This window comes from Epithele typhae (assembly GCF_022376455.1).
Source record: "Epithele typhae strain CBS 203.58 chromosome Unknown BXZ73scaffold_34, whole genome shotgun sequence".
NCBI classification, from domain to species: Eukaryota; Fungi; Basidiomycota; class Agaricomycetes; order Polyporales; family Epitheliaceae; genus Epithele; species Epithele typhae.
In genome coordinates, this window is record NW_025954225.1 from 1 (window position 1) to 208,050 (window position 208,050).

The 208,050-nt window shown below is 60.5% G+C and overlaps 79 protein-coding genes across 79 annotated transcripts; 43 read left to right on the forward strand and 36 right to left on the reverse strand.

Annotated features, from left to right (window-relative positions):
* On the forward strand, nucleotides 1-2,490 carry BXZ73DRAFT_49175 (uncharacterized protein; the record flags this gene model as incomplete). The annotated part of the gene is made up of 2 exons (XM_048020199.1): nucleotides 1-101; nucleotides 154-2,490. Coding segments are annotated over 2 exons (2,438 nt in total), but the record flags the coding sequence as incomplete, so codon positions are not given.
* Nucleotides 2,491-2,690: 200 nt separating this feature from the next.
* BXZ73DRAFT_49049 (cyclophilin-like protein) lies at nucleotides 2,691-4,251 on the forward strand (the record flags this gene model as incomplete). Its single annotated transcript, XM_048020175.1, has 5 exons — nucleotides 2,691-2,823; nucleotides 2,876-3,265; nucleotides 3,325-3,713; nucleotides 3,779-3,834; nucleotides 3,891-4,251. The coding sequence occupies 5 exons, from the start codon at nucleotides 2,691-2,693 to the stop codon at nucleotides 4,249-4,251; spliced, it is 1,329 nt and encodes a 442-aa protein (XP_047876433.1).
* A 188-nt stretch (nucleotides 4,252-4,439) lies between these two features.
* BXZ73DRAFT_90779 (uncharacterized protein) lies at nucleotides 4,440-5,279 on the forward strand (the record flags this gene model as incomplete). The annotated part of the gene is made up of 1 exon (XM_048025750.1): nucleotides 4,440-5,279. One exon carries the CDS (start codon nucleotides 4,440-4,442, stop codon nucleotides 5,277-5,279), a length of 840 nt encoding a protein of 279 aa, XP_047876434.1.
* Nucleotides 5,280-5,531: 252 nt separating this feature from the next.
* Nucleotides 5,532-7,745, forward strand: BXZ73DRAFT_90780 (delta-1-pyrroline-5-carboxylate dehydrogenase; the record flags this gene model as incomplete). The annotated part of the gene is made up of 11 exons (XM_048025751.1): nucleotides 5,532-5,594; nucleotides 5,656-5,763; nucleotides 5,834-6,112; nucleotides 6,172-6,257; nucleotides 6,316-6,401; nucleotides 6,452-6,733; nucleotides 6,788-6,874; nucleotides 6,929-7,153; nucleotides 7,207-7,307; nucleotides 7,360-7,427; nucleotides 7,496-7,745. 11 exons carry the CDS (start codon nucleotides 5,532-5,534, stop codon nucleotides 7,743-7,745), a joined length of 1,635 nt encoding a protein of 544 aa, XP_047876435.1.
* Nucleotides 7,746-8,015: 270 nt separating this feature from the next.
* BXZ73DRAFT_90781 (NAD-P-binding protein) lies at nucleotides 8,016-9,780 on the forward strand (the record flags this gene model as incomplete). Its single annotated transcript, XM_048025752.1, has 7 exons — nucleotides 8,016-8,041; nucleotides 8,092-8,230; nucleotides 8,257-8,274; nucleotides 8,301-8,458; nucleotides 8,529-8,725; nucleotides 9,569-9,687; nucleotides 9,739-9,780. 7 exons carry the CDS (start codon nucleotides 8,016-8,018, stop codon nucleotides 9,778-9,780), a joined length of 699 nt encoding a protein of 232 aa, XP_047876436.1.
* Nucleotides 9,781-11,017: 1,237 nt separating this feature from the next.
* BXZ73DRAFT_90782 (tripeptidyl peptidase A) lies at nucleotides 11,018-13,405 on the forward strand (the record flags this gene model as incomplete). Its single annotated transcript, XM_048025753.1, has 10 exons — nucleotides 11,018-11,232; nucleotides 11,311-11,515; nucleotides 11,566-12,058; nucleotides 12,117-12,238; nucleotides 12,294-12,369; nucleotides 12,423-12,470; nucleotides 12,545-12,689; nucleotides 12,749-12,824; nucleotides 12,884-12,979; nucleotides 13,061-13,405. 10 exons carry the CDS (start codon nucleotides 11,018-11,020, stop codon nucleotides 13,403-13,405), a joined length of 1,821 nt encoding a protein of 606 aa, XP_047876437.1.
* A 767-nt stretch (nucleotides 13,406-14,172) lies between these two features.
* On the reverse strand, nucleotides 14,173-15,431 carry BXZ73DRAFT_49065 (alpha/beta-hydrolase; the record flags this gene model as incomplete). Its single annotated transcript, XM_048020180.1, has 6 exons — nucleotides 14,173-14,331; nucleotides 14,387-14,668; nucleotides 14,717-14,934; nucleotides 14,985-15,078; nucleotides 15,129-15,167; nucleotides 15,222-15,431. 6 exons carry the CDS (start codon nucleotides 15,429-15,431, stop codon nucleotides 14,173-14,175), a joined length of 1,002 nt encoding a protein of 333 aa, XP_047876438.1.
* Nucleotides 15,432-16,251: 820 nt separating this feature from the next.
* Nucleotides 16,252-18,887, forward strand: BXZ73DRAFT_78561 (uncharacterized protein; the record flags this gene model as incomplete). The annotated part of the gene is made up of 3 exons (XM_048022898.1): nucleotides 16,252-16,323; nucleotides 16,382-16,438; nucleotides 16,512-18,887. 3 exons carry the CDS (start codon nucleotides 16,252-16,254, stop codon nucleotides 18,885-18,887), a joined length of 2,505 nt encoding a protein of 834 aa, XP_047876439.1.
* A 478-nt stretch (nucleotides 18,888-19,365) lies between these two features.
* On the reverse strand, nucleotides 19,366-21,288 carry BXZ73DRAFT_102672 (uncharacterized protein; the record flags this gene model as incomplete). Its single annotated transcript, XM_048015316.1, has 5 exons — nucleotides 19,366-19,879; nucleotides 19,924-20,174; nucleotides 20,225-20,580; nucleotides 20,802-21,054; nucleotides 21,115-21,288. The coding sequence occupies 5 exons, from the start codon at nucleotides 21,286-21,288 to the stop codon at nucleotides 19,366-19,368; spliced, it is 1,548 nt and encodes a 515-aa protein (XP_047876440.1).
* Nucleotides 21,289-22,079: 791 nt separating this feature from the next.
* Nucleotides 22,080-23,241, forward strand: BXZ73DRAFT_90784 (ribosomal RNA-processing protein 7-domain-containing protein; the record flags this gene model as incomplete). Its single annotated transcript, XM_048025754.1, has 2 exons — nucleotides 22,080-23,088; nucleotides 23,156-23,241. The coding sequence occupies 2 exons, from the start codon at nucleotides 22,080-22,082 to the stop codon at nucleotides 23,239-23,241; spliced, it is 1,095 nt and encodes a 364-aa protein (XP_047876441.1).
* A 946-nt stretch (nucleotides 23,242-24,187) lies between these two features.
* Nucleotides 24,188-25,785, forward strand: BXZ73DRAFT_102674 (uncharacterized protein; the record flags this gene model as incomplete). Its single annotated transcript, XM_048015317.1, has 10 exons — nucleotides 24,188-24,199; nucleotides 24,260-24,395; nucleotides 24,443-24,517; nucleotides 24,580-24,711; nucleotides 24,770-24,835; nucleotides 24,894-24,901; nucleotides 24,956-24,975; nucleotides 25,035-25,150; nucleotides 25,204-25,274; nucleotides 25,363-25,785. The coding sequence occupies 10 exons, from the start codon at nucleotides 24,188-24,190 to the stop codon at nucleotides 25,783-25,785; spliced, it is 1,059 nt and encodes a 352-aa protein (XP_047876442.1).
* A 716-nt stretch (nucleotides 25,786-26,501) lies between these two features.
* Nucleotides 26,502-27,581, reverse strand: BXZ73DRAFT_102675 (uncharacterized protein; the record flags this gene model as incomplete). The annotated part of the gene is made up of 3 exons (XM_048015318.1): nucleotides 26,502-26,599; nucleotides 26,977-27,277; nucleotides 27,420-27,581. The coding sequence occupies 3 exons, from the start codon at nucleotides 27,579-27,581 to the stop codon at nucleotides 26,502-26,504; spliced, it is 561 nt and encodes a 186-aa protein (XP_047876443.1).
* A 910-nt stretch (nucleotides 27,582-28,491) lies between these two features.
* Nucleotides 28,492-30,830, reverse strand: BXZ73DRAFT_90785 (kinase-like protein; the record flags this gene model as incomplete). Its single annotated transcript, XM_048025755.1, has 6 exons — nucleotides 28,492-29,087; nucleotides 29,143-29,292; nucleotides 29,343-29,425; nucleotides 29,473-29,657; nucleotides 29,721-29,894; nucleotides 29,964-30,830. The coding sequence occupies 6 exons, from the start codon at nucleotides 30,828-30,830 to the stop codon at nucleotides 28,492-28,494; spliced, it is 2,055 nt and encodes a 684-aa protein (XP_047876444.1).
* Nucleotides 30,831-32,050: 1,220 nt separating this feature from the next.
* On the forward strand, nucleotides 32,051-34,163 carry BXZ73DRAFT_49077 (cysteine proteinase; the record flags this gene model as incomplete). The annotated part of the gene is made up of 5 exons (XM_048020183.1): nucleotides 32,051-32,159; nucleotides 32,210-32,577; nucleotides 32,637-32,945; nucleotides 32,994-33,866; nucleotides 33,960-34,163. 5 exons carry the CDS (start codon nucleotides 32,051-32,053, stop codon nucleotides 34,161-34,163), a joined length of 1,863 nt encoding a protein of 620 aa, XP_047876445.1.
* A 568-nt stretch (nucleotides 34,164-34,731) lies between these two features.
* BXZ73DRAFT_102678 (uncharacterized protein) lies at nucleotides 34,732-35,285 on the reverse strand (the record flags this gene model as incomplete). Its single annotated transcript, XM_048015319.1, has 3 exons — nucleotides 34,732-34,950; nucleotides 35,059-35,136; nucleotides 35,256-35,285. The coding sequence occupies 3 exons, from the start codon at nucleotides 35,283-35,285 to the stop codon at nucleotides 34,732-34,734; spliced, it is 327 nt and encodes a 108-aa protein (XP_047876446.1).
* Nucleotides 35,286-36,154: 869 nt separating this feature from the next.
* BXZ73DRAFT_49078 (uncharacterized protein) lies at nucleotides 36,155-37,457 on the reverse strand (the record flags this gene model as incomplete). Its single annotated transcript, XM_048020184.1, has 3 exons — nucleotides 36,155-36,624; nucleotides 36,681-36,843; nucleotides 36,894-37,457. The coding sequence occupies 3 exons, from the start codon at nucleotides 37,455-37,457 to the stop codon at nucleotides 36,155-36,157; spliced, it is 1,197 nt and encodes a 398-aa protein (XP_047876447.1).
* Nucleotides 37,458-39,137: 1,680 nt separating this feature from the next.
* On the forward strand, nucleotides 39,138-40,501 carry BXZ73DRAFT_49048 (uncharacterized protein; the record flags this gene model as incomplete). The annotated part of the gene is made up of 2 exons (XM_048020174.1): nucleotides 39,138-39,560; nucleotides 39,617-40,501. Coding segments are annotated over 2 exons (1,308 nt in total), but the record flags the coding sequence as incomplete, so codon positions are not given.
* A 1,396-nt stretch (nucleotides 40,502-41,897) lies between these two features.
* BXZ73DRAFT_90787 (uncharacterized protein) lies at nucleotides 41,898-43,037 on the forward strand (the record flags this gene model as incomplete). Its single annotated transcript, XM_048025756.1, has 1 exon — nucleotides 41,898-43,037. One exon carries the CDS (start codon nucleotides 41,898-41,900, stop codon nucleotides 43,035-43,037), a length of 1,140 nt encoding a protein of 379 aa, XP_047876449.1.
* A 641-nt stretch (nucleotides 43,038-43,678) lies between these two features.
* On the forward strand, nucleotides 43,679-45,223 carry BXZ73DRAFT_49135 (NAD(P)-binding protein; the record flags this gene model as incomplete). Its single annotated transcript, XM_048020193.1, has 7 exons — nucleotides 43,679-43,984; nucleotides 44,040-44,069; nucleotides 44,126-44,143; nucleotides 44,196-44,260; nucleotides 44,318-44,542; nucleotides 44,781-45,090; nucleotides 45,161-45,223. 7 exons carry the CDS (start codon nucleotides 43,679-43,681, stop codon nucleotides 45,221-45,223), a joined length of 1,017 nt encoding a protein of 338 aa, XP_047876450.1.
* Nucleotides 45,224-45,603: 380 nt separating this feature from the next.
* Nucleotides 45,604-46,596, reverse strand: BXZ73DRAFT_90789 (Orm1 type endoplasmic reticulum protein; the record flags this gene model as incomplete). The annotated part of the gene is made up of 5 exons (XM_048025757.1): nucleotides 45,604-45,762; nucleotides 45,827-45,923; nucleotides 45,988-46,142; nucleotides 46,242-46,354; nucleotides 46,419-46,596. 5 exons carry the CDS (start codon nucleotides 46,594-46,596, stop codon nucleotides 45,604-45,606), a joined length of 702 nt encoding a protein of 233 aa, XP_047876451.1.
* A 355-nt stretch (nucleotides 46,597-46,951) lies between these two features.
* Nucleotides 46,952-50,702, forward strand: BXZ73DRAFT_49012 (uncharacterized protein; the record flags this gene model as incomplete). Its single annotated transcript, XM_048020165.1, has 6 exons — nucleotides 46,952-47,097; nucleotides 47,151-47,313; nucleotides 47,371-47,808; nucleotides 47,873-47,959; nucleotides 48,011-48,595; nucleotides 48,651-50,702. The coding sequence occupies 6 exons, from the start codon at nucleotides 46,952-46,954 to the stop codon at nucleotides 50,700-50,702; spliced, it is 3,471 nt and encodes a 1,156-aa protein (XP_047876452.1).
* Nucleotides 50,703-51,475: 773 nt separating this feature from the next.
* BXZ73DRAFT_102684 (uncharacterized protein) lies at nucleotides 51,476-53,751 on the reverse strand (the record flags this gene model as incomplete). Its single annotated transcript, XM_048015320.1, has 3 exons — nucleotides 51,476-53,392; nucleotides 53,443-53,556; nucleotides 53,605-53,751. The coding sequence occupies 3 exons, from the start codon at nucleotides 53,749-53,751 to the stop codon at nucleotides 51,476-51,478; spliced, it is 2,178 nt and encodes a 725-aa protein (XP_047876453.1).
* Nucleotides 53,752-54,240: 489 nt separating this feature from the next.
* Nucleotides 54,241-55,894, forward strand: BXZ73DRAFT_49119 (PCI-domain-containing protein; the record flags this gene model as incomplete). The annotated part of the gene is made up of 7 exons (XM_048020189.1): nucleotides 54,241-54,294; nucleotides 54,358-54,550; nucleotides 54,603-54,744; nucleotides 54,801-55,019; nucleotides 55,069-55,331; nucleotides 55,392-55,541; nucleotides 55,608-55,894. 7 exons carry the CDS (start codon nucleotides 54,241-54,243, stop codon nucleotides 55,892-55,894), a joined length of 1,308 nt encoding a protein of 435 aa, XP_047876454.1.
* Nucleotides 55,895-56,199: 305 nt separating this feature from the next.
* On the reverse strand, nucleotides 56,200-58,530 carry BXZ73DRAFT_49004 (uncharacterized protein; the record flags this gene model as incomplete). Its single annotated transcript, XM_048020163.1, has 8 exons — nucleotides 56,200-56,228; nucleotides 56,294-56,383; nucleotides 56,444-56,644; nucleotides 56,706-56,933; nucleotides 56,989-57,478; nucleotides 57,548-58,033; nucleotides 58,085-58,266; nucleotides 58,329-58,530. 8 exons carry the CDS (start codon nucleotides 58,528-58,530, stop codon nucleotides 56,200-56,202), a joined length of 1,908 nt encoding a protein of 635 aa, XP_047876455.1.
* A 330-nt stretch (nucleotides 58,531-58,860) lies between these two features.
* BXZ73DRAFT_78576 (uncharacterized protein) lies at nucleotides 58,861-61,076 on the forward strand (the record flags this gene model as incomplete). Its single annotated transcript, XM_048022899.1, is given in 7 exon segments — nucleotides 58,861-58,863; nucleotides 59,024-59,230; nucleotides 59,288-59,471; nucleotides 59,580-59,648; nucleotides 60,137-60,320; nucleotides 60,358-60,474; nucleotides 60,494-61,076. 7 exon segments carry the CDS (start codon nucleotides 58,861-58,863, stop codon nucleotides 61,074-61,076), a joined length of 1,347 nt encoding a protein of 448 aa, XP_047876456.1.
* Nucleotides 61,077-61,625: 549 nt separating this feature from the next.
* BXZ73DRAFT_78577 (uncharacterized protein) lies at nucleotides 61,626-64,167 on the forward strand (the record flags this gene model as incomplete). Its single annotated transcript, XM_048022900.1, has 6 exons — nucleotides 61,626-61,676; nucleotides 61,851-62,643; nucleotides 62,697-63,022; nucleotides 63,730-63,903; nucleotides 63,939-64,001; nucleotides 64,033-64,167. 6 exons carry the CDS (start codon nucleotides 61,626-61,628, stop codon nucleotides 64,165-64,167), a joined length of 1,542 nt encoding a protein of 513 aa, XP_047876457.1.
* A 570-nt stretch (nucleotides 64,168-64,737) lies between these two features.
* On the forward strand, nucleotides 64,738-65,695 carry BXZ73DRAFT_78578 (uncharacterized protein; the record flags this gene model as incomplete). Its single annotated transcript, XM_048022901.1, has 5 exons — nucleotides 64,738-64,856; nucleotides 64,913-65,251; nucleotides 65,307-65,319; nucleotides 65,390-65,479; nucleotides 65,534-65,695. The coding sequence occupies 5 exons, from the start codon at nucleotides 64,738-64,740 to the stop codon at nucleotides 65,693-65,695; spliced, it is 723 nt and encodes a 240-aa protein (XP_047876458.1).
* Nucleotides 65,696-67,186: 1,491 nt separating this feature from the next.
* BXZ73DRAFT_90794 (WD40 repeat-like protein) lies at nucleotides 67,187-68,594 on the forward strand (the record flags this gene model as incomplete). Its single annotated transcript, XM_048025758.1, has 6 exons — nucleotides 67,187-67,378; nucleotides 67,431-67,503; nucleotides 67,579-67,982; nucleotides 68,036-68,356; nucleotides 68,414-68,471; nucleotides 68,530-68,594. The coding sequence occupies 6 exons, from the start codon at nucleotides 67,187-67,189 to the stop codon at nucleotides 68,592-68,594; spliced, it is 1,113 nt and encodes a 370-aa protein (XP_047876459.1).
* A 179-nt stretch (nucleotides 68,595-68,773) lies between these two features.
* BXZ73DRAFT_49125 (uncharacterized protein) lies at nucleotides 68,774-70,837 on the reverse strand (the record flags this gene model as incomplete). The annotated part of the gene is made up of 4 exons (XM_048020191.1): nucleotides 68,774-70,043; nucleotides 70,097-70,491; nucleotides 70,546-70,645; nucleotides 70,713-70,837. The coding sequence occupies 4 exons, from the start codon at nucleotides 70,835-70,837 to the stop codon at nucleotides 68,774-68,776; spliced, it is 1,890 nt and encodes a 629-aa protein (XP_047876460.1).
* Nucleotides 70,838-71,822: 985 nt separating this feature from the next.
* On the reverse strand, nucleotides 71,823-73,408 carry BXZ73DRAFT_49103 (uncharacterized protein; the record flags this gene model as incomplete). The annotated part of the gene is made up of 2 exons (XM_048020187.1): nucleotides 71,823-72,635; nucleotides 72,707-73,408. 2 exons carry the CDS (start codon nucleotides 73,406-73,408, stop codon nucleotides 71,823-71,825), a joined length of 1,515 nt encoding a protein of 504 aa, XP_047876461.1.
* A 364-nt stretch (nucleotides 73,409-73,772) lies between these two features.
* Nucleotides 73,773-75,910, reverse strand: BXZ73DRAFT_90797 (origin recognition complex subunit 4 C-terminus-domain-containing protein; the record flags this gene model as incomplete). The annotated part of the gene is made up of 6 exons (XM_048025759.1): nucleotides 73,773-73,943; nucleotides 74,028-74,188; nucleotides 74,236-74,344; nucleotides 74,395-75,198; nucleotides 75,252-75,783; nucleotides 75,852-75,910. The coding sequence occupies 6 exons, from the start codon at nucleotides 75,908-75,910 to the stop codon at nucleotides 73,773-73,775; spliced, it is 1,836 nt and encodes a 611-aa protein (XP_047876462.1).
* Nucleotides 75,911-77,630: 1,720 nt separating this feature from the next.
* On the reverse strand, nucleotides 77,631-79,232 carry BXZ73DRAFT_49029 (FAD/NAD(P)-binding domain-containing protein; the record flags this gene model as incomplete). Its single annotated transcript, XM_048020170.1, has 5 exons — nucleotides 77,631-78,242; nucleotides 78,302-78,748; nucleotides 78,806-78,961; nucleotides 79,021-79,111; nucleotides 79,168-79,232. 5 exons carry the CDS (start codon nucleotides 79,230-79,232, stop codon nucleotides 77,631-77,633), a joined length of 1,371 nt encoding a protein of 456 aa, XP_047876463.1.
* An 893-nt stretch (nucleotides 79,233-80,125) lies between these two features.
* Nucleotides 80,126-81,820, forward strand: BXZ73DRAFT_48983 (uncharacterized protein; the record flags this gene model as incomplete). The annotated part of the gene is made up of 2 exons (XM_048020158.1): nucleotides 80,126-80,935; nucleotides 80,990-81,820. The coding sequence occupies 2 exons, from the start codon at nucleotides 80,126-80,128 to the stop codon at nucleotides 81,818-81,820; spliced, it is 1,641 nt and encodes a 546-aa protein (XP_047876464.1).
* Nucleotides 81,821-82,395: 575 nt separating this feature from the next.
* BXZ73DRAFT_102692 (uncharacterized protein) lies at nucleotides 82,396-83,269 on the forward strand (the record flags this gene model as incomplete). The annotated part of the gene is made up of 2 exons (XM_048015321.1): nucleotides 82,396-82,749; nucleotides 82,814-83,269. 2 exons carry the CDS (start codon nucleotides 82,396-82,398, stop codon nucleotides 83,267-83,269), a joined length of 810 nt encoding a protein of 269 aa, XP_047876465.1.
* A 1,367-nt stretch (nucleotides 83,270-84,636) lies between these two features.
* On the forward strand, nucleotides 84,637-86,379 carry BXZ73DRAFT_102693 (uncharacterized protein; the record flags this gene model as incomplete). The annotated part of the gene is made up of 1 exon (XM_048015322.1): nucleotides 84,637-86,379. One exon carries the CDS (start codon nucleotides 84,637-84,639, stop codon nucleotides 86,377-86,379), a length of 1,743 nt encoding a protein of 580 aa, XP_047876466.1.
* A 737-nt stretch (nucleotides 86,380-87,116) lies between these two features.
* Nucleotides 87,117-87,993, reverse strand: BXZ73DRAFT_102694 (uncharacterized protein; the record flags this gene model as incomplete). The annotated part of the gene is made up of 2 exons (XM_048015323.1): nucleotides 87,117-87,572; nucleotides 87,637-87,993. The coding sequence occupies 2 exons, from the start codon at nucleotides 87,991-87,993 to the stop codon at nucleotides 87,117-87,119; spliced, it is 813 nt and encodes a 270-aa protein (XP_047876467.1).
* A 1,112-nt stretch (nucleotides 87,994-89,105) lies between these two features.
* BXZ73DRAFT_102695 (uncharacterized protein) lies at nucleotides 89,106-91,628 on the forward strand (the record flags this gene model as incomplete). The annotated part of the gene is made up of 9 exons (XM_048015324.1): nucleotides 89,106-89,129; nucleotides 89,195-89,389; nucleotides 89,814-89,897; nucleotides 89,947-90,035; nucleotides 90,092-90,213; nucleotides 90,443-91,011; nucleotides 91,063-91,226; nucleotides 91,298-91,544; nucleotides 91,572-91,628. The coding sequence occupies 9 exons, from the start codon at nucleotides 89,106-89,108 to the stop codon at nucleotides 91,626-91,628; spliced, it is 1,551 nt and encodes a 516-aa protein (XP_047876468.1).
* A 220-nt stretch (nucleotides 91,629-91,848) lies between these two features.
* BXZ73DRAFT_90800 (cytochrome P450) lies at nucleotides 91,849-93,666 on the reverse strand (the record flags this gene model as incomplete). The annotated part of the gene is made up of 6 exons (XM_048025760.1): nucleotides 91,849-92,297; nucleotides 92,353-92,542; nucleotides 92,602-92,721; nucleotides 92,778-92,893; nucleotides 92,950-93,423; nucleotides 93,486-93,666. 6 exons carry the CDS (start codon nucleotides 93,664-93,666, stop codon nucleotides 91,849-91,851), a joined length of 1,530 nt encoding a protein of 509 aa, XP_047876469.1.
* Nucleotides 93,667-96,660: 2,994 nt separating this feature from the next.
* Nucleotides 96,661-98,601, reverse strand: BXZ73DRAFT_90801 (cytochrome P450; the record flags this gene model as incomplete). Its single annotated transcript, XM_048025761.1, has 7 exons — nucleotides 96,661-97,115; nucleotides 97,174-97,363; nucleotides 97,431-97,550; nucleotides 97,618-97,733; nucleotides 97,796-97,944; nucleotides 98,012-98,336; nucleotides 98,409-98,601. The coding sequence occupies 7 exons, from the start codon at nucleotides 98,599-98,601 to the stop codon at nucleotides 96,661-96,663; spliced, it is 1,548 nt and encodes a 515-aa protein (XP_047876470.1).
* A 953-nt stretch (nucleotides 98,602-99,554) lies between these two features.
* On the forward strand, nucleotides 99,555-101,246 carry BXZ73DRAFT_102698 (short-chain dehydrogenase; the record flags this gene model as incomplete). Its single annotated transcript, XM_048015325.1, has 10 exons — nucleotides 99,555-99,578; nucleotides 99,635-99,660; nucleotides 99,731-99,950; nucleotides 100,078-100,090; nucleotides 100,156-100,380; nucleotides 100,560-100,573; nucleotides 100,642-100,735; nucleotides 100,864-100,974; nucleotides 101,060-101,088; nucleotides 101,154-101,246. 10 exons carry the CDS (start codon nucleotides 99,555-99,557, stop codon nucleotides 101,244-101,246), a joined length of 849 nt encoding a protein of 282 aa, XP_047876471.1.
* A 305-nt stretch (nucleotides 101,247-101,551) lies between these two features.
* On the reverse strand, nucleotides 101,552-102,430 carry BXZ73DRAFT_78587 (DUF962-domain-containing protein; the record flags this gene model as incomplete). The annotated part of the gene is made up of 5 exons (XM_048022902.1): nucleotides 101,552-101,682; nucleotides 101,823-101,997; nucleotides 102,060-102,216; nucleotides 102,275-102,351; nucleotides 102,401-102,430. The coding sequence occupies 5 exons, from the start codon at nucleotides 102,428-102,430 to the stop codon at nucleotides 101,552-101,554; spliced, it is 570 nt and encodes a 189-aa protein (XP_047876472.1).
* Nucleotides 102,431-102,779: 349 nt separating this feature from the next.
* On the forward strand, nucleotides 102,780-103,653 carry BXZ73DRAFT_102700 (protein transport protein Sec22; the record flags this gene model as incomplete). Its single annotated transcript, XM_048015326.1, has 5 exons — nucleotides 102,780-102,851; nucleotides 102,901-103,010; nucleotides 103,069-103,229; nucleotides 103,282-103,443; nucleotides 103,499-103,653. 5 exons carry the CDS (start codon nucleotides 102,780-102,782, stop codon nucleotides 103,651-103,653), a joined length of 660 nt encoding a protein of 219 aa, XP_047876473.1.
* Nucleotides 103,654-104,032: 379 nt separating this feature from the next.
* BXZ73DRAFT_102701 (uncharacterized protein) lies at nucleotides 104,033-106,368 on the forward strand (the record flags this gene model as incomplete). The annotated part of the gene is made up of 6 exons (XM_048015327.1): nucleotides 104,033-104,187; nucleotides 104,256-104,270; nucleotides 104,325-104,418; nucleotides 104,480-104,517; nucleotides 104,579-105,821; nucleotides 105,904-106,368. 6 exons carry the CDS (start codon nucleotides 104,033-104,035, stop codon nucleotides 106,366-106,368), a joined length of 2,010 nt encoding a protein of 669 aa, XP_047876474.1.
* Nucleotides 106,369-106,842: 474 nt separating this feature from the next.
* Nucleotides 106,843-111,554, reverse strand: BXZ73DRAFT_48964 (exoribonuclease 2; the record flags this gene model as incomplete). The annotated part of the gene is made up of 15 exons (XM_048020156.1): nucleotides 106,843-107,041; nucleotides 107,318-107,754; nucleotides 107,810-108,113; nucleotides 108,164-108,309; nucleotides 108,366-108,423; nucleotides 108,478-108,558; nucleotides 108,626-108,921; nucleotides 109,108-109,436; nucleotides 109,489-110,002; nucleotides 110,054-110,179; nucleotides 110,233-110,384; nucleotides 110,434-110,547; nucleotides 110,597-110,729; nucleotides 111,313-111,449; nucleotides 111,503-111,554. Coding segments are annotated over 15 exons (3,078 nt in total), but the record flags the coding sequence as incomplete, so codon positions are not given.
* Nucleotides 111,555-112,137: 583 nt separating this feature from the next.
* On the reverse strand, nucleotides 112,138-113,872 carry BXZ73DRAFT_49031 (ACBP-domain-containing protein; the record flags this gene model as incomplete). The annotated part of the gene is made up of 6 exons (XM_048020171.1): nucleotides 112,138-113,210; nucleotides 113,259-113,352; nucleotides 113,402-113,474; nucleotides 113,555-113,618; nucleotides 113,684-113,697; nucleotides 113,751-113,872. The coding sequence occupies 6 exons, from the start codon at nucleotides 113,870-113,872 to the stop codon at nucleotides 112,138-112,140; spliced, it is 1,440 nt and encodes a 479-aa protein (XP_047876476.1).
* Nucleotides 113,873-114,355: 483 nt separating this feature from the next.
* On the reverse strand, nucleotides 114,356-114,788 carry BXZ73DRAFT_49000 (uncharacterized protein; the record flags this gene model as incomplete). Its single annotated transcript, XM_048020162.1, has 2 exons — nucleotides 114,356-114,471; nucleotides 114,530-114,788. Coding segments are annotated over 2 exons (375 nt in total), but the record flags the coding sequence as incomplete, so codon positions are not given.
* Nucleotides 114,789-114,941: 153 nt separating this feature from the next.
* Nucleotides 114,942-115,433, forward strand: BXZ73DRAFT_90806 (uncharacterized protein; the record flags this gene model as incomplete). Its single annotated transcript, XM_048025762.1, has 1 exon — nucleotides 114,942-115,433. One exon carries the CDS (start codon nucleotides 114,942-114,944, stop codon nucleotides 115,431-115,433), a length of 492 nt encoding a protein of 163 aa, XP_047876478.1.
* Nucleotides 115,434-117,015: 1,582 nt separating this feature from the next.
* BXZ73DRAFT_49022 (metalloprotease) lies at nucleotides 117,016-118,072 on the forward strand (the record flags this gene model as incomplete). The annotated part of the gene is made up of 4 exons (XM_048020167.1): nucleotides 117,016-117,272; nucleotides 117,336-117,678; nucleotides 117,739-117,932; nucleotides 117,994-118,072. 4 exons carry the CDS (start codon nucleotides 117,016-117,018, stop codon nucleotides 118,070-118,072), a joined length of 873 nt encoding a protein of 290 aa, XP_047876479.1.
* A 694-nt stretch (nucleotides 118,073-118,766) lies between these two features.
* BXZ73DRAFT_48958 (valosin-containing protein) lies at nucleotides 118,767-121,615 on the reverse strand (the record flags this gene model as incomplete). The annotated part of the gene is made up of 8 exons (XM_048020155.1): nucleotides 118,767-118,986; nucleotides 119,043-120,064; nucleotides 120,120-120,760; nucleotides 120,816-120,944; nucleotides 121,007-121,251; nucleotides 121,307-121,373; nucleotides 121,435-121,481; nucleotides 121,542-121,615. The coding sequence occupies 8 exons, from the start codon at nucleotides 121,613-121,615 to the stop codon at nucleotides 118,767-118,769; spliced, it is 2,445 nt and encodes an 814-aa protein (XP_047876480.1).
* A 378-nt stretch (nucleotides 121,616-121,993) lies between these two features.
* On the reverse strand, nucleotides 121,994-123,703 carry BXZ73DRAFT_102706 (class III ADH enzyme; the record flags this gene model as incomplete). Its single annotated transcript, XM_048015328.1, has 11 exons — nucleotides 121,994-122,032; nucleotides 122,086-122,174; nucleotides 122,225-122,310; nucleotides 122,365-122,713; nucleotides 122,769-122,916; nucleotides 122,977-123,110; nucleotides 123,166-123,196; nucleotides 123,250-123,288; nucleotides 123,348-123,389; nucleotides 123,448-123,494; nucleotides 123,568-123,703. 11 exons carry the CDS (start codon nucleotides 123,701-123,703, stop codon nucleotides 121,994-121,996), a joined length of 1,140 nt encoding a protein of 379 aa, XP_047876481.1.
* A 418-nt stretch (nucleotides 123,704-124,121) lies between these two features.
* Nucleotides 124,122-124,738, forward strand: BXZ73DRAFT_90810 (VPS4-associated protein 1; the record flags this gene model as incomplete). Its single annotated transcript, XM_048025763.1, has 2 exons — nucleotides 124,122-124,157; nucleotides 124,220-124,738. The coding sequence occupies 2 exons, from the start codon at nucleotides 124,122-124,124 to the stop codon at nucleotides 124,736-124,738; spliced, it is 555 nt and encodes a 184-aa protein (XP_047876482.1).
* A 427-nt stretch (nucleotides 124,739-125,165) lies between these two features.
* Nucleotides 125,166-125,910, reverse strand: BXZ73DRAFT_78593 (uncharacterized protein; the record flags this gene model as incomplete). The annotated part of the gene is made up of 3 exons (XM_048022903.1): nucleotides 125,166-125,336; nucleotides 125,407-125,643; nucleotides 125,701-125,910. The coding sequence occupies 3 exons, from the start codon at nucleotides 125,908-125,910 to the stop codon at nucleotides 125,166-125,168; spliced, it is 618 nt and encodes a 205-aa protein (XP_047876483.1).
* A 429-nt stretch (nucleotides 125,911-126,339) lies between these two features.
* On the reverse strand, nucleotides 126,340-128,009 carry BXZ73DRAFT_49186 (nucleoside transporter-domain-containing protein; the record flags this gene model as incomplete). The annotated part of the gene is made up of 4 exons (XM_048020200.1): nucleotides 126,340-126,846; nucleotides 126,906-127,526; nucleotides 127,583-127,722; nucleotides 127,796-128,009. 4 exons carry the CDS (start codon nucleotides 128,007-128,009, stop codon nucleotides 126,340-126,342), a joined length of 1,482 nt encoding a protein of 493 aa, XP_047876484.1.
* A 452-nt stretch (nucleotides 128,010-128,461) lies between these two features.
* BXZ73DRAFT_49123 (EF Tu GTP binding domain-containing protein) lies at nucleotides 128,462-130,197 on the reverse strand (the record flags this gene model as incomplete). Its single annotated transcript, XM_048020190.1, has 6 exons — nucleotides 128,462-128,633; nucleotides 128,693-128,793; nucleotides 128,846-129,219; nucleotides 129,279-129,739; nucleotides 129,799-129,964; nucleotides 130,020-130,197. Coding segments are annotated over 6 exons (1,452 nt in total), but the record flags the coding sequence as incomplete, so codon positions are not given.
* A 260-nt stretch (nucleotides 130,198-130,457) lies between these two features.
* Nucleotides 130,458-133,570, reverse strand: BXZ73DRAFT_90813 (HBS1 N-terminus-domain-containing protein; the record flags this gene model as incomplete). Its single annotated transcript, XM_048025764.1, has 7 exons — nucleotides 130,458-131,357; nucleotides 131,835-132,571; nucleotides 132,630-132,947; nucleotides 133,165-133,203; nucleotides 133,256-133,393; nucleotides 133,443-133,505; nucleotides 133,558-133,570. The coding sequence occupies 7 exons, from the start codon at nucleotides 133,568-133,570 to the stop codon at nucleotides 130,458-130,460; spliced, it is 2,208 nt and encodes a 735-aa protein (XP_047876486.1).
* A 229-nt stretch (nucleotides 133,571-133,799) lies between these two features.
* BXZ73DRAFT_102711 (uncharacterized protein) lies at nucleotides 133,800-134,461 on the forward strand (the record flags this gene model as incomplete). Its single annotated transcript, XM_048015329.1, has 5 exons — nucleotides 133,800-133,847; nucleotides 133,901-134,013; nucleotides 134,066-134,103; nucleotides 134,157-134,342; nucleotides 134,400-134,461. The coding sequence occupies 5 exons, from the start codon at nucleotides 133,800-133,802 to the stop codon at nucleotides 134,459-134,461; spliced, it is 447 nt and encodes a 148-aa protein (XP_047876487.1).
* A 61-nt stretch (nucleotides 134,462-134,522) lies between these two features.
* Nucleotides 134,523-135,715, reverse strand: BXZ73DRAFT_90814 (uncharacterized protein; the record flags this gene model as incomplete). Its single annotated transcript, XM_048025765.1, has 6 exons — nucleotides 134,523-134,603; nucleotides 134,685-134,897; nucleotides 134,958-135,023; nucleotides 135,085-135,104; nucleotides 135,219-135,342; nucleotides 135,419-135,715. The coding sequence occupies 6 exons, from the start codon at nucleotides 135,713-135,715 to the stop codon at nucleotides 134,523-134,525; spliced, it is 801 nt and encodes a 266-aa protein (XP_047876488.1).
* A 597-nt stretch (nucleotides 135,716-136,312) lies between these two features.
* On the forward strand, nucleotides 136,313-138,354 carry BXZ73DRAFT_102713 (MBOAT-domain-containing protein; the record flags this gene model as incomplete). Its single annotated transcript, XM_048015330.1, has 9 exons — nucleotides 136,313-136,372; nucleotides 136,430-136,656; nucleotides 136,714-136,740; nucleotides 136,794-136,920; nucleotides 136,971-137,041; nucleotides 137,092-137,376; nucleotides 137,429-137,498; nucleotides 137,546-137,794; nucleotides 137,845-138,354. The coding sequence occupies 9 exons, from the start codon at nucleotides 136,313-136,315 to the stop codon at nucleotides 138,352-138,354; spliced, it is 1,626 nt and encodes a 541-aa protein (XP_047876489.1).
* Nucleotides 138,355-138,717: 363 nt separating this feature from the next.
* BXZ73DRAFT_102714 (TFIID-31kDa-domain-containing protein) lies at nucleotides 138,718-139,699 on the forward strand (the record flags this gene model as incomplete). Its single annotated transcript, XM_048015331.1, has 2 exons — nucleotides 138,718-138,990; nucleotides 139,181-139,699. The coding sequence occupies 2 exons, from the start codon at nucleotides 138,718-138,720 to the stop codon at nucleotides 139,697-139,699; spliced, it is 792 nt and encodes a 263-aa protein (XP_047876490.1).
* A 282-nt stretch (nucleotides 139,700-139,981) lies between these two features.
* BXZ73DRAFT_49052 (WD40 repeat-like protein) lies at nucleotides 139,982-141,633 on the reverse strand (the record flags this gene model as incomplete). Its single annotated transcript, XM_048020177.1, has 10 exons — nucleotides 139,982-140,067; nucleotides 140,122-140,260; nucleotides 140,316-140,388; nucleotides 140,440-140,613; nucleotides 140,673-140,833; nucleotides 140,883-140,978; nucleotides 141,034-141,090; nucleotides 141,141-141,201; nucleotides 141,252-141,448; nucleotides 141,505-141,633. The coding sequence occupies 10 exons, from the start codon at nucleotides 141,631-141,633 to the stop codon at nucleotides 139,982-139,984; spliced, it is 1,173 nt and encodes a 390-aa protein (XP_047876491.1).
* A 360-nt stretch (nucleotides 141,634-141,993) lies between these two features.
* On the forward strand, nucleotides 141,994-144,233 carry BXZ73DRAFT_49006 (DUF803-domain-containing protein; the record flags this gene model as incomplete). Its single annotated transcript, XM_048020164.1, has 8 exons — nucleotides 141,994-142,547; nucleotides 142,600-142,693; nucleotides 142,749-142,808; nucleotides 142,863-143,097; nucleotides 143,146-143,243; nucleotides 143,291-143,359; nucleotides 143,416-143,841; nucleotides 143,910-144,233. 8 exons carry the CDS (start codon nucleotides 141,994-141,996, stop codon nucleotides 144,231-144,233), a joined length of 1,860 nt encoding a protein of 619 aa, XP_047876492.1.
* A 194-nt stretch (nucleotides 144,234-144,427) lies between these two features.
* On the reverse strand, nucleotides 144,428-145,446 carry BXZ73DRAFT_102717 (uncharacterized protein; the record flags this gene model as incomplete). The annotated part of the gene is made up of 3 exons (XM_048015332.1): nucleotides 144,428-144,748; nucleotides 144,814-145,304; nucleotides 145,410-145,446. The coding sequence occupies 3 exons, from the start codon at nucleotides 145,444-145,446 to the stop codon at nucleotides 144,428-144,430; spliced, it is 849 nt and encodes a 282-aa protein (XP_047876493.1).
* A 1,376-nt stretch (nucleotides 145,447-146,822) lies between these two features.
* BXZ73DRAFT_78601 (uncharacterized protein) lies at nucleotides 146,823-147,627 on the reverse strand (the record flags this gene model as incomplete). The annotated part of the gene is made up of 2 exons (XM_048022904.1): nucleotides 146,823-147,430; nucleotides 147,489-147,627. 2 exons carry the CDS (start codon nucleotides 147,625-147,627, stop codon nucleotides 146,823-146,825), a joined length of 747 nt encoding a protein of 248 aa, XP_047876494.1.
* Nucleotides 147,628-148,024: 397 nt separating this feature from the next.
* Nucleotides 148,025-150,513, forward strand: BXZ73DRAFT_102719 (WD40 repeat-like protein; the record flags this gene model as incomplete). Its single annotated transcript, XM_048015333.1, has 6 exons — nucleotides 148,025-148,352; nucleotides 148,484-148,601; nucleotides 149,102-149,420; nucleotides 149,791-149,951; nucleotides 150,028-150,139; nucleotides 150,202-150,513. 6 exons carry the CDS (start codon nucleotides 148,025-148,027, stop codon nucleotides 150,511-150,513), a joined length of 1,350 nt encoding a protein of 449 aa, XP_047876495.1.
* A 162-nt stretch (nucleotides 150,514-150,675) lies between these two features.
* BXZ73DRAFT_49188 (carboxyl transferase) lies at nucleotides 150,676-152,840 on the reverse strand (the record flags this gene model as incomplete). Its single annotated transcript, XM_048020201.1, has 9 exons — nucleotides 150,676-150,972; nucleotides 151,031-151,357; nucleotides 151,412-151,576; nucleotides 151,628-151,881; nucleotides 151,939-152,044; nucleotides 152,099-152,136; nucleotides 152,187-152,250; nucleotides 152,302-152,491; nucleotides 152,581-152,840. 9 exons carry the CDS (start codon nucleotides 152,838-152,840, stop codon nucleotides 150,676-150,678), a joined length of 1,701 nt encoding a protein of 566 aa, XP_047876496.1.
* Nucleotides 152,841-153,257: 417 nt separating this feature from the next.
* BXZ73DRAFT_48989 (enhancer of polycomb-like-domain-containing protein) lies at nucleotides 153,258-156,502 on the reverse strand (the record flags this gene model as incomplete). Its single annotated transcript, XM_048020159.1, has 7 exons — nucleotides 153,258-154,392; nucleotides 154,446-154,783; nucleotides 154,843-155,016; nucleotides 155,073-155,396; nucleotides 155,450-155,659; nucleotides 155,711-156,187; nucleotides 156,326-156,502. 7 exons carry the CDS (start codon nucleotides 156,500-156,502, stop codon nucleotides 153,258-153,260), a joined length of 2,835 nt encoding a protein of 944 aa, XP_047876497.1.
* A 1,479-nt stretch (nucleotides 156,503-157,981) lies between these two features.
* On the forward strand, nucleotides 157,982-160,070 carry BXZ73DRAFT_90820 (Nop domain-containing protein; the record flags this gene model as incomplete). The annotated part of the gene is made up of 9 exons (XM_048025766.1): nucleotides 157,982-158,314; nucleotides 158,366-158,506; nucleotides 158,557-158,823; nucleotides 158,879-159,019; nucleotides 159,070-159,259; nucleotides 159,313-159,445; nucleotides 159,504-159,673; nucleotides 159,787-159,900; nucleotides 159,961-160,070. The coding sequence occupies 9 exons, from the start codon at nucleotides 157,982-157,984 to the stop codon at nucleotides 160,068-160,070; spliced, it is 1,599 nt and encodes a 532-aa protein (XP_047876498.1).
* Nucleotides 160,071-160,495: 425 nt separating this feature from the next.
* On the reverse strand, nucleotides 160,496-161,251 carry BXZ73DRAFT_102722 (FeS cluster assembly scaffold IscU; the record flags this gene model as incomplete). Its single annotated transcript, XM_048015334.1, has 4 exons — nucleotides 160,496-160,647; nucleotides 160,700-160,914; nucleotides 160,985-161,043; nucleotides 161,123-161,251. The coding sequence occupies 4 exons, from the start codon at nucleotides 161,249-161,251 to the stop codon at nucleotides 160,496-160,498; spliced, it is 555 nt and encodes a 184-aa protein (XP_047876499.1).
* A 388-nt stretch (nucleotides 161,252-161,639) lies between these two features.
* On the forward strand, nucleotides 161,640-163,384 carry BXZ73DRAFT_48967 (uncharacterized protein; the record flags this gene model as incomplete). Its single annotated transcript, XM_048020157.1, has 8 exons — nucleotides 161,640-161,739; nucleotides 161,789-161,985; nucleotides 162,046-162,179; nucleotides 162,239-162,544; nucleotides 162,599-162,693; nucleotides 162,743-162,925; nucleotides 162,978-163,116; nucleotides 163,168-163,384. The coding sequence occupies 8 exons, from the start codon at nucleotides 161,640-161,642 to the stop codon at nucleotides 163,382-163,384; spliced, it is 1,371 nt and encodes a 456-aa protein (XP_047876500.1).
* Nucleotides 163,385-163,813: 429 nt separating this feature from the next.
* BXZ73DRAFT_49150 (uncharacterized protein) lies at nucleotides 163,814-167,567 on the reverse strand (the record flags this gene model as incomplete). The annotated part of the gene is made up of 9 exons (XM_048020195.1): nucleotides 163,814-163,994; nucleotides 164,061-164,238; nucleotides 164,286-164,396; nucleotides 164,470-164,850; nucleotides 164,913-165,318; nucleotides 166,705-166,818; nucleotides 166,895-167,214; nucleotides 167,283-167,361; nucleotides 167,421-167,567. The coding sequence occupies 9 exons, from the start codon at nucleotides 167,565-167,567 to the stop codon at nucleotides 163,814-163,816; spliced, it is 1,917 nt and encodes a 638-aa protein (XP_047876501.1).
* A 6,054-nt stretch (nucleotides 167,568-173,621) lies between these two features.
* On the reverse strand, nucleotides 173,622-176,760 carry BXZ73DRAFT_90824 (Mechanosensitive ion channel-domain-containing protein; the record flags this gene model as incomplete). Its single annotated transcript, XM_048025767.1, has 8 exons — nucleotides 173,622-173,973; nucleotides 174,033-174,257; nucleotides 174,311-174,416; nucleotides 174,470-174,504; nucleotides 174,569-175,610; nucleotides 175,662-175,737; nucleotides 175,793-176,219; nucleotides 176,465-176,760. 8 exons carry the CDS (start codon nucleotides 176,758-176,760, stop codon nucleotides 173,622-173,624), a joined length of 2,559 nt encoding a protein of 852 aa, XP_047876502.1.
* A 657-nt stretch (nucleotides 176,761-177,417) lies between these two features.
* On the forward strand, nucleotides 177,418-178,169 carry BXZ73DRAFT_78609 (uncharacterized protein; the record flags this gene model as incomplete). Its single annotated transcript, XM_048022905.1, has 4 exons — nucleotides 177,418-177,573; nucleotides 177,664-177,798; nucleotides 177,910-178,002; nucleotides 178,062-178,169. 4 exons carry the CDS (start codon nucleotides 177,418-177,420, stop codon nucleotides 178,167-178,169), a joined length of 492 nt encoding a protein of 163 aa, XP_047876503.1.
* Nucleotides 178,170-181,072: 2,903 nt separating this feature from the next.
* Nucleotides 181,073-181,678, forward strand: BXZ73DRAFT_102729 (uncharacterized protein; the record flags this gene model as incomplete). Its single annotated transcript, XM_048015335.1, has 3 exons — nucleotides 181,073-181,183; nucleotides 181,244-181,486; nucleotides 181,553-181,678. The coding sequence occupies 3 exons, from the start codon at nucleotides 181,073-181,075 to the stop codon at nucleotides 181,676-181,678; spliced, it is 480 nt and encodes a 159-aa protein (XP_047876504.1).
* Nucleotides 181,679-182,232: 554 nt separating this feature from the next.
* On the reverse strand, nucleotides 182,233-184,605 carry BXZ73DRAFT_102730 (uncharacterized protein; the record flags this gene model as incomplete). The annotated part of the gene is made up of 4 exons (XM_048015336.1): nucleotides 182,233-182,742; nucleotides 182,811-184,320; nucleotides 184,381-184,436; nucleotides 184,492-184,605. The coding sequence occupies 4 exons, from the start codon at nucleotides 184,603-184,605 to the stop codon at nucleotides 182,233-182,235; spliced, it is 2,190 nt and encodes a 729-aa protein (XP_047876505.1).
* A 2,098-nt stretch (nucleotides 184,606-186,703) lies between these two features.
* On the forward strand, nucleotides 186,704-187,014 carry BXZ73DRAFT_102731 (uncharacterized protein; the record flags this gene model as incomplete). Its single annotated transcript, XM_048015337.1, has 2 exons — nucleotides 186,704-186,838; nucleotides 186,889-187,014. 2 exons carry the CDS (start codon nucleotides 186,704-186,706, stop codon nucleotides 187,012-187,014), a joined length of 261 nt encoding a protein of 86 aa, XP_047876506.1.
* Nucleotides 187,015-187,792: 778 nt separating this feature from the next.
* BXZ73DRAFT_90825 (uncharacterized protein) lies at nucleotides 187,793-188,657 on the forward strand (the record flags this gene model as incomplete). Its single annotated transcript, XM_048025768.1, has 3 exons — nucleotides 187,793-187,994; nucleotides 188,054-188,275; nucleotides 188,332-188,657. The coding sequence occupies 3 exons, from the start codon at nucleotides 187,793-187,795 to the stop codon at nucleotides 188,655-188,657; spliced, it is 750 nt and encodes a 249-aa protein (XP_047876507.1).
* Nucleotides 188,658-189,097: 440 nt separating this feature from the next.
* On the forward strand, nucleotides 189,098-192,241 carry BXZ73DRAFT_90826 (uncharacterized protein; the record flags this gene model as incomplete). The annotated part of the gene is made up of 10 exons (XM_048025769.1): nucleotides 189,098-189,341; nucleotides 189,401-189,481; nucleotides 189,532-189,806; nucleotides 189,858-190,325; nucleotides 190,375-190,515; nucleotides 190,567-190,926; nucleotides 190,981-191,260; nucleotides 191,321-191,417; nucleotides 191,466-191,616; nucleotides 191,672-192,241. The coding sequence occupies 10 exons, from the start codon at nucleotides 189,098-189,100 to the stop codon at nucleotides 192,239-192,241; spliced, it is 2,667 nt and encodes an 888-aa protein (XP_047876508.1).
* Nucleotides 192,242-192,962: 721 nt separating this feature from the next.
* Nucleotides 192,963-196,906, forward strand: BXZ73DRAFT_49083 (uncharacterized protein; the record flags this gene model as incomplete). Its single annotated transcript, XM_048020185.1, has 4 exons — nucleotides 192,963-193,901; nucleotides 193,960-195,985; nucleotides 196,044-196,168; nucleotides 196,220-196,906. 4 exons carry the CDS (start codon nucleotides 192,963-192,965, stop codon nucleotides 196,904-196,906), a joined length of 3,777 nt encoding a protein of 1,258 aa, XP_047876509.1.
* A 4,361-nt stretch (nucleotides 196,907-201,267) lies between these two features.
* On the forward strand, nucleotides 201,268-205,054 carry BXZ73DRAFT_90828 (Clavaminate synthase-like protein; the record flags this gene model as incomplete). Its single annotated transcript, XM_048025770.1, has 15 exons — nucleotides 201,268-201,333; nucleotides 201,378-201,513; nucleotides 201,573-201,830; nucleotides 201,894-201,926; nucleotides 201,982-202,110; nucleotides 202,177-202,386; nucleotides 202,475-202,537; nucleotides 202,578-202,670; nucleotides 202,759-203,087; nucleotides 203,167-203,257; nucleotides 203,318-203,642; nucleotides 203,713-204,133; nucleotides 204,213-204,363; nucleotides 204,434-204,792; nucleotides 204,851-205,054. The coding sequence occupies 15 exons, from the start codon at nucleotides 201,268-201,270 to the stop codon at nucleotides 205,052-205,054; spliced, it is 2,868 nt and encodes a 955-aa protein (XP_047876510.1).
* Between the last annotated feature and the right edge of the window lie 2,996 nt (nucleotides 205,055-208,050).

Sequence of the window (208,050 nt, forward strand, 5' to 3'; positions counted from 1 at the left end):
GGTTGCGCGAGGATCTAGACTTGCAGAGGAGTCACCGACAAGAGTTCTCTGAAGAGATTCTGAACGATGCTAAGCAGCGTCTGGAGCAGCTCCAGTACCACGTACGTACACAGTTCTACCCATATCTTGCTATATGTTTATAGGCTACTCCAGCAACTCGGGCACACGACGGACATACAAGACTCCGAAGTCACCAAGGTGCTCGAATCTCTTGTTGCCGACAATGAGGTCCTCAAGCGTGACAACGCCGAGCTTCAAAACCTCCTTGCACAGGAACGTGAAGAGATTCACACACTGCAGGAAGAACTTGAGGAACGGCGTGCTGGCGATACTCTTTCTGCTCGTGGTCACCGATTCACCCAGAGCGGTGCCTCGTACACATTCCACGATACTTCTGGTCCATTATCACCGACTTTCCACCTCGGCACTGCTCCCTCGGGTTCGATTCTTCGCTCCAGGCTTCAGCGCGAAATGGGCGCGAACAACCGTCGCTCTATCAGCAACGAACGTGTCGAGAAGGGCTCGCGAGAGGGCTATAAACCGCTTACGCCGGAGACGGAGCGGAGACCCTTGTCACCAGCGGAGTCGCACATTGCCTCAGGCTCAAAGTGGACGTCGTTCACGCGCCCTATGACTCCCAGGTCCGCTCTACACACTCCATCCCACTCCACCTTCAGCCGCGACGTGGACGAGGATGGTAGCATGCTATCCCCAGAACGGCCGAGAGCTACGAAGCCTCTCCTTCTCCTCACTCGGGAGCGCGGCGTTCAAACCGATGGTCCTTGGAGTGGCGGCAATAGCTCGATGTCACCGTCGCCAATACCTAGAAACTACGGAGACCAAGTATCATCGCACGAAGGCCACTCTGAAGCGTCGTCTCTCACCGACAATATTCAGACCACTGCTATCGGGACGCTGGTCGACCGTACGAACCAACTACTCAACCGACTCACCCAGTCGGACGCCCTCACGCTCACCAACCGGCTTAAGCGACAACATCTTCTGGGCGCCGATGTCAGCCACCTTTCCCGCACAACTGTCAACTCGATCGTCAACGACGTCACTGCTCTCCGAAGTCACTTCCGCGTATACCTCGAGGACGAAAAGACAACGACGACGTGCACCCGTCGAGATCTCCGTAGCCTTCTCAAGCTCCTCAAGGACGTTTTCACAGAGCTCGGCCAGATGCGCGTCACGCTCAACGACGTCATCCTCGACCCTACGGTCGCGGGTCGAGTCAGCGAGATGGCCATGAATCCCTCCAAAGTGCAAAGTGCCGAGGCTGCGGCAGGAAGTTCAGGTGGTAGTGGCGGCGCCTCAGGTTGGATCGCTCCCATATCGAAGCTCCTCGGCCTGCCTGGTGGAAGCAGCAATCAAGACTCGGCGACGTCTGGCGCGTTCTCGTCAGCGAGGAACCTCGGCCGCGGACGTCCACCACCGCGCGTTGTCCCGAAGCTGCAACCTGCGCTCTCTGCGTCTGCGATGACCGTGAACGTCGAGTTTACCGGCGCCGGTGTCGGGCGCTCCGTCACCAGCACGCACTCTGCGCATCCTAGTCGGATGACGTTCGGCTTGCCTGGCATCGGCGGCGCTCCCCCAACAACGGATAGCGCAGGCAGAGTGCCACCGAACAGCGCCCCCATTGCTCAACCAGCTCCAAGGCAGGATGTCTCGCGGCTGATGGGTATCTTCGCCGGGGCCCCCAAGCCTGCAGAACGTGACCCATGGATCGTCATCCCGCGTCCCCCCAGCAATACCGGGGGGGCGAAGATCAGCCGGTCTGCGAGTGTCGCAGGCTTACGGAGCTCAGTAGGTACGGTGGGACGGGCAACGTTGCGCCCTCCCGGGGTGGTGGGCCGGCGGCTGTCGCGAATCGTCGACGCGATCATCGACGTGCAGTCCCCCCAGCTCGACCACAACGACGACGGGGAGGGCGGGGACACAGTGGGTGAAGGCGCTGGGCCTCCCCCAGCACTGGAGCGCGCGCTGCGGCGGGGCCTGTCGGACTCGTCGATCAGGACAACGTTCACCCAGCATGGCGGCACGGAGGACCAGGAGCAGCCGTCCGAAGCGGGTCCGTCGCAGCCCGCGGATCGCGAAGGTGTTCTCCAGGCGCTGTCGCGGAGGATGCAGGCATTCCGATTCGCGACGGGCACGCCGTCCCCCGCCGAGGTCGAGGGGCTGCCCGTCGAGGGGGGCAGGCCGCGGACCCCAGTTGCAAAGTCCAACGCGAGCACGGGTTCCGGTAACGCGGCGTCGAAGCCATCCCCGCCTCGGGCGATCCCCCAGACACGGAAGAGGGGCGAGAGTGCGAGCGGGAATGCGGGCGCGAGTGCGAGCACCAGTCTGTTTGGGCTCGCGTCGTGGGCCGCGCCGTACGACGAGATGGAGGAGGCGGAGCGGCCGCGGGTGTCGGGGCCGTACTTTGCGGGAAGCCCGAGGGAGGACGCGTTCGCGCAGCGCAACTGGACGCGAGACCGAGATTTCTAGCGGGCGGACGCGGTTGTGTATGTTGTGTATTTCATGCTGTAAATTATGCCGCCACTTGGATACCCGTACATTTGTCTATGTTATGCTTTATCTCGCTGCGTTCGCCGTGAAGCCTCGCGTGAGCTGGACGTTCTGAGCGCGTTTAGCTGACGCTCGCGAGCACCGACTCTGGGCGCTTCTCCCCTTGCCCGCCGACCACGATGTCGGTGCTCTTCGAAACCTCCCTCGGCGACCTTGTTATCGACCTCGAAGTCGATGCTTGTCCAAAGACGTGCGAGAACTTCCTCAAGCTCTGTAAAGTGTACTACTACAACCTCAACGCTTTCTTCAATGGTGCGCCGCGCCGCCCTCCCCGCAACCTCCACTCACCCCATCCCCCGCGCAGTCTCCAAGGACTTTCTCGCACAGGTCGGTGACCCCACAGCTACAGGCACCGGCGGCGAGTCCATCTGGTCTTTGATAGCCTCGCAGGAGCCCAGCAACGCGCGCGCCCCGCGGTATTTCACGCCCGAGTTCGTCCCTCGTATGAAGCATCGCGCGCGGGGCACAGTTTCGATGGCCGTCGCGCCCGCGGCGGGCGCGGACGCGCAGGGAGGGTGCGGGAGCCAGTTCTTCGTCACCCTCGGAGAAAACATCGAGTATCTGGACGGGAAGCACGCCGTGTTCGGGCACGTCGTCGAGGGGCTCGAGACGCTCGACAAGCTGAACGACGTGTTCGTCGACTCGGACGGGCGGCCGCTGAAGGATGTGCGGATACGGCACGTGGAGATCCTTGGTGAGTAACGGTGTGTTCTGGGTGTATATATGCGGCCGTTGACGCGTCGCGGGGGACAGAGGACCCGTTTGAAGACCCCCCGGGGCTGATGGTGCCGAACGAGCCGCCGACGAAGCCGCCGGACAACTCCATGCGGATTGCGGAGGACGAGGACCCCCTGGCGACGCTGCCAGAGGAGGAGGCGGAGGCTCTCCGGCGCAAGAAGGCGGCCCAGGCGTCGGCGCTAACGCTCGAGATGGTCGGGGACCTCCCGTTCGCGAACGTGCGGCCGCCGGAGAACGTGCTGTTCGTGTGCAAGCTGAACCCGGTCACGCGAGACGAGGACCTGGAGCTCATCTTCTCGCGCTTCGGGCAGATCATGAGCTGCCAGGTCATCCGGGACAAGAAGACGGGCGACTCGCTGCAGTACGCGTTCATCGAGTTTGACAAGCGTGAGGATGCGGAGCAGGTGAGCGGTCGTGTGCGCTTTGCGCGCTGCACCACAGGGAATTGACACCCTACGTGGTTGCTCAGGCGTACTTCAAGATGCAGAACGTGCTGGTCGACGACCGCCGGATATGGGTTGACTTGTGAGTGGTTTTAAGTTCGTTTCAGCGAGTGTTTCAAACATTTACACCGGTCAAAGCTCTCAATCCGTTGCGCGCATGAACACGAGTTGGTCTAACGACATCAAAACGGGCCCATCGGCGAGAGGTGGTCGCGGTCGCGGTCGCGGAGGCTTTGGCGGGCGCGACGACCTCGAGGCGACCCGGCGATACAGAGACCAGCGCCACAACTCGGGCGGCGACTATGGGATGGTGTTTGACGTGCCCGACGGAAAGCGGGGGCATCGGAGTCGTAGCCGCAGCCCGCGTCACAAGCCTCGGGAAAGGTCCGCAGATCGCTCTGAACGATACAGGGACGATGGCAGGGACAGGGAGCGGACTAGGCGGAGGAGTCGTAGTCGGGAGTATAGCTCTCGGGACCACCACGGTCGCAGGGCCTGAGAACACCCTTCTGTGCGTAGTGTCCAGTTGACAGCTCTCCTGCCGGGATGTCTGAATCCGTACGCATGGGCAGGTACTGCCGGGGTTTTAGTGTTTGCTTCCGGATGTCCATTCCTGGTGTCCTTGCTGCGGGCCGGGTATTCTATATAATGACAGGAGGATGGAGCGGTATTATCCCTCCTGCACTCATGTCTTTCCCCCTCTTTGACTACTCAGACTCAGACATCACGCTTCGTGCTACTCCTGGTGGACAGCCAGCCCAGAAACTCTCCGAAGCCATCGATTTTCGCGTCCATCGCTGGATACTATCCCTCTCCTCGACCTTTTTCGAAGGACTACTCTCCATTCCACAACCGCCTTCCCCTATCGACCACGGCACTCCAGTCATCCCATTCACCGAGAGTCCAACTACCCTTTCCGCTCTCCTATCGTACATATATCCGGTCCGTGAACCCACGTTCGCGAGCCTCGACGAGCTCGTTCCCGTGCTCGAGGCGGTGCACAAGTACGACGTAACCGTCGCCATCATCAGACTTCGAGCCGCCCTCGTTTCCCCCGATTTCCTCGCTCAAAGCCCTCTTCGCGTCTACGGCATCGCGAGTCACTACGAGCTCCACGAAGAGGCCAAGGTCGCGTCAACAGCAACACTCGCCATGGGGCTGAACACCCAGCCCCTTCACGAGGACCTGAAGACGACGACAGCGTACGCGTACCACGCGCTCCTCCTGCTTCACCAGCGGCGCGCGGCAGCGGCGATAGCCTTGCTCGTGCTGCCAGACGAGATCCGGTGCATGCACTGCAGCCAGCGCAACCATGACGTGCCGCCGCGATGGTGGGCGCCGTTCCGAGCGGCCGCGGTGGAAGAGCTGCGGGCCCGTCCGGTGTCGGCCGTGGTGGTCTCGATGTCGTTCTTGCAGCGCGCTGCTCAGAAGGCGGGCTGCGAGCGCTGTGCGGCGTCCATCCTGGCGTCCGCGTGGTGGTTCGAGCAGCTGGCGCAGCGGATCGACGCGCTCCCGGCGACGGTGTGAGCGCAGTGGGGACCGGAGGGACGTGTTCCGGTGTCGTTTTCTGTTTCTGTGCTTCGCAAGCGTAGATTACAATGTTTCATGTTCATACAATTTCCCATTCTTATCCGGAAATCGTGGGGGTCCGGACTCCGGCGGCCCGACGGAACCGGGATCTAATCTAACCTCGAGCGGTTGCGCCCCTTGGGCCTGGGGCGATGGACTATCGAGCGAGGAGAGCGCAGAGATCTCTCTGACTCGCCCACCTCCTCCACCATGGCTGCATACACACCCCAACTTGCGTCGTTCAAGGCTCCAGCCATCGACAATGAGCCAATGGTGCGTACTCTCCTCCCCTCGCATGTTCCGTCGAGCTCACGATCTGCGACGCGGTTTGCAGCGGAGCTATGCTCCTGGCTCCACAGAGCGCACGGGCCTGATGGAGGCCTTCGCGCAGATGGAGAAGGAGCTCCCGTTCGAGGTCCCCTGCATTGTGAACGGCAAGGAGGTGCGCCCAACCCGCCATCGCGAGCGCCGATGTCCCGGCGATTGATCCGCGCCGCCCCCCGCTTGTGCAGGTCAAGACGGGCAAGCTCGCGAAGCAGGCGATGCCGCACGACCACGCGCGGCACCTGTGCACGTACCACGAAGCGGACCAGGCGACGGTCGCCGCCGCGATCGAGGGCGCGCTCGCCGCGAAAAAGGAGTGGGAGGCGATGCCGTGGAACGACCGCGCGGCGATCTTCCTCAAGGCGGCGGAGCTCGTGAGCGGCAAGTACCGCTACCAGCTCATGGCGGCGACGATGCTCGGGCAGGGCAAGAACGCGTGGCAGGCGGAGATCGACGCTGCGGCTGAGGTGCGTGCAATAGCGTTGGTCCGCGGAGGTTTGATGCTAAAGGCTGGGCGCGGGCCCAGATGTCGGACTTCTTCCGTTTCGGCGTCAAGTATGTCGAAGAGCTCTACGCCCAGCAACCGTCGAAGAACGCCCCTGGAGCATGGAAGTGGGTGCTTCTATCCCCGCCGTCTGTCATCGTGTCGCTCAATGATGGTCTGGGCTAGCCGCGTCGAGTACCGCGCCCTTGAAGGCTTCGTTCTCGCCATCTCGCCTTTCAACTTCACTGCGATCGGTGGTAACCTTTGCGGAGGTATGCATCCTTGAATTTTCGTCCGGGTCACTTTCTGATCCATCTTTTAGCACCCGCACTTCTTGGGAACGTTGCCGTCTGGAAACCGTCGCCTGGCGCCGTGTATGCCAACTACATCACGCACAAGATCTTCACCGAGGCTGGCGTCCCGCCCGGTGTGATTCAGTTTGTGCCCGGTCCGGCGGAGGAAGTTGTTGGCCAGGCTATCTCCAGCCCCCACTTCGCGGCCCTTCACTTCACCGGTAGCACGTTCGTCTTCAAGAGCCTCTGGAAGAGCATCGCGAACAACCTCGATGTCTACAAGAGCTACCCGCGCATTGTTGGCGAGACTGGTACGTTGGGATCTTTCTCAGTGTGTGATGCATGTGAATTCACATTGAATGCAGGTGGAAAGAACTGGCATTTGGTTCACTCATCGGCCGAGATCAAGAACGCCGTCAACCAGACCGTTCGTGGCTCGCTCGAGTACCAGGGTAGGACCATCAACCTTCAGTCCAGTCATTGCACAGCTCACCCATACTACTTAGGCCAGAAGTGCTCTGCACTCTCTCGCGTGTATGTTTCGGAGACTGCTTGGTCTGGTGGCTTCAAGGAGCAGTTGCTCGCGGAGGTCGCTAAGCTCAAGGTCGGGCCCGCATCGGACTGGACCAACTTCATCGGCCCGGTCATCCACCGCGCTTCGTACGACAAGATCATGGGCTACATCAAGAAGGCCAAGGATGCTGGTGGAGAGGTTCTGATCGGTGGCAGCGGTATGTGTGCAGACCAGTAGAACTCGTCACAGCACACTCACCCGCACTCGTAGGCGATGATTCGAAGGGTTACTTCGTGCAGCCTACTGTCATCTTGACGGCCGACCCCGAGTCGCCCACGATGGTAGATGAGGTCTTCGGTCCTGTCCTCACCGTAAGTGACCCTTGAGTGAGTATATACGCGTGTCCGGCTGACGGTTGTGCAGATCTACGTCTACAAGGATGCGGACTTCGAGAAGACGCTCGACCTGATCGACAACACTAGCATATATGCGTTGACTGGCGCCATGCAAGTCCCATCCCAACCACTTATTGCATTTGCTCATCACTGTGTTCTTGTAGCTTCGCGTCGGACCGTAAGGTGCTCCTGCACGCGACGAACCGGTTGCGGAACGCCGCCGGCAACGTCTACTACAACGAGAAATGCACGGGCGCGGTCGTCGGCCAGCAACCGTTCGGTGGTGCACGCGCGAGCGGCACGAACGACAAAGCGGGCAGTATCTCCATCTTCTACCGCTTCGTGTCGGCGCGCAGCATCAAGGAAAACTTTGTCGGGCTCGAGGACTACCTCTACCCGTCGAACTTGGTGTAAGCCATGCATGTGATGGGTGGTGGTGAAGGAAATACAAAAGGAGGATGTATTGATACTCGGCGTCGCATTATACACAATTTATTGTTTTTGAAGATTCTTGAACTCCCGGGCCGGCCCCCGGACCTTAGTGAACATGACGACAGACGCGATTCAACTTGCTTTCGTCCTCACGATCGCTCCGGTCTCTGCTGCTATATACTCCATAACTACCTCAACTGCGCGTAAAACGGCTCTTAACCATCCGCTACATTCCGACACCTCTCGACAACAATGTCTCACCCTGACAACGTGCGTCCGTTCGCCTCTTCGACGTCGACGGCTGCGTCTGCGTCGCAACCGGCGGCAGCACCGGTATCAGCCTTACGATAGCACAGACGTTCTCCAACAACGGTGCAAAGGTGTATACCGCGGGCCCTCACGCGGATGTGCTCGAAGAGACCACACGAGTGTGGGGGAGGGCGCTCCTTCACCCCCACGGCCAGCTCGTGCGTCGGCGGACTGCACTGACAAGGCATCGATCGAGAATCTGGTGGGCGAATATCGAGGGCAGGGGAGCGAGTGAACACCCTGGTCAACAATGCGAGGGGAAGCCTCGGGACGAGCGAGGTCGAGAAGCGCGACTCGGGCGGCGGCGGCGCGACGGAGCTGCGAGAGGAGTTGTGGCGAGAGGACCTCGCGGACTGGGAGTCCGTCTACCGCACGAACGTCATCGGGTGAGTCGTCCTGTCGTCGTGCGATTTGAGGCGAGTAGAGCTCGCGCGCACCGGGGTAGGTGTCGTGCAGGTACTTCTTCACGGCGGCGGCTTTTTTACCGCTGCTCTCCGCTGCGGCTCGCGGGGGGCACACCGGCACCGTGATCAATATTTCGTCCATGCTGGGCATCACGCGCACGACGCAGCATCACTTCAAGGACAACGTCTCCAAGGCGGCTACGATTGACCTCACTACGCTGCTCGCGCAGGAGTTCTGTCGGCCTACGGGTGCGCGTGAACACCATCGCGCCTGACATATTCCTACCGCATGAAACCGCGGATTTCCCAAGGTGGGGAATGTGCGCGGAATGAGCAAATTCCCGGCAAGTTCCTTGTGGATGTTCTAGCAGATTCCCTGTACTGTAACATATGTGTGAAATGAGCGGATTCCTCACGTGTTCCTTGCACATTCCTGAGTACCAGGCTGGTCCCTGAGAGGATAATCGAGCTATTATGGCCGACAAGTCTTTGAGTGGTCCCACTTCATTCCCTCCCACATCGACATTACCTCCCTACTGGCTGCCTATCAACATGCCGCGCAATTCTACACCTAGATATACCCACTGCTTCTGCACAGACTGCAAGAAGCAACCTCTAGGCTACGAAATTGTAACTGAGCGCGTAGCAGCAATGCACGCACGACGTGACGCCAAACGGACGTGCCGGCAGCAAAACCACTCCTCTGTACCACTGGGCCGCGACGACAGCACTACCTCTGGTTCTTCTCTCAGTGCTTCTGTCGACGATCTCTTCCCTTCCCAACCCCGCCCTCTCGCTTCAGGTCTGGATGGCCATTCCGCAGATCCTGCCGTTGGTGCTGAGCCTCTTTCACCTGGGGTCGCTGGCCAGAGGCTGTTCTCGAGGTCACCACCCCCTGATCCAGCATACTCCGCTCCGCTTCGCCCTGCAGATCTTCTGGACAACATCGCACCGTTCTCTCCTACGCCTCCCAGTGGTCACAACGACTCCGAGCGAGATCACGGGTGCGTTGCGTCCTTATCAAGGCCAGGAGGTCACTATATGCTGACCTTTCATTGCAGCGGGAGTCTCTGCAAACAACAAGTCTACAAGCGACACGCCTCCTGAGTAGGGCGAGAAGAAGGGCATCCCGGCGGGGGCAACCGGGGAAGGAGGAAGACATGGCGCAAACTGTGTTGTTCTCAGCCTGCTATGAATATGCGTATGGACAGGTACCGTGATGTCATTGCTTCTCAGAGCACAGCTCACGCAAACGTTTATAGATTGTGGCAGCGGAAGGAGGCTATCTCCTCGAGCACCCATAAAGAAGCAATTGTCAAGCTAGTCGTGCCTCGCCGCGGATATGAAGGAAGTTTATATGGCCCCCGCTCTTCACCCTTGGTGAGGGTAAGGCGTTGAGCACATGTTGGCCCAGTCGTGTCCCCAGGTTCACAAACATCAAGTCTTCCGAAGAGCGGCGAGGTCGGTCATATCGGTCTCGTGGTTTGCCTCTTCGTAACGTTCTTATTGAGCCGTGCGGTGACTCTTGCGTTTAATCCTGGTAGCCTTTCCATCACACGAAAGCCATCCTTGCAAAGCGAAGGCCCCATTATGAGAATAGAGTCTGCGAAGTCAGAGCTGATTGGGATGTGTGTCCGGGATGCAGGATCAAGTTGCATGCGCCTTTGGTGTCGTATTCCCGTCGAATGCTGCAGCACAGTCCGAGCGCAAATGGCAACGCACGAAAAGATGACCAGGGTGAAGGGTTGTTCGAGACTGTCTGATGCAGCGGAGGTTCAGTAGGTAGTGTCGGTGGCTGTACCGGCGCCCACGCCCAGGGCGAGGATCCCTTCTGGCGCCGAATACTCTTTCTCTCTTCCATTCATCTTCCGCAATGTACATCCACCGAGGCGTCATGGAAAATCACCGGTGGACGGGCGCGATTGGGATATGTAAGGGTGCGTTCATCTCCCTCAAGAATGGTGGGGCTACCGCGGCGATCACTGACGGGTCTATAGAACGGCGAGCGCATCACGATTTCTTAGCCGAGCCTGACTTTTCTGTTCGAGCACAAGGCCCACCTGCGGCCCAGGGGGCATCTAGAAGCTCCGTCTCATCCCGCGCCTCCAACACGTTCGAAATAACACCAGGGGCCGCGCGGATCGCCTCTCAGGACGGTGCCAAATTGAACGGGCAGTGGGAGCTCCAGAAAGGCGCATACGGGCAGATTACGGCCCTGGGCATGCCAGAAGCCAGCTCGCGCTCGGCGGTTCGCAAGTACTTTCCCATGCCCATGGGAACGCAAAAGACTGTCGGCTACATCACGCACCGGCCGAGAACCCAACTCCGCGTCGACCCCTCCATCATTGGGAATGCACTCGAAAGCTCCCTCCGCCGCCCCCTCCGCCCGGTCCTCGGGTACCGCCCACGCACGAGAGCCGATGGCGCATTTGCGCCATCCCCGCCGCGCGGCATAAATATCGGCGCACGCGGTTCATCGCGCCCCGAGCCTTTGCCTCTGCAAACGCGCCTCGTCGACCCGCCCCCGCCCGTCGACCTGCGATGCTGCCCCTCACCATCTGGGTCACACTCGCTTTCGCCGCTGCCGCCGCCGCGGTTCCGTCGCGCGACGGCGCGCACAAGCTCAGAGAGCGCGTCGTGCCCCCGCGCGGATGGACGAAGCGTGCTCCCGCACCTGCGGACCACACCATCGAGCTCCGCATCGCGCTCCCACAGAACGACTTCCCGTCGCTCGAGCGCCATTTGTACGAAGTGAGGTGGGTGCTCCAAGCCTTTTCCGTGCGCGTGCGCGTGGGTTGTCGCATTCCCGACTGCTGACAGCACCGACCCGACAGCGATCCGTACCACGAGCGGTACGGGCAGCACCTATCCAAAGAGGAGGTCGAGGCGCTCGTCGCGCCGCACGGCGAGAGCGTGCACCGTGTCAATGAGTGGCTCGCGTCGCACGGGCTCGTCGAAGACGCGCTCGACCGCTCGCCCGCGAAGGACTGGGTCATGGTCAAAGTGCCGGTGAGCCTGGCAGAGGAGATGCTGAAGACGGTGCGTGTCTCGGTCGCGCTGTTTCTCTGCCCTCTGCTGACCCGCCGCAGGAGTACCACGTCTGGACGCACGACGCGTCCGGGGACGCCGTCATCCGCACGACCTCCTACAGCCTCCCGGAGTGGCTCGACGGCCACGTCGAGCTGGTGCAGCCCACGACCGCGTTCTCGCGCATGCACGCCCTTCGCACGACCTTCCGCTTTGACTCCACCTCTTCGGCTGCCCCCAAGCTCGCCTCCGATGCGCCGCCGATCAGCGTGCCGTCCGCGTCGGGCGGGCACGTCGACGCGAGCTGCAACAAGACGATCACGATCACGTGCATCCAGCAGCTTTATAACGCCGTCGGCTTCGCCCCGAGCGCGAAGAACGGGAACCAGATCGGGATCACGGGCTACCTCGAGCAGTTCGCGAACGAGGCGGACCTGCAGACGTTCTTCGCCGAGCAGCGCCCGGACGCCGTGGGCTCCTCGTTCAAGACGGTGCTCGTCAACGGCGGGGTGAACAACCAGACCCTGGACGAGGCTGGAGCGGAGGCGAACCTGGGTGCGTCATGGCGGCGCGCATACATGTGGGGCGTGGTGCTGATTGCGCGGGCGTGCAGACACGCAGTTCGCGTACGGGCTCACTTTCCCCACCCCGGCGACGTTCTGGTCCACGGGTGGCAGCCCGCCGTTCAAGCCGGATGTACTCACGCCCGACAACAGCAATGAGCCGTACCTGGATGTCAGTGCCTCGTCTCGTTGTGGAGATCTGCTTGCTCATCCCTCCCGTTTCCCAGTGGCTGGCGTTCGTGCACAAACAAAAGCACATCCCCCAGACGATATCCACCAGCTACGCCGATGATGAGCAGACCGGTGCGCCCTCTGACCGTTTCAGGTCGCCCTTCCGTCTGACGAACATGCCCCAGTGCCCCCAAGCTTCGCCAAGCGCGTGTGCAACGAGTTCGCGCAGCTCGGTACGGCACCCTTCTCTCCAGCTCACACGTTCATTACGTTCCTAACGAGGCCCCAACAACTCTCTACGACACAGGCGCGCGTGGGGTGTCGCTCATGTTCAGCTCCGGGGATGGCGGTGTTGGGGACGGTGAGGAGGACCCTGCGCTGCAGGAGTGCTTCACGAACGACGGCCGGAACGCGACGCGCTTTGTGCCTCTCTTCCCACCCTCGTGCCCCTTGTGCGTGCTCCTCCTGTCTCGTCGCGTGCATTTCCGTACGCTGACACCGCCGCGCGCAGCGTGACGGGCGTCGGCGGCACGATTCACGTCCCCGAGACGGCGGTATTCTTCTCTGGGGGCGGCTTCAGCGACCTCGTGCGTACTTGCTCCGCGCGTCCGCGCCGCTTCTGATGTCCATCCGACCCCTTCTCTAGTTCCCGCGCCCGGCCTATCAGGAAGCCGCGGTGACCAAGTTCCTCGACACCCTCGCGCCCGGCACCTACGCCGGCCTCTTCAACCCCCACGGCCGCGTACGTCCCTCTTCCTCCTCCCTATCTTCCCCATCCTAACCCCACACCCCACACCCCCCTCCCCCCGTCATCCCCACACAGGCGATCCCGGACGTCGCCGCACAAGCCGACCTCTTCCGCATCTTCCTCTCGGGCCGGGCTGTCTCTATCGGCGGCACCTCCGCCGCCGCGCCGACGTTCGCCGGGATCGTCTCCCTGCTCAACTCCGCGCGGCTCTCCGCGGGCCGCCCGCCGCTCGGGTTCCTGAACCCGCTCGTGTACGCGCTCCGCGGCACGCCCGCGTTCAACGACATCGCGACGGGGAACAACCCCGGGTGCGGCACCCCGGGCTTCAACGCCACGAAGGGCTGGGACCCGGTCACGGGCGTGGGCACCCCTAACTTTGGGAAGCTCAAGGAGGTCGTGTTGGGCGATCTGGTGCTGTGAGTGCGTGACGGAGCCGAGGGCAGGGTGTGTGTGAGGGCGCATGTGCAACGCGACGAGGCAATTCGTACGTCCGTACGCACGCACTATGCAGGGGGTCCTTGCAATCGATGACCGTCTTATCGTTTCGCTTGTTCGACGGGCCACTTCACACGCCTCGGAGGACTTAGCGGTGTGTTATGCGAGACCGTCGAGACTTCCGCCGCTTGGTCCGAGCTCTCCGCACAGCATTCTAAATCCACTAGGAACATCTCCCCGCGCCCGGGGAGTCTGTGTAATATATTGTGTAGCCTGACGGCGAGGCAACGAGCGAGTGTCTGTATAGTCTACGGCGGGAAATTAGGCGATATCTACTTTTAAAACATGCGATCGGCGGGCGCGCGGATGCACACAGGCACCCACACGGAGTACCGATGTGAGGTATACGTAAAGAGAGTGACGAAGGGCGGGCGTGGCTGCTCACGCAGCGGGTGGAGGTGGAAGACGTGCGGTTCGGGACAGGTAAATAAAGGGTTGGCAGACAGTAGTAACAGTATGTAGCGTGAGTATGCGAGCATGTGCGAGGTGACGGATACAGCGTGATGGGATAATGCAGACAACAATAAACAAGCATGCAGGGTGTGTGCACAGGGCACGACGACGTGTTGACGCCGCTCGACCACAGCGAGCGACAAGGTGATGGACAGAGGCGTTCCAGAGATTCCAAAGAGGAAAAGTGGCACAGCAGAGGAGGACATAGATACTCGATCAGCGTGCCTGGTTGGTCCCGATCACCGACCGAGGAATTCGATCATCGCGGCAGCGACCTCGTCTGGGTGCGAGATCGTGATGTCGTGCGGCCCGCCCTGGATCGTGACCAGCTCCGAGTGCGGGATGAGAGTCTGCACGCGCGACGCGTAGCGGTACGGGACCACTTTATCGTTTGTGCCCTGAGTGGACACACAGCGTGAGACGAGGACGTTCGAAAGGGAACGGGAGACGCACCCAGATAACGAGGGCCTGCCCTCCTGTCTTCCGCGAGTGTCGCCCCAACGCAGCAAACTGCGGGGCTAGACTGCGCAGGGGACCGTCCCGTATCGAAGACGCCAGTGCGAGATTGTATCCCGGGAGATAAGCAGACTGTATGCGGACAAGCTCGCCGATGGAGTCGTTCGACGGTGTCTGGTTGGCAAGGTACTGGAGGTAGAAACGGAACGGCACACTTGAGGTAACCGCTTGCATGAGAGGCGAGGACAGGAATTTGGTGGTGCGTGACAAGTCCGACGACTAGAAGGGATTGGCGAACGACACGAGCTAGTGCACGAGTGAACGCACCTCCATCAACCCTGCACTTGAGATGAGAACAATCTTGTTTGTGACAAGATGGGGAAATTGGGCACTGAAAGTGGCTGCAATCCCGCCACCCATAGAGAGCCCGGCTATGCTTGCTCTTTCCCAGCGTATGTGCTGTAGAAGAAGGGCGAGTTGGGTGCTGTATAGGTTAGCGTCGTACGTTGTGTGTGGCGCATCGGAGTAGCCACGGCCATAAAGGTCTATCGACGCGTGTGAGGTGAGAGGCACAAGCGAGGTAGGCGACGCGTACCGTAGAGCAAGACGCGATGGCCTTTCGCGGCAAGCTTAGGCGCAACGTCTTTCCAGATGATAGAGGGCACAGAAAGGCCGTGGATGAGGACAACCTGCAGCGGGGTGAACGATGAACACAGGTAAGAGACGGAGGAGATCGCACCCTCTGGCCGTCCTCAGGGCCGATGAGCCAATATCGGACCTGGAGGGCAATTATCGGACATGAAGGGGAGATGAGGGCATAGACTCGACGTACGGATCCATATGGCAGCCTCACATAAGCCCCGCCTTCGTAGAAGTTGTCGGGGTACAATGTCCAGCTTGGATGGGACTTGTCGAGCAGGGCGAGGGAGGAGTGTATGTGGACGGACTGCGGGGTGTGGGGGAAGACGGTGACGAAGTAGGAGAGGATGATGACAGCAGGGCAGACGAGGAGAAACCACTGGAAGGCGGAGGAGGGGGGCATGGCGGGGAGGGAGAGCGGGCCAGGCACAGTGCTCATGGAGAATCTGGAGTCGAGTGCGAAGTGGCCCACGGTCGAGATTCGAGTCGCACGGGGGGGGAAGCGCCGGCTGCCAGCGCGCGCCGCGGGAGGCCAGCCGGCGGCGGTCCGGTGCCCTCGGAACACGGTACCCCACGTGGGCGAGTGACCGAGAGTTCTCGTCACGTGGAGCTTCACGCGACGGCGTTGTTGTGCGTTGTTTGGCGATTGTCCATGTTCCCGTCGATGCGCAGAGCCTCGCAAAGCCGTTCCCTGCCTGCCGCGGATGCAGTCCATGCTGCTCATGGCACACTCAGATGGCCCTGCCCTTGCGCTCGACGACATCCTCCGCACCATGACCCCCTCCCCTCCACCACCCGAGGCGACCCTGCAACCCCTCAACACTCCGCTTTCCGATCCGTTCGCACGGGTCCCGAACGGCGACCGTCTCCCCACGCCGATCAGCCACAACGCCCCGCCACACCCTCGCACATCCTCTCCTGAACCCTTGGATCCGTCAGAGATTGCCTCGCTGCATACACGCATACAGCAGCTCCCCCCAGCCACCACTGAAAGAGAGTCTGAGCTTATGGCCCTGGTACGTCCTCCCGCATCCTCCTCTGGCACACCACACCCACTATATGCGCTACGCCAGGTTCTGCGGTTGACGTCCCATCTTCTTCTCCATCCCTCGCCAGCTCAGCTCGTCTCGCAAGCGGAGACTATCCATAACCTCACATTCCAAAGAGACCTGCTTCTCCTAGAGCGATCCGATGATTGTGCCCGATGGCAAGCTGAGCGCGAGATGTGGGAGAGGTGTGCGGATGCACTGCTATACAAGACTCGGGTCGCGCACGAGCCACTGTTTCGGGAACAGGTGCGTACTTGCCAGGTTGTTTGCTTTCGTACTCGGTCTGAACCCTGTTTGCCACCAGGAACTACAAAACACCGTATCGCGCCTGGAAGATGACTTAAAGGCGTATCGTAAAAGAGTGAGTGCATATGCGTCGGTCTCGTTTCCCTCTTTCTTATGCCTGTCTATCTACCCTTTGCTTCGATCCCCAGCTCGCAGACAGCCAATCCAAGCTCACCATCCTAGAGAGCGAGCTCGCGCGCATGCGACCCCTGCTCATGATGCAGGCCACCCTCCTTCGTGGATCTGAGTACTGGCGATCTGAAGCAGCATCTCCTTCTGCCACAGACCTGGCTGCCCGTCTTAGCAGGAAAGCCAAAGGAAAAGAAAGGGCTGTAGACACTGAGGGACGCTCCGCTGACACGTCGAACCCCAACGGAGCCGCCGAACAGAAACATGAGGTAGCGTCTGACAAGCCAACGCCCGACGCTACAGCTTCAACCACAAAACCAGAAGCGCCTACCCATTCTTCCCGCTCGGGCAAGGACAAACAACATTCACATCGACGAGAACGCGACAAAGGTCGTGACAAGGACAAGTCTAGGAGACACCGTCGCCGCCCGGATCTCCCTTTATTGGCTGACGCACGCGCAGAGTGTATCCTCGTTGCCGCACGCAAGCTGGGTCGTGCGCGCGCTGGGATCCTCTCCGGCCTAATCAAGGAGCGCCGGCGAACAGACCACGATACAGGGGCCTCTGCACAGGGGCCTAACGAAGCCACCCAAAGAGACAACGCTCCGGCTGCTGTGGATATCCAGAGCTCCGACATACCATCGAGCCCGTCCATACCACTTGCTGAGGCTGTCGAGACACAGCAAACTCCTCGCATTTCAACGCACAAGCCTGCTCCGAACCCGCCACCTTCCCCGTTTCCCGCGCATCCCACGCATCTACCCACACACTTCCACCCCTCATCCCTCCACACGTTCTCCGCGGTTGGGCATACTCAGGGGCGCGCCCCTCAGGGCTTCGTCTACTTTTCCCCCACTCCCGCTCCCGCTCCCCCCTCGACAATGCCTCTCATCGTTCCAGTATCGTGGGTTCCACCGCCCGTCACACCTCCCACTCGCCACGCTCAAGTCAGCACCCCTGCGCGCGGCGTCGCCCCCGCATCGACAAGCACTCCAATGGACTCACTGGTGAGCGCTGCGCGGACGCTTATCGAGGATGAAGACTACGACCAGCCCGCGGACGCGGACGAGACGAAAACGGAGGGGAGCGCACCCGACAAAGAGCCTCCTCCGAAACGTCCGGACAGACGACGACGCGCCGCTGTCGCGCCCCCGGAGAGCCCTGCTCCCAAGCGGCGCCGGGTGGGTGCATCATCCGCGTCTCTATCCAGCTCGAGTGCGTCGAAACGCAGCTCCAAGGCCACTGCCTCGGAACCGGTCCCTTCTCAGAATGTCTCTACCCCGGCGGCCGTGTCGAAGGGTCGTCCTGCGAAGGATCGTACACAAGCTGGTCCACCCCCAGCAGACCCCGAAGCCGACACGGATGGTGACACGGACTTCGAGCCACCAGCACGTGCCGCCCCTCTTCCCCAGTCGGTCGCGCGCGTCCGGAGCGCGCTCGACGTGCTTGCAGATCAGGCGGCACAGGAGCACCAACGACGCCCTTCTGTTACTTTGGGGAACGAGAGCGGTGATCCGTCGCGCTTAGAGGGCGTGGCTGAGGTTGGGCGAAGGAAGGCGACGGGAACAAGAGGCAGGGGTCGAGGACGAGGGAGAGGACGGGGGAGAGGACGAGGGCGCGGGAAGTCGATCGAGAGTGCACGGGAGCTGCAACCGGCACCCGAGGTGACAGCAGAAGAGACGGACGGGACGATGCCCGTGGTGTGTGGTTCGTCGCCCTCTCTTGCTCTGGGACCTACGGAGAAGCCGCCCTCGCCCTCACCCCCACTTCATCCACCCACGGCCACTCTCGAATCTGCGGCCCTGAACACAGTCGTCGAGAACGCGGCCGAGGATACGAAGGAACCAGACGCTGCCACCGAGCCAGCTTGTTCTCCACCTGCCGATGGGTCGTGTGAGGATCCATCTCACCCTCCGACTTCACCCCCTCCGCCTCCCCCCGACCATACGGCCACACTTCTACCACCGTCGCCTGTGGATCAGGACACCGCTGCCCACGCCCCATCCTCAACCCCAACCCTGCCCGCCGCAACATCTGCAACGCCCTCACAAGAGTTGGCACCCATGTCGCCACGTGGCGCGCTCCCCGATGCCAAGTCGTTAGCGTCGGCGACCGAGCCTCGCGCCTCGAAGATGCCGATCGCCGCGCCACATTCCGTCGCCTTCCACTCTATTCCAGCGCCTCAACACCCTCCTAGTGGTGATACTAGCGGCCTTGTCGTCCACGACGCGCTCCCGGACACAACATCAACCCCGCCGCCGGAGACATTAGAGGCAGGAAGGTCGACGGATCTGTCACCCTCGATGGTCCTTGGGGCGGCGACGCCCACGGCGATGGATCAAGGACTCGAGAGCGGGGATGAGGACGCGGAGGGGTCGATCGTCGACGAGGATTAGACGCGTGTTGGTTCGACGCCGTGTTGTGATTTACTGGTGCTCTTGTAGTATTACTGCCGGGACCAAGGATTATGCATTGACGTGGAACGAGGGTTGCTTGTCTTGTTGAGATGCCATGGGCCTCGTCTTTGTACCGCCTCCCGCTGCTAGGGCTGTAAGATAGATGCTCATGCGCATCACGATGAAGACAGGCGGCGAAGGCAGACCTGGTCGAAGAGACTCATGAACGAAGGAAAGAAGGAGCCGGGTTGGACGGCAATGATCGATGATCAGTACTCAGTACTCAGTACTCAGTGGGGCCCAAACTTGGTGCCACAAACGGCGCGTCTCCTCCACCCGTGCCCTCCAAAGTCCACTTGCGGGGTAACCAGTCCGATGTGCAGACACGCAAAGTTCAAATGGACTATCATCCTCCTCGGGAGCTTCTCTCAAATAGAACGCATACACATGCACCGAACCCAGCATCTACTAACAAAAATCAAGGTCCGTGAGCGCTGCAAAATGAAGCTAGCATCCCTGTGTCATGAGCCGGGTCGATGAACCCATACTCCTTCACACCGTCCACCGCAAACACCTGCTTCGGAAGACGGCACGGATACCGTGCCTCACCAACACGTCCTGCCCAGTCGAAGCCGATAATCCTCACTTTATCCTTCGCATTTTCTTCCCACCCCGGGAGCAACAACACGTTATGCCCGTGCACATACCCGAGCACCATCTCACCAGCGTGCAACAGCCCGATCGCCCGCGTCACCTCGGGGAGAGCGGCGTTCTGCTGATGCGAGCAAAACGCTACAACGCCCTCAACGTATTCCATGACCACCATCTTGTGGCCGTGGTACCGAGGCTCCTCCACCCATACGTCGCCGCAATACAGCAGTTGCGGGGCCAGCTTCGCGGAGGCGAGAAGGCGGTGTGCGTCCGCGCCGTAGTGGCTGACGAACTTGACGACCACGTCGCGGTGTCCCGGCTCGTCCGCATCGATGCGGGCACTGAAGACGGTGGCGCTTGAGGGAAGAGACGGGCCGTTTCGGACTCGGGCGTCGGGAGGCGTCCGAGGGTGGCGTAGAACGCGCGCAAAGACTCCAGCCCACGCGCGAGGGCGTAAAGAACGCGCGCGTTCTCCAGTAAGACCGCATCGTCCAGGGGGTGATCCCGTGCGAGCCACAGGTCTCGCGTCAAGCGTTGCACAATGGGCTGCCTTGCAATGGTCGCGCCAAAAATGGACATCCGTGGACCAGCGATGCCGATCAAAAATGAGGGCACTGAGCAGCTGTGGCTGATGATCTGCGCATGATGTAGGTCAGTGTGAGCAAGCGATGGTTGGGTGCACGTACTTTAGGCGGACTCCGGTAGTAGTCGATGTACGTGCTTTGTGCGATGCGTCCGCCGTACCCGTCTTCGATGCCGAGCCCAATTACAGTCAACACGGCGGTATCCGAGCGCGGTGGAGGAGCAGTGGCGGTGGGGGTGTTGCAACAGAATCCTGGCTCAACAGGAAAGCCCAAGATGCTGGAGAGAACTGGAAAAACTTCGTCATGGAGTGTGACGTGATCGAGAGGGAGAGCAGAGCAAAGATGCATCAACTCTCCAGTGCGCCTGACAATTTCTTCTGGAACAGGAAGATCGAGGGAACTAGACAAGGCGACGAAGGTGGAAAACGAGGGGATGATGACCTCGAGCGGGGGAGAGACTGGTAGATAGACAGCGTCAGTGGTGGGGCGCTTTCCGTCGAGGACTACACTCGCACCGCGTTGAACCGAGTCGCCATGCTGTCATTCTTGAGATGGTGGGCCACCACCAACACCAAAGGCAGATCATACGAATGTCAACATGATGTCAACGGGTGCGCGCATACCACGTAGCCCGGTATACTATGGCTACCCTCGCCTTCTTCTTCAAAAGGACGTTCACTGACCGGAGCGTATCGTTCGATCTCATCCCTCGTGAGCAGTTCCATTGGATAGACCTCAGCGATTAGAGCGCATGTGCCGCTTGGAGGTTGTGATTCGGTGGTATCAGTGAGGATGGACCCGATGTTGATTCCACCGCCTGGTCTCGACATCAACTTAGTAAGCTTGACACAAAATTCCTGGAAGCGAGAGCCGTGCTCGCTTGGGAGGCATTGTAATTGCTCTTCGTCCTGGGCGTACAAGGGCTCCTTTGGCTATGGGCACAACATGACCGTCATCGCCGGTCGACTAGACTCCAGAGACGAAAGACATACCTTCCAAATCTCCACACCGAATGTTCTGAATTTTACGTTCGCTGCATCTGCCGCGGCCGAGAGGACATAGATATAGACGGCTTTGGGCACGATGCAAATGGAGGCGAGCCGAGGTTGAAGCCTGAATCTGTCAACAATGAAGAGGGGAATATGGAGAGTGGAAGAGGACGCCATCGGGTGGTCTCGTAGAAAAAGCGTGTGCCGAACTTGATGGTTTATGTGCGCGGTGGTGAAAGGGGAAGCGGATGATGAAGAATGCTCAAGAACGCCGACGTACTATGTAGATTGCTCCGCCCATTCGCGGGCACGTATCCCCGTGCTCTCAACCCTCAAGATCTTATCTGACATACACCCACGTCATTCGTCGGTAGGCTCGATCATCCAGCCTCTTGGTCTGGATGCTGCTCGCCTTTCATATGAAGATTTAGGTCCTTGTTCGCAAGATCGCGGCACACGACGGACCAGATTTGGAGCCGTACGCGTACTGAGTCCCCGTGCCCACGCACCGCGACGTTAATGTACGCTTCTGTAGCCTCCATCTCGACATGTTCAATAATACTTTACCTTGGCGGGGCGGATCGGCACGAAGGTGCGAGTGAAGTGATATCGGATCGTTCCCAGTTTCCAGCGTCGTGATGTTTCTCGTGCTCCTCGAGTCCTCATTGCAAAAGTCTCGTCGGTTTTTCTCGTCTCTACAGGTTCTGGTTTTGGCCTCCGTCTCGGTTTCGGGTCTACTATCTCAGACTCAGCGCAGCTTTCAGCTTGCCTGGAAGAACGTGTGAACGCACCGTCGTCGAAGACAACAGAAGAGGCCTGTCGTGCTGAATTTTGCGCGGGCGCACGGGGACGGCCCGGGGACCAGTAGCGGGCGCTATGCCGGCCGAAAAACCGACTCTCGGCGTTAGCTTGATTCGTGCTCTCTTGCTGCTTCCCCTCCCTACCTTTACTTCCTTGTTCTCGCCTCTATGGGCTCTGCAAAACCAAAACCTCCGCAAAAGCCAAAGGCAGTCAAGCACGCCGCGGCTTCAGCGTCCACCTCGGCCGCTTCTAGCCCCGCCTCGCCTCCCACCACTGTCGCAGGCTTCACGGTCCTCCCGGTCCTGTATGCCCCCGCCGTCATCCACTACCTATACGCGCATGCGCACTCTGCGCCAAAGCACAAGAGCTCGAAGGGAAAGGAGAGAGAGGAGCTGCCGGAGGGCCGGACGCTCTTTCTCGTGAACGTCCCGCCAGACGCCACAGAGCGCGAGTTGACGGTGCTGTTCAAGTCGGCAGGGACGGTGGAGAAGGTGGTGTTCAGTACTGGGCCCGAAGCGCCAGTACCAGAGGATGAGGACGAGGACGATGATGAGAAGATGAGCGACGAAGAAGACGGCGAGGGCGAATCTGCGGACTCGGACGAAGGGATGGACTCGGACGACGCCCCTCGGCCCTCCAAGAAGCGGAAGGCGGACGGGACAGAGGCCCCGAAAGTCACCCCCCTGCCCGCCCCCGCGCTGCGGCACGTCCGCCGCACGGGCCACACCGCCTTCGTCGTCTTCCTCGACGCCTCCTCCCTCGCGCGCGCGCTCACGCCGCCGCCGAAGCCCCCAGCGTGGCCGACCGACGCCGCGGCGCCGCGCGGGCTCGAGCACTTCACGGCGCTGTACCGCGCGGCGCGGCCGCCGCTTGACGTCGTGCGCGCGCACGCGGACTCGTGGGTGGCCGCCTTCGAGCACGCGCAGGCGGCGGCGCGGCAGGGGGGCAAGTACCGCATGGGAGAGGCGGTCGTCGACGAGGACGGCTTCACGCTCGTCACCCGCGGTGGCGCGTACGGCAAGACGCTTGGTGGGGGCGTCGGCGTGGCGAGCAAGCGGTTCGTTGCCGGGGTCGCGTCGGACGGAGACGGGGACGGGAAGCGGGGGCGGAGGAAGAAGGAAAAGAAAGAGAAGGAGGCGTTCTACGCGTTCCAGATCCACGAGAAGAAGCGCAAAGGTGCGTGTCTGGCGGGCGTGCTCCGTGACCGGGGTAAGCACTGACCTCGGATGTTGTTGGGCGGCAGACATCATCGACTTGAAGCGCAAATTCGAGGAAGACAAGGAGAAGATAGAGAAGCTGAAGCAGTCGCGGAAATTCAAACCATACTAGGGTGCTGGTGCGTGGTGCCTTGGTGCGAAGCAAAGCCGCATTATGCCATCCCGGGATCGCGACGCTCACGCTTTTCGTTCAGGCTCATGTTATCTGGCGCCCGTGCCGCAGAGTACTTGTGAGATTGGCGTGTGAAGCGGTCGTTGTCGCTGTCTGTATCACGACGGCGATAACGTCATTCCGTGCGAAGAGGTGAACGCGAGCCCGACCAACTGTGAGCTGCGGAGTGGCGATAATTAGACGTGGTTCTCTCCCAGCATGGTGCTCATGTGGCTGCTCGAGTTATGTTTGCAACTCGCAGGCCACACGGTGGCCACGGGATCAAGTGCATTGAGGTCGGCGTGCGCACGACGTTGAGAGTCGACCGAGGCTCGCTGTCTCACAGATGTCCGTGGCAGGCCCAGGGCTGCCCAGGGGCGAGCGGCACGCGCCCGAGCACATCGATATCGCCGGAAGAGGCTAGATTTCCGGGGTCCTTCTTGCCGCCCGAATTAATGTCCCCGTGCGCTGATGGCTTATTTTCTTAATTAATCCATGCCCCGCCTTCTGTCCACCGCTCTCCCCAAGCACCCCGTCGTGTGCATGCCACCGTAACCGTTGCCCCCGCACAGACTCCCGGCCAGGACTGTCCAAGTCTCCGCCCGCCCTCTGCGGCGACGCGCGCCGAGGCCCATGCAGTGAGTACTCACCCGCCTTTCGATTGCTCCGTGAATTCGTCCCGGCACACCCCTCTCCTCCACCTCCGGCCCGCGCTCAACGATCGTCCGTCTCAGACACACAGCACGCGATGTCTTCACGCTAGATGCACAGTACTTCACCGACCTCCACACCGTTCGGTGAGTTTATCGCATGCCTTGATATATGCACCCATCCCTTACGAACGAACCCTCCCAGATATGTCAGTCTCATTGGGTTCGTCATTTTTGTGTGGGAGCACTTTGCTACTATGGCCGACGACGTACGTACCCTTCCCTAGGCTCGCCCATTCTCCGCACATTCTTGTTCAACTCAAACCTAGGTCCGATATATCTGGCCGACCCGAATGTCGTCCGCGAAGCTCATCTACCTGTACAACCGCTATGCCAACCTCGGGGTCGTGGCCCTCACCGTCGCGCAAGCTCTGGGCGTCTTCCGCGCGGACGATCCGAACGTCGGTATATCCGCGCTTTGCCCGCTGCCGGACCGCACGCTCATCGACCAGGCACTCGCCAGTTTTGCTTTCGCTCACAGCTTATCCTCACTGCATTCCAGTTCCTGTCCTACGCGTGCGTTCATGGTGCATACTCCCCTTGTCACTCTTCACTCCATGTTGTGCTGATGGCGCCTACGGTGGGTCAGTACTCGTTCTGCTGCGCGCGTGGGCGACGTGGGGTCGGCACCCACAATTGCTGTGGGCGCTCGGGATGCTCTTCGGCCTATACTCCATGATCTGCCTGGGGATTCTGGCCTGGGGATTTGTCGTCACTAGCGGTAAGCTCACGTGTTCAGCCTGCCCAATGGCGAAGTGATCGAGTTGTGTGCTTAACAGAACGAGGCTCAGTTGATGCATACCCTTTCGCCGGGATCGTAGGGACTTGCATCGGCTCCATTCCTCGTGAGTCCCTTCGCCCCTTCTGCACCCGGCCCCCTCGCTTACCTGCGCCCACACACAGCCCTCGCAGTAAGCATATAGTTTTTGGCGCCTCGTTCACCCACTGAATGGCACTTTTCCCAGTGGCTGTTATGGGTGCCCGGGTATGTCCTTTCCCTATGAGGTGGTCCAACGCCTGTCACCGCGCTAACCTTCACTCCAGCCTGGTCTTGGAATGCACGGTCTTCGTACTAACTCTAGTCTCCCTACGGCACTTTGACCGAAACCTCGTCTTCGCGTCCGACGGAGGCCGAATAGTATGGATCATTGCCCGCGACGGTGAGTCCCCTGCGCGCCCCCGATCGACCACAGACTTAACCCCACTCCCGCAGGAGCACTGTACTTCACGACAACGATCTTCAGCAGCATCTTCAACATCATCCTCTGGACCATGTACGCCGACGTACGCCGCCCGCTTGTCTCTAGTCCCCAGGATGTCTTCTAATCTGTTTGTCCCTTCCTCCCCCCGTGCTGCGCCTTCCCCGCCACAGCGCCTGCTCAACCAGCTCGTCGCCACCTTCACGCTCACGCTCATGATCGTCGCCGGCCAGCGGCTCGTGCTCGACCTCCGGCACGTCAACCGCGGCCGCTCGTTCACGACCACGCGTCTCGGCCGCGAGGTGGACCGCGCGCTCGAGGCCGCCGCGCGGGACCCGCGCACGTCCTCGATCCGGTTCGCGGTCCCGGACAGCGAACGCGCCTCGCCCGTCACCCCGCCCTCGGGCGCCGGCGCGTTGATGACGCCCCCCGACACGAGCCGGAGCCACGGCGGCTCGTGCGGGGCGCACGGCGGGGAGGCGGATGAGGATGAGGACGTGGACGGGGAGTGGGAACCGGTGCGGACGGAGGTCGAGCTCAACACGCTCGGCCCTGGAGGGCGGCGCGCGGGCAGTGCCGAGCCCGCTGCCGTATGATGATGGCCTGGAGACCGCATCGAGGTAAACTTCGGTCCACAGGGTTTTGGAGAGACCCCGAGGGACGTAGTGCACCAGTGCGACGTTGTACCATCTCGCCCTTCTCGACACGGCCGCGCGCGAAACCCCCCTTATTCCCCGCTATTCCCTGGCATGACCTTGTCACATACAGACTCGTCTGCATACATACACATACACATACACTACTTAGTGCTACGACCCCCCGCGGCTGGCTTACACTTTAGTGAACTTTATGCCCATTGCCATCTAGTATATATGTAGCCCTTCGTTTGTCGTCTCCCACCGCCCTGTACAGCTGTATCACCCACCGTCGCTTTGCTTTCCAGATCCACACCGCAATCTCACGTCGCGCCAGTTATCCGTGGCCGCGGCCCGGCCGAGCCCAGGCCGGGTTTTTCACCAGAGAAAGGTCAGCTTCAAGCGATTGAAAGGAAACCCAGCTTGCGCATGAAAGTCTTTGCGCCTATTCCCGCAGTGGCAGGTCCTCTATCTACTCACGCACGGCTCCCGACCACAGCCCGGCGCGGAGGCGAATAAATACGGCGTAGAGTACATACACAGACTCGTTACACGCGTGTTGCACGACCACGTTCCTTTGGATCCCGCTCTTGCCTCTCCTTCCATCGCCCATCTAGATCTGCGCGCGCGGACAGCGGATTCCTCGTCCGTCTCCTTCCACCATTTGGCTTCAGGCCTTACGGCTCGTACCCAGGCGGCGCGTCCGACGGGACGTCCGACGTCGACGGCCCACTTCCGCTCCCACTCCCGCTCGGGCCCGCCGCGGCGTAGAGGGCTGTGAAGAAAGGGAATTCAGTACGGTATTATGCAAAGAAGGAAGAGTTTTAGGAGCATAGAAACCACCCAAGGAGCCCAGGGGCCTGGCACACGCGGATGTCGTTAACCTCCCCGTCCTCCTGTATCCCGATCCATCGGCAATATGCCTGCACCGGCCCGGTGGGCGCACGATCGCACCGCGGCTCACGGAAACACACACGCAAGCCGAAACAGGGAAACGGATAACAGGGCGCACGAAAAGAGCCACGCCCGGCGGAGGGCCTCCCCGGACAGCGGCGGGCGGGGGCAGGACGTGCCCGCGCTCGCGGCGCACCATGGGGCGGATGCGCATTCGAATTGGGGGGAAAACGTGGACGACTCCGGGGCGGCACTCACGCAGGTCGAACTCGTCCTCGCCCGTGCCCTTCGCCTTCGCCTGCGCGGCCACGCGCTCGTACGTCTTATCGAGCGCGGCGGCGAAGCCCGGGAGCTCGGCCTTGGACCCGCGCAGCTCCGCGCGCACGCACCAGCCGTACCTGCCCTCGACGCGCGCCGGCGGCGGCGCGACGTCGAGCGTCACGCGCGGCGAGGACGAGAGCAGCTTCGGGGGGTCCGCGCGGACGCCCGCGAGCGAGGTGAGCGGGACGGCGAGCGTCTCGAAGCCGTCGGCGCCCACGGCGTCGGCGACGATGACGACCTGCGCGTGCGGGGCCGGGCGCGCGAGCGGGCGGGCGGGGGCGGTGTCGGTTCGGATGGGCGGGCGATGGCGGGCGGAAGGGCGTGAGCGGGGCACGGGGCTGGGGTGGAGAGCGGCGGCGGCGGCGAGCCGCGAGACGCACCCTGCTGTCGCTGAGGTAGACGTGGCCACGGCCGTCGAGCTTTTTTCCCGGCTCGGAGAGGGAGAGGATGTATTCGATGTTGCTCAGATCGCGGATGCTCATCTCGTCGGGCGTCGGGAGCGGCCGGCGTTCTGGACTGAGGGTGATCGTGTTGATGGACATCGCACGGGCAGAGGAGGAGGAGTAGGCTGTGAGAGGGCAGGAGGGCAGGAGCGAGCGTGAGGAGGAGGGGAAGACGAGCAGACGAGAGAGAAGGCGACGGTGGCGGGGGGAGGGAGAGGTGAGACTTGCACGGCCGCGACGTGCCGCAGAGATCGCGATCATGCATCAGCTCGTGCCCGCCAGCGCTAGCTGCCCGCTCGCGGCCCGGCCATGACATCATTCCATCGCATCCATCTATCCATGCTCTCGTTCTGAGTCGTCGCTCGGTTCACAGGACCGCGACCTGCGCTTACCAGTATGGTCTACCATCCGGATCCGGAGACCCTACAGAAACAGTCACGTGGAAACCTTGCATCTCTCGGACCGAGGCCCAAACGAAGCCTGGGTGCCGATCGGAACTTGTTGCTTGATACCAACCCTGTTGTGTCCGTGAAGTAAATCGTCACCACTCCTCACGAAATGTGTAAAGGGACCTGCGATACCATCAGCTGCCAAGCCACATTCGAGTACATACTGCAAGCCAGAGACTGAAGGGAACCTGATATACAACAACAAGCATCAACGAGATGTTTTGGTTGGCTTGTCTTACCATCTGAGCCCACCTAACGCATTCTCGGGACGGATAGGATAATACGGACCTCTGGAATTGCTACACGGAAGTAGGGTAAATCGTACTCGTCCTTCTAGCGCTATCGATAGGAACAGTGACTGCCATGCGTCGTCTTTCAAAGCCTGGGCGCTCGGTGTTGACCCGCACATACTCTGCGATTGTTCCAAACAATGCTCGAGATCGACTGACGTCATACGATCACGGGCAAGAAAGTCTAAAAGCTTGTCGCCATGATGGTGCGCGTATAGTCGCTGAGAATGTCACAACATTGCAGGTGGTATAAACACGATGAGTATATCGTTACTCTCCCTCGCCCTCACTCTGGTCGGATTGCTTCGCTGCCGGGTCGCGATGAAACTCGCACGGTTCCTTCCCGATCGCGATGCCCTCCCCGGCCGGCACCCGCCGAACGACCCAGTCCTCCCTGCCCTCGAGCTTCACGCGCACGCACAGCTCGTCGGTCTCCTCGTCGACGAAGTGGTGCTCGCTGCACGCCCCAAAGCCGAACGGGTGCGGCACCACCTCGTCGTCCTCGGGCTCCGCAGGGTCGCGCAGGAATGGGTGGTAGAGCGCCTTGCGTGGCGTCAGCCGTTTCGTCGACTCAGGCTCCATGATCTGCGAGAGGAAATCGAGCGCGAAGTTGATCTCGGCGGAGTAGGCTTCCAGGTCGGCGGGAGATGGAGAAGAGTAGCGCTCGGGCCCAGCGGAAGAGGAGCGGGAGTAAGCGGATGAGGAGGATGGCGGATGGCTGTTGGCGCGGGACGGTGGGGGCGGAGGGAAGAAGTACGGGTCATGAACGGCTGGCACGCGGATATTCGGGTTGAGATTCTCCACGAGCTGCCTCCACGTGGTGCCCTCTTGCGACAGAGAGGGAACGTTGGACTGGAAAACGCGACCTGCGTTTCCGTCTTCATGAGGCGGCAACAACCATGATTTCTCAGAGAAACTCACTGTGCAGGGTCGCCGTCTTCTCCATGCGCTTCTTGCCAATAACGACGGCAATCTCCATCAGAGCCTCGGTGTCGTCATTTGACTGGAAGAGGGGGAACTTCTTCGTCAAGAAGAACAGCAGGATCATCCCCGCCGACCAAACATCGATAGCTAGAGCAAATCATGAGCACGGAGAACCCATGGCACGTGTCCTCACGAACCTCCGGTTTGGTCGCCACACTTCAAGAGGACTTCAGGTGCACGGAAGCCCCTCGTACCAGCACGGTTGGCCTTGGATCGAGGTCTACGAAGACGTCAGAACGCGCATATAGTTTACTGAGCACAACTTGCCGAGCGTCTTTGGCAGGGTAGCCTATCTTGTCGGACGGACTTGCGCTTTTCAAACGCGCGTCCCTCTGCATTTTCTTGATGCGATCTACGTTCAGGTCCACCCTTGGCTTCAGACGACCGTGGGGAAAGTCCCGAGTCGGCGGCGTGTGAAGACAAGCTCCGTGGCTCTGCCCTCTTTCAATGCGCTATGGTGGCCGAGATGTGGGTCAAACCACTTGGATATGTCACGGCTATAAAAAGAAACCCACACAGGCTAAACCGAAGTCGCAGAGCGTTCCGATCCCTGTGCGGGGGTCGTACAGGAAGTTTGCTGGTTTCACATCTCGGTGGATGATACCGCGAGAATGGATATCGCGCAACGCCCGAAACATGCAGCGGAAGTAACACTTTACGCTCGCGAGAGGCATGTACTTGTAGTAGTCCTTTGAGACGCATCGTGAACGCGCATATAAGCGAGGCACGACGCGTACACAATGACGTAGGCGGCTTACCCTGAAGTCGGCGTTCCTCTGGTAGGGCATAATGACGACCACCTGGTCTTGATGTCGGAATGCGGTTATGATCTGAGACACGTGCCGGGACCCTCTACAGTCCTCCATAATGGAGATTTCGTTCCGTATCCGTTCGGGGCCGCTGGTGACATATATACGCTTGACGGCGACGTACACTTTCTGGTCTCGAGGATGCGAAGCACTCTGGTAGTGCGCAGAAGAGTTTGGGGGATGTCGTCCATGCCACTCTCTGTTGTGCCATCTTGTGTGATAGCCTAGATCGAGGGCCTTGTAGACGGCGGAGAAGGTGCCCGTACCCAGTCGGTCGAGGAGCTTGTAGTCTTCGGCGAGGTCGGGCACGGCATTCTCGAGGTCGACGATCTCCTCGAGAATCTCGGCCTGTTCAGAACGAGGCTTGAGGAGGATGGAGGACTCCTCGTCGGTGGTGTCGCCTTCATCTTCCTCTTCCTCGTCGTCATCGTCGTCGAGATCGACCTCGAGCTCGTCACCCGGATCGACCATCTCCTCATCTTCCTCGTCGTCGTCGCTCAGCATCTCATCGTCCACACTCTCCTCCACGCTCAGGTTGGTCGGCATCTTCTCCAGCGTGTTCTTGCTTGAGGACGCGCCGTAGTTGTACGTGGGGATGTTGGCGTCGGGGAAGAGCTGGGCAAGGTGGGAATGGTACTGCTCGAGCTGCGGAAGGGTGGTCTCGCTTGGTCCATCGTCGGAGAACTGTTGGGCGAGGTCGATATCCATGTGTCTGTGGAAGAGAGGTGGACAGCCGTGGGCGCCGGCGGAGGGGCTCTCGAGCGTGTTCTCGAAGGGGTTGGACGAGTGACACGAGAAGAGGGCGGTGGCGGCCATCTATCCAAAGCGGCGACGCTTCCGCGAGAAGCCGTGCCGCCAACGGTGACAGAGGCTCAACCAAGAAGCAAGGACGCGGGCTCCGACGCGCGGTCGCGTGCCGTGAAGAGAGGGCGCGGGGCGTGGGCGGGGCGGGGGAAGGGGCAGGACAAGAGACGCGTCGAGCAAATCAAACAAAAGTCGAACCTGGCAGCCACCGACGCGTTTCCCTGGTGGCGTGGACGTCCGTGAGCGCTTCGTATCATCTCCGGCAACTCAACCACAAGATAGTCATCCAGCTCTGTAGAGCCACATGAGATATACAGAAACAGAAGGTCGGTGTTTCCGAGTACACTGTGTACCGATACACATATGGATACGTGCGCGTACACGAACCCAAAACACACCGTCTAATCCGGCAGTCCTGCTTAGTCATGGCCACATGGCCTTCGCGTCACCGTCCACGGTCCGGGCCTAGGACTTGGCCCGCTGAATCACTACTTGCACTTGACTTCCATGTTGCCGGGGTCAGGACTTTCACACTAGATGCCCTCCCTCGACAACCTCGACTACTACCTTTACGTCGTGCTCTCCAATCCTCTCTTCCAGCAGATCGCACCTCTTGTCGTCCTCATCCTTGTCCCCACTCTCGTCCTCCTCCTCAGCACACACCTCTACTCGTTCGCCACCGCACTCGCCGCCACATTCAATTCCATGCTCAACGCCGTTGCCAGTGTTCTTCCTTGGAACTGGAGTGAGGGCCAGTCCAGCAGTAGCGTATCTTCGAGGAAGTTGCGCCGGCGAGCGCACATCCGATCTCAGTCTCGGGACGAGTATGTCGCACGGACGGAAAGCCAAGGTGCGCCGCGCCACCGTTTATATGTCTATGCTGTATGAACCCTGTCGTAGAATACTCATCGAACAGTCAAGGGGATGGATGGTATCCTGGTCTCGTCAATATCTCGGGCACATATTGTTTTATGAATTCAACAGTTCAAGTGAGTGGTCTTCATTCTTTTCACGGCGCGGCCCAATGTGCGGAAAGTACTTTGTTGCTGCCGACAACAGAGTAATTTCCCTTCGCGCATATAGCGGGCTTCAACCTCCCCCGTTCTCGGGCTCGCCTTGGTTCAAGGCACGCACTTGCCCTCTGAGCCGACTATTTGCGCCCAAGGGGTCGTTCGTTTGTCGCCAGCCGTGATGCCATCTGCATGCTAATATGCTGACCGACTCGTCAGGCCATGGCCTCTCTTGCATATCTCACTCCACAATTAGACCGAGTACTTTCCAGTGCAGATACCTACGACATGGATGTTCCTGTCGTCTCTGCCCTTTGTGATCTCTTAGGCGGTGTGTTCCATACTCTCTTTACTGTGGGGCCAGCTCAACTCCGCTTCCAGCTCTCAATACTCCATTGCCCCATGCTCGCGCCTTTCGTCCTTACGACATCATTGCGGCTCTAGGAAAACAAAACCAGGGAAGACACAACTCTCTATTTTCGTCAAGAGAGCACCAAGACGCCCAGGAGCTATTCCAGCTTCTTTCTGAATCCGTCGCGAACGAAAGCTCTGCTGTCGCCAAAGAAATCCGGCGGGACCGTGGGCTGGGACGTCTGACCCCACAGGACCATCAGGAAAGTCGAGATTTGAACAGGTCGGTGTTCGATGGGTTGACCGCGAACAGACGAAGCTGTATGAGGTGCGGGTATACCGAGGCTGTTATGCACTTCCCGTTCAACAATATGCAGCTTGCGGTCCCGACGATGAAGGTGTGTCCGTCTGCACTTATGCCCCTCTCATTGTGAGCTCTCGTTAACGACGGTAGCAGAACGTGTGCATGCTGGAGGACTGTCTGGAGGAGTACACGCGAATAGAGCTTCTGCAAGACTGCGTATGTCGCCGATGTTCGCTGGAGGCAACTTCCTTGAGGCTAGAACAGGACGCGGAACAGTTAAAAAAAGCGGCGCAAGCCACACCTGATCCATCATCGTCCAGAAAGAAGCGCGCGCGAGAGGCCCGGAAGCTGGCAGCGAAGGTCAAGGAGCTGCTGCAGACGGGAAGAGTGGAGGAAGACATCAAGGGCGTGACATTAGACAGGATAATCAGCCCCGCGACGAAGCAGTCCATGATTGCCCGCGTGAGTAGCCCCATCCCTCACTTGTGCTCTTGTACTGATCGACCCCAGCCCCCGCCCGTGCTTGCCCTCCACTTAAATCGCTCCGTGCACACCGCGTACGGCGCGACGAAAAACAACTGCCACGTTTCCTTCTCAGAAATACTCGACCTCACCCCATTCACGACCTCAGGTCAGCTATCCACCGCACCATCCCTCCCCATCTCCTCCCCCCCTCCCGTCGCTGCGCGCACCCTCACTCCAACTCCCGGCACGTACATCCCGCGCACCCTCTACCGCCTCGCCGCAGTCGTATGCCATTACGGCGTGCACCAAGGCGGGCACTACGTCTGCTTCCGACGGAAACCCCGCGGTCACGGCAAGCTCTCCTTGCCGCAGCTCGCGTGCCTGTACGGGTGCGAGTGCGCGCGATGCACCATGTTCGGCGGGCCTGTGCGCGACGACGACGCGCCGCCTCCTGGCCCGGGCCGAGGCTGGCTCCACATATCGGATGACAAGGTGGAGGAGGTCGGGTTCTCGCAGGTGCGGCAACAGGGTGTCGGGGCGTTCATGCTCTTCTACGAGCGCGTGTACGTTCCCCGCACGCTGCTCGGTCCTCCTCTTCCTCCTCCAGCAGCAACGAGCGACGTCGACTCGCGTGCGTCGCAGGAAACAGTGATGCCGCAGGAGAGGGAACGGGAGAGGGAAGATGGGCACCACGAGCGGGTGGGGAGTCGGAGTAGGGACGAGCGGGAGCGCTCCGTCGACCCCCGCGTCGTTCGCCGCACGTCCGCGTCCGGTTCGCACTCGACAGGCTCTACAGTAACCGCACGGCCCAGCGCACCGCCGATGGAACGGTCAACGAGCGCTCAGTCGCAAGCCTCGACGACGACCACGGCGTCCGCCGCGACCGCGAAGACCACGCTCTCGACCGCGACCGCGCCCGTCCACGGACACGCATACGCGCAAGCCAGCGGAGACGCGAAGGCGAGCGGCGGACACGGGCGGTCGCGGTCGCACTCTCACTCGCAGGTCCAGGCGGCGCCAGCTCAGCCGCACTCGCCTTCGCACCACCATCGACCGTCACACATCAACCTGCCGCCGCGAGACCGGAACCTGGAGGACGCGCAGCGGTCGCCTCGATCTCCGCAGCCGCCGCCGTCGCCCTCGAAGCAGGCGCGGTTGCGGAAGACGAAGCGGCCGATGGACGTGGGGCGCGAGCCAGCGTCGCTGAGGGCGTAGGCGTAGACGGACGACCGCACGGTCGTTGTACTTGTTTTTTTTACCTATTGTATGCACACACCAAGTCTGTGATATTAAGTAATCTGGAGCCTTGCTTTAATTAAGCTTCACCCCAGCTGGGCGACTGTGACTTGGCTCCGAGGGCCTCGAGTCTGAGCACGGCGAGACATACAGGCATGTACCGATGAGCGCACGGTTTCCGCATTTTCACCCACGTAAAGATATAGCATACAAGCTCCACGACATCCAGGACGGGGAAGGGGGTTCCAGGAGAGACAACCGAGGCGTTCTAACGAGATACATACGAGAACACCAGGCCGGAGAAGCACAGACGTAGCTGTCACGTAACGAGCACGAGAGGGAGGGAGGGAGGTGTCCTAGGGGAAGCGGCGCCCAGGCCGCGGCGCGCGGGACCGTCCAGCTTGGCCGACACCGTCATGAACGTACATACATCAATGAAGCGTGTGGGCGTGGCATGATCGTCAGCGTTGAGCAAGAGCGGGTTGTGTTCGTGGCCGGGACGTCGCGGGAACCGCACGTCGCAGAGCGGCGGCGGAGAGTTCGGTGTTCACCAGTAGATCTGGCGCTCGACGGTGCGCTTGCGGTGGGCTGCGGCAGGGAGGTACTGCACTGTGCGGCGGACGCGGGTGACGGTGGGGTACCTGTGCGACGCGCGGGGGGTCGTCAGCGTCGGCGCAGCGAAGGGAAGCGCAAGGGCGGGCGCGGGGACGTACCAGGCGTGGTAGATCTCTCCGGGCTCCATCTGGACCTCGACGATTTGGCGGCCCTGCGGACGCGTCGGAGGGATGCGGGACACAGCGCAGAGCGAGGAAGGGTGGGCACTGTGTCAGCGGCAGGAACGGACGGTGGAGCGGAAGCAGGGCAAGGCACGCACAGCGTAGTCGATGTGGGAGCCGACGACGAGGCCCTCCTTCCTGCCGCCGCTGTGGGAGACCGCAACGATGTCGCCGGGCTGGTGTGCGACGCGTGCGGATGAAGGGGCATACGAGGACGCGGCGGGGGGAAAAGCGAGGGCGAAGGCGACGCAGAGATGAGCACGCGCACGACGTCGCGAAGAGAGGGCGTACGCACCACGATGTCGTCAGACGCGTAGGAGGACATGGCTTGTGAGTTGAAGTGAGCGAGGGCGGTGACGAGGGCGGGGGCGGGGGCGGAGCGTCGAGGAAGAGCGCAAGGATGCGGAAAAGCGGGAGGAAAATGGGGGCGGGATTTTATACGCACGAGGGTGATTAGATGCAAGCGAGCCCCCGCGCGGCGCGAGGCAGCCATGAGGCCGCCCTAGCCTCCCCGTCCCCGTGCGCCCGCGTCCCCCCGCCGCGACGGGCTGCCCCCGCCGGCCGCTATTGTCCTCGACCCTGCCTTCCCACCGACCCGCGCGGGGCTTCATTCACGCTCGCGAAGAGACCCGGGGTGCGTTGTGCGGCGAACGCGGTGGGAGCGGGCGAGCTTTGTACGTCGGAAGCCGTTGTTTGTACACCAGGACAAGGCAAATATTTGGCGCGAGTCCGGAGGCGGGAAGGCGCGGGCTATGGCGCCACTGCCCGCCAAGGGTCCGGGGTGTTGATCGCGGAGTCTGCGCAACGAATGCTCCCGGCGGGCCGTTCTGCACGCTCTTGGAACGTGGGGGCTCGATGCGAGGTCGATGATCAAGGTGCGTCGGCGGCGGAGGGCATCGTGGTGGTTCGATGGCAAGCTGCGACGTCCACCGGCGCCGACGCTCGTGCAGGCCACGAGCGACCCACGAGGGCAGACTCGATAAGATGGGTATCCACACAGGCTGAGGCCAACAACGTGGTTTTGTGGTGGCAAGTGAGCGTGGTCAGTGATACATATCTAGGCCTCTAAACCTCCCGTCTGTGTACAGCACCACCGCGGGCAGTGCGAAGAAGACATCGTCGATAGAAGCACACACAAACGTGGTCCCCACGCCGGTGCAACGCGACATTGGCCCACCTACCCAGAAGTCTGCGCTATCGCCCGCGGATCGCAGCGACAAGGTCTCTGAACATGTCCCGCAAGCCGAAGCTTCTGCCTGCTCCATCACCTGCCCCACCCCCGCCTTCATCCTCATCGCCGAAGCCAGGCCTTCTCGGGAGCGCACCACCCTGCTTGGCTCGTTCGGTGAAACCCTCCAAGATGTCTTCTCCAGCCTCCTTGTACACACGCTCGAGCTCCACGCTGCGCATGTAGTAGGCTCGTCTGACGGCATACGGTGCCAACCCGTTATACTTGCGCACAAGGCTGTTCAGCTCTTCGAGCGCCGTTTCGTGATACGAGCGTTCTTTGGCTTCCCATTCTGGGTCGCGCATCGCGGTAACGTCGTCGAGGGTGAGGCGGGGAAGGAGGGACGCAGGGTGCAGGGCCGTGAGGGTGCGGAGCGCGCGCCTTGTCCAGGACTGCTTGACGATTTCGCGGAAGGCATGCACGGCCGTCTCGAGCTCTGCGAATGCACTACTAAGAGAACAAGGACAATGCACACAACGACTGATCACGCACCTCCCTGAATCTCTACCCACGGCGGAGCTGCACCTTGCCGCTGTACAATGCGGTTCATGAGGAACTCTTCTCTCCCAATGAAGGGGTTCTTGTCCTCCGTTGCGCGGACCATCGGCTGGCCTCTCCCCCTGATGTTCTTGAAGTGCCCCGCCTGTCGTGCTTTCTGCGACGTCTCAGAGGACTGCCTGCGGAGATGCAATGGCACATACTCACCTCTATTCGATCCTCGACCAGACTCGCCCACCCCTTGAGCGTCACTGGGTTTGGCCGCCGCACCTGGTCCGCTGCGCCGCCCTTGTACTGGCCGAGGCGGTAGTCGAGCGTTGAGTCGCGCGCGCGCGAGAGCCGCACACCTTGCTGCATCCGCCGCCGCGTCTCGAGCTCCGCTCGGCGCGCCTTGTCGTCGAGCGGAAGACCACCTGCGAAAGGGCCCTCGCGCGCGGGCGCGCGGGGCGGCTGAGGTATGTTGCCGTATCGTATGCTCGAGCTCGCATGCGAGGGCACGGTGAAGGTGGTGTGCCACGGTTGATGTCCGGGAATACCGGGGAGGATGGGCTCATCCGGGCGGATGTGGCGCATGGGGACATGCTCCTGCAGCGGGTTCGAGCCAGTGCTCGCGCTCGGACTCGGGCCCGCGACCTCCCCTGCAACGAGTCCGACGCTGGATGCGCTCGCGAAGCCGTCCGCGGAGCGCACCTTCGGGAGCGCCTGCTTGAGCTTCTCCTCGGCGGAACGCATGGACCCGCCGCGCATGGGCTTGTACTTGTCGACGAGCATGCGGAGCACGGCGTGCTCCATCGGCTCGTCCCCAGTCCAGTTCTCGCTTCGCTGCTCGAGCCGCTGGACGAGGGCAGCCTTGACGGGGTCCACGTCTTCGGCTTCTTCCTTCGCCGCGTCTGCAAAAAGCTTGGAGCTTGCGCTGTGGTCTGCTTGGGTAGGTGCGTCTTCGCCACTGCTAGTCCGACTGGAATATGGAGCCCGGGGGTGTGGTCTGCATGACCGCAGACGAGGCTGGCATTGATCGAGACGAGAAGGAAAACGGGGGTGGATGGTGAGTACGCGAGTGACCGAGGTCATGCAAAATGGCGAAAGAGGTTAGAAAAAGGTCAAGGGTCGGTGCATTGTTGCACTTGCAGACTGTGCCTCGAAGCGCTCGATGAATAAGGACGCAGCGCTCAGCACGCGGCATCCACCTCTTGCGTTTGTCTTCGATAACGGTGCGTTCACACGTTGTGTATGTAGGGGAGATATCTCTGGGTAAGCTGCACGCTATGCTGAATCTGAGACAGTAGACCCGAAACCGAGACGGAGGCCAAGACTGGCAGAACCTGTGGAGACGAGAAAAACCGACGAGATATTTGCAATGAGGAGCATGAGAAGGACCACGACGCTAGACACCGGGAACAATCCGAGATCACTACAGTCGCACCTTCATGCCGATCCGCCCCGCCAAGGTAGAGTATTGACCATGTCGAGATGGAGGCTACAGAAGCGTACATGAACTTTCCGGGGCGGCTGTCCGTCCAGGTGTGGAGGGCACGGGGAAACACGCGTGCTCTCTCGAGCAGCATCCGGACTAGACGACGAAAGAGACTAGATGATTGAGCCTACCAACTGACGTGGGTGTATGTCATATGACACCTTGAGGGGTGAGAGCACGGGGATACGTGCCCGCGAATGGGCGGAGCAATCTACATAGTACGTCGGCGCTCTTAAGCATTCTTCATCATCCGCTTCCCCTTTCACCACCGCGTACATAAACCATCAAGTTCACGGCACGCTTTTTTCTACAAGACCGCCCGATGGCGTCCTCTTCCACTCTCCATATTCCCCTCTTCGTTGTTGACAGAAGATTCCCCATTCAACCTCGGCTCGCCTCGGTTTGCATCGTGTCTAAAGCCGTCTATCTCTATGTCCTCTCGGCCGCAGCGCGTACAACGAACGTAGATTTCAGATCATCTGGTCTGGAGATTTGGAAGGTATGTCTTCCATCCCTCGAGTCTAGTCGACCAGCGATGAGAGTCATGTTGTGCCCATAGCCAAAGGAGCCCTTGTACGCCCAGGACGAAGAGCAATTACAATGTCTCCTAAGCGAGCACGGCTCTCGCTTCGAGGAATTTTGTGTCAAGCTTACTAGGTTGATGTCGAGACCAGGCGGTGGATGCAACATCGGGTCCATCCTTAATACCACCGAATCACAGCCTCCAAGCGGCACATGCGCTCTGATCGCTGAGGTCCTTCCAATGGAACGGCTCACAAGGGATGAGATCAGACGATCCGCTGCGGTCAGTGGACATCCTCTTGAAGAAGAACACGAGGGTAGCCATAGCATGCCGGGCCAGACGATGCAGAGTGCGTGGTATGCGCGTAACCGTTGGCATCATGCTGACATTCGTATAATCTGCCTTTGGTGTTGGTGGTGGCACACCATCTCAAGACTCACAGCATAGCGACTCGGTTCAACGCGGTGCGAGTGTAGTCCTCGACGGAAAGCACCCCAACACTGACGCTGTCTGTCTGCCAGTTTCTCCGCCGCTCGAGGTCATCATCCCCTCGTTTTCCACCTTCGTCGCCTTGTCTAGTTCCCTCGATCTTCCTGTTCCAGAAGAAATTGTCAGGCGCACTGGAGAGTTGATGCACCTTTGCTCTGCTCTCCCTCTCGATCACGTCACACTCCATGACGAAGTTTTTCCAGTTCTCTCCAGCATCTTGGGCTTGCCTGTTGAGCTAGGATTCTGTTGCAACACTATCACCGTCACTGCTCCTCCGCCGTGCTCGGATACCGCCGTGTTGACTGTAATTGAGCTCGACATCGAAGACGGGTACGGCGGACGCATCGCACAAAGCACGTACATCGACTACTATCGGAGCCCGCCCAAAGTACGTGCATCCAGCCTCACCCATCGCGTGCTCACACCGACGCGCATCATGCGCAGATCATCAGCCACAGCTGCTCAGTGCCCTCATTTCTGATTGGCATCGCTGGTCCACGGATGTCCATTTTTGGCGCGACCATTGCAAGGCAGCCCATTGTGCAACGCTTGACGCGAGACCTATGGCTCGCACGGGATCACCCCCTAGACGATGCCGTGTTACTGGAGAACGCGCGTGTTCTTTACGCCCTCGCGCGTGGGCTGGAGTCTTTGCGCGCCTTCTACGCCACCCTCGGACCCCTCCCGACGCCCGAGTCCGAAACGGCCCGTTTCTTCCCTCTCGCGACCCGCTTCCGCGACGCTGGCGGTCGCGTCGTCGCATTCACATACGTCGGCATGCTCAACAGCACCGACGGAAGCGCGACCGTCTTCCGTGCCCGCATCGATGCGGACGAGCCGGGGCACCGCGACGTGGTCGTCAAGTTCGTCAGCCACTACGGCGCGGACGCACACCGCCTTCTCGCGGACGCGAAGCTGGCACCGCAACTGCTGTATTGCGGCGACGTATGGGTGGAAGAGCCTCGGTACCACGGTCACAAGATGGTGGTCATGGAATACGTTGAGGGCGTTGTGGCGTTTTGCTCGCATCAGCAGAACGCCGCTCTCCCCGAGGTGACACGGGCGATCGGGCTGTTGCACGCTGGTAAGATGGTGCTTGGGTATGTGCACGGGCACAACGTGTTGTTGCTCCCGGGGTGGGAAGAAAATGCGAAGGATAAAGTGAGGATTATCGGCTTCGACTGGGCAGGACGTGTTGGTGAGGCACGGTATCCGTGCCGTCTTCCGAAGCAGGTGTTTGCGGTGGACGGTGTGAAGGAGTATGGGTTCATCGACCCGGCTCATGACACAGGGATGCTAGCTTCATTTTGCAGCGCTCACGGACCTTGATTTTTGTTAGTAGATACTGGCGTTTACTCATGCTCGATGTATTGGCGTGGAACAAGTCAAGTCAAGCTACATACCATGCTCGCCTAATCTGTATCACGCGAGTCGATGGATGATTCGTCTATACATACAACAGGTGTGTGTGCTCGCCGCGCCCACCCTCTGAGGCGATCAACGGGGTGACCGCATTCTTATCAATCTACAAATTGAACCGACTCGCAATACAATTGCATGGGAAAGCGGAATCGCTGATGGGTGCTCATGCACACATTGCGCAGATGTGACATGGCGAGTCGACTGCGGTGCGAGACTTTTCAAACGAGGGAGCTTGTGAAAATGAGCACAATATGGGCACCAGCATGCCGCCGAGGGTGGTAGTACTAGACCAGACGAGCATAGCCGAAGCGGGAAAGGGGAAAGTAGCAGTGGAGACCACCGTCTAGGTTAGGTGTAGAAGCAAATGTAGATTTGGGCTTCGGAGTAGACGAGAGGCGAACCGGGCCGGATATTGATGCGGGCCCAAGGAGACTGGCATTGATATTGAATATTGAATATTGAGCTCTGGGTCGACTAATATTGTAACCGGCGGGGCTGGCCAGTTTATGTCGTGATGCATGTATTTGCCACCATAATGAGGACAAGGGAGGCTGACCTTACTATGACGACGAGATCAAGATGCTATAAAAGCAAGGGAAGTGGTGGTCGAAAGCAGTCTTCGCCGTACAGATAGTAACAGCGGCAGTGACTGCGGGCCATGTTGCAACAATCTGGCAGACAGATCAAGTCAACCTTCATTCAACGTTGCACTTGTCCGAAGTAAAGTTCGCATATGGCCGTGCAAAACTATGTATTCCATTTGATACCGCGTACACGGTGTTTGAGAGAAGGTGACGGTAGCCCATACGGTGTGACTCGGAACTTTGGGCGCCTGCGTGTCGGACTGGTTACCCGTAGTCGAGGCACGTGGAGGGTACCGGGCAGAGACGCGTTTGTGGCACAAAGGTGCCGCAGCCCAGGACCTGTCCGCCTCCTCGTTCCTCTGTGCCTCGACGGCCACCTTGCTTTGCTCCACTTTCACCCCTCCATATACGCAGCCCGTGTTCCCCGTCGTCTCCGGCTTCCCTTGGCCGCACCCACTATCGGTCAAAGTTCTCCGCCTAGGACCTGACTGGCGTCCAAGGCGTGCAAGGGCCGCGTGGGTCCTCCTCCCCCACGACCACCACTCTTCTTTCTTCCCGCCCCCGTATTTATGGTGAGTTCGGCCAGAGCCATCTCGCATTCCAGTCCGCATCTCCGCTTGCCATGTACTTCCATCGCCAGCCGCTTTCCAAGTGGGTCCCAACCACCCTCACATCCACCGCAGTCTCCTCATCCATCGAATTTTCTCAGATCGTGTGCGATGCATCCCACCACACGCCATCTCGAGCGCCTTCCTCCTGAAATATGGCATGATATCCTCTCCTACGCATGCACCGACGGTGGGGCTACCGGCCGCGCTCTCGCCCTCACCAGCAGGTTTTTCCATGAACAGTCCCACGAATGCAGGCTCCACTCGGTTCAGTTCAGGACTATAACCCGGTCAGCCATCTTCCTCCGCTCCCACAGAGACCCGAGGGAGTGCAAGATTCGGAACTTCTTCTACAAACCACATCTGTCCGATATTGAGCGCCACATCGCCCTGGAGGACCTCACAATCGCTCGCCAGGGTCTCTTCCAAAGCCTCCTACACAACCAGGATATTCGCGACGGGCGAGGTACTGCCGCGGTCCTCGCGCTGGCCGCGCGTCATCTCCGGACCTTGAGCATAGCTTATCACAAGCTTTCCACGCCTATTCCTCTATTCCAACACTTCCCCAAGTTGCAAGAGCTCAGTGTCTGGAACCATCCCTTAGCGGAACATCCCGTGCTCGATAGCCTCTTGCTCGGCGGGGAGTCCATCGAGGCCAACGTCCACCGACCTCTGTGTCCCTCCTTGAAGCGGCTGCATGTCATCCTGACGGACTCGGACATGTCCTTCCAGACCATCCTCCGCCGCCTCCCTGACCTCGCCTCGACGTCGCTCACCCACCTCCGTCTCTCCGGGGTCACGTACACCGAAGACGCCCTTTCGGACGTGCTCGCCGCGATGCTCGGCGTCCCCGCCCCGCTTCCCCTCCGCGAACGCATCAGGGCGCCAGGAGACGCGGCCTCGCGGGCGGGGCCGGTCGTTCCAGACGGCGCGACGTTCCCCAACCTCCGCTTCCTCGTGATCTCCGCCGTCCAGCCGCGCTTCGACGAGGAGGCGGGACCCGAGGTCGCGCGCAAGTGGACGGGCATGCTCGGCCTGCTGCGCGAGCTCGAGCGGACGTGCAAGCGCGTGCGGGGCATGCGCATGGTCGTCCTCGAGCGGAGCTGGATGCGCAAGCCGGTTTGGGGCGTCCGGATGCAGAGGGATTGGGAGGACCGGATGTTGGGTGGACCGGGATGCTGGGTTGTATCCGAGGCGGAAGAGTCGAAGATCGAGGGCCCAGTGGACAGCCCGAAAGGCGTGGAATGGTGAAGACAGCGGACATTGGAACTTGCTATGTTGTGCTCTGACATGTGGACACGGCTCCGCGCGGTCGTTATACCCTACAAGGATCTAGACTTGTTGTATATTGCATCTTGGGACGTACAAACGTCATGCATACCATGTACTTTGTGATATCACATTCAGCATTCTGCGCTGCGTCTTGCATATATAATCTGTCAGCACCTAACCAAAAAGAAGATATCCACAATGAACTCGAGGTTCAAGGAGACTGAAAAATTCGTATATGACATCAAGTTGAGGGTGGCACACGGAATCCCCTAGTAAAAGGCGAGGGGATTGTTGCTTGTACCACCCTCTGTCACATCGGTATGGGTAGGCGATGGGTTCCTTGTATTAGATTGCTGCATTTTGTTCAGTCCACAGGTGAGGAAGACGCGACTCGCCTAGCGTGCGATATGTTTTACGACAAACGCGCCTGCAGACCGATGTCATGTGATCGCGATTTTTGCTTTCCTCCGCCACCTTTCGAGTCATGCCGACGGCGAGAGGTCTGCCAGATGAGACCGACTTGCAAAATCTCATTGGTTCTTCTTGCTCTGACTGCGCTGACTATCGTGTTTCTGCCCCGACACGTTCTCCGTGACTCTTTCTCCCGTCTCTCCTCAAGCATGGCCACGACCGAGGGCAAGGGCGTCCTCCTCAAGTCGGACGCGATCGCGGACGGATTCCGTGCCGAGATCAAAGCTACGCTCGCTGCAGCGCCCCGCCCACCCAAGCTGGTGGGCATCCTGTCGACCGCGGCGGAGCCGAGCAAGTTCTATGCGGAGTTCACGAGGAAGCAGTGCGAGGCACTGGGGGTTGCGTTCGAGCTGAGGCGAGTCGGGCAGGCAGCAGACGCATCGCTTCAAGCTGGCGAGGGGGCGGAGGAGGCGATCATTGAGGCGAACGAGGACGATACTGTGGACGGGATCATGGTGCGTTTGTCTTCAAGTGTCTGTGTTCAGGACCGTTGAGGATCTCTATGCCCAGGTATATTACCCCGTCTTCGGGGCGCAGCAGGTACGCCTCTGCATAATTTTCTCCGTGTCCCATGTCTGAAAATGCTGCTGTGATAGGATCACTACCTCCAGCAGGTCAAGCTAGGTCAGATAGGCTTTGGAGCGATGGTCTGACCCATATATACAGGTCGTCTCCCCTCTGAAGGATGTCGAGGGCCTTCACGCGAAATGGCATTACAATCTCTATCATAAGTTCGTCCCCCCTGACCCTAGAACAAGTAACATTGCTGACATTTCTGAACCGACCAGCATTCGCTTCCTGAAGCCAGAGACTCTGGCATCCTCGTTGCTCAACGCGTCCGCATCCGGTCATCTCAATGTAGCGGACGATCAACCTCCGCCAGGCTACGTGAAGTCTATCCTTCCCTGCACCCCCCTTGCAATCGTCAAGGTCCTCGAGTACACCGGGGTGTACAACAAGTTGCTCCCGTACGGTGACCGCGCTTACGGCAAGACCATCACTGTGATCAACAGGTCTGTCCTCGCTTTCCAAATCGATTCTGGCCAACCTCCCTTTCCTCGCACACGTTCACGTTCACTCCACGCCCACATAATGCATATTGCCAGTCATCTCCCCGGCGCATGCATTGTGAAATTACATGCACGTTGACGAATGGGAACTAAGAACCTACATCTCATGATTTTTGCATCTGCTCGCCGCACTGCCATTGGATACCCGCCGAAGCTGACCTCTGCCCGCCCGCGCCCCCAGGTCCGAAGTTGTCGGCCGCCCGCTCGCCGCACTGCTCGCGAACGACGGCGCGCGTGTCTTCTCCGTGGACATCGACTCGATCCAGGAGTACACGAAGCGGCCGCAGACCGCCGCGGCGCGCGAGTTCCACACCCGGCACGTCGCGGGCCCCGCGACGCTGGGCCTCGACGAGGTCCTCAAGCACTCCGACGTCGTCGTCTCCGCCGTGCCGAGCCGCGACTACAAGGTACGGACCGCGGCGCTCAAGGACGGATGCGTCGCGGTGAACGTCGCTGCGGACAAGAACTTCGAGGCGGACGTGCGGGACCGGGTACGTCGCGCCGCGATGGGCTTTGCGCGAGCGCTGACCACCTGGGCTTGTCGGGGCTTGGGCTTCGCAGGCGTCCATTTATCTCCCCACGATTGGGAAGGTGACGATTATGATGCTTCTCCGGAACCTGTGAGTGGTTCGCTATTTCACAGCGCAGTGATCTTGGCTGACGAGAGGGTGCAGGTTACGGCTGCAGCAGTATGGGCAGATGATCCGAGAGACTGCGCAGTCATCATAAACTTTGTCACCCGAAAAAAAAATTAGCAAGTCGTCGATGCTGCGCAGCCCGACCGGAATCAGGACCCGACTATGTAGAAATAGAAGTGCTTTGTCTTTAGACGTAAACGAGAGCCTATTAGAATGGCCCTGAGGCCTTGTAACATCTGAGTATGAGTACGGACGTAGATGACGAGAGACGATGCAGGCAAGCCGTGTGGAGCAATATATATGACATGTGATAGCGAGGACATTGGGTGTCTACGAGACCAAATCTAGCAAGAGTGATGAGTAGTGTCATAGCCTCGATTCAACCTCCGTAATGTTGATTGGTGGGGCGTGCATGTTCGTACGCATGGGCGTGGAAGCTCCGGAGGGCGGGAAGGAAGAAGTGAGCGGCGTGCCAAGGCCGGATGCGTCTTCCGGGACCATGAAGCGCACACGGTACCGATGGAACTAAGCAGCACTGAGTCAGAGACGCATTCCGAGGATGACACGCAAGGTGATGTGAGGTACTCACCGCGGGTAGCTTGGGAATGAGGACGAATACCAGGGCGGAAAGATTAACGGCGAACAGCCAGGGGTCGTAGTGCGTGTAATGAGTGGAGGCAAGGAAGCTACAGACGCATATATGGTAAGTCAGCCATGATCAAACGCATGCGGTACAAGAAGAGAGCTCACACAGTAATGGGTACAATGAAGAGCCATTTCTTCGCGGGGGTGTATTGCGCGCCGTTGTCAATTTGCTCCCAAAGGGTCATGTTGTCGTAAACGCCTCCGTGGAGGTCAGAATGGAATGGGATTCCAGTTACGTAGTGGAACATGAGGTAGGAGAACTAGAAGGGTGAGCATGTATTAGCATAGGCGCTTGCCCAGATGCGAAGCACCGAAGCATTGACGAGGGAGGGCAGTTCATTCACGGAGAAGACACTCACTCCGAGATAGATAAGATTGACCAACGTCCAGCTAACCTCTTGGGGCATGCCAGGGATGGTGTCAATGACGATCTTACCGACAGCGATGAGCACGAAGTGGATGAGCCACGCTCCTGTACACGCGCGAACCTCGATGAATGAGAGGCAGTGGCGGCAGCCCGAAGAGAAACAACGCACCTTTACGGTTGACCCATTCGGCATTCAGGTTGTCGTACATGCCCTGGTCAAGCACATCCGCCTGAGACTCCTCGCCGAGCTTCTCGACCTTGACGATGCTGCCTTTCCTTTCGCGGCCCACACGGACAGAGAGTCCGGGGCTGACCTTCCTCGTCGACGTCTTGGACGGAGAGGACATGACGTTGAACAGAAACACACAAAGAAGCGGCAGAAGCAGTAGGAGGAGACGAGGGCGACGAGAAGAAAGTGGCGTGATGAGAGGGTGGCGGAGGAAGAGTCGTCGTGGCCTTGTGCTGAGGTACACCGAGGTACGCGGCTACTGGCATCCGGACCAGGCGCCCAGAGCTGTGAGCGAGCTCCGGCTACGACTCCAGATTCGAGCGCACGATCCTTGGCCGCGCCCTCCGAGCTGCCCACTCCGTCCCACCCTCTCATCCTTCCTCCGCCCGCTCCCTCGCTGCACGCACCGGGACTAATTCCTTTACCCGCTCTCTCTTCTGTCCCTCCGGTTTCCCTTGGATGTCTCTGTAGCAATGGGTTTGCTACACTACTGCACGCTCGAACCCTCCGCCGAGGGCGGACTCGCGGCCATTCGGTTCTCGGCTGCTGTACGCGTCCACACCATAAGGATATTTCCTACGGACTGCAAGCCATTTGTGAAGTGCCCAGATGTTGTCAGGTCCGTACAGCTGTGCTTTTGATTTATACTCTGCAGCTCACAGGTGTATGCAGTCGCACAGAGCCGCAGGAGTTCTTCCTTCAGGTGTACTTCAACGCACATCCAGTAGCAAATCCTAACGCGACGGAGAAGCCAAAACCTTCCAATGTGCTTGTCCCGACATCTCTTGCGTACACCGGCGGTCAGAGAGACTTCGTGGTTAACATGGGTCCTGAGGTGCGCAGTCCCCACCAACTCGTCACAATCTCTCAACTCAAGGACGCGTCATCCCAGTCCGCTACGCGTCTTATGATCATCAAAGGTGCTTTCGAGTCAATCTCTATGGCTATCTACGGAGAGGTGGCCTCGGAACTGCCTGCTGCTCCCAAGACGTACGAGCCTCGTCCACTCCCCTCTCTCAGCTCCTCTCCGCTGCCGCCCGCTCTTGATCCCGCCAACTCCCGCGACCCAACACAACTAGCGCGAAAACTTCTGAAGCTCATACCGGACGCCCCTGATCTTGAACTAGCCATCCGTCTGCTCTTTTGCCTCAAGCCTCACAACGACGAGTGGGACCTTCCCGAATTCCCTCACATACATTCTGATCTAGACGAGGACGTACCGGAGTTCGACTTGGAGAAAGCACTTGATATGACAAAACGCCCAGTGTCTGATGACATATCCTCTGAAGTCGTGTCCCGCTTCGCCGAGAAGGTTGCGGGCTGCATCAACGTCAGCGTATGTGCCGAACACTACTGTTACAATACACTGATTGATGACGCTATGGTCACTTTAGGACCAGGACACTAGCCAAGCCTTCCTTGTTGCGGGGTTGATATGCAATTCCGCATCTCAACATCCTGCGCTGGCTACTAGCTTGTTGGTGAGTCTGAGTAGGCTGCTCAAAGCGCGTGATCCCTAACTGGGGGTGTAGGATGCAATCGATCTGCGTGCAATATTCGGCCGCAGTGCCTTGGAAGATGAAATGACTCTGAAGAAGTTACTATATGCGGCGGCCAACCCCGACATCTCAAGACGGCTCAACGCAGACTGGTTTCATGAACTGCTTAGGGTTGTCTCTGTCGACCCGAACAACGAACGCAAATTGCGCAAAGATGCCAAGAAGCTTTCTACGAGGATCTGTGGATGGACAACCCTTGAAGACACCTTCTCCAACACACAAGGCGACTTCATAGCTGCTGCTGGCCTCATGAAGGACATTGGGACTGAGGAACAGTCTTTTGGTATCTGGCTGGAGTCAATGGTCTCTCATCAGGATTTGGTCGCCGGGCTTGCGGAAAATCCTGTGGTCCCCGTCACACTACCTCGGCTGTTCTCCTCTCGAGCACCGGGCAACCCCCCTTCCCAAGACGAGTTCATTGCGTTCACCAGGGCCTTTATCGGAGTCGCTTCTGTGCTCGCTGTTTATTCTTGGTCAGACAGCCTACCGGACCCTCCCTGCCGTTCACGCATATTCGGCATCTTAAGGTTTTGGCAGAACGCGGAAGGTTACCGAGAGGTATGTGCGAATGCTTGTTACGCAGTCTCCACTTCTGATGCGTGTTTACATTTAGATTCTCAACCATTTACTCATGCTGCGGCAGATGGCGTTCCGATTGGAATGCATGATCAACTGTGATCCTCCAGACCAGGCAGCGATTGACACCGAACACATTCTTGTCGACCTCGCACGGGAACCGAGCAATTTCCTCATCTCAAACTTTACCAATTGCATCATGAAAGTCAAGAAGCCTACAACCTTCATCACGGAAGAGGAAAGGAAAGCATTGTATCACGCCGCCGACCTCGCTCAGGACGAGTTCTACGCCGTCGCTGCGAAACTCTCAGAGCCAATACAGCGGCCTCCCACCTATGAATCCCTTCGACTCCTACGAGTTTCGCTGGCCTACATGTCATGGGAACTTGATGAAGACGACGAATCAGAGGTCCTGGATCAGTTCTGGGATGAGGCAGGCTGCAGCTTCGTGACTATCCTATGCGACTTACTGGGTCCTATCGCTGAAGAAATTCGTACGAGGTTCTCTATCCGCCATCCACCTCCCCCGAGGCAGCAAGAAGTGCTCGCACAACTCTTCGCCACAGCAGACGACCTCCAGCGACTCCTCCTACGCCTCGTCCCCAACCATCCTCTCCCTTCGCGTCTTCTGCGTACCTTGACAACCGACGCGGCGGACGTGTTCGCATGCACAGATGCCGCAGAGATGCAGTACTCTCAATCGCCTCTTGTCGTGTTGGCATCACAAGAGGCGCGTCGCACCTGCATCGACCTCGTTCGTGGGCTCGCCGAACAGCACGCGGGGTCCTCGGACGCCAAACCGAGCGCACAAACCGTGCTACGCGTCCTGCTGCATCATGGGTTACATAGCGACCTCGATCCGACGCACCGTCTCATCCAAGTCTTCTGGCTCCTCAACTACGTACTTCCACCCCAGGAATGCACAGATCCCCAGCGGACGTTCTGGGTCCAGCGCGTCATCCCCAGCCTTCTTCACGAATTGTCCTCGTTCTGTCGAACGCTCGACACGGAGAACAAGGTGTACTTCTTCAAGCGCCTAGCAGACCTGGACCAGGGCGTCATCGGGATTGGAGAATGGTTGCTGATGGAGGAAATTAAAGACATCTCGACCGCCGTTCAAGCCCTCGCAGACGACAGCTTGTCGGAGCCGAGAAGTCTGGTCATACAAGCTCAAGTGTCGCTATTCTTCCGGTTCCTCCGAGACCTCATGCAAGCCTCATCAACAGCTTGGGTCCTCGACGGACTGACATCCTCAGAAGACGCCCATCACCTTCTCGCAACATCTCTCATTGCCATTCTGGAGCTTGCCCTCACGCCTCCTCACGTCGGCGAGATTGCAGAAGAGCTTTCTAGCGGCTACGAAGGTTTCGACAACCCAATGCGCCTGGCTATTGTTCTCTGCCTCTGGCGCTCGCTCCAAACGTCCACAGCGGATCCCTCAGCCCTCGAGCGGTGCCTCGGCACGTCCATAACCATAATCAAGACCATCACTCCATCGTACATGAACCCCTTCATTGTCACGGGCGAGATCGGACGACTACTCCTCCACCTCGCGGAGAATCCCGTCTCGGTGGACGATGTCACCGCGGACTCGCTCGTCTCCCTCCTCGAGTGGATGGCCGGAACCTCCAACACCATCCCTCGAATGGCCGAGCTCCGCACCGTCCCATCCGACACCTTCATCTCCTTCCGCGAGACCCTCAACGCCGCGTTGCCCCCCGAGTTCACCGAACGACTCGACACCGTCTCCCGCCGACTTGTCTTCGCCTCGGGGGACGTCAAGCCGGCCCTACCCTCCACGGTGCTCCCGGACGCTGTCGCACTCTCCATGCACGCCCTCGACGGGCTGCTCCGACAAGCGACGCCCGCGCCGACGACGCCACCGTCGGCGCGCCGCGCGCTCAACCAGGACGTCTTCGCGCTCGTGACGGTCTCGCCCCCGACGCTCCTGCGCAGCCCGGCGGCGACGGGGCTGACGAAGACGTACCTGAACAACGACTTCCGGCAGCTCCGCCAGGCCTCGGCGCGCGCGAACACAAGCAGGCTCCCGAGCATGCATGTGGACGTAGGTGTCGCGCTGGCCGCGTGACCCGCTTTTTTCGCTGATTGCACTTTTTTTTCGCGACTTGCTTTTACCATGCCGCTTCTCACGACGCGGACGTTTGCTCTGTACCGATATACCACTCGCGTCGAGATAGGACTTCGAGAGCGCGAGCCAACCCTCGCCTACGTTAGATCCCCTGGCTGTCCCTACCCCCGTCCCCGCCGGAGTGGCGATGAATATGCCTGTCGGAATGCAGTTTTCCCCGGACGCAAGCTTCCCGCTCGGGCCGGCGTTCAGCCCCGTCTGATCCGTCGTCGCCCCACCTTCCACGGACGAGGAGTCGAGGACAACCGTCGGCCGCACGGCGAGAGGCAGACGCACCCTCGGTGCCTGCCGCGTGAGATCTGGAACACGACTCGGAGACGCGATCTTAGACGCCCGTCGACCACACCCACGCCCGCGTACGCGTCGCGGCGCGCGCGACTCGGTCTTACGAGAGACTGGAGTGAACGTGGTCTACATTTGCAAATTACGGCGGCGGCGCGGACTACAGTACAAGAACTATCAAGTGAGGTCCTATAGAATGGGATGGCGCGCGGCCAGGAACAGGAACGCATGACGTCGGATGAGGGGAAGAGGTTGGAAGAGTGGGGGTGGAGGCTCCGTGAAGTAGGCGGGTACGTAACCGGTAACGGCGAGGAGGTAAGCGTAGAGAAGATCGGATCTGACCCGCGTTGCTACCCGACCGAGACCGAGGCCGAACCCCGAGGGAGAGGATGACGAGCCGATAGCATAGGCACGACACTGACAAATGAAGATCACGGGGGATGGGGCACTCGTCTGCGGACGTGCGAGGGGTGCAGGTTCGGATAGCGGGGGATGAGGTCGTCGCGCGCGCGGAAGTAGCGGTCCATCTCCGACGCGTCGAAGTTCGATGCCACGCTCCCGTCATCGTCGTCCACGTCGTGCAGATGTCGATGGGGACGACGGTCGTGGTCGTGATGGTGGTCGTGTTGTCGATGAAGATCATCTTCGTCTTCGTCGTCGAGCGGGGACGGGGTCGCAGGCGGCTTGGCCTTCGCACCTCCCAGCCGGTGCAACCGCTTCCGGCGTGCGCGAACGGGCTTGTGCTCGACGCTAGGGGTGAGGCCAGCGGCCGCCTCGCGGGGAGGGACAGAGCGGACGGTGAAGTGCTCGACGGTGCGGGTGTAGGGGGAGAGGGTGTGATTTGAGTGCGAGAGCGTCGAGAGCTTGTGTATGCTCCCGTTGAGCGTCGGCCGGAGGACGATCTTCGGGTCCGTATGGGGACCGAGCGAGCTTGCGGCAGAGAAGGCATCCAGGTTCGACGAGGTCGCAGAGAGACGTCGCGGACGCGTCATTCGCACGCTCACGCTCGGGGCGTCGTCGACGTCGGGTGGCGGAGGAGTTGGGACAGAATTGGTCATGTCGGAGGAGCGGGAGGGTTGTGTCTGGAGGCTAGAGGGACTGCTGGGGCGGTGATATGGAGAATGGTCTAAGGGAGGGACGGGCGGAATCGAGGTCGACCGCCGCATAGGCGTCGCTGAGGAGTCGGCGTAGTAAGGTTGAGAATGGGGATATGCCTCGGGCACAGATTCGTATAGGGGCGTCATGCCGGCAAAATACGGGTTATAAAGTGATCCAGGTCGTGAGGGTGTTCTTGCGAGCGACTGGAGAGACGAGGTGCGGGTGATGATGGGCGCTCGCGACGTTGAGGGGGCGTTGGACATGCCGTCTACCGATGGGGCGTGTATCTGGGACTGGCTGTGGTAGACCCGCGGACGAGTGATCGTCCCGCCCCCGACCGCAGGGACGGTCTCGTATGCCGTGACGTCACCTGCTTCGGAGACAGACGGGCCGATGTTCCCGCCGTCGGACATGAAATCCTCCCATGTGCCAGGGTCGAAGGAGCGGTTGTCGTCCACGGAATCGGTCTCACTAGCCTCCTCTGCCAGGTCGGCAAGACCTTTGTTATGGCTGAAGAGACTGCGGAGGTTGTTGAATGTCCCCTTTGAAGGGACCCCGTCAGGCCGCAGACCGTAAGTCGGGTCGTAGTGCTCGATTTCCGGGAACGAGGTTGGCCCGTCTGCCTGTGGATTCAAAGGACTCGGCCGCTGCGAAGGCGCGCGGGTGATGGGAGAAGTGATGACGGAGCTAGCGGGCCGCTTTCCTGCGCTAGACACTGAACGGGCGGAAGGAGATCGAGGTCGAATGAAGGGTATCGCAGATGCAGGACGGATCGGAATGCTGTGGGCAAAGCCAGGCGGAGGCATGCGGGGAATGCGATAGAAGGACGGATCTGGGTTGGACGCCGTTTCGAACTTGCGTGAGCGCACCGCGGTGGTGGGGAGATCAGTGCTCAAGTAGGGAGCCTCGACCTTGGCCTTGACCCACTGCTGGCTGAGACGGTGGATGATACCTGGAAGATCTTCACGGAACATTTGACGGAGTTGGCCCTCTATCTCGCGCTGGATGAACTTCTGGATGACGGCAATGGAGTCAAATGTGCTGTTGATGTCGACGTTCTCCAACGGGTCCGTCTTGAAGACCAGGGTGATGCCCTTCTGGCGCGAGACGACGAGGACGACGTAAGAGTTGAGACGAAACTGGGAGAGTCGAAGGAGCATGGGCACCACGAGTGGATGCTTGGCCGCAAGCATGCCTCGCGAACCGCCAAGGAGGTGAATGTCCGGTTGTTTGTGGTTCAAGGGGTTTGCCTGCATGCAATGAGAGCAATGTTGAAGTCAAAGTAGCGGAATAGACGCACCTGGACCTTCGTCCTGAGGACGATATGCGCATCCCCGGCATACGTCAATCGGAAGATTCCGCGGAATTGGTCCATAGTCAACTCTCCGATGTCTCGAATCTCGAGCTCAGGCGGCTGAGAGCACTATGAGCATCCAATAAGAGCAATATACCGAACACGCACCTGTGTGCCCATCTCAAGCTCGACTACCTCAATCCTATCGGCAATGACGGGAGGCTTGTTGCCCTTGTTGAGGGCAGATTCGAGCATTTGTATGGCATTTGTGTGAAACTGGTCGGAGAAGCGGGGCCATTTGAAGGTGAAGGACATGAGGGCAGAGTGCGCATGAGGACGCTGGGAGATGACGGTGGAGGGGGAAGCGAGCCCGCTCGGCTGGAGGTTCGTCTCGTCTAGTCTAGTTGAGAGTGCGATGGGAAGTGGCAGCAGGCGGTGGAAAGGGCGCGCCTCAACGGAGCGGCCGGGGGAGCGCGGAGGGCATGGGCGGAGGAGGAGAGACGATCGAGGCCAGCCGAGTGCAGCGAGCTTGCGACTCTCGGCGGCACGAAAATGCACACGTCCGTTTGCTTCCGCCGCGGCCCAGCGGATCGTCGGCCTCTAAACACGCATCCATCCTGCGTGCACCGCGTCGATGGGCAGAGAACGCACGTTCCAGCCGCGAACCGTAGCCCGTGCCCAGCAGGGAGTCGAGCTCGGTCAAGCGCGCGCATCCCGCGCGAGCGTCGAGGCCGAGTTTTTGCCTTTGGCGCTCGCCCGATCTCCCTTCGTCCCCTTCGCCTCCGTAGGCATCCCGATTGCACAATGGCCATCACAGACTCAGTACCCATATTCGCAGAGGGCACATATGAGGAGCAGGTCTGTCTTTTTTCACTACCAATCTGCTCCGTCTCCACAGCTAAACCCACCAATCTCGCGTAGATCCTCGAGCTTGTAAATTATCTCGCCCGCGCGCTGCCCGAGGACGGCCGCGCAGCATACATCCAGCCATTCCAAGATGCCGTCGCCACACCAGAAGACCAAAAACCCGTTGACGAGGAGCCGGAGAGGAAGCGGGAAGTGCTCGGGTCAGTGCTGCAAGAAGTGAAGGGCCTGGGGGAGGGCTCGGAGAAGGGTGCGTACTTGACCCATTTGTCCCCGCTGAAGATCTCATCCGTCCCCCGTAGAGATCGAGGGCTTCTTCAACCTACTTTTCTCTCACCTCCTCACACTTTACCCTCTCGACGCCCCCGAAATCCGCACACGACTTGATGCTCTCCTCAAAGCGATCTCCTCTTCACCCGGCCACTCATCTACGAAATATCGCATGTGCGTGATCTTGGACCCTGCTCGGATTTCTTCTTTTTGACGACATTCGGCACTAGCTTGACAAACCTCTTCAACGCCATTCCTCGAAGATCGAGTCTTCGCTTGCTCGTGTATACTGCTCTGCTCGAGCAAGCAAGCGCGAACGACGAGCTTGACATCCTCGGGCTCTCGCAGTCCGAGGTTGACAAGTGGCTATCGGAGTGGGAGATCTCTTCCGAGGAGAAGAGCGCATTCCTGAAGCTCATTGTGGACACATCTACCAAAGCAGACCAGGCGTGAGTGCACCTACACTATCTCTACCCCACAATCTCACCAAAAATCTAGCGCGACTTCGTACGAGTTCCAGCTCTCATACGTCCGCTCCCTCCCTCCCTCTTCGCCAGCCGCCCACTCCGCCGCCATGGACGCTGTCGCCGCCGCCCTCCGCCTTCCCTCCTTTTTCGACTTCGACCCTCTGTTCCGCCTCGACGCCGTCGTCGCCGCGAAGAACCACGAGCTCTTCTCCCTCCTCCACATCTTCCTCAACGACGGTCTCGCCGAGTACAAGACGTGGGCGTCCAGTAATGCCGCGGCCCTCACGAAATACCGTACGCCCCCTCCCATCTTATCGTAGAGGCGAACCCACTGAGCCTCACGCCGTTCAAAAGAGCTCGACGGCGCGCAGCTGGAGCGCAAGATCCGCCTCCTCACGCTCGCCACGCTCGGCTTCCAGAACATGGGCCGCGACGTCCCCTACGCCACCATCGCGTCCGCGCTCCAGGTCGATCCCGCCCAGGTCGAGTCCTGGGTCATCGACGGTGCGTCCCTCCTCCCCCGTTCCTCTACGAACACCAGACTCAGACTCACCTCCCTCCGCGCACTAGTGATCCGGGCGGGTCTCCTCAGCGGCAAGCTCTCGCAGACCGCGCAGACGCTCCGCGTCACCCGCGCGTCGTCCCGCGCGTTCGAGCGGCCCCAGTGGGAGCTCCTCGAGAAGCGCCTCCAGGTGTGGAAGGCCTGCTTCGCCGCCGTGCTCGAGACCGTCTCCGCGACGCGCAGGAAGGGCGGGCAGGCAGCGACGCCCGGGGGCGACGCGGCTGCGGCAGCAGGGGCCGTCGCCGCGTCGGGGATCGAGACGCCGCAGGCGGCGGCGCAGGTTGCTGTCGCCTGAGGTGTGTGAGCTCGGGATGGGTGTATGCTATGTAGCTATCCCTGGGGATGTGAAAAAATGGTTCTGGCACGAGCAGTTGGCGGGCGGCGCGGGCGGGTCCGTACGGGCCCGGTCTCTCCTCGTGAGGGAAAACGTATCTATGTGCGCGTGCCAGGTTGTAATACACATGTTGTATCCTGTGACAGAGCTACAGAGCATTGCGAGAGCGAACGTGCAGTCTACGGCGTGGGGTGCGTCTATCTGCGGGCATTTTAGGGTGGTGTAGTCGTGGTATCCAAACATCTATCGGTCTCACGGGCCGCGGATCACCAGTCGCCGTCGAATCCGACGAAACCTGTAAAATCGCATCGGGGACTGTCAGCGGGGAGTTGTAAGACGAACAAGAGCTCCCGCGCGTACCAGTGAGGAGGAAAACAGGGAAGAAGCGTTTCTTCTCGAGGGTCGAGCACCAATTCCACGCACTCGTCAGTCGCCCGTCGATGCAGGAGCCTGAATCATGCGACTCGCGTGTCAGCCAAGTCGTCCCGAGGGGGAGAGCAAGTCACGCACCGGCGTCGAAATAGTTGCCCGCCCCGGAGCCATCGAACCCGTGGCGGAAGAAGTCGGCGAGAATCTCGCGGCTGAGGCCTTCTGTCGAGCCCCACTCGTCGTCGATGTATGAGCGGAGCGCCGGGTTCTCGGCGAGCTGCGAGATCTGGGAGAGCGTATTGCAGATGGGGAGGAGAATGCGGTATATTTGAGAGTATTTGTCTAGGATGGGTGAAGGCGAAGAGTTCAGACGAGGATCTGGTATCAAGGAGATGGTATGTACCGATAAACATGAGTGCGTTGGGCACGTTGTGGTCCCCCATGTGAATGACAGACGAGCCCACCCAGGAGCCAATCGAGCGTTGCGCACGGTTGAGGATCGCGTGCATCATGCGAGAGGTCTTCGGCGCGGCTTGGACGCGGTTGAGACCCTGGCCGGTGTCGCGAAGGCGGTAAGGGATGTTCTCGTTCAACAGATCCGACTCGGCGAGGGTCCACAGGTGGAACATGTCTAGAGACGAAGCTGATGAGCACTGATTCGCAAACCATGGCAACAAATGAATCACCGTGCAGGATTTCTCGCCATAACGTCAAGCTCTGGAGGACGTATGCATACTGCTTCTGATGGTCATGGGTGAGGCGTGCGCCACCCTTGCCCATTTTGATGGCCAGCGAGCTCTTGTTGTCCTTGGCCTGGGTCGGATAGAAGTACTGCTTCAAGTACTCAATCATGCGATCGCAGGGATCGCGGTTCGTGCGGAGGAACGCGTGGTTGTCGCCGATGCTGTAAATGCACTGCCGTACGCGCTCCTGGTTGAGACCGGGACGGGCGTATTTGGAGGCGAGGGTTTCTAAGGCGCGCTCTTTGCTCTTGATGTCCTTCTGGATCTCCCGGCGTGGGCGGCCCTCGGAATAGATCTCCTTCGTGGCAATTGCGATGAGGTCATCCCGCAGCATCTCGACCACGTCATGTTCCTCGAGCACGGTGTAGACGCTCTTGATAGGTTTCACGCAGGAAAAGCTGAGAAGGTCCTTCACGTCTGGCGATTGGCTATCCTGGAGAAGATGACGCGGCCCGGGAGATATGTGAGGGCAGTCCAAGGCGATGCGTGAAAGTAAACCTACCTGTAGGATGTAGATGAGCTTGCCGTATGTCGAGCGCATTTTGTCCGGATTCATGATCTTGTGTCGTCGCCCGAGTTCAAAGATGCTTTGATAGAAGTCTTCATTTGACTGGAAATCGCGGTCCTGGAAGAGCTCTTGGCCCTGCTTGTAGTCGGCAGACAGAACGAGCCCCGAGAGGATGGCACATAGCTCTCGGATCTGTTGGACGATGCGTTTGGCTTTCGAGAGCCCAAAGCCAATGGTATCAATCTTGTCGGTATATTCGGAGACGTTGAGGGCGGCCTCGAGCAGCCGGAGGAACTTGCGCTCTTCTAGCGTCAAGCGGACAGGTATGTACTTGGCCCGTTCCACGAACCACTCGCCAACCATGGATCCCGGTGTGGGCTGGGCGGAGAGAGAGATCTCCAATTTCGACGACGCGGCCTCTGTCGCTGCCCGTTCAAGCTCTTCATCCGAATCTTCAGCGTCAGAGTCATCGGTATGCATCTTCGTCTCTTCGTTAGACACGAAAACTGGGTGAGGGGAACATGTGCACACCTCATCCCCGTTGGATAACCCCCCACCCGCAGCATTTCCCTCGATTTTCGCCTTCTTCTCCTGCGGCCTGGACAAAAGCTTGCTCGCGTGCCGTTTTCGGGACCCTTTTCTATGCTGGGCGGCGAAGCACACTTCGCAGAAGTTGTCGGAGCAAGTCTCACAGAAAAGCTGGGCGGGCTGGTCTGAAGACAACGTATGCGGCCGTGAGACACCAAACCCACTCGATGTATGCAGCGGTGCGCACCTTCACACTCTATACAGAACCCTTGGACCACATTCTCCGCCCTTGCTTCCTCGTCCCACCCCGCGGCAGTGATATGGGTGTCGGCGGTAGCTGTGGGTGCCTCAACGTCCTCGTGGTCTTGACCCAAGATATTTTCGAGAGAGAATGCGTGCTTCTGGGTCCCCGAGGACTCGGCATCGCTGGCGGTGTTGCCTGGAGGCATGTTGGAAGAGAGAGGAGCAGGAAAGTGGCTGAAAACAGGCAGCCCGTCCAAACCGGAGAACACCTGGCACTGCATAGCCGCCAGCACTTCAGACAGAAACTTGTAGTATGCTGGTTAGGAGGCGGCAGAAAAGCGACATATAATCACCCGTCTCCGCCTCCGCCTCCCCTCTTCCTCCCCATCTCCTCTTTCCGTCGCCTGTCAGCTCTCTCCCCCATCTCGTCGCTGAAAATCGAATCACGCAACATTTCCTCGGTGCCCTTCCTGGTCCTCTGTCCCTTGCCCATTTGAACTGCACACAGCGGCATATCCCCCGGTTGCACTTTCCCAATGGTGAGTTCTTGTGCGTCTTTACTCTCGATGACTCGGTTCGCAAGAAGACACTCCCTCACCTTTCCTTCAAGTTAATTACTGCGTTTTCAACCCATCGCTGCCCATTGCCATCCATTCTTTCATTGGCTAGGGGCGGTTTTCTCACTGCACCTCCTTGCAGCCTTTCCTGTACCCCTCATACGTTCAAGATGCCAAAGACCCGTCAAAGCTGGAACTTTTCGCTATGCTATACTACGACGCAAGTGCCGACCTTGCGAAGGTCTCCGACATCTCTGCCGATGCTCTCGCAGGCCTGCACTCTTTCGAGGAGACGACAGACGGTCTCCGTTCGTTCACGGACCCCGGAACACACCTAAGTGTATACGAGGTTCGAGTGATTTGCATGCGTCGATGAACATGACAGCTCATTCTTGCCTTTCCATAGCTCCAAGAACCCATTGAGGGTCTGAAGTGTGAAGGTACCCCCATGAAAGTCGGAACCCTTCACTACGCATGGAAAAAACAACATCGCTTCTTCACACGAGAGCTGTTGTCGCTTCAAGCAAAAATATGCATTCCTCAAGCTCCCCTTGGTCTATACAATGTAGAAAACCTTTTTGTGGTTTGCCGTAAGTTCTTGAACAAATTCCACATGTGATGTTCTTTGACGCGTCGACAAACAGGGTGGGCTCATGTACCCTCTCCTGCACCTTTTTCTTCGCCTGCCGTAAATGCAGGTCACAAATATCAGTGTCGAGATGTTATACCGCCCGGGATGCAACGTCCACAGCAGCAGCTGATGGCTGGTGCGTAGTTTGAATTTCTCATATGATCACATTTATAAAAGTTTTGGCTTTTACTTCAGAGTTTCACTTGAACCTCAGAGCTGGGATCTTCATGCACAGAGATCACGATACAACACTTTCCGTCTACCCACATGTCGATTCCTTCCACGACGTCTTCGCCAGATTTCTGATGATGTCCAGAAACTCCGATCTAGCCATTCCTCTCGACTTCATGACTCTGGTTCACACTCTCGTGGCCTCTCGCGAATGCGAATACCCCCGATTGCAAGCACAGCTCTTCGATATTCTCGGCTGTGGCATCCCACCATTCAGTAGCAATGGGAATCACATCGTCTCTCCTGAGGGAGCAGCGGTATTGATCTTCATTGAAGGGCATAGCAGCGATGACCAACAGGTTCAGCCTTCTCAGTCTTATCCGAACTGGTGGCTTCACCCCCGTCGCAAGGTAGGTATTCCTGAGTTCCATGTGATGATACATACGCTCACAGAGCTTCAGGACCTGCTGCTGAAGTCATCATCCCCTACATTCTTTATCAAAGTATGGCGGTCACAAATCGCGATCTGTGCTGGCATGTTCCCCTCACATATCGTGATCCAAGAGCTGGCCGAGTACCTCCCGTTCCCCTGCCCCTCTGACTCCGAGGCGACCCTGCTTCGCTTCGCCCGTAACCTGTACGCGCTCAAATGCACGCTCCCTAGCCTCTTGCAGTTCTATCATCTATGCCTCGATCTCAACCCGTACGGCATCGCAGGAGCAAATGCGGCTCCGCCTGTACCCCACCAAGACCGACTACTTGCGCGCGGACGGCACGCGCGCGAGCTTCGAGTACATTTGCCCGCTCAAGCACCCTGGGGCCTGAGGAAGGCCCGTGCACCACGTTTCTCGCCCGCGAGCACCCTTGCGGCCACTTCATTGTCGTTAAGGTCCTCCGACGTGCGTACGGCGGAGTGGCGCACCGACTACTTGCCGACCACAAGCTAGCCCCAGCGCTGACCTACAACGGCCCTCTATGGGAGTGGGGCAACGAGCCAGAGTCTGCCGAGTACACATCACCAAGGATGGTCATCATGGAATACGTCAAAGGCCCCACTGTCCATGACCTCGACCTCACAAATTCGGCTGTGCGCGACGCGGTGCGCGAGCGTGTGCGCAATGCTCTTTCCCTCTTACACGGTCACCAACCACCGCTCGTCCATGGTGACATACGCCCGCCGAATATCGTCGTTGCCGAACCCTCCGGAGTGGCATCAATTACGGAGGGTGTACGGATCATCGACTTCGACTGGGCGGGCGAGGAGGGTGTGGTGTGCTACCCTGATGAACTCAACATGGACCAAATTGCATGGGCAGCGGGCGTGAGCCCCAGTACAAAAATTCTCGGCAAGCATGATTTGGATATGCTTACGGTGATGCTGCCATCTAGGTAGCCTATTCAGTGCTGGGACCACGACTCGATGTGGTTCAGTGGTTACCCCAGGGCAGAGTCAGGTGCACAATTTCGGTGCTGTGAGTTGCTGAGGACACTATGTGTACGAACGGAGCGCCGGGTTCCCCGCCAGCTGTGAGATGTGGGAAAGCGTGGTGCGGATGAGGAGGAGAATGCGGTATATTTGGGAATACGTCTAGAAAGAGACGGGGAGCCCAGGTTGGGACTTGGATGAATGAGATGGCACGTACCAGTGAACATGAGTGCGTTGGGCACGTTGTAGTCCCCCATGTGAATAAATATCGGGAGAGAGAGGTTCAGAAGGACCTACATGGCCGCCGGCACTCCCCTTCTCTCTTTCCCCACCACCTAACAGAAAGCTTGTTTGAAGCGCGGGGCTGAAAACTCGAAAATAATCGAAACCCCATCGGAATCGCCCCGGCGGTGGCGACGACAGTAGACTCGGCCATCTTGCGGCCATGCTCGGGTTGGCGAACGACTGTGCGTCGTAGCTCTGCCCTCCTCCCCCACCATCGGTCTTGCTTACACCATGCCCGAGTTCTCACTACTCATCCTCCCACATGTTCTTTCCCTCCTCGTGGTACCTTGAATCGTTTGATAGCAGAGCCCTCGGCGAGGATGGGCATGCGCTCGGCCTCGAGGTCATGCACCGAGCTTGACGAGGTGTTCATAAGACGTGTTTGTAGTATGTATGCTTTCCCGCCAGTCATATCCGCATACTCAACTGACCCTTGCTTACACATCCGTTCTGCAGGTTCTCGACCGCACCCAATCCGCCTCTCATCCCAACCCTTCCATGACCATCCCAGAACGACCCGCGTCAATACACGACCTCGCTGTGGAGGTCCTCGACCTCATCTTCACTCTCGCTTGTACGGATGGTGGTCACACAGGACGTTCCCTCTCTCTCGTATCCCGCTCCTTCCGCAACGTCGCGCGAGCACCTCGCTTCACCTCGGTATCCCTCACCCGGATCAGGCACGTCTGTCAGTTCTTGTACTGCCTAGAAACCGAGCGCAAGGTTAGGAGGATCCGAGTCCGCCACCTCTTCCTTTCGACATGGATGGACGGTGAGCAAGTAGGGCAGATACGAAACGGTTCAAGGGTTCTTGAGCCCGACATTCTTCCATGTTCCCCCATCCTCGCGTCCGCTACTGGCCCTTCGTGGCGTTTATGGCCCATCCTGCAAGTAGAGCTAGATAAAAGGTTCCTCGAGCAACTGCCCCGCCTCTTCAAAGCCGTTGCAGATGACCTCTACACGCTCTCCATTGTGCATTCCTGGGAGTTCGGCGCCATCCACTTTCCGACAGCCTTCCCACTGCTTGAAGAGCTCACCATATGCGGCCCGCAGCCTACCTTCTCCCTCGGCATAACCGACACTTCTTCCTGTTTCCCTGGTCTCGACAGACTGCACATCGTGTGTCGCAACGTATCCATCGCACCCTGGATATGCCACGCGCCGGCTGTATCCCTCCTTCGCCTCTCGGACGTCGGGCCCTCAGCATATCAACTAGCATGTCAGCTCAGGGTCTTCTTGGGCCTTTCAGGTGCGCGTCTCAGTGAATATTCCGCTTCAACCCTAACGCAGAAGTGTGCATAGCTGCGCCTGCCGTTCGTCCTCTTCTCAAACACGTCAGGATCCAGCCGCGCACGGCAGAGAGACCCTCCCCTACCTATGACATCGAGCAAAACATGTTCCTCTGGCGACTGCAGCACGTACGGACATACGACGACGTGTTCCTTGAAGTCATGCAACAACGGTATTGTGCTGAAGGTCACTGGAGTAGACGGATCCGGCGCAAGTGGAGAGAAGGGTCGAAGAGGATATCCTGCTGGTGGCGAACATGCGAGCATGAGGAGGGGAGGGAGATGGAGTGTGATGAAGGGGTGGATGACGTCGAGATCGTTTATCCTGAAGATGTACAGGTGAGTATCATCTTCCCTCTATTTTGCATGTCTAAGTGAATGGCACTCACAGGAGTCAGACCATGAGCCGTGCTGTCTTTCATCGGGAACCCGCCATATGTACTTCTCAGGGTCGTCGAGGTTGAGTTATAAGTGATTATTTGCTGCGATCTCATTGCTTGCGCTCGCATCCCTCACCAGTGGAAGTATCAAAGATGCTGTCAGACATGCGATAGGATCCAACAAGCACGACTCTATACACACAAGGTTCTACACCAGGAACAATGTTGGCTCCTTCCCACAGAGACACCGCTTGTGCACGCCCCGCACATCACTTCTGACCACATTCCCAGCATCGCCTCCCTCCCCCTCATCTTCTACGTCGGACCCAACGATCGCGATAGCCGCCACTGTCAACAGAATGCCCCCCAGTCCTCAATCCTACGCTCACTCTCCCCACTCGAGCTCGAATCTTCCTATTACCGCAATTCTCGGCTGGGCAGCGGGAGGTTTTGCGATCATCCTCCTCGCAAGTATGATCGTCCGCGCCTTCGTCCACCGCCGAGCTCGTCGCAGGCGTCTCCTCTTCGTCCAGCCTTTCACTTCGCCTGGACCCCCCAGCATAAACAAGTCTCCCTTCACACCCTCTCCCCGCCATCCATACTTCCCCGCAGTCACCGCTCCGCCTCACACCCCTTCATCGCCTCCATCTATTCCTTTGGCGCCAGCGGTTGCACCTGCTTCTCCACTACGGCATCGCCCATCGCCTATGGTCATCGCAGACCGCCCACTGCAGCGAGCGTCGGACCCTGTTCTCTCACGCGGGCCGCAAGCGTCACCGTCTCCCCACACCTCCTCACCTCGTGTCCACGGGACAAACGAGCGCCGTCACCGGCGGCGCCGTGAGTCGGCACCCATGCTTTCCACTCCGGTGCAGCGTCCGCGGCCTACGGCGCACCCGCACGCGCGGAACAGCGTCCGTCGGCACGATTCCGCGCCGGTGGGCTCTCTACATTTCGGCGTTGACATAGACGGGAACGGGAAAGGGAGGCCAGCAGGGGCCCGTGGCGCTGCGGAACTCTCGAGCTCGAGACGTCATGGCCGCCGCAGGCGGACCCTGGCGGCGGGAGAAGACGTACTCGGACGGCGGTCTCGAGCGCGGATGAGCGCGGAGCTCAACGCGATTCGGCAGGAGATCGCGGCGATTGCGCGGGAGCAGAGGGAGCTGAACCAGCCGGTGCAGTATCCGCCGCCTTATGAGGGCGCGTCGAGAAGGGCGAGACGGCTTGAAGGGGGAGAGAGGCGGAGAGAGGCGGGAGATGCGAGGGGCGAGGCAACGCGTCCAGCGAGGCGACTCAGATTGGCTGGCTGGGCCGCGGACGTGGCCTTGAACAATGAAACCGCGACATCGAAGAGAGGTTAACGGATGAGCTTTGTGAGACTCCCTTTGAATTTATACTTCGGACTGCGTAGAGACAAGCCGGCATGTAGCCTTCGTAGGACCATCTACAGTAGCGTCGTATTTAATAACGCGCGCACTTCGGATTCGTCGAAGCAATTCCAGCTAGCAGTTGAACGCCAGACGTAGGCTTACCTCAGGACGAGCCGGCACGAGCGCCTAAGAGCTTGCAAGTTGAACTTCAACCACCATCACCCACGGCACCCCACTTTATACTATGAATGAAAGATCCTCTGTGGGAACTCTCGCAGCCCTTCGAGACGTCTACCCTGAGAATATGTCAGAAGAAGACTTCACAAGACTTTACAAGGGCAAACTAGCCAACGTCCTTGATTTCATCGCTCAGAGCGTTCAAGGAAGGGCTCGCGTGGCCGCGGCCAGAGGCGAGGTTCAAAGGTGCTCACCCTCCGTAAATTTGACATAAACGCTCTGCTTATGACCTTCACTTTTAGAGAACGCGAAGGCATCGTCAGGAACCATCAAACAAATGATCCTTTGCACGCTGCAGCTCGCCGGGCTGACTCTCGTCTGAAGAACGCTCGCATCTCCCTGGAAGAGATGCAGAAGTCTCATAGTGAACAGAAAAAGAACATTGAGATGCTCGGTGAGATCTCAAACCATGTACCTATACTCGAAACTCATCTCAAAGCTGTAGAGCACGAGGAATTGCGACTGCGAGCCAGTCTTGAGCAGAAGATTCGCACGTCATTGCTGTTGGACATCTTGGAGCGCAAGGAAAATATTCGATCCCAGAGATTTTCGGAAATATCACAGCTTCTCACTGATCTTCGGTGAGTATCATTGGTCTCCGCCATTGAACGCCAGGTCCCGATTTCATCGCTGCAGCGAGAAAGAGATGGTATCGGCACTCGCTCAGGTGCTGTTTTCCTTTCTGACTCACAATGAAAATACGCTGATGAGGTCCGCAGGCTGAAGAAACGGCCAGTGTCGCGAGTAGTAGTATTTCGTTTGGACTCACAAAGGTTCCGAGGACCGAGAACACTTCGGATGTGCTATCCGTGCGTCGTAGCTTTTGCATTGCAGTGCCGGCATGCTAACGGAACATATTATAGACACTTCAGTCGCATGCGGTCCGTATCTCCCAGCTAGAAAAAGCATCTCGCCTCTCAAAGGGTCCAACATCGATGATAGAAGCAGAGACACAAATGCTGGATGCAGTCGCACATTCTCTCGATTTGCCACCGGATGATCCAAGGGTTGAGGATGCGTTGTGAGTGGAATGAATATCTGGGGGCTTCTAAGGTGACACTGAAACCGGATGTAGTCAGCGGCTTCGTCATTCCGCTCAGCAGCAGGCTCGCCGAAGCGTAGCATACGAATCGCCTTGCTCCATGAATACAGATCAAACGCCACAACTTGAAGATATCGCTCACCGAGTTGTATGTACTGTCTATCCTGTTTGAATGTACACTGGAGCTGACGTTGGTGCATCTCTTAGGCGGAGAAAGAGAAGGAATTGCAAAGAATCTTGGACTACTCCGCCGCGTTGACGCTTACATGCATTCAATCTCTCCAACTGGTATTTCTTTCTTCATACGTCTTGATTTCGCAGCGTTGACGGACCGTAACAGAATACGGACTTTGCCCAGGAAACGTACCCAGCTCTTCGTGATGGGCTTCAATCTGAGTACCACTCAACTCAAGGATATGTTGATGCTCTTCGTCTATCTGTGACGGATGCAAACCGCAGTCCTGAACCGCTGCCTAGCGATCTCGCAGGGGGATACGTAAGTGATTCAGTTGGACATGAGATTTGAGCGATGGAATCATCTCATGTATGCAGACTTTCTCCGAAGCGTTGAGTAAAATCGAACGTTCAACTTCGAAATGTGCGTATAATATCATTTTCCGAAGTCCATCACCTTTGACTGAATAAGGACCTTCGGTAGACGACAAGTCACAGCCGTTCTTGAATGCTGCCGATTCGTTGGCGATCCCCGATGCTGTGAATGCTCAGAGAGCTTCTGCTTTAATAGGTATGCGCTTTTAGGCATCTTCCATGTTTTCTGAGTCCTGACAACCTCTCCAGACGCATATGCTGCTGACGATCAGGCACTCGAGAGCCGCATCAAGAAGCTACTCGAACGTAAGAGGGACAAATCGGACGTGGGGACAAAGCTTGTGTCCCACATTGAGAGAACGGTGTCGGAGGTGGCAGTTGTTGCGAATGGTCAACTCGATCGCGCTATCTAGAAGGGGCTCGCGAGCACTTTTTATGGCCCTCCATCTCATGCTTCATCGGGGGAATTCGTGTGTATTTGTATTTCCATACCTTGTTCTCGCCTCTCAGCGACTGACTTCACCGCAGTGAGCAACAGATCTGTGGCGTGAACTTTGTCGCAGCACACTATCTGCTTCAACAGTACTTCAACGAACACCCCAGAGTATTTACTTCCATGTTTTTGTACCGCCTAGACCTCGTAACCCCACTCCTTGGCTCGACGGGTCTGCACGGATGTGCTTTTCGGCAGTTGGGGTTGGACTCGCTGTTCTACTAGTGGATCGTTGCGTTGCAAAGGATTAAAGGAACTGACGATTTTCGGAGATTGAACATTTTACAAGGCATTTACTTTCGGAGATCTAAACGGGACTTACTGAGCTGGCGCTTGTCATGGGCGCACAGATGCGTCCAACGCGGCCTCGCGTGCGCTCGTCGCGCCCACATTCGCGACTTCGCTTTGTCCGCCACCGCCCACACCTCCAAAATGTCGAAACGCGGCGCATCTCCCCCGCCTGGTGGCGTACTCATCAAACGTGCGCGCTCAGGGAGCCCCGCTCCGAATACGCAAATCGCCATCTCCTCGTCCAACGACGAAAGGCAGCAAGCCCTCATCCGCACCGTCAAGCGAACAAGTAGTCTCGAGGCTCCTATCATCAGTCTGTCGGGCGCACATGGCGTAAGTACCATGAGCTTGTCTTTGCGCGCAGCGCCCTAAAATCGACCTCCAGGGCGAGATTCTCAGTTGCAGATTCGACCCCAGTGGTCAAAATATTGCCGCATGCTCCTCGGACCGCGGTGTCTGTGAGTCTCCCTTTCCTCGTCTCGCATCTCCTCCCCCTGCCGCCCATCTTTCGCTTACACGTGTCCCCCATCCAGCCCTATGGCGCACATACTCCCCCAACACCAACTACGGCCTGCTCTCGAGTATCCACAAAGCCCCCATCCTCGACCTCCAGTGGTCGCTCGCCTCGCAGCTCATGTACACCGTCTCCGCCGACCACACGATGAACGTGATGGACCTCACAACCGGCCAGCGTGTGCGTAAACTCCAGGCTCACCGCGGCATCATTAATTCCTTGGACAGAACTCTCGCAGGCGGCGCTGGAGTCGAGCTCGTCGTCACCGGCTCTGACGACGGCACGGTCCGCGTCTGGGAGGGCGGCGACGAGGGCCCGAAGCAGCCTGTGAGCGTGTTCGAGCTGGGGTGCCCCGTCACCTCCGTCTGCTGGAGCGCGGACGGTGCGAGCATCTACGCGGGGGCGTTGGACAACGAGATCCACGTGAGTCCGCGCCGTCCTCTTCATGCACTCGCGCGCTGAGCGCACGCCCGCAGGTCATCGACTTCCGCAAAAACGAGGAGGTCTATAGCCTCATGGGCCACACGGACACCCCGACGTCGCTGTCGCTCTCCCCCAACGGGCACTACCTCCTCTCCCCCTCGCTCTCCTCGCAGACCCTCATCCACGACATCCGGCCGTTCTCCCCCTCCCCGAACCGCATACACCGAGTCCTGATGGGCGCCCCCGCCGGTTTCGAACACACGCTCCTCCGCGGCGCGTGGAGCAGGGACGATGATGGGCGGCGTGTTGGCGTTGGAGGTGCTGACAGGACGGTATGCATCTGGGAAGTCGAGAGCGGCAAGGTGCTCTACAAGGCGTGTGCTCCTTTATGCAGCTGTATACTTTGCGAATGAGCCTGATGCTTTCTATAGCTCCCAGGGCATAAAGGCACTGTCACTGCCGTCGACTTCCACCCCAAGGAACCTATCAGTATGTGCCCTCCCCGGTATTGGCTCCTCATATGTTCACTAACGTACGTGTCGCGCAGTTCTCACTGGTAGCAAAGATGCCACCTTGCTCCTGGGTGAGATCGAGCCTGCTATCGCTGTGTAACTGCCGTGTTGTACTCTATCTGTTCGCTTGTTTGACGAGACCGGCTATACAACTCCACAAAGCTGGCGTGCAAGCAGTGTGCGAACATCGATCGATTATAGGCAGACCATCTCGTCAACAAGAATACAACTATAATACAAACATCATATTTGCCAGCCTATGACACTCAGGCTCATTAATCATTCGTCGCCATCACCCAGGACCTCTTCCGTCGTCGGCAGCGGGATCATCTCGGTGTGGAAGCTCGTCAAGACGCACCGGACCGCCTCTGCATACCAGATCCCCGTTGGCTGAACCGGCGTCCCCGGCGCACCTGTCTTGCCCGGGATCCCCGTCGTCCCAAGCTTGTCGAATTCAGCCTGCGTGAGCCGCACGGGCACGGCAGGGTCGACTCGCGCAAGCTGGATCCAGGACGCGGTGATGCCCATGCCCACGCGCAGGTCCTGCGCGACTGACGGCTCGACGTACACGGTGATGTCGTCCGCGAACGGGTTGTGCGCGCCTTCAGCGGGGGTGGCGGACTGGTTGGCGACGACTGCGCCACGGGAGTTGCGCTCGACGCGTGGCATGCGGGCTTCTGCGAGCGGCGTGGCGTCCCACTCACGCCACGGCGCGAGCGTGAGCCGCGCGAACGTGCGGGCAAGCGAGTCTTCGACCGCCGCCGCCGCCGCCTTCCCGTCGCCAGCTGCGTCGGCCGGGGCTGGAGCAGTGAGGTCGGGCATCGTGACTCGCTTGATGCTTCGTGTCGACACCTCGATGACGCCGGAGGTGTGCGTGAGGGGGAGGGGCGTCATGCCCAAGTAGCGCGTGAGCGGGTTGTCTTGCACCGGGGCCTCCCACTCGCTCGCCGTGTTGGGCTCCGCCGCGCCGTTCACCCCCCACTCGAAACCCGGGACCGCATCCGTCGGCTCTCCCCACGAGTGGTTCGTCGCATCCGGCGCGTCCCACGGCGAAAGCGAGTCGGTCTCGGCAGTCTTGTTCGCGTCGACGTCTGGAGTGGCCGCAGCGGCCTCGGCCGCGGCGAAAGCCTCCACCTCCATCTGCACCGCTTCCTCCTGGCCCACGATCTCGATCCGCTCGTCGACTCCCGCGGCGACCTGCAGGATCGCGGCCTCGACCTTTTGACGCTTCGTGTCCGGGGTCGCGCACTCGTCCTCGGACGGCGCGGATGGGGACTCGTCGCCGCCGTCGCCCGCATATGTGTACGCGTAGTCCCACGAGTTCGCCTCGGAGAGCACGCCGAAGGTGCGCTGGCAGCCGCGGCTGAACGCGTCCGCCTCGAACTGCTGGCTGACGACGAACGTCCGGGGCAGCTCCTCGCGCGCCAGCTCCGACGCGGCGAGGGCGCGCTTGAAGTCCTTCTCCGCCTCGGGGAAGACGCGGTTGCGGAGGAGGAAGTTGAGGAAGAAGGAGATCAGGATCGGACCGTTTCGGCAGTCCCTCTGCGACCTGCGGGCGTCGGTGAGCGTTGGGCGATCGACGGTAGGCGGGCGCGGACTCACCCGTACATGCCGCGGTCGCGGTAGAAGCCAGAGAAGAAGATCCTGACCGTATGCTCCGGCTCGTTCAAGAAGCGTTCCAGGCGCGTGTCGCGCACCTCCCTGCGGTACGTCTGCATTTTCGTTCTCTCCTCTTGCGTCATCGGCACCCCAGGGGGAGGGAGGGGCCGCTTTTTCTCGGGCTCCTTGGGTTGCTCTTTTTCCTTCTCCTTTTCCTTCTCCTTCTCCTTCTCCTTAGGCTGCGCACCGAGCTCGTCCGGCATTTCGTCCGGATCGCTGTCGTCGTCGGCGACACCAAATGCCGCTTCCTGCGCCTGCTGAAGTTTACGCATCGCCCGTGACTTCTTCATTTCCTCAAGCGACTGTGCGGTGGCTGTCAAACCGACGAAATGGGTGAACTGCACGCGCAAATGAGCGCAAGCCTCGCAAGAGGAACAAACGGGCGGACGTACGAAGTTCCACAGCCGTTCGATGTCTTTGTTCTGCGTGAGCGGCCGGCCGTCTCTAAAGTCGTGGGAGGCCTGGAAGAGCCTGTCCAAGCGCGAGGTTTTCCTGTCGCAGTTTCCCCGGGTTGAGCATGCGCATACACCGAACCCGAAGGCACGACCGCGGCACTTACGGGTCTAGGGACCTCGTGCGCTTCGTGTGCTCGACCGCCGCCCACTCCTCGAACCAGGGTACGCGGACGCGCATGCCGCTCGCGTTGAGGCGGGTCTTCGCCACCCGCCGCTTGCGCTTCTCCATCTCCGTCAGGTCGTGGTGCACGCCGAGCGTGACGGCGGGGATGCCGAGCGCGTCCGGAGGTGAAGGTGCGGGTGCGGGCGCGGACGAAACGTCGTCCGGGTCTTGCGGGGCTGTGCGAGGCTCCGCCTCACTATATCCGAGGGGTACGAACTTGGCGAAGGGGATGAGCGAGGGGGGCGCGGTGGGGAACGGCGGGAATTTAAGGAAGGGACGTTCGGCGGGAGGAGGCGCATCGGCGGAGCGCGCTGCTGTGGGAGGCTCAGGGTCGGCAGTAGGAACAAGAGCTGGCTCCATTGCTGGGTCAGACATGCGCTTGAAGTCGCTGTATGCGCGTGAAGTTGTGCGTGGTGGAGGTGGCGTGGTTCACGTCAAGGTGAGCTGAGAGAGGGGTAGCGTACGTTTTATGTACTTGAGCTTGAGAGAGGGGTCGGTGCGGCCCCGCCAATGACAATTGTGTGGCGGCTGCGGTAGTCGCTCTGGCTGCAGCACAAGCGATCGATGGGGTGAACGCGTGCATCGTGGGACACAGAACGAGTCTAGTGCACGTACCTGGCCGGCAACCGTAGCAGAGAAGGCTCGAGCGTCTTCCAGTCGCGGATCAACTGCAGGCCGGGGCGCGTGAGGATGGAGGGCAGAGGAGGAAGGGCATTCCAACTCTGCAACTTTCGAGCGGACCTCCAACGCCTTGCGGCGGAAATGTGTGGGATAGTGGCAGACTACTACAACTAGTTACATGGTGGAACAGCTCAACGAACGGTCAACGGTAAGCTGGGTACGGTAGATGACGTGGTTCAGAATAAATTACTACGCCTGCGTGACCCGTCCTCGCAGGCCGAGATACAAGACATTGTTCGTAGTGTATAACAGAATGCGACCTTGGTATGAGGCGGCAATGGGGAAATCAATGCAAACGAGGGTGAATAACACTGCACCTGTGTTCACGGAACGGCCATATTTCAGCACAACGAGAAACGGGCCATCTCCTTCAAGCCTCTGTGTCTTGCTTTGCAACCTTCCTCCTCTTCTTGGGCTTCTCCGCTGCGCCCTCCACCTCTGCACCCTCTGCATCCTTCGCCTTGGCCTCGCGCACTTTCTTCACGCGCGACTTCGGCTTCACGGTGCACCCTTCACCAGCTTCTTCTGGCCTCGTCCTGCTGGGCGAGCGCGGCTTCGGTTTCGTCGTGGTCTTCTCCTTCTTCTGCCCGTCCTCCACATCCATCGTGACTTCTGCGTTCTCCGCCGCTGGCACAGCCGCCGCCTTGCTCTTCGGCGGGCGCCCTCGCTTCTTCGCAGGCCCCGCGGGCGTGGACTTGACCGATTGCCCGTCGTCGTCCTCCCCATCTGTGCCCGGCACCATCTTGGACTCCTCGATGCGCACGCGCCGCTTCGCCGCGCTCGGCGGCGACGCCGCGCCGGGCTGCGCCTTGGTCTTCGGGGGTCGCCCGCGCCCGCGCACGCTGCCCCCCGCGACGCTCGCGCCGTCGTCGTCCACGTCCATGCGCTCGCCTCCGTCCGACTTGGCCGACTTGGCCTTCTTCGGCGGCCGGCCCCGCGGCCGCTTCGCTGGGGTCTTGCCCGTAATCTCGTCCATGCCGCTGTCGGAGCCGCCTTCGCTCAGGCCCTCGTCCTCGTCCGTAGTCGCCTCCTTCATGTTTATGCTCCGCGGCCGCTTGCGCATCAAACGAGCGCCGCGCGGGAGCTGTGCGCGGATGCCATGGCAGTTGAGTCGGAGGCACGAGACCAGCTTGTCGTCGTTGGGCGTCGAGTCCGCGCGGAAGCGTGCGCGCTTAATGTCCGTCTACAGGCGAGGACAATGAGTACATGGAGAATGGAAGAGCGAAAATCCGTGAGGGAAGAACAAAGACGCACCGTGTGTTTGCCTTCGTAGCACCACCCGTCCGGAGGGCCCTGGTCCCCGTCGCCCTCGACGAGCTTCCCGCAACAGCCCCAGAGGGTCTCGAAGGTCGCACCGACGGCACCTGGCACGCGCTTGGCGCCGCCGACGCGCTCGACCTCGGCGCTCTCGTCGTCGTGCGGGACGAGGCACGCGCGGTCATCGTTCTCGACGTCGACGAAGTCCTTATGGCACCGCACGCAGTGCATGCGCTGTGGCGGCGCGAGCTCGGCGAAGAACGCGGCGAGCGCGGGGAGGTGATCTTCGGCGGTGCTCGGCACGCGCGCGAGCACGTAGGCGTGCAGTGTCTTGGGCGGGATGAGGGTGAGGTGGGCGACGAGCGAGGAGACTGTCGGTTCTGGGGGCGAGAACGGTTGAGGAGGAACAACGGCGGTCAGCGTCGCGCCGCCAAAGGAGCCGCGACGGGTCGGGGAGGCGTTGCGCTCGTCGAGTGAGAGTCGTGCGATCTTTGTCGAGGGCGACGCCGATCGCACCGTCGCATTCACGGCTGAGCCAGACTCCACGGACGGGGACGGGGTTCGTAGCTGGGCATTCTTTGTAGTTGAAGGTTTGGAGGTGGGCGACTGATGTGAAGTCGATGCGGAGGGGGAAGACGGTGGTGGTACCGTTTCTGGTGGCTGTAGTGGCTTCCGCGCGAATAAACCAAAAACGTTCATCGTGGCGTCGCTGTATGCGTGGTTGGAAGGAGAGGTGAAGGAGTGGGAGGAGATGGCAGAGAGGAAGGAGTGGTAGGCTGGCTATCGCAGCGAGCCTATTGAAGCAAGCGTGGGAGCGCGACGGCGTCACGGGCAACACGCGCAGGTCACGCCAATGACGCGTGTTTGCACCCCCTAACGCGTGTCAAGCCCGTGCCACAAACCCGTCCACTGGCAGGTCGTGGCCAATCGTGATCGAGTCGGCCGTCCGCGGACGATCGACAACGTCCAAAAGCTCAAAAGCATATTCGATAACAAAACATTTCGACAGAGCAATGTACACCGTATGCGACCAAGTCCAGAGTGAGTATCTACCATAGACTCATCATGCCTTCGTAAACCACTTCTTCAAATTCATTTGTCCGATCTTCCTGAGGGCCTCTTTCACGGAGAACCGATCCACAGCACTGCGGTGGAGTGCAAACTCTTTTGAGATGCTCGCCGCGGGAGCAGCGGCAGCGAGGAACATGCGCAGATCAACCAGGCGCTCGAAGGCCTATGCGTCCGATAAGCCTCATGTCGAGGAGAAGCGCGGATAACAAAAACGCACCGCGAACAACACCTCACGGCTGCAACGCACCATCCCCAGGCCCCCGCCGGCGACCTGGACGGGCGCGGACTGCGACGTGCGAACTTGACTCTTGAACGCGTCGTGGAGCATCTCGAACGTGAACGTGTCGTGGCCCGCCGTCTGCGCGTGCACCGACGCGATCAGCAGGCAGACCGCTGGATATGGGAGGGCTGACTGGTGGTCAAATACGGGCGCTAGCATCCATGAAATGACTCACTGTGCAATGGAGGGTACCGCGCGGGACACCGCTGGCGTTCGACAGCAGACGAGAGCTTCGAGAATGTCGGGTATGGCGATTGAGGGGTCAATTCGAGGATAAAGCACGTCTGGGAGGTTTTCAGCCCAAGTCGGAGAGAACATGGACGAGCTGGCTTACCATGATACGCCCAAACATGTGGAAGTCCCTCGTCAACGAGTATGTCTCCCTCAGGATGTCCACAACCTCTCGATCCTTGACGAACGTCTCCACAGAGCTCTGCCACATCTCTGTCCACTCCTGTCCGTCTTCGGATGTGGTTTCTGTTGCCGCGGGCGGTGGCGTAGACAAGACCGCCTTCGTGAGGTCTATCCAATGCTGGAAGCGCGCCGGACTTGCCGTCCTGATCATCCGCCCAGAGAATCGGCTCTTCACGCGCTTCTCCAGTAGGTTGAGCGTGTCGACGCGTGAGGTGACGCCAATGATCGCCATCCCACTGCCCGAACCCGTTCCCGCACGACATGCTTGAGCAGTATCGAGCAAGCAGTAGAGCAGCGACTGGCGTGCATGTTCGGCAAAGAGGTCGAAGCCCTCGACAACGATGACGGTTGGTCGAGGCAATGTCGGGATCATAGATATGAGCGCAAGTAAGTGCGCAGGGGGCGGTAGGGCGATGATTGGCATTGAGTTGTCGAAGGGTGGGGCCAACTTGGTGAGGAATGGATTCTCGTCTTCATCGTGTTCCTCGTCGACGTCCTCGTCGTAAGTCTCGGGCTCAACAACGTCGTCTTCAGGCTTCGCTGGGACCTGCGCAACACCATCGTCCGCGTCATCCTCATCGGAGGGTAGGAACGATTGTCCGGTCTGTTGTGCCAGCTGCCAGGCTATTTCACGTATCGCAACCCTGTCATTTTGCTGGGAATGGCCAGAAAGTCGAATGACGATGGGTTCCCTTGGAAGAGCTTCGATCGCCCTTTGAACCATCTGAATGGAGCTTATGAGCGTGTGCCGAGGGGGCGAGACAAGAGAATACCCACCTGAGTTTTCCCGCTTCCGCTAGGCCCGATAAGCATGCAGCTATTCCCTTCACCCCTCACAACGGAGCCTATTAGGAGGTCGCCGAGTTGCTCGTACGCGGCCGTATTCGTTGGTGGATAGTCCTCGCCATAAAGCTCAATTTCATCGAGCTCTGGGAATTGTTGAAGGGACTTCATGATGGCACGCTTCTGCTGAGCCAACCAAGGCTGCAGATGTTCGGGGAGTGTCTGAGGACGTTTTGTGGGTGAGTTTGGTCGCTTGCTGGAAGGAGTGACCGGGCGTTTGGACGGAGAAGCGGGAGTCTTGCGTGGGGTGCGAGTCGGTGATTGGTACACCACATAGTCGTGATTCCCAGACAGCAAAGGCTTCGGGGACGGAGTCCTTGCTGGAGGTGCGTCAACTCGCTGCTTTGGACTGGGTGATACGATGGGAAAGGCAGCAGGCAGGCGTGGTGTGCCTTTTGGAGGAAGGTGAACTGACGTTCGTGTTGGGGAAGAACCAGCGTCGCGTCGCAGGGTATTTAACAAACGCCTCGGTGTCACCTCAACGGCCTCGAGGAAAAGTCGGGGTGTATTTGTACGGCTTGGTGCTTTGCGAACCGGCGTAGAGAGACGAGGTTTCGCAGACGTAAGGAGCAACTCATCGTCGGAGCTTTCATCTTCGGTGTTCAAGCGAGGGATATCTTCATTCTTTGCGGGAAGCGGGGTCTTAGAGGCAGTCGCCCTCCCCCTCGGTTTCTTTACCGGAGCAGGACTAGGTGGACGAGATGGTCCCGGTTCAGGTTGAAACTCTTCTGTCTGTTCGCTCGGACCAGCCTTCGGCTCTGGCGACTTGGCTCGTCTCTGTCTTCGGGGTCGCGTGGTTTCTGCGACCTCTGCAGGGTGGGCCTATGTGGCGAGCGTGTCAGCAGAAAACACAGCATAGAAGGTGCATGCAACGCACTGCTCTCGCTCTACCGCGTTTCTTGGGGACCTCCTTGACCTCCTCAACAGGTTCTGTGACTACTGGGGCAACCGCTTGAGTAGAGGTATTGTTCGCCTGTGATCAATGCATCTTCTAGTCTCAATATGCATACGTGCCATAAAATATAGAATGCATACCTTCTTCGTTCGTGCTCCTCGTTTCGGAGCACTCGAGCTTGCTACAGTTGTACTCTTAACCTCCTTGGGCACTACCGGACGGGTCGCTTTACGGGCTGGCCGAGTTGGAGCCTCCCCTGTCGTGGCCTGACGATCACCTTTCGTGTTTGCATCTTCGGGCTCAGCTGGCACGTCATCAGATTTCGTACGGTTGCGTGTTCTCTTCGCAGGGGGAGGTGGGATGAGATCGTCAAGGTGGTCATGGACCACAGTAGTTGCCCGGGTCCATCGACGGGTCTTGGGCTGATCTTCAGCGACTTCCATCGCTGCCGCTTTTCGTTTTGGGGGCATGACGAGTCCAAGAAAGAAGTAAAAGAGAGAGTAGGATGGAGGCCGAGGAAGTGGTGGTCGACTCGGCCGGGTGAGCGCCCGGCCAGCCACAATCGCGACTGGTCACGCGTGACGTACGCGTCTGAGTGACCGTTTCGCGCCGGCCCGTACGATTCCGCTGCCGCTCGCTGCGCACGAGTCCGGAGAAACGGCCCGTCTCTTCCCTCTCGCGTCACATACATCAGCGTGCTCAATAGCCCCGGCCGAATTGCCACTGTCTTCCTTCCGCGCATCGATTCGGATGAGTCGGGACACCGTGATGTAGTCGTCGTCATTGGGTGGTCTGGTAGAGAAAGCGGACCGAGAACTTAAGGATTATGCATTATGTACGTGGTGAGAGGGGAAGCGGGAAGACCGCCGATGTAGTCACTCCCTCTCCGAACCCCCATCCACCCACTCGTCATTCGTCGGCCATGCGTCCGTTCCTCCGCGCGAATGGGTGCGTCGTCGCCCCTGCGGCGTGGCTGCCTCTGATCTCTAGACTCGACAAAGTTATGGACGATCGAGGGACATAGCCACCTCATCAAGCTAAGGGGAGATCTTCAGAGGAAGACAGAAGGAGAGGAGAGAAACCTAGAGAAACTCGGAGAGGGAAAGGCTGTGAGCCTGAAGAACAGACGCCCCTTCCCGCCCCCTTCATGCATGTTGAGGGAGCCTGGCCGACACTGACCAAGCGCACCTGCCGCCGCAGAAGCAAACACCGTTCTTACTCTTTCTAGTACACGCAGCCTGGTTATCGTAAGTATCAAGTTGTGGCGAACACCCAGCCGATAACGAGCGTTCCGTCTCCGATCCGAGCCCCCACTCAGTGTACAACACTGTAGCTACTGATACTACGCCAATATGAGTTTTCGCGTGGGTCAGAAGGGGATACAAACGACGCACCATGCTCTTCTACCCTCTCAACCATTAGTGGCCCATGTGGCGGGACGAACCACTCAAGGCCGCTGCCGCATCGACTTCGGGAGCGTTGGGTACAGGGCCATCCCGGATGATTGGCTTGCCGTCGGGCTTGCGATCGATGCTGAACTGGCTGACGTCGTACTGGGTCTGTCCGTCGAGCAGCATCTCGCGCAACACCCGCCCAAGGAGCGGGACGAACTTCATCGCCCAGCCGGCCGTGAAGACGACGATGCTCTTGTCGCGTTCCGTGCCAACATAGCGCTCAGGCACGAAGTCAAGGACGAACATGTTGTCCGAGACGTTCGTCTGCAGGCATGTCCCAGAGAGGACGGGGAGGGGTGTGGGCCCCACACCGAGAACGTGGTTGATCATCCAAGAGCGCGTGTTATCGAGGTCGGCCGGAGAGATGACGCCGTACGCGCGGTGGTCGGGATCGGTGACCACGTTCGTGGCGGTGTCGACGGCGATGCGGCAGAGGTTGGGTGGGCCCCAGGGGACGGAGGGGAAACCGTAGAATAGGTTGGAAACGGGGAGGCCATCGCGGGTGGAGTCTTCCTGAAACTGGAACCACATCTTCGGGAACGAGATATCGTAGTCGATTGCCCAGTAGGAGTAGACCTGTAGAACACGGTGAATACAAGAGCTAGTATGGTCCAGTAGTCAGCGATGCTACTTACCATTTCCCAGATGTTCACATCAACGGAGAAGCCAAAAGAAGGATACAGTACGTGATTGACATACGCCCCCGGAGTGATGGCGATCTTATCCGAGCGGAAGGAGAACTGCATGCCTTGAGCGCTGGCACCGCTGGCATTCAGCATGGTACCTTCGATGACCCACTTTGCAGGAGGGTATACTTTCGAAAGATCCGGTGCGATGCGTGTGACCGTAGAATAATCGAAGAGATCGACCGCACGCTCCTGGCACAAGCGGTAGAGTGTCCGCACAAGGAGGGTGACGTCGATGCAGCCGTTGTCAGGCATGTCGATGCCGATCCATTCGTCGGGGAGGTTCTGAAACGGGTACTGCTGTTGAATCTCATCGCGATCGAGCTGGGTGTACTTCATGTTGTACTTCTCCAGGTTAGGGATGGGTCCCAAGAGCGTGCCTTCGGGGCCACCCTCCTTGATGCGTGTGCGTAGTAAGGACGGGTTCAGCCGTCGCAAAAGATCGAGACTTACTCCGTAATGAGGGTCACCAAAGTTGAGAAGTCCAGACATCAAGCGCATAGGCTCTCCAGCCTCCTCCTCGAGCTCGTTCCAGAGCGTCATGGACTGAACAGCTAGGGTGGCCATGAAGTCTTCTGTGTATGCGGTCCGGAACATGCGGACAAGATCCTGCATACGACGAATCATAGTTAGCACGGTCAACGGCATACTAAACGAGTCATTCTCACACCCGAGCTTCCTGAGTAGTTGAAAAAGACAGACTGCTCAAGCACCAGAACCTTCTGTCCCGCCTTTGCGCATTCTAAAGCGGTCGAGAGTCTGCAAGCGCACGAATCGTGAGCTGACGGCGAGAGGGGGAAGCAAATAGAACGTACCCCACGGGACCACCGCCGATGACAACCACGTCATACTTTGCATAGAGATCTTGTTGTGTGTTCATAGCCGAATGCGAGCGAGCGAGCGGAGTACGAGGGAAGTTCGACCAGCCAGTCTGCGATCCACCTCAGGGCGAATCGTACTCTTAAAGCTGGCAGCAGCTTTCGCATGCTCCGGTGAGCACGGCGTTGAGTCATCCCACCGAGTCGTGGCCGTAGCATGTGCCCATTCCCGTGTACTGGGAGGGAAGACAGTGGATGGCGGAGGTGAGGACGGCGGTGCCATTGGCGCCGGTGGGACCGAACAAGCAGCGCGCTTTAGCGCGTTGACTACACTTGAACCAGGAACGACCCCCAAACTGCCCTGGGCCGTCGACCCTTCCATTCCTACGCGACTCACAAGGGCCTGCAAACGTTCATCGATGGCTACCTCGAGGCCATCACAAGGCCTCGCTCCTGCGTCGACGGCGACAGAGGCTTCCATGCAGTCTGCGTCGAGGCGCGGACCAAGGGTCAGCAGTTGCTGAGCTCTCAGACGAGACCCGAGAGCGATCCTGGCGAGCGACAGAAAGCGGACGGAAATGCTACATATACCACGCCGTTCGACGGCGGAAGTGGCCCCAGCCTCTGCCCGCCATACTCTGTGCAGACATCTCCTAGGTGCGGATTCCTCACACTCGCTCTTCCGTGCTGGCTGCTTACATTCTTGCTGTACTTACCCAGCGCCGCTACCGCCATGTCCTTTGTCAAATTCCATCTCGGTGACTCCAAGGAGAGTTCTGTTCGCGGAAGCGCCTCCAAACACGTCGTCCAAGAGGTCATCGACAAGTTACCCGTCTTCGGCACCCCACTCCCTGCGCCTTCCGACGGCCAAAAAGTCCCGGTCAGGCTACCAACGCCCGCCTCCGACCGTCCTATTTGCATCGTCGGCGCCGGATGCGCGGGACTCTACGCCGCCATGATCCTCGACACCCTTGATCTCCCCTATGAGATCCTCGAGGCGAGCGACCGCATCGGTGGGCGCATCTTCACCTATCGCTTCAACGGCGAGGCTGGACACGACGCCCCCATCAACACCCCCGCACGCTACGACTACATCGACATTGGTGCGATGCGGTACCCCAATATCCCCTTCATGAAGCGCGTCTTCGACCTCTTCGAGCGCCGCCTCGGGATGTCCGAAGATGACCTCCTCATCGAGTACAAGTACTCCGCGGACAACACCTTTGAACGCTACAACGACATCCTCTACAACACCTCCGACCCTGCGATCGAGGACATCTTTCAGGTCTCCAAGATCCATGGCGGCGCTGTTCCTTGGGACTGGGTCGTCCAAGGAGTCGACAATGTCGCAAACAACGTATTCAGGGAGTACGCTGAGAAGTTTCAAACCGAAGACTTCACGACGGCCTGGGCGTACCTCTCTCAACAAGACCCCTATTCGACGCGCGGCTACCTTCTGTCTAGGCAGTATCCGGAGTCGGTGGTGGAGTGGCTCGAGACGTTCGAAACTGCTACCGGCCTATACAACAACGCGTTTGTCGAGAGCGCGATGGACTCGATGGACTTCGGTTCGTCGTCCGCATCTCAGAACGGGAGACCGAGGGGCGAGCAGCTGTCCTACGAGTGGTACTGCATCGACGGTGGCTCCGATCGTTTCATCGACCGGATGGTAGAACGCATCAAGTCCAAGCCTCAGGCCGGAAGGCGGGTGACCAAGATTGCCCGCACGGAGTCGGGCGAGATGGATGTCACTTGCGGTGCGTTCGTCGAGCATTCGTCGAGTTCATCTACTGAACTGCACCCTCCAGCTGGTGACGAGGCGCCGACGACGTATTCGCAGGTCATTTGCACCATACCACTAGGCTGCTTGGACGCGATCGACATCCCGCGCGACGACCTCTCTTACATGCAGCGCATGGCCATCCGCTCGCTCAACTACGACACCTCCACCAAGGTCGCGCTCAAGTTCGCCACGCGGTGGTGGGAGGACCCCGTTGTGATGGGCGCGAACCGCACGATTGAGGGCGGGATCTCGTCCACCGATCTCCCCATCCGTACCTGCGTCTACCCTTCCTACGGCCGCTCCGTGCCCGACACCTCTACGCTCCCCGGCGTCCTCCTCGCGTCGTACACCTGGGCGCAGGACGCGCAGCGCCTCGGCGGGCTCGCGCAGACCAAGGGCAGCGAGGCGGACGCGCGCCTCGTCGATATCACGCTCCAGAACCTCTCCGCGCTCCACAACGTCCCCGTCGAGAGCATGGGCCCCCTCGTCGACCACTTCGCGTTCAACTGGCACAACGACCCGAACGCGCGCGGCGCGTTCGCGCTCTTCGGTCCTGGCCAGTTCGGCGTCAGCAGCGGCGGCACGGACGGCACGGCGCAGGGGCAGAGCATGTTCGCGAGCCTCAAGGCGCCCGCGGCGAAGGGCCGGCTGCACGTCGCTGGCGAGGCGACGTCTGTGCACCACGCGTGGGTGTTGGGCGCGCTGAACTCGGCCTGGCGGGCGGTGTACAACGCGCTGGGCCAGCTGGAGGAGTCCCAGGTGGAGGTGAAGCGGCAACAGCTCATCGCCGAGTGGGGTATCCCCGACGAGGAGGACGTGACGGCGCTCGTGAAATTGGCTCTTCTGTCGTACTCGGGGGCTCTGTAGAGAAACGATCCGAAATGAGTGAAGGAGTACTAGCATTTGTACTACTGTAACGCTGTCTGAGAAATCATCTGTGCTGAAGAACGTTCACTATTGTCAGCGTGGTATGTTCCACCATGTGCTAGATGGTACTATATTCAGGCAGCAGTTCTGAGCTCGTGCAAAAGTCGCAAAAGTCGCTCAATGCCGAGATTCGAACGGCGCCTCATATTCGACGCGCGCCAACCAGCAGCTTGATTACCCACCACCACCACCACCGCCAACTTACTTCAGGCTTTTGAACATTAGTGTATAATGTGGAAGTAGGGTCCATTCACACGCCTCAGCATTATCCGAAGTTGATTTCCTGCTGATTGCTGCACCTAGATGCATGTCATACAGCTTGAGCCTTGCATACGTAATCCGCCCCTGGTCGAGAGTCACATCCTCCGACATAACCGTTGGAATTCGGGCCACTGCCCTTCCTCGCCCCCCTGTCAGCACGACTCAAGGACGATAAAAATGGGCCGCGTCTGCGCCCACCTCTCCCCTTCATTCCACTACCGAGTCTTCCCCAACACCAGTCAACCCACTGCTTCATGGCTTTCATCGCTGCTGCTATCAAGACCGCCCGGCGCGTGTTCTCCAAGCTGCGACCTGTACGTGCTTCCAAACTGTCCCGCACCGAGGCTGCCCCACTCGCTGGTCAAGCGGCGGCCTCGGACCGACTCACTGCCCTTCTCACCACAGCGATAAAGGATAACCTCGACCTTCTCGAGCGCCTCGACGCCGCCAAACAGGAGAACACCAAGCTGGCTGTCCAGCTCCGCGTCACTGAAGGCCGTCTCCGCCAGTGGGAAGACGAGCACACGTGGACGAGAACGATCCCGGAGGAGGTTATCGCTGCCAAGGACCGCGAGTTCGTGGGCCGAGGCGCGTCGGCCACGGAGCGGGTATGTTTGCCCGATCGCTCTCCCGTCTGCACACCGCTCACCGCTCACCGGGTATCGTTTTCAGGCCTCTGCACCGACGCAGGGATTAGTGAAGCCGCATCTCGTTTTCTCGACGTCATGCACCGAGGTTGGCTACCTGAGCCTCGGCTGCGTCGACGGCGCCGTGCCCGCGATCATTTTCACCCTCCCCACCTTCCCCACTCTTCCAGCCCTCGACGACGCCCTCGAGTCCATCGACCCCGCCCTGCTCTCCGTCCCCCGTCGCCCCCGCCGTTGCCTTTCCTCCACCTCTACCCCCACCACTCCTTGTCGTCGTCGTCGTCGCCTTCCCCGGCCCCACGCCCACCCCGGGCCCGTCGTCACCCCCGCGCGGTGCTCCTTGCCGTCGACACCCAAAGAGGCCCTTCGCCCATCCGTCCGCCTCGCTGCTCTCAAGCGCCGCTCTCTACCGCCTCCGCCGGCGTTCAAGCCTCTCAAGTCTGGCTCGCCGCGGGACCCAATGTTCCGGTGGAGCCGGTGATTGGGCCAGAGCGCGGTACGCTTTCTCCCTCACGTGGTGTCCGGATGCTGCTCGCATTTCGCATTCATTTAGGTCGTCGTTCGCAAGATCGCGGCGCGCGACGGAAGGCGTCGTAGTGGTTGCGGATGCATGTCAGCGATGGTGTTTCTGCCATTTGTGACGTCCCGGTTCTGTGCTTGCTAGTTGGACGGTGTTTGGTTCGAATGGATGTATCATATGATACGCATATACCTTCCTTCTACGTCCGAGACTGCCTTTGATGGACGCAATGTGTGTCAGAAAAGACACTGGACAAGTATGCTTCGAGCGACGACTTTGACCGACATCGGTTTTCGGGCGCTTTTCCCTCTGGATGACCACGAGGGCCGCCGGACGTAGGCGCCTGAAGTCACTTGCTCCTTCGAATACGCACTCATCCCACCTCTGCTTCCCTTGTACTTGCTGAGCTCTTACGCATGGCGAATAATCATAACCAATCTTTGTGTTTATGCCTTGCAGCACAGCTGACATGACGAAGACCAGTTACGCACGTATGTACTTTCGGCTCTACTCATCAACTCAATACTACTCATTCCTACGACATATCTTATCATGGCCTGTGGAACTGCACACGCAGAACTTTTTCGTATGAATTTTCTGCCGCTGTTGAGATTGACGATCACCGAAAGGGGTGCCTCTGGCTCCAGTCTTCATCCGCGGTATGCATTACAAGCCTCGACGATCAACTCCTCAAATTGCTGCGGGACCGTAAAGCGGTGCGTGAAGCACTTGCGGCTTGCGGGATGACCACACGAAAATCTGGCGACGACTCCCATCCCACCGTCTTGGCAATGTGCGTGAGCTGCTGCTCGGACGCACTTCATCCGACCCTCGGCCCTCAAGGCGCGATATACTGTTATGGTGCGTCAAAGTTGCTGGAAATGGAAAACTGCTGTGGATATGCATTTCTTTCTCAGCATATCATCGCTAACAATCTGCTTTCTACTTTCCCGACGCACCGTATCACACCTCACGAGCCAGGGGTTCCAGCCGGACTCGCAGCTCACACATTCCTCCTCCCCGCCTCGTCAATTATGACCATTTCGATCTTCGCTGTCGTCTGCATTCCCTTCGGGCCGTCCTAATGATCTCATTCTTCCTCGGCCACAATCCTCATGTGCATACTTAGTGCATGAGCTGTCTCTTTTGGGCGGGGCGCATCGAGCGACCGTTCTCCCAGCCCGCCTCTGGTCATCTCTTCGACCCGCCTTCCTTCGCTCCCTGGAGGACTTCCTGCCGCTACAGTAGGTGCTCTCACCTCGAACTAAAGCAGGCGTGCCAACCGCCATGTCCTTCACAGGGAACACCTCACACCGCCGCCCTCCACGATGCCCCCCATCGATGTTTCGCGCGCCCCCCACAGCGTGGTCGCCTTCCGGGACCGGATCACTGCCCCGCTCAAGGCGCAGATCGAGTCTTCTCGGGAGGAAATCGCCGAGCTCAACGCTAAAATCCAGACGAACACGATGTACAAGAACCTCTTCGAGGCAGAGCTGGACGAAAACGCGAAGCTGCGCACCCGCCTCACGGCGCGATCGAACGCACAAGCCGAGACGCAGGGGCCTGCGACCTCGGACCCAGGACATCATTCTGCACCAGTCCCGGTCTCGGAGCCTCGCCCCGCTCCCTCCTCAGCACTTCCTCAGACCGGCTCTAAGTCAGATATGACTGCGCTGCTAGCGCGCCTCAAGGACTCCACCGAGAAGCACGCACACGTCTCCGCGGAGCTCGCGGACGCAAAGGAGCAGAAGCAGGCGATGGCGGAGCGGCTGCGCGCGGCGGAGGAGCACTCGACGGCGCTCGCGAAGCGGCTGCGGCGGTCGGACAAGCAGCTGGCGCAGACGTCGGCGCAGCTCGAGGAGGCGACCGCCGCGCTCGGCACGATCACGGCGAAGCACGCGGACGGCGGGCGCGCGCTGCTCGCGGCGACGCGCGACGCGACGGAGAAGCAGCGTGCGCTCGTCACGCACGCGAAGGAGGCCGCCGTGCTCGGCTACCGCGCGCAGGCGGCCGAGCGGGCGCGCACGGCGGCGGAGGAGGAGCGCGCGAGGCTCGCGAAGCAGGTCGCCGCGGTCGCGGGGACGGCGGTCGAGCTGCGCGCCGCGCTCCGGGACGTGCTCGTCGTGCATAGGAAGCTGCGCACGGACCGGGATGGGCTCGTGTGGGAGCTCGGGGTACGCAAGGAGGAGGCAGAGAAGTTGCAGGAGCGTTTGGACCTTTTCGACCCAGGTTTCCGCCCGCTCGCGTGGGCCATCCGGGGCCCGCTCCCGGAGATCGTGGTCACGCCATCGGCCGACGAAAAAAGCAACCCCTTCGAAGACGATGAGGAAGAGGACGTATGCATCATCAACACGGGGATGCTTCACCCCCCGCTGGACATGTCCACCGGTGTCTGGTGCGTCGTCGAGGAGGATCCCAAGGTATCTCCGCGACAGCCGCGACAGTCACAGCAGCTCAGCGATCTCAAAGATCCGTTCGTGGATCCGCATGGTGGCCTCAACGAGTTGAACCACACAGCGCCCCAGCAACCCGCCTTCGTCGCCGAAAAGCAGCGCGCGCTCAGCAAGCACCCGCTCTCGCTCTCGTTCAACCCGATCGAGGAGGTCGACGAAGAGGCCGAAGCCGAGGCAGAGGGGTACGCTGACGTCGACGCCGCGCTCTCCGAAGCCGAGGAGTCACCCGCATCGCCGCCCTTGTCGCCCTCGACGTCCTCGCTCCGCTCGCGCTCCTCGACGTCTTCGAGCTCCTCCACGCGCTCCTCTGAGTCTTCTTCGCCCGTCACCCCCATCTCCACGACGGCACCGCTGCGGTTTCGGCCGCACCGCCCCACGGCCTCACCCGTGATCTGGGCCGCGGCGTCCCAGGGAAACCTCGACGAACCGGCGTCGGCAGCGCCCGTGTACGTCCTCCCTCCGCACCTGACGAGCAAGGTGTCGGGGTTCGATGCGGCCGCAAAGGAGAAGCGCAAGATGCCGTGGCCGCTCTCGCCGCCGCTGCAGACGAGCGTTGTGCGGCCCAGGCCGCTCCGTGGGGCGCCGCTGCAGCTGCAGCGTCCGGGATCGTATTTCTGAGGTCAAAGTAGCTGTTATAGGTGCGTGACACTCTTGCGTCCATGGGACGAGTCGAGCGTGCGCTAATCGATTGATTCCCTACCCACAGAAAGCCAGAAAGTGTCCATTCTCCAGTGAGCGGGGCGGGTGTGTAGTTAAGTGTTTCTGAAGATGAGTCAGGTTTGCGAAGTACGAATATCAGTATGTACGAGAGTATGACGTAGAAGCCGTTATATATCCAAAGACCTGTTGTGTTCTCCTGACTGTCGATCGTCACCTTCCTTCGGCAGATTTTGGGACATTCCCGAGCGAGTGGTGATGTGAACGTACTAGAACGCATATAGTGCGCCACAGCTCGTACGAACAACCTTCGAATACCAGCCATTTGCGGTAAGTCACCAGCTGCTACACAAAGAACGTGTCTCAGCGTGCTGAGCTTTCTTGCTCCTGTTGGGCTCCAACATCCAGACCACTTGTTGTAGGGCAGCTGCGGTTTCGTCGAAGGCAGTCTCAGACATAGAAGGGAGGTTTATGCACATCATATGATACATCCATTCGAACCAAACACCGTCCAACTAGCAAGCACAGAACCGGGACGTCACAAATGGCAGAGACACCATCGCTGACATGCATCCGCAACCACTCCGACGCCTTCCGTCGCGCGCCGCGATCTTGCGAACGACGACCTAAATGAATGCGAAATGCGAGCAGCATCCGGACACCACGTGAGGGAGAAAGCGTACCGCGCTCTGGCCCAATCACCGGCTCCACCGGAACATTGGGTCCCGCGGCGAGCCAGACTTGAGAGGCTTGAACGCCGGCGGAGGCGGTAGAGAGCGGCGCTTGAGAGCGGCGAGGCGGACGGATGGGCGAAGGGCTTCTCTTGGTGTCGACGGCAAGGAGCACTGCGCGGGGGTGACGACGGGCCCGGGGTGGGCGTGGGGCCGGGGAAGGCGACGACGACGACGACAAGGAGTGGTGGGGGTAGAGGTGGAGGAAAGGCGGCGACGGGGGCGACGGGGGACGGAGAGCAGGGCGGGGTCGATGGACTCGAGGGCGTCGTCGAGGGCTGGAAGAGTGGGGAGGGTGGGGAGGGTGAAGATGATCGCGGGCACGGCGCCGTCGACGCAGCCGAGGCTCAGGTAGCCAACCTCGGTGCATGACGTCGAGAAAACGAGATGCGGCTTCACTAATCCCTGCGTCGGTGCAGAGGCCTGAAAACGATACCCGGTGAGCGGTGAGCGGTGTGCAGACGGGAGAGCGATCGGGCAAACATACCCGCTCCGTGGCCGACGCGCCTAGGCCCACGAACTCGCGGTCCTTGGCAGCGATAACCTCCTCCGGGATCGTTCTCGTCCACGTGTGCTCGTCTTCCCACTGGCGGAGACGGCCTTCAGTGACGCAGAGCTGAACAGCCAGCCTGATGTTCTCCTGTTTGGCGGTGTCGAGGCGCTCGAGGAGGTCGAGGTTGTCCTTGGTCGCTGCGGTAGTAAGAAGGGCAGTGAGTCGGTCCGGGGCTGTCGCTCGACCAGCGAGTGGAGCAGCCTCGGTGCGGGACAGTTTGGAAGCACGTACGGGTCGCAGCTTGTAGAACACGCGCCGGGCGGTTTTGATAGCAGCGGCGATGAAAGCCATGAAGCAGTGAGTTGACTGGTTTCGGGGAAGGTCGATCGTGGAGTGAAGGGGAGAGGTAAGCGCAAACGCGGCCCATTTTTACCGTCCCTGAGCCTTGCTGACAGGGGACGAGGAAGGGCAGATGGCCCAAACTCCAATGGTTGTGTATGCCAGCCTCAGCAAATGTTTCAACCAGGACAGCTTCCTCTTGAATGTGTTTCCTCGATGCATTTCTGATCGCATATTGAACACAGGTACCAGTTTGGTGGTGGTGGTGGTGGTGGGCAATGCCGGTGGGCGCCCGTTGGCAAAGCGCCTGCCAGCGGCACTGGCGGCGTGGAGGCGGCGACAACGGTGCTGCGCTTCGCCGCATGCGCCGCGATGTGCCAGACGGTGGACATACCTCGTGAGATCTTCCGTGAGCCGCGACCATAACAGAAGCCACCTAACCTTCTTTCCCCTGCGTCGCTAGCGTTTGCTAGATATCATTAAGCGTCCACGATGCGTTCAAGCCCGTCGATGATACCACTGCGGTAGTGCCGTAGGCATCTGCACACCGGCCCTACGACTTCCACGGGATCCCTGCGGTGGATTGGAGAACGTGTGTCAAGAGCGGCCGCGCAGACCATGATCATCAGTCTCCCATGTGGGCAGTGCAGTCATGAGTGCCAGTGTGTCCACAGCCGCGGTACACGGGAAGCAAGATTCGGTCCACGGGCGAACACCTGGGAAGCGATGGGTCTTGTCCGCGATCCGAATACAGCACGCCCCTGTTGGCGTCTCGCTCCCTTTCCCTGCGCCGCATACCCGTCCAGACCTCATTTGGCAGATCACTCACCTTTGCAAACTCTCTCAGATGACATGAGCGCCGTCCCCAGAGCACATATATACACTGCCGCACGACTTCCTCATGCCCAGTCAAAGCGCCGCCTCTTTCCTCCTTCCTCCTTTTCAAACCCCAATCTTCTTCCGCGATGCTCCCGCTCCAGACATATTCCCAGGATGCGACCCACCATCTGCCCCCGTCTTCTTCAACTGCTGTCCCTCCTTCTCGCCCTCAACCCATGATCTCCGGACCCGTTCCGTCTCGTCGTGTTCGCGGAAAGCGAGGCGGCCTCAGAGACATGCTGAACATGCCCTTGGACATCGTTCTCGAGGTACGTCGCATGTTGGGCACTCCATACTGCGGCTGCAAACTCATGCTCGCATTCGAAACACCCAGGTCTTCTCCCATATGCATCCCCGTGATCTTCTCACCCTCGCCCGTACCACCAGATCCTTCCGAGACTTCCTCATGAGTCGCAAGTCCAGGTCGTATTGGAAGGCGTCCCGAGGTCTAGTGCCCCATCTGCCGGACATCCCCTCGTTCCTCAGCGAGCCCGCGTATGCACATCTCGTCTTCAACACCGCCTGCCACGTGCGTTGGAAACCTGGTCTTTCTCCGCCTCATGCGCTTACCCGGGTTATCATTGCAGCACTGTGGAATAAAACAGGTCAAGTTCCCCATTTGGGAGATCTCCGTTCGACTGTGTCGGGAGTGTGAGCAAAGAGCGTACGTTATTTCTGGATGTGCGTTCAGAAACCAGCTTTCCGGGTTTCTGTAATGCGCTTGCTTTGTTGGTCGATTTCTGACGTACTGGTCGCAGAACACTGTCAGCGTATGAGACAAACATAGTCAACCTTTACATAGAAGTATCTCAGACCACGCAAGTGACTGATCAATTTATTCCGTTGTAGGCTTGATCTCACATTATGCTCGTTCTCTACTCACTAAGTGCATTCACAGCTATTTCAGGGGGGGCAGGAAATTTTACTTATCCCACAACTACGAAAAATTCCAGGCCATGTATGTCTGCTTGGAGACCATTTCTGAGAAGACCGCTTTCGTGAAGCATTGTGCGGAACTTGTCAAAGAGAGACTTGAGGTAAGAGAACCATCTCGCTCTTACACAACTCCTCTTATCGAGTTGATAGCACCAAGCCGCTATGCTCAAATACCAGATGGCAGCTGACTGTGCAAGAGAAGCTGAAATCGAGTCTCTCAGAAAAGCTCGATTCGAGGAGTGAGTCCTCGTGTACCCCCAGACTATGGAGAGAGCTCAAAACTCATTCCCTGCAGTATCAAGCGACGTCTGAGCGACGAAGGATGGGCCACGGACATAGCAGAGATGAACATGTTTGACCACTACAAATTGTCAAAGCTCCCCGGCGTGAACAAGAAGCAGCCCTTAACAGATCGTGGTCCGTCTCCCAGGCTCCCTCTCCCCAGCCCAGGCGCAGCTCACCGGCTTTCTCGACCACAGCATGGCAGAAGCTTCGGCTCGAACTCGGCTCGTATCTCGAGCAGCTCCGCCACCGGCGCACGCTCGCCCTCGTCCCACACCGGCTCACCCTTCTGCGCACCGCGCTCGTCGCGGCCCCCGCGCCCGACCTCGCCTTGCCGCCCTTCCACGAACTCGCACTCGCCCAGCCCTTTCGCGCCCTGCTGCTCTCGCCCCCGACGACGACCTCCCGCCCGCCGCCTTCGACGCCGCGCTCGCGACGCACCTGCCCGCGCTCGCAAGCGCGTGGCGCACGCGCTGCACCTTCGCCTTCGCGCAGCTCGCTCTATGCTCACCCCCCTCCTCCACCACCGCCCCGCCCCGCCTCGCGGCCGCCGCGTTCTTGTGCACCGCCTGCGGCGCGCAGGGCCTGCGCTTCCCGCACGTCCTCGCCCACCGCTGCCTCTCCACCTACGGCGGCGGCCCCGCCGTCGTGTGGCCCCCACCGCAAGACCGGTACAAACGCGCGGTGCTGGAGTGGTGCGCGGCGCGCGGCGACCCGCCGCCCGCGCCGCCCACGGCCCACTTCTTGGTGGACGTGACGCACGCGGCGCGACGCGACGCGGCGGTGGCGTGTGGGGGTGACGCGGACGCGGATGCGGGCGCGGAGTCCGTCGCGGCGCTCGAGGCGCTCGAGACGCGCGTCGCGTGCGCGGTGTGCCGCGGGCTCGCGCTCGTCGGCGCGCCGTACTGCGAGGCGTTCGCGTGGAAGAACGCGGTGCGTGTCCTTGACCATAACGCCGTTCCTTGCGCTGACGTCGACCCACAGACGATGCACACCGGGGGGCACGCGCCCGTGTGGACACCGCTGGACACGGAGACGGCGGGCGCAGTGCGCGCGTGCGAGGCCGCGATGCCGCGCCGCGGGTTCGGGTGCGGGGAGTGCGGCGCGACGTGCGCGCACGAGCAGGCGGTCGTGGACCACTACGTCAAGTGCGTGCGCGCCTTCCTCCCTTCGTTCCTCTCTCGCGCGACGTACGTGCGCTGACCCTGCGGCGCGACAGCGACCACGTCGAACTCGCGCTCGGCTGGCTCTGCACGGGCGCGCCCAGGGCCGGGGTGGACTACTACGCGCTCCACGACCCGGTGCGGGTGTACTGCGCGGAGCGCGCGAGCGCGCTCGGCGGCGGGGAGCTCGTGCGGATGATCTACGACGTGCAGGAGAACCGAGGCGTGACGTCGTCCACGCTCTTTCCGGAGTTTGAGTCCGACTTTGAGCACCCTTGCAAGCAAGAAGATACGGACGAAGGGGTGCCGGAGCTTATGTTCTGAGAACAGGCGGACATGGGAAGCGGGAATCGGATTCCGAAGTTCTACAGCGTTTTGTACTACTAGTGCCCATATCGACCACACGTACGCCTGGGCAGTTGACCTTTATGGATGTCCCGAGGTGCGCATGGGCCACCGGCCGCGTTCCTGCGCGCCGAACCAAAGAGAAGATAGGCGAGGGAGCGAAAACGGGGGCCCGAGGCGAGAGGGCGAGAGAGAGGGTGATGCGCGGGCGGAGACGCGTTGTGCACATGCATATGCAGAGGGGAGGGAGGGAGGGACGCGCTCAAAACGCGACCTCGCCCGCGTGCTCCCACGAGTCGAGCAGCGCCTGCGCCTTCGGCGAGCGCACGGACACGCGGAGCGGGAACGGCGCGGGGTGGCTGATCAGCGTGCCCGACGGCTCGACGGCGGGCTCGATCGTCTTCCCGCGCGCGTCGACCGCCTTCGCGATGTCGTACACCGCGAGCGTGAGCGCGACGGCGGTGAAGATGGACGCCTCGGCGAAGAAGATGCCGGGGCACTTGCGGCGGCCGTAGCCGAACGCGAAGTCGCGCGGGTCGCGCTCGGCGGGGTGCGAGGGCGTGTCCAGGAAGCGGTCCGGGTTGAAGGTGTTCGGGTCCGTGTAGCGCACGGGGTCGTGGAGGAGGTTCCAGGAGTTGACCATGACCATGGTGCCCTTGGGGATGAAGTAGTCCTTGTGGAAGTCGTCCTCGGTGGACAGATGGGGGAAGCCTGAGGAAGCAACGGTAAATATGTATTCGAAAGTCAAGGTGCGACTGCGTCCTACCCATCGGCGCAACCGGGATCCAGCGGAGAACCTCAAGCAGGATAGCGTTGAGATAAGGCAGGCGTTCGCGGTCGGCGAGAGTGGGGAGTTGCCCGTGACCGATAACAGAGTCGAGCTCAGCCTGTGCCTTCTTCTGAACCTCTGGGTAAAGGGTCATGGCGAGGAAGAACGTCATGGAGGACGAGACGGTCTAATCACCACACCCCCACATGAGCGACCTGGAATTGATTAGACGCCGGTGGAACGCACCGTGTCTGCCCCGCCCGCGTACATGGATGCCGCGACGAGCTTGATCAGCTCCTCCCGTGCATCGTCGTGAGGCTCGTCGAGGAGCGCGGTCACGAAGCTGGACTTGTGCGTACCAGCAGCCTGAATACCAGATTGAACTCCCGCGGGTGCGCACATGAAGAGATCGACCGGCGTACCATCTGCTTCTTAACCCAGACGTACGGGAGTTGAACCATGTCCTCGAGCAGCTTCTTGGATTGCGCTGCCTTCTGCATCCACGCAGTGCCGGGGAACCACGATGGGATGGAGGTGACTGCCCGCGCGTCATCAGCGATTGGCACTAACTCGCGCGCGCGCGAAGCCACTCACGGATCGGGAAGACGTCCGCGACGAACGCGCCGGGCTGGGTGACGAGCGCGAAGTCGGCCATGGCCTTGTCGACCGCGGTGATGATCTCGTCGTGGTCGCTCTTCGCCTTGTAGCCGTACGTGATCGTGACGACGATCGAGCCCGCGAGCTTCTGCAGCTCGTGGAAGAGAGTGTCGGTCCGCTGGGGGAGCGCGGTGAGGAACTGCTTGGTGTCGGCCTCGATGAGGTCACCGAAGCGCTGGACGCGGGTGTGGCTGGCCATGACAGTCCCGACGAGCTTGCGGTACTCGCGCATGCGCGCGGGCTCGTTTTGCATGATCATCGTTTGCGACCAGCCGATCATGTCGCCGCCAACTGGGATGGACGAGCGCGAGGAGTAGATCGCGGACTTCTTCTCGAGCAGCTCGAGCGCGTCGTCCGCGTTGTTCACGAGCAGGAAGCGCTGGCCGAGGAGCGTAAAGGTGGTGAGGTCACCTGTGGGAAACAGGGCGCAGTAGATGAGGGTCGGAGCAATGAGAACGGTAGAGAGGGCTTACCCCAGCGCTCGCTCCACTGCGCGAAAGTCAACCAGGAGTACTTGAGGGGCATTTCAAGCAGGCTTCCAATGATGGGGTATCCCTTCGGGCCCGGGGGGAGGGGACCTGCGGGGCGCTTCGCGAAGATGCGCGAAACTAACCAGGCAGCCAGGCCAAGGAGGACGAAGTCAAACAAGTGCATGCTGGCTTTCTAATCTGGCACTGTACAACGCGACCGAGCGTGGCAGATCCGGGGGAGGAGGGGGAGGTGGTAGAGGGGGAGGAGGAGAAGGAGAAAGAGAAGGAAGAGGAGATGGCGGCAAGGAGAGGAAAGAAAAGAGTGGAGGCCTTGAGCAGGCAGTTTGGAGTGCAGGCCATGCCGGGGATGAGCATATATGCGTTGGCGAGGGATCAGGAGTACGTGAGTTTAGCGCGGACCGCGTCTCGTCGTAGATCTACCCCCGATCCACCAGCCACCAGCCGACCAATATCAGGGGACGTAGCGTGGCGAGGCGGGTTTCTACGACGGTACAGCCCTGAGCCGAGGCTGGTCGCAAGCCGCCAAGACTGATCGTTTCTTTCGCCATGCGCTCCGAGACTGCTTGTGAGCATACGTCGCTCATCGAGTCTGTATCGCGCTTGTGGGTCGGCGTACATAAAACGCGGCTACGTTCTGCAACAGAACAGTTCAATCCGCGAGATATGCCGCCATCAATATGTACAAATACGTACGTACGGCTCCAGCCGAGGTCGATAGCAACGAGCCGTTCGCAGGGCGACTACTCACCCGCAGTCCTATCGACGGCCCTGCGTCTCCTCTCGTTCCATACGCGAATCAACAGACCTACGCACCACGCGAAGGAGTTCCTCAGACCTCTTTCGTTTCCTTGCCCAGCGAGGCCAAGGTTGGGTGCTTTTCTTGGTTCACTTCTACGCTATAGAGCTTGCTGCTTCCGGGCAAGGTACGTAACCTGGTCTGTGAAAGTCCAAGTGCGATACGAGCTGAGAGCAACTTCATATACCACACAGAGATGGAGGCGCACGCTTTGTGAGTAGTGGAAGACGTACTGGTGTGTATCACCTGGATAAACAGAGCTGCTTTCAGAGCCAGGCGGTCCGGGTTGTGAATCAACGCCGCTGTGGAAAGTATATGCAGCAAGAACTGCAATAGAACATACCGAACGTTCCATCATCCGCGAGGGGAGCGAGGAGATGCAATTCGAGTGTCTCTTTTCTGAGGAGAATGCGAAATTGCGTCAGACTTCCGGCAGCGAAGGACAAGAAGATGGGGGCGAAGATTGGGCGAAGAGACGCTGATGAAGCCTGGTAGCCGTTAGCGAGAGCGGCCGCCGAAGCGCTCGAAAGGCTGACCTGGAAGTCCTCTTGACAGCTGTTGAGTCGGCTTTATGTCTGATTTGCGGGAGGTGCCCATCCTTATATATGAGATGTAACATCTGGAGCCCTGAAAACACCCACAATCTCTTCGGGCGGAAGTAGGTATCTCGAGTCTCGACGCCAGTTGATCATGTGTAGTGCTAAAATTCCGCTATGTAACCGGAAGTCTGATGGCGAACACCGGCCCAGTATTTGATGCGCGTAAGCAGCACGTTGATAAACGCACTCGCCGGCACCCGCAGAGATCTTTCGCTCACGTACGTCCATTGTCATCCGCACTTCTCAGCCATTAGCCTGCTGCCGGGTCAGGCCGTCGCACAACATCATCGCGCGAAGATGTCGATGACGCTATCATGTCTTGTCCTTGAGGTTCTCGCGACTACGCGCGTGCGCAGTTCTCCGATGGCCGATCGAGCGTTCGAGTCCATGTACACAAATAATCAATGTGGCATCGCGGGTCCCAATGGGCGCTTGACTAGACTCCCGGCGGATCACAACCAAAACCGGACAAGCCTCAAGGCCTCAAGCTCAAAGCCTAAGGGCTTAAGTTATCGCACACGACACGTTGAGAGCGAATACAGGAGTACTTATGCATACAACTCAAGTATTCAGTCGAGACTAGCGTCATGCACAAACAGGTATCTGCTGCAGTGGGCGCTGATCTGCCATCCACCCGTTTGCCGCCCGCCCCCTGGGCTGGTCAGTAGAAGGCAAAATCTAAAAATCTATGCCGTGCTTTCGCATCTTGCCGAGATCGTACACCCCAAGTCACATGATGCTCTACATAAAAATCCACTTACAAAGGTAGACACGGGCAGAAACTGGCAGCTACCCTTAATCTCTCATACGCAATTTCGGAAATCTGTTCATTGAGATGCATAAATAATGCCTGTAGCTTCCACTCCCGTAAAACACTATGAGCCATCATTCGACTTATTTCTCGTCAGCATGTTCCCCGAAGGCCAGACCTTTCCGAATGTCTTCCGATCTCGCGCAATCATGTCAATTTTCACTTGTAGTCTCCAAGGTCTTCTGGCTTCCGGTCGGGTCCGCCCAAAGTCCGCATTCTCCGGTACGAACGCTGGACGTATGGCGAGAAACGCCTGCCAAATCGAACCTGGCGCGCCAGCAATCAATCAGAACTCGCCTGGCGCACGCAGCTGGTTTTGCATGCAGAACGGTCAACCCGCCAGCCTAGAAGCGTTCACCGTCGGAGGTCCCCAGGGCCCGAGCGCCGAGTCCGAGCTGGACCCTGCCCTGGTTAGGGCCAGCGTACGCCCGAGGCCCTGGCGTTAGAGGGAGGAGAGTTTTCGCAAGCGGCGGAGCATGCGGACCTGGATCCACGGTTCGTGGTGCATTGTGCGCGCGCGAGACGCAAATTTATGGGCACCAGTTGTGCGTTTGTGATGCATGCGCTGGTGAGTGAAGAGCACACACCGGGCCGTACCGCAGCTTCACGCACACTGCAGAAAGAGAGCGGGAAAACCAAGTATTTGTATAGTATGTACAGCGGATGTAGTGTATGCATACAGGGGACCTCTTCCGGAGTTTTGAGATTTGTACAGAGTACGTCAGCACCGTGGACCAGCGATGTCCAGGTGCGACACATGGTTGAGGGTGACAGGAACAGAGTGTGAGTACAGTAAGAGTAAGGGGGGAATGCGCACTAGGCGTGCACGGCCTTGAGAAGGGGTATCGTCTCGGGTGTGAACGGACGAACGAAAAGCAAGAGCAGGGGGGTGTAAACATGTAAGCCACCCATCTAGATCTCCAGTCCCGCCCGGCGAGCGGTGACTGCCGGTCAGCGCTGCGCCTTCGCCTGCGCGCGCTCGACGGCGACGTGCTGGAGGAGCGCCTCCGCCTTCGCGTTCCGCGCCTTGACCACGCACTCGAACGGCGGCGGGTGCGAGACCGTGCCGGTCGTGAACTCGGTGTCGGGCTCGACGGGCGTGCCGTTCACCACCGGCTTCTCCACGCGGAAGACGGCGAGCGACATCGCGATCGTGATCCACACCGACGAGTCCGCGAGCTGCAGGCCGGGGCAGATCCTGCGCCCGAACCCGAACACCATCTCGCGCGGGTCGACCTCGGGCGCGTGCCCGGGCGAGGCTATGAACCGGTCCGGGTTGAAGGCCAAGGGGTCGGGGTAGGTCTCCAGGTTGTGGAGCATCTTCCAGACGTTCGCGATGAAGATGGTGCCCTTGGGGAAGTGGTAGCCCTCGTAGACATCGTCCTCGATCAAAACGTGGGGGACCGCTATGTGGAGAGTGTGTCAACGGCTTGTGGGAAGCGCCATGAGGAAACGAGTGTGTACCAAGGGGAGCGACCTGGTTCCAGCGGAGGGTCTCGCGGAAGATCGCCTCGACGTACGGGAGGTTGTCGCGGTCCTCCGCGGACGGGAGGCGGTCCATGCCAACGACACGCTCGATCTCGGCCTGCGCGCGCTCCTGGATCTCGGGATGGAGGGTCATGGCGAGGTAGAAGGTCTGGATAGCGGACACGGTCTAGATGGATGGCGCGGAGAAACAAGGTCACGTGAGGCAAACGCGTGGTGCATTTGCGGATGCTTACCGTGTCCGCACCTCCGGCGTAGAGCGACGACGCGGCGTTCTTGATGAGCAGCTCGCGTTCGGGGGTCACTCCACCCTCGAGCGCATCCGACGTGAAAGATGGAATCGCGGTGCCGGCCGCCTGAGGAAGCATCAGCCAGTGCATTCCGTTCCTGTGCCGCGACCGCTTATCGCAGAAGGGTTCTCACCATCTGCTTCTTGACCCACTCATGAGGCTTGTCGCACATCTCGTCCAAGGTAGCACGCCAGGCTGCGGCAGTCTTCTTGAAGCTGGCACCAGGGAACCAAGCCGGCACGTGTACAACTGTGGGCGGCCCCGTGTGAGTGGGAACACCGGGAATGTGAAGCAAACAATATCAGACGGACGAGCAGGGAAGATGTTCGCCATGAAGGCACCCGCAGAGGTGCTGACCGCGAACTGCTCCATGGCCTCGTCGACGGTAGCAACGAACTGGTCGTTCTCGCCTTGGATCTGGTATCCGTGCGACATCATGAGGATGATGGCTCCCGCGCAGCTAACATTGTACACCCTGGTCAGACATGCATTCGATCACCACGGGACATGAGAGCGGGAACGCGCACTTCTGGATGTGCTTGACAAGCTTTTCGGGAGTCTGGGCGAGGTCGAGGACGAAGTCGCGGGTGGCGTTGTCGACGATGGGCTGGAATCGCTCCATGTTCTTGCGGGAGCCGATGAGCTGGAAGATGAGGCGGCGGTACTCGCGGAAGTTGTTGCCGTAAGGGAGGAGTACGAGAGTGCGGTTCCAGCCGACGAGCTCACCGCCCATAGGGATGGTCGGGCGTGAAGAGTAGATTGCGCTCTTCTTGTCGAGGAGGGCAAATGCGTGCTTGGAGGAGTTGAGAATGACGTATGTGTTGCCGAGCATAGAGACGGAGCAGATGTCGCCTGAAGCGCGAAGACGAGTAGGGTTAGGATGGGACGCCGTGCAGCAGGAGCAGTGAGTCCCTGCGGACATACCAAAGCGATCACCCCACTGGGCGAAGGTTTTCCACTCGTGGCTCTGGGGCATGTCGAGCATGTTGCCGAGGAGGGGGAGGGGCTTGGGGCCTGGGGGGAGAGGACCGACGGGCTTCTTTGCGACGAGACGAGAAACGATGTAGAGCGCGACCACGACAGCAATGCCGTCCACGAAGTTGGGAGAGTAGGGCATGGCGCAGCGAGACCGAAGGCGAGAGAATCGGAAGGCGGCGCGCGCGGGAGGACGAGGCGAGCGGCGGCTGGGGCCGCGGGATTTAAGAGCGCTGGCGGATCGGTGGCGTGGCGGAAAAGCGGAGGCGGGGCGAAGGCGACAAGCAAATTGCAACGACCGCAGTCTGGGGGAACGAAGCACCGGGCGGGAAAGGCAGGTGCAGACCAAACTTCTAGGCCCGCTCGCTTGTCACCTGCTTCCGCGGTGCCCACGGTGCCTGTACATGCAAGCCGTGTGGGAGGAGCGCCACCAATCCATCGCCTTCCTACAGGTTGGCAGGATCGAGAAGTTGTGGTAGCGACGCTTGTACGGCGCCCATGTTGAATTCATTTGGGACCTGCACGTCGTTTCAGCGAAGGATCAAACAGCAGTCCAGGGGGGTCACCGTCCTGGGCTGGCCAGACGACCGCTGACAAACAGAAGAGCAGAGCGCGAAGCTGATCCATGAGGCGAGGCGGTAAATTTTGACCTGATAGTTGAGAATAGGAGCCCGTAGTGCCATCGTGTCCAAGCGGACAGCGTCGGTGGCCACGAGAGCAGGTCGAGCAGGATGACGTCGGGACAATGAAAGAGGCGGAAACGCCCAGCACGTGTCGCCCCTGGATCCTCCCCCGTCCAGAGCTGCGCATCGCGCCGGCTACGGCCCGAGACGGTCTGCCCACGCGCATCGTACCTGCGCTGCGCAACGCTTCCGCTCTTTCTGTGCTGTGGCCTGCCACAGCAACGCGTAAAGGTCACTCCTACTACCGATACTGGAGTACTGGCCATCGGCGCCCACAGCGACCTTCTCCACCGGGTTATCGATGAGGCAAACTGATGAACAGGGGCTTATCTCGCCCGTCAAACGTTAAGAGTCCATCTCCATCCTCTTTCCTCTCCTCCATCTCCCATCTTTCTGCTCACCATCCCACACAATGCCCGGTCGCGTTCAGAACAAGGTGCGCATTGCCCTGTGCGCGCGTCCCTCAGGGCACTCACAGAGCCCGACGTCTAGGGTGCCCTCATTACTGGTGCCGGATCGTGAGTGATCATTGCGCATACAGCCCGAGTCATACACTGTGCGATGACGCGCTCATCTCTCTCCCCACAGTGGCATTGGGATGGAGTCTTCCATCCTCTTTGCATCCGAGGGCGCCGACGTCCTCCTCGTCGACATCAACCTCGCCGCTGCTGAGAAGGTCCTTGCGCTCATCAAGGACCGCTTTCCCAACGTCAAGGCCGCCGCAATCAAGGCTGATGTGGGCAAGGAGGCCGATATTAAGGCTGCCGTCGACAAGGCCGTTGAGCTCTTTGGCCGTCTTGACATCATGGTATGTCACCTTCCGCCGCAGTCCGCGCCCTTCCATCCCCTCGCCCTGGGCGGAACCGGGATACCCCGCGCATTTATCGCGCTCGTGTGAGAGAGACTGCTGATCATGCGCCTGTGATGACGTTCAGTTCAATAACGCTGGTACGCCTTCCCCGTCTCGCCTGCCCGGCGCTCGCTCATGCTCATTCCGCCAACGTCGCTCGCAGGAATCATGCACCCCGAAGACGACAACGCGCTGAACACTGAGGAGCGCATCTGGGACCTCACTATGTCGATCAACGTCAAGGGCGTCTGGTGGGGCTGCAAGTACGCCATCCTCGCCATGCGTAACAACCCTGCGGACCCCGCGCGGGGTCTCCAGACTGGCGGCAGTATCATCAACACCGCGTCCTTTGTCGCCATCCTTGGCGCGGCGACGCCCCAGCTCGCATGTGCGTACTCACCGCGTTCTACGTTCGCGCGATCGAGTCTCGCGGGGTGCGCGCGCGACCCGAGATCCACCGTCTCCCTGTCCCGCGCGCGATCGTCCCCTTCCATCTTTCTGTTCCTGGGCGATTCGCGCTGTCGCTCGCCTGCTGTCGCGTAGAATTCGGTTGACCCGTTTTCGCAGACACCGCGTCCAAGGTACGCTCGCGCCCATCTTGGGCGTGCTTCGGAGTTTACGGCGATCTCACCCGCCGCGTGCCTCGTAGGGCGCGGTGCTCGCGATGACCCGCGAGCTCGCCATGGTCCACGCCCGAGAGGGCATCCGCCTCAACTCGATCTGCCCCGGGCCCCTCAAGACGCGTGCGTGCTCCGTCTTCGCTCACGCTCGCGCCGCTCACCCCACCTTCTGCCTCAATCGTTCCGCCGCGCGCCCTTCCGGCGGCACATGCGCTTCTCCGCCCTGCCCCTCACGCTTCTCCGTCGCCCAGCGCTCCTGATGGACTTCCTCAACACGGCCGAGAAGCGCGACCGGCGGATGGTCCACCTGCCGATGGGCCGCTTCGGCGAGGCGGTCGAGGTCGCGAAGGGCGCGCTCTTCCGTGCGTGCCTTCCCCCCCTCCCTTCGCTGCTCTTCTTTGCCCTGACCTCCGTTGCTGATCCGGCGTGCCGATGTCTCGTTTGCAGTCGCGAGCGACGACAGCAGCTACATGACGGTGCGTGCTCCGGCGTGCGCTCCAGCGCTGGTTCATGGGCGCGATGCTGATGCGGCGGGCTACAGGGCACGGACTTGAAGGTCGACGGCGGCCTTACCTCGTGCTACGTAACCCCGCTCGGCGAGCCCGTGCTGCCCCCTCCTTCTTCCCTCGCGTAAGCGGGCGCGTGGGTGCAGAGAGAAAGAAGACGGATTGGGCGGCGAGAAGCAGACGCGCGGCGAAAAAGTGTTGTACATGTACATCAGATCCTCCACACGCGTACAGGAAGCGTTAAATAACTCGCAACCGACACCGGCAAGGGGACGTCGTGACGGGTAGGAGTCGAAGGGGTAAGCAAGCAAGTATCCGTGACACGCGCGGGTACGAAAGGGTTCGTAGATAGGGCAGTGAACTTGATGAAATATCCGACGCCTCCGAAAGTGGGTGGCACGCGCGCAGTGCCGTTATTCTGGGTAGGGGCTGCTCAGTAGGACTTGCTCTTGATTTTGCGAATCTCCTCGGTGATACTCGCGTGAATCTCCTTCTGGAGCGGCTTGTTGTAACCGAGGCGGAAAAGGACCTCGAGGTGGACGAAGAGGGGTGCGAGGACGAGCGCTGTGGAGGGGGCGGTAAGCGTCCAGCCAGGGCGCGTGGGGCGACTACACGAGTTAAAGAGGCGAAAGCAGAGACAGACGCGAGGGGAGGAGCGCGAGCGAACGAAAGCGCAGGGAGACGCAGAGCGGAAGGAGACGCACCTCCGAGCAGGTTGTCTAGCAGCGCGGGGGAGCGGCCCTCGGCGAGGAAGTGGCCGGCGAACTGGAAGATCCACGAGACGACGTGCGCGTAGAGCGCGGTGTCCATCCCGCCGGGCTTGTGCGCGTACGCGGCGGCAGAGAGCGTGGTGAGGATCATCTGGGGCGTGTACAGGATCTGGGCGGGGGGCGGAGGCGGGTCGGTCACGTGGCGCGCGCACGAATGGGCAATGGGCGTACCGTCGCGACGGGCTCGAGCGCAAAGTAGTAGAGGAGGCATGCGCCAGCCCAGAGGGTGGACCAAGTCAACTCAAAAGTGAGGTAGTCGTTGATCGCGACGTGGATGGAGGGGAAGAAGGACGGGACGGGGACTTGGGCGCCGAGGACGAGGCCGGTCCTGTGTGTAGGGATGTTTTAGAAGAGCGCGTAGGACGAGGAGGTGCGTATGCACTCACCAGAGGAGGACGGGGACAAAAACCATGTGGATCGCGACATTGACGGGATGGTCATGGTACGCGCCGTAGAATGTAAGCTGGGATCTGGCGTGAGCACACTGCAGCGATCGGGCCACACGAACTGACCTGGTGCTTCACGTTAAGGAGATGGGACATGTTTGCAAGAGGCCCGAAAGCGCAGTGGGCGGGCGGGGAGCGAGGGGAGATGGACGAAGGGCAGCAGGACCTGAGGCGAGCCGGTTAACATGTGCAATTGCAAAAGGCAGAGCTCGCCGGGTCTGTCGGACGTCATGCGCTGAGCCCGGCAGAACCAGGCTGCTCCGGGCAGCCGGCGCCGGGCGTGGCGCGCAACGCCGACAAGGCACGCACGTGAGCAGCGCACCACGTATCGGCGTCTGGCCGTCTTACTATGGCACGTCAGTCGCGCCTCCTGCGCTCCAGCCACCGTCTTCCTCGTTCTCGACCGCCCTCCGACCCTCGACGCTCCCTAGTCTTTTCAAACGACATGGTTAAGTCCACGCTTGTTGTCCGGGCCTCAGACGCCCTTCCCCTCGCCGCCAGTGTGGATGACGAGCAGGTCCGTTCGCGCTAGCTGCTCTACGGAGAAAGTGCTAATTGTTGAGCAGACGGAAATCGCCCTCTCGGAGCACAAGCAGCAAGCGAAGCTCATCTTCCGCCGGATAGGTCCTACCTCTGAACCCCGTTGCTCGATTGAGAGCGGGCAGTACACACTGCAGTGCGTTCACCTCTGTTGGCCGTCTTCGACCTTCGTTGCTCAGGCATTCTACCGGCAGCTACTACATTGCAGAAAATGTCATCTACCTCGTGATTGCCGAAAAGTCCTATCCCCGCAAGCTCGCTTTCTCTTACCTCGATGAGCTCTCGAAGGAGTTCCACACATCATATGGCGCTAGGGTAGACGGTGTGCGGAAACCATATGCGTTCGTGGGCTTCGGTGAGTTGCGAAGGCACTGCGCGCATACAACCACCAACCATCCCGCATACAGACACTTTCATGTCGAAGACGACTCGCCTCTACCAAGACACGCGGACAGCAAGCGCTGCAGGCAGCTCGAGCATGGACAAGCTCAACGACGAGCTACAGGACGTGACCCGGATCATGACCAAAAACATGGAGGAGCTTCTGTGGCGAGGGGACTCACTTGACCGTACGTCTGCCTGACCTCTGTGCGCACTGGCGGCTTTGACGCAACGCCTTCGCAGGGATGTCGCACCTGTCGACGTCGCTACGGTCCGAGTCGGAGAAGTACCGTCGGGCGGCTCGGAACATTAACATCAACGCGATGATTCGGCAGTATGCGCCGATTGGTGCAGTCGCCCTGCTGGTAATTATCTTCATCTACTGGCGGTTCTCATGAGGCACCGTGCTCTAGGACGGATTGGATGTACCCTGTATTCGCCACGTTTAATCTCTTTATTCTACTCCGGCCCCTTCCCTGCTTCGTGCTATCTCTGTGGGCCACAGTGTGCGCATGCCATGCTGCGGTGATAATGCAATGGCCACCACGTTGTCGGGCCACAGCCGCGCAGGGATCTTGCCGCGGGCACGCTGCACGACGGTCGGGTACGGAGGCTGGGTATTATATATACAAACAGATGATCTGCCATCTGCGATAACGTCCAGGATAGGCCTACTCTCTCCCGCTCTCAGCCTCTCTCCTTCTGACCCTCCCCCACCTTCTTCCTGGGCGCATCCCACCCTCCGTCCAGCCCTCCCGGAGACCGACCTTGATCGCTATGAATCCCTACGCCGCCCCGCCCTCGCCCCTCGTCGGGCACCCAACACCCTACCCCAACACCAGCCAGCAGGCGGCGCAGAACATCCAGCCCGGTTCGATCACATACACCACCACCGTGGGCAACGATGGCCAGGTCACCTACCACCCGTTCAAGTACGTCCTCTCTACTCCCCGCGACTCGATCATCCATATCTAATCGGACGTCTTGATCGCGCGCACAGGGCGGTCACAGCCAGGTGAGCCACTCATCCCTCCTTCACTTATTCTGCATATATATGCGTTGCGTCCAGCTACCAAACCCCGCAAGGAATCGTGAACGGCATCCAGTGGATCCCAGCCGAAGCCACTTCTGTCGTCCCGGCCAATGCCACCCCCGCCGATGCGGTATGTGCTCTCGATCTAGATCGGTGCCCCGCACGGATCCTGATCTCCCACGTACACACAGGGCTTCACGTCCTCCCGCCGCGCAGACTCCGACCGATGGTGAGCACGTCCTCTGTCCGCGAGTTTGCCCCACAGCGCCTCACGCGCATGCCCTCTGCAGGAGAGGCGACGAGGATCGCCGCCGCCGCCGGGAAAGCAAACGCTACGACGACGACGAAGAGGATGACTACTACCGCCGCGACCGTGAGCGCGAGCGCGACCGTCCCACAGACGACTACCGTCGCCGCGATCGCGATGACCGTGACCGCGAGGGCGCCGCTGAACGCCGCACGAGTACCTACGGGGGCCGTTATCCCGGCGAATACGACAAATACGCCTCTACGGACCTCGAGCGTCGCATGGAAAACCTCGATATCGACCGCCACAACCGTGACCGTGAACGCGAGCGCGAACGCGAACGTGAGCGCGAACGTGAATACGACCCCGCTCGTCCCCGACCCCGCCAAGGTTCGACCTACGGCGCCGAACGCCCCACAAGCACCTACCAGCCCGCGGCGGGCGGCGTTTACCCTGGGGCCTACCCCGGAAACGCAGGCAGTGGGTCCTCGTACACTCCCGCGGCAGGCGGTGTCTATCCCGTGGGTGCAACTGGCTCGTACCGCTCCGCGTCGCCGCGCCCCAGCGACCTCCCAGGACGACCCTCGTCGCCTTACCGCGCGGCGGGCTCAATCGCCGTTCCCCGCCCTGTGTCGCCCTACGCTCAACCCGCTGCGCCACGCCCTGTGTCTCCTTACGCTGCCGGGGGCATTATCCCTCGCTCAGCCTCGCCCTATCAAGCGGGCGGGATCCAGCGCGCCGCGTCGCCCTACGGCGGTGGGATGGTATCCACGGGTGCCGCTCCGTATGGGGCGCAGCCAATGTACTCCTCAGGACACGTCCTCGAGAGCCAGCCGATGTACCGCAACGCGTCGATGGGCGGGCGTGGCTCACGCGCCCCCAGCCCGTCTCCCTACGGCGCGAGCTCGGTCGCGTCCCCATACGGAGCCGCACCGTCTCCCTACGCGCCGGCCGCGCCCCTGAACGTGTACTCCAACCCGAACAACCCTTACGGCGAAGCGGCTGTTATCCCGCCCTACCCAGGCGGTATCGCGCCGAGCCCGCGCGCGATGAGCGCGCCGCTCGTGGGAATGCAGCCCGTCGGCGGCGCGGTGCAAGTCCCCGTGCCAGGCCAGCTCGCGCCCCCGGAGGGCTTCAGCCGGCCGCCGAACCGCGCGCATCCGTACACGCAGTTCGAGATGCTCAAGATCGGGGACATGGACGACGTGCTCGAGCAGATGCCGCGCATGCCCGCCGTGCTCGTCCCGCACGACGTGTACCACGAGGACTGGATCCGACTCATGACGGTGCGTTTCCCTCCCTTTGTCCCTCCTGTCCCTCCTTTCTCCTTTCTTGTCAGCGAGGCTGACATGCGTGATGTTCTTGCAGGACCTTGGGCTCGCCTGGTCCGGTCAGATCAACCTGCCCGCCGTTGACGGCCGCACGCCGAAGCGCTCCCAGATGGCGGCGGAGGTCATCGACATGTGGAACTCGTCGTTCTTCCGCCTCCGCGGCGTCGAGGCCGTGATCTACAAGGGCCGCGAGCGGCGCTCGGGGCGGTACGCGGGCACGCTCGACGCGTCGCTCCCGGGCGTGGACCCGCGCGACGTGTCGTCCCCGAGCGCGACGGACGACTCGGCGGAGGAGGAGCTCGAGCGGCGCGACCGCGACCGCGACCGGGCGCGGTACGGGCGCGCCGAGGCGGACGCACGCTGGCGGGAGCGCAAGGCAGAGCGCGCGGAGCGTAGGCAGCGGAAGCTGGATAAGAAGATCCGTCGGCGGCAGAAGGAGATGGACAAGACGTACTCGATGTACCTCCAGTGCGTGCCCCCGACGGACGAGCGCGGGCTGTGAGCGCGTGCGTCGCGAATGGGCTTGGTCGGGCGTGGGGGGTGTGGAGGGGGGTTGGAAAGGAAATATCATGCGATCAATGTACGTCTACTTATGTGCTATGCAGAGGCTTCACATGTATCTCCACGGGTTGCTCTCACCGTCTCGTCAATATCATGCATTACCGTCTACAGACAAACAAGAACAACGAGACCGAGTCTAGTCTAAAGGCTTATACAAGGATGAGTGCAACCGTGCCAGTCCTCAGCCTGACCGATGGTCTGCCGTACACGCCGATGTCGATGAACACTAACGAACATAAATAATCGAGGACATTATAAGGTAGAAGTACAGATACGAAGCCCATCCGCGTGCAGAGACGGAAGACAGCTGGCCTAGGAATATGGACAGTAGATCACGACGTTATGCGCAAACAGATAGATACCTGGAGACAGCCCGCAACGCTCCGCCCGAGCCGTCACTCGTACGTACGTGCGCTCAGTAGCCACGGCCGCGGCCGCGGCCTCGGTTTGCGTAGCCACCTCGCCCGCCATAGCCGCTCTGCACCTGAGGGGGAGGGCCGCCATAGCCTCCGTAGCCCCCACCGCCGCCCTGATTGTTGCCGTAGCCGCCGAAGCCGCCACCTTGGGTGTACCCGCCGCCGCCGTAGCCGGCTTGGTCGTAGCCGCCGCCCTGGCTCGCGTTGTAGCCCCCTTGGGTGTACGCGCCGTTCTGACCACCTTGGTAGCCGCTGTAGCCGCCGCGCCCGCCTTGATAGCCGCCAGTCGGCGGGCCGCTGGGGATCGCGCTGCCCCCGTAGCCGCCGTTGGCGAAGCCTCCGCGCCCGCCGCCCCCACGGCCCCCGCGTTGGGGCGGGCCCGCGAAATCGTTGAACTGCCCGCGCCCGCCGCCGCCGCCGCCGAACTGCTGCTGCTGGAAGCCGCCGCGGCCCCGGGCCGGGTACGGCTGGAACTGCTGCGGGGCCTGGGCGTACCCGTTGTTGGCGCCGAACCCGCCGCCGCCACCGTTGGGAATCTGGTTCGGGTTGGCCCAGTCGCCTCCGCCTCCGCCTGCTCCGCGCCGTCCGCCGCGGGGCTCGCGGTTGCGCTCGACGTGGAAGCTGCCGCCGTAGCCGCCGCGGCCGCGGCGCTCTCCTCCGCGCTTGGCGTGGTCGAGGTCCGCGGCGGAGAGCGATGGCTTCGGGCGGTGGACGTTCGGGAGGAGGACGGAGCGGTGGGGCTTGAGCTGCTTAGGGAAGAAGTAGAACGCGGACAGCGAGCGGTCGTTCTTGATGTCCGGCAGATCCTGGCCCACGAGCGGGGAGGGGAAGGTCGAGTCCGGGATGCAGTCCGGGTTCGGCAGGAGCGAGCCGTTCATGCCCTTGCTCAGCTTCGGATTGATGGGCAAAGGCTGTGTGGGGGCGTGTGAGAAATGAAGGCCGTCGCGTGCGACGAAATGAACGTACCTCGTCCTTCTTGCGCTTGCCGTAAAGCGCTTCGAGAGATGGGTACAGAGAGTTCTCCTCGAAGACGAAGAGGACATTGTTGCCCCACTTGTTGCGCCGGTGTTCGTCCGGGGTGAGATTTGAATACCGCGGGGCCATCGCTGACAAAAGACGAGATTCGTCGATGAAAGGAAGGAGCGCGACACCCTGCCAGGCCATGCGCTTGCCGTTCATGTCGATCTGGAATGTGGTGGGATAGAAGTCAATGATCGGAGATTCTGTGTCTGTCATGAGGTCATGGAACGGGGCTGGGATATGCGATCGACTAAAAACGCTGGTCAGCAGTGAGCGAAACGCAGCCAGAGGGATACGCACCTCGCAGCGGGGAAGACGCCCATCAGCTGCTCGAATGGCTTGAAAGGCTGCCCGATGTCAAAAGTGATGTCCATCTTTTCGAGATCCTCGAAGTCTGCCGCGAAGGGCGCGAAGTGGAAGGGGTAGTACCACTGCCACGAGGGGGTCTGGGCGCGGACAAGTCAGATGCATTCCGGACACGAGGCCGACGGGCGCGACGTACTCCCTGATAGTAGTAGTGCAGCACCCAAGCCATGCCCTCGACATAGCAGCGAGTGACCCTGGAATCCTACGTGAGCTGCCAGTCAAGCAAGTGCGGGCGGGCGGAAACTCACTGCTTCCTGAACTCGAGATCGCTGTACTCGACGTTGAACTTCTGGCGGTAGTAGCGCTCCCTGTAACCGGGTTCCCATAGCCTAAGATCGCGGATTCAGGGTCAATCGCGGCTCTCCCACGCAAGGCGGACGCGGCAGTTCCACGCACTTTACAAAGTCATCCTGCTCCACCGTCCCGTCTGGGTTCACTTTCATCGCGAGCGTCGGGTCCGCCCCAGCTGGCGCCTCCTCGTCCTCGTACGCCGGGACGTCGTCGCCGGCGGCCGTGTCGTCGTCGTTTTCGACGTCCTCGATGGTCCGCTTCATGCCACGCGGCTCCGAGCCATCCGCCATGGGCACGTCGTCGGCCGCTGCGGGCTCCGCGTCCGCGCTAGGCTCTGCGTTTGCGCTGGGCTCCGCCGGGGGGCCCTGTGCCCCGCTCTCGGGCTGGACGGACACGACCGGCTCCGAGATGGCGACGGTGCTGGACACGGGGGAGGGCGCACCGCCCAGGCCCGGGATCTCGATGTCCACCGCGCCGGTCACGGGCGGTACGATTGGCCCAGTCGAAGTGCTCGGGGACTTTACGACAGGCGAAGGCGTGGCCGCGGGCGCGGGCTTCGGCACCGCGTTTCTCGACGCCCTTCCCACAGGCACCAACGCGGCCATCTGGGCTTTGAGCGTCTCAGCCGCACTCAGGTTCGCGAGCCGGATCGCGGCGCGGTTCGCGACCACGTCGCGGTTCGAGCCGCCCATGGCCTGCGCGGCGATCGAGGCGTAGGACGTGGCTTCGGCCGTCTTTGGGCCACCGAGACCAATACTGTCGGCCTTCGCGGCAAAGTCGGGACGAGAGGGAAGGCCACTAGGAGCAGTGGGTGCAGCAGTGAGGTTCAAAGAAGCAGACGGTCCAGTCGACTTTTTGCTGGCCATATCCTTCTCTATTTTACGCCGCTTCGCGTTCTGATCCTGGCGCTCCTCGCCTACGGCCCGTGTCAGCTCCCAGCGGGCTGTCGAGACACGACTAACACTCACCTTCACGCCTCTTACGGAAGATGTCGTCCTCGCGGCTAGCGAGCGCCTCAAGAATGATCTGAGCTCGCGACATCTCCAGTTGTCCGTGGTTCGTGATATAGCCGCCCATACGAGACAGCTCCGTCCGCCAGATCTTCAGCAACGTATCGATGGCACCTTCGCGGATCTCGAGCGACGGCAAGTGCGGTAAGAAATCATTGCCAACGAAGAAGATGAGCAACACCCAATCATCAATCGCTTGTTCCAGGTTGAACGCGAAAGGCGTCTGCGGAACGTTTAGCTCTGCTTCAAGGTACTCTCGGAGAACCGAGACATCAAGCCAGATGAAAGGCTTCTTCTCCATCGGGGTCTTCTTAATTTCGGCCTTTTGCCCTGTGCACTGGGCAGCGTAGTGTCCTTCTTGGCCGCACGTGCGACATGCGGTGCGACTGCCCTCCTGATGGAAGACGTCCTCGCGCAGGACACGGAAGTAGGGCTCGTGGGTCGCCAGTGACAACATGATAAGATCGGCGTCCTGCAGTCGCGTCAGTAGGCCGGAAGGCGAGCGGGAAGGAACGTATCTCACTAGGCCATAGATGACGTGGCGAGTGTTGGGATCATGGCCCTGGTTGGTGCGCTGACGACGAACGTAGTCCATGATCTTGTGTTCACCTTCACCAGGGACACTCGCGTCGGAGATGATGACGTGCAGCTAGTGTGTTGGGTGAGTTCGACAAACGATCCAACGTTCAAGGGAGGGCGTACATCTTTCCAGCCAGGATCTGTGTTCATTTTCATGACGACCCAGTACCGCAGCGAGGCCGCGAGGAGGTCCATGAAAGGCGTGCCAGGGGTGATAGCATTGCTGTCCCAGGCTTTCTTGTTTCTGTCTTCTTCTGACAGCGTTTTACCCAAGGCTGCGCAATGCGTCAAGATTTGTCTGCCTCATAAGTCTTGAAAACTCACATTCCCAGAGCTTGATTGATTCCAGTCGGGCGTCCTCCTTCTCCTGAGCCTCCTGCGAAGACCGGAAGCGGCGAGAACGCTGCTGGTTCATTTTGGCGCGTGGAGCCACGCCATCTGGACGCCATGAGCTTCATGCCGCGGTCGAGGCTTGCATGCGACATACCAATAGCCATGAACAGTAGCCTCCGTGGCCTGACCATATTTACAACACGCTCGGTGTAATTGAAAATTTCAATCATCATCTCCTCCTCTGTTTCAGGAGCGGGCTTGCCCTCGGGGTGGGTACATGGGTGGACCTAAGTCGTTGTATGAGCAAAGCACGCATGGGCACTAGTGCAGCAAGGCGACAAGCATAACCGACAGAGTCGCCTCAGACGGAGAAGAGGGACACCAATAGCGAGACAGAGTGCATACATCGGCCCAGTGCCGTTCACACTGCCGCACTGAACTGACGTCTGTCTGCACGAACAAGACTCAAGAGCTGACCGGGCGCACGCCCAAAAACATCGCTCCACAGGCGAACCGCCTAGGGGTGGTCGAAGGCATGAGAAGCTCTCCAACGGAGCCCGTCGGCGTATTCCACGACGGCTGCGTAATACAGATGCCCATCATAGCCATGAGGTGGCACATTGGCCATCACACTGCTCAGAGCACACGTCTCGCGCATCTCTCACTCTGCCAGACTGCCTGGAGGAGAGTGGGACTCATGCCAAACATCCGCTCGGACAGCTCTTCAAACGTGGGGGACGCGAAACGAGGGAACACGGCAAAAAAGGGTCTGGGGTCGGACACATGCGGGGCGGGACTTGAGAGGCAGGGAGAGGCATCGTGTTGGGGACTTGGGGGACAACGACGCCACGGCATCGGGTATGCACTCACAATTCCGTTCATGTCAAGGTACAGATTGTCGAACTCTACACCGTTCGGGTTGGGCTCGGTGATGTCGAGCGGTACAGCGACCTCGTTCCCGTCAGCATCGGGGACCTTGACCGCCTCTGCCTCAATAACGGGGGAGACTGCAGTAGAGGTCAACAAGGGCACGCAGAGAGGGAAAGAGAGCGTCACGCACTAATTTTGGGATACTTCCTGCTGAGCCAACGGAAGAGCGCCGGGACACCCTGTGGATTGGTGTAAGCTCGCAGAATGCATGGGGAACATAGAGACGCACCATATTTGTATTTGGCGATGTCCAACGGACGGGAGGGGAGGGGGAGGGAGTGGTGGTAGGAGGAAGAAGACGGGTGACTGTGGCTGCCGTGGCAGAGCGTGATGTAAGCTGGGACTGGCGCCCGAGTTGGGGCTTGTCAACTGGCGCTCCGAACCAACTCCGAACGGACTTGCGCTGACTCGCTCGCGCTTTTCCACCATTCATCTGCGTGCTCTGTCTTGCTGCGGATACGACATCGGCCGACGGTGGGGCAAGCGGTTTGACTATCCGTTGTTCGCAGGCCGACGGTAACGCGCACACCGCAGGAGAACAACTGAGTCAAGCGGATGGTTCGCTTCCGACCAACCACAACAGTGACTACGTTCACCACACCATGCCATGCCTCGATGCTTCATAAGGCGCGTCATTCAAGTTAATCCTTGCAGAGAGGTTCGCAATGACTCCAGCTGCTGAAGGCCCTCACTATACTTGACGTGCGTCCCTCAGTCCGAGCTCACATACAATCCAATATAACTAAGCACCGCAAGATAGTAAGCCTACACCCCCCTCTCCGCCATGTGCCGCGGTGCCTGCTGGCCCACGATCGCCCTCCACAGCACGTTTAGTGCCACCGACACCTCCCGCCGGCGCACGCCCGTCCGCCGCCATCCCGTCGTGGCGACCGCGAGCACGCACAGCACGAAAGAGATGTCAAGGAACAGCCGACGGATGACGACAAAGGTCGGCGTGCGGCCCCCGTGCGCGTCTCCGCTCGCGAGGAAGACCGCGAGCTGGCGGAAGAGCCGGAGTGCGCGAGCGAGCGGCCGGAGGACGATCGACCACATGCCCATGTCGTCTAGATCCCACTGCAGAGGTGGCGCGTCTGGTCGCCCACCGGCGTGCCCGTAAGCGTACGGACTCCCGCGCCCGATAGAGGTGAGCGAGGCGGTAGAGTGGTGGACAACGCCCTCGAGGGTTTCAAGCCGTTCGGTGATGGCGGCGAGGTGCGCCTGCACGCTCTCCACCGCACGTTCAAGTAGTGGGAGTGATGCGGGTCGGGGTGGACCCGCCTGGAGTGGGTACTGTCGAGTGCCGGTGGTGGATGGGGGGCGGTATCCTGCCCTGGAGGGGTAGCCTTGGGCGGATGGAGGAAACTCGGGCGAGCGCGCGAGTTGTTCAGGATACGAGAGGCTGGTAGTGGGGGGGAATGCAGAAGAGGGTATAGATGTAGAAGACTCGGCGAACGCCGACTGCGTTTGGAATCCGGGGTGAGGCTGAGAAGTGGGAACAAGAGCTTGCGGTGGGGGTGACATTAGTAGAGTGCTTGCCATGGGTGTTCTGTAAGGGCGAGAAGAGAGCGACGACTGAGGACGATTGAGCTGCCCTGCGGCGTGAGGCGGAACCAGGGAATGAGGAACCCGGTCTAGCTCTTCGTCTTCCTCGTCAGTAGTGCTCTCGTCCGTTTCCGACTCCAATGGGTCAGGTCCAGGCCCACGTTGCTGGGCCTGGAGGGCCTGCGCTTGTGCATACTGCGCTTGCCGCAACGAGGCCGATGCCATCTGGCCTGAGGGACCTGCTTCTGAGGACCCGGAAGAGTCTGAACCAGGTGATGTAACACCTGTCGCACATTCTTGAGCACCCAGGAAGACCTGAAGACTGACTTGGAGGATGAACTCACCGCTCATAACAAGGTTGGTGGGATCGCCGGCATACGCTTCCAATTCCCGCACTAAGTCCCTCGCCACAGTCTTGTCGGAGTATTTGCGAAGTACCTATATTCTGATAAGCATGTGGCGACAAGCACAACGCAACGCAACTCACCTTAAGAAGAGCTTCAACGTACAACCACTTGGCCTCGTAAGGATCAAGGTCCTTGTGCTTCGCCCAAGCATCCCTGGAAAATAGAGAAGCATGTGATTATGGGGACGGACGCGGCTTCGAAGGGGCATGCAGACGACGCAGGGGCACACTAACCACTTCGCTCTCCCAAGCATATCCCAGACGTTCGGACGTTGACCTTGCACATTGCCAACAGTGGCTGCACAAGACGAAGCGGGGAGTCAGCGGTGTGCATAGCAAGGAAACCTGGAGCGTAGAATGCACCTTGCTTGTACAAGCTGTCGACCCGCAGTTAGTCTCTAGTTTCTGTGAAAGGACGGTATAGGCGCACCTGTACATGTTCAACTTGTCCTCATACCCCGTCTGAATAGGCCCCGTCTTGGGAAAGCCTTGCACAATCTCGACTGCGCGGTCAAATTGAGCATCAATGAGCTGGCGTGAATTGGCGTCCATGTTGAGAGGGTCCCTCCAGAAACCAAGATGAGTGAAGCCACAGGGCCCGACACCACGCAGGAGAAGGAGGGCCTCGGTGAGGGTGCGAGAGGCAGGAAGCGTGCGGGGAAGTATGACGGTGCCGGGTGGGGTGTGCGGATCGGCCACTGGCACCAGACGGTTGTCCCGATCAAGATACAGTTCCCACGAACTCAAATGCTCCGGGGACCGGCAGAGGCTTTCAAGTCGCTGGACACAAGTTTACACCTCAAGACCGCAAGCTTCAAGCCCGAAGTCGAAGACATCTAGTAGGGGGAATCGTCGGGAAAGCGCCGAAGCCCTAGTAAAGGAAGAGGTGGATGTTCGGACATCGACCAACCAGCACTTGGCAAACGAGGTACCGGGCTTATGACGTTTAACCTGCAGTTCCACGCGCAGCGAGCAAGAGTAGCAAGAGTATCGATTATAAGAAATGTATACATGACGAGGTAGTGACGCGACGCATTACGACAACTTCGCTGCTGGGGGTCCCGCTGCTGCCGATCCGGCAGACTCGCCGGTACTCCAGGTGTACTTCAAAGCGCCACGGATTCTCTCCTCGCGTTCACTGACGCACTTTCCTGGGGGCAAGGTTTGCTTAACACGAGAAAGCCGCTTAATTCGAAGGACGCGACGTACCTTTCCAGTACTTGAGACCCCAAGCCTTCCCATGAGATCCCTCACACTTCATCCTCGTTCGCGTCACTTCCCAGTAGCTCCCTTCGATCCCTATCCTGCCCCATCGAGCTTGATGGACCTTCTGGCCAACACCGTCCTTAGGATACTTTGATAGCACTTGGTAGAGGTTCGCGGGTTTGGTTGACAGTGATGGTGGCACCTCTGCGGGGAGCAGTCTTCGCAGCGACGCGAGAAGTTGGGGAGAAGTCATCGTGGATGATGGTAGGAAGAATGAATGAGGGTGGCAACTGGCGAGCCCGCGCGGAATGCGAGAGATTTTGGTGCGAGTAGCTCGCGGTGGTCGTGGATGTGGACAGGTCGTCGATTCCCAATCGGGAAGTCCCTGGCGCGCTCGACTCTTGTCCCGACTCCCATGCTCTCCTCCTCCCGCGCATCCCTCCTGAGGCTGGCCTCGGTCTCGCGAGCTTCAAGGGGTCTATGTATGCGCTATCAACACACCATCCCTCAGATTGACTCAACGTGCATCCCCCTCAAGCCGACTTGGTCGGTCAACAAGCTGCTTTCATCCTATCCCCGCCCGACAATCACCCCATCGACGCTGAAGAGGCTTCACGAACTGTCGGCGCTGATACCTCCGGCAGAAGGCACGCCTCAACATGATAAGCTAACTCGCGAAATGGAAGAGCTTGTGAAGCTCGTGGAGGCCGTCAAGCTCGTTGACGTGAGCGATGTCGCAGAGGATGGCGCAGTGCCGGACGGCAGGATATGGGTCGCGGGGGAAGGTATCAACCTGGATGCCCCGACGCAAGACGTGGACGAGGTGGACGGGCGCGCTTTACTGGCACACGCGTCGCGGACTATTGACGGCATGTACGTCGTGGAGTCAGACAAGCCTCGGGGTTAGCGAGTGAGTTCATCCTTCGACACGCGATTACCTGTGCTTACTTCTGATAGATGGGGTGGCTTTCTACCTCCTTGTACACGCAACGTACACGGCCCCGTTCTTTTTTTATCCGTATCCTTCGAGGGGGCCCATAGCCTGTCATTCATCGGCGACGGCTGTCTGGTCTGCGTAGTGTTGGGTACTTCAGACCCAAGACACGACAAATTCCAAATACTTGTTCGAGAGAACGCGCGAAGGTCCAATCAGCGCCAGTTTCGAAGTCACGACGTTTCCCGCTATCGCTGCTACGCCAATACGCCAAGCATTCACTCGACACCCCATATGCTGCGAAGTAGATTGCTCCGGAACACATGCGACACCCATGACCTGAGCGGCCTCTGCCCCCTGCGGCAATCGCCTGTTTACCACATGGACGCACCGGACGTTGCGGCTTCCACTGTTCCTCATCCTTCATTTTGCCCCTCCTACCAACTTCCTGCCTCCCAGCCGGGCGTTCGAACACCGACTTGGCTCACCGCCAGAACCCTTCGCGGTCGGTGTAAGTGTAGATTATCAATCACACTGATATCCGTCGCCTTCTGTGCCTCTCTTCCGCCCATGGTGCATTACAGCATTAAGGTGGTTGACATGGACGCTATCAACGATCAAGGTAGTTCATTCCAGCTACTGTCACACAACTAGGTCGGTCTCTCACCAATGTTCTACAGCTTCCTGATCATCGCTGCGCAATGCCAAGAAACGCTCGCCCTTCTTGCCGAGGCAGCTCGTCATCGGAATGCATAACGTACGCAGTCTAATATGCTTCAAGCGCTCAATTTGTGGTGATCTCCCGTAGGCTGCCCATGTTCTATGGGCTCCGGGAACTCATTCTCGGCAAATTCTTGAAGCACACTCACCCTGAATGCATGCCACCCGTCCCCTAGGCTTCATCACCATGACAGTAAGCGAGACATCTTCGTAATATTGCTTCATCTGCTCCTGGTGTGTACTGTCGTTCGCCAAACTGAGATGGCTAATTGACGAGTTTTGGATTATGTAATACAGTGCAGTGCACTTTGTGCTACTAGTGCCGGTCCACAACGCGCGGCCAATGCTCATGCCCGAATCGGTGGCTTCGCTTGGCATCAGTATGTTGTCCCCGCGTCGCCGCTGTCTACTCAATGCCGAGCGCAAGATAAGTCGTGTCGCCCACGCTGCTATGCATATGGTCTCCGAGCTTCTTCAAACCCTTTTTGGCAAAAGCAGCAGCCGCATGCTGGACGAAACGGATCGATGAGCATCTGCTGTGTAGTCCAGGGTCCTCTCATCCTTCAAGCCATCTGGTCGCAGTTGCCTGGTCCATGTGGGGAGATATCCGGGCCATGCACCGGGCCGTGATAGGGCCTTCTCTGTGCATCGCTGGCAAGGTCACGGACCCCGCGCGTCGCGAAGGCCCGGGACAGTGCATAACCTGGAGAGGTGTACAGGATGTATAAAAGCGGGCCCTCGTGCCCCGAGAAGAGCAACGACACCGTCTTCCCCACCGGTTTCGCCAGCGATAGCCTCCAGAGCTTGCACTTGCCCTCCCACGTCCCCCGTCGTCATGTTCAAGCCTGCTGCCTTCGCTCTCCTCCTCGCGACTGTCGCCTTCGCGTCGCCCGCTGCGCTCAACAGCACTGCGGCTCCCCTCCGCCGCGTCTGCGGTACCAGCATCTCCGACGAGAAGCTCGCTGCGGCTGAGGCTCACTTCACCGCCAACAAAGTCGAGGCGCCCTCCTCCCTCGTCGCGGCCACGGCCACCATTAAGCTCTACTGGCACGTGATTCAGGCGAGCTCCTCCCTCTCGGGCGGTAACATCCCGTACGCCCTCTCCTCGCTGCTGATTCTTGCTGCGACTGACCACCACTTCCGCACCGCCTGCAGCGACTCGCAAATCGCGGACCAGATCGACGTCCTCAACGCCGACTACTCTAACACCGGCCTCTCCTTCGTCCTCGCCAACACCACCCGGACGACCAACTCGAACTGGTTCAACAACGTCGGCCCCGACACCTCGCTCCAGACCACGATGAAGAACACCCTCCGCCAGGGCGGCGTCGCGGACCTCAACGTCTACTCCGTCGGCTTCAAATCGGGCGCCGGCGCGGGTCTCCTCGGCTACTCCACCTTCCCATCGGACTACTCTGGCGCGCCCAAGGACGACGGCGTCGTCATTCTCTACTCCTCCGTCCCCGGCGGCACCGCTGCCCCGTACGACCTCGGCCGCGTACGCACCCATTCCCCTCTCCTCTCTCGCTCCCCATGCTGACACCCCGTCCCCCACCAGACCCTCACCCACGAGGCGGGCCACTGGGTCGGTCTCTACCACACCTTCCAGGGCGGCTGCTCCGGCTCGGGCGACTCCGTCTCCGACACCCCCGCCGAGGCCTCCGCCGCGTTCGGCTGCCCCACCGGCCGCGACACCTGCTCGAGCGCCGGCGTCGACCCCATCCACAACTTCATGGACTACACCGACGACGAGTGCGTCTCTCCCCCCTTGCCCCACTCCACGCGATACTGACGAGCCCTCCCCTCCTCGCAGCTGCATGACCGAGTTCACCGCCGGCCAGGCCACCCGTCTCGCCGGTCAGGTCCGCACCTACCGCAGCATCTCGATCTGAGCGGAAGCGCCCCGCGCCGACTCCCCCCCAAGCGCAACGTCTCGCGACGAGTATGACGGTTGTACATGTGTAGGAGCACGCGACCCGCACGGTCGTTGTATGGCATCTGTACCGCTACCTCTGGATGTACTATTTGTCGTATACAAAACGAACTTTTGCAACCCAAACTCCTTTGCGTGTCCAACTTGTGCACTTCATATATACGGGTGGTCTCAAGTTCCACTTTGCCCTTAGGGGACACAGACTCGATTAAATTGAACCTCTTCCCTGTATCAGGCCCACGAGTGACGCTTCGGGGATGTAACGTCAAGTAAATCAACATTCGAAGGTCTGTGATACCAGGACACATTTTGCCGGGGGCACTGCCAACGCAAACTCAGCTCCCTCTTGGCGAAGAGGGACCCACAACTGCCAAACCATCGGCAGACAAGACCGCCAAGAACATGAACACAGGGGCACCCAAGTCGCTTTACGCGCCCAGAAGATCGACCAGAGGAGCAAAGAATGCAATTCGATATACTACAGGGGCCATGATCTAATCGTTGTGGGACAAAGAAAACTACAAGGCGTGATTCCGCGAGGCACTTATGCATCCGTCATACATCAAGAGACAGTGAGTGGGTGTGAGGGAAGGAAAGGCGATCAAAGCTAGACGATGCAAGGCGAAACAAGAGATGGTGGGGAGCCACCGCGCTCATGCGTACAGGTCGTCGTCGTTCGTGTCCTCACCGAACCCTGCGTTGCTCGCCGCGGGCGCGTTGGCCGCAGCAGGCGCTGCAGTGCCCTCGGGGAACTTGAAGTTGTTCCCGAACGAGCGCGACTGCTGCAGGTTCTGGGAGAACATCTCGTACCGCCGGATGTCCGCGTCTGAGACTGAGCGACGAGCAAACTTCATCGCCTCCTCGAAATGGTCCCTATAAAAAGGATTCAGTTTCCAACCTCCGCAGGCACAACGCCCATTGCAGCTTACCTCGTGATGACGGGGACAGGGTCCTCTTCCTCTTCCTCTTCCTCCATCTTTACGTCGCCCGCGTCCTCCTTCTGCTTCTGTTCCCGCGCCTTCCGGATGTCCGCCTCGATTGACTCACGAATCGCGAGCTTCGCTGCACGTTGGCAGATCTCCGTGAGGTCGGCACCAGAGAAACCGTGCGTGTGCTTGGAGAGGAAGCTGAGGTCGACGTCGGGCGCGACGGGCGACTTGCGGAGCGCGGCTTTGAGGATGTCGAGACGCGAGGTCTCGTCGGGGAGGGGAATGTAGATGAGCTGGTCGAGACGACCGGGACGGAGAAGAGCAGGGTCGATCTGGTCGGGCCTGTTCGTCGCGCCAATGATGAAAACGTTCTTCTTGACGTTCATGCCGTCCATCTCCGTGAGGATTTGGTTCAGCACACGGTCGCCTGCACCGCCAGCGTCGCCCGAGGAGCCACCACGGGCCTTCGCGATCGAGTCCAACTCGTCGAAGAACATGACACACGGCGCGGCCGCACGGGCCTTGTCGAACACGTCACGGACGTTCGCCTCCGACTCACCAAACCACATAGTGAGCAGTTCGGGACCCTTGATGGAGATGAAGTTGGCCTGGGTCTCGTTGGCGATGGCCTTCGCGAGGAGCGTCTTACCGGTACCCGGAGGACCGTAGAAGAGGACACCCTTCGATGGTGACATGCCGTACTTGATGAACTTTTCGGGGTGCTCGACGGGGTACTGCACGGTCTCCTGGAGCTCTTGCTTGACCTTGACGAGACCACCAATGTCCTCCCACTTGACAGTGGGAACCTCGACGACGGTTTCACGAAGGGCCGAAGGGTTCGACGTGCCAAGAGCGAAGCGGAAGTTCTCCATCGTAACGCCGAGCGAGTCGAGGACCTCCGCGTCAATGGTGTCCTCGTCGAGGTCGATGAGGTCCATCTTCTCACGGATCTGCTGCATCGCGGCCTCGGAGCAAAGCGCAGCGAGATCAGAACCGACGTAGCCGTGAGTGTCGGCGGCAATCTATGTGGTAGATCGCGTAAGCGATAATCTAAGCGACAAATGACGAAGGACATACCTGCTCAAGGTCAACGTCGTCGGCGAGTTTCATGTTCTTCGTGTGTATACGGAGAATTTCGAGACGGCCAGTCGGGTCGGGGATGCCAATGTCGACTTCACGGTCGAAGCGACCGAAGCGACGAAGGGCAGGGTCGATAGAGTTGGGACGGTTCGTCGCAGCCATAACGACGACGTTCGAGCGAGCCTTGAGGCCATCCATGAGAGTGAGAAGCTGGGAGACGACACGGCGTTCGACCTCGCCGTTCGTCTTTTCACGCTTCGGTGCAATGGAGTCGATTTCATCAATGAAGATGATTGACGGCGAGTTCTTCTCCGCCTCCTCGAACGCCTTGCGCAAGTTGCTCTCGGATTCTCCGGCCATCTTGGACATGATTTCGGGACCGTTGATGAGGAAGAAAAATGCTCCGGTCTCATTTGCGACCGCACGTGCCATGAGTGTCTTACCCGTGCCAGGAGGGCCATACATGAGAATACCACGCGGGGGCTTGATACCGATAGACTTGAAGAGCTGGGGATGGCGGAGAGGAAGCTCGACGAGCTCACGGATCTGGGCCATCTGCTTCCTGCAGCCACCAATGTCGTCGTAGCCGACCTCGTTGAGGTTTGACTCTTCGTCCTCTCGCTTGACAGGGTCGCCCTCTGAAGCGCCGCTTGCGTCAGCGCGTACAAAACCCTAGTTGCCGCATATACGCACCTGTATGGATGACTGTGTCCTGCGCGACGATACAGTACTCTGCCGGGTCGGTCTCAATGACCTTGAACTCCACTGTCCTCATACCACCGCGGACGAGGAAGGTGTCGCCCTTGCGCACAGGCCGGTAGGCTGCCAAGCAAACGCCATTCAGACCCATTTATGCCGCAGCATACACAAGTGAAACGACGCACCCTCGAGGAAGTAAGGCTTGAGGTAGACATCGAAGATGTTACCACTGAGGCCCTCGACCGAGTCATCGAAGGGGAGAACGTGGATGCGCTTGCCGTACTTGATGTCCAGGCACGGGTGCACGTTGACCATGTCGCCGAGCTTGACGCGAAGGTTGTTGCGGGCCACCTTGTTCATCTGAATCTTGCCCTCCTCGACGTCGTCCGAGCTCAGGCAGATCAGGACTGTATCGTGCCGCTTCTTGCCACTGCACGCAGTGTAAGAAATAAGCTCAATGAAGGACCAATCTTGCCAATACACACCGGACGATGATTGTGTCTCCGCGGAAGAGCTGGAGAGTCTCCATGGTCGCGGGGTTGAGGGTCGCCACTGCGAAGCGAACCCATCGTCAGGGCGTCGCACATACCGCGATTAACGAGTTTCCACATACCAGAGTTGTCATCGGAAGTCGCCTCGTCGACGATGAGACGGTTGGGGCTGCGAATGCAGCATGAGCACGCCGCCCATCAATCTAGCCACAGGTGCTGCGGCACTCACGATTTCTTAGGCCGGAGGATGGCGGTGGAAGTGTCGTTGGGCCCAGGGCCCGAGGGTGCGCCAGAAGGATCCATTTTCGTCGTGCTGGGTCGTAAACTAGGGATGGAAAGAGCGAGAGGGAGGGGACGGGGACGAGCTTATGAGGACAAGAGCAAGGGCGACGCGCGTCCCTCCTCATTACCCGACGCGTCACGCTGCCTCGTGCGAATATTGGCCCGCGTTTCCGGATAGTTCCAGCACATTCTCACGGCGCTCCGTTTGGCAACTTCCTGCAACAAATCCACTGCTCGCTGACTCCTGGCTGGGAGCGTACGTGGCCGCTGCGGTAAGTAAGCACAGCACCAACGTGCGCATCGGAGATACTCGGCGATTGCTACTAATAAAACAACGTAGATGATACATGATAGGTGGTACTTCGGCGACGGTACACTACACCCCGGGGCCACGGATGCTTAGGACATGTTGACGACGCAACGAATGCACTCTCCGCTCTGGAAATTCGTGAATCAATAGCCAATGGAGACCTTTCGAACGGCCGACTTACATGCATGTCATGGAAGCCCTCGTTGATCTCTGCGAGCGTGCGGTTATGGGTGACGTACTCGTCGATCTTAACTTTACCCTGGAGGTAGTCTGCGTGATGCATTTTAGTGCGGCCCGACGTACAGTATTTCACAACACACCCTCGACAAGGCCAGGGATCTCGGTGCGGCCCTTGACACCACCGAACGCGGATCCACGCCAGGTACGACCGGTAACCAGCTGGAAGCTGGCGAAGAGAGTTAGTACGTCTTTCACGGTTTGCGGCCTATAGCACACTCACGGACGAGTAGAAATCTCCTGACCGGCGGCAGCAACACCGATGATGGTGCTGACACCCCATCCTTTGTGGCAAGCCTCGAGCGCGGCACGCATAACATGCACGTTCCCAGTTGCATCGAAGGTGAAGTCAAGACCGCCATCGGTTATCTCGACGAGGTGGTCCTGGATGCGCTTGCCTTCAGGCAGAGTCGATGGGTTCACGAACTCGGTAGCACCGAACTTCTTCGCCCACGACTCCTTGCCAGGGTTCGTGTCGACCGCAATGACGCGCGACGCGCCAACGAGAGCAGCAGTCGAAATACAACCTAGGCCGATAGCACCACACCCAAAGACGGCGACGCTCGAGCCCTCTGCAAATTAAGCGGTCAGCCTCCCATACATGCATTATGCACGAAGTAGACATACTGATGCCCGGCTGCTTCACTACGGCACCCCAGGCGGTGGTGATACCACAACCAAGCAGGCAGACGCGTTCGAGAGGCGCCTTCTTGTCGACGGCGACCACAGAGACGTCGGCGACGACGGTGTATTGCGAGAACGTCGACGTACCCATCTGTACCGGAACGTATTTAAGCTCGCTCTGCGCATCCCCGACGAACGTCGAAACACTCACGAAGTGATGGATGGGCTGGCCCTTGCAGGTGAAGCGCACGGACTTGTCGGGCATGAGACCTGCGCCTTGCGTCGCACGAACGGAGCCGCACAGGTTCGTCTTGCCGCTCTTGCAGAACTTGCACTCGCGACATTCTACATGCCGCCTGCTCAACCTCGCGTCCTGCGCGCAGACCAAAGGAAGACTCACCGGCGGTGTAGAGAGGGATGACATGGTCGCCCTGCAAAGTCCCGTTCACCGTCCGCGTTCCCACGCGCATACAACAAGACTCACCACAGCGACGCTGGTGACACCCTCGCCGACGGACTCGACCTACGCTCGCACCGCTCAGCATCGCATACGAGCAGAGCGTCTGACGGAAATGAACGCACAATGCCGCCGCCCTCATGTCCGAGAATGACGGGGAAGAGGCCCTGCGTCGCGAAGCGTTTATCTCCGAGCTCGGCTAGATCGACGGACGCGGCTGCTCACCTCGGGGTCCTTCCCGCTTCGCGTGTATTCGTCGGTGTGGCAGATGCCTATGATCCGCGCGGCCGAAAGAAGGGCGGGGGTGAGCAGCGCAGCGGCACCGCGTCGGTGAGGGGAACGCACCAGTCCAGAGGATCTTGATGCGCACTTCGTGCGCGCGTGGCGGCGCAACCTCGACCTCCTCGAGCTTGAGCGGCTCGCCGGCGCCCCAGCACACAGCGGCCTTGCAGACGATGGGCTTGCCCGCGGTATCAGACATTTGGCAAGATGGGGTGTGAGACGAGAGAGCGGGTTAAGGGGCTGCAGCGAACACAGACGGCGGGAGGCTCGTCGTCATCGGTGGAATCGTAGATATACTCGCGCCCACCCGGTTTATCGCAGCGATCGATGCGCCGATCTCGCCCGCCCCCTGCGCCCGCTTGCCCGCTCTTCCTCGCCAGGTGCACCGTGCGCCCGGGCCCCCGCGGGGCATTCACCGAAGCCCCGCGCGGGAGGACGCGGAAGGCTCTCGCGCAGGCGCGCGCCCCGGTGGCCGTCGTGGTGGGACCCGCAGGTCAGGTGCTCACACCGTCTCCCACATCCGGCGCGGTGCGCTCACGCGCGTCGCACGTTACCCACATCCCCAGACCCCCACCCCCTCAGCCTGCGCACCCCGTGTCACCATACGGTCACCACCCATGTCATCGCCGCTCACGAACTTGTACTACAAGCGCGTCAGTCCGCCCCGCCCCGGCTCCGTCGCGGGGAGCCCCGCACGCTGACCTCCCGTGCGCAGGCGGTGGGCACCGAGAAGGCGTGCTACGTCTGCCACAAGCCCACCAAGACGGTGCTCGCGACGCTCAACACGACCGACTTTCTCTACACCTGCGACACCCACCTCGCCGACCCGGGCTTCGCAAGTCAGGTGGGCGCCGTCTCGGATGGCGTGGGCGCGGGCGGGGCGAAGAAGATGGGCCTCAGCTCGGAGGAAATCGCGAAGGTGAAGGCGGAGTGGGAAGAGCGCCAGAAGAAGAAGGCGGATAAAGCGAAGGAGAAAGAGAAGGATAAGGACAAGGATAAGGACGACAAGGAGAAAGACGGGGAGGACGAGAAGAAATCCAAACCGTCGCCGTCGCTCACGCCCGCGACGAGTGCGTCCCCGCCCCCAGCGCCGACGCCGACGCACCAGCGGTATACACTCCACCGCGACATATTCGCCCTCCGCCTCGCTGAGCATCGTAGAAAGAGACAAGCTGCGCAGGCGAAGGATCTCGCTCCGCGCTTCCCCGGGGCACCAGTGGGCCGCCTTCCATGATACCCTGTTCCTTCCGACACCGTTTCGCTTCAACTGTTGTATAATGTTCATTGTCTATCTCGGGCATAGATCTCAAGAAGTCTTGGCTGGCTCCGGGACGTCTCGGTGAGTGTCTCAGCTGTTATGATCCTATGACCGACATCCAGAGCGTGACCTGAGGAGACTCGTTGGGATACGGATCTCAGCATTCTTCGTGGCTCAACGCATGATAGTCTCATTGAGTGGCTTCGGTGGATGTCGGGCCGTCTCTGGGACATTACATAGTTTCGTTGACGAATGCTCACACATCACCCATTCAGGTTCGATGGCACTCGTATACATCCATGAAAATGCCGGGACGACGTACCCTTGGATATCTTCTGCTGTACAATAGACCCACAGTTTACTCATACAAACGCCCCGCGTCAAGTTGGTAAAGTTCAAGCGTTCACGCCCGACCTTCCGGACGACGTCCACCGCGGTTCGCACCCTCAGGGCCCTCCTGCGGCTTGCTTACATCCCGTTCCGGGTCGCGCGGCATGCCCCCATACCTCTGCTTCTGCTCAGCCTCAGGTCCAGATGCAGGGGGCTCCTCGTAGCGGCCGTTGGTCTCCATCGCCTGCGCCAGGGACATTTCAGTTCCAATCAGCCCCATGACGTCCACTCGGGATCACTCCAGGCAAACTCACCAATCGATACTCCTTCGTCTTCGCACCGGCCTGAGACCACTGGCCCGACAGGGGCGCGTCGGGGCGCTGCACGTCCGAGCCGGTGCCGGAGCCGTCGACCTGGTGCGTCTTGGACGCAGGCTGGGTGGTGTCGACGTCCTTGAAATACGACTCGGCGGTGTGCGGGGTGTCGGCGGAGCGCACCGCGGAGGTTGAGAACATGCGTTTTGTTGGGAGCGCGGCAGGGCTCGACGGTGCCTGCGACGTCGACAGTCAGCGGCTGGATGATGGAGAGGTGCCGAATATGTGGCTTACTGGCTGAGCAGACAACTGGTTGGTTCCACCGGACGCGTCACTTCGAGGGGCGGCCTCCGACTCTGGTGCCTTGTTGGCCGTGCGGGTGACATTGTGAGAGTCACGAGCGGGGTTGGTTTGTGCAGAGAGAACGTATGAGGCGTGAAGGAAGCGCGAGGATGAGGTTGGAAGCACGCGAGAGGCGCGAAGGGTGTTGGAGAGGACGACCATGGCTGAGATGAAGAGAGTTAGGAGAGGGCAACGAACTTTATATACGGGGTGTTGAAGAATCTCGCCTGCTTTACGGATTTCGGCGCGAGACGTCAGTGGGGCCCAGGCAGTGGTTGACGTCATGTGCACCCATCCTTGAAGGGCATACGTACAACACATGATTCACGGCCTCTTCGAGCACACGATTGATCAGCTTGTGTGGCAGCGAAGGCGCAGGAGCATTGGCAGAATCAAAGTGCGAGCATTGTGTGGAAGCGGAATGCGCCCAGCTACCAGTAGCCGGAGTGCCCTCGAGACTGCAAGCACGAATAGTGGGAGTCTTGATCAGCATAGAGCACGATATTAGTCCGCGCTGCGAACGGTATAGTATGCAAGTTCTATATTACACGCAGGGAACCAAACCGTCTATCATTCTATACAACCGCGAGATCACGATGCGAACGGGTTGCAGTCGCACACCGCCCCGCGCACCGCGAAGCTCACCACGCTCCCTACCGCGAGCCCGCCCACGAGGAAGAAGCTTGCGACCGTCGCCGCGACGTCCACGTCCTCCGCGCGACCGCCCAGCCGCGGGTTGTGCGCCAGCGACGGCGCGGCCATCATGCACATGCTCGACACGTAGCCGCTCGAGCCCCCGAAGAGCAGCATGAGCAGCATGAACGCCGCATCTGAGCTGATCACCGGAGACCTCGCCGCGCCCGCGCCCGCGCCCCACTGGACGTTGCAGAGCAGGAAGAGGGGCACGAAGAGCGTGCGGAGGAGCGCGAGTAGCGCAAGGCGCCGCGCCGACCAGACGTGCAGGCGGGGGAAGGAGCAGAGCGTGCGGCCGCCAAAGTCGCCGAGGTTGAACATCAGGAAGTGCACCGCGGTGAACACGAGCGGGTGCACCGCCGGGTTCGTCGACGTCACGGAGACCGTGATGGGCGGGAAGACAGCCTGTGGGCGGTGTGCGTTCAGCGACAGAGACCGGGCTGAGGGTGGGCGAGGCGACTCACTAGTGTCACAACGAAGACGTAGGCCACAGCGAAGTTGAACGTCGCGTTCTGCTTCGCGACCCGCGTCACTTGTCCCTTCCCGTCCACCCTCCTCAGTTCCCGCCTCATGTCCGCGTCCTCGTCGTCTGAAGCCAGTAACGACGCGCCCTCCGACCCGTGCCGCCGCCTCGCGCCCGTCACGGTCTTGTATACCGGCAGAGAAACCAGGTACATCTGTACCGCGACGCACACAACCAGGAAGACGGTCGAGAGCCCGAAGAAGATAAATGCGCTCCGCTCCGCCGGCCCCGCCTGCTCTGCTGCAAGCTCTTCCGCGCTGGCGTTCGCGTCCCCGGGGCGCACCGACGCAAGTGCACTCAATACTTGTACCCCAGATATGACTACCGCGACGGCAGCCTGGCCAGACATGATCGCCTGCATTGCCGCGGGACCAAAGAGAGCGGCGATAGCGACAACCGCGGTCTGGAGGTACGAGCCCGCGGCCGCCTGAAAGACGCCGTTGACGAGGACGAAGGCGAAGAACACACTGGCAGCGGGGTGGGTGTATGTGCTCGCGGCGAGGAGGAGGGAGAGCAGGGCGAGGGCTGCGAGGGAGGATAGGATGCGGCGTGTGTTGGAGGCCTGAGAGGTGTCCCCGTCGTTGAGCGGCGGGGTGGCGCGAACGGAAAGGTACGCACCTTCTTAGCCGTCACAGTTGCGTGTGCGAGGAACCCAAGATTCGCGGCGGTGAAAGTCATGGATAGATACGACGCGAAGATGCCCCGCAGTGGTGTACCGTCGACTCGCGACTGGAAGTATGGTGTCGCGGTGATTAGAGCTATCGTCCGAACCATGTCAGCTGTATGAACTACCACAGGTCCACACGCATATGTGCACTATGAAAGACGCACCATTCCAAGGCAACAGAACAGCACATCCTAATAGAAAATGTATCCAGTGGACCTTCGGGTCTAGTTTGGGATGAGGAAGATTAGGGCCGATAGGACTCATTGGCAGCTCATCGGGGTCGGGGTCGGGGGAGGCGGAAGGGATTGGATTAGAGGCTACAGGAGCCTGAGGAATAGGATGGTAGATGGCATCGGAGACATGTTGATGCTCCGACATAGCGCAGACGAAGAGGGGACCCCCGGGAATGGAGGCGTACGAGAGAGGTGGGAAGGGGAGGCAGAAGCATGGTGGAAGCTACTGGCACGCAGTACTAGTCTGGAGCGCCCAGCCTGTCATGGATTCATGCTCGGGCATCAGAGCCTCCCAAACAAGTCGCCAACGCACTTTCCGGGTGCCGTGCGCAAGTTGAGGCACAACAGACATAGCGTACGCGCACGTGTAACTTTTACTCAGTTGTATACAAGCTGTTGATTTGATATCGATACAGTACTAGTCAGTTCACTGCCGCAGTTCTACAGTTCTTCGGAATGCGGCCATTACTACTTTAATCGCCATTATCGTCTGTTTCACGTCGAACGACCTCTGTTGCCTTCGCAGCCAAAAGCTGTAGTACCACACCTGTAGTACAGCCGACAGAGTCAGTGCAAGGAAATTTCGCATGCGTCCAGTTACACACCTGCTCCGATCGTCTCTCCACCCCTACGAATGAGAATACGGCCCATGTCCTTGTTAACCGAGAATGGTTCAATGGGAATGGACACCGCCCGCGCGGAAGACCCCAGATAGCCTGCCTCTCGGATGGTGATTTCCACCTCAGCAGACATGCCTTTAGTCAGGAACCTGGGACATATGAGCTATATTAGAAGACAGCGGCACGAGGCAAAGGTCAAGACATGTACCTGGGTTTACTCTTCACCACACTCCCGTTCGCCCGGTCCAAGACGGATACAAGTCGAGTGAACGAAGCCGGTACGTCGCGCGAATGGTGGAAGAGCTCGACCTAGAGACGCGTCAGCTCCCCACGCGACCCACGCACCCATCACAACACTTACAGGAGTACCGATAGTGATAGGGATCTGGATCTCGAACACGATTATCTTCGCGGTGAACGCCGTCGCGAGCGGGATGACGTCCGTGGGCCGGCACAGCACACTCCCAATCCCGAGCGCGACGGGATCCACGCCGGTGAGGGTCAGGTTCACGTTCGCGCCGGAACCCGCCCATTGCATGCTGTCGCCGTCGCTGTCGATGGCCTTGACGGTAGCAGAGTCGTCCCCGGGTACGATGCGCAAGCGCTCCCCAACAACCACGACCCCGCCGCACATGCGTCCCGAGACCGCGATGCCGGAGAGCGTGCCCTTGAAGACGTTGGAGATGGGGAAGCGCAGAGGGGCGTTGATGTCGCGTGTTGGCGGTTCGAGGGCGTCTGGAAACCACGGAAAGTAAGCTTCTGCATCCACAAGCGCGAATACGCGCGACTCGTACCAAGTAGATCCACCAGCGTCGGCCCCTTGTACCACTCGAACAGGGGCGAGCCCTTCGGCTCCGCCTGTGCAAGGTTCACGCCCGTCATAGCAGCAACAGGCACGAACTTGGTTTTGCTGGGGTGGAAGCCCGACTGGGCGAGGAACGGCTTCAGGAGCTCGCAAATCTCGACGTACCGCGCGCGGGACCATTCGACCTGGTCGAGCTTGTTCACGGCAACAACGACCTGCGCAACGCCGAGGCTGCGGACGAGGATGAGGTGCTCACGCGTCTGGCCGCCACGGTCGAAGCCGGCCTCGAATTCCCCGACGGCAGCGTCGACGACGAGCAGCGCCGAGTCGGCTTGAGAGGCGCCGGAGATCATGTTCGGGATGAAATCCTTGTGACCAGGAGCATCGAGGATGGTGATGACGCGGTGCGGTGTGGTCAGGGTCTGCAGAGCGATGTCCATGGTGATTCCCCTGAGAGGAGGGACTAAGCATGTTCTCAACTGGCATGTTGGCCGTGCACTCAGACTCACCGTTCGCGTTCTTCTTGCGTCCCGTCGAGCCCCCACGCCCAACTGAAGCTGCTCTTGCCAATCTTCGCGCTCTCGCGCTCATTCGCGTACCGCTGCTTCTCATCCACCCGGCCGAGCTCATACAACAGTCGGCCCATCATCGTGGACTTCCCCGCGTCGACGTGGCCTGCCGCTCCGTGTCATCATTCTCACTCAAATGCGACGACGCCTGGGATACTCACCAACGACGACCATACTCAGCGACTTCTTCTCGCTCTTCTCTTGCACCGCCAACGCTGCCTTCGCCTCCACAATCAACTTCTCTATCACCGCCGGGGTCTTCGCAGGCTCGTCCGGGATCGCCTCTAGCGGCTCGTCGTCATTGAGGTTCAGCCCGGCGATGTCAAGCTGGCTCTGATCTGTCGCGCCCACGGGTCGAGAAGCTACCGGAGCCTTGGCCGCCTTCTTAGTTTTGTTCGCCTCGGCCTCTGCCTTCTTAGCAGCCTTCTCGCGTTCTTTGGCAGCTGAATATCATTGACAAGTTACATTGTTAGTACATGCACAGTCCTCCGAATCAAATATAGGGGGAGGGTTGAAGAATATGGGGAACACTAGAGTGGCAACAACGACAAAAGCCCAGATTGAAGGAAATGAAGGAAAAAGAGAGGTGATCAAGTAAATCAGCGCGAGGACGCCGAAATCACAGAGGAGACGGTCGTGGACCGCGCGAGCGACGTGCCCCGCCGCGCGTTGAACACTACGTCGTCCGGGCTGGGGGAGTCGAACGCGAAGCCCCGCATCAGCGGGAGCGGGCTGGGGGGCATCGTCGGCGTCTTCTCCTCGCGCTCCGTCCGTTTCGAACCCGAGGAGCGGCCGCTCTCTAATTTGCCCTTGGAGGAACGCCTCCGGTCCCGCTCAGCCTTGTGGTGCTGGCAAAGGTGGACGCCGTCCGAGCCGTTGAGCGAGACGGTGTCGACCTCCTCGGTGACGAGCACGGTCGCGAACACAGACGGGGGTGCGCGGGAGCGGATGGCACTGGCGGAGAACATCGGCACCTCTATAACTGGTAGGTCGGCTTCTGGCTCTGGCTCCGGTTGTTTCGAACGGGCCGACTTGCTCTTCATCGCGAGCTTCGACTGCTTCGAGTCTGATGTCTTGCGTGGGGTCTGCGGCCCGGTTTGCATTGGAGGAAGCGGCTGCACCTCTGGCTTTGGAGGACGGATTTGGTTCTTTGACAGCAACCCGGCGAGAGATTGGTATGACGTGGTGATCGCGGTTGTAGCGGTTGCGCCGTTCGCAGTGGGAGTCAGGTACTCCGTCGTAGTTCGCGGAAGGATGAACCCAGGCTGAGACGGGGAGTGTGGTTTCGTCTTGCTCTGCTCCTGCGCTTTGGCCTGTGCCAACTTCGCCAACTTCGACAGCTGCCTGGGTTGGGGCGACGCAGATGGTTTCGTCCGTGGCGGACTCGAAGCAGGGGGTGGAGTGACTGGGGGTGGCGAACGAGGGACCTGCACAGACGGTTGGGTCGATGACGTCGAAGACTTGGCTGAGCGAGGTGGAGACTGAGCGGCCTCGTATACCTGGGGAGACAACGGGTAGGGCTGATAATGTCGCGGCGGGGCTTCGTACGGCTGTGGGGGCGGCTGGTACGGCTGTGGGGGCGGCTGGTACGGCTGTGGGGGCGGCTGGTACGGCTGTGGGGGCGGCTGGTACGGCTGTGGGGGCGGCTGGTACGGTTGTGGGGGCGACTGATACTGCTGTGGGGGTGGTGGCGACTGGTATGGCTGGGGAGGCGACTGGAGCTCCGGAGAGGGCGACTGGTACTGCATTTGATACTGCTGGGGTGCCGAATGCCAGAGAGGAGGAAGGGTGTGGACGACCGGGGGCGGAGTCTCGTCGTCACGCGCGGTGCCACTGTCCGACTCTGACCTAATCGCCGCCCACCCTCTGAGGTCGGCCGGAGGCGGCGAGAGTGGTGGGGTGGGCGTAGGTGCGGTCGACGGGGACATGGGGACAAGTGGGAAGTTCGACTGCACCAGGGGAAAGTTCGTCGGTACAAGAGGGAATCTGTGGTGCGACTTCGGTGGGGGCGTAGGTGGCACCGTTGATTCTACAACAGATGGCTCTGGGGGCATCGACCGGTCCAGAGCCTCGAATACCATTGCGCTTTGTATCGCCTGCTCGACCTTGCGCGTCACAGAGGACGTTGTTGTCATGATCGATGAGTCAGAGCCGATGATAGAGGGAAGTCGTGGTGGCAAGAGGGAGACCGTTGAGCCGACGCCAGGGCGCAGAGCAGGATATGTGATCTGGCTCGCCCGCTCGGTGCGCGTCACGGAGGAGCGAGAGCTTGCGCTAACGCTGCTCGCGCTAGACTTCGCACTAGAGCGAGAGCTGGCGAGTTGCGAAAGCTTGGACTTTTTAGCCGTCTTCTCACCCGTCGCGCTACTTGAGATAGCGCTCGAGGCAGTCTCGAAGTGGTCGGTGCTACTCTCTTCTGCTGCAAGCGCCTTCGGTGCGGACTTTTTGGTCCCCAGCGACACCTCGGAGCGTCCCTGTCGAGGTAAACTCGATTTCGACTTGTAATCAGGAATATCCGGGATGTTGTCGATGTCCACGGACGGGAGATCGACAATAGTAGGGGGGCGTGAGCTCCTCTCCGACGACGAAGATGACCAGTTGTACTGAGGAGGGCCGCCCGGCGAACCGAGGTCATGCAGAGACAGGCGGCGCAGTGCAGAAGACGAAGGAGACGGTGGGATTTCATTGGGATCCGCCATCCTCTCTTTACGTTCTTGTGGCAAAGCGTCATCAGACGGCTTCTAAGGCGCAGGAATATAGGAGCGACTCACCGATCATCTGCCCGTAGTCTGTCGTGATTGAAGACATGAGTGTCCCTCGAGAACCCGCCGGCAGTCCATGCAGCATCGCGAACGGCGAGGGTGCGGGTGGCCAGTCCTTGCTGTCCTCCGAATACTCCGTCTGCTCCGCGATGGTGTACAGACTTCCTGGTCGCGTCGAGGCGCGTGTGGTTTCCTGCTCCGAGGACGAGACGTATTCGCTCTGAGTGAGACGGACGAAGGGGACGTTGTGCCGCCCAGAGCCGTTGTCAGACGGAGGAGACCAGTCCGCGTAATCGTCGGGCGGAGGAATGGGGAGCGGCTTCCCGTCTTGATCGAAGGAGGAGCCGGATGCTGGGGATCGCGAGGAGACGTCAGCGCGCTGTGAGGGCAGGCTCTGCAGGGAAGACGAGTGCACCTTCTCGATGCCGCACGAACTATGAAGCAACGGACGCCATTCCACGCCATCACAGAGATACAAAGGCAGGACGCGAAAGGCGGCAAAGAACAAGGGGGGATGGGTACAACATAATAGGCCGAAGCTCACCTTTCCTTTCCTGGGCCGCGACCTTGCGCTCTTGCTCCTCTGTAGGAATATATGACGCCTTTTCCTGCGCGCGCGGTTGAAGGCTGCTTACCGATGAGGTACGCTGCGCTCTTCTCAACGTCGAAGTAGTAGTGGTACAAGGCGTCCTTGATCTCCGCGTCCGTGATTGGTGAGTGTTTCTCGTCTCCGAGAATGGCGCGTATGTGCTCGAGGCCGCTCATGAGTTTGTCTGCGAACGGTTTCAGCGCATTTTCCGAGCTCGTGACGCAGCGACGCACCATAATCCTCATTGCTGAGGTCCTCGTACCCCCCATCGTCCATCGCTCCGTCGTCCATCTCCTCTGCAGCAGGTTGTGGGTGAGAATCCGGACAAGAGTCCGCAAGTCTGCCTACCGTCGAGATCCATGTTGCGTATAAACCGATGGCGAGACATGGTGTCGAGTCCGAGAACACGGTGAGGGTGCAGCAGAAGGAGCGAGACGGACCCAATGAAGTTGAACTTCACAGGCTGAGAACGCCCGATCTAACCGGCGTTGTAACTTGTCACAACGCGTGACGAACACTACGACGCGCGCGACGCGACGAGCGAGCGACGGGTCTGCCTCCTCCTCCTCCTCCTCCTGCTGTCTACCATCATGTTCAACCTCTCTGCTACGCGTGCGGCTCTTCGCGCACCCGCTCGGGTATGTGCTCTCCGAGCTTCCCTTCCAAATCCGCGCCAAACAATTGTCTACAGGCATTCTCAACGTCTGCCGTGCGCGGTCGAGACATGGCGAAGCTTACCCTTATCGGTCGCCTTGGGCAGGACCCGGAGGTGCGCGTCGCAAAGAACGACGCGGAGTACGTTACGTATGTTTTTTGTCTGCATTGCGCGCTCCAGCATCCTCTGATTCCACACCAGCTACACTGTGGGCACCTCCACATCGCGCCCTGCGCCAGGTCCGTCTTGTGTACGCAACTTATTATGGTTGATCCTAACTCTACATCGTTAGATTCCGACACTCCTGCCACTCAATGGCACCGCATTGTGGCCTTCAACTCAACCGCAAAGGAATACCTGACCACTGTCAAGAAGGGTTCACTTGTCTTCGTGGAAGCAGACTACGATGTGCGCCAACCCGACCCGGAAGCAAGCCCAGATACCCCGGAAGGACAGCGAATGATCCTACTCCGACACAGTATGCATATTCTCCTTTGCATGGGTATTGATCCCTCACCATGTTGTCGTATGCCAGGGGAACTCAATGTCCTTCGTGCACCATACTCAGCCGGCCGGTCAGAGGGCGAAGCGCATTAATCGTCATCGCGATGTCTCATGTCGGCCCGGTACATGCGTACACTACCTCTCCATCCTAATGTCAATACTCGCTCTCTTCCCCCTGGGTGTGGTCATCGTAATGGTCATGCATGCCGCGGGACGCAGGGTCACGGACCCATTCCTGAGCAGGAGGAGAGGGGGACAGGCGAGTCCGTGAGTCGCTCCGGGCGCGCAAATCGAGACTGGACCGGCGCCGGCGTACCGTGCTTGGGGGGCGGGGCGCGTGGGTATGGCCCGTGTGCTGGTGGGACATGGAGAGGATCGTCGGCAGGCTCGGAGTCAAGCTCGACATGCCCGTGCTCGTACCCAAATTGGTGCTCATGCCGGTCGTCATTTGGGCTTGGGGAGGTCCTACGCTGACGATGTTTGGGCGGTCAAGCTTTTTGAGATAGTCGCGAACGGCAGTGACAACCAGCTGCCGTGTTCCGAGGTCGTTAGTGTGTGGACAGAGATGCGTTAGCTGCGGGGTGCGCACATGGTGGTCATCTTGACTAGACCCGGAATAGCAGGCCACGATAGCGATGGGGCAGCATGGTGCGTTCTATGCGTGGGCTCAGCCACCCGCTCACGACGTCATAACCAGATCAACAGCGTGTCCTCACCTCCAACCATATTGGAAACGCTGCTAAAAACACGATTAGCAAGGGAGGTCACAAAGACACGAGATGACGCGTCGAAAACGCGACAAACGCGTGTAGAACACACAGAATAGTGCTGGTTGTATGCGCGCACGTACCTCCGCCACCAATCCTGTACTCGGTTTGGATACCGAGCTGTCGTTGGGTCTTTCCCATTGCGTTCATGCCTTTTTCGACATACCAACTTGAATGTCCTGTCCGCCGTGTGACTGAAATCATGCTCTAGGTGCGTGCGGTCATTGACTGTACGGATGACGTACTGCGAGTGCGTGTGCACGCAGGCCACATCAGTACGCACCTCTAGTGTTCTCCAGCTGTCTAGGCTCACGTCGCCGCCGTCGACCCCTCCACCCAAGTTTCCGACGGTGCAGGAGAAAAGGGTGTGGCCGGCAATGGTCTGGATGGAAAGGACCATCCCGCGGACCTTGACGTGACGTGAAGAGGCGCGGAAGCGTTTGCGAAGGGAGAGTCCGAGCATGACGGCGGCATCGGAGTCAAAGGAGGGGAAGCGGTAGAGGGCTTCTTCGTTGAGTGCTTGCGTGGCTAGCTCGGCCTCACTTGGTGGCATCGGACCTTGGTTGAAGCCGTTGAACATGGCGAGGGACGTCAAGGAGGCGTGAGGGGTTGTAATGGGCAGTCAGGGAACGAGAGTAGGACGGTAGGTGTACAGCAAAAGACGAGGGCAGAAGAGAGACACCGGGGGGACGAAGGCGCGGTGGTTGGTTGTGGGGACGCGGGAGAGGCGCGGCACGAGAGCAGCCGTGCCGGGCGAACGAGGAACATGAGGCTGCTTTGGCAGAGACGAACGCCGAATGCCCTCGGCTGCTTTCCAGTCCAGTACACCCTCGAGCTTTGTGTGTCACGGAGGCCCGTTGCGCCGGTTGGGGAGGCGGGCAGCTGCATTCGGGGATCGGCGTAAAGAGACAAAATGTCAAAGCACCTTCGACCGAGGCAGATCTGAGGGCAGTCAACTCCGCCCCGGAGGTCCGAGTTGCCCCCAAAGGAAGGTGGACGGCCACGTGCGCCAGCCAGTTGGGTTGGGGAACGCGATCCTCTCCGACTTCCGTCGGTTTCTGCTCCTCCTGCGACGTCTCGCGTCGCTCTCCCCGGCGGCTTCTGCTGCTTCCTCTGTACTATATCTACCCCTGCTTCTACCACACGCTTTCATCCCCGCCCCGCTCCGTCCGCCATCATGGACGCGCTTTTCGTCCCCATCGCGGATGCCACAGGTGCTTCAGTCGACCAGATCAAAGTGCGCTCTCCTTCGTTGTCCTCTTGCCCCGCATACATTGACCTTGTACTTGTGCAGCTCATCTCATGCCTTCTCTTTTCCTATCCCCTTGGCAGTCTCTACATCCGCATTCCAGCCTCGCATCCTGAACTCAAGCATATATTCAGCATATTCATCTCCTTCTTCTACCTCATCCCTGTCCTATGGCTCTGGGGCGGAGCGCTCCAACTCCTAGCAAGTGTTGTGGGCACGTATTACATTGTCAAAAAGAACCAGTCCAAGTCGATGCCCTGGCTCGTGTTTGCGTGAGTGTTCAGTCCAGCTCATGATGCATTCTGCGTGTTCATCCACGAGGCGTATAGGTTGACTATGGCCCATCTCACCGTGACGTAAGTCCGACTATATGCGCGCGTTATTTCCTCCTTACCTACCGCCTCTGTAGGCACATCATTCGCATGAGTGACGACTCCGTCTACGACCGCGTCGAGATCTCGGGGCCGCAAATGGTTCTCACTATGAAACTCACAACCTATGCGTGGAACGTCTTCGATGGGAGGCGACCTGCTGAGGTTCGTGCACCTTGCTTCGCGTCTCATCGGTCTCGTAACTCTGCGTGCAGGAGCAAGACAAGTGGCAAACCGCTCAGCGCATCGTCGACTACCCGTCTTTGTTGGAGTTCCTGGGGTTCACGTAAGTGACGACCACCTAATCCGCGTGGCTCTATGTTCATATCCTCCTAGATTCTACTTTCCTGGATTCCTCGTTGGGCCTTACCTTACCTACAATGAGTACCAAGCTCTCGTCACTGGGTCTCTTTACAAAGAAGCCGAGAACCACGAACTGCAGATTTTGGACGAGGCCCACCATCTCTCTCAACGTCTGGTACCCCACGGTCGCAAGCGAGTTGCTTACAGGAAGATGTTCACCGGTCTTCTCTTCCTCGGACTCTTCGTTCTATTCTACCCGGAGTTTAACTACTCGTATCTCGTGACCGACGGCTTTGAGGCCAGACGTACGCTCTCTCGGTAAGTTTCATTGCCCCAGCTTCGGCTAGGCCATCGCGCTGACTGAACACAGCCTGCTCTTCCTGCAAGTTTGTGGCTTCTTTGAGCGCACCAAGTACTATGCTGTATGGACGCTGACGGAGGTAATTGATATCCATATAAGCCTACGTTTGATCTCACATGTGTCCAGGGTGCAGCGATCCAGACCGGCCTGGGATTCACCGGGTACTCAGAAAGCGGGCGCACCAAATGGGAGGGAGCTGCCAATGTCAACGTCTGGAATATCGAGCTCGCGGAGAACCTGAAGGTGCTTCTCGACTCCTGGAATATGAAGACCAACGTCTGGCTGCGGGAGTGTGTATACAAGCGTGTTACGCCTCAAGGCAAGAAGCCTGGGTTCAGGAGCAGCATTGCGACCTTTGCGACCAGTGCTTTCTGGGTGAGTACACAATCTCTCTTCTCAGTTAGTGAAACTGAACTCTCCTACAGCACGGCCTTGCCCCGGGCTATTACCTTTCGTTCATCTTCTTCGCCTTCGTCCAGACGTGCGGTCGCCTCGCCCGTACCTACATCCGTCCACTCCTGCTTCCTGCCACCTACGTCTCCGCCCGTGGCGCGCCGCCTCCTCCGCAGACACACAAGAAACAGATGTACGACACCCTCGGGATGCTCATCACCGTCACCCTCACCAACTACGGCACCCTCCCCTTCATGCTCCTCGCCATCGACGACTCCATGGTTGCGTGGAACAGCGTGTACTGGTACGGGCACTTCCTCATCGGCGCCGCCCTCCTTTTCTTCTACTCGGGCGGCACCGTGTTGCTCGCGCAGCTCCAGGCAGTCCGTGTCAAGCGCTCCGCGTTCCAGGTCGAGCGCGACGAGATTAACCGTGCTGTCAAGGGTGGGCCACCGGGGACCCCTGGGCGCATTCCGACGCTGCCACCGCTCGACGAGGCCGCGCAGGAGATTGAAAAGGAACTTGGGAAGTTGGTGAAGTGAGGCCGAACGTCATTGGGGTGTTGGAAGGTGTTGGAAGAGTCTCTCGCTTGTCGCTCCAGTTATACGTATCAAATGCGCTGCTGTGTATATAGACTTGTTGTGCTCTGTGCTCTCCGTATATGCGATGTTTGGACATCTCACAAAAGCATGTAGTCTGAATGAGCGCGTGACAGGGTGGTCACTCCCTCGCGGGCGGCTAATGCAGTGGCTGCAAGTGCCAGTCACGACTCGCGTCGCTTCCGTCCACAACGTCCAGTTCGCGCTCTAGTACCACCGCCACCCCTCCCTGGCCCCCTTCGCCACGCTACGAGGCCTCCACTTTGCTCTCCCTCCACACCCTCCGCCCTTTCACCGACGACAACGATGTCCCGCGCCTCCGCCGCCGCGGACTCGATCCCCCCGAGCGCGCGCGCGATCGCGCTGCTGCTCGCGTCGACGCCGACGGTGCAGGACGCGCAGCCGGGCGTGCTCCACCAGCTCCTCGAGTTCTCGCACCGGTACACGGCGCAGGTGCTCTCCGACGCGCTCGTATACGCCGAGCACGCGGGCCGCTCCGGGCGCGTCGAGATGGACGACGCCGTGCTCGCGGTGCAGGCGCGGGTCGGCTGGGAGTTTGGCGGGCGGGTGCCGAAGGAGGTGAGTGTTCCGTGTGCATTGGGTGGAGGGTGGGTGGGCGGGGGACGGACGTGAGCGTTGTCGTCGTTGTGTTCAGTGCGCTCGCAGAGCGGGCCCCTCCCCCTTTCCTCCTTCTCGCATCTCTCTCTCTGTCTGCCCCTCACACGACCGACGACCGACGACTGACGACCCCCTTCCTCCCCGGCCGCAGTACGTCCTCTCGCTCGCGACGCAGACGAACGCAGCCCCGCTCCCCGCCGTGCCCGAGGCGCACGGCGTGCGCCTCCCGCCCGCCGCGGACTGCCTCACCGCGGTCGACTTCGACCTCGCGCCCGCGCGGCCGCCGCCCGGCGCGCCGCTGCTCGTCGAGGAGGTCGAGGAGGTCGAGGAGTCCGAGTCGGACGAGGACGAGGACATGGAGCCCGCGCCGATCCGCGCGCCCGCGCCGTTCGGCCGCGCGGACGCGCTCGCGCAGCTCCCCGGGCCCGCGGTGACGCCGTCGGACGTGGACATGCTCACGCCGGGGGCGGGCGGCGGCGGCGGCGGTGGTGGTGCGGGTGCGGGTGGAGAGGAGGGGAGCGAGGCGGAGGAGGACGACGGGCTGTTTGCGGGAGGCGACGAGGAGGAGGAGGAGAGCGGGGACGAGGCGATGGAGGACGTGGCGGCTGGGGGCGCGGGGGAGGCGAACGGGATGAAGCGCAAGCTCGTCGAGGAGGAGGACTACGACTGACGGGGGCGGCGACGGCACAAGGCTCGGCATGCTGTACTCACGTACATTCTTGCTGCGTTCGTTCTCGGTTTGGAGGGCGACGGCGCACGCGGGTTTTCAGCTGGGACTGGACGCAGGCGGGCTGCCTGTCTTGCTGTATATATAGGTGTAATGCGCGTAATGAAGCTAGGTACACGGAAGACAGAGACCCGGCCGGAAGAATAAGCATAGTTGCAAGTAGAGCAGATCCAAAAAGTCGCGTAGAGCCCGAAAGCGAAAGGAAAAGCAGGGCAGGCGTGGCCACTACAAGACGTGGTACCACTGCTGTGCCAGAGCGGCGAAGAGCGCGACAAGTAGTGCGACGATGATGAGAAGCCATGTACCCCAGGCTGCGCCAAAAACGTCAGTGTATGGACAAGGCCGAGGTAGAAAAAGCGGCTCACAGGTATCTCCGAGGTTGGTTGGAACCGAGACCATCCGCACCGTGTTGTCGGCACTCCCAGAGACCAGCAGGTTGGACGTAGGACTGAACCTGAGCGTGGTGGGTGGGAATTCGTGGGCCTTGAGGATAGTCAGGAGGGGCTGGGCAGGAAACGTGGTCAAAAACGCCGTCGACGGCTACGATATCATAACGTACGGCAAGAGACTGGGAGTCAAGGATACCGACGGTGAGGTCAGAAGACCCGAAAGCGAGAAGTTTTCCGTCCGGTCTAGCGAGCCGTCAGCCAATGAGTCCGAGCAGGAGAGAATAAGCGACAAACGTGATGTCGAAGCAGGTGACCCCGCGGTCGCTGATTTGGCGAGTCTTCGTGACGGTCCATGTTTGCGTGTCCCACCTGCACACGAAGGCACGTCGAGGGGAGGATTTGGTGCGCGTACGTGGAGGGATGGTGTTGGAAACAGTGAACATGACGTTTTCGTCGGAAGGGTGGAACCTGGTGGGGAGAAGTGGTATGTGAGAGAGCGGCGGTGGTGGTGGAAGCGTAGTACGCACCGACCGGCGCGGAAGCTGCTACTGATATCCTTGCCTGGTAATGTTGGTCTGTCGACAGTTCGCAACAGCTCCAAGTCCGAGATTTTCGCTTTCTTCTTTCCCGAAATTTCTTCAGGCGGAAGTGCATACACCAACAGATTCACTGTGGTGACGACTACGATCTGGATGGCAGTGAGGCAGCGAAGACGCCGACGAGAAGAAACCACATACGGTCTTTGACGAGAACGCCACATCATATATCTCGCCTTTGTCGAGGTGGATAGAAGACGCAGCAGAATACATTGTCGGGTAATGCAGCAGCGACAGCTACCAGACGGGTTGGAAGTCAAAATGATGCCAGCAGAGCGAATACAGGACTCACATCGTGTGTACCACCCACGGCCAGGAAGGTACCATCAGGAGAAAACACAGTCACCTTCTACAATGGGGTCAACGCATGAAACGGGCGATACACGAGGAAACACTCACTTGGAAGTCGTCATCATCTCCGGTGAGTTGCAACGTGCTCCTCGTCCGCGGAGGCAAGATTCTGGGATGAAAAGTCGGTATCCGGAGAATAGGGAGACTACATCAACGCACTTCTGGTCCTTGACAGAGAATGCGCGACAATTCTGGTTTGGGCCACTCTTGAGTGCGACCTCGGAGCTGTTAATGCCACCGACGATCTCCATCCTTGACGGATGAGCAGCCATGCTCATAGGGGCGTCCTCTCCGCTCGCGAGTTCAAACTCGTCCAGAAGGTCCAACTTCTTGTCGCTCTCAACATGGTAAAGTCTCTGCGGCAGGATTTCCATGAGAGATATACATGTGGACAGTACACAAGGCAACGCACGAGCTTATTCTTGATTCCGGTCTTTGACTGGCCGCCTCCGCCTCCGAGAACAAGCTCATTGGGTGAGACGAACGCAGAGGAGTATACGGGGAATGCGGGAAGCGAGTGTGCTGTGTGCTGTGTGCGCATGGCGGCGCGCGAGTGAGGGATGGCGGAGAATGGAGAAGCGGGAGAAGCGGGGGAGGGCGGAGAGTCCAAGGGCAGAGGCGGCGTGCGAGGGAGACCAAGCAGTGGACTGTCGCAGACTGTCGCGTTTGGTGGCCGCGTTTGTCGGTGACGCGCCTGGCGCCTGCGAGCAACGTGCGGGCCGGGAAGGGGCCGGTGGAGATCGAGACGGCTTCTGGCGGCTCCTCCATCTCTTCTCGCTCGTTTCTGCCGCCCCCGCTCGCTCGTTAACTTATGGCCCTCGCTGTCTGAGCCTGCACCCCTCGCCGTCTCCCTCGCCGTCTTGTCGCTGCCCTGCTGCACCCCCCGCATACAGTCCTCGACATGCGCATACCCTTCCTCCCGTCCGGCATCGAGGACTCCATCCCAGACGGCATCGATCTCCCACAAATCTCCACCTCCACCGCCGCGGGAATCGGCGTTGCAATAGCGGGGAACGTCCTCATCTCTCTCGCCCTCAACTGCCAGAAGCTCGCGCACAAACGATTGGAGGACGAACGCGAGGCGGCCGCACAGGCACCCCGACCGCTACTCTCCCCCGACTCGGATGGGCGCACGGCAGGGAACTCGAGCACTGGAGAGCTGGCGCAAGTTTCTGTTGTGCCTGCGGTAGTGGTGGAGACGGAGCCGTTGCTCGGGCGTGCGGGGCGCGCAGAGACAATACCGCGAGCGCAAGACAGGAAATGGCTCTTTTTCCGCAGGAAGACGAACCCGTTCGGTGTCAAAGAAGCGGACCACGCGCATCTGGCGAGTACGCACGCTTTGTTGCCTGTCGATGGGGTGCCTGTCGCCTCGAATGGGTCTTCGCCTGCGCGCCGCAGCAAAGACAGCTCCCAGGCGGAGCCGGAGGAGAGCAATTATCTCAAGTCCAAGTTGTGGTACGTCTCGCGTTGAGCCTGCTCCGATGCGTGTCTCATTTTCGACCTCTAGGTGGCTCGGGTTTCTGCTCATGAACCTGGGAGAGACGGGGAACTTCATTTCGTACGCCTTTGCGCCGGCCTCTCTGGTGGCTCCCCTCGGAACGGTATGTCCATTCTCCGTGAACCGGAGTCTCGCACACAAGCTGAGCTCGCGGCCAGTTTGCTCTGATTGCCAACTGCATATTCGCGCCTCTGATGCTCAACGAGCGATTCCGGAAGGTGAGCCACCTTCGCACGTGCGTCGCGGGCGCCACTCAACCTGGTGACTCTCAGCGCGACTTCCTGGGAATCATCATCGCCATCCTCGGAGCCGTAACCGTCGTTCTCTCAGCGAACCCGTCTGACACCAGGTTGGATCAAGACGGCTTAATCAAGGCAATCACCCAGCGGCCCTTTCAACTTTATACCCTCGTATACATTGTCGGCATCATCATCCTCTCCAGTCTCTCCGAGGGACCCACCGGCAAACAGTTTGTCTATGTAGATGTTGGTCTATGCGCCCTCTTTGGTGAGCCGTCCGTGCGACAGTCCTGATTAAGCGGCTGATCCTCCACAGGCGGCTTCACCGTGCTTTCCACCAAGGCATTCTCTACCCTGTTGACCTTGGAATGGCTCCAGATTTTCACCGAATGGATCACCTATCCGACCGTTGCCGTGAGTATTACGCACTCACAACTCGCTGTTTGCTTAAAGCGGCATAGATCCTCGTTGGAACGGGTGTGGGACAGATCAAGTACCTCAACCGAGCCCTGATGCGTTTCGACAGCAAAGTGAGGACACCATTTTGGTTCCTACTCCTGCCCTTATCTCACCCGTTGCGCCTCAGCTTGTTGTCCCCACACAGTTTGTTCTCTTCAATCTCTCCGCTATCGTCGGCTCTGCCTTGCTCTACGGCGATTTCAAGAAGGCGACTTTCCACCAGATGGTTACTTTCCTCTACGGATGCGGCGCCACCTTCGCAGGCGTGTTCCTCATCGCATGGGCTCCCGCTCCGCCTCCACATCACGAAAATGTGGACGAAGAGGACGAGGGAGACGACACCTACGACACGCACACGCTTCGGCCCAAATCGCGATCGCCCATCTCTGTAATAGCGGCAGACGGAACCGGTCCCGCCGTCGCACGCGCTCGAGTTGGCAGCGCTGCCCGTCGACGCCCGCCGCTCGTCATTCCCGAAGCCGGGTCTCAGGAGATGCCAGTCATTCGCACCCGAAAGAGCGTCGTGAGCCTGTACGGCTTCTCGCCCGCCCAGGTCTGCCGTGCCGCCTTCGTTCGCGCCTCTCCACCCGACCTGACAGTGCTTCGATTCTCTTATTGCAGCGCGTGCTCCTGATCGGCTCCTCCCCACAGGAGGAGCTCTTCCGCCCGCTGCACGACCCGGAGCGCGACCCCGGCGTGCCGGCGCCGGCGACGACGCCCGAGTCGCTCAGCCGCCGGCGCGCGGTCAATTGGCTCGACAGCGAGTTCGGGGGGTGGGCGACCCCAGCGTCGTCCGCGCGGCGGTACGGTGCGACGGCGTCCACTGCGGCGTCCGCCGCGGCGTCACGCGAACCGAGCCGGGTGCGCGACCGGACGCAGTCGTCCCCCGCAGGCCCGGCGCGCCCAGGGACGAGTCGCGCGAGCAGTGTCGATCCGTTCGCGTGAGGATGGTGCGCAGTGCGTGTTCATAATGCGATGAAAGAGAAGAGCCTCCGCTGTTGTTGCTGTTGCTGTTGTTGTGGTATGTCCCTACTCTATTCTCTCTCCCTACACATGTCTCTACTCGGACCACGATCCCACGACCTAGTAGACGTAATTTAGTGTTCAGTATATGTGCTACCACCCCACACCCGGCCCCGTCACGCCGCAGCGCCGTCCTCCATCAGCGCCCTCATCTCCACGTTCGGGAACACCGTGCGCTCGGGCCAGCGCCCCTTGCCGAGCTCGACGACGAACCGCGCGAGCACCTCCAGCGGCGTGTAGATCCCCGGCGCGACCGCCGACAGCAGCGGCGTCTGCACGGTGTCCAGTGCCCGCGCGAGCACCCCGCGCTGCCGCGCCCGCGCCTCCGCGTGCTCCTTGGGCGGGAAGAAGTACCCGGGGCGGACGGCGGCCGCGCGCATCCCCGCCGCCCCCGCCGTCGAGCCGCAGATCTCGGCGAGCTCGCGCTCGACGCGTCCCTGCGCCCGATCGCTCGCTCGTCAGCCCTCCGGAATCCACGCGCGAGAGATGGAGGCATGTGCACCTTGACCTGCGCGGAGTACTGCATCGACCGGCCCGTCGGGTCCGCGTTGAGCCCGCTGAGGTACACGAACCGGAACAGCCTCCTCCTCCTCTCCCCTTCGCCCTCACCCTCGCCCTCGCCGCGGGCGTCGCGGATCGCGCGCGCGGCGGCGAGCGGGCAGGCGACCATGAGCGCCTCGTACGCGGCGCGCGGCGCGCTCCACACGGGCACGCCGACGGCCCAGACGAGCGCGTCCGCGGCGGCGAGGCGCGCGGCGAGCGCGGGCGGCCACGTGCCGAAGTCGGGGTGGATTACGACCTCGGTCTCGGGGAGTGCCGGGGGTGCGGAGGGAGAGGCGGGAGGAGGGGAAGAAGGGGAAGAAGGGGAAGAAGAGCTCGAGGAAGAGGCGGAGGCGGAGGCGGCGATCCAGTCGGGGAGCACGCGGCGGGTGAGCAGCGTGATGCGGGAGACGGCGGGGTCGGCGAGCGCGGCGCGGTAGGTGGCGAGGCCGGCTGCAAGAGGAGGGAGGGAGGGGAGGGGGGGAGGGGAGGGGGGGAGGGGGGGGATGGATGGGTGGTTAGTCCGGATTCGGATTGGGACGGCGGCGAGGGGCTCACCTACGCCGGTCACACCGGCGATCACGAGGTGGGTCATGTTGAGCGCGCGGGGTGGATGGGTGGATCGAATACGGAGGTGGAGGAGAGCTCGAGTATGTGCGGGGTCGCAGAAGCTGAAGTTTCGAAGGACTAGTGTCGTGAACTGCAGGGACGTCGCCGTCGGTGAGGCTAAATACCTCGCTCATCGGCCGAGTCATCGGTCTCCGAGTGCAAATTGGCCCCCAACCTCCGCCGCTACGACTTTGCGTGTCCGACGCTGGACGTTTGAGCCTCTGCATATCTTTCAAATTCTCGACCTTCGCGCGTGCCGACTCGAGTACGCGTCGCCAACTATGCTTGCTGCGCCCGCGGACCCACCTCGTTCTCCGCGACGCGTGCGGACACAGCGTCCGCGGTCCGCGGAGTCTGGCGCACTGGCTTCGAGGTCACCGGTCAACCGGTCAAGATCAAAGGTTCTCGCGGACGCAACAGGGGCACTCCTCCAAGGCGCGCGCGTAGCGATCTGCACCATTCCTCCGAATGACACAGCTCAGACATCGAGCACGGTGTGCCTGTGCAGTCCGTCGATCCTGATCGAGACTGAAGACGACAGTGCGCGATCGTTGGATCGGGCCCGAAACGAGCTAGACGTCACCGCTGCAGAACGCATCCGGTGTGCTCTCAGCTGGTGCGTGCTGATTCTACGACGACTTGGTGCGTGCGGGGACCATCGAGTGCCCACCGCAATCTTCAGAGGTTTATCGTTCAAGCAGGCTCGCCGTCGCGCATGACGACTGCCGCAAGACGCTCGGGTCGCGGTGCACCAACGCGTCGATCGAAGGCACAGTCCATCATGATCTCACTCCGCGCATCTCCTCGGCGGGCCTCGAGGGAGGCCCAGCGCAAGGTCCGGAGCCACGGCACACCGGGGGGCATCCGGGGTATGCACAAACGGGGGCACGAGTAATATGCGGCGTATACGATATATAAACCAGAAACCAGACACCGGACAGCAGGAGACGGACGAGGGGGAACGCGGATGAGGGAGACAGGCGTAAACCAAGCGAGGAGTGGGAGAGCTAGAGCGAGATGTGGGTGTGCGGATAGCGATGTGGGAGGCGGCGGTGAATTGAGGAGCACCACGGATCGCGCGGCCGAAGCGCGCTGGACCGCGTGTGTGCGCGGCAGCGGGCTGCTTCGGCACGCGCGGTGCGGTGCGCACAGGGCGGCGGACGAGGGTCCGGGTTCTTGGCCGCCGATTCCCCGCCCAACACCCGCTGGAGCCCGACGTTTGGTGGGAGAGGTCGCAGATGGGGAGGTTCCTTCCGGTGGTGGTGGTGGTAATGCGAGCAACGTACACGACAAGACGACATCGTGGACTGGACAAAGCGTGACATGAACGGGGTGATGTATGCGCGACCCTGGGGCCGACGCCTATGCGGCGACGAGGGGTGAAGGCGGAACATCGGGCGTGTCGTTATCATGGCCGTTTACAAGCGCAGGGGCGGGGACCTCTTCGACGACGAAGCGCGAGACGGTCACAGGGACCGGGGCCCACATCGCGCGGAGGTTGAACCAGCCGGCGGTGTCGGGTTCGTCTTGCGCGTCCTGAGCGTCGAGGCGTGCGCCGAACATGTCCATGTCGGCGGCGGGACGGGACAGGGTGGTGAAGTCTATGTCGTGATCGGGGGCCATGCCGAATTCCAGGTGGGGGTGGCTCGTCGCAATGCGGTGCATCACAACGTGGGAGGCCATGATGAAGAGGAGCACGAAGAGGAGGATGATCGTGCGGATGCGGCCTCGGAGAGAGAAGCCAGTGCGGTCATCAAAGGCGGCCTTGAAGGGGGACGCGGGGAGCTGGATCTGGGACGGCAGGCGGGAGGGGAAGGAGGGGACCAAAGCGACCAGCCGCTGGGAGAAGGTCGGGCTGGGGGGAGGGGCAAGGAAGGCAATGAAGAACTCGCTCTCGAACACCGGGGACGAAGGGGTGACGATGATGGCCGGGAGATCAGCCTTTTCGTCTACGATGGGCTTGTTGAGGTCTGGGCGAAAGTGGGATGAGTCCAGGCGCAGTGGCTGAAACCGAGCGCAAGTACTGACCGAGGGGTGCGGGAATAAGGGTGTAGTCGAGCCTCTGGGGCAAGCGGTTAAGACGAGGGGCTGTGAGGGTGGGTGAGCATGGGGTGTGGACGGAGAGGAGAGGGACATGGTGCGGCCGGGTTCTCCTGCGGCGCGACATGGATGGCGAGCAGGGGACTCACGAGAGCGACGCATACTCGGAGAGAGTATTAATATGGCACGTCAGAGAAGGCGAAGGAGGAAAGCTAGTGGAGATTTTGCGGAACTGACGGTGTCTTGCCGGGCGGGCGACGGACAGTACGGGGCGAGGCCAAAAAGAGTGTGGTGGAAAAGAGAGTGGGCCGGGGCGTGCGGCGGGCGGGCGTCGTGGACAGCAAAGGCGACGACGACGGTGGCGGGGATGAGGCCTGAGGGCGGGAGGAGAGATGAGGAACACAACCCGGCCCCGTCGCCACCTCTAGGTCCCCTCAGACGCCCGTCGCCCCTTATGTCAGCGCGCCCATCAGCAGCGCAATTTCACGGGCGCTCTTGGCCCAGCCTCTCCTCCTCCGCTCACGATGGCCACCCTCGTCCCCGCGCCCTCCTTCCGTGCGTCCGGCTCGCCCATCAAGACCGCGCAGCTCCCCGCCAAGTCCTACGTCCTCGCCATCGCATCGCTCCCCTCCTTCTACGCTGCCGCCGCCTCCGCCCCGTCCAATGCCGTCCACATCTTCGACAAGGAACGCCTCCGCCTCGTCCTCTCCCTCTCTGAGCCCGAAGCCCCGATAACCGCACTCAGATCCGTGCCCACCGTCGCAGGCTCCGCTCCCCAGGCCCTCGTCTCCGCCTCCAAGGACGGCTGTGTCCGTGTGTGGGACGAGCGTGCCGCCACCGCCGCTCTCCGTTGTGAGCCCCCGTCCCGGTTCTTGCGCCGCGATGTACCTACCGCTCAAATGAGAATACAACGCTTTCTTCCCTCGCTCGTCCGCCCGCCGCCTGCGTCTCCCCACCGGTGTCGTCTTCCGCTACCCGGACAGTGACCGCATCGACCGCCGGCACACCCCGCGCGCTGCTCTCGTGCGACGTCTCCTCGGACGGATTGACAATCGCTGCCGGCACTGACCTCAAGGGCGACGACGCGTCGATTCTGTACTGGTGAGATTCTCTTCTCACTTGTTTGTCGCCGCCTCCATCGCGAGACCGGGACACGGCCTGCTGCGCCACACTTTGCCGGAGGCACACGTGTGAACTACACGCGACAATCTGCACGGACGCGATGTGGCACTTTTCATCAGTTGAGCACCCAGTGATCATCTGGCTGTGCATTATGAGAATATATGCACCGCCATGGATCATCCGCGGTTGTTCTGGCACCTGTGATGCATAAGTAGATGCGTTACAGGATTGCCAATTAGGCGGAGTATTTCACAGCGAAATGCTGCCTCCCGGCTGAGCTCGTCGTAGACCAACTTACGATATGTTTCGAGCCCAATGGGTTGTTGTCCGTAGGGGCGTATCTCGTGCGCAAGTGCGCACTCAAAAACCCTCTCCCCGTCCCTGGCCAGGGCACGAACGGCACAGCCGCACCCTCTCCCCGTCCCCGCCAGATCGTGCCTCGCTCACCCGATCCGCTCTCCCCCCGTCCTCCGCTCTAGGGACCCGCGGAACCCGGCCGCGCCGCTGCGGACGCACGCCTCGACGCACTCGGACGACATCACCGCGCTGCACTTCTACCGCCCGCCGCCGCACGCGGCGCACGCGCCCGGGCTCACCCCGCGCACGCTCCTCTCCGCGTCCTCGGACGGGCTGCTGTGCACGTCCGACGCGGCGGAGGCGGACGAGGACGAGGCGGGGGTGCACGTCGGCAACTGGGGCTGCTCCGTCGCCCAGGCCGGCTGGGTGCACGACCGCACCGGCGCCGCGGGCGTGTGGGCCGCGAGCGACATGGAGACGTTCAGCGTCTGGTCGAGCGAGGTGCGTGGTCTCGTTGGATCCGTCGACGGTCGTCGTCCCTGGGCTGGGCCCCCTTCATGCCCCCGGTAATGCCGCTGCCGCTGCTATCGTAGACGTCGACAGCGGCACGCGTCGTTATCGGTGCATGCGTGGCGCCGCAGTCGGTTGGTTGGGTGTGTGCAAGGACGAGGGCCACACCCGCGCCGCTTGTGTCCGCGCTGCCACCGATCGGACCAGCCCCCGTCGTTCCGCACACGCAAAGTGCTGCACAATTGCGTTACGTCGTGCCTCGCGCCATCGTGCCTTGCGTCTATATTTGCGAACTTGATGCTGACGGCCCGCTTTCCCTTTCCGGACCCACCGCGTCCCGCGCGGACGACGCAACCCGCAGCTCGACCGCCTGCAGGACACCGACATCCGCCAGCCGTCGGTGCACCGCGAGGAGCTCAGCTGGGTGACCGACTACCTCGTCGGCTGCCACATCTCCTCGCGCGCGCTCGCCGGCGCGCCGAACGCGGACAACGCGCTCTGCGTCTTCGTCGGCTCGAACGAGTTGCGTCCCCTCCCTCCTCCCTCCGCCCGTCTGCTGCGGCCCTCTTACCCCCACCCCGCCCCCACCCGCGCGCAGGGGCCACATCTCGCTCGTCTCCCACCCGACGTTCGACGACCCATGGCTGCTGCACCGGACGTGGACGCACGCGCACGCCGGCGTCGTCCGCGCCGTGCACTGGGACGAGACCGTACGTCCGCCCTTCTCCCGCCCTCGCCCCGCCCGCTCACCGCTCTCTCCGACGAACGACAGGCCGGGATCCTCCTCACCGGCGGCGAAGACGGCAAGCTGAACGTGTGGACCGCGCCCGTGCTCGGCCCGCCCGACGGCGCCGAGGGCATCCCGCGCTCGGGGCGGCCCGTCGCGCCGTCGATCGCCGCCGCGCTCGCCTCGCGCAAGCGCGCGCCGGAGGACGAGGACGAGGGTGAAGGCATGGACGTCGACGAGGCGGATGACCTCTCCGACGGCGAGATGCGTGACGACTCCGACCCTGACGACGCTGGGCCCTCGACGGCGCCGGCGACGACGCGGAAGCAGCGCAAGAGGCAGAGGCGACGAAACTAGGGAAATATTGGTCAAACGGAAGGGACAGCAAGGACGGATGTCTGAAGCTTGGAAGGTCTGTCCGATGCTGCCGCAGACCATATGTGGTAGTGTAGTGTACACCTGTCCGTCCGTCCGTCCGTCCGTCCGTCCGTCGGCCAACTAAAATAATATACAATCCATCTACATTCTGAATACCCCGAAGCCCTTCCCGTCGCCGTCCCATGTCGTCGCTCCCAGCCGGCCTGCAGACCCAGACGGGTTCCGCTCCCGTGCGGCCAGCGCGAGCGCGAGGCCGAGGGTGTCGCGCGTGTCCACGGGGCGGATGATCCCGTCGTCCCACAGGCGCGCCGAGGCGTAGTACGCGGTCGACTGCTCCTCGATCTCGTCCTTGAGCGTGCTGTGCTTCGTCGGGTCCTTCGACACGGTCGCCATCACCTGCGAGAGCTGGCCGGGGCCCATGACGGACACTTTCGCGTTCTGCAGGCGCAGAGAGTCAGCGGACCGGTCGACGGACTCGATACCAGAACTGGCGTACCGGCCACATCCACAGGAACCTCGGACTATATGCGCGTCCGCACATGCCGTAGTTTCCCGCGCCGTAGCTCCCGCCGACGACGACGGTGAGTTTAGGTACGTCCGCACACGCGACGGCACGGACCATCTTCGCTCCGTCCTTGGCGATCCCACCGCGCTCCGCCTTGGAGCCGACCATGTATCCGGTGACGTTGACGAGGAAGAGGAGTGGAACTTGGCGTTGCGAGCACAGCTCGATAAAATGTGTTGCTTTCAGCGCAGACTGAGAGAAGAGGATGCCGTTGTTTGCGACGATCCCGACAGGGTACCCGTGGATGTTTGCGAAGCCCTGGAGAGACCGTCAGGACGCCTGCACATGCACCAAGCTGGCGAACGAGCTTACGGTAACAATCGTCTGCCCGTACTCCTTCTTGAATTCACGGAACCGGCTACCGTCCACAATGCGTGCAATTACGTCTCGCATGTCGAATGCTTGTCGAAGGTCGGTGCCGACGATCCCATGTAGCTCGTGTGCTGGGTATAACGGGTTCTCGGGAACAGCTGGGGGCTTCATAAGCAGGTGAGCCAACATTCCACTACGGGCCAGCGTAGTACCCACTGGGACCTCTCGTGACCCGGCCTTGCCCAGATCTCCGACAATACCTCGTGCAATAGCGATAGCATGCTCGTCATCCCGGGCGAGGTGGTCTGTAACGCCGCTCTCGGAGGAGTGCATGAGACCTCCACCGAGAGTCTCCTCATCGACTTCCTCGCCAGTCGCCGCCTTCACCAAGGGCGGTCCAGCCAAGAAAATGCGTCCTTGCTCCCGCACAATGATGTTCTCGTCCGCCATCGCAGGAACGTATGCGCCGCCTGCACCCAAGATGTTCAACCACACCGGAAGCAGAGGAAGCACCGCGCATGACGCACCTGCGACTGAAATACCGTGCACAATGGCGATCTGGGGAATGCCTAGAGCAGACATTTGCGCCATGTTGTAGAAGATACGCCCGAAATGGTCTTTGTCTGGAAAGACCTGCAGCAAAGACGTGAGCTCGTGTCACAGAGAGGAGCGGATCGGGATGTATACATTCGCCTGGTGCGGAAGTGCCGCTCCGCCGGATTCGACTGCAGCACTGGTCAGCAGTGGGTGCACCAATGTAGTTGACCTGACGTACCAACATACACGCAAGGCAGGCCGTGCTCTCGTGCAATCTCTTGCGCACGAAGGTGCTTCTTGACCTGCAACCACCCGTCAGCGCGAGCGTCCACACTAACAATGCATACACTCACCGTCAAAGGGTAATACGACCCGCCCTTGACCGTCGCGTCGTTCACGACCACCACGCACTCCCTGCCCGCTATCCTCCCAATGCCCGTGATGATCCCCGCGGCAGGCACGGAGTCCGCCCCGTACACCTCGTGTGCCGCGAGCGACGAGAGCTCGAGGAACGGCGTGTGCGGGTCGAGCAGCAGCGCGAGCCTGCAGTGTCCCCGTAACCCGTGCCGCGTCAGCTCCGCTTCCCTTGACAGCACGCAAAGCTCTCGGGGGGCGAAGCAGTGCGGGCTCACCTTTCCCTGGGCAGCTTCTTCCCCTTGCTCCGCATGCGCTCTTGCGCCTTCGGCCCCCCGCCCTGCCGCACCGCCGCGAGCTTCGTCTCGAGGTCGTGCACGAGCGCGTCCATGGACTCCGCCTTGGCCTTGAACTCCGGTAAGGTGGTCGAGATGAGCGAGGGCAGGACCGCGGGGTGGTACGCTCTCCGGGACACGGATCCGGACGCGACCGTGCGGGGCAGCTGTCCGAGTCGGAGGGAGCGCGCTGCAGAGCGCATCTTTGGAAAAGTGCTGTTCTAAGTGTGCCGTTAGACAACAGTCGTGGTTCGAAAGAGATGTAGAGAGGGAGAAGAATATAGACGGAGGAGGAGGGGTTGAGGCTCGCGTGGCCGGAACATGGCGCTACCCCGCATCAGCTGAGCGCGCCGGATCTCGAGCTCGTTCATGCTGAGATGACGAACTTGATTTCTCTCGCAATCAGACATCAAACATCTCTTGTTGTTACACACACGGATTTGGTACAGCCAACGGTGCATATTCGGCGTGATTAAGGCGTGAAGAAGAGAGAGGGGATCCATGCAACATAAGAATACATGATAGAAACAAGACTGCATGAGGAACGTACGACGAGGATCGGTTAAGTAGAGAGAGAATAAGGTACACGAGAGTCCAAAGCATAGAGAACCCGTGACAGATCAATACCCTGCCGCCCCGGATCCACTCACAAGCTGCCTCGACTGCATCGACGGTGACGGTGTCGGGATGGCGGATTGCGGCGCGCGTGGTGGCGAGCTGTGCACGTTCACCTGCGACGCCGCCATGTTGGGGCTGAGCATATGGGGGGAGGGCGAGTGCGGTGCGAGCCGCGCGGCGATGTGCGCGTTCGCGGGTGCCACCAGCGCGGGGTTGCCGTTCACCATCGGGGCGCGCTGGGGCGCGCGCATACCGCTTGCGGAGGGTGCACGTACTGGAGAGCCTGCTTGTCCTTGCACGCTGCTGCCGTCCACGGCAACACCATTGGGAACGTTCGGAGGAGACTGCTGACCCGTCATCGGCCACGGGACGGGACGACCGCCGGCCATTTGCATAGGGTAGGGTGCGCCGTTCGGTATTATGTACGCCCCAGGTTGCCGCAGAGCGATGTTAACGTTGTTGTCGGGGAGCATCGTCGCTATCGACTGCATTTGTTGCAGACTGAGGCCGTTGTGCCGCGCGTTCGGATGGATGTAACCGTTCTTCTGGATCGGGTAGCCGTTGACGGACATGGGATAACCGTTCTGCAGGTTGTGTATGTTGACTGCGGCTGTCGACATCACAGTCTTCGCGGACACGGGTGAAGGTGATGGCATAGGAAGAGAGGGAGTAGTGGGGGGTGCTGGGACATTGGTGGGGTTGGCGTCGGTCATCTGGACATCCGGGTCGGCGGTCTTGGCAGGTGTGATATGAACGTCGGGAAATGTGGTCGAAGTGGCGGTGGATGGGGGACTAGTATGAGGGGATTGGGGAGCATGTCCACCAGAAAGCACACGGCCGTTCGAGATCCGAAGCACTTGGCCGTTGGACTGTGGAAGCTTCTTCACGACAGTGGGTTGCGAGATGGGCGTTCCACTGGTTCCGCTCGGTCCAGGCTGAGACATGCCACCAGAGCTGATAGACGGCACGGTGGGTGTAGTCGGTTGGCGCATTTGTGGCAGGGGCTGTTTCATGACGAGAGGAGTGGGGCCGATCGAATACGCCTTGTGCTCTCCTGAAGACAGTCTGAGAACTGGGTCTGTCTGCAGTCGATTGAAATCGTCGCCTTGAAGAAGTCCCATCGAAAACAGCAAATGGCTTGTGAGAGATGTCAGACAAACTCGCGAATGTTTGTTCCGGGACACACTGACCTTGGCTGGCGCTCATCCACGAACTTGCGGTCGACCTCATCAGGCCCCACCTTTCCAAGGTGCGCCCCATCATCATCGTCATATCTGAACCGCTCTTGAAGTCGCTGGACCCGGTCCTTGCCCTCTTCGTCGTCAAAGCGCGCTGCCCTTAATGTTGCGTTGATGCGACGGTCCAGCATGAGCCGTCCACGGCCGCGGGCGCTCCTGAGACGAGCAAAGCGAGGCTTTGCCGGCGCAAGCCGGTCTTCGTCAACAGTTGACATCGACTGTGTTGGACGTGCGGGAATAGGCTTGAATAGTCGGCAACCGTATGGGGTGAATGGGGAAAGGTAAGGGTTCTGGTAGATCCTTGCATCAGTACCAACGCGCAGAGCCTTATTAGATTAGAGAAGCTTACGTCGCTAACATCCTCCCACTTGGAATCTTTGAAACGGGACACTTCGTGGTCGACGGCGGCTTGAATGGCAGCCTGTCGGTCCTTGGGTCGGATGAGAGGTGTCGGGGCAGGAACAGGAGACCCAGTTTCTGGAGGTTGTTTGACCGAGATGCCTGGTTTTTTACTACCAAGACGCTACTGTTAGAGAGGAAGCGACGTGGAAGAGACATGTAGACACACCTCGTGTCTACCTTCTTCTTTGGTGGCCTCTCCTTGTCTTTCTCCCAGAAGAGCTCCTCGTCGTCCTTAGCACCAAGTGACGGCTGCGCGCGTTTGAGATCTGCGAGCGATCTCCGCTTCGCCCAGACAATGCTGTTGTGGGACTCCGACTCGTGCTTCAACGTTTCTCTCTGTTGTACCATCTGTACGAGGTCCAGCGCCATGGACAGTTCGCTTTGCAGCCGAACCATTCGATCGGAGAACGATGTTTGAGAGGCGCGAGTCTTGCGAACCGCCTTGATCTCGCGACGCCGGAAACAGATATATGACTCGTTCTTCGTGTCGCTTTCGTCGAGCTGTAGGGACGTACTGTGAGCGACAGTCGCACAACAACATTGAAACAACTTACATTAACGGCAGGGATGATCCGGTGCCCGCCACGCTCGATTCGCCGTTCTCGCCAGTAAGGATATACTAGGCGGGCAAAGCGGAGCATCTGGGCCGGAGCAGGAATCCAGCTAGGCGCAGAATAACATGCAAACATATCAGGAGGAAGGGGAGTGGCGAATGTGTCTTGATACTCCGAGAATGGCGGGAAGGGGGCGCCCTGTTGCAGGCCCTGGGGACGCGTCAATAGCGCGCTCGAGGGCCCGTCGCTCGACGAACTTACGTGGTGCAAGAACTCGGTCTTCTCGTGCGTGACCTTCTCGAGGATGGACATGACAAGCTCGAACTCGTTTTCTGAGATCGATATAGGCTGGACGATATCCGGTTCCTTGCCTTTCGCTTTCGCGCTTCGAGCGGAGCGTGTGCCAGACACTGTGCTTGCGGAGCTACTGCCTTCCCCACGCGCTTGTTCATTGTTCTTGTCTAGCCACTCCTTGTCGCGCTCGTCCATATAGTAGATGAACCCATTCGCAAGCGCAAACGAAGTCGCCTCCTCGACGGTCTCGGAGTACTTGACATATCCATGTGGTTCCTTCCAGCGACCCGCGACATGAAGATCAGCATAGTTGTGCACTATACCGGTACTATCAGGCGTCGGGATGTAGGCGGCGGGCGCAGGGTCCTTCTCGCCCGCCCTCGTCGCGCGCAAGGCCTGATGCCGAGACGCGGCTGCGGATAAGACCGCTTGCAGGTGATGCTCCTAAATGAGTAAGCGGGAAAAGATGAGTCAGCGTTCCACGGGATAAAACTCCCACGGTTGCAGCCAATGAGACGACGCCACACTAGCCCCTCCAACAACGGCGCAAACAACGAGCTCTAGGGCGCAATCGACACGTACGTTGGCATCCTCGGCGTCCACGCCGGCTGTAGAAACGACCCTGGCCTTCTCCTCGTCCTCATCGAGTACAATCGAGTCCGCTTCGATAGTATCTTTGATGACCTTGAGGCGTGTCTTATTGGTGACCCTGTTGCGGTTGCGGAGAGCAGCGGGACCCGGATGCGTTGCCCGAGGCATGTCATGGAGTAGGGGAGGTGGAGGCCCGTAGATGAGAGTGGCTTGGAGGGTGGATGGGGCGGGAACGGCGCCTCACTGTTGTGAGGCCGATGGATGGTGGCGGGCCGAGGCATGGGCGGGCGCGCGAGAGCCACTTTCGTCGCTTACATAAGCACCACTTACAATCACGCTTTTACCGCTTTTGGAAGGCATCTGGGGACGGCCCTTTGATGCTGAGTGGGTGGAAGACACAGGGAAGACGAAGTGTAAAAGGGTAAAGAATACATCGCTGTGAATCTGCAAAGAAGGGAGGTCAGCGTGATGAGGATTCGATGACAGCGCAGAGTCTATACTCACAATTCATCTTACTACGCTCCAGTGAAGACAGCGTTGCGCTGTGTAAAATACGACCCCTTGAGACACTCCGCTCGACATCTACAACTGTACAGTTGAATGCAAGCAGGGATCGATATCGGTGAACTTGAAAGGCGCGCAGCACAACGGCGGATGACGCGTAGGTGGCACATCGACACCCCCAGTCATCGAGTGAGTGACCGCTAGTCGGGACTAACAGAAAGGCATGAGCCAACACCTGAACATATATGAAAAGGAGGTGAGTGACTTGCAGCGGAGAAAGTGAGAGGAAGGGGGCTGACCAGGGCCTGCGAAAATCGAGGGCTCATCCTTTCCCTTGACCCACCTGGTCCTATCACCAGTTCTTGATAGTCACAATGAGAGATACATACTACCGTGCAACCATAAAAAGCCAGCACAGAGTGCGCAATATAAGTGCGCATATACGCAACCCAGAAGGTAACCTTCCAGGGGTGAGGCCAACCGAGCTGTAACTTGGGTGATCCTCCCCAAGGTACCTTTGGTTGCTTCACTTGATGTGCGAAAGATCGACGACTGGTTGTGAGGATGTAAGAGGGGGACGGGGAAGGGATATGGAGCATCGTCGGTCGGGACGATGAGGAGCGGAAGGAGGGAGGCAGGATGGGTTGTCTCGCACGCCCGGCCGTGCTTCACAGCTCGCACGTGCCGCACGTGGGCCGCCACCCCGGACAGACGCCCGTAACTTGTCCTCTTCAACTGTACAGTCCATCCGCCGAGCCACGCCTTTTGTGGACGAATCTCATCTCCGCCGTCGTCTCGTCTTTGATTCCGGTAGTCAGCACATGTCGCTCCCCATGGACCATTCATGCCGCAGATCGTCTGGACGACGTCTTACAGCGGGTCGACTGTCTCCCCTCTGCCAGCTCTGTGCCGCATGAGCATCCTTTGCAAATTGCAAAAATGACAATTCGATACTTTGTTCGATGAGCCTTTTGAATGTATCGCCGGGCACGTCGTCCACAGTCCACAGTCCATCGACAGGCAGAAATTCGTCCGAGGTTCCCGCACTACCATTCAAGGAAGGTGGACATCAGCGCTTGTCTCCCGTACGGCACGCGCGAAACGTCGAGCGGCATCTTCTCCTGTCTCTCCCCCTCACTTGCCATGAGCTCGCTTGCCGACGAACTCCTTGCCGACCTTGACGGCCTTTCTGGAGACGAAGATCAGTATGAGGAAGAGCCACAACCAGAGGCAAGCGCGTCGGTCTCCGCCGGAGTGAAGCGCAAAGCATCGGGCTCCGACGACGAAATGTCCGAAGGCGAAGGCGACGAGGAAGGCGGTAACGAAAAGGTTGGCAGCCTAGTGCTGGATGGAGGTGTCAAGCCAGCGGAAGAGCTCGACGCGGAAGAGGTTCAGCGTATGGAGCTCGGCGCGGTGGAGGATGTGCGGAAAGTGGCACGGCTAGAAGGAAGCAAGAGGATGAACGATATTCTGAAGGTGCGTACGCGTTACGTGCATATACAAGCGCATAAATTCAGCTCCCTACAGGAGATTGAGAAGTACGAGAATAGCCCAAGCACTGCGGAGCAGATGGCGATGCCTACGCACTCGAATCCCGAGTACAATCTCATCGTTCAAGCGAATAACCTTTCCGTGGATGTTGACAATGAAATCATGGTGGTCCACAAGGTGCGCGAACTTGCTTCTTATCGCACATATGGATTCTCACTTGTTACCAGTTCATTCGGGATCATTATGCTCCAAAATTCCCGGAACTGGAACAGCTCGTTGCGGAGCCCGCCATGTACATTCGTTCGGTGCGTGCCCTTGGTAACGCTGAAGATCCCACGAAAGTCGACTTGCAAGGTGTCCTTCCTCCCGCCATCATTATGAGTGTACTAGTGACCGCCACTACGACCGCTGGACAACCTCTGTCGGACGCGGAATGGGAGGCCGTACAACGAGCATGCGACCTTGCCGACCGTCTAGAGGAGGCACGAAAGAAGGTGAGCTCCAGCTATGTGTTTCTGTATTCCACCAGGGGCTTACACGAATGTACAGATCTTCATGTACGTCAGCTCACGAATGAATATGCTTGCACCCAACCTATCCGCTATTGTTGGGACCACCACAGCCGCGAAACTGCTCGGTGTCGCCGGCGGTTTGTCAGGTGTCGCCAAAATGCCGTCGTGTAATGTCTACGTGAGTGCGTTCTGTATCTGTCCCTTCAGCCCGCTGACGGTCATTTTCAGCTTCTTGGTGCGCAGAAGAAGATCGCCGCCGGGTTCTCGTCAGTCACGCAACGGAGGCATACCGGCTTCGTCTTTCAGTCTGATATCGTTCAAGGCACACCACCCGAGTACCGTATGAAGGTCCAGCGCACCGTCGGCGCGAAGTGCACATTGGCCGCCCGCATGGACCTCGAGAGATCTCGCAGGGACGGTGAGCAAAGTCCTTGCATATCTGCGCGTATACAGCTTGATCGTGTTCTGCAGGCTCGTACGGCGAACAGCTGCGAGACAAGATTGAGAAGCACATCGACCGTCTCGCCGCCCCACCCCCGTCCAAGATCACCAAAGCGCTTCCCATCCCGAACGACGGCCCGAAGAAGCGTCGTGGTGGTAAACGGCAAGTCGTCCCCGTCGCTACCCCTTTCCCCTTCTCCGCTCAACCGCCGCCCACGTAGCGCGCGCAAAGCCAAGGAGGCGTACGCGTCGACGGAGCTCCGCAAGCTGCAGAACCGCATGGCGTTCGGCGAGGCCGAGGAGGAAGTTGGCGCGTTCGACCAGACCAAGGGCCTCGGCATGATTGGCACCGGCAAGGTGCGGGCAGGTGTCGGCGAGGCCAAGAGTCGAGGTGCGTCCTTTCTTCCACTCGCATCACTTCTCCGCGGGATTGGTATCAGATCTGCGGGCAGGCTTCCTGTGGCCCGTTTCGCTGACGCCAGGGCCTCCTTTACGTACCACCAGCGAAGCTGTCGAAGGCCAACAAACTGCGGATGGCCACGCTCACCAGGGCAGCGCAAGGCGGCGGCGCATCGACGTCAGGGACGGCGACCTCGTTGACGGTGACCCCTGTGCAAGGTGTGTTGTCTGACTTGTCGCGTGCTGGAGTTGTACTCACTTGACACCCGCATGTGACAGGCTTCGAGCTGACCAACAAGGCTGCGGCCGCGGCACGCGTGAAGGAGGCCAACGAGCGTTGGTTCTCGAACGGCACGTTCTCGTTCGTCGGTCAGAAGGGCAGCAAGTAGATCTGACTCGGTGTGGTGAGAAGTGTATTGCTTTGGCTGTGCATGGTATTCTATCCCCTGATTGGCGGAGGACGGGCTCTACCTGCTTGTACATGACCGACTTGCTTTGTTGGGATGATCAGACAAACGAGTCTAGGTCCAAGAGGGCCTTCGAGTGATTCTCAGATCGGCGGCATTCTTAACCCCGTCGTCGGGTACATCTTAGGTGTGGATGTCTGTCTCTTTCCTCAGATTCGCTGTCAGTACTCTTTCGTGCTTGAAGCTTGGCCCCTCGTCTGCTCCGTTGTAGCTGGATGGAGAACGCGAAGATCCAGTTTATCTAGTACTTATATTGCTACGATAGTACGGTAACGCGGGTGCAAACGGGGTAGTAATACATGAGAAAGCAACGAGCACAAAGACCGAGTCGACCGACTATTGCCGGACTACGACGATGGTGGATGCGCGGTGGCGACAGTCTCGCCGGTGGCCGCGCTTTGTGACACGTCGATGAAACCAGCCTTTTTCGGGTTGGCCGACGTGCTCCGCTTTTTGCGGTAGTCGCGAATGGCCGAGCGAATGGCGTCCTCGGCGAGCACTGGTCGCTCGTTAGACGCATGGTGAGTCAGGAAAACCGAGAGGGTACTCACTCGAGCAGTGGAGCTTGACGGGGGGCAAGCACAACTCCTTAGCGATCTCCGTGTTTTTAATCTTCTCCGCGTCCTCCAACGAGAGCCCCTTAACCCGCTCCGTCATGTACGACGACGACGCGATGGCCGAGCCACAGCCAAAGGTTTTGAACTTGACGTCGGAGATGATGCCGTTCTCGTCGACGCGAATTTGGAGCTTCATGACATCGCCGCAGCTGGCGACGGCCATCAGAGCGTTAGTGGAGCGCTCTCGGCGACGACAGCGAGCAGGATGAGGCGACGTACGCAGGGGCACCGACGAGGCCAGTTCCAACATCCTTGTCATTCTTGGGGAGCGAGCCGACCTGGAGAGAGGAACACACGGGGAAAGGGGGCGGGTGAGTTATCTGATAACCGCAGGAGTCCAGACCGGACGAGGCGTACGTTTCTAGGCTGCTCATAGTGAGAGATGACTTTCTCGTGATACGCGCGGGCAATAACAGGGCGCGTGGCGAGCCTGCTCGCGCGGGAGGCAGCGGGGGCCAGGGACTTTGAGAGGGAGACGCGGAACATGGTGAGTGGTGGGAAGAGAGGGAAGGCCGAGGGGCTGCGACCCAATTGGCCTGCTTAACAAGTTGTTCGGCGCGGCGATTGCGTCGGCCGCTCCTCCAGCGGCACCCCGTCCGCCAATCGCCCCTCGTGGCGGAGTAAACGCACGTGATGGCCGAAATTGGTGGCCTGCTGAGTCAGCGGGTGGCTAGCAGCTGGCGGCCCTGTGATTCCAAAAGGCGTCCGCTGAACGCGTCGCACATGCGTCCGTTGCTGCCAATTGCAATCTGCCTCACTCCCCCGCACGGTCCCCTCTCCTCTCCCACCACCGCCGCCTCGAGCGCGCTTTGCTCTCTAGTCCCCGCCAGCCATGGCGACCCCCGATTCCTCCCAACCGCCATCTCCGCCCTCCATGAGTCGCCGCAACTCATCCCAGGGCGTGTTCTCCGTTCCATTCGACCGCTTCGTCAAGGATGAGATTTCAGACTGGGCCAGCGGCTTCACTCTGCTCGGTCCGTCTTTTCATTTATCCCCCGCGCGGATACTCACGCGTATGCGCAGACACCATGGAGACCTATTTCGACTCCCACCTTGACCTCTTCCAGCGGCAGCTCGCGAAGCACAGCGACCGCCTCAAGCTCAAGACCGAAGAGCGAATCAACAACCTGAAGAAGGACGTCCTCAAGGATGGTGTCTTCAAGGTCATGCCTGTCTCCAATGTCGCGCTCGACCGGGAGCTGCACCGCTACAAGCTAAAGGTACGAACGTGCGCCGCGCGGTCCTGCTCTTTTCCGGTATCGATCGCCCCGCTTTTCTAGGTCTCCCAGCGTTTGCTCTCAATCACGCAAACATGGCACTCCGCCAAAGTCATCCGAACTCGCGAGAAGGTCACGTTCTTCATGGCCGTGATGTCTCTTCTCATCACCGCTCTGTTGTGGGGACTGGCTCCCGAGTGCGTTCTTTCTTCTGCTTCTGTGGCGTTGCACTATGTCCTCATCACCCGGGAACCAGATGGATACACGTCTTCTACTCCGTCCAGGCGGCCTACTACCTCCCTCTCCGTGTCTACATGTACAAGAAGCGCACGTGGCACTACTTCCTCTTCGACCTCTGCTACTACACCAACGTCCTCGACCTCATCTTCATCTGGATCACTCCAACAAGTGCGGCACTGTTCGTGGCCTGTTACTGTATCTCTATGGGCTCTCTTGCCAGCGCGGTCATCACATGGAGAAATAGCCTCGTGTTCCACGATTGGGACAAGGTCACGTCCCTCTTCATCCACATCTATCCTCCGCTGGTTTTCTCTGTCATTCGGTGCGTTCATTGTTGTCCTCCCACCACCCGACTGTGGCTGACGAAACGAAATAGCCACTATTATCCGAATGCACACGAACGGTTCCCTGCACTTCGCGAGGTGCCCCATATGGATCCGTTCCGCGCGCTTCTCCTGAGCAGCATCATCTGTACGTGGCTTCGACGTGGCTATGCGTTCATCGCTTACATGAGATGCAGACCTTATCTGGCAGCTTCTGTACTGGAAGTATGTCCTTATTGATCGGCGCGCCAAGGTCGTGTCTGGCCAGCGGATGACGTCCTTCATGTGGCTCCTCAACGACAAGCGCGGTGCCATCGGCCGCGCGCTTGCCGCCGTTCCGCCTGAACGCAGAGAGGTCTCCTTCATGGCCGGCCAGTTCGGTACGTACCCACTTTGAGCCCCGGAGACGTGTTACTGACATCCGTTCTGCAGTGTACTCGATCATCACGGAACTGCCGGCAGTCTTCCTGTTGTACGACAGTGCGTTCTGGAGTTCAGCGTACATCCTACTCTTGTTTTCGGTCTGCACATGGAACGGTGGCGGGTTCTATATCGAGGTCTTCGGCCGCAAGTGAGTATATGCGGCCTTGTTCACTCATTTCGAGCTAATCCGTTTCGCTAGGTTTGAGCGGGAGTTAGAAGCCCTTCGCAAGGAGCTGGCTGAGGTCAACGCCCGGTCTGAGCGGTCAAGCCCCACCTTCGGTCCTCTCAGTGACGACGAACTCTCGACCGTCGGAAGCTCACCGAAGGCTCTCTCGCCTATTGTTGCCGGCATGGACCCCGTTGAAGCCATCCCGCCGCTCAGTGGCAACGGCTACGTCAAGAGCGACTCGATCTAGGTTTCTTGCCCATGTCTTGGACGACTGAACGACTGGAAGACCTGACGACCCTATATGTATGACCACTGATGACACACGACGCGACCTAGAGTACATGGGGCTTACGCGCAGTGCGCGCCCCTGCGGCTCTCCCTCACTGTATGTTACGCTTGGATTGCCTGCTTCTGCCTCCTGCATGCCACTCCTCACCTCCACCCTCCCCACTACCTTACCAGGAGGGTGTTCTACGCCGCGATACCCACCTCCCGCACCCTATGCTTAATGACTGTCGTTCACCGCGACGGCTCCTCACTATACTTGTGCCGGCGCCGCCCCGCTGTTGGTAGAGATCGCGAGCTATGTCTAGTATTGTTGGGGTTGGATTAGATCAATTGTATTCAGCACTGATAGACCAGACCTCTCGCGTGCCCCGACGTGTCTGCGTGATGCTCAGGCGACATCTTGATCCAACGGAGGCGGAGCGGCAGGTGCACCGTCGATGTCGAACTGCTCGTGCGCCTTCCCGCTGAGAACCCATCCCTCGAACGGTCCACCGGGTCCTTTGAGTGCCTGCCTCGCGCGTTCGTAGTCGGGATCGCGACGCTTGCATCCTTCGTAGCTCGTCCAGTCCCTGCAGCCAGTGCGTCTCCGTCAGTGTCGTCGACCGCGCCGGTGGAAAACAGCGAGCGCCACGCACGCCTCTACGGTCGGCGTGCCCGTAGCGAGAGCGACGTCCCTGAAGAGTCGGTAGAGCGCCAGCTTGGACAGCGACGGGCGGAATTTGGGGTTGTGCCGGTGCTTGGGCGGCACGCCGCGCCGGAGGCCGTTGATGAGGACCTCGCTCGGCCTCGGGGAGTCCGCGACCCAGCAGAGAGCTGGCCAAAGTCAGATCAGCGACGAGAGGCCGGAGGTGCGGACGCACAGTCGTTGCAGCCGCTCGAGGGCGTCGGCGACAGCGCCGAGCGCGAGTGGACGAACGGCACGGCGGTGAACTCGATCGCGGGCTCGCGCAGGCGGTACGGGTGAGGGAGGTCTGCGTGGCATACCGAGGGTCCACCATCAACCAAGCTAGCCCCGCGCGCCGGTGCATGCAACGCAATGCGTACCTCCCAGCTTCCCGCGCAGCCGTCCGAACAGCGCGCGCTCGCAGTCCTCGCGCACCATCGCCTCCTCCTCCTTCTCCGCTCCGGACGCGACCTCCCCAACGACGACGCGCGCAACGTACACCGGCACGAGCGCGCGCGCGGCGAGCGCGCCCTGCACGCCGAGCACGCCCCACGCCGCGAGCTTGTCGCTGCACGCCATCGCGCGCGTCGGCGGCGCGTCCGCGCGGCCGGGCTTCGTGCGGAGGACGCCGAGGGCGGCGTAGCCGTCGCGCCCGCGCGCGGCGGTTCCTGGGGGCGGCGCGGGGGGCGGCGCGGCGTCCTTCAGCGCGGCCATCGCGGGGTCCTGCGCCGCGGCGAGGGCGCGCGTGGACGCGTCGCCGCCTGCGCGCGGGGTCGGGATCGGGGTCGGCGGGGGACGATGGGTGGAGGCGGAGACGGCTTACACGGCACGGTGGAGACGTAGAGCACGAGCTCGACGCGCTCGCGCAGCGCGAACTTGGCGGGGGCGCCGCCCGGTCTGTGGAGCCATCGGGAGGCGTGCTCTGCGGGGGCGGCGCGGGCGGCCTCTTCGAGCAGCCAGCGGACGGCGCCGCGGCGGGCGAGGACCTCTGCGTGGCAGTCGTGCAGGGCGTCGCCGGTGCGAGGCAGCTTGTCGCCCGGGAGGCACTTGGATCCCGTTCCGAGCGAGATTACCTTGAGACCGTCGTCCGCGTCGCGCGCGTGGAGGACGAAGGCGGCGAGGACGGTGAACTGGCCGGGTGGAGGGTGGAATTTGAGGGTGGAGTAGGCGGAGGCGACAAGCGCAGCGACGTCGTCAGCGGCTGCTTCGCCCATCCACCGCAGTCGTGCCTGGCCTCGGAGACGGTTCGTAGTGGAGAAGATTGAAGGCACAGCGTGACGGAAAGTCACAAGACGTCAGCGATATTGTGACGGTGACGTCGCCGTGACGGGTGCCGCCTTGGAGCGAGGAAAGCCTGTCCAGGTGCCAGGCTTGTGGTCTCCACTGACGTGCCCCTCCCGAGGGGTATATAACGCACCCCGCTCCTCCTCGATCGCCACAACTCCAACGACACCCATTCCGCGCACCCCTCGCTTCACCCACAACTCGATCACCCACTGCCACGAACATGCCACACCAGGGACGCTTTGGCCGCCTCGGCCGCTTCGGCCGCAAAGACCCCGACCGCGTCGCAGGAGGCTACAGTCAGTCGCTCTCTTCCTCCCCCCCGGTTCCGTTCGCTCACCGCCGACCGCGCACCCGCAGAGGCCGCGCTCGCCAACCCGCACACGACCCGCGAGGGCCGCAAGCACGCGAAGCGCGAGCTGCAGGCCATGGGCCGCGGCCGCGAGGCCCACGTCGGGCTCATGACCCGCATCAAGCGCACGCTCGGCATCCGTTCCACCCCGCGCGCGGAGCGCACGCACCAGCGCACCCTCCACCGAGGTGAGCGCGCGTACGACTAGTACTGAACTCCGTCCATCGACGGGCACTTTCCTCTTATGGAACGCCGCTAGACTATCCACACGCTATAACGACTTCTATGCCTCTTCGTACGTGTATCACATAGTACCCCCTTCGCAGCGACCCTGCGTTGTAATACCCCGGCCCCGTCGAGAACACGCCTCGAAGTCGCCTCCTTATCTGTATCGATAACATATTGAGTTACCCCCCTTGTTCGAACCTGCGCGCAGATCCACCCGTTCCGAGCCCGTGTGATGTCAGTTTGCCAAGCACACTGCGAAACTCAGCCGGGAAACCTGTATGATATGTCGCTATAGTACAACATGGAGAGCGTGATATATAAAGTATTGCAGGAGCCGTCAGTCGTCAAGGTCGTCAAGGATATATTCGGAGGGGCGGTGAAAGGGCAAAACAGCAGCGCGAGCCAGCGCACTCGCCACGGGCCGGCGCGGGATCTTCGCGCCAGCGGCTGGGCGGCCGTTTCTTTGCACGCCGCGACCACCGGAGGGATCCGCGCCGTCGACGAGCGCGGGAAGGGGCGGCGAGGGAAGTGAATGAGGAACACGCGGGAACCGCAGAAGAGGGAGGCACGCCCCGCGCGCTCAGCTCGACGAGAGCACCGGCTGCCACACGCCCGGGGAGATCTCCTCGAGGTGGTAGAGGACCACGCGGTCCCACGAGACGGGGATCACGTTCGCCTGCGGATGGGGAAGGCGGGCTGTTAGCACGGCGCCTGGAAGGTGGAGCGGCGAAGGGGGGAGGAGCGTGCGCACCTGCAGGAAGTGCACGCACGCGCGCGCGATGCGCCGCGCCAGGGTCTGGAGCTCCACCCGGCCGTCGTAGCAGTCCGCGGGGAGCTCGTACGTCATCGAGCTGTAGCCCGACCACTGCGAAAGCGAAAGAGGGGCGCGGTCAGCACCTCGCGTCCTCCGACAGTGTGGGGATCCCCCGGCGGCGACTCACCCGGAGCTTGAGGATGATGCGGCCGCGCGAGTCCGCGTTGAGGTCGTAGAGCGAGTAGTTGTCGTTGCTGCTCAGGTGCGCGTCGGACATGGCCTCGCCGAGCGTGATCCCGCTCCGGAAGCCGCCCTTGCGCTTGAACTTGATCACCGCGCCGCTCAGCCCGCCCGCGCCGCCCGCCGCGCGGAGGTCGTACGTGCTGTTCCGCCGGCTCATGCGGGACATCGAGCGCGTGAGCGAGTTCGAGCGCCGCCGCCGCGAGCCGCCGTGCGGGGTCGCGTAGCCGGAGTGGTACGAGTCGCGGAGATCGAAGTCGTCGTAGGCTGCGAGATGGCGGTGGTCAGCGACGGGAAGGAAGGGCGAGGTGAGAAGGACCGGGAACGGGACTCACCTCGAGGTCCGTACTGGCTCATGGCACGCTGAGGGTAGACGGTGGCTGAAGGGTAAACGCCGCCAGCGACGTAGCCAGGCTATGAGACACGCAGTGAGCACGGTCAGACAAAGGAAGTCGCGGGAGAGGCAGACGTACGTCCGTGTATGCGGTCCCGGCGTATCCTGGCTCGTAGCCAAACTCGCTCGGGTGCGCACCGTAGATGGGCCCCGCGTGCGAGACGGAGTGGGACATGGGGTAGCCGAACTGGGGCTGCTGGTAGGTGTCGTACCCGACGTAAGACATGTCGTTCTAAGGGTCGAAGGTTCTACGGCGCAAGGCCAAGGTCGAGAGAAAGGTGGGAGAGCGGGGTGCGAGGGCGGGGTGTAGGACCGGACGGTGCCTTGCCAGTCCCTTATATGCGGTCGATCCACCGGTCCTTTTGTGCGTGTCGGCGGAGACGCATTGCAGGCGCCCGGGGCCTCGTGTGCGCCAGAGAGTCGAGGGACAATCGACAGGGCCACACTCACTGCGGAGTGCGCTGATGGATGGAGGTCCCAGTCTCGCCGCGCACCTCCCTCCCGCGGCGGTGACGGGATCGCTGTCCCCCCGCGTGCACAATAAGCGGGCTGTCTGGGGCGCACGCCCTATGCCCCAGGGCGGCGCAAGCGGTATATGCAGCCCCCACCGCGTCCCAGCGGTGGCCAAGACGAAGTACGCGCCGAAGCTTCTGTGAAAGCGCAGAGGTCACGAGAGGGACAAGAAGAGGACACTGCGGCGAGGATTGGCGTCAGGGGAGGCCCGGAAATGAAATGAAACGGACGAACTGGGGGAGGTGGCGAGGCCAGGAGGCAGCGGTGCGGACAGGATCCGCTCTTGCGTCTCGAGACTCGAGAGCCCCCCGTCACACGAGGGGCCCCCCCGGAGATCTGTGCAATGTGGGGTGGGCTTCCCTTCGGTTCGTGCTGGTTCTGTCTGCGGGCCACGTTTCGCGGCTCGACTCTCAGCCCGTGTGTGGCCTTCAGCGTGTGTGATTGTCCGTCCGAATGTGCCACACCTGCAGACAGAGCTCGTGCGATCGGAGAGCACAATGGCGATAGATCCTGCGGGATGTACGGACTCTCGCTGGACAAAGGACAGAGAGACATTTAACATTTCGAGGCCGCGGCCGAGATGAGGTGATCATGGAAGGAGGAAGGAGACGTGGGCTGGCGCCCGCCTCGCGCCTTCCTCCCGGCACGAAGCTGTGCCGCTGCAGTTCTCCCACCTCCATATCGCCCTCGCCGCCCGAGCCTTCGCCGACGGAGCCTTCCACTGTCCAGACACGGGCGTATTTACGTCAAGGCACCCCCACCGTTAGCCTTTCGCGCCCTCGCAGCTCGTCCTCTGACCGCCGCCCGCGCCCCGGCTCTCCTCCTCGGTCTGCCCGCTGCTCAACACGTGTGTCCCGACCACCTCGTATCGCTGTGGCATCATTGCCCCTTCCATCCCGCCCGCGCATCCCCCCAGGGCCGCGATCGTAGGCGGGACCAGCCGCGCATTCAGACCGCCGCGAGGGATCAGCCCGCTTCACACCTTATCCCCGTCGTGCCGCTTGGGGCGGTGACGCTCTTTCCGCCATTCAACGTTCGTCGCGTATGGGAGACGAGCATCCCGGACACAGTACGTGGGTGGGTGGTCGTGTCGGTGCGGCGAATGCGGTGTCTCCGTGCACACCGCGTGTCGTGGCTGCGACTCGTCGGCGATGTTCCTCACGGTCGTCATTTATCGGCCGGCGCGCAATGCACCGCGACAAGCCACCTCGTTGCTGATGCGCTCGCCCGCCATCGTGGGGCCCTTCACCTGAAAGGATGACACGACAAGGATGAGAGACGAAGGTGCACAGGGCGTGGACTGCCGCAGCTCCCCCCTCCGAGCTGTGACCTACCTTGCTCTCAAGAACGCCCTAGATATCTGCAAGACGTAAGCCTGCCAAGCCAAGCATCGTCCAGAAGACGCACCAACGGGTGAATGTCGTAGTCACTCGCAGGCGGTGATGGGTCGCAGCACCGGATCATCCTGTAGCCCTCATTTGCCAGCCGTGATCTGGCTGGGTGACTGCGGGGTAACGTGTGTGATCGGAGAGCGGGGATGAAGAGCAGGATAATGGATACGCATGGATAAACTATGATACAAGGATACACGGGAGGGATGGTGCCCCACTGCACCTGCATACTTTTGATGACCCAACACCCTCGACGACGCGTCTCTCCGTCTCGTCTACACCGTCTGAGCTGCCGATGATTCCTGGACGGCGGGGATCGAATCAGACGCGCCTTCCAACGGCGCAACCGCCCGAGAATCAAGGCCACTACCTCACCAAACGTCCACGGTATCCGACACGACTGCGAAACCCGTGGCGCATGAGTGACCTGCCTAGCCAGCAAGAGAAGCCGAGGGATACACGTACCTCTGCCCAAAACCCAGCCCGGAACACTTTGCTGTACCCCATCGCCGAGATGCCGTCGTCGGGATCCGCATCGGGGAAGGCGAACGTCTCGTCGATCACGTACGTTGGAGACAACGCGAGGGACGAAACGGAGACCGAGAGGCCAGGGGGCGCGTCGATTTCAGTGGTGTAGGACGTCGAGGAGCGGGAATAGACCTTTGAACAGTCGGAATACGCGTCGTCGTCCAGTCGGGCTCGGAGAACTGGTGGGGGCGCGTCATGAGGAACCAGGAAACAAGTGGCGCGTGGCAAGGAGGGCGTACCTGAGACACTCGATTCTGAGAAGGATAGAACAGAAACACGTCGTAATCCTCGTCGCATTCGTCTTCGTCCCCGAGATAGAACGGGGCGGGCGGGCACAGTGCTGGTCATGTCGCAGGTGTAAAGGCAAGAGCAGCAGGTAGATAGAGTGTACAGGCAGACGTCGCACCGCAAGCGCATTTGTACGTCGGCGAGCCTACATCAATGTCGTAAAGCCCGCTCCAGGGACCGCGGCCTAAGCAGTTCCGCCGCTAAAAGTGCACGAAACACTGGCAGGGCCAGCGGAAGTGCCCGCGTCGCTACACCCAAACTGCGACCACGCCGTCGATCGCGAGCCAATCCGCGCCCCCGAGATGTGACGTTCCCTGCGCGAGAAGCACCGATGGCATATGGCGCGGGAGGTCGCGGACGGCGCGGGAATCCCAATTCTCGCTCTGGAGCGGTCCGCGACGATGCGGCGCGCCTAGGGGCTGACGACGGCGACGGCGGCGACCACGGCTTCCTCGACCTCTCGGATGGGACGCAAAGCGGCGCACGTGACTCCAACGACGACAAGAACTAGGCCCGAAGCATGCAACACAGACCGCAAAGGCGTATCGAGGATCCTGGGCCCAAAGACCGACGACGTAGGGGATCCTCCAGAGCAAGTCGTCTCGCAGAGGTGCGTTCCGTCTCCACACTGTCTTCGTCGCCCTTTGGGGCTTGCTGCGCGTTCACATCTCCCAGAGCCACCATCCATGAGGCCTCGACGACCGTCTTCCTCTTGCCCCACCAGAGCCCAGCTGGACGCCTTGAGGGGGAAGTCCAGCTGGGAAGCAAGCGCCGATGTCACAACCACGTGACACAGTCGAGTCACACCAGACAGGCGCGCGGCTATGGGTCCTTGTTGGCGACATCGCGGCGTCCTCATACGAGTACCACCACCTGTCCCACAGGGCCCAACTGGACCAACAAGTCCACCGCGATCCTAGTCTGCGCGTGATCCATACTGCACAAGACTGAACGCAAGTAGTCCAAGAGTCAAGCCCATACTCAGAAGAGATTGCCTCAAGAATGTTCGCGAGAACCAAGTCGTCCGAGCCATCAAAGTGAAGAACGAGGAAGACCGTCAAGAAACAGTGATGTCGCCCGTGTGATCGTCATTTGCTGATCGAGTAGAACCCCAGGATAGGACACGGCTGGGCATAATGCGCTTGTCGTCCGTGCCCTTCGAGGGCATTGTCCTGCTGAAGAAGGACGCCGAGTGCACCAAAGATAAGGAAGAAACTCTAGACAGGAAGCAGGGACGCACCAAGAACCATTGACCGAGCATCCTATGCATCCAATAATATCCCAGCCCAACAACGCCAATTTTCCAACCGCTACCGGATGCCGTGCTTCGACGCCGCGTCTTGCCCGTTGCCGGTCACATTGGATATGTCGTCATGCTGCCCCTCCACGTCCGTTCGGCCGTGGTGGGACGGTAAGGTCGAGAGAGGCGGAGAGAGAGAGACGGGGGAAAGACTGCCGCAACAACTGTTGCCCCACGAGCGGAGTTGAACTCTGCGTGGGCCGCCATCTCGATGCCACTCCGCCCCCTCCTCTGCGCCGCGACGAGGTTCGTCAAGCTTGCAAGGGGCCCGACGACGCCAGAGGGGAGCGCATACAGGGGGTGGTGAGACGAAAGGGAGGCGGAAAGAGCCGTGGAGCCCCGCCCACAGCCAACCCACAGCCGGGGCAGAAACTCCGCGGCGCTGGCTCGCAGTCGGCGAGCGATCGTGCGGCCGCGGCCCGCTCTATTCCTCCACTGCACCCCCACGCCTCCCGACACTCTCGCTCGTCTCCCCGCCTCCCCGACTCCCCGACTCCCCACGGGCCACAACAAACTCCCCCCCTCAGCCCGCCTCCCCCCTCCTCCCCGCCTCCCCGAAGTCATGCTTCTCCTTCCCTTCCTCGCTTCTGGCGTCAGTGACGGAAGCACCCACGCACGCCTGGACGTCCATGGAACCCCACAGGACTTCGTCATCTTTTTTCCCACCGGCCCGCCCACTGCTCCAAGTACTCTCCGCGTGCGGCGCGGTTTCTGGACCTCCTGGACAAGACTGCGACTCTCTCACTTCCTCTCATGGCCTGGCACCTTTGGCGAATTGTATCCCATGCCCCCTTTCTCCCTTTCTCCTTTATTCCGCACGCCCCCGATATCTGGCCGCTCTTACAACAGAGCCGAGAGACGGCAAGATATCCAGCCAGGCCCAGAGCGCGTCGCGGCGCCCCCTCGAATGCCTGATTCTCGCCTGTCCGAAAAAAAACACGCAGACGCACAAGCCGACTCCTAGCTCACGGCGAGTCTTCGGTGAGTTCGCTCTGTTTCTAGTGCAAAATCAGTGCATTTCCTCCATTGCGATGGGAAGTTGCCGATGGACGTCGTTTGAAGGGATCCCGCCCGTTCCAACTTGTCGGTTCCCTGCGCTCGCATGTCGTAGACACTGCATCCCAATCCACATTTCTCCCATCGGTCTGCGGCGCATTCTCTGTCTGCTGCGGTTAACTGGAGATTGTCGAGCGAGACGGAGGTTCGACCTGCCGACTGTCGGTGTCGGTGCTCCACACAACTCGACGCGTCCAAGAGAAGCATCGGACAAATCCCTGTCAGAATCTTGCACCGCTCGCACCGTCATTAAGAGTCGTTCGACGAGCTACCGAAGTGGTGGCTGCCGATCTGTGAGTCGACGGCGGTTTTCGTGGGAGGCGCGCACTCCATCGACGCCCAACGAGCACCCTCCACTGTACATCCAGTCAAAAGCGACAAGCCGAGATTAATGTGAAGACATGACGGGAACCGTTCGAATGCGTGCGCTGCTCCGTAACGTCGCGCCGCCGAAGTTATGATACGTTGGAATGTTGGCAGGCAGTGGCTATATTAGTCGAGTCCCCAGTCGGCTCGCGAATGAGAGACTAACGCTTGCACACCTGGGCCTCGGCCTTGGAGACAGGATGTCCTGGATGTCCATGCGCATTCAGCGTGGATCTCTCGACCGGACTGGACGACCCGGGAATACAACATCAAGTCCTCAAATGCCCGTTCGCCAGCAGTCGACGCAAAGGCAAGGGCGGGGATGCGGAAAGCAGTTCACTTGCATGTAGTACATATCGGCGCGCACATGTCGACGCAGAAATCCCTTCGCCCAACGCTGTGGGCCAGAGCGACGAAATAGAGCGAACAACGTCAGGCAATTCATATCGCGCGAGCGGACAACAGCATGCGTCTCGGGAAGACTAGTGGGTATACGGAGTCTCGTGAGTGTATGTACTTTTTCTATATGTGCATGTGCGGGTGTGCGGCCGTATGCGTGCGGGGTGGGGGATGCGTTCTGACCGGCTGCGATGAGAGGCCCCAATCATATAACCAAGACGGAGATGTGCGTTCAGAAGGTGGAAACCAGTGAAACGCTCGCCTGCGGAGCAACGAGCAGCGAGCATGGGATAACAAAACAACGTATGCACACCAGTGTGCACGTGGGCGTTTTACGCGCCACGAAGCGACAGCAACAGAACGAGACAGAACAGCGTGGTCGTGAAGGAGGAGAGTTGTGGGTTGGAGCGGGCGACGAAGCAGCTGAGACGGCTCGCGCTCAGAAGCCGTCCGCGCCGAAGGTGCGCAGCATCGCCTTCCGGCTCCGCGCCTTGCGCGGCCGCATCCCGTTCGGGATCCCGTCCTCGCGCGGCGGCTGGAAGCCCATCCAGACCCTCTTCGCCGGCGCGGTCGCGCCCTGGTGCGGTGCAGGCGGAGGCGATGGTGGCCGCTCGACTTCCTCGTCCGCACCGACGGTGTCTACGACGTCCGGCGCGACAAACTCGCCCGTCTCTGGATCCGCGAACGCAATCGGGATCGGGGTGTTGTAGAGCGTGATGCCGAGTTGGCGGCAGTAATAGTTGACCGCGGCATGGAAGGCCGTCTTGCGCGTGTTGTGCATGCCCCAGTCCCTGTGAGATGAGGTGAGGTTCGAGGATTCAGTGCGAAAAGGAGGGCGAGGGAGACGTACTGCCAGTTGCTGTTGTACGGGATACCAATCGTGCATTCGAGGTAGCGCTGGTACTCGATTTTCTGGAGCATAATATTCGTGCTCGGCTGGAACCAGCGGTTCTCTTCGGTCTGAAGCCACTGGTTTAAGCAGCGCTCGAGCTGGTCAAGCTTCTCCATCGGTGTGCGCCAGGAGATCTGCATGGTCAAGTTCTCCGCAGTCTTGTCACTGCGACGTGCGTTTATGCTGCCAGACATTGTCTGAAAACCAAGCGACGCAGTATTTGGAAGGGCACGTACATGAACTTGTTGAACAGCTGGCTGTTGAAGTAGTACGTCTCAGTGCCATCGGCACGCGTGAAAATCGTAGCGAACAGCGTCATCTTCTTGACGACGAGGTTCTCGTCTATCGTAAAATATCAGTGACACGGATTTGGTACGGCCCACGTGAATACTTGCCATCGATGAAGCAGCGATCACCGGTGTCGTAAGGGCTGTGCGCCACGGAAATTGAGCGATCGGAGGCAGACACGACGTGTTACGACAAATGACACTTACTGCGTGACAAACAAGAACATGATCGCGTCGAATGCATTCGCCGCGGATGCCTTGAAGATAAAACTGAGACCAAGACCGATAGTGTACAAACTCGTAAGCGAGCTCTCGATGTTGACGCCGAAGATGGAGAGCGAGATGAAAAACAGGATGATCAAGGCGAACAAGAGGAGCACCGAGTTGAGCGTCAACAGGGCCTGTGAGACGTCGCGCATCGAGCGGCTCAGGAAGCGTCGCTCCTTGTACACCTTGAGGACCGTGGTCTTGATCTCCGCGCGCGATAAGTCACCATTGCCATCCTTGTCGAACACCTTGAAGGCCGCTTCGGCATCAGCCAGCTTTCCGAACGCCGGGACGAAGTCGCGTGGAATGAGGTAGGTGCGACCCGGGACCTTGAGGGCTGTGTAGATCGAGCGTGCGAGCCTCTTCGCCTCGCTCGAGGTCGACACATTCCACATAAGGCCTTCGGTGTCCTCGTCGCCGTCACCTTTGATGCCTCGCGCGTCATGGAGCATAGCCGACTTAAGGGCCTTCGCAGCCGTCGTCGCCGCTTGCTGAACCACTGCCGCAGCGTCTTCATCGGATTCCGAACGGTGGTGTCCACGGAGAGGAGAGGCAGTGTGAGGGGAAGGCGGGTAGCGGTGCTCGGAGGCGGCACCTTCGGGCAGGGGGTACTCCTGGTGCTCAGGGAGGGGCTCAGAATGTCCTTTATCATGGGAGAACCAGCTGAGACGGTTTTTGCCTTTCTTTCCGACGAGGGTAGCGTCGCGGTCTTCGACGTCGCTCATAGCACCGACATCCGGAGATCCAGAGCGAGAACCGGCACGCGAGCCCGAAGGGGTGGCCGGGCGTGAACGAGAGAAGAATTCGCCTTTATCATGGGCAGGCGTCAAAAGATTCGAGAAGGTGGGGGTCATGCGTCCATAGGAAGACTTGTGTGCGTGGCGACGCTTGGGGCGGTAGTTCCTGAGTTTCTCAATGACTCTGAGCGCCGTGGTGACCTCATCGAGACGTTCCTTGAAGGCAGTTCGGTGGAAGGAGAATGCTGCAATGAAGGTGAACATCTGTGGTGTGGACGGCAGAGTGAAACTCCTACCAATGAAGTGGGACAGGATCTTCTGAAGACAGACAACAAGGGTGAAGAAGAACAAGAACTCAATAGCTTGGTAGACCTGCATATACGTGGTTAGTGCACTCCAATACGTCTCCAGATCGTTGGATGCTCACGCGAGGGGTGTACGACGCCCTGCTCTGGCTCCCGTCGTCCATGTCGAACAGGTTGAAGATGTGGCTGAAGATAATAATCCAACTGACCCAACCACTCGCGGCGTAAAGAACGGGCTTGATGGGCCCCTTGACACTGTTGTAAAGCTCCAGGCGCGACTTGACATGCTCGCTAACATGTCCCCAAGCGAGGGAGATCACGGAGCGAATGATGACGGGGATGATGTCGACGATGAGGGCAAGGGCCCAGGAGATGGAGACGTTGGCGGCAGCCCAAAAAAGCCAGGCCTCGATGTTGTCCTTGACATACCGACGGTGGTCGGTGGGATCCTTCTTATACCATAAAAAGTGGACAAGGAGCGCTGGGGTGATGATGAGACCTGACAGGATAGTGGAGCCGATGAGAGTGGAGAACAGCAGAGTAAAGAACCTGTACCGAAATCATATTAGCAAGGCAGGGATCGACGGTAAGCGACGGAAGGCATGCCACCGTCGCTGCGGATGAACGACGCGATCGGACGCCCGGCACAGTGGTAAGACGCTCCGAAGGAGCCGGGTGCAACGCGAGCGCGAAACGATGGTGGCTGAGCGCCGTGGGGTGTGAGAGATGTAAGGGCACGAAGGGCAAGTAGAAGGGAACGGTGGAAAGAGAAGAGAAGGCGGAGGAGGACTCACTTGGCGCAGCAGCTGCGCTGCTTCTTCTTCGTGCCCATCGCCTGCTCAAACTTTGCCTCTTCGTCTACGAGGTCCTCCTCGCCACTCCAGTCGTAGTCCTGATCCGAGCCGTTGTTATCGTCATCGGAGCCAGCTACGGACGGTGCGTAGGTGTCGGCGCGTTGGAAGGTACCGGGCCTGGGAGGATGGATGTCGTCCGTATAGTGCACGGCGGTGGGCTGCTTGGGCTTGGGAGCATGCGGGTCGTGCTTTTCGTGGTGCGCGGCGTGCTTCTCCTCGTGGTCGTCACTAGCCATGTCGATCTCGGTGAGGTTGATGTCGGAGCGGGAGCGGTAGGCAGGCGACTGCTCAGGGTAAGTCTCGAGACGGACCTGGGAGGTGGAGGGGACGCGCTGATATGGGGGCGTGGGGATGGAAGTGGAGCCAACGTCGTCGTGAGTGAGAAAAAGCGAGGGATCGAGGTTACGCGGGCGCGGGTAGTGGTACGCGGGCTGGTGTTGGGTAGGGGGGGCGTCGGGCGCGGAGGCGGAGAGGTCCCGCTCGTGCTGGTCAGAAGCAGGAGACATCAGTGGGCGGAAGATTGGAGGAGTGTGCGGGAAGATGCCGGGCGGCACCCGGGGGATTTCGCAGAGAAGAAGAGATGCGAGCGAGCGACGAGGGAGGCCAAGCCGGGCTGGTGCTCGCCTCGGATGCTTAAGAGCCCCTTCGAGCGGGTGATCGTTGTGGGGACGGCAAGCGCTGCCGCCGCTTGCGCCGTCCAGACCGTGCCAGCGGTTGTCCAGACGAGACAGGGGCGGGGACGCGATGACATCATCGCCTCCTCTCCGCCTTTGCCACCTCCGTAAGCCCTCCGCGATCTCTTCCTCGAACTTGGCCCGCTGTCGGTGGGATGCTATAAATCCTGGGCTCCCAATGCCCGTCCATCCCGTTTCCCTGCACCCTAGCCGCCTACGATGCCCCTCTTCGGCCACTCCGACTCGTCCGTAAATGCCGAGGTTCGCGGCGTCGAGAAGCAAATCCACAAGGAGGAGCGCTCCGACGAGAAGAGTCTCAGTCACGCCATCGACGACCTCTCCCGTGCCGACAAGGCTCACGCGAAAAGCATCAAGGTGCGCCTACCGCCGACGTTCGCACCTTCCTGCCTCCGGTCAATTGCCCGCTAATACTCGCCTCGTTTCTCCGCACGCCGGTCTCCCCAGGCCGCTGATAAAGCCCAGCACGCGCTCGACAAAGCCGTGGCCAACGAGCACAAGACGGCCAAGGCCCTCAACAAGGCCGCGCACACGCACGACACCGCCATCGCGGACGAGCAGAGCGCAGAGAAGGCCGCTCAGGTGAGTGCCCGCTCATTTCGGGGTGCGGGCGGCGGAACGGACCGCCGCAGCCGCGCACCGTTTCGAGTTCGTTGCCCCCCAACATCTGCATCAACCTCTCGCGCTCCACAGATCCAGATGCAGCACAAGGCACGCCTCGAGCAGGACCTCGAGCAAAAACGCCAGCACCTCGAGGAGCTCCGCTCCCGCAAGGAGCAGAATGACGTGCGTGCCTTCCATCGTCTGCGACCGACCATTGACTTAGTTGGCGCGCGCGCCTACAGGCTGCTCGTGATTCGAAGTTGAGCGAATTGCACTCGCACGATTCCGCGCCTGGCGAAGTTCGCAGCGGCCCGGAAGATGCTCGCGCGACCGTCGTTGGTGATCAGTGATGGCATGTTCAGCATCTACCTGGAGTCTCAACGGACTTTGTACATTTGGATCATGGATGAGTACTGTACGAAACATCTCTGTGGTGCATAACGTTGTTATCGTCTGGTACAGCTCGGACCGTGACCGTGACAGGGAACCCGGAAAAGTCATGGTCTTTGTCATGTTCGTGCAGCGACACCTCTGGACGTCGTGTCGTAAGCGTCCGCCGGCTGTTCGCAACCAGGTCCGGGGCTTCATCTCGGTGGAGCATCACTGTCGCTGTGATCTTTTGTTGTGCTCGTGCCTGAAAGCATCTACCTCCTCGGCAAGTAAGGTGAACTTGCAGCCACGGGATAGATGATTCCGACTTTCACGCGAGCGCTGCCTATCTTGTGACACGGTTCGTCGCCGAAGAACTCCTATGGAACCATGAGCTGCTCTTGCAGAATGCTTGCTAGTAGTATTGGCATGCTTGAGACGGTTTGAATTATCTGCCATTCGAGTACGAGCCTCCCATTCGAAATGCAAACCAAAACCTTCGTCTCGGCTCGATGATCTCCAGGTGACCGCAGCAGAGAATGCGTCGCAAGACCGGTGTAAGAAGTGTGGATTGCGACGTATTGTCCACAACATGCGAGCGAACGAAAGCGGTGACTTGCGACGGGCGGGATCTCCGCAAACGGCGTCCATCGGCAGCTCTCCAGGGAGGGAATGCACTAGTTTGCCACCAGAAACCAAGAAACTCGCCGAAGACTAACCGTGAGCTGCGAGTGTTGGCGAGTTTTTCCAGAGAGATGTGGGTCAGGGGTTCGAAGTGGCTCCATGGGCAAAGCGGCATAGCACTGACCACCGTCCCTCATCTCCGTCATAAGACTGACCAGGGCTCGGGGGCACGCGGAATAGAATAGAGGGGAGGTTGGGATACCGTTCGCCAAAGGGTGGTCAGGGACGGAGTGAGAGACGGCCGCAGTCCTGTCCAGGAGGTCCAAAACCGCCGCAGTGGGCGAAAAAGACGGCGAGGTCCTGAGCGGTTTCCAGGCGTGCATGCGTGATTCCGCCGCCGCAGCTAGAAGCGAGGGAGGGGGTAGAAGCATGACTTCGGGGAGCCGGGGAGGAAGGGGGAGTTGGTTGTGGCCCGTGGGGGGGTTCGGGATGTCGGGGAGACGAGCGAGAGTGTCGGGGAGACTGTACTAGAGGTACAGTGAAGGGAAAGGGCGGGCCGGAGCGACGGGAGCGGCCGGACGATCGCTCGTGGCGAGTCGACTGCGAGCCCGCGGAGTTTCTGCCCTGCTGTGGGCGGCCCTCCTCCCGCGGCTCTTTCTGCCTCCCTTTCGTCTCACCACCTCCTGTATCCGCTCCCGTCCGGAGCCGTCGGGACGCAGGCCCTCTTGCAAGCTTGATGGACCTCGTCGCAAGGCAGAGGAGGGGGCGGGGAGTAGCATCGAGACGGCAATGCCCTTTTTCACGGCCCGCGCAGAGTTCAACTCCGCGCGTCGCTCGTGGGGCAACTGCCGTCGCGACAGCCGTTCCCCCGTTCCTCTCTCTCCGCCTCTCTCGACCCTACCGTCCCACCACGGCCGAACGGACGTGGAGGGGCAGCATGACGACATATCCAACGTGGCCGGCAACGAGCAAGACACGGCGTCGAAGCACGGCGTCCCGTAGCGGTTGGAAAATTGGCGTTGTTGGGCTGGGATATTGTTGGATGCATAGGATGCTCGGTCAATGGTTCTTGGTGCGTCCCCTGCTTACTGTCTTGAGTTCTTGTCCTTATCTTTGGTGCACTCGGCGCCCTTCTTCAGCAGGACGATGCCCTCGAAGGGCACGGACGACAAGCGGCATTATGCCCAGCCGTGTCCTATCTGGGGTTCTACTCGATCAGCAAATGACGATCACACGGGCGACATCACTGTTTCTTGAAGGTCTTCCTCGTTCTTCACTTTGATGGCTCGGACGACTTGGTTCTCGCGAACATTCTTGAGGCAATCTCTTCTGGGTATGGGCTTGAGTCTTGGACTACTTGCGTTCAGTCTTGTGCACTATGGATCACGCGCAGACTAGGATCGCGGTGGACTTGTTGGTCCAGTTGGGCCCTGGTGGGACAGGTGGTGGTACTCGTATGAGGACGCCCGATGTCGCCAACAAGGACCCATAGCCGCGCGCCTGGTCTGTGTGACTCGACTGTGGCACGTGATCGTGACAGCGGCGCTTGCTTCCCAGCTGGACTTCCCCTCAAGGCGTGCAGCTGGGCTCTGGTGGGGCAAACGACGGCCATCGAGGCCGCATGGATGGTAGCTCTGGGAGATGTGAACACGCAGCAAGCTCCGAAGGGCGGCCAAGACAGCGTGGAGACGGAACGCACCTCTGCCCAAAGACTTGCTCCAGTGGAGATCCCCTACGTCGTCGGTCTTTGGATCCTCGATGCGCCTTCTGGTCTGTGTTCCATGCGTCGGGCCTCGTTTTGGTCGTCGAGTGGAGTCACGTACGCCGCCTGACGTCCCATCCGAGAGGTCGAGGAAGCTGTGTCGCCGCCGTCGCCGTTGTCAGCCCCTTGGCGCGCCGCATCGTCGCGGACCGTTTCAGAGCTAGAGTTGGAGATTCCCGCGCCGTCCACGACCTCGCGCGCCATCTGCCGTCGGTGCTTCTCGCTCATGGAACGTCACATCTCGGGAGCGCGGATTGGCTCGTCCCCGCCGCGGCTGACGGCATAGTCGCAGTTTGGGTGTAGCGACGCGGGCACTTCCGCCGGCCCTGCCAGTGCTTCGTGCACTTTTGGCGTCGGAACTGCTTAGGCCACGGTCCCTGGAGCGGGCTTTACGACATTGATGCAGGCTCTCGCCGACGTTCAAATGCGCTTACGGGGCGACGTCTGCCTGTACACTCTATCTATCCTGCTGCTGCTCTTGCCTTTAACACTTGCGATATGTCCAGCACTGCGCCCCGCCCGCCCCGGTTCTATCTCGGGGACGAAGACGAATGCGATGAAGACTACGACGTGTATCTGTTCTATCCTTCTCAGAATCGAGTGTCTCAGGTACGCCCTCTTCGCCATCCCCCACTCGTTTCCTGGTTCCTCACGCCGCGTCTCCACCAGTTCTCCGAGCCCGACTGGGACAGCGACGCGTGTTCCGATTGTTCAGAAGTCTCTCCCCGCTCCTCGACGTCCTACACCACTGAAATCGACACGCCCCCTGGCCTCTCGGCCTCCGTTTCGTCCCTCGCGTTGTCTCCAACGTACACGGTCGACGAGACGTTCGCCTTTCCCGACGCGGATCCCGACGACGGCATCTCGGCGATGGGGTACAGCAAAGTGTTCCGGGCGGGGTTTTGGGCACAGGTGCGTGTATCCCTCAGCTTCTCTTGCGAGGTATGCAAGGCGCTCAATGCGCAATGGGTTTGGCAGTCGTGTCGGATACCGTGGACGTTTGGTGAGGTAGTGGCCTTGATTCTCGGGCGGTTGCGCCGTTGGAAGGCGCGTCTGATTCGAACCCATGCCGTCCAGGAGTCGTCGGCAGCTCGGACGGTGTAGACGAGGCGGAGAAACGTGTCGGTGAGGGTGTTGGGTCATCGAAAATCTACAGGTGCCGTGGGCACCAGACCTTTCGTTTATGTTTGTATTGTAGTTGGGTTGTTCGTATCCGTCACCTTAATACCCTGTTTTAACACGTTCGACGCGGCGATACTCAAGACAGAGTGGCAGAACATCTCGTTCGCCCGGAACCCGGCTGCTTCGACCGGTCATATCCTCGCGGCTCCGGCCGAAGTCCCGCGGCAATACACTGGGTTTCAACATGTGGAGGACGTTGGAAACTCATTTGATACTGTGACTCGCAGTCCATCAGTAGGCAACAGTAGTAGCTGTTCAACCTGTGGCGGCCGCCAGGCCAGCCACGGTTTATGCATATGGCAACATATCCCGTACGTCATCTAAGAAAATACGAAACAACACATTACAGTCTATGGGTATTGTATCCATTCTAACGTATGGAGCGCATCTATTCCGGCCCTCGTCGTCCGTCGTCAGAGATCCGTTAACAGCAAGGGGGACAGCAAGGAGACAGCAAGGAGGACCGAGGAGCGTACCTACACAGAGACTCCACCTTCAACACCAGCGCCCTCCGCCCCAGCTCTCGTCCTCGTGAACAGCCGGGTCTCGAGGTAGCCGTCCCACAGGACCTCGGGCACGACCTCCGCGAGCGGCGCGATGTCCCGTCCGAGGTCTTCGCTGCAGCAGCGCTCGAACTTGACCTCCCCGACATCCGTCGCGCCCTGCTCGCGCCGCGCGCGCAGGCTGCGCATCAGCGCGAGCACGCTGAACCCGTACTTCACCCCCCGCGTCTCGTACGGGGCGAAGTCCACCACGGACCCGTGGCAGTGCCACGGGGCGCGCTGCAGATCGTCGAACTGCATGTCGACCGCGACGAAGTGCAGCCGGCGGAGGTGCGGGAAGAGCGGGACCAGCGGCCGCGCCGCGTCCTCCTCTCTCTCCTTCCCCTCCTTCTCCGCACCTGTAGATGCGACCGCGCCGCTGTCCTCTTTGCCTTCCTCCGCGACAGGCTCGGGCTCGGGCTCGAGTTCGCAGTCCTCCTCGTCCTCGTTCGGGCCGATGACGACGTCGGGGTCGAACCGGACCCAGTGCCACCGGTCCACCATCCGCGGACCGTCACGCTGTCCTCCGCGAACTCGAGCGGGCGCGGGACGCCCCCCGCGAGCAGCGCGGGCACGCCGAACGCGGCCTGGCCGTCGACGCGGAGGCTCGTCACCGCCGTCGCGCGCCCGAGGATCCGCGCCCACTTCATCCCGCACCGGTCGTCCGCGATGTGCACCGCGTGCACGCGCGAGAGGTCGAGCGCGTCGAGCGCGTGCGCGACCGTCGTGTTCCCGCGCGAGCGCTGCCCGCTCCCGAACGTCAGGCGCGGCGGTGCGGGCGCGTCGGGTGCCACCGGGGCCGTCGGCGGCGTCGGCACCGCGTCCGCGCCGTGCTTGGGCGAGCGCACGGCCCAGACCTGGCAGGCGGAGTGGTCGTCGGCGTCGAGCGCGTCGTGGTCGTTGAGCGGGACGGTGCCGTAGGCGACGGCCTGGACGATCATGTGCTTGAAGAGGGACGCGACCGCGATCTGGAAGCGCTCGATCTGGTCGGGGGCGTAGAGGTATGTCCAAGTGTCGATGCTGTGGAAGTAGACCGCGGTCGAGCGCGGAAAGCGCAGGTAGTGCATGTGGTCGATAAACACGTCGGCGTGAGCAGTGATGTGCAGGGTCTTCAGGTTCGGGAGCGTGACGGCATGATAATCCTCTTCTTCATCCCGGGTCGGGATCGAGCGGTCGATGCGGAGGACCTCCAGGTGCGGCATCCTGCGCAAGGTGCTGAGCCAGCGGTCGAACCTCGGTGGGTCGATTAGACGCGAGCGGCACTGGCAGTCCATGATCGCCAGCTCCCGGAGATTGGCGGAGAAGAGTGGATTGGAGAACCGGATTTGCACCCCGGCGACGATGAGGGAACGCACCTTGGGCACATGCCCATGGAAGACGGCCTTGGGCACCCCCAGCTCGGCCTGGCGCCGGTCCCCCAAGTCGTAACGGCTGATTCCAATTGCCTCGATGTGTATCGTCTCGAGAAGGGGCGCAGGACCTTCGAATGCGTCCCAGATGGCTTCCGGCCCGATTTCCTTCTCGACAAAGAGGTAGAGTTCGCGCATGCGGGGCAGGAGGGTTTTGGTCATGTCTATCGCGGCATTGGCACGTTCCTGGAAAACTTCGAGGTTGATGCACGCGTCGCAGCGCGTGCCGGAGAGGTTCGCGGAGAGGAAGACGGTGAGGGGAAGGCCGCGCGAGCGGTCGATGATGGTCTGGATGAAGTCCGAGTGAACACGTTCCTCGAAGGCGACCCAGGTCCAGAGGTGGGAGCAGCGAAGAGCGACGGAGCGCCAGTGATGACAAACGTGTGCGACATTGAGCCATCTGTAGAACGGGTGCCGGAGGGAGGCGCTACCCTCGAGACAGTGGAGGGCGATGCGGTCCTCGCGAAGGATCGCGGCTTGGAAGAGGAAGACCTCGGAGAGTATCTCGGGGGGTAGCTTGGACACGCCGGCGGCGCGCATGTTGTAGAGGTGCTTGAGGCGCGCGGCCTGGGCGGTGTGGAACGCGATTTGGGCCTCGAGCTCATGGTCACTCCTTGAACGCGAGGATCACGTCGGATGTCGGGGGACGGAGAGATTGCGCGAGGGCACGTACCACTTGGCCGCCTCCTCGTCCAGCTTTGCGGTCTCCATGGGTGCAGCCTGGGAGGCCTGGGGGGCGGAGGTTGGAGGAGGATAAGGAAGCGAGAGGGAGCTTGGGCGATACGGAGTCGGTGGTGAGAAAAGGGAAGTCGTCCGCGGGGTGTGGCTGAGCGCGCGTCTGCGAGCAGTCCGGCGCGGCGGGCCATAAGTGCGGGCTATCGTCGGTGCTCTCGGCCATTTCCCGAACAGCGTGTGGTCGCCCCTCTGCTGAAGAGCATGAGATAGAACGTGGGCTGTGATACGCTTACATCACACTATGCCGCGATAGTTGATCAGTCCCAATGATAGACCCGAGGCCGAGGCACACGATCCGCTTACCTGGTTCGCGGTCCAGCCAGCTGCAGCTGGCCTCCTTCTGCCATCCTCAGAGAGAGCGGGCATGGGGCAAGAGGGAGGGAGGGGAGCGGGGACCCCGCCATCAGATCGACCTCCCGCATAAGTATTCCACCGTCCACGCCAGCTGAGGTAAGCAGAAGTCCCCAGTCTCTATGGATCTCACCACCTGACTCCGTCCAGCCCACGCGCTCGCGCAACCCTACCACAAGCCAGTGAACTCAATCTATGACAGTCTGTCTGAGGTCCTTCACACAGTGACGCCGCACCGTTTGCAGACGCGGCGGACACAAACGCGTGGGATCGAAACAAAGATAGCGAGAAAATCAAGGAACATGTATGCTACCAACATCGTGGTGTTTGAAACGGCGCAAAACGTGAGGAGAGGCTGCACCCCACGTCAAGGCTGCTCGCATGCAAGCATAATCAGTTACGTGTGTTCATGCGGCAAACCTGTGTCCTCGGCCCACACTCCCAACATTTTGAACGGCATGCTGGGGTATATGGATCGTGGGCGGTACCCAGTGCAATACAGCCCTTTGCAATGAAACGTGGAATCACTCACGCGAGATCATTTGTTTGTCCCGCACAAACAAAGCCTGAAAAGGCAGGCCGGCAACGTGCGGCGTGACGTCGCAGTCACAGGCGGAGACTGGACAACGGGGAGGCTGACGTGCTCTCTGCCGCTTGCGTTCATACCATGCTTCTCCACATCAGCCTCAAGAGGAGTGAGCAGATTCTCCAATGGTTCCATGTCGACTAGATGGATCTCAAAAGCTTTGGCAAGTCAGCAGTCCACAAGATCTTGCGCTGCTTCCGAGAGTCTGGCCAGACAAACGCTCCCCTCAGTATCCTGGACTATCCTGGATGGTCCCAAATCCTCTCCGCCGCTGATACACCGGCATCTCCGTCTCGGGCCTCTCAACCCTATCCCTCTCATACTTCACCCGATCTCTGACTCTTGGTGGTGATACGGACACGTCGCCACTGTAAGGTGCAGACGCACCAGACCAACGCCCGCGCCTTCTCGATATTGTCCACATCGCACTTCAGCTGTTCCTCCTCCCGAACCTATCGCAATCCGCCTGCGAGTACAGCAGGATCACTGCGGCGGCCCGCCTGTCGAGGCGCGGTGCACACAGACTCATTGTGGCGCCCTCCGAGCGTGACTTTTGCGGTTTACACCGCACGCACCCGAGCACCACCACCCGCGGCGTGACGCCCTCCTCTTGTCCCTGTACTTTGTCATCTATTCTCTGGTCTCATATCTGTTTCGTTCTTGTTTCGCCATCATCACCGTTCTCGGTTCTCCCGTCTTGGTTGCCACCCACGCATATACGCCCTTCTGCTGAGTTCCATATATCATGGCTGCATATTCTGCCTCGTAGTTGTATGTGCGCGTATATTGGCATCGGTGCACTCTCTTCTCGTACTCGCGTTGTGCGCGACACATGTATTTATGGTACTACTCGACTTGTTCTTGTCCAGCTCACTTCCTCGCCATATCTGCGTGTGCAGTGGGCTCACGCCGTCTTGTCTCGACTTCCCCATACTCTCGCCCTCGCCCTCCCTCGGATCTTCGCCAGCGCGCGACCTTAGGCCTCGGCTTCAAGTCCAGTCACCGACTGTGACTGCAACGTCACGCCGCACGTTGCCGGCCTGCCTTTTCGGGCTTTGTTTGTGCGGGACAAACAAATGATCTCGCGTGAGTGATTCCACGTTTCATTGCAAAGGGCTGTAAGGCGCTTCGGGCCTACCGTCCTTCGCCACGCACGTGATGTTGGACCTGATCGCCGACCCAAGCGCTGAAGCGCTGGCAGCTGGCTCCGTTCAGCACACAGGCCGGACTCTGTCAGACTCCAAGGACTGAGAGCGACCGATTGCTTGCACCGAACCAACCTCGTTCATTCCTATTCCGAAAAAATCTACATCTTGTGTACGCCATGGCAGCCGCTCCCACAAAGCAGTCTATCACGAATCTCTACACCTCCATGCTTCGCACATCTCAGTCGTTCAGCTCGTACAACTTCAGAAGTTACTTCACACGTCGGACGGAGAGCACGTTCAAGGACATAGAGGTGCGTGACGAGGTCGCAGCATGTGTTATAAGTGCTCACCCATTCTGTAGAACGAAACCGATCCCGCCAAGCTCTCTGCTTTTTACGCAGAGAAGACCAAAGAGCTGGCAGTCTTGGAACGGAGCGCAGTCGTGAACCAGCTCTACGCAGGACCGAAACTAGTCGTGGAGGAGTAGGAATCTTCTCCCAGATGTGAGGACGCGTAGAATACGTGTGTGTCGTGGCGAAATGGGCGATACGCAAGTCCTGTACGAGGATGATCCGCACCACCGATGGAGTCGTTCATGGACATGGAGAATGGGTAAGTCGAGCCCTTGAGTGCGTACAGTTGAAAACCACATTCGCATCCCTGAAGATCTACGAGTTGCATCCAAGAATGTTATTATCGATGGATGGCGTTTCTCCACGCACCATACATAGGTCTGAAAAGGCGTGCTCGTACAGCCTACATTCTATCCGACCGAAAATTTAATTGCTCTGAGCTCGCTTATACTGTACGCTCAGAGTAGTTTTGGGCTGACCTCGTTCGTTGCTTTAGAATCACATCGTAATCGTTGGATACAGGCCGATACATTCGCTTGTTAGCACTGCCCGCACAGATGATAGGGGTTCGAATCTAGATAACGCCCGTCTCGAGAGAGATGCGATTCGGAGAAGAGGCAAGTGGTACCGGACCGCTGGCGTCCGAGCGTTTACGGCTCTTTCTCCTGCACCTCAAGGGCCTTGGCCTGACTACTACGCCCTTGCTCTCGACTGCTGAAAACCATGCCGCTTATCGACCCACGCTTTTCTGCCTTCGATGACCCCGAATTTCAGAACTCTCCGGGAGCGGGACCATCAGGATCTCATTCCGACGAAGGAGAAGATGCCGAAGACGCAAACGGGTCGTATGAAGAGGATGCCGAGGGCGACGACGGGAGTAGGCAGGGCGAAGACCAAGGCTTTGAGGACGGGATGGATCCCCGCGGGTTCGCTGGCCCCAAGGAGAAGACGGTGAAGCCGCTTACCCCGGAGGCCCTCGCTGCATTCAAGGCTGCGCAGGACAGAGCAGGAGTGGTCTACATCTCTCGGATACCTCCTGGGATGCGCCCGACCAAGGTGCGCCATCTTATGAGTGCGTACGGGGAAGTGGGCCGGGTATACCTCCAACAAGAAGGTGCGTATATGCACGTTGTGACGGGCCAGCGTCTCTTATATGGGTACCCCTTCACGTAGACGCGAAGAGGGCATATCTGCGGAAAAAATACACGGCGACTAAAAAGGCTCACTACACTGAGGGATGGGTGGAGTTCAAGGACAAGCGGGTCGGACGGTCGGTTGCCGATATGCTCAACGCACAGTCCATCGGTGGAAAGAAAGGCTCGAGATGGAGAGACGACGTTTGGACGATGAAATACTTGCCGAGGTTCAAGTGGAACATGCTCACTGAACGGATCGGTAGGAACTTTCTCAGTCTCGCTTGCATTATGTCCTCACCCGACTTCACTTTTTAGCCCACGAGGCAGCGCAGCATGCAGCGCAGCTACGTGTGGAGATCTCCCAGTCGCGGAAGGAGCAAAGAGAGTACCTCAAGAATGTGGAGCTTGCGCGCGTCCTCGACAAACGTGCGAAGCGCAAGCGAAAAGCAGAAGACGACTCGGCGGCACCGGAGGCTGCCGAGGCGCATTCAGACAGGCGAAAGGAGGCGAAGGTGGAGAAGGAACCCGGAGAGGCGCGGCTGAAGGAGCAGAAGGAAAAGCGCAGGAGGACGGAGGCGTCGGGCGAGCGGCGACCAGGCTCGGAGGCGCAGCTGGAGTCGGTGTTAGGGAGCATCTTCTAGCTTCCACCTGTGCTTCACATTGACGAGAAATGACAACCATGCATGTATGTCGATTCCTGAAGAAAACAGGCAGGAATGACAGGACTCCTACATAGGAGTACAAGTACTTTACAAGCTGCGGTGGATAGTAGTGCGGAGTGGGAAGTTTCGTTCGGCGATGCGGCTCGTTCTGGCGCCTTACGGAAGTTGACCTGTAGGTCAGTGATTCAATCGGAGTCTGAAACTCCCAGGGCAGCCGTGGCGGGGTGACGCCCGACGTTCGACAGCGCGACCAGTGAGCAGCCCACCACGAGCAGCGACAACACGGTGCTTGTCGTCGGTGTCGCGATCTCAAGAGGTCTGTGCTCCCGCCATGCTGGCCCCTTCTCTCTTCTCGCTTTCCTTACCAGTCTTCGCTCAACGCTTTCTCTTTTCTCTCTCTCAGTCCTCATCCACTAAACATGTCCTCTTGGGGCTCTGCTTATCCTCCTCCTCCTCCTCCTGCTCTTCACCGCTCCCGCTCCCGCTCGCCCCACCGGGCCAGCTACCCTCCACGTCCCTCGGAGCCCAACTTTCAGGAGCCGCCTCGTAATGATTGGGAAGCATACGACAGGGAAAGGGCGTGGGCGAACTACGAGAGGGACAGAGCCGCGTATGACCACTCCAGACGCGGCAGGAGCCGTAGCCCTCCTCCTGGAGAAGATGGTACGTCCCTCGTCTTTGTGCTCTTTGTTTCCCGCTGAGACCGGCGTGTGGCACGGTAGTTGGTCGCAAGCGCCGTCGTTCATTGTCTCCCTGGGAGCGGGATCGGTACGAGCCGAGGCCCAGGTATAACGACGACTACGGTATGCTTCTTAGGCTCATGTATGTGGCACATGGCTGACGCGTCCCAAAGACACGCATTCTCGTGGGTACGGGTACGACCGCACTCCCTATCCACCACCACCGTACGCGTCGGGGCGTCGGGGTCCTCCTGACCCGCATACATTCGACTACCCGGGGTCGCTGAGGCAGTATGCGGAATGGTTCCGGTACTACTACCCTCAACAAGCGATGGAGGAGGACAACGCGGACAAACTAGCGGAACAAGAAGCTGGTGGCGGCGTCAAACCTCGCAACGGCATCAAGACTCGGTGGGAGAAGTACAAAAAGGAGTTCGCTGCTCAGCAGGTGCGTCCGACCATCACATCCCACACGCCTCTGCCCCAACATGCCTTGTAGCTCCAGCGCATGTTCGACCATCACCGGAAGTCGCCATGGTTCGCGGAGAAGTACGACCCGGCACCTGAGTTCCAGGCGATGCGCATGCGGGTGAAGAAGCAAGGGTGGAAGGGGCGGATGGACACGTTCCTCTTGGACCTCGAGTCTGGTCGGTTCGATCCCGACTTCAGCGAGCCTGTAGCAGACACGTCGAGGGAGAATGGCAATGGCGACGTCTCCGCAGCGAACGGCGCTGCTGACGGCGCCACTGCCGACGAGAAGCCTGCTGCGCAGGCTGCGGGGAACGACGACGACATGCAGTTCAACGTCGACGTCGAGGAGGACGCACCCGGGGAAGACTCCTCGCGGAACACATCGAAGAACAAGAGCAACAACACCCGTGGAGAGGAGCTGGCCGTCCCGCCTGAAGGCAACCAGGTCATGATTCGTACCATTCCCCCTGACATTGGTCGCGCGAAGCTGGAAGATGTAAGCACCAATGACATCGCGGAGGACACTGAGCTCATGATATTCACAGACGATCAGCAAAATCCCGGGTTTTATCCATTTAGCCCTTGGTGACCCAATGCAGAAACGTAGCTACTACCGCGCGGGATGGCTCAAGTTTAACGACGACGCGGATATGACGATAGTCCTCAGCCAATTGTCTGAGAAGAAGGTCCGTGTATGCCACTTTGCGCTCTGTCACTCCGCTGATATGCCCATCCAGATCGAAGGCTTCAAGCTCCATGTCTCACACATCACTAAGCCCTTCGTCACCCGTATCCGTGCCGCGCCTGAAGCTGCCAGCTTTCCTGAACGGCTCTCCAAGGACCTCGAGAATGCCAAGCGACTCGCTGTCTTGCAAGAGGAGGAGTACAAAATGCTCTTGAAGTTCAAGCCCGAACCGGCAAGCGTCAACGGTGACCACGATACCGCCATGGGAGAGCTGAACACCACCGATGGCGAAGCTGAGCCCGCGGAGATGGGTAGTGAAGCGGTCGAGAGGCGCATCGAGAAGGTCATGGCGGACCTGCAAGAGCAGGGGGCCGTTGACACCAGTGACGAGAGGGCTTTGGAAGCTAAGCGGGTACGAGACTTGTCACCTTTTTGCGCAAATATGCTGATGTTTCTCCTTTCGCAGACGGTGATAGCTTTGGATCTGTATCTGGCGTACCTTCGAGCAGCGTTCAACACGTGCTACTACTGCGCAGTAGTGACAGACCATGTGGAGGAATTGCAGCGGAAGTGTATTAAGCACGTAAGAAAGCCTTTGTCGAAGTCGATGCTCCAAGAGCTCCAGGCTGCTGAGGTCCAGAAGGCTGACCAAGACCAGCCTTCTGCTGAGGACGGAGATGTACCAAAGGATAAGGATACCAGTGTTAAGGACAAGGGGAGTGAGAACAGGGACTGGAAGCGAGCGGGTGCGTGTCGCGTCTTTTGACCCACCGACATGCGACTGACCAGCGTACTTACTCGGACAGATGAGCGCTGGATTGAGTGGCTGGATTCGAAGATTGCTCTGCTGATTGACCCGGCCGGGGTCGATCCACGCGACTATGGCGGCAAAAGCCCTGAAGAGTATGTTTGGGACGTAATGATCGCGACACGCTACTGACGTCTTCGCAGAGAGCTCGCTCGCGCTTGCGAACAATTCATCAAGCAGGAAGATGAGGGCAAGTTCCGCTGTAAGACTTGCCAAAAGCTCTTCAAAGCTACGTCTTTCGTCGAGAAGCACATCTTGAACAAACACTCGGAGCTCGTCAAAGGCCTCGAGGATGTATGTGCACTTGATCTCCCTCTCGAGCCGTTTTTTTGATACGACTACTCGACAGATCCCCTACTTCAACAACTTCGCACTCGACCCTCACCGCATTCAACCGTTCAGCCACCCTCCACAGGTGGTCGGCTCCAGCCAACCCCCTCCCCCTCAAGCATACGGGCTCGCTGCATCAGCGTACCCCGTGGAGCACCAGCGTCCACCTCCCTACAACCCTTACGGCGGCGGGTATCCCCCTTATCCCCCTCCTCCCGGGCCGGCCTATTTCGATCCCTACGCATATCCTTACGCAGGAGCTGGCGGGCCTATGCCTCTGCCACCCCGTCGAGACGAGAGCGTGGTAGGCCGTCGATTGAGCGATCGGATCAGTGGCGTCGCGCCTGGTTTCGATCAGTCGACGGACCTGCTGCCTGTGCCCGCGGCCTCTGCGGGGCTGCCTGCGAAGCCTGCAGTATCGGAACCAGGACAAGGGGCGCAGCGCGGACGAGGTCGGGGAGGTGCTGGCGGACCGCCGCCTCCACCGCCGCTGAATGCGAAGGAGGACCCTCGGGCCCAGGCGGGCCGGAAGGTGAGCTACGTGGATGTGGACCAGGTCGCGGAGGGGGATGTCGAGTTGACGTACTAGTTTCCGATTCTTGTAATACTGCTGTCCGGTTCTGTGCATAACTCGTTTATGGTTGATTCACTATTCTTCACGCGGCGGATGTTGTGCCTCGTGAGCCTCGTGTCGTCGGTCTCGAACGTGAGGCGCATCTGCCCCGCGGGAACCGCAGGTACGCAATCTCCGGCGTCGACACGAGAGCAATGCGGCATGAATATGTGAATGCTTCTGTGCCGGGTTCGATCTTCAAGGGTGCCGGCGAGCAATCCGCGAGGTTTGGTCTCGGAGCTTCTCGAAATGCATACCCTAATCGCAATGCATTGCATGGCCGGACCGTTTGCGTTACCGACTCTGGCAAGAACGTTGAACCGGCGCGGGCCGCACCTGGGCCCGGCCCCTCGCTGGTTCCTGGCGGAGAGGCACTGCGGGGATGTTGGGGTCCCGCGCGTACGAAAAAGTGAAGTGGTGGCCTCGACGAGCGGTCGCTGCTAGTGGCCAGTGACAACTTCTGGCAAGCGGAGTGCCTGCGGTCGAAGCAGCGCGGCCAAACACCGCCAAACAATGCCAAGGACACGGTCTGCGCTCTGCTCGACGCTGCTCTCGCACTTTGCACTACTGTTTGCTTGCCTCTGCCGCCTCGCCTCCTGCCTCGCCGCCGTGCTCAGCCGCGATCGCGCGCGCCGACTGCTTCTGCATTCCGCCTGCGCACGTTGAGGACCGCCGCCGCTGGCCGAGGCCATCTGCAATGTCGGCCCCCAGGCTCCCCTCGGTCCGCCTGCCAGCGATCGTGGCGGGCGCGGCGGGAGGCGACGACGACCCTGACGCCGTCGTGGTGGAGCTGCCCCCTTCTACGCGCTTTGGGATCGCATGGCCCGCGGAGTCCCCAACGCATATACCCAATCCCTCCGAGCTCGCCTCTAACGTCACCCTCTCCTCCTCCTCCGAGGGCGAGACGGACTTGTCAGACGACGAGCCCGCGAACACCGCCCGCCGCCCGCCGCATACGGCCACGGAAGAAAGCGACGGTTCTGAGTTTGTCACTCCCACCAACAGCCTCGCCACCGACCGCGACCCGATGGAGCACGCCAACCCATCTCCGTCCATCCCCCGCCTCTCCCGCGCGTTCTCCATGCCCCTCCCCTCCCAGCTCGGCCCGTTTCAAAACCCCAGGCGAGCGCCCTCGTCCACAGGTTCCTTCTCACCCTCCCCCATGGCTGGCCCCTATGAGGAACCCGTCCACCTCCAGGAACTTTCCCTCGAGCTTGCCGACTCTGTCCAAATGGTCATACAGACCCTCCTCCAGCTCTCGCCGCCTCAGGTGCTCGACCCTGCAAAGGAACAGTTCGCCGCCTGCTCGCTCTCCATCCCTACCCCCTCCATCTCCGCCATGTTCACCTCTATGAAGAACCTGAACTTCATGTCCGCTAACATGTCGACCTTTGGTTCTGACGGCGGCCCGTCTCCAAATTCCCCTGCCGGCTCCGCGCGGTCCGCGCGCGCTGCTTCAGGCTCAAGCACGTACGTGGACTTTGATGTCGGAGAGATGTTGCAGAGCGTGGGGGATGCCTTGAGCGGTGTAGCGGCGCAAGCGGGCGTCGACCTCGTCCTCTTCCACGAAGACCTCGGCTTGCGGCACGTCGCCGTCAAGGGCGACGAGAGCGGATTGTCTTACACGCTGTCCCATGTGAGTACCCTTGCTCGGTTGCAGGTGCGCGGCTGCTCAGTGCGTGCACACACTGTAGATTCTCCGTCAAGTCATCAGCGTCGCGAAACAGGGCGACAGCATCGAGATTGGACTGTTCATCGACAGCGCGAAGAATCCGCAGCGGTCACTTTCCCCTGGCGCGCCGTCAAGGTCAGGCTCCCCTGTTCTCGGCACGGATGGACCCCTGCGCTGCAGTTTTCACATCGCGCACCGCTTTGGCATGCAAGAACCTCCATCATCTATTCCTGTGGGCGAAGGTGCAGGTGATGCAGCTGTTGAGGACGACGGACTGCCTCCACTGCCGTCCCGCAATGTGCCCTCGTTCAAGACCCTCATTCTCCGCCGTCTCCTGCAACATGTTGATGCCCATCTCGAACCTGATATCGCGAATCGGGGTGCCCTCGTGGGTCGCACCTGCGTCCTTACCACCACCCTCGATCGTGGTATCCCCTCCGTCGTGGATCCTGCGGTGAACTTGTCCCCGGAAGAAGCCGCCTACCTCGGCTATCCTGCCGAGCTGCGCATATCCCATGAACCTACCCTTGAACAGCTCACGCAGTTCGCCGAGTCGCTACGAGGACGCAAGGTCACCCTGTTTGCGCACTCAAAGGGTTCTTTCGCTCGGCACCTGACAAGTTACCTCACAAATTGGGGTCTCGACGTTAGTCATGTGTCAACCGAGCCGGACGCCGAGAGTCTTGTGGAACTGGGCGAGAAGCTTGCTGAGACGGAGTCAACGACGTCGCGAGACAGCGGAGGCGCGGAACCATCACCCCCGAATGTGTCGCCGCCGACAGGGAGCCCGACTAGCGCCGAACCTTTCGTTCTCATCGACGACGACGTGGGCGTGCTACGGGCACGGCTGCAGAAGATTCGCGCAGAACAGGTTTATCCTCTCCAACTTCACAGTCGCAAACGGCCGTCGCTCGCTCAGAACCACAGACCACGATCTTCACCCCAGGTCGCACGAGTGATGGGAATGACCCCGATGCCTGCCCAGGTCACGCCACAGGTCGTGATCGTTCACTTTACCTCATTAGAGAACTTCAAGCTCGTCAAGGACGCCATCCAGTCCATCATGACGCCAGGCAACTCGTGGACACGGTTACCCGAAGTCATCGTCATCCCCAAGCCTGCAGGCCCACGCCGAATTCTGACCTCCCTTCACACTGCCGTTACAAAACCCGTTGTCGACCCGTTCTTCGCCCCCATTGCGACGTCGCCCGTCAGCCCCAGCTTCCACAACATGACGCCCTTCTTCACGACTGCGAACAACCAGCGCTCTCCCGGTGGGCGGTCAACAGGCAGCATGCGCACGAGCTCCGACCGTTCCGCGCGGTCCCCAAAGGAGACGGGCCTCGACTCCGTGAATCATGCACCGTCGTCACCTTTGGGTGCTCCCGACACCATGGAGTACTTTTCCGATGCTGCTACAAAGCTGGGGACTTCGCCATCCTCTGGGCTCGTCATCCAGAGCCCCGACGGCCAGCCGGCAGGAATATTCTTCCATCCGAAGTCGAAAGGTAAGGACTCCGCCGCAGGCACGCGAGCGCGAGCTTACTCTGCCGCAGAGGGAGGACGCTCTCGCGGGACCACCAGTCGTCGCACATCGGACGGTGACGAGACTCGTCGCGCGCTGACCTTCATTGCGCCTGAGATCGCACGCAGGAGCCCACACGCCGAGAAGACACCCACAGAGGTCGTATTCGAGGTCGGGACACCGGTAATGCCCTCGTCCACGAAGGGCAAGGCGCGCGCGCCGCCGTTGGTGGAGAGCACGTCCGAGGAGCCCGACCTTGCCGCTTCGTCAATGTCAGACAAACCACCTCTGTCTCCGGTCCCGCCCAAACTAACGCGGCGCATCAGTCAGGATCCTCGACACAGCCCACCTTTGTCCCCACAGGGTCGTTCGCCGGCTTCAGGGCCCGCTCCCAGACGTCAGCCAGCCAAGCGGTCGTCGACGGAAGCGACGTCGTCCGCCTCGTCTGTTCCAACGGCCAAGAAGGGCGCGCGGGTTGGGGAGAACAATATTGTTCCTCCGATCAGTGTGCTCATCGTCGACGGTGTGTGGATTGGTGCTCACGATGGCGGCTGCCTGCTGACGTACACCGTTGTGTTCAGACAATCCCATCAACCAGACCATTCTGTCCACCTTTATGAAAAAGAAAAAAATCAAGTACGACGTGGCGAAGAACGGCGAGGAAGCCGTGCAGAAATGGCGGTCGGGTGGCTTCCATCTCATCCTGGTAAGGACCACTTCTTCTCCCACGCTCCAATACTCACCTCAGTTCCCACAGATGGACATCCAGATGCCTGTCATGGACGGCATCCAGGCGACTAAGGAGATCAGGAGGATGGAAAAGTCAAATGGCGTGGGAGGCTTCCCTTCAACACCGCAGTCAGAGGGTCAGCAAACTCCCTCGGACACCTCAACATCCGAGACACGGTCTGCTACGACGCCATCGTACCGGTCATCCGTTATCATCGTCGCGCTCACCGCGTCGTCGCTGCAGAGCGATCGCGTGGCAGCGCTGGCAGCGGGCTGCAATGACTTCCTCACGAAGCCGGTATCACTTCATTGGTTGAACAGCAAGATCATCGAATGGGGTTCAATCAAGGCGCTGCAAATGTGGGCCGACATCCGTCCCGAGGTCGTCAGGAGCATCACGAGCGGACAGAACGCGCAGGCGCAGAGCGTTGCAAGCAGGTTGCACGTCCCTGAAGGACGCTCGTCGCCCGCCACCAGTCGGTCGTCGTCACAGACGCGGAGGGCATCGATGGACGCGGCGATAACGCTGAGCAAGGCGGACTCTAAGCTTCCGGCGCAATCACAGGCGCAGTCGGAGGGCTCGTCCGAGTTGATGTCGGAACCGCCTGGGCAGGGCCAGACCCCACGTCCGCGTGAGTGTGCTCTTGGTCTGCGGCCCTCTTTATACTTCCCGCTCACATTCATTCCCCTACAGCACCGACGCGTACTAGTTTAAGCGCAGATCGGGAGTCCTCATCATCTGCTTCCTCTGGGCGCCCACCACGTAAGTCGCCCGTGTGCCCGCTCTCCCCTGTCGGGCTTTAGGGTTAACTTCTGAATCTTGCAGCCCGGTTTGAGCTCACTGTTCCGACGCCCAACGCTTCTGCCGGAGAAGAAGCTTCTGAGGCTCCCCTTCCTGTCTCTCCCTCAATGCCGACGGCACCCGATGATCCGCCGAATGCGAACGCTGAGCACGCTCCCACTTCCGCGGACCCCAGCGAGTCCTTGCCTTCGCCCCTGCCTGGACACGAAAAAGAAGAACCGCAACCGCAACCTCAATGACGGTGCGGGGCGACCTTTGGAGCGCTGGCTTGGTTGGCCCTCCTCCCTGTTGTGATCCCCTTTATTCCAAAGGTCGCCGGGTACCTTCGCAAGTTCTTCTGACGAGGACCCGTTCTTTTCTATTTGCTTTTACGGAATTATCGGACATGCCGTCTGCCACACCCTGGCTTCTTCGGCGCCCATTGGACACGGACAGTCTGAGGGAGTGATTGGGTCTCGTCGTGTTGTATTGGATCTTGGGCTCGGGCCCAGGCTGGCCGCGGGCTGGCTGCAGTAGACGTGTTCTCCCACGTTCATTTTTGGGTTATCACCGTTCTCGTTGTTCTCCTCGTCGCTGGGGCCGTTACTTGGTACGGTTTGGGTCTAATAGGTGTACATCGCATGCGTGGTACACGATACGTACTGGATCTGCTCCTCAGGGTACATTGTCGTTCATCGCCTTCGTTTTTATCTCTTACGGTTCTCTCTCTCTCTCATCGCATATACCTCGCATCCTGTGTAACCGGCAGCATTCACGCTTTGCCATGCATGTCTCTTTCCTCCCCTCCCCTCCCCTCCCCACCCCTCCCTCATGCACGCACGTCGCTCAAACTCGCACTCATACCACGCACTCACGTTCATTCGCTCACCACCCCTCTTTCCCGCTTCCGCATCCATTCACGATATATCATAGCCGCGTGCGTGCCCATAGCCGCGCCGGTCCTGCCTGCATACTCACCCCTCCCCTCATCCCCGCTTTCCCAGTCGAATGTCGTGCTGTCCAAGCTGCTGTATCATACGGAGCCACTTACTTAGCTTATCCCTAGTCTAGTGCCTCACCTGTCATATATCCATACACGATGATATATCGATACTGCTGCTACCTCCCGTTCTGTTTCGCTCTGCTCATACGTAGATGCGTCCCGCACCGGACGCCGAGCCGCCAAATACCGGTGCGACGTACGTCCTGTTCGCAGCTCTCGTGATGCTCTGCTGATTGTGATTTGTGGCAACTCGCAGCGGCCGCACGCCTGATCCACGCGTATCGCTCGTATGGGGCGGTGACCTTTGATGTCCTCGAGTCACCGCCGTTTTCAAGGCAGCACGCAGCCCGCACCGATCGAACACCATGATGCACTCCCACTGGGGCCGCAGAAGGGACCTGACTGGTCTGTCTGTCTGTCTGTCTGTCTGTCTATCTGTATGTCGGTTTGTCGGTCTGTCGGTCTGTCACGAGCGGGCCCCACGGACCAGGCCCCACGCGGACCTTCCAGCTATCTGCAAACTACACACCGTCGTCACCAGTGACCATGGTGCTGCGCCCCCGTGGGCTGATCCGGCCACTCTCGAGCGGTCGCACTGGCGCAACGCGCACGCCATACCGGAGATCATGCATCATGTGCAGTGCGCCCCCTCCACGGCCGCCTCGCACGTCTCACCCGCCCGCGCAGCTGGTGCCGGAAAATACAGTTGGTCGGTCAGAAGCCGAAGCCACGATCGAAACCTTGCGGGCGTACGTGATGGCGGGACGGCCTGGCCGGGGCGGAGGTTCCGAAGGCCATGCACGCCACCCCGCCGGGAGAGCCACCGAGGTCGCGGGTGGGCGTGAAGGCGGAAGGTTTCGGTCTGCCCCCCACTCTCCCCCCGCGGAGGCACGGTTCGCGCGGCGTGCGTGCGGCTCGGCTCGAGCGTCCGATCGTGCAGCACGTTCTGCAGGCCCGGCGCGCGGTCGCGGTCGCGGGAGAACGGGCGGAAGCGCTCCGACGAGTCGAGTTACATTGCGCGCCGCGTGCAGAGGCCCGAGGCCTGCACGTTGCGCAACGCGCCAATTGGTATCGCGCCCGCCCGCCCGCCGCCAGCCCTCCCCTCCCTTTCCAATGTCCACAGTCCTCGCGCCCGTGACTGTCCGACGGTCGGTCGCCCGTCCCGCCCGCATCTGGTGTTCTGTGCGTGCAATCTACCTCCTTTCGATCTCGCGCCTGACCCGTCCGGGTAAGCGACCTACCGTCCTCTTCGAATTTGGCTCCGCGATACCGGCTAGACTGTGTACGCGGGGAGCTGAGGGGGGTTGGAGCTTGGCACAAGGTTCGGGCCTCGCTGGGCACAACGGCCGGCCGGCCGGTAGGTACCTAGTGCTCATGTGTGCATCACGCGCGGGCGCCCGTGCGCACAACACCACACAAAAGTTAGAACAAGGCGCAAAGTTCCGACGAGCCTGCTGGGCGGGCGAGTTACACTAGTGCGGGCCACGGTTATGTAATGGCTGTCAACTGCATTTTCGCCCTCATGCCACGCTTCACAGCAGGTCATGGGCTTTCGATCAACGTGTCACGGAGGGCGATGGACATTGTCACCGGAGAAGTCTTCGAGCGCTCGATGGGCGTTCGGAGTGGGCGATGAACAGGATGAACTTTGTCGTCCGAGGAACCGCGAACTGTCTCGGCTGGAAACGTTCGCTGCCACGCCAAAAACGGGTGGACATGTGGGCGAAGGTGGCTCAGGCTCGGCCGAGCGTAGGGCTGAGGCGGAAGCTCTCGAGATAATAACACGCTCAGCCGGCGGCCGAGGCACGGGGAGGCGTCCTCCGTGCGCGTCGGGATTTGTGGGGACGGATGATCTGGCCGGGGGCGATTCGGCGGCTGGTGAAGGTCCGCGGGCGGACAAGGGTGGGAAGTGGGGGGGGGACCTTGTTCACCGAACGGGCATAGTCACCGGGGGCGCAAACACTGAACAGGGCGCAATTTGGTGGCCAAGGACGAGCGCGCGTTGCGGTGCGCCCGCGCCGGTCTTGTTTGCGCAGGGCGCCAGGCTGGCCGGAGGCCGCGGCGGGCCTTGGCGGGCGATGGGCGGGCCGCGGGGCCGTGGCGCTTCCTCCGGTCGTGATGGCGTCGGTTTCTGGTGCGCGTTCGCTTTTTGTATTTGGGTGGCCCTTGTGGCGGGCGGGTCGCGCGTACGTACGCGTGTGTGGAGCAGGGCGCGGCGGCGGCGCAGGCCCCTCGCGGTCGCCATCCGCAGGGCGTGCGACGCGGGCGTAGACCGGGGAAAGAAGGCGAAGCGCCTGGCCGCGCGGGCGCCTGGAAGGGGCAGGTGCGAGCCCCCGGGGAGCGCCGCGGGAGCAAGAGGGCCCGGGCGCAGGCAGAGGGGAGCGTGAGTAAGCGTGCTGAAGCGCTGACGAGCGACGCGCTTGCCGCGGACGCCGATCGCAGTGGGGCCCCTGTGCCACTGGCCAGCCATCCATCCATCGCCGCACACGCTCGCGGGAGGAAAGCCCGCGGCGTCCGCTCCTCCCTCGATCGCCTCGGCCGGCATCGCGTCCCTATCGCGCCCGTTGGCGCTGATGCACACCGCCCCCCGCGACGGCGTGGCAGCCTGGGAGGAGCGTCGTCGCCCGTTCTTCGCGGGATGATGTGCACCTCCACACACGCACCGAGCGAACGCGGGAGTGTCCCATACAGGGTCTCGCACACGCTCGAATCTGCGCGCGAGAAGGCCGCGAAACCGGCAGGCGCAGACGTGAGCGCGCGTGACTGCTGCCGCGGCGCGGCGGGGTGCGCGCCGCGTGACGGGCACGCATCCGCGCGTCTTCCGTTCTCGCGCGAGGCGTGCTCCGTGCACGGGTAAGCACCTGCAGCGTGCACCGTCCGGCGGTGGCACGGAGCCCTCTGTCGGATGGGGCAGGCAGGGCAGAGCGCCGGGAGAGGGTCTGGGGCGGGAGGGGCACCCGGGCGGGCGGCGGACGGGCACGGTTCGCGGATGTGGATGGGGAAGCCACGGCCCACACGAGGCCTTGCGGGCGGCTGTGCGAGGCGGAGTCGGAGATCTAATCTGATCTGGGGAGCGTGCGCGGGGGCTGATGGGCGTCCGGATGGGGCAGGCCAGCCAGGCGGAGAGTGTCGGACCCGCCGAGGGCGCTGGACGAGCCCTGTAAGGCTCCTGCCCGGCACGCCTCCTTCTCCTTCCTCCCAAGTCCCTCTCAACGCCCTCCACTGGCCGCGAGCAACCACCACCACTCCCCCTCTCTCCTCCCCCCCCACTCCGCGCGTCCCTCGCGCCGCCATGCAGCACCTCCATGACCCCCAGGTCCACAACAAACGCACCTCCATCAACGAGCTCCTCAACCCCGTCGCCGCCACTTCCTCCGCCCCCTCCCCCCGCCCTACCCCCAGCAGCTCCCCCCGCTCGCGACCGCCCTCCAGTACCATCATCACCTCCCCCCGCCTCCGGCGACCACTACGTCCAGCTCGGTCCACCCGCATATTCTCTGCGTGCAGCGAACTGGGAGTCGGGCGGCGACGACCTCTCGTCCTCTGTCTCCCGCCGATCCGAGTCCGAATCATCCTACCGCTATCCCCCGCCACCAGCGCAACCCCAGCCTCCTCCCGCGCACGCCCATCCACATGCTCACCCACAGTCATCGTACCCAGAGTCCTACCAACATCCGCATTCCCAGCATCAGCCGCAGCCGCAGAAGCCGCGGCCGCCTCGCGCGGACCAAAGCTCGCCGTACTCAATTGACGGTCGCCAGGCCTGGTCCCCGACGCATGACACTCCCGGCGCGTCTTACGGACCGCCGCCGATGATGGCCCCCGCCGCGTATGCGGACGAGCGACAAGGTCAAGGTACGTCTAGGCGTCTTGCCCCCGCCGCGGATCTCCCGTCATTTCCGTTCGCGTTTTATCCAGCGTCCGCCGCCGCCGAACCCGCGTCCAGATCGAGTGAGTCCTCCCGCGCGAGTCGTTCCATTGCCCCCACCGACCCTGCGCGCGCTAGACTACCCGCCCCCACCCCCGCCCCCGCCAGCGGCGTACGGCGAAGTCGCGCCCCATCCGCACCCGTCCCAGCAACCGCCCGTATATGCGCATTCAGCCTACCTGCCGTACCCGTACCCCCAGCCGCCCCGTAAGCTCTTCCGTTATGTCATCACCACGCCCTAAAGCTAAGCATAGCCCGCCCTTCCTTTCGCAGCCCGCGGCGCCCCGTCCCTTCGCGAGCGGGGCCCCGCGTCGCCCCAAGGCTACTACGCGCACCCAGTCAATATGGCCTTCGCTGCCATCCCGCTCGCTGCGCCGCCCGCCGTTCAGCAGAAGCGCGCGCCTGAGCCTGCTGACGACGACCAGGCCGGCCCCAAGTCAAAGAAGGCTCGGGCGGCGAAGCCTAAGCCCGAGCCCACATCTGGTCAGTCCTTTCCACCACAGGCGCCCGTCCTTCCCTTCCTGTGTGACCGTCCCCGATCCACCGTATTCACGCGCGCTCCCCTCACCAGCCGCCGCACGTCGCGGGTCCAACGGCCGGAAACGCAACGACTCACAGGCAGTGTCCCAAAACGGTAAGTGGACCCGTGCCTCCGCTGCGGGCCTCTACGCGAGCGGAGGCGACCCTTCCCCTCACGCGCGCGAATGTGACGGTGCTCATACGTCCGCCTCCTGATACAGGCAAGGACAAGGCTTCCGGCTCCAGCGGTAATTACCTCCGTTTACGTGTTCGTCTCCTCTCGCGCGGCGCGCTCATCCGCACTTTTCTCTGTTGCGGCGCGCTCTGCCCACGCAGGTCCCGCGTATGGTGCGATGCGCGTAGTCACCGAGGCCGACGGCGCGGTCAGCCCCGATGCCACAGGTCCCCTGCAGCCGGAGTTACAGTTCGCGCGGTGCATGTCGAACCGGTACCGCTCGGAGGAGTTCCCGCGCTGCGTGTCGTGTACGCGCCGCTGGGCGGGCGACACGTGCCGCTTCCAAGGCATCCGCTTCTTCCTCAAGAACCAGAACCGGGACATAGTCGGCATCAGCTTCGTCGAGAGCCAGAAACCGGACGCGCCGACTATGACATTCCCGAACAAATGGAACGTGCCGCTCCAGATGGACCACATTTTCCACGTCCAGGTGCGGAGCTTCGCTGCGTGTGCAAGCGACGGAGCGCGTCGTGCTGACGCGCAGCTTTCGCAGCGCACGGTGGCACGAGCGTGTGCCCATTCTTTCCGAAGAGGTTCTGCACATGGCACGGCCCGAGATCATCCTTCGTCCGCGGGAGAACGAAGTGCGGGCGACATGCGGTCAGTCATATCTGCAGCCCCAACTTACGGCGCCGCTGACGCTCCGCTTCGGCCACCCAGACACGTGCATGACGTCGATCTTCACGACGAGCTGGATGTGCCGCCTGTGCGGGCGCGAGGCGTGCGCAGAGTGCTTCGCGCAGGTGAAGGAGCTCACCGTCGACCGCGCGGACGCGACAGAAGCCGAGAACGCGCAGCTGCAGGCGCGGCGCGAGAAGCACGCGCACATCAACCCGTTCTTCCTCTCCTGCACGCGCAGGAACGAGCACCAGGCGAAGGACTTCTCGCCCATGTCCCGCTTCTGCAAGGCCGAGCTCCAGCGCGCGATCACCGAGATGGAGGCCGTGGTGAAGGGCGCAGCGCGAGCGCGGGCGCGGACACGACGGTCGTGAAAGAACAAGAGCTCTCGCCGCGATCCCCCGCGCGCCCGTGCCTGCTGCGGGAGGCTCGGCGAGCCCGGACGGGTCTCCGACCGCGACCTACACCGACGTTCGCCGCCGCACCGCAGCCGCCACAACCTCAGGGTTCACGTACGCGCCGTCGACCGCGCCGTCGTCGTCCGCATCCGCTGCGCCCTCCACCACGCCCGCAGCGGCTCCAGTGGTGCCCTCGCACGTGACGGTGACGTTCACGGAGGCGGAGTGCACGGACGCACGGTTCCGGAGCGTATGGGAGACGGGTGTGCCGCTCGTCGTCACCGGGCTCGGGCACCGGTTCCGCATCTCGTGGACCCCGGAGCACTTCGCGCAGAAGTACGGGACGCAGAGCTGCCTGATCCTCGAGTGCCAGACGGAGCAGAACAAGCGGGTGACCGTCGGCGAGTTCTTCGCGCTCTTCGGCAAGTACGAGGGGCGGATGGACTGCTGGAAGCTCAAGGTGCGTCTTGCGTCCCTTCGGCTTCGTTCGTGGAGCTGACGTACGGGGGTCTCCTCGTGTTCTTCGTGCGCTGTTACAGGACTGGCCACCGTCGACGGACTTCAAGACTGCGTTCCCAGATCTGTACGAGGACTTCAGCAACGCGGTACCTGTTCCCAACTACGTCCGGCGTGATGGGGTGTTCAACATCGCGTCGCACTTCCCCACCAACTCCGTAGGGCCCGATCTCGGTGCGTATTCTTTTGGGAACGTCGCCCTGCGCATCTCTGCTGATCGCTCCTGCCCTCCTTCGTTCTGCAGGCCCGAAAATGTACAACGCGATGGCCTCCTTCGAGTCGCAGGGTAGCAAAGGTTCGACCCGGCTCCACATGGACATGGCCGACGCAGTGAACATCATGACCTACGCCTCGGCGACGCCGGACGGACGGCCGGGCTGCGCGGCGTGGGACATCTACCGGGCGGAGGACACGGGCAAGCTCCGCAAGTTCCTCCGCAGGCGGTTCAAGGGCCAGTACCAGCACGACCCGATCCACTCGCAGCAGTTCTACCTCGACGCGAGCCTCCGCCAGGAGCTCTACCGCGAGCACAACGTCATCAGCCACAGGATCTACCAGCGTCCGGGCGAGGCGGTGTTCATCCCTGCCGGATGCGCGCACCAGGTGCGTTGTTTTTGCTCGCCCTTCTTTCTTGGTCATCCGTTGACGACGGTTGTGCCAGGTATGCAACCTTGCGGACTGCATCAAGGTCGCGGCCGATTTCGTCAGCCCGGAGAACATCGAGCGCTGCGAGACGCTGACGCGTGAGTTCCGTGAGCAAAACCAGTCGATGGCCTGGAAGGAGGACGTGCTCCAGCTCCGGACCATGATGTGGTTCGCTTGGCTGTCGTGCGTGCGCCAGGAGAAGGATCTGCTCGAGAACTGAGCGCCGGGCACTCCGGCGCGTCGTTCGCGCATCTTGATCGCCGGTCGCCGCCGCGCCAGTCCTTCCGGCTCGTCCGTCTCCTTCTTTCCTTCGCCCGGTTGGCGACACTGAATGCGTGCGCTTGCCCCGCTGCGTACCACGGTGTGGGTGCGGTGCGCGTGTGGGCCGTCGTCGCGAACCCTCCTCGGCTGCTGTTTCATGTGCCTGCACCTTACGCCCGTCGAGTCTTGTGCTCTCCGTCCTCTGCCCTCTGCCCGCACTGCACCTTACCTCACCGCCCTTGGATGTCGATCGTCCAAGGCTTCCGCTTCACACCATGCACTCCTCCTTCCCACAACCTTGCCCGGTCCCTTGCCCCTGCTACTCCGCGTGGACTCCTTCCCCCTTCTCTGGCCCGCGACATGCCCGCCGTCTCCCTCCGTCTCATCTCCATATCATTACGCTCTACGTTTGTCATCGCCTGCACTCACTTCCCACGTACTGACTCTTGCCCTCGGTTCTCGTTCCGTTCACATGCGCCTTGTCTTTTGCACCACACGTCCTGTATATTCTGCACACCCGCCCGAACTGCTAATGCCCGCCCTTGCCCATCATTAGTGCCCGCCCGCCGCCCCGTATCGAGCCCCCCACACATAGCTAGTCTGCCCGCCCGCGTCACGTCCCGTTATACATAATCGCACCCTACCCACCCGCCTCGTGTCTGCCTCTCCTCTCGCCCGCCTGTACAACTCGCACCCGTATTGAATCCCGTAGGATCGGGATTGTATATCATATAAGTATACGTATAGCCCTTCCCTCTGGCGCCCTCGTCCCCGCCCGCCCGCCCGCCGCCTGCATGCCGTTCGTGCTGTCATTTTCGCTCTTCGCTTCGCCTGTCGCTGTCGCACTTACCCCGCGGGCGGCAGGCGTTGGCACCGCACCGGTGCGCTCACACGTACGCACCCACAAACCCCCCCCCCCCCCCTCGCGTCGCGCGCACACGCGGTGGAGTTTGCGCGAGCCCGGCCGGGAGTCGGCGGCGTAATAACGGTAGGACGAGCTCCCGACCAGGACCTGGGCTCGCCGAATTCGAAGTCGCGGCGGCGAAGAATTCAGTCGCCGCGACGGACGGGCGGGGGAAGGAGGGAGCGGGCTTCTAGCGTGCTGCGTCGGGAACGTGGCCACGGGGTCGGAGCTCCAGTCGGTCGACGCGCGCGTTCGGGGCGCCCGGTCAATGCGCACGCCGAACGAGGGTCGCGGCGCGCGCGCACGCGCCGAATGGGGCATCGTCGCACGTGCTTACCTACGCGCACGAGAGGCCAGAAGGCGCCGTGACGCGTTGACGTCCGCCCGACGTGCGCGCGCGGGCTTGTGTGCGCTGTCGGAGACGGGCATGGACGGGTTACGTGAGGAGATAGCACTCGCCCCGGGCCGCCGGGATGGGATGGGATGGGATGGGATGGGATGGCTGGCGGGAGGCCTGGACGACTCGAACGCTTGCGCGTTGCCGACCCCGGGGCTTCCCCTCACCCCGCTCCCGCGCGTCCGGCCGGGTGTGGACGACTCCTGCGCGACCGGACTCCGGACATATTGCAAGCTCTGCCGCCTCCCGCCTCCCCCATCCCCACCCCCATCCCCCGTCCCACCGCCCGACGACCCCGCGGACTTGAGTTGGAGCCGGGCGGGAACGTGGAGAGGTGCGGCCGCGCGGATCGACGGCGAGGAGGCCTCGAGGCGCCAGCTGCGTTCGCGCCGCGCGAACTCCCGCTGCACCGCGCGCTCTATTCCGGCCTCGCGCGCTCGCCCCCCCGTTCCTCGCCGCCTCTGGCCGAGCGCCGTCGGTGACGAGAGCGCGCGCCTCCCGCCTGGGGGACGGCTTGAGCTTGAACACCGGGTTCTGCCGACGTCGGCGCGACCCTGCGCGACCCTGCGCATCTGTTCGCTGCGGGTGCTCGTTAGCGCACCAGGAGGCCCGCCTCGCGCCCCTTCAATCTCCGTGCGCGCGCGCCCGAGCGGCTAAGCGCGGTCGCGGGTGGCTAGTGCGCGCACGATGATGGTGGCCCGCCCACTTCTCGTGACGGACGCGATGTGAACGCTTGCCCGACCGACGCCCCGATGGCGACCTCCGCGTCCGCGGACCGCAGCGAGGCACCGACACCGACCGCCGTCGCGGGGACACCAAGCGTGCAGTCGCGACGACGACGGAGTGTGGGCGCGCGGCGACCGCGACTTTTTCTTTCTGAGCCCGCGTGCACGAATCCCACAAGGATTGCGCCCGCGCCCGCGCGAGCCCCGGCGCTGGTGGCCCCCATGGCGTGTGTGGTTCCGCCTTCTCAGACGCCCGGTGGCTGAACCCCGCAGGGGGAGGCGCCCGTCCCCCGGGCGGTTTACGCGCCTCGAGGCGCGCCTGGACGCCAGGCGCGAGACCACGCTTCGCCCAAGTCTTCCGGGTGAGCGATCGTGCGCTGGGTAGCTGCCCCGGGAGAAGCTCGAAGACGGCTCTGCAGCGCGCGCGGCGCGCCCACCCGTCCACCACGAGCGTGCGGTGCGGTGCGCTTCGTGGCCGGTCGGCGAGAGCGAGAAGAGCTGCTCTCGCGTGACGCCGCCCGGAGGCAGAGGCGGAAGCCAGCTTTCGAGCGTGCGCTGACGCGGGTCGGAGCTCGAGCTCGTCCACGCCAGGACCCCGCGCGTTCGGCGCCCCTCGCGAGCGCGCGGTCGGACGGACCTCGCGCCTCGCGCCAGGGCAGATCGTCTTCCAACTTCTCGCTGACAAGAGGACGATGACCGCGCCCAGCGCGCAGGGAGGGCGTGTCCGCGCCGTCCTCCCGCCTCGCTCATGCCCGATCCGCGAGTGGGCGACGCGGTGGACGCACCCGCGTTCGCGGCGCCTCCCGGTTTGTCGAGATTGCGTACCTCATCCCGCCTCTCCCGTCTCCGCGTGCGCCCCCCGGCTTCTGCTCGAAAGGCGCGGAAGACGCGGCTGCATCTGCGACAACGCCCGCGGCCGGTCGCACGAC